General features: G+C 42.6%; 2 protein-coding genes and 2 long non-coding RNA genes across 6 annotated transcripts; 1 reads left to right on the forward strand and 3 right to left on the reverse strand.

Moving 5' to 3' along the window:
* The first annotated feature begins 10,721 nt into the window (after positions 1-10,721).
* CFAP91 (cilia and flagella associated protein 91) lies at positions 10,722-50,097 on the forward strand. Of its 2 annotated transcripts, XM_080572270.1 has the most exons (17): positions 10,722-11,175; positions 13,190-13,347; positions 16,049-16,132; positions 17,651-17,707; positions 18,598-18,779; positions 19,453-19,630; positions 19,951-20,108; positions 20,370-20,552; positions 20,663-20,805; positions 26,826-26,942; positions 30,605-30,676; positions 32,436-32,582; positions 35,651-35,872; positions 36,955-37,103; positions 38,336-38,427; positions 41,525-41,728; positions 45,973-50,097. In XM_080572270.1, the coding sequence occupies exons 1-16, from the start codon at positions 11,053-11,055 to the stop codon at positions 41,713-41,715; spliced, it is 2,256 nt and encodes a 751-aa protein (XP_080428396.1). In that variant the 5' UTR covers positions 10,722-11,052; the 3' UTR covers positions 41,716-41,728; positions 45,973-50,097. The 2 variants fall into 2 exon arrangements, 1 of the variants encoding a protein (XP_080428396.1); XR_013942903.1 differs by lacking the exons at positions 41,525-41,728; positions 45,973-50,097 and adding an exon at positions 40,265-41,267 and having other exon boundaries at positions 35,651-36,413.
* LOC308184836 lies at positions 13,206-32,147 on the reverse strand. Its single transcript, XR_013942935.1, has 5 exons — positions 31,092-32,147; positions 29,414-29,668; positions 19,929-20,063; positions 14,838-15,009; positions 13,206-13,343 (listed from the first exon to the last, which is right to left on the reverse strand). It is a non-coding gene; the product is annotated as an uncharacterized lncRNA (long non-coding RNA).
* LOC308184820 lies at positions 22,265-26,811 on the reverse strand. The gene is made up of 3 exons (XR_013942927.1): positions 25,747-26,811; positions 25,570-25,635; positions 22,265-24,288 (listed from the first exon to the last, which is right to left on the reverse strand). It is a non-coding gene; the product is annotated as an uncharacterized lncRNA (long non-coding RNA).
* Positions 50,098-53,054: 2,957 nt separating the features above from the next.
* GSK3B (glycogen synthase kinase 3 beta) lies at positions 53,055-197,834 on the reverse strand. Of its 2 annotated transcripts, XM_080572329.1 has the most exons (12): positions 196,690-197,834; positions 142,654-142,847; positions 116,928-117,011; positions 104,810-104,920; positions 101,883-102,013; positions 99,910-100,016; positions 90,413-90,510; positions 79,163-79,258; positions 68,947-68,985; positions 66,378-66,564; positions 60,206-60,304; positions 53,055-53,242 (listed from the first exon to the last, which is right to left on the reverse strand). In XM_080572329.1, the coding sequence occupies exons 1-12, from the start codon at positions 196,775-196,777 to the stop codon at positions 53,175-53,177; spliced, it is 1,302 nt and encodes a 433-aa protein (XP_080428455.1). In that variant the 5' UTR covers positions 196,778-197,834; the 3' UTR covers positions 53,055-53,174. The 2 variants fall into 2 exon arrangements, with proteins under 2 accessions (XP_080428455.1, XP_080428456.1); XM_080572330.1 differs by lacking the exon at positions 68,947-68,985.
* Between the last annotated feature and the right edge of the window lie 10,642 nt (positions 197,835-208,476).

Genomic DNA, 208,476 nt, shown 5'->3' on the forward strand with positions numbered 1-208,476 from the left:
TTTAACATTGATCTAGAGAAATATTTTTGTCTTTGACTTAGTGTAAACATAAGACAGCTACTGCCTCAGCAGCCCAGTCAGCCATACAGCTTGTCTGATTGTCAAGTTGTCTGTATTTTTGGTCAACACTTAAATACACATGCTATGAAAAAAGGACTTCAAATGTCCGAGCAAAATTACTCGTCAGGGCCCACCTGCTTATCATGTTAACTGCTTAGGTACAGGATAAAGCATCTCTTTTTGATCATAGTTGCAGATCTGCAACTGCCACATGCCATCTGCTCAGCAGTGTGACCTGAGTGAGAACAATGGGTAGAAGGACCTTTGCTCTGGTCTTGTACAATGGAAGAGGCTCTAAGGTGATTAATTACAGCCCCTCTAAGTTTCAAACTCCATCTTTAGGTGAAGAAAACCTGGGCTAAAATCACCTCAAAATGTGATGCACCAGCCCCTTCCCAGGCTGAAAGGCAAATCCCAGTGTTCCAGGACTACGGCATGAATTCTGTATGCAGGGATTATGTATGACAGCACTGCACTGTCCCCTCCTGGGAGATCACCACGGAAGGCTGTATGGAGAATGTCTCCTTCCATACTGGAGAGCAAGTCCTTAAAGAAACTGGAGTAGAACCAAGATTGCTTTTAAGGGATTTCTCTCAGTGTAAATGCCCTGTGAGTTTAGTACTGCAGCAGATCGTCTCTTGCCAGAAATTCAGCCAAATCTTCCAAGTGTCAAAGGCTGGATGTGGATGGCAGTTTGCAAGATTACAGTCGTTTTCAATTTCAGAAGCAGAACTGAACTGCTGCCTCCTACATCCCCGAGATTATGGGGTTTCATGCAGGGACCAGGGCTCTGAGGCCCATCCCCCCACAGTGAAGAAAATTGTGACCCTCTTACAACAAAAGGCAGAGCAGAAACTTTTGTCCTCATCAAAACTGGCAGCAGAAATAACGTCAAGCATTGCCACCACTGCTTCTGCTAAGAAACCAACATTTTTATAGAACAGGTTAGACTTTGTTTCCAGCAGTGATTGACCTTCCCATCGACATCTGGATGTTTGTATAGAAGAAAAAAAAAAAAGACATCAGTATTTTTTATAAAGAATTGTAATATCTTTCTCACATTTTTTTCTGTAAATCTCTCCCCATTTTGTGCTAAGGTTATCATCACTTCGTGTTATGCCTCTTCTTTTCACTTCCCACTGAAAGAATATCCAGCCATATTAGTAAAGATTATGAACTTGCCTTACAACACTCTAAAAGCCAGATCAGCACATTCAGTATGCAATCACCGTAGCAACATCACAAAAGAAGGAAGCTGGAATTTTGTGCTGTGACACAAAATAACTTGCGCATGCATTGGAGGCAAGGGCAACTGGGGCTGGGACAACACGGCAGCTTTTTCACAGTGCGCACGTGCTGCAGCTGATGCTGGATGCGCATTTCCAGCACAGCCAGCTTGCTTCGGTGCTTGCTGGGATGGCTGGTCAGCTGCCCCCCTTCCTGGAGGGAATACCAAAGAAAATCCAAGCGTTCTGGAATACACCACACTGCACAGGCTGGTGGGAAGGAAGGGTCAGGCGCTTGCACACAGATGGCTGCATGTCCTACCAACACAACATGGGAGCAGGGCTGAAGAAGACAAGCGTATGTCACCTGACAGTTTGTATGCTTAGCCACTGAGAAAATCCTAAGCTGTATTTGGAAAATAACATCACTAATATTCCATGAATCTGCAAAGGACTGTCTATTTGTGCTCACTAAATTCTCAATTTTCAGTTAAAAAAAAAAAACAGAAAAAAATGTCCAAATTTAAAAACATTTAGGTATGAACAAGATATACACTAATCACCCAGCAGGAAGTCTTGCTATCCTCAGATATTTTCTCCACTACAGAGTTAACCAAAGCAGCTGCATATATAGATATTCCCAAACAGGAAACCTCTTTAATTCTCACTTCTCATGACTTGAAAGAGTAAGACCTTAAACTTCTGCATCACCCCTACAGAAATCACCAGAACTGATCTGAATGTGGCAGCTGAGCCACCATAAATACAGCACTTCATGCATGCATGGATGATCTCCGATTAGTCACCCCACAGAAAGCAAATGCTCCCTAAGGTCTGTGCTTATGCACTACAGGAAATCTCGCTCAGAACCCAAGTCCACCGGCCTATGTATTGAAGAAAAATGACTCCTGTAAAATACTCCATAATACCAGCTTCTCTTGATCAGTTTCCTGCAAACCAGGCTGTGTTACTGAACAACTCCGATGAATGGTGTTCAGCTGTTGATCAACTGAGAAGCAGTGATACAGTAGGTTCACTTGTTATCTACTACACACATTACAGTCATCACTTTTTCCCCTTAGCATTGCTGCTGTTAACAATTTTGTTCTGCCTGGTGCAGTGCCATTTTGACATCAGTGTCAGTAGCAAACCTTGCTTGTTTGAGTCTATTGAAGTCTCTCTTGATTGTGTTTTATGAAATGTGAGCTCCACTATATCAAATAATTTAACTATATCAAATAATTTAACAATCACAACAACTCGTAGAAGCTAAATGGAAGCCTGGAAGGAATACTTAGCATTTCCAAATATATGAGTCTTTCCATTTTTGAGATGTCACTGACTGTGGCTGCAAGCTGCTTGTCAAGAGCAGGTAGCATTATATATCTTCTCAATCCATTTAAACTCCCCACAGCTCTTATTTGCTGGGCAAAGTTATAAAACAATGTAGAAAATGGAGTCTCTTAAGCCATTGCTTTCACATCAGAGGTCAAGCTAGATTTCAACTTCAGATACCTAGTTCTCCTACAGCTGATTTCTTCTGCTTTTCTTCTTCTTGATCCAGGAGAAGAACTTTTGCGTTTAATGAGCATTATTGGTACTTTCTGGAGAACATCTTTAAAAACCCCATTCCCACCAAAAATCAATTGGACTTGACTACCAAGTGCTTAAGGTCAGATTTTAAGACCAGCATGCTGTGCAGTATTTTCTCCAAGTACCAACTGTCTACTGGGTTGGTAGTTATTCTGTTTAAGAAGTACTAAATTTTACTCCAGACTGGTGCATCATTAGCTTCAACTACTCCAGTCCCTTATTAAAAACCCAGAATGGGTTCTTCTGGGTCCTCCAAAGACTTACTTATGGTCAAAGAGGGGATGTTTTCAGATCAACATGCTAAAGGACAAGTTCCTATCATGCTGTCACAGTTGACGTATCAAGACAATGGCAATGTGCTCTAGATCCTGTACTGTGTTCTGTTTCATCTCCACCATTTGAGACTGGGAAGTGAAGTGGTAAGGACTATGCGGGTGCAGGCAGTGACAGAGGGGTAAGATATGGGAACTTACAAGACTGGACAAAGCACAGGCGTTGCTTTCTTTCACAAAGGAAGTGATACTTATGCATCCATCCCCAACAGGGGGAAGGGCCCTTTAAAGGGCTCCCTTCAGCACCCCTTCCAATCCCAGCTTATTTCTTGCCATGACCTAGGTGTTCTGCAACTGCTGTCTTACCCATATTTCTGATAGGCTTTCCCTGGGCCCTTGGATGTGTAATGGCCCTCAGCTTAACTCAGCCCAGTGGGTTGCAACTAAAGGATAATAAGTAAATATTTTTGAAAGGTTTAATAGAGATGATTAAGATCGTATTCCACTAATTGTTTGAGAAGAAATAAGAATGTGATGTATGGAATAATTATACTGTATTTATAATTACAAGCTGAAATGCAGATACATAACACATCTGGCCAGCAATGTAATTTCCATGAAGCGAGTGACTAAGACTCACAGAAAATCAAGAGTCCCTGGGGCTCCCTTCACATCAGGTCTTTATGCAAACACAAACACTCACTTCCTGGAAAAATTTTCCAATTATTAGAAGCCAGACTTTACCAGGCACTTTGACAAACAATAGGAGGAAAAGCAAGGAAAGCTGGGTGAAATGCTGTGAATGTTAACAAGATACTCCATTGTATAGTTTTTGAAACATCAGATAAATATATACTGCCTGTCCCACCATCTGCTGAGTTGTTAAAACTACTCTAAACTATTGTTGGCTTTAGTACAAACCATCCTTCAAGCAGACAGTAAAGTCTAACTATTGAACTTGTGAACTTCTGGGTACGCAGATCTCCTTGGATCAAGGAGACAACTTTCTATCTACAGCCCTTGACATTCTTAGGAAGTCACCACCTCTTTTACTCATGCTGGCCGTGGGGGGAGAGCAGAGCCAGGTGGCACGATCGATTGGCGTGGCCAGGATGGTGGCTGCTGGTGAGAGCACTCTACCTGCACCCCTGCAGGCTGAACAGGAATCACCAGTCAAATATTATGGAGATGAGTACCTCAGCAGGACCTCTCTCCAGGCTGGGCTGAGTGATGATTTGCTACCAGCAAATGCAGTTGTTATTTAGTTGTTATTTATTTTTAAAAATTGACAAAAAAGTTTATAAGGCTAGAGCCAGACACTAATGAGAAGCAGATATGGAATTGGTACACCTGCAATCACAACCCAGCTGTATGCACATCCAGGTCTTCTGAAGCAAGAAGTAGTTGGATTGTTTTGAAGATACAAGCTCTTCCCAACTCCTACTAAGCCAGAATATAGGGTGATATGTTGTGCTGTTGTGCTCGGACTAGGACATAGCATCTCCTCTGGTGATTCAACCATTAACTGGGGAGACAAGTAAGAGAGCACATCCAATGTTTTATTTTGAAGTGAGATGTCTTAACGCTCTGTAACTTGAATGCTGCAAGCTAACATGTTGGCATTGCTATTTATTTCTCTGAGTATTTGCATGGGAAGCGTGGGAATACTAGGAATTCCCTAGTTCCCTAAGGCGTTCAATCTAAGGTCCTTTTGCTACTCAGATTAGACAACAACATTCCTGACTTCAGCTCGGAAAATCAACCAAATGTCTGCTTCAGTCATTCCCTGATCACTGAGAATTTCCTCCAGGTTTCATCCAAGAAATAAAGTTTATGAATATGCATGTCTAACTGTACTGGTGAAGTGTTTTTTGTTTGTTTGTTTGTTTGTTTGTTTAATCAGAAAAAACACTTCCCTGCCCATTAGCTGGAATGGTCCTTAACTCCCCCTTTCCTCTCCTGCTTTTTTTTTTTTCTGGTTAAGTGATAATCAAAACCATTATAGAAATCTTTCAACAGGCTTTGGAGTGAGTACTTTAACTGTGATCAGAAAGAACTGCTGCTTTGCTGCTTCATTTTCTTTGAGCTTTGACTTTTGAAGCTATCCTCATTTGTAGATTGCTTTTAGTGCAGGAAACATGCCAACAGTCATACTAAGAAAAGAAGAGAGAGAGCGAACAGAAGGTTTCCCATAGCTTCATCTTTGTTTTTTGTTTTTTTTTTTTTCCATTTCAGTGGTTGTATCTCAAGATGTCTGTTTTAGCAGAGCTATTAGTAAAAACAGCATAAAGAAACCAAAGACTTCACCTCGACGAAGCTACATTTAGCTCAATCAGTACTCTAAGGCCATTTTTACAAAAGATGTCACAAGTGAAATATTTGCTTCACTGATATATAGGTATCTAATATAGGTATGTAAGGTATATAATGCCTTACTACAGCCGAGAGCCAGCACAGAGACAAGGCCTAGACCCAGAAACCGACAGGTTTCACAACATCTGCCTAGTCGCTGAGTGTTGTACGTACAGAGTTAGAGAACCACAGCGAAGTCGGACCAGGAATGGATATTAGGGCCTCTCTGGGATGGGTCCAGGGGACAAATTCATCTGATAGCATCCCATGGTTAATAGGACCGCCGAGCTGGCACCACCCAGGCCAGGGCCTGTGATGGATGGCCCGTACGTGGAGAAACTGTGACATCCCGTGGCAAGCTGCGAAATAGCAGTCCCATCAACCAGTTACTAATTTTACACGGGTGGCTTTAATTTGGGCGTTTCAACAATGCTTTTTATGCTGTAACTTCGTTGATGGAACTTAGATTTTTTATTTATTTTTTTAATTACAAGGAAAATGCCACCACGAAGCACCACACGCACTCAGCACCACAACAGGGTGGTCACTCTGCTAACGAAGAGCTGAAGAGGAACATCTACAAAACTGTGGGTAAAGCCAGACGGATGACATTTTGCCAGGGGTTTTACAGATGCTTGTGAATTGCAGAGGAACAGTCACACGCAAAAATCTAGTTCCCTCCCAAGCTTTACAGAGCAGAAGGAGGGCCAGGTAGAGATCCACCATCTTTTCAGGTCGATTACTTTTCCTTCATACCCCAGCCTTCTCCACTTTCTCAGCGCCTCACCTCAGTTTCCCATTTTCTTGTCCACACCACGCCATTCCCCACTACTGACTGCTCACCCTGTCTCTCCCTCCTCCCCTCTGGTTCCCCACCACCCCACTCCCCTGTGCATTTTTCTTTGCTCAGCCAGCCAAGGCTCTCCTCTAAAACCACACTTTCATGTCCAATCCATCTTATCTTCGTCCACCTACTTCTGCTCTCAACTGATGCCCAAGCCTACCCTCGTCTAAATTTTCCACCTCTGTCTGGTTTTACAATTCAAACACATCAGCAAGTTATCACAGCATAACAAGTCCATCAACAGAGTAGCAGTAATTCCTCTTCACAGCAAATTACATCGTCCTGCCTCAAGGTTAATGTGAGGTAAAATGCATTTAGCTCAGCCTCTTTCACGGCCGGCTAAACTAGTGCACTTTACCACAAATTTGCAACACGCTAAGCACTGACGCAGAGTTAGTCCACTCCATCAGATGCTGCACAGTAACTCATGGAAGTGTGGACAGCTTACTCATATATCTGAGAGTATGGTGCCTCCTCACAGCCAAATGGCTATAAGAAATCATCAGATAGACAGGACACCAGCTCAGCTACACTGTCTTGTTCTGGAAAAGCTATTACTGAAAAAAAAAATAAAACCAACCAAAAAAAATCATGCTTCAACCTGCAGCCCTAAGGAGAAGGCCCAACAGTCAAGTTGTAAAAACAGTAGCTAAGAAACAGAGGATATATATATATAGAGAGAGAGAGACTGCTTACACCTTAGTTACCTTCAGCTCACTTTCACCAGAGCAACAGGATCTGTCCTCGACACAAAGACCTGCCAGAGAAGCTTTGAGGCCCTTTTCTGAAGTGTTGGTCAGAGATATGATTGCCACAGTGTACTGTCTGGGATCAAAGATTTTTTTCAGAGCCTTTCATGTCTGGGGATCATTTTCTTTAAAAATGGCTGATCTGCATAAAGAGAGAGAGAGAGAGAGAGAGAGAGAGAGAGAGAATGCAGAGAGAGAGAGAGAGAGAGAGAGATCGAAAGAAGGAAGGAAGGAAGGAAGGAAGGAAGGAAGGAAGGAAGGAAGGAAGGAAGGAAGGAAGGAAGGAAGGAAGGAAGGAAGGAAGGAAGGAAGGAAGGAAGGAAGGAAGGAAGGAAAGAAAGAAAAAGAAAGAAAGAAAGAAAGAAAGAAAGAAAGAAAGAAAGAAAGAAAGAAAGAAAGAAAGAAAGAAAGAAAGAAAGAAAGAAAGAAAGAAAAGACTGATTGAGAACTAATATCACCACATTGCCATTTCAGCATATTCCATAGCACACAGCCATATTCCAAGGACCCTAGCAGGTCCACAGCAGCTGAATTGAAACCACAACATGAAGCCTTCAGGCAAAGAACAATGAAGAAGACAGTAATAATTGATATATCCTTAAACACTGCCAGACTGTTCACTGTCTGCATCTGTAATTCACAGATTCCTCAGAAGTATCAGCTAAAAATAAACCAGTATTTCACCTGTATTTCAAGTTCCAGGAATCTGAATCTTGAGCTTTTTAGCTCAGCCACATGTACCAGTCACCTCCTTTAAGCGGCAGCATGCAGGTCCCGCTCAAAGCTTCAGGCAGCTATGCAGCAAAGCTTCATAGCTTCAGGCAGCTATGCAGCAACCTGAAAAGTTGTGTTTTGTTTTCTGGCAGGTGAGTTTTCAGCCACATCAGTCTCCCGAGCTGGTTCACCACAGTCTTCCAGCTGCCAACAGCTACAGTCAGAGTCAGTGAGGCCAGGCAGCTCATGGAGAATGAAGAAGGTAGAAGCATCATACATTTAGATCACTGTAAAGCAGTTAAAATTAATAGTGGGGCTGCACATTTTTGATCTTCTACAGCTCCAAAGAGCACTCATCTGTTAGGCTACATCCTGAGATTTGTACGTCTGCATCGACTTATGCAATTTTTCCATTGCTCCTTCCCTACTACATTTCCATCCAGTCCTTCACTCACCAAAAAAAAATGAAATCCAAGCCACCTGCATCTTGTCCTCCCTGAAAAACTTATAGGGGAAAAGTGAGAGTGTGGAGCTGACAAAAACATTTTTTGGCCAAGGTACAGTTCACACACCTCATCACCTCAAGGCAGATGTCCAGCAAGGAAAATTTTACCATGGAAATTATGAAACTCTAATGCAATGAGATAGAAGAAAAAGGAAAATGGAACTTGGTCATGGGAAATGTTAGGCAAGCCTATTAACAAGTGATGTTTGCTGCCCTGTTAATAATTATAAAGCGTCACTTTGTAAAGTTTCTTATTAAAGAGGCCTATGAAGAAAGACTGAAAGAGCTGGGGATGTTCAAACTGAAGAAGAGAAGGCTCCAGGGAGACCTTGTTGCAGCCTTTCAATACTTAAAGGAGGCTTATAAAGAAGATAGAGAGCAGCTTTTTGCTCAGGCAGATAACAATAGGACAAGGGGGAAAGGAAGGGACAAGGGAGATTTAGATTATATGTTAGGAGGAAATTCTTCACTCAGAGGGTAACAAGGCACTGGCACAGGCTGCCCAGAGAAGCTGTGGGTGCCCCATCCCTGGAGGTGTTCAAGACCAGGTTGGATGGGGCTTTGGGCAACCTGGTCTGGCGGGAGGTGTCCCTGCCCATGGCAGGGGGGTTGGAACTAGATGATCTTTAAGGTCCGTTCCAACCCAAGCCATTCTATGATTATAGCCAGCTGGTTATCTTTACAACATGAATCAATCCATTACGTAAAGCAGTGACAGCATTTCTTATTTCAGTCTTCAACTGACCCACTTTGACCTATTACCCTAAGAATTATGTTGCTGCTTCAAACAAGCATCAGGCCTTGAAGTAGAGTAAACCAGCATTGACAGAGTCATGAAATTTGGAACTGTAGTCCTCATGTCTCTCTCCTGTGATAAAGCAGTGAGGGACCAAAATTTTCCATCAGACATACCATGTTGCAAATAATGATTTGGTATACAAAATAATGAATTCAATGAATAATGAATGCTACTTTAAGATTATAGGCAAAGGAGATGGCCCATTTGCAATTCCACTGCTTTTTGTGTCCTGTTCTGCCTAAAAGAATAGTCTCAGCAGCATTGCTTCCAAATACCCTTAGACTGACAAAAGGAGAGCTCATCCCATTTAACAACACCAGTGTTTCTAGATTTGCTCCTCTGAGAAGGTGACAGCCATCCTCATTGCAAAAACATCAATGCATCTCAATAACAGAATAATGCTTATTTGTAATCCTTTGTGCATGTCTCTTCAGATGCTTTACAAATGCAAAAATACCTCCAGCTGCTCCACCTAGCCTATTTTCACCACTTTACAGTAAGGGATGTCCTATAGTCATGAGTAGTGCCAGGAATAAGAATATCCAGGCTTGAATCCAGTCCTCCAGCATAATTGCTAGACCAGTTTTTCTTAAGCACTAAGCAAGGATCCAGGGTAACTGGAGAGCATCATATAAAATAACTTGAGCAAGAGTTGTTGAAAAGCAAAACCACCCAGCCTGTCCCCCCTCTCTTTTCTCATCTGAGCACTCCCTGCCCTCCTCAAGCTACATACAAACCACATCTATGCCTGTTTCACCATGCAGCCCTTTACAACTGTGTAATGGGCCCACTTTGAGTGAGCAGTCACCACCAGGAAAGAGAGTGAAGGGGCCCTGAGGTGGTGGTGCTGGTGAAGGACTTGTTGAGGTGGTAGTGAAGGAGTTCTGGTGGTGAAGGACTTGTGGTGGTGCAGGAGTTGTGGTGGTAGCGAAGGAGTTGTGGTGGTGAAGGAGTTGTGGTGGTGGTGAAGGACTTGTGGTGGTGAAGGAGTTGTAGTGGCAGTGAAGGACTTGTGATTAAAGGGTGGTAGTGAAGGACTTGTGCTGGTGAAGGACTTGTGGTGGTGGTGAAGGACTTGTAGTGGTGAAGGAGTTGTAGTGGCAGTGAAGGACTTGTGGTGATTAAAGACTTGTGGTGGTGCTGAAAGAGTTGTGATGAAGGAGTTGTGGTGGTGAAGGACTTGTGGTGGTGAAGGACTTGAGGTTGTAGTTGAGGACTTGTGGTGGCGGTGAAGGACTTGTGGTGGTGAAAGACTCATGGTGACAGCGAAGGACTCGTGGTGGCAGACTCAGGGTGGCGGTGCCGGCACCGAAGGTCACCCAGCACTCTCCACCCCCCCGCGCCCACGTCACTCCGCCAGAGCCAAGTCCCCGCGGCCAGGCCCGCCCCTGTCGCTGCCGGTCGCCACGGTAACCGCTCACGGCGCGGTGCGTCCCAAATGGCTTCCGGCCGGCCCCTCGGCTGCCTCCACGGTACCGGCCCCGCGGCGGGGTCGCGGAGCCCCTGAGCTGCGAGGCGGGGCTGGAGGGGCATTGCGGGCCCGGGGCGGTGGGCTCCCGGCCCCGGGGGGGGAGCTGCGAAGCTGCTGGGGCTGGCTGCAGGTTGTGGGCGGGGAGGGATGGAGGGGAGCCGGGTCTTCCTCCACATCCCGCCGCGCTTGGTGGCATGAGGGCTTTCGAGGACTCACCGTTGTCCAGTCCTTTATTTCTGCTTCATCCTTTGTCTGTTTCACTGGCAGAGCTTGCAAAAAAAGTATTCTTTGCAGATTTGACTTCTTGCATGCGCATGCAGTTGTATGTCAGCGCTGAGGCTCCTTTGCGTGATAGCAGAGTTTAGTTACTATGGAGTCGTGTTTCAGTTCTTTCTTTCTTTCCTAGCTTGGTTTATAATCTCTTATGGACAGACTTAAAGAGAGAACTAGAGCCTAAGCAACACCTCATGCTGGTTCCTCCCGTATGTGACTGGTTCCATTTGTTTACTTATCTTTCAGACCCGCTGTACACGCTGTCGAGTGAGAAGGACCATTCAAAGGCAAATATCCAACTTGTCGGTGATAAATTGGTAGGTGTTGGCCAAAGACAGCTCACACATACACCTTATTTTTCTGTGTGTATGCACGCACATGGATAGAAGCTTGCCTACTTTCTCAGTTCTAAGCTACTCCATTAAACAGCAAAATACAAAGCAAAGGAAGCAGTTTTACCTGATACAAGAAAACACTGGAAGCAACTGCAAGCACAGCTGTTAAAATGTGTTATTTCACAGTGCCCTCTCGCTTACCTTGGGATATACTTACACTACAGCTCAAGGTAGCATACTTAAACAGCTTAAAAACACCTAGATGCCACCAGCTACGCAGCCCGTAACAGGTTGCAAACCTATCCTCATTCTTCATACTAGATTAGAACAGTTTAACTTCCTAGCTAAGCTCTTGGCTAGTTAGCCCACGCTTAGCTCCCTGCTGGCTTTGCCCCCCTAATACCCGTACTCAGTCTAGGTAGTTTAAAACCAGCTAGGGCATGTCCCTAGGGAGTTACAGTCACACCTTTAGACAGTGATTGTTGTCTGGACAGGCTGCATATAGGTAGAATGCCAAAGAAAAACAGACTTGCTCCAACTGCACAATGAATTGGATTTTAAACAGAGTCTTGCTGAAACTACACACTTGACTGAGCCTGCAAGGCAGATATTCTGAAGTCTGAAAGTCTGTTCCTGTACAGCAATGAGACATTCCTTAGAAAGCATTCCAACAACGGGATCAAAAAACTTTTTTTGGGAGAATGTTTCTGGATGTCTCTTACATAGTTATCTCTGGCTCTTTTATATGTAAATACATATCTACATGAAAGAAATGCCTGTTTGTCTGCAACTCTGTGCTGAGACACGTGCAAGGAGCTGGAAATTGTCATCATAAAGATGCCTGCAGCGGTATGGCTGTTCTAACAGTTCAGGACAGACAAAGTAAGCAGACATACTGTTACTAAGGTTGTGAATGTCACCGATGTAATGTTGCAGAGGGGCATGGTGACGTACTCCGATTTGTATAGAACATGTTTTAAGCATATGAATCAACAACTGCGTAATCTGCAACACAAAACAATATGACTTTGAATTCTTGGTCTATAGCATCACAAAATGAGGCAGACAGAGGATGAAATAATACTAGTTTATAAGCTCTTCCAAAGTCTTAGAAATTTAATTCCCTTTCAAAAGAAGTAAAAAGAAAGTGCAGTCTCATGCACAGCGAGCAGTTACTCATAGTAGTTTGCCTAGGACTTCATAATCTGACACTCTTACACTACAGTGAGTTTGGGTGCTTGAAATGTCACTATAATCCTATATGCATTTGAGTTAGCACCCCCTGAAATGAAAAGAGTCAATGCACAATTCAAAACTGATTTCAGGCTTTACGGAAACTCAAGCCAGTATAGCTACATCACTTATAGTAGAGACACAATTCCAAAGATTTATTGGCAACCATAAATTTTGAGATTTAAGGCATGTCTATCCAGGGAAATCAATGCTCCAGAAGGAAGGGTGTGGATTTTTAACGTGATCGTTTTTGTGTGCTAACACCCATCAAGATATTTTTAGCACATGCTAAAATTGTTATAGTATAAAACAAAGTAACTTTACTCTGTAAGTGGAATGTGTTACTTCACTTCTAGAGCACATGAAATGGGAGGGAGTTACGTGGGATAAAGTGTTAGAAGTTCACATTACTGCATACTCACTGTTAATGCACACTAACTTCTTTATGTAATGAACTGTTAGACCCTTAGATATTAAGTATAAGTTTAGACACTGGAAAACAGCCACAAGACATATCTGTGCATCTGCTGCTAGTCTGGTATGCTCCACATCTTGAGAAGTACCATCTAACCAGCTGACATCATTAACATATGTATGCCACCTTCTTTCCTCATCCCAAATGTCCTGCAAATAACACCAAGCTTTTCTATGGGCTGCTCATATGCATATAATTACCAGCATCAGCTAAAATTCTGATCTCTTTGATGCTATTTGAAATCACTAAATCACTGATCCTCCTTCTTTGTGTCCACACAAACACTAGGTAAAGGTACCAATTTTCACAAGTATGTTTAGTAGCTTGATCCGTTTCCTGGGCTACAGTCTGTGCTTGGACGGCAAAGATCCAGTGCCTCCATTCATTGACCGAAGATGGAGAGGGAGGGCTCAGCAGCGCCTGGAGGCTCTTCAGCAGCTTGCTGTGTAAGTGTTCCATGGTTGGATAATTTAAAATACACATGCAAACAAAAACAACAAAAACCCTTACACACTGAAGTGGAGATGACTGCAATTTGCTCCTACTTATATTTCCCTTGAAATTAAGAGATTGCAGCTGTTGTGGAGTATGTTTGCCCATCTGTTTCTTATAGGGTGGATGTTACACATTCCTTCATCCTTGTGCTATCTGCTCTGCAACGGTTGCCGGCAAAGTGGAGAGAGTTATTTCAATCTCTTATAGACCAGACAAGTTACAAAGACTTCAGTGGCTCATGTGTGTTACTTCAGTGGTAGCTGTTTCCTTTTAGTCCCATGAAGTTGCAGCTGGCTGGATTGCTTTTGCTGCACATTCAAGCGAGTATGGGGCTTTAACTAGGGCACCACATTTTTAGTTCAGGGGTTTCTTATATGAACTTTCTCCTGGCATTGCAATTTACGTTTCTGATTCAGCAAATATTTAAGCAATCATTTATGTGTTTTGCCACACCATGCATCTTTAGGAGTCCTCTTAGAGCTGTATTCAAGACTGCAGGCACCAGCCTAACTAGTTGTTTTCCGATTTTTTTTTCTTGCCTAGCTAACTTTAGACCATGGACTTTTCATATGGTGTGTTCTCTGATATTGTTGTGAACTGAGTTTTACCATTTGCCAGACAATAATCAAGGATGTTTGAGTGATAACTAAGTATTTCACATGTGTTTCTGTTCAGTTTCAAAAGCATATGCTTTTTGTTTCTACGATAAATTAATAATTTTGGAATTTTTTTTCTTTGTTAATTTCAGCAGTTCAAACTGTCCCCAGCACATGCAAACCTCAGTGGCTTCTTCCATTTTGCCTGTTATTCTGTAACAGGAACTTAATTGACACCTTAGCTGCTTTAAAATTACATTTCAGCAACATGTATTTGCAAAGTATCTTGCAATTAACAAAAGGTGAGAAATACATCCCCTCTTTTTCAACCTGCACTGAGTGACAGTGTTGCTGATACAGAAGATAGAATATTTTCCAGCTGTCTTTGCAGTATTTGTATTGCTTCTGCAAGGTTATCATGAGTAAATGCTCATTTATTTCAGCAAAGTCAGCAAATACAAGTCAAGGACATGGAAGAGGCAGGATCTGAGGCAGGATCTGTGGAATAAAAGGGGCTGTTTCACTGGGTTCCCATTGTGCCTATAACTATATCATAATAGGATGAACAGCTTATGCTAATAAAGTTAGATCATAAAAATAAGTGCCCACCTGTGCTGAGTGAAACAAATCCATCTGGACAAAGGAACACTAATACCTAGAGACCACTACTGGAACAAGCCATCAGCTCAGTTAACTCATTTGAATTACAAACATGACTTTACAGTAATAGGTTAATTAGTGCTGAGCAAGTATCTCATGTTACTGCACCGCATCCCAAACCCTTCCCCTCTATTTTGTTACATGTTATGATGGAAAGTGCTGGGAAGAGATGACTTTAAGCTTACCTTGGCAGTAAACTGTCTGTCACATGAGGTTAAGGCTTATCTCTCTTCAGGCTCTGCTGTAGTTGGTAACCATATAGTTGGCTCCCCAAGTTCCACATCACAGCTCACAGGGCTTACATGAGGTCTTTGAAGGCAGTTGATCTCAGTATGTGGTCCTCTGTTTTCATCGCAGCTGTTGAGCAACATTATGTATTATTAACTTTATCTCTGTAAATATGCCTCTATTTAAAATCGGTCAACAGTAACAAACTCCAGTACACAGAATCCCATACATTTGAAGTCAGGATTCTTACAAGTTGCCAAGAATGGTCTTAGGAAAACATGACCTTCAGCACTGGCCTTATATGCAACTTAAGGGAAGGATTTACCTTAATAGCATGACATGGACTTTTCTTTAAATAACTTTCTTGGTTTTAACGAGCTTGCAGGTTGAGAAGAGTAAGATTGTAGTATGAAGTAGTTGTGAAATCAAATAGCAGTCCTGATGCATAGCTTTCAACGAACTGAGTTCTACCCATTCTCTCACTGATTGCCTCTGTAGACCTCATGGTTATCCAAAAGTTTACAACAAAGAAATCCAAGATGTTATAGTGAAAAAATTAAACAGTCTACATGCTTTGTGGGGAAAGATGGGGAAAAAATGAAGACAGACTGTTCTTGGAAAAGATGCACTAGTCTCAGCATATTTTTTCCTCCTGTATTGGATAATTGAAATTGAAATTGCTGATTTTAAGTTTTTTCACAGTTGCTCAAAATCTTTTTAGCTACTTTTTGAAAGGTAGCAAATGGTGGTCTTCCACTTTGTTCACTATACTGCTTTCTGCATATTTTGTGTTATGGAAAGTTTTTCACTCTTATGGAAATGAGCTTGCCCCCCACAGTTCAAGTGGACAGTCCTTGGCATGCCAAGCACATAAGGAAGTTTTATTAAAGACAGACAATGACCATCTTTGCCCATGCACTGGAAGGAACATAAATAAAGTGTAAAACTGTCTTGCTATTTCTATAGCAAGTATGAAAAAAGCCAAATATAAGTGCTTGCATAGGTATGGGGATTTTGTAGAATTTGTAATGTGTATGTTTTGATTGTGCAACCAGAGAAGTAGAGATAAAAAATAAGTAATGAAGCATAAGAAAAAAAAAAAGAAAAAAAAACTGATCTGAATGTACTTCTTAAGTGATAGTAAAGAATCCTGTATTCTGACTTTTAGAGGTCAGCCTTCTCTTCAAATACCCCAAATCGTGTATGAAGATCCTGAAGTCAGTGGAAGGAATCGTTACAAATATTTTGCACGGTAAGGAATGACCTGATTTGAAACAGAGTTCAGAAGCTTGCTTTTTTGAAGTTTAAAGTGCACCTAAATAAATGCCATAGCCTTTAAAAAAAAAAAAGCAACCCTGAAAACCTGAAAAGATCAAACCATAAATAAGTCTAAATAAGTCAAATAATTAATAAAACGTATACAAAATTTTGTGAGCACACTCAAAACTAACTTCTAATTACTGTCTTGTTTTGCAATTCCAATTGGAAGTGTAGCAAGACGTAAGCAGCAACCTCATGAGCATAAGGCTCTCAGGACATTTCTGTACAAGCAGCAAAGAATTCCAATCCCAAACACATTGAAATACCTGTTTCTAAATGTAGACTTCTCTGAAGCATCAAAACTCAGGCAAATAAACTCATCAAGAGTAATTCTGGCACAGTGAATTAACAGTCTTAGAGAAGTTTTACATCTTTATCTTATGTGGCAACATACTGTGTCTTTAAAAAAAGAGTTCACATGCAGAACTGAATGCTGCCAGGTACAATAGTAGGGTCTGATAGGTCAGCTCTAATAGGGTCCACTCCTGATGGGAGCTTGATGTTAGGTTGACTTATCTATAACATAGACATTTACTCTTTGGAGGAGGACAGGTAAAAGACCTTGAGAAACTGGACTAGGTCACTTGCAAAAAGTCTCATGCACAGCTTTTGTTATTTCAAAGTTTTTAGTTCATCTGGTTACTTTAGAAAAGGAAAATAAAGAATTATATGTTAAGGGGGGAATCAGAAAGAAAGTATTCCTACTCAATTAGCTGTTCTTTATAAATTCCATTCAATCTTGACTGTAAATACAAAGCATATCTCTTTTCTGAAAACTGTATGTTTAAAAACATAATACAAGACATTGGTTTTCCACCTTTTCCAAATTGCAGACTTGTAAATTTTTCCAGTCATAATATATTTTAAGTCTCTCAGAGACTAAGCAAAATTGATATGGAACAGCAATATACAAACCATAGGAATTCTTAAGGAGGAATTCTTAGTATGAATACTTTTCCTTTGTGTCCAGTCTTAGCGTAGATCATTGTACAACAAATACAGTAGGCCTACTTCTTAAGTTTCTTCTAATGGACCATTTGCAAGTAGTCTACTGGTGTCCAGGATCTCCATCCTGCTGAAAATCACTGAATTTAGTTTGCCTTATCTGTGACTCCCCACTTCTAGCACAGCACAGACTATTGTAATTGCTCTAATACCATAAGTAGACCAATATCAAAAGCTGAAGGGAAAATCAAGTTTTTAGAATGAGAAAATATATTTTTTTTCCTTCTTTGTCAAAGGAATAGTACTCCTGCTGTTGAAGTGTTACCTGTGGCTCGTTATCTGTGAAATAATTCTTTAATATTCAGGCGCAACATGCAGGTACAGAACTTGAGTTGTGGAAAATCAATCCACTAATTTCAGTGAAGTTACACTGCAGTTTTTGTAAATTGTAACCATCTTTTGTGCCTCATGGCTGTTGTCTTACCTCTGTGTTCTCTCTTTTCAGACCTCTCATCCCTTCTAATAAGCTACTTCCACCAAACGTTCGTTATGCAATGGAAATGTAAGTACTGACTTATGGAACAACACTGTTGTAATGTGTCACATCTCACCAGAAAATGATTGCTTAACTATTTAGTTGGTGATCAACAGTTTTCATAATGAACAACAGGAAAACTCATTAAGAGGTAGAGTTTGTTCAGTGTTGAGTATTCCTGGAGAAACAGGTGACTGCATGGTTCAAAATTGGCTTGCAGCGGTTAAGTAGTGCTTTCTGGGTAAAAGAGGTGTGTGTCACGTATGTTATGATTACAAGGCCTGAAGCAGAAAGCCAAGAGAAGCTGATACAGATGATTCTCCAATACATCAATATAGTTGCAAATTCTTCTGACATTTTCTTACAATGCCTGTGATAGTTGCAATACTGTTCAATGATATAGAGCATCCAAGATATAGTCTAATGTGATAGCCTGATCCCCGTTTTCAGTGGGAATCAAATTTTAAGGAAACATAAGCACATTCAGTTTGTAGTAGGATCTATAGTTGCATGTGCTTAAGTCGGAACTGAGTTTTGTTCTGGAAATGTTGGAAAAGCAGACACGTAAGTTAAGTGAAACAGTCCTCCTTCATTTTATACTCAACCATTAGTTTTTTGTGCCTATTAAAAGCAATGCCTTATAATGGATACATAGGGAAGATTTGCATGTAAAAATTCAGGAGAGCTGAAGTAGGAAGATTTCTGGATTGCTTTCCTAAGGAGAGAGCTTTCAAAGGACTCAGTGTTGTCTCGGTCTGCTTTTACTAAAGATAATGGAGTTAACATCAATGAGAGCAATGATAAGATAAAACAGCACAACTGAATATCTTACCTTTAACTTAGTGCAACATTTCTGATTTGTTTTCTTCTTTTAAATGAATGTGACAAATGTTCTTCCATATTGCATTTCTTTTTAGGACAGAGCCCTTTATCCTTTCAGCTACAAGAGACAGCAAGATCTTTGGTCCCAAGTTACGAACTTTGGGCACACAGACAGATTACAGGGATGGTGAAGCCCAAACGGATCCCTATTCCCCTGAATATGTAGTTCCCAGTGGCTCAGTCCCTGAACTTCTGACACTTGCTACTCTCACTTGGGGTGAGTTGTGAAATCAAGATAAATTATAACAATTGCATGCCCGCTGTAGCAGGATGTGCTCTTTTATTCAGTGTCAGGTTTCAAGTCTATTGCTGGCTTTGGTAGACCATTGCTGTCTTCCTTTAGGGCAGATTATTTTAGCTATTTTTAAAATATGTGTGATATTTACCTGCTTAATAGTGCTATTCTGAGGCATTTCATAAAGAGTTTTGAGATCACTCAAAATTAAAAGATTGTATGTTTTACTAATAGCAGTTTTTCATTTATCTGATGTTCCTCAGCTGTTCTGAGTTCGACATCAGAAAGAAAACAGTAAGAATGCTGCTGCCCCAGAACACAGCCTGTGATCCTCATGTCCCAGGGTTCCACCTGCAATAGTGATGGGTACTGGACATGCCAAAGAAAGTGTCCATTCTCAGAAAATGTCCTCCTTTCCAGCCTGCTGTAGAGGAATGAAGAGCTAGTGTTAATGTCAGCTAAGCTATAGTAACTGTAGGTCCAACCTTCACTCATTTTGTAGAATTTCACCAGCCTTAGAAGTATTTACTTCTGATTGTTGACCGTTCTGCATTGGTATAACATATGAGCATGTGCCCATGAAGCCCTCTAAAAGCTTAGTGTACTGGTGGATTCACAATTCTTCTAAAGAGCTACTACTTCTTGTCCTTGTAAGGTCGGGGGCTACCAGCAGGACTAGCCGAGGTGGAGATGATTGAACGTGCCCGGGAAAAACGTGCGTGGGAAGCAACTCTTCCAGCCATGGACAATGCCTCACAAATTGCGAAGAGGAGGAAAATGATGGATGATATGGAGAGGAAGGAGTGGGCCTTTAGAGAACAGGAAATAGAAAAGTAGGAGTCCAGCTATACACTATTTATTTTCGTTATCACCCCAACAGAGAATAAACAAGAAGGTTTAGGGGATTGGTCGGAGGGTACACACCTGTGATTTCTGTGAAAATCCCCTGATTTTCCCAAGGAATATTTTTGATAAATTCAATATTAGAGACTGCTACCACAACAGTTTTTCACTTTTCAAAATGAAAGATTAAATATGAAATATGCAGTATGAACTGTCTGTAAAGTAGTGGTATGTGGGATTTGATGATGACAGCATTGCACAGAACACTGCAAAATGCTTAAATCATACCTGGCCTTTCTTTTCCTTGCAGGTTGCAGGAGATTCGACTGAGAGTCTTAAAGAAGCTGCTGCAGAGGCTACAGGAGAAACAGAATGAGCTAGATGCCAAACGCTTGGATGACCACTGGCAAAATCATCAGAAGGCTAAAAAAGAGAAAACGAAAAAGATTCAGCATGACTTTGTACGGAGTAAGTTTGAAAACCAGGGAGAGGGCAATACAAGACAGTTTTCAAACAAGCCCTTTCTATCTGTAGAAGACAGAAAGTTGCAGTCTTTATTGAAGATGAAACAGTTCGCAGCCACAATATAGATATGCATGGCCAGCATTTGTTCTGTCAAATAGCTTATATTTTGTATTACCCAGCAAGAACCTTTGTGAATTTCTGAAGATGAGGCTTTTAAGAATTATTTGTATGAAGAAACTTCTTAAATATGTGTTTCCTTTGTAGTGCTTAGGAAACTGATAGCTAAGAGGAAGAATGTGATGGGGAAACTGGAGAGACGAGATATCATCAAAGAGTATACTGACTTTGCATCGCAAACATATGCTCCTTTATCTAGGATTGGTTATTTCCCAGACAACCATTCTGAACGCTTTGTTGTAAAAAACTTCTATCTTAACACCTTTGCAGGTAAGGCATTTCGGAAGATTTAGTTTTTATGACGTATTTATTAAAAATGTTAACAGAACTGAAATTTTTCTCCATCGCTTCATTAGTTAGTCATTCTTTGTGTCTCTTAGGACTGTGTGAACTGGAAGCAGCTCTCCCACATTCTGTCACCCAGGCTGAGATTAAAGCTCCAAAGCCTAAGTACACTACTACTAAGACTGGATTTATTAAAAGATCAGCAAGACTAGAGGTGGAGCTGGCACAGGTTCACCAGGTATGGAGCTGTATCCAGCAGCAGAATGTCAGTTCCTCTCAGGTTTGAACTGTTCAGAGATGCTTTGGGGAAGATACACATGTAAGCTTTCTTCCAATTTGCTGTGCTAAATTCATATTTTCTGTAAGACAACTTGAAGGACAACACATCAGACAATCAGACTGTTGCAGGCATGAACAGCACTGCTCTGGAACACAGTCTGTCAGTACTCTGTCTCCCAAACATCTGTGCTTCTGTCCAGCCTTATAGAAAACAAGTATAGCTGTTTCTGTATCACTACAGATCAAGTATCTGGACTAGAACATACTACGTCACTTAGAAATTGTCTCCTGCCATTAGCTCATTCCCTTTTCTCCCATGCACGTGTGGTAGGCCTGCTTGTTGCACTGTCAAACTACTAATAAATAAGGAAATCAAATCTGGATTCATATTCAAAAACTCTTTACATTTTAAAAACATACATTCTAAGTACCTATTGTATAAACACCTGCAGCAAAGAATTATTAAAATGACCCCACTCATGAAATTGGATCAGAATAGGGGCTGCGTATCACTGTTGTTCCCTAACAACAGTATCTGATTTGCAAACATGACCATAATGTTTTGCATATCTTAATTTATCACAACTGTTCATGCAGATGAGGTGCCCATATATGCAATTAACCACTGAGGAAAGAAGTGCCTCATTTGCATCTACAATCACAATATTTGTAAATTGCATGTATTTTTAAGTGTGCTCTTTATGATCCTGTTGAGGGTTACCTTTCTTTAAAATCAAGCCTATTCTTGCTCGATGATGCATCTCTGAAAAATACTAATTTCATTTGTAAAGCTGGGCAACTTTCACTTACACTTTCTTTAGTAAAGAAGTATTTCATAATTGGAAATTATGTGTATAGCTTTCTTGTTTTAGTGTAATTTAATAATACTCGATACAGACAGTGACTTTCTGCTAATGAATGTTAGATTTAAATCTTTTTCTGAAAACACAATATTATTTCAAATTTAAATTCCACTGGGTCTTGTAAAAGATGAAGCATTGCATCTGATTATTTTTCAGAAGGGAACTTTTCAAGGAAAATATTGAGTGCTACAGGAAGTGTTCAAGAACTAAGGATGTTGGTTCACTAAAGATTTAGAGAAGATGACACAGCACTATTGAAGCGCTTTGAGTTTGGGTGCTTTTCATGTAAAATCAAAGTAGTGACTATATATAGTCATGATCATGACACTTGTGGCAGCTCTCATAGGCAGCAGGATGTTAGCCTGTGCTTTCAGGGCTGAAATCCAATTACAACAATTGTATTTTGTTTGTTCAAAATACTTTTCATGGTTTGAAAGACCACAGTGGAGTGTCTAAACTGTAGTTACTGATAAGAAGTATGCCCTAATGCTGGCTGTTTATGTAATAATGTCTCCTCAAAGAAAAATTGATAGCCAAAGAGAATGGAATGCTGAACAAAAGCAGACAATACTGGCTATTTTCTTCTGTAATCAATCATTTGGTTGGTATAAATCATACCTTGATTTATACCATCTGAGGGACTAGTATAACAAATACTCATTTCACCTCCACAAAAAGGCAAAACGTATGTTCTTTTAAAATTGCAAAACATTTCCTTTGCAGATAAAGATAATAAATCCACTGTGCAACATTTAACTACTAATTTTAGATATACAGTAGTAGTCACCAAACTGGTCAATTCAGAGATGCAGAAGGTAGTGACACTGCTGAAGACCCAGACTGCCTCAGCCATTGTTAGATTTAAACAGATTTTCTGCTCAGAGCAACAAGAAAAGAAACAGTTTTATCATAACAGTCAGCTTACAGGTCTGCAAGTATTACTGCCCTAGTTAGCTCTTAAGCTCTGTGGTTACGCTACTGATTGCTTCTCTGGGCAGAGTCTTTTTCTTCTCAAGTTTGGCAGCTGTAGCACGTTCTGGCTTAGCAGAGCCTCTCTGACAGGTCCACCTCGTTAGCTACAGGTGCTGTCAAGAAGCGGGCAGTAAAGGCTGCAGAGTACTTGACTTAACAGAATTTACCACTTGAGAGGACAGCTGCCTGACCACTTGGCATAAACAGTCCCAATCCTGCCAACAGCCTCCTCTGGCACAAACAGCATGAAAGAGGTTTAAAGCAGGCAATTACAGATCATCTGAGAAGGGCTGTGTTGCTTTGCATTATTTCTGTAGCTTAGCAGCTAGACCAGTTATCTCTTCAAAAGCCTCTTTTGAGTACTGTCCTAGCACTCAATCTAGACATTTTCTCCCATAATGCTGGAAATGAAGCAGAACTCTAGAAAATTCAGAGTGCACAGTCATCTGGCTTTGGAATGAGCTTCTTGGTTTTCCCTGGTTAATCTGTGGAAGAAGGTAGCAAACAGAGGAGGAATGCTAGACCTTAGCATCAGAAGAAATCATTTTAATACAGGAAAGTTCCAAGGCATGCTTCTCTGGCAAAATGAGTGGCAAGATGGCCTAGTCCTCCTCATTGTTTACCTCTTGGTTTACCATACTGAGAGTTTCCCTGAGGTTAGAGGCTGTAGAAAGGGACAAGAGATGATCCAAAGAACTATAAAAAGGATGTGTCCTCTTGAGAATAATAGCTTCTTCCAGACTTGAAACTAATCAAAAAAGAAGTGATTTTAGAGGAGTATCCTGAATCCTTTTGCAGGAGTATTATGTATGCTCAGTATTCTTTGAATACTTCTCTAAAACAAGAGAACATGGCAGAAACAGGGGTGACAATGAGCTGTATCTTAAGCCAGATCTTTAAAAGGACAAGGAAAGCCAGTTCTTAGCCAGCACAGATTATAGTGATTAAAGCAGTATAAGTGAGCCATTATATAGACAGCCTTAAGTGAAAATCCAAGGCATTAATTTAGTTCAAGAAAGAGATAGCGTACTGATACAACAAATTACTAGGAAAGAAAAGCAGCTAGGGAACTGAATACATCAAGGAACAGAGGAGCGACTAGAAGAAATCCCAGTGCAGAACAATACATGAGTTCAAGCCAACCCTGTGATGCTCTGGTGACTCAAGGTGGGGATGAAGTATCAGGTGGTTTCAAAGTGCTGGATCCAGATGATGTCAGAACAAATAATCTCTCACCTCAGCATTAAGTGCAACTCTCATCACGTCTATGTTCTTCATCCTGTTGCTGGAAGGAGGCAGAGAAATAGGAGGGCCAAGAATATCTCTGAAGAAAATCTGTGCCAGCTTCAAAGAGCAGGAAAACCTGTTCAAGCAGTTACTTCATCAAGAACAGATCTCCAGCACAGTTTTAGTTGGCTCATGCTCAGACAAGCTCTAGGAGCTATTATGTCAGTCTCGATCAGCCAAGATGCAGCAGCCATGCTGCATTGCAAAGTAGGTACTCACTCTGTCCTTGGTGATCTCACCTTCCTCATTCACGGGCAAAAAGGAAGGAAGAGACACGTGTCCACATACTGTGTGCTATACATGAAAATATACACACTGTCCTGTGAAAAAGAAGATTAAAGAGAAGATAATGAAGAAATCTAAGGAATTATTTATGTGAACGGAGAGTTGTTTCTCAAGCCACTATCCTGTCAAGAGTTCTGCTTCCATCAGAAGCCAGCAGAAAAGCTAAAATGTATGGCCAAAAGCAGGGGTGCCATTTCCTGTTCACTGCTTTCACCAGGAAAATGAAAATAAGTTGGAAGATTTAGCTGGTCCTTCACTGTCCAATCCTATCAGATTATACCATGACTCTGAACCTACTACCTGAAAAAAAACAACATAGTCTACCCTCAGAAAAATCAACGCATGATATGTAGGCAGTGCCATTTGAAGTGTGTTGTTCAGAAATTTAGCATCTTTTTCTTTCTTCTTTTTTAAGTTTTAAGAAAGTATTGTACAGCAGTTCTTCGGTTCTGGTCTCTCTGTTTGGAAAATGGTAATTTAAGTTACGTAGAAACAGTTACTGTAAAAAACATACTTTTGTTTTGTACGTTGAAGTTGTAAAATAACTTAAAACATCAGATTAGTGAAAGCAAATGGTAACCAGTTTTTAATTTATAAAGATAACAAAGCAGGCACAAGCTTGTGCTGACACAAATACTTACAACCACTTTTGGGAACTACAGTATTTCTCAAATCTGCTTTTATAAGAATTCCCTCTTGTCAGAAATGCTCATATATTTTTCTGCCTTTAAAAGTTGTAATTCTGGTTGCGTTTTGTTATTCTGGTTAACAAGAAGTATTTTTAGAGGATAAGGTATTAGAAAAATTCTTATGAATGCAACATTGTATTAATAAACATAGGAGCCACTGTTTTGAAAATAATCACAATTACAAGTGCTTTTTTCTCTTACTTTTCCCCTGTCATGCAAAACACCTTATAAATCATAGCAAGCAGTACTATAATCTTCATACCAGAGAGCTGTAAGGTCATTAAATACAAGAAACAGTTTAGAAAGTCTCGTAACATTTTTCAGCTATAATCATTCCACGTGGCTTATAAGCAGTTTATAGGCTTTGATTCTTGCATTATTAACATGGTCCATTTCAGAAGTCTTCAGTAATAAAGCATTTTACACCCTCCACCTAGAAATCTCTGTCCTTTTCTGGAACCATTAATAATCCTAGCTGTAAAGTTCAGCTCCAATATACAAGAAGAGTTTTATACAATGACTACTGTAGTTTCAAAATTTCATTAATTTTGCAATTAAATTCAGTGCGAGTGCCATCAATTTTCCGTTACTGGAGAGAGAAATTCAACATGAGATTTTTTTCCTTACACTTTTCTCCAGTTTTCCTCCCCAATGAAATACTGTAGTTGAACATATATTTCTAGCATGCCTTCTCTGTTAAAAATAAAGAAAAAAAAAAGAGAAAATAAACTATTCCCTGCTGGAATACATTTGTCCTTTCAGTAATAAGGACTACAGATCCAACCGATGCAGTAGTAGGATTACATTTTTGAAGGAAGTTTAGATGCATATACTCTCTTCCCTTTTTTCTTGCAAGCTGCAGTGAAATGTCCTACAGCAGCCAGGTGCTGCAATGCAGCTGGAAGAGATTATTTGATTATCTTGCTCTAAGCAGCTTGCAGCGGGCAGCTGGCAGGACTTTGGCTCTATAAGCACTTTGAAAATGTCTTAAAGTGGCCAAAGCCTAGGTGGCAATTTCAACTCCTTTGGCTGACAAGTTTTGTCATCTGACACCAAACAGCTGCAAGCAGGGTAAAATCTGCCTTTAATAGACTTGTGGATTTTCCCAGTAGAAGGAAGTTCTCAGGCCAGTTAGTCTCCCTTTCTCCCTCAGTCCACTTATGCAGTTGCTCTGGATGCCACGGGGCAGAGAAGAGTTTCGAAACATGTTCTGCAAGGAAGGGGTCCTGGATCATTTAGTTCAACCCTGTGCGGTAACAGTATATCATACAAAAATACCTCACTGAGGAAGGACCACAGAACCTTGACTCCCTTCGTAAAATCTCCTGACTCCACAACACTTTCAACCCACAAAAACAATCGTTACACCAACAGTTAAAGGCAAAAAGTTATAACCACTCTGTATTGATATGCAAACTGCAATTACACTGTGTTATTTCTACCTATTTTTCACATTTTGAAAGAATCTTACCTCTATCATAGGAAAATGATTAATGTTTTTATTGTTATATAAGGCAAGGACACCACTAACTCTGCTTGCAGGTGGGTCAGTGTTTAAGCGGTTCAATGAGAGTCCCATTTTAAAATGAAAAAAAACCAACAATCTGCTTTTAAAAATGTATTATTTTAGTTTGTACTAAATGAACAAGTAATGATCAAGTTTGTAGAACTTCTGGATTAATTTTAGGTGACTTGCCCTATGCAATTGTTCAGTTTTTCAACTGATATGCAAATGAGAAAATTGAAGGCATAAGCCTGCAAAATGCACATTACTTTCAACCCTCTAGAGTCAGTGTGATCAGGAGCAGTCGGCATCTGCAAGAGTGGCCTTGATGTCTTGTTCTATCTGGCCCAGTTCTGATTAAATTGTATGACTCTTGCAGGCACTATTGGAGAAGAAGAATAAAGTCAAAGAGCCAAAGAAGCCCCCTCGTTTCCTTGAAAAAATAGAAAAGCCTGTTCCTCGCCCCCCCACTCCAATTCTGGAAAAACCATCAGTTGTAAGTGAAATGATTGGAAATGATTCTAGCATTTTTTTTTTCTTCCTGTTGATCCTTGATTGTTCCTTACCGAGTTGTTAAAGGAATGTCCAGAAAAGGAAAAAAGTTAGTTTTATCTCTTTGTGTATCTGTATTTGTCGTAGAAATAGCCAGCCACCTTAAGACTCTCTTATTTGTGTATTCTTTAAGGATACTAATAACCAAAGAAATGAAAGTCTCTTTCATTATCTGTTGGCCAAATCCTTAAGTTAGCTTTATTTATAAAGAAATAAATTAGTAGACATGTTGTTCCCTTGTTCTTAGAGAACAAAAAGGCAGAATCATATACCTCTGCAAACATGGATTTATTCAGTGCCTTCCATCCTTCTGATCTGACAACACTATCATAATCCAGTGCGCAATTAAGTTTAGTCCCATTGAAGTCAGTGAGACTTTGGGTGCTTAGCACTGCACACGCACTTCATTAATTTGCTGGAGTGAAGCTCTAATCATTATGTAGGACTCAGTCTTTGATGAGCATGATCCATTTAATTGACAGTTCACAGAAAATGATTCTTTTGCAGAGATCAGAACAGCAGTAAATGGATGTTGTGATATGTTGTAGGAAAAAAAACAATTTTTAGAGGAGCTGCAACTTTTCCTTTCTTGAAATAGTGTGCTTAAGAGGTGTTTGCCCCAGTGGATTTCTTTGTCTGCTTATTAACACCATTTTCATGATGCAGTAAGAATCAGACACAATTGCTATTTAAACTTGTGAATTTAAGAGTCATACAACCATGAAAGCAAGAGAGGGAAAGTCTTATTAGACCATCCATGCCATCCTTGTGCAGTATGATTGTCTTACGTTTTATACACTCCATTTTAAGATGACTGAAACAACATCTCCTCAGGAAGAGCTTTTTACTAACACTAAAAAGCAGTTTTACTAACTCCTAAGTATTAGGTACTGTAATGCAGTGGCAGATTACACTATTTAGATAAAGCTGTTTGGCAGATTGCTACAATGAAAAAAAAACAGAAGGATTTATCCCCCTGCTTATAGTCATTTTGAGGCTATTTACAGACCACAGTTTGTGTGTTTTTTTTTTTTTGAAAGAGTTCCAACACAACAGAATTCCACCTAAGTTAAATCTGTCAATGTTTGGTTTATTTTCAAATATCTTTGTAAGTGAATACATAAAAGAGAGTATCTCTGCAGTGAGGCTCCATCTGTAAAATCAGGGGAACTTCAGCCACTGAAGAGCATCTCTGTAACATCTCCCACCTTGCAGAATCCAAGTAAGGTTTCTCCTACCAGCTGGCTGTGAGAAGCACTAATAGCAAGGCTTTTCTCTGTCATTAGTGCATCTCTTCCTGCCTTTTATGAATACGAGTGCCAACTGCTAACTTCACCAGCTTCTTCCTGCTGGAATTGAGGACCTCAAAAGGAAAGCATGCCAGAGTGACAGGCTGGTGACATGGACCACAAGGAATATGAAAGAAAGTAGAGAGAACAGAGGCACTACTGCAGGCCTCCTCAACACTTCTTCCCCAGTCATTTTTCATAGAATCATAGAATCATTCAGGTTGGAAAAGACCTCTAAGATCACCTAGTCCAACCTTTAACCTAGTACTGACAAATCCACCACTAAACCATGCTACTAAGTTCATTCTAGATCTACACATTTTTTGAAGACCTCCAGGGATGTTGACTCAACCACTTCCCTGGGCAGCCTATTCCAATGCCACACAACCCTTTCGGTAAAGAAATTTCTCCTGTCATCCTACCTAAACCTCCCCTGGTGCAACTTGAAGCCATTTCCCCTTGTCTTATCACTTGATACTTGGGAGAAGAGCCTGATCCCTACCTTGTTACAACTTCTTTTAAGGTAATTGTAAATTACAGTAAGGTCTCTCCTGAGCCTTCTTTTCTCCACGCTAAACAAACAACCCCACCTCCCTTAGCCGCTCCTCATAAGACTTGTTCTCTAGACCCTTCACCAGCTTTGTTGCCCTTCTCAGGATACACTCCAGCACCTTGATGTCTTTCTTGTAACGAGGTGCCCAAAACTGAACACATTATTCAGGGCATGTCCTCACCAAAGCCAAATACAGAGGGACAGTCACTGCCCTAGCCCTGCTGGCCACGCTGTTTTTGATACAAGCCAGGATGCTGTTGGCCTTCTTGACCACCTGAGCACACTGCTGGCTCATGTTCAGCTGGCTATCAACCAGCACCCCCAGGTCCCTTTCTGCCGGGCACCTTTCCAGCCACTCTTCCCCCAGCCTGTAGCGCTGCTTGGGGTTGTTGTGCCTCAAGTGCAGGACCTGGCACTTGGCCTTCGTGATCCATTGGCCTCAGCCCATGGATCCAGCCTATGAATACCCCTCTGCAGAGCCCTCCTCCATCATTTACATCACTGTACAATACAATGTACAGAAGATTGCACCCCACAAAAATTTAGACTAAATCTTGAAGTAGTTTGCCTTACCTGTCCAGTATATGTGCCAGTCTCCATGTCCAGAATTCTGTCCTGAAGGGGTTGTGGTCCTTACTTACCTCTGCTGCCAGGTGACATGGTATAGTTTAGCTTTCTAACTGGACTTCATCCCTTCTTTCCAGAGGAAAAAAACCACACTATATCATAAGGCAGTCCTTTGGCTCGTTCTGCTTTGCTCCTCTTGGGTAGTGTTATGGAAAGGCAGGAATGCTTCCTTATGCTTTTGGAATACTTAATCTGCAACACCTAAGAAAAAGCAGAAAAATTCAAGCCTACACCATTTCTCTCATCCCACACTCTTCCTGGCACTTCTAAAATAGCACATTTCAATTCAGACCTTACAGGCTTTTTATTAAAAAAACAACAACAACAACCTCCTTTCATTTTTTAGATTTTTTTTGTCTTTCCCAGGCAGCTGATGGACTTTCCTGTCCTGCTACTGTCAACTCAGCAAAACCCCCTCAGCAAGAAAAAATGCCAGTTGTTCCTCTATTTAAAATAAGCCCTTTTTTGATTGTTTTTCTTCTCATGTGGTCATGTTCTCTTTCTCACTACACTAAATCATTCTTCCAAGTTGGTATCAGTTACACAATGCTAGGCCAGTAAAATTCTCAAAGAGACAAATTGCAATATAATGTAATTTATTTTACTTCTAAACTATCACTTTCTGAGTCTTAAATTTACTGAGTTACTCTGATAAAGGTCACCACTGGCATAAATATCAGATGAAAAATTGTATATGTTGCCTTTTAATCCCTTTTTTTATAGTTAACAGCTCTCTTGAACCTCCTTAAATAATTCTTCTATCGTCTCAGTGTCTTGACCTGTAAATTCATGTAGTTGATGCTCATTTTGCCAACTCGGTCAAGCGACAAGTAGTACTTTTAATGCATACAGTCATTTTCTCCATCAATATCTCCTTACTGTTAGGTACTCCTCTAGTACCTTCTAAAATCTCGGATAGATTACATAGACTTACTTCCCCACCTTTTACAAAACATGGAAGTGTGTATTATTCTGACTTACCTTCTTTTCCCTAGAAATTAGAAGGATAGCGTTCAGAAACAATTGAGAAATTGGATACAAATTTGACTTTTTGATATTTAGGTGGGTGATTCATAGAACACTCAATCTCCAAAAGAATAATTAATTATTGTGTGGTTATTTGTTTTGTTTTGACAGAAGGAAGAGGAAATAGAACTGGCAGTGATCTGTCTGCAGAAGTTGCTCCGAGGAAGGGCTATTCAGAACTTGGTATTTTGTGTCTCTTTGTTGATGTCTGTCTTCAGAATGGTGGTGGGAATGATTGAAGGTGTGTTTGCAGTCTTTATTCCCCAGAACTAATCAAGGGTAATGAGGCTTATGCAGCATATCCTCCTGTATGTCCTCTGAAGTCGTTCAAGGCTGAAATCATTGCTCTCTAGCCCAAATTTGTTACAGGTCCTACACATTTGTGAGCGTCTCCCTGTTCCTGCCATCCCCTACACTCAGATGTTTCATTAGATGCTTCATAGTAGAATTAATCAAATAGCAAATTCTAGACTAGATCTGGACTGTAAGTACATTTTGCCTTAATTATGCTTTATGCTTATTAATTAAGATCCCAGACATATAAAAATTCTCACATGCCAGCAGGACAGCTTGTATTTCACTCCATCTTCACAGTTACCTGTGATGGTGAGCTGATCATTCTTGGGTGTGGAGCAGTTGACACATACCACCATGATTTCCAGCAAGTGCAGGACGCATTGTTCTGCTTCCAGCAGAGTAGAATTGTGCCTAGGTAAAAATTAACTGAGTAGCCATGCCTCTTGGGTTTTCTTGGGGGGGGTTTACATTAAGCAAGCCTGTCACTTTTGATCAGACCAGTCCAGAGGGTTGGGTTTTCAAGCCTGCTGCTTCTTTCCGGCTCATTGATATTCTCTCTTGCACTAATTGTTTAATGTCTGTGAAGTGTTCCCATGTGGGACCCTGACCTGAGCTTTAGTAAACAATGCAATACCGTGAAAGTGGCTTGAGGTGGAGTTTAAGCTTCCCAAGACTTCTCCAGTTCTGCAGTGATCTGTGAGAAGGATGCTCGAGTCCATTACAAAGCTGTTGACTTCCACAAGGTTTTTGAGAGTCATGAAATGTCCCATAATTTTTAGGAATCTCCTAAAAATAAACCTGTAATAGGGACAACAGCAGTTTAAACAACCTCCCCATCAACTTACTGCTTTGAACTGTTGCTGGACTCCCTCAGAACGAAGGTCGGAGACCATTAGATGTTGAAACAGGGGATGTCTAACTTAAGTCTGAGGAAAAGGGGCAGTGCTCACACTGGGAAGGTTTGGCACTGAGGTTGGTATAACAGGATATCCAAAAGAATATTGCCCTGTTCTCTTGACATTGGTTTTGCAGTTCTGCATCCCAGCAGTCTGAGTTCTGGGTGAGTCCAAACAACAACAACAACAACAATCTTTTGTGATACTGTAGCAGGGCATCATCTATACCCCACGGCAGAAAGTCACAACTTTCATCTTCCATGCAGCAAGGCTTAGGCAAGCTTTACCTCACAGCTGTAGTGTAGGTTTTGGGAACAGGTGGCCCTGCAGCCTGGAGGCTGAGAGGCCACCCCATGGCTCTCTGCAACTCCCCGAGGAGGGGAAGCACAGAGGAGGTGCCGGCCTCTGCTCCTGTCACTGATGATGGGATGCATGGGAAGGGCACGACGCTGCACCAGGGAGGGTCATTAGGGAAAATTTCTTACCCGTGAGGGTGGTCAAACACTGGAGCAGGCTTCCAGGAGAGGTGGTTGATGCCCCATGGCTGTCAGTGTTCAAGAGGCATTTAGACAATGCCCTCAGCACTATGCTTTAACTTTTGGTTAGCCCTGAAGTGGACTTAACTTTGTAGGTCCCTCCCACTGAGCCATTCTGTTGTATTCCTGGAGAAAAAGGGTGTGCTCTGCTGGCAAAACATGTTGAATATATTCTCCATTTAACATGCCCGGTTGCTTAACTTTATTTAAAAGATGTTTGAAGAGAAGGAGAAGCGGATGGAACTGATCCAAGAGCTGCGCACCACTCACGCACTCCAGGAAGATGGACAGCTGCTTCGGAAAGCAGAGGAGCAAATGACACGGGCCTTACAGCAACAGCGTGACTTGCAAATGCACGAGGTTGGCATATAAACTGGGGAGGCTGATTCCCCATACTCCTCTAATGGGGTGCGCTTTGCTTGCAGCAGCACCAGTGCTCTAACATTTAATTCCTTTATGTTTTCTGTTATCCACAGTACAGAAAGCACTCCAAGTAACTCAAATACTTTGTTTGCACAGACCAAATATTGAACACCCGAGGGGCTAAAAATGTTTCTGAGATTCCCCAGAGCCTGCAGAGCAGCTCTGAGCAGATTGAGGCACCCTGACCACAGCTGCTGCCCAGGCTGTACTTGTTTATTTATATTTACAGGGCTCTGAACAAACTGCACTGTTAGATGAACCTCAGTTTACCCACATTTCAGTCCGTTTGTTGCTGTGACCTGGCATCACAGTACATGCTTGTCACTTGCACCTGTCAGATGTTTTACTGAATGTGTGTTTCTGCTGTGTCATTTCCCTGTTCTTTTTCTACCTTGGCACCCCTTCAGGCTCTTCCTCAGGCATAAAGCATCACAGAAGAAACCAGTGTTGATTTAGTTTGTAAGTCTGGTAGGGACTGAGACTTCTAGACCTTAGCAGTGCTGCTGTAATGGTGTACTTGCCACTATTCTGGAATGCAGGGAAATTCTGGGCCCCATCCTCTACCAAGAATCTTGTGAGAGTCGGCGACACGAATTCTTATCCTATTTCCTTGGAGGGCAACAGATTTCCAGAGCAAAATGAATCAAATGACAGGTGCTGGTCTGGAATGCATCATAAAGAAATTTTGTTAAGACTTGAATGCATCTCAGATATACAGTATCTCCCACGTTTCTGCAGGTTTACGTATTGTTTTTACCACTCTTCTGGTGTTTCACTGACCACCTGTGAGGCAATTCTGCAGGCTGTTATGTTATGATAACAGCATCTACTAGCCACTGGCCTGGCAGAGATGATGTCAAATTACTGCTTCCTGCTGGGTGGACAGCAAAAAAATTTCTCCATAGATCTCGGTAAAAATGGAGTGGGGTGACTGTGTTTTGCTGTTTATCATTTCTAGATGTTCCCTCATACATAGGGAGCCCAAGTGTAGAATGCAAGAATACAGCATTAATCTGCTGAGAATATAAGAAAAAAAAATTAAATCCTTAGGCATTAGGAACTGGAAATTGCTCCCTCTCTTCTGGAAACACAGGTAAGAGTGAAGGAGAGAGCAGTTCAGACATCATAACACCATTCACAGAGAAGGGGAGAGAGCAAATGGTAAAAGATGCTGACCTCTGATCTCAGAATTTTCTTCTGGGAGAGCCACTATCCCCCTCTGCTGGTATCTACCTCCTCTGCTCTCGCCTTTTTTTTCTTTTTTTTTTAAAGAAAGAAACAAACAACAACAATAACAAAAACATCAAAAAACAGTCTGAAGGCACACAATCCAAGGCTCAAATCTAAATATTTTGAACTTTAAGACTCTGGAATGAATGTGCAGCAGTTTTCTATGTGTGTGCCTATTTTAGAGTCACTGATGTTTCACAATTCTTTAGTTCTTGTTGGTCACAGGTTTTTCAGTTTTTTGACATTACTAATATAAAAAGGGGCATTCTTCAAGAAATATTTTCTGTGTAAGGAAGACTAAAATTCTAGATAGAATAGGCAAAGATGAACGTTGCTAAGCTGAAGTATAGCAAAATCATAAGACAGGATTGTTCCTGGGTTGTTTTCCTGCATTTCACACAGTGTTTTAGATACAGCACTTTAAGCAATAAAGAGAAAGAAGCAGGTTAGTTCCTTGGTATCTCCTTGTGAGGGGATGCAGCGACTGCATTGCTGTCCTCCATCATAAACACCCATGGGCTAAGCACTGTCACTTCTAGGTGCACGCAACACTGACGGTCCCACTTCTTTTTGAAACATTGATTGAGCAAATGGCACAACAGTATAAGAAAGCTGATTTATTTCTGTTTGTCAGGGATATTTCACCTCTGTTTTTCACCTCTTGCTTTGAGTTCTGTGCTCAAGTCTAGTCTCTTATTGACCTTTTATTCCAACAGAGGCACAGCATCCCAGCCAGCTCCAGAGATAATGAACATACCATAGATCCTGTCATTTTCTGGATTGCTATCACACATACCAAACCCATAAAACATGATGTGCTTGGAGTAAGGTGTGAATGGCACAGCAATGCCAAACTCTGGTCTCAGTTCTGTCACAGACATGACGATTTTCCATTACCTGGAGTTTTGAGTTCTTGTTTGCACATCTGCAAACTCAATATAATTACTGTTGCTTTGAATTTGATAGCATCTAGTATGTAACTTGTACAGTTTTAGGTAATAACTCAATATCTAAATCAGCAGGGTCTCTCAATTCCTGTGTTACCTCAGCAAGTTATATCACTTTGGTTGCATCGTGAATGTCCAACCAAAAATGTACCATTTCACTGAGGTGGCTTTGAACTGTAACAAACATCGTGAATCTTCAAAATAGCATAAAAATGTGTCCGTACTCAAAACTGTAGTTTCCTAAACCTTTACTCAAGCTCCCTAGTCATAAGAATTGAGGCTTTACTTTCCAGATGTTAGAAACTGTATTTGCCACTTATGATCCTATTTTTCTATTCTGGTCTAGCTAAGCTTAGCACGGAAGGATGAAGGACATGTGGTTGAAATCATTTCATTGTCACTTTTGTACCTCCCCTTTCGTGGTCTGGGAAGTGGAGCAGTTCCCCAGTAACAAAAAGATGGCCTCAGTGACTATTCTGATTATACCCACAGACAAAAAAAGCAGCTCATAATAGCAGGAATACAGTGCATCTAGTGTTTTATCTCCTCCCACTCACTCAAGAGAGGCAGCTGCTTGTCCCAGTGCAACAGGATCAGGCCTATCCCCATACTGGCCAATTTTTGGCCCCTTTATGCTAGCAGAGCGTGTATGCAGGAACATTACATTATGCAGAATCCAAGCCTGTGCATGTAAAACAAGAATGCAAAACTCCCCACGATTGGTGTGAGGGGATGTTGCAGAGCTGTTTCACATGCCTGTGGCAGTCCTGGGACTCGGAGAAACATTCCTGAGGTTTGTAACGCAATTCTTTGCATTTTTTTTTAAAGCTGTCATCAATGGAAAGCCGCTTGGCCCAGGAAGAAGGAAGGGCACTGGCAAACATGTTTGATTTCCTGTCCAAAGAGCTGTTGAGGCTGCAGGAAGAGCGGAAGATCCACGCTTTTGTCATGCTGGCTGAGAGGCAGAGGCGGATGCGGGAGGCGGAAGAGAGCGGACGCCGTCAGGTGGAAGAGAGGCGTCGGCAGGAGGAAGATGAGATTTTCAGACAGGCAAGAGAAGGAGACTGGTGGGACAGCGGGCAGCCTGTGGGAACTGCCTGCTGCTTGTGGGAAGGTCTGGATGGAAGGGAAGTGCTTCAGTTGTCACTGATGTTCCTAACTCATCTTTAGGATTAGTGTTTTGTCACAACTTGGTCTGTCCAGCAGAGCTGTTGGGTGCTCTCCCAGGAAGGGTGCCTTTAAACAAGTTTTTGGAAAGATTTCACCCTGCAGAAGTGGACTGCAATAACAATGGGTACCATAAGATGAATTGTTTTGAAGCAGTGATAATGGATAACATAACTGTGAAGTCCAGAAATTAGTCCTGAGATTACCCTATTCCGTAACTGCTGAATAGTCCTGCTCCTATTCCCTAGCTCCTGGCTGCATGAAGCCTATTTCTCCCAGCTGAAAAGAATGAGTGGGAGCCTAATTGACTAAACCAATAATTTTCAAACTTTGTGGGAGGAGGTTAATACCAGGAGAGTCTGAAATCACATTTATTTTTAATTTTATCTTTTCCTCTTTTCTGTTTCTCTGAGTGGCAAGCGAGGTGGGTCAAAATGCAGTAAGCTTAGGTCCTTAATACTAGCAGAAAGAAAATACCTATTTCTAGAATCTCTGCTCTACATCCAATGTAAGGAAACCAATAATTTTACCTTGGTTTTATTCTTGCTACTTTATCTGGCTTGATGAATGTTTTTTCCTCCAGCTTAAATGAAAGCTGATTAATTTACTGAAGCCAATAATGACAATTGTCATTTGGCAGCTGTTGTTCATGAGAAATGAAGAAGCAACTGCTATAGGATTAACCTGCTGCAGAAGAATTGTATCTGCAGATAAGTTTTGTATCTCACACTGGTTCCTTCCTGAACTTGTTTCTGAGTTTGTTCTCAGATAGAGTGATGAGAGAAAAGGCTTTTACACAAGTTATTCTTCACAGAAAGCACCTCTGAAACCAAACCTCAGGCTGGTCGGCCTGAAATTAAGAGCATCTGGTGAAAACCTGTTGTTCTTATTTCTCCAGAAATCTGGTTCCATCCTCTTAGCAAATCAGTAGGCAGTAAGAATAACAGCTTGGTGTTTTGTTCCAGGTGGTGAAAGTGCAGCAGAGCACTATTGACTCCTACTTGGAAGACATTATCCTGAGTACCATGGAGAACACAGCTGAAGAACAAGCCAGGGAAGAGATTCAGAGAATGGCCGTAGAAATCAATGACATTGCTTATGAAATGGAAAGTTGGTATGTTCTTAAAAGGCACATTGGAGGCCACTTGTAGCAGTGTAGAACCTGCCTAACTATCTGCATCTGTGGGTACATGTATAATTTAAGACATAGGAAGGGTAGAGCAATACTGTTCATGACCACCTCTTTAGTGTGACTGCTGTATGGGAACCACACCATTACTATCTGGTACACACATATAAATCCATCAGAGCTTTATTTCTATACAGCATGCGCCAGACTCCCTTTGCAAATCTCTTGTGGGATCTGTGAATCACCCTTTTTAGACTTCTCCATGCCAATGTGATGCTGTGACTGAGCTTTAAGTGAATCTGGGAACTGCCTAAAGCAATACCCCATTCATACTAGTCTTTTCATTTATTTACAGTACTACAGAAAATCAGTTTGAAAGAGATGCTAAAGATACAGCTGTACAGCAGTCTCATTCTGGGGTGGCTGTTCTTTAAGAAACTGCCAATTTCCATGGGGGTCAGTCATATTGATGGCTGCCTGACAAAGCGCTCTGGGTAGAGTAACTTGTTGAGAACACCACAGTCTTGTGTTTGGCTGGGGCATTAGCAGTGAATACTTTTTAGGACCTGCCAAACCTCCGATTCAGTTTCTATGCTCTTTTTTTTGGAACTGAGCCATAAAAATCCCAATGACACAGTGACTCTCCTCTGGTACAGCAGCTGTGTATTTTGTAACTAGATGAATACAACCAGAATGTTGAAATCCTTGGGGAGAATGAAGCGTAGATAATGCATGCAGCCCTTGGGCCAGTTGGGAACCCACCAAACACTGGCATGGAAAAGAACATGGGGACCAGCCAAATGCAAAGTCACAAAAGGGAAGAATTTAGCAAACTCAGCAAAGGGCCAAAAACTAAATTGTGAAAGACCCAAATCCTTGGAGCTATGTGTGTGTCTAACTCAGTTTGTCATCTGTGAGAGCTGGGCTCCTAAACACCTTGGAGGATGAGGAGTCTAGGGTGATCTTATCCCCAGAAATACTGCTTTCCCATTGCAGTATTGAACACATTGGCAGTGCAATGCAGAGGACAATAGTCACACTGTCATCGCAGTGCACCAGTTTATAGGATAAACAGAGACTCAGCTGACAATTACTGCCATGACAATGCACTCACTTGAAAATAGTGAGAATATTTACAAGGGAGTTGTGTGTTTGCAGAGGTAATCTGGAAAGAAAATTATAAAATACTAATATCACTCTATGTATCTGTTCTTTAGTCGAACTCACCTACAGTCAGAAGAGATTGTAGCAGAGCTGGTTTATGCTTTCCTGATCCCAGAGATTGAGAAAACCTCTATCAGAGAAAAAGGTAAGGAGTCCAGTTTTATGCTGTTCTCCAACTGCTTCAGCCTCCTCACTTTAGCTCACTGAAAGGAAAAATGCAGTGCCAAGGGTTATCTCAGTTCTCTGAGATACTTCTTTTGCACTCTGCAGTTAGAAAGTTAAGTCCTCTGATCCTTTTTCACCAATTTCTCATGGGCTTTAGTCTTTTAAAATGATGGCCTGAATTCAGATCTGATGCAATTTGATGTAACTGCAACAATAAAAGTACATGTGTTGAAAAAAAATCCATTGTACCTTCAAAAAACAAACTGAAAAAAGCCTGTAAGTGTAGCATGGTTGCAAATTGTCTATAATATGGCAATTTGTAAAATCTGTAGAATTCTTTACCAAGCAGATTACTTAAACATATTCCATCTGTGAAAGGAAGATTACATGCTTTCCCATGCTTTTTCCCCCGGTTGGTTGAGAACTAGAATCAAAAATAAGGTTTTAGAGTTGGCTATAGTGTCAAGTTTTAAGGAGATAATTTTGGAATTGTAAAGACTATTTCTGTTTAGTCAAAATGGAATAGTAGCTGTCAAAATAGAGAGGGGAAGACACTGGAAACCCATGTATTATATGGAGGATCATGAATGGATGGCTGTTTTTAACTCAGAGGCTTCCACTAACCAGCATACTCAGAAGACTGTGACTAAACCAGTCAAAGTGGATATAACTTATGAAAAGCAGTTGTATCACTGCAGAGTCTGAAGTGGTCCTTGCCTTATTATACTTCTCTGACTTGAGAACAAAGGCACTCAATTTATTGTTTTGTTTTTTTTTAATGAAAATACAAATCATGAAAACACTTTTTGTCACCAATGAATTGTGCAAACCTCTTTCTTCCTGGTTTGTGTATTTATCAGAACAACAGTATCTATTCAGCAGCTGGCAATTCTGTGTAAGCTTAAATCAGCTCTTTTCTCCTCAGCCTTGCTTCTGCAAGCCTACCAAAGCAGGATGATGTCATTTTAGTCAATGAAGCCTGCAGCTCAGGTACTAACACACACAGGTTAGCCTGCCAGAAACGAGAGCAGGCCACGCAGAGATGGCATGTGATTCTGGACATACAGAGCTACCATCACGGAAGGGAATACATACTGTGCTTAAATACAACAGCAGCTGATGGACAAAGCACCCCATAAGTGCTCCCAAGCTGCAGAGGAAAAAAATGTTCAAAATATGAGACAGCTAGAGTGGATCTGCCTGGAAAGGAGAGCTAGATACAGGCAAAATTAAAATGGAGTCTAAAAGAAGAGCAAGAGCAATAGGTGATAAAGTACAAGAGCTCCTTCAAACGTGTTCAGGTGAAATTTGCCACGATATTCTTGTGACAGAAGCCATCACAAGAGCTAGCTGAATGATACCAAATGTATTCTCTGATGAACAGGCCCTGCCATAAATCTCCTGCACAGTGAGACCTTCGGAGGAGCAGAATCAGTAACTATTCCGTACAAATCCAAAGGGAATATTATCAAAGAATGTCATTAGATCTCATGAGCCCATCAGTGTATTGCATTTCTGTGGCAGCTTTTAAAGCTTTCCCTGTAGTGAGCCAGATTATTCATTATGAAACTGTGTGTTTTATCAAGCTGGCACATTCTTGAGCACACACCTTCCTTGGAAGTAGCAGGGAGTGATCTGAGAGCACAGTTCTCTGGCCTGCCAGAGGAGCAAGTTTATTTGTGTAACAAAGATCTGAGGGCCTCCAAGTTCAGTCTTTGCCTACACTTTAGCTTTCCCTTAAGTATCTCTGTTTTGCTGTTACCTAGACTCTTCTCTCTTTTCCCCTTTCTTTCTCCTGTTCCTATGCATAAAAGCAGGAATTGCCCAATACTGGCTCATCCTGAGACACCTTTGCAGCTCACTTCTGAACCCTACCTCACTGGATGTCAAAGTGCTGATGTGAAAAAACTTGCTTTTAAAAGGACAAAACTCACCCAGCAGTTTGAGCCCTCTTTTTAGATGGAATTCACTGCGAATGGAGGAACAGACTGCAGCAATACCAGGAGAGTATTCCTGATATAGTTCATGCAGTATGCGCATACACAGCTGGAGCCAAAATGCCTTGGACAGAGGAAGCTCTCCTGGGAATTGAGAGCTGGCTGGTGACAGTCAGCTTATCGGATGCAAGTTAGATCCAGTTGTGTTCATTGTCAACGAAATGGACCTGGAAGATGGATAAACGTAAACAGGCTGGGTTAGAAACATTGAACAACTGGGTCAGCAAGTGTGGGCTCTCTGAACAGTCACAGTGAGAGCATGCAGGACACCAGAGGTTCAGTGTCACAGTTAAAGTACAGCTGAGCCTTACAATGCAAACAGACCAAAACAAGGAAGTCTTGGGCTTTTTCAGGGAAGCGGCACGATGACAACCACGGAGCTCATTCCTGAAACATTCCCCATGTCCTCCTACAAGTACGCTGTATTTCAATCCCCCTGATTATTTAGCAGCATCTCAAATCTGGAGGGAGAAAGAGGGAACAAGAAGAGTAAAGAGAAATGAAGAGAATTGTGGGGTCAATGATTTAGCTTGGGTAATTGTTTCCCAGGAGGTGGGCTGGAAATATATACAAATTAGATTGGCTGAAAAACATAAAACACAGTAAAGAACAATCCTGCAGTAGCAAAAGGGAGATGATAAGGCAGGTGGCTTAACGAATCTGTGCTGTCTCCAGGTCTAACTTGAACTCTTTCTCAGTACAGGCAAAATCATAACACAGGAGAGAACAGATTCCAGCTGTAGTCTTCTAGAAACCTGCTACAATTAATAGACACTGAAAGAAGTTAATTTAAAGCCTGATAACCTGAGCAGTTATGCCCTAAGCTGGAAAAGGAAACACTTGCACAGTGCTTTACACTGGGGGGGCGGGGAGCTCATCTTCAAAGTGAAATGCAAAGTTGGTTGCTGCTATTAGGTGGCAGTAGAACGCTTTCAGCCAAAGTTAGCAGGGCGTTATTTTTTCCTGAAACAGGCTTTTCCGTAGCTGCAGAAAGGCTAAGAGCTACCCCTCCCATCTCCCCTACAGAGAACGCTTTGCAGTATATTTCCCAGTAAAAGCCTTACCTCTTTTTATGCACAGTGAGGCAGTCCCAAAGAAAGCACATCTATGCTGCTCATCAGATAATCCACAGAAGCACAGAAGAGTTATTGGCTGATCCTGCACTACATCAGGAGACGTCTGCCAGCAGGATAGAGGGAGATCCTCCAGCTGGGACAGGTGGTGGTCTGAGCCCTTCTGATGGGTCAGACAAGGATGGCACAGCCTCCTAGAAACACAAGCAAGGTGAGTTTCCCTTCCTTTCCGTGACCTGAGCTCAGAATATGGTGAAAGAGAGGGAAGCGCATTATATTTGCTTTTTTACAGGGCATCCAGAATGCAAAAGCACCTCTCTCTTCTTTGGTCTGTGCCTCCTGCTGCCCACCAGCAATATTGTCCTGGAACCACGCTCTGTACATTTCAGTGTGGCAGCCCCAGTCCAAGCCCAGCCCCCCAACTAGCTCTGGACCTCGTAAGCTAATTCTCCTCTTCTAATTATTAAGAGAAGCTTGAGTGAGAGACCAGTGTTAGCACTCCTTGTTTGTCTTCCTGCCACAGGCCACCAGAGATCTGCACCCGAGCTTTTGATGGTATTTCCTTTTATCAATAACATTAAATGAAAAAATGTTCCAGCAGTGGGAAATTTTGCATTGAGACCGTACAGGGAGTCTTTTCTCAAGCACGTCCCACTGATTTCCTTAGTGGAGTAAAGCAAAGAGTGGATTGCTGTTTGAGCACCACTATTGATAAGCATTGTAGTTGAACGAAAACTGTCCTTGACAAGCTACTAATGGGGGTCAGGGCTTGCATCCTCTTCTCACATAGCTCGCCGTCACATAAAGAAAAGGTGCTCTTGCCCTCAGTAGAGTGGTTCCTGCCAACCAGGCAGTGTCTGTCACTAATAACCAAAGCTAGGTGACAGCAGAATGACACTGGGGCTGGTGTACCTTGGATGAAGGACCCATTAACCAGTGTTTATGTCTTTTTCAAAGATTTTGCTCTTTGGGCTGACCTCTTTTTGCTTTTTCTTATCCCGAAGGAGAACAATTCTGGAAAGAATCTTATTTCTTAGAACAGCATTAGTCACTCTGGCTTTCCGTCTCCAGGGGGCTATGCAGAGAGGATGCTGGCTTTGCCTTGTTTGCAAGCATGGGGGTGCTCCAGCTCAGGATGTCAGAAACCAGCAGGCTGCAGACAAGCGCAGTGCATCTGATCAGAGAGCTGTCAGGGACTTGCTCAGCTCTCAAGTACTCACCTGTCAAAATTCCTCAGGTCTGTGGGTTTAGCATCTCAAAGGTACATTTACGCCAATATCAACATCAAATGCACCAGTTTTTGGAGGGGCAGGCATGGCCACAACTAAACACCCAAAATGCTTACTCACTGATGCTCTGGCTACAACTCATGCAATAAATAGCAGTGTTGGCTCTGAATGCTAATGTGATAACAGGCTGATATCTGTGTACTTCCATCATTTCTCTGAAACTGATAGCCCCTGCTTTGTGTGGGGTCTGTAAAGCTTCGGGTGTAGTCCAGCTAGCTAATTCTGAACATAGCTCTGGTCTTTCAAAAAACAGAAACCAGCAGCTGCTCAAAAATTCAGGCTCACTAGGGCATTCCGGGGAAAAAACGTGCATCACATTTGTTTTGTGGACTAGGGGGGCAAGGGTCAGATAGAAGAAAAAAAAAAAAAAACAGTCTGAATACCCCTGTATTCCCCTGAGCTGTAAATGAGAACTGGGGAGAGGAAACAGAACTGTGCCATAAAACCATTGCTGGGCTCTCGGTCACTGAACCAGGGGTACTGGATGACTGGTGGGGGCAGGCAGCCTCTCCAAATGTTGCAAAATCCAGCAGGAGTCAGAGATGGGAGGTGAGTTTTGGTTAGGGTTCTGTGAGGATGAGCCTGGTAGGTCTGGGGGATTTGGGAAAATGCCTCCGGCATACCTAGCTAGTCGCTAGAAGTGAAGGTAGCAAATGCAGAAACATAAAAAGAAACTCTCCGCAGCGTGGGAGGAGAAGCTGTGTAGGGTACTGGCTCTTTTGCCTCAGGCCACCTTGGACAAATTTAGCCTGGTTGAAAGAGAGGGGATAACATGAATCACAAGATCCAATGTAACAAGAGAGACATGGAAAACTTGATGCAGCAAAAGAGTAGAACAGGAAGACCAATCCAGTGAAGCATTTTCTGTATTTCTGAGGTTGCATGCAGAAATAAATATCCTCCTGGTGGCTTACTGCACAGTCTGACGTGGTTTTAAAAAGATAAGAAGTATTCTAACAGGTGTGGGAACGAACGTGGGTTGCAGCGTCCTGGTCTTCTCCAGGGAGACAGCCCTCTGCCCGACAGCGAGGGGGCAGGGGACTCTGGGTGTTATGCACAGGCTGAGCTATAAATGTCTTGGCTCCTGTTATGATTTAAGGGACACTGTCAGGGTAAAGCCATCTCTTCCACATGACATTGCGTTGCATATAGACTGAAGGCCATGGCAGGGTTCCTGCGGGAAACTGCCTTCAATTGTCATGTGCGGGCTTTTCCAGGTTTTGCAGAATGTGCTTTGAGGAAGAAATGAGCACAGTGAGAGGGAATTGGGATCATAAATCAACAGCACAAGAATGCACTATTCCCTCCTAGCAGGAACCAGAACAACCGTGGGGAGGAGCCCGGATCCGAAACAAACACAGCAGATGCCTCCAGGGCTGCACCAATAAAGTGGAAACACTGGGGAAATTCTGCTCGTCCTGCTTTTCTTTCAGCAGCTGCCCACCGGGAGCCTGCCTGCTTCTGCATCCCGACAGGTGTGGGAGCCTGGCTGAACCGAGGGGGAGCGGGCAAAACGCAGCCTCTGGGGTCAGCTCGCAGGGGGCTGAGAATGGCTAAAAATCGGTCTCTTTGGAGTAAAAGAATGAATGCAGACTGGCTCGGGTCTTCCCTGCTGATACGGCTCTTGCCGTGCGGAATGAGGAGATCCTTTTGCAGTAACTACAGTTCTGACCAGCAAAAAGGACTATTTATAGGATAACATGAAGCCAGCACACCTTTTTCCCCAGACACATACTATCTCTTCATTTTTGTCAGCGTAGAAACACAACAAACCCCTACTCCTCTCTCTCTCCTGCCTCCTTTAAAAGCAACACGACCATCACAAAGTTGCTGCTGTTAAAAGAGCGTGCTCCTGCCACTCTCTGAGCACTGCTGTTTTCTCTGCTCCTGGTCTCACAATCACTCAGGCTTTACCTGCTGCATTATTGGGCTCGGTTCAGCCCTCTCACAACTGGGGGAAGCATAACCCTACGAGTGTGGTTCTCCCATGCCAAAGGCTTTTAGCAAGGTCCAAGTGCGCTGTTACCACTAACCCCTCCTCCCCGTCCTGTCTCCCTCCTTCAGCCCAAACCCTGCTCACACAGCGCTCCCTGCGCTGTCCTGAGCGGTGTCGGTATCTGCTCGGCATCCGCCAGCTTCCTCACGTTGGTGCCTGCAGAGCTGGCTCCGGGCTTGGAAGAAGAGCTGTGGGTTCATACCTGTGCACTCCACCCCACCAGGGATGCAGGAATTGTTCTGCCGTAAATGCTAGCTTCCTGGGACAAGGCGTACAGCCAGACTAGTAAAGTCAATCTGCCTGGGACCGCTCTTCAGTGCTGAAACCAGTAGGCACACAGCGGCCTGAAGGGGTGCCTCTCTCCCGCCTTCTGAAACAGAAAGGCTGCACATGAAATGCCAACAGGCATTAAATAAAAAAAATATTAAATTTTATAAAAATAAAATCTCGAAATAAAATCTCAGGGGTCCGGTGGGAAGCGTTCATGCTGAAGCCTAGGGAGGAGAGGCCGCTGCATGGCCCAGCCCTCGTCCCGCCACCCGGGACTCAACACATCCAGTTCTGCTGACTTTTGCAGTACGCTGCTCTCCTGGTCTGTCCTGGAGCTCCCTGGTCAGTGCTGGGTGCGGGGATGCTCGTCCTCGCCCTCGGGGTGTAGGCAGGAAGCGCGGGGAGCTCCCTGCGCTGCCAATGGCACCGGGCTAACTGCAGCTGCGCAGCAAGGAGCCGGTGCTGTTGCTCTTGGTGACAACGTCAGCTCCGAGCGTGAACAACACCGGTGCTCTGAATACAGATGCAGTGAGAGGCTTGAAATATTTAATCAGTGCTTCTGCGTCCCTAAATGGTGAGAGCACCCACCCTTCCGCTCTCCTAAATATCCCATTTGGCCAGCATCTTCTCACTCACCACTTTACCTCTCTAGCATTTGGAAAGCAGCAGCTCTCACAGCATTGTGGAGCTGCATTCACTCCTCTCTCCTTAACTTGCTGCAGGACTGATCTAACAATGAATCTCTTTTTTTTTTTTTTTTTTTTTTTCCTATGAGTCAGTAATAGCCAGCACTTGTAATTAAAGCCTTTTGCAAAAACCATGCTGGTCCCTCACCTATCGAATCCACCAGCCCACATAATTTTCCCACCTCTACCCAAACCTTTTTTCGTTGCTGTGCAGGCCCCAAATTTGTCATCTCCAGCAGAACCAGCTTCCGTCGACCAACCCGTTCTCATGCATGAAAAACAATCTTGAGAGGAAAGGAGTGCAACTTGGATGGTCCAAAGTCTCCCCACCTAGGGAGCCCCCTTTACGTCCCAAGACTGCAAGCAAACAGCAGCACCACAAATAACAGCCATGATCCCCTTTGGGTCGCTAGCAAAAATACCCTCAAACAACCCGGGTTTTCCGATGTCCTGAGCACTGTCACCTGGCACGGGATTTGGACACGTGTAGAAGGCGCTGAAGGGAAAAGGAAGGCATGGCAGGATTCGGACCCCACCGCCAGCAGCCTGAAAGCTGCCCCTTCCTGATAACAACCACTGCTGGTGGCCTTGGCTTGGACTTTTAATTTCACCCTCAATGGTTGGAAGTTTGGTTGATACAGACGATGTCAATGGAGCAGACTGCTGTAATGCAAGCAGCTTGGTGCCACTTCGCGTTTCAGTTAGCTTCTAAAAGGATTTGAAGGTGTCGTGGCCTACAAGGAAGTGGACTTGAACCCGTTTTATGGACAGGTAAACCTGGAAAAGTATTTCCAGACAAGGAATGGTGAGAGAATGACTGTTCCCTGGAGGGTCGTGCAGGGCCTGGTCCTTGACACTGAGGTTTTCTATTACTTCTTTTTAAAGAGCGATTGGGAAGAAACTATAAAAGTCCCATCGATAATGTTTGCAGGGATTGCAGTGGGAGAGAGCGATGGACAACTGCAGCCTTCCACACGGAAGGGTGAACGCAGTCCTCAGGTAAGGACACAGAGGTGCACTAGGTGAAACGTTTTCTAGTGTCTGCATTGGACACCGGGGGGACTCATAGGAAATCTCTGTCCAGTTTTGGCACCCACTGCTTAAGGAAAGTATTAAAAACAATTGTGGAGGTACAGAGGGAAAGATTGGAAGGAAGTAAAGGAGCTAAAGGTGCCCTTCCAGTCAGCAAGAAGTGACAAGGTGACTTGGTCCTCGTCAAGGGGCATTTGTGGTGACAGGAATTCAGAAAAAACGCGGTGCACCAGCTCATGCATCTACAAAGTGCTCAAGGACAACTATCCACGACCCCAAATGGCTGAAGATTGCAACAAATGACAAAATTCAAACCAACACGAACTCACCCAACAAGGCGCTGCGGGCCAGCGATGTCCTGGAGATGTGATGGGCCGCCCTTGACGCCACCCTCGAACAGAGCGGCCCCGGTCCCAGCAGCTGATGTCCTGGCCTTGTCCCCTGCCACCTAGAAACCCTCCAGAGCACCAGAGACCACAGAACAGGACCACTGCCCCCGCTGGGGAGCTGGGGTGGCCCGCCACCGTGTCACCCCCTCAGCCGCCACCCTGGGGACCGGAGGCCACTGGGAGGCCGCGGCTGATGGGTGCAGGAGGCCGGTGGGCTCCGGTGGGCTCCGTCGGGCCCGGAGTGCACTCGCGTCCCAGGAACAAAGGAAGAGGAGCCTCTGTGCAATATAAATTTGTTTTTATTGAAGCAGCAGTCACATGACCTTGCATCTAGCCTTTAGGATAGCGACAGAATGGATTCGGCCAGGTCAGCCAGCCCAAAAAAGGATTTTTTTATTCTTTTTTTTAAATTTTTTTTTTTTTTTACTTTTGCGCTAATAGACATGTCATGTTTAATACATACATTATCCAGTACCGGAAACCCAACTCAGAGATAGCTACGTGCTGATTTGCTGGAGGAACGGTCCACTGGACGTGGTCTTGACAAACTTTACAGATCACCACCAAATAACATTACTAATGGGACCAAATTAAAAAAAATAATAATAATGAAACAAAATCAAAACAATGAGTGCAGTATTCAAAGCCAGCAGTTTACACAGGTTCTTAGGTTTGCATCTATAGGTGGACAGCAAAGGAAGATTGGTTGGTTTTAGTTTGAAATATCATGTCCCAGGGTTCCTCTCTCCATCAAATCAAACGGCATCAGAGACAACAAGCTGGCATCTCTTGGAAAAATATCATGGAATAACACAGCTCATTTAAGAAAACATGCTTATTTCTTGTGTTTTGTTTTTTTTTTTTTTAATTTTTTATTTTTATCATTATTACAAAGATTCAATGTCCACCTATTCTTGCGGAGTGGAAAGAGGTGTGAGGGCAAGGATCAAGGGGCAGAGAAGGAAGAAAGGAGGAGGAAAGAAAGGGGCAAGATTTTGAAATAAAGACCACACACTTTGTAATTTTAAATTTCATTTCCAGGCTAACCTACTTTTTATTTAATGCAAATTACAGTACCAGTTAACTATTTCCGAACCGAGTCACACAGAACAAAACGTATTTACAAGGGGAATGGGGCGGGGGAAATAATAAAACATTAAGCATACTTTCCACAAAAAAAGTTTATATTTAAAATGAAAAAAAAAATCAGTCACAGAGGCATTCAAGTAGTAATAATGTTATACAGGTTTTGCTTTTCCTTTAAATCAAGACAGATTTGCACAAGTGTATGCAATAGTTTGTATACAACCCACAGTCCTTAATATATATATATATATTTTAGATTTCTGTTTTTAAGATGGAAGTGGTCACGCTAATTGGTGTGTACAGGCCCAAGTGATCCATCAGCAACACATTAATGAACGCAAATTTTACAGGCAAGCAAATTATATATATATAAATATATTTTATATATATATATATTAAAAATAAATTGAGAAAGACCAACACAAGGAAGCTACTTTTCTCAAGCTAACCCCTTAGGTACTGTTTTCCTTTCTGGTCGTTTTGCTGTTATTGCAGTGTTGCAAAACGAAACGAACTATGGACAAAACTGGCTAAAAGCCCTGTGGAAATACACTGGGACCCCAGGGATACCTTCTCACAGTCTCCGAAAGGTAGACCCCAGACTGAATACTCTACTGTGCTTTTCGGTATTGGCTTTTTTCTTTTTTAATCTTCAGTGGCTGAGGCCCCTCGCGCAGGCGAGTCCGTCAGACTGCTTTGCGTCTGCTTTTCGCAGGGAGCATTGAAAACCTGGGGGAAATTTTTTTTACGCGCTCACCAGTTGCACGCCGCAGGCACCTGCCGCTATACTTTTTAGGCAAAGCTTTGCTTAAAAAATAACTGGAAAAAGTGATCAGGGATCTTCGATTAGCCAATTTCCTTTTGTAGTTCGGTTTTTGTCCTAGTAAGGTAGGCGAGTTCGGTATTAAGAACAGCAGTGTCTCGGTCAGGCGTCCAGCGGGGGACGCCGACCGCCATCAGTTCCGTCTCAGAGACCTACGCAGCTGCGGCGTTGCCAAAGGACAGACCAAGACCATACTTCATTAAAAACGAGCCCGAAACAGAAGAAAGTAAGAGTAACAGCTCTGAGCGGACTGTCCAAAACCAACCTGACGTCACTGACCTTCGTGTCACCAGAAAAAGTGCAGCCTCTGCTTCACCGGAATGAACACGAGATGCTTCAAAATAAAACAGCAACCTTTGGTTTGGTAAAAGAGTTAAGTGTTTTCCCATTCAAGACAATCTTATGTGGAATACTAACAAGGTAGTAAACACAAGCGGACTAGTTTCAGAAACAAGGCCTTCGTGCTGGGCACAAGAAATCAAAGAAGTAATGCTAAATTCATCATCTCACGAAGAAAAACGTGACCAGGGAGGGGGGCGGGTGGGCGCGGGGAGCTCCCGTGGGGCTGCCTCGGCCTCGGGAGCCCACGCGCGGCACCACCGCGCCGGGGGGCCGAAGGACCGAGCCTCGCGGAAGCTGCTGCTGTCCAGAAGACTTCTGGGCACAGGACTGGGGACAGACGAGCAAAGCCGAACTCAGCCGCTAGCCACTGGGCTAACTCCGGGCTGCCGCCGGAGGGGCGAGTGCAGAACGAAACCGGTCGCTGCTAGCAGGGGCGGGGGGGACGGGGCAGGGTGGGCAACTTCGGAACATCCAGAGCAAAGCCACGGCTCGAATGAAATGGGAGGGCGACGATGGTTTCCTTTCGTTCCACTACGGATCATGGTATCACTGAAACCTTACAGCACTCAAAGAGTTAGAAAGCGGGGGGAGCAAAGATGCGGCTGTGTGTGGGAGACGTTGTTAATCGAGGAGGGAAAAAAAAAGGGAAAAAAAATCCAAAAAATCATGGAAGCGAAGGCACTCCAAACTATATAGATACACTATACATCGCTAGAGTTATTGTTACAATAATACAGGCCGGTACCTACTGTACAGAGTTAAAACTATATGGCTTTAAAAAGCTCGTCTACATTTTGTCTGATTATTAAACAGAATCACTGCCCTGAACGGTAACTTTTTGCTCATTAATAACAGTTCCTGGGTCCACATATTTACATACAAAACAATAAAACTCAAAATTTAAAAACAACCAAAAATAATAATGTACAAGCTTGAATTTGGTGAGGAGCTTTGTGGTTTTTTGTTGTTGTTTTTTTTTCTTTTCTTCTTATTTACAAAAAAAGGTTATTCAAAGACCTGGATCTAACTTGTATAAAAGAGTTCGTGATCCTGCCATGATCCTTGAAAAAAATAAAACCACAGGGGCGCCCCGACCCTCCCCAGCTAACACCCACACAAGACACACAGACGCCTGCACAGTCACAAAATCAGAGAGAAAAGCTCTTCACTCTCCTCCGCTAGTCTTAAATGAAGATAAAATGACCAAAAATAAAATAAAAAAAGAAGAGAGAAGCCACAATTCCTGGAACAAGCAGTGATTTTTCTTCATTATTTTTGCTTTTTTAAAGACGTGGTAATCTACTGCCTCCAAATAACAGCATCTATGGCCGATGCTTCAGCAGTCTCGTCTACACAGCAGATCCATACCCTGCCTCTGTCCTACTTCGCGGGTCTCCTGCGTCTATCTGGATCACTGGGTCAACCAAGCCCCTGAACTTACCTTTCGGGACACTCGCTAGCTGTGTTCTTTCATTAAGCTGCTTCTCAGCCCTTTTAATTACATCGCGCGCGAGGGTTTTGAAAGCCTTCAGCTTTTTAAATGTCGGTGTGCTCTCTTTTTACAGTCAGCCAGAATTTAACGACAGCTGTTTTAAAGTATATATATACACATATGTGGTTTTTGTCCAACAGCAAACTGATGAGGAGCGTAACGTAAGGGCTTATCGGTTTCACGGTAGGCGTTCGCTCACCTCTTGAAACAGCTCCTCCCTCCCCAAAATCCACTGTTTATCAGGCAGGACAGGGAAGGCAGGGCTTGTTAACAGCTCCAGGGCTGCTAAGAGACAAGTTTCCAAAAAAAAAAAAAAAAACAAAAAAAGAAATCCCACACAAACAGGGTAAAATGTACAAGAGGAAATGCACCTGGCCTGTGAGCAAAACCCCTGCTGCCCTGCAGTGGCCGAGTTTGCCGAAGCCGCTACTGCCGGCTACTCCTGGGCCACACAAAGGTTCGCCCGTTCCCAACAGCTAACCGACTGCCTCAGAGATCCACAGGTCACAGAACGGCTCGTGAGCACCAAGGCGGCTGAAGTTTCTCTGAAGGAGCGTTAAGGCCCGGGCGGACGCCGGCCGCGAGCGCACGGCGAGATCGGGTCTCCAAAGCCTCTTCCTACGCGGCGGCCGCGCCCTGCCCTTCCCGAGGAGTATTGCTTTGACTTCAGAAACAGAGACGTGGACTCATACAGCACTCACCCTCACAGGGAGGAAACCCGGACCCTGGACAGATGGACTAGAACAAGCATTCACCTCATGCTTCAGTCAGACTGATTTGAGATCGTAGACAAAACAAAAAAGAACAGTATTGTATCTATGTATACATGTATATATTTATATAATATATATACACACACACTCATATGTAGCCAGCTTTCCTACAAGTCAGCAGGTACAAATTACTGTTGATAGCACTCTGATGTGTATTTTATTAATACTCTACCAATGTAAAAACATAATGGCAATGTGGCAACGCGCATCAATAAATAGAGATCAAAAAAGCAAGAGGTTAAAAAGATGAAATTTAAATACAGATTCTAGCTGTGGATTTAAAATCAGAGCTACCATAGCATGTGGCATCCTGCAAGTTAAAGCTGCAGTTAAAAAATATTACAAAATAAACCAGTAGACTGTTACAGTTCACATTATAAACCCTGGTGTCCTTTTCCTGTACGTATCTCGGGAAAGGGAAGCCTGTCCAAATTGAGAGACTTGGAAAAAACGCTTTTCACAGTGGCCACTTTCCAAAGAGTCCCTTACCACCCCCGGCTGGGCGCCCTCGTCCCCTCGGAGGGCTTTGTTCGCCCGCTCCTCCCTGCCCAAACGGGAGCCGAGCCGCCACCTGCCATCTCGCACCACGCCAGGGGCAGGAGCTCCGAGCTCCGTCTGGGCAGCCGAGACGCTGCAGCAAAGCCAACCGCTTGTGTTCGCGCATGTGTGTGTATTATATTATATATAACCCGCCCGGCAGCCTCGTCCCGCAACGAAGCTGCGGGTGTCTTCGTTGCTAGCACTGATTTTTAAAAGGAAAGTCTGCCACTAGCAGTTCAAGCCGTAGACACACGGTAAACCCTCCCCCCCGACCCCTAGGCAACCTATTTCCTACCGCGCCGCCCGCGCCCCACGCCGAGCCGAGCCGGGGGCAGCTCTTCGGACAGCCCGGGATATGGATTCGCTGACACGAAACGCTGAGCTCTGTTGAATTACCCCTGCTAAGCTCCCGACCAAATTCAAGCTGTGCACTACATCAAAGTCCGAAACTTCACTTAAAAAGAAAATAAAAAAAGAGGTTAAAAAAAAAGAACTTCAGCAGAGAATGAGGTTTGGGGGTTCTTTTTTTTTTTGTTTTGTTTAGTTTTTCCTTCTTTCCGTTGTGGGAGAGGGCATGAGGCAAGAGTCCTGGTTCTGAAGTACACAACAGCAAACTTCCAACATGAAGAGATTGTCGAGGGGAGAGACATTGGTGTGTTGTATTGCTCCACTTTCCCTCCTCCCCCCACCTAGTCCCCTGCCCCGGACACCCTGCAGAGTGAGAATACAATGAAACTGGTTTGTATTTATAGATATTTTACAAGGTTAAATAAGAACAACAATAATAATAATAAAAAATTGAACACTAAAATGAACAGGTTGGTTGGTTGGTTGTTTTTTTTCCTCTTTTTAATTTTCTTTCCAAATGTGACCAGTGTTGCTGAGCAAGACTCAAATTACTGGTGATTTTTCCTGTGCAGCTGGCTGCTTGGTACCGGTTCAGGTGGAGTTGGAGGCTGATGCTGTAGCTACACTATTGGTCTGAACTCGTTCTCCTGCATTAACATCTGCAAATGACAGGCAAGAGGAAGGAAAGAAAGAACAACCAGGATTACCTCCAAAGCACAGACATTAGGAACAACAGCTATGACATTTTCCGCACGGGGAAACCCCCAACGCCCACCAACGTGCTCTTTGGTTATAGTGCTCTCCCGACTTCACTGGGTGCCGATGGAGCGGTTTGCTCTGGGGACAGGGTGGGAAGGCGACCTTTCAGCAGGAGAAAGGTGATTTCAACAGCTGGGGTTGCAAACACCATGTGGGATTTAGCAGGTCTGGAGGGATGTAACCTTGCCCAGGCAGAGGCAGGTCACCCATCTTGCATCCCGGTAACGCCGGCTGCCAGATGAGGCTCACTAGCATCACCAAAGCTAACACACGAATATCCACGGCCACTACACGGTTGGTGCTGAAGTCTCGTATCGTTAGGCCTTCTTGTAACAAAGCCATCTGTTAATTGTGTGAACGAGCACAGACAATGAACGCAGCAAGCCTGCTTCCCTGGCAGAAACAGCTTGCGTGTTCGTGTGCAATTCACGCACTTGTTGCCTCAGAAAACGTCTTCCAAGTCTACTGCTTGGTTCTGTGTTGCTCAACCAAAGTTGGATCTGCCACCCTCTGAACTGCTGAAGCAGATTAACATCAAGGCCTGAAGCCAGGAATAAGGTTTACACAAGCAAAAGGCATTGTTACGGGATCAGGTCCCTGCAGTACATAATCTCCAGCTCCTCTTCTCTGGGAGGGACAGAGCTCCACGCAGAGACAATTCGCAGGGCCACAGGCATGTGTCAAAGGGCATCCAAGAAAACACAGGGTTTGCAAAGAAACACCAAAAGGAAATTCACTGTGTTTTCAGGTGCCATTCAGGAGGGAAAAATGGAGTTGCTTCAGTCTGTAACAAAGGGTTAATTAATGCAGGAGAGTCTTCATTAATAACATGCAAAGGCCCTTCCAGAGCCCGTCAGGTGTTCTGTTACTGGGTATTTAAGAACAATCCAACTAACTGGGGAAGGCTTGTAGTAAGGCTGGAAATGGAATAAAGTAAGAGCCATGCTGCTAATAAACATACTAACATACTGAGAACAACAGAACAGTTGGATGGCCAATTAACCTCATACATTTTGTATTTTCTCTAAAAAAAAATAAAAGCTTTCTGAACATTAGAAGAATTTATAGGGGAAAAATGTACCGACTTCATCTGGAGCCATCCTATGTAGTATCTGATCAGCACAGTCACAAAAAGGAAAGTGGATGAAATGTTAAACACACAAAATACTTGCCACAATAAATACAGGACTGGAAAAAGATATTAAGTGAGGTTTTCTAAGAGGCAGCATCATGCATTTCTCCCAGTTAATTTAAGAAAGGTTAACTGCAAAGCTATCAATACCGCAACAAGAAAAAATGACTTATTATCTCAGTACAGAAGAGGGCAGACTGGGCAAACAGTGCATTTGAAAGACACGGGGAAAAGGGCTCATAAAAGGAAAGAACAGATTTACCAAGCTCAGACTCAAGGACAGTATGACTAGTATAAAAAATAGGTAAGATAAAATGAAACTGGGGGCGGTGGGGTGCATTAATACTTCTCCAGCAGAGAAGAGCTCGCAAGGCAACGTAGCTGGGCAATGCCCTGCATTCACCTGTTAATGCGACCCATCTCTCCAGCCACGTTGACCTGACCATAGCTGAAGTGCAGCCATGAGCAAAATGCAGTGAGGTGAATGAGAGTCCAGGAATGGGCAGCACCAGTTGAGCGACAAATCAAGAAACATACACAGACTGAAACAAAAAAGGGCAATCAAACCAACAAGAGCATCCAGGAATAAAAGGGATAAGTGGGAAGAGGGGATGATGCCTCTTTGGAAAGGACAGGCTAGAAGGAGCACGGGGGAAGAAAGGGAAATCCTTCTGTGGGCAGAGGATCCTACATGACTGCTCTGGGAGTTTCCCATTCTCTTTCCCCTCACCTCAAAGTAACCTCCCAAAGGACTGACCACTAAAATAAAAAACAAAGCTCATGCAGCTAAAACACCAGGGCAACACAGTGACAGTAGCAGTATCAGTTGGAAAACTAGCCTCAAATGGGAGAAATGTCCTCCTAGGAGGAGAAATTACTCTGGAGGAGCAGCTCCCAGACTACACATGCACGCAGACCGATGATGACCACAGAAATCGAAAGTGACCCAGCCAGACAGCTAATAGTTTCCACACTTTAAACTGTGCCTGTTGTAGATTAACTTTCAGGTACAGATAAACTCTAGCTAAGGCAACATCTGCTGTGCCTGATGTGAACAGTGCAGCTGGAGTCTTTACTGTTGGCGGAGGATTTCTCCGTGAAAAAGTGCATGTATTTCATCTGCTGAAACCAAACATACCTTTTGATCTCCTATTCCTGAAGACAGCAGAGGCTGAAATCATTATCATTACATTGCTACTAACCAGAGATAAAGAAGAAAGAGGAGGGGATGGAGCTACTTCATGTAACATATGTAACATATGCTCCTTTTCTATCACCACTCCAATGGGGGAGTTCCTGAGATATACATACACCATATGGCAAGAGGAAATAAGGTGACGCAGCCCAAGCCCGTCTATGGAGGGCTTTTCACAACAGTAAGCAACAGTCCTCGGCTGGGATGGAGCACGGGCTGCTCAAGGCTGTGCTGGCTCCAAACCTGCAGGAAAACGCAGTGTTTTGACATTCCCACTTGTTCTGTGACTCCGCATTGATGGGACATTTAGGGAACAGAGAGGGGCTTGTTTCAGTGGCTCTTTGCTGGAGTGCTGGAAAAAGAGTGCAACTGGAGTACAAGGGTCTCTGGACATTCAGTTACTCCCTGTCACCATGAGGAACTGGTACTCGGGCATAAGAGAAGAAAATCTAGGCCTTCAGCAACACTGCTAAGATGTCTGCTTTGCTAAGCAGCTGCCTGTGCCACCAGTGAAGCTGTACTTGGGAGCGGAGCTACGAGCTCGCACTGAGCTTTCTGGTACGGGGCAGATGCGTACAGCAGGAAATCACATTAGGGCTCAAGTATCATCCATTTCTAAAACTTCTAACAAACAAAGGGAAGAAGCTATCTCTCATCAGAGTATTCTCCTTCAATTCAAATTCTCCCTTTGAGGAATATCTCTGCTTTCTCAGAGGGTACATGGTACTCCTTAGAAACTGCCCAGGAAGGAAATAAGGGGCTGTAGTTCAAAGACTGAGACACCAACTCAGCCACAGAAAGCCCATTAACACTAATGACAGCATTAGCTGATTGGATTTGTAGTGCTGACAGGCTGCGCAGCTCTCTGCAAAGACAGAGAAACGAAACTACAAGCAGTTCTGGAGTCCTCATAAGGCAATGGAGGAGACAAGTGGAAGTAGGAGAAAAGCCCACTTTTCCTATAGTGTCTATGGATGTAGAAATCCAGGGCTCAGCACAAAACCTGAAGCCTGGTAAGCCTGAAATGCACAAGTTGTACTCCTGTAACTGTCACGTTTGCATCTCTGTGCAGAGCCCTCTTCTCCTGCCAAAGGAATTAAATTTTTTCCAAAATTCCTTCAATAGGAACACCATGTACTTCCTAAATCTTACTTTACCGGAGTGCTGTGGGCTTTTTCAACTGCCCCACACTGGCAGGTGACACCAGCTCTAATCTGTTTTGTAGCTGAAAGTTCAGGCACACCATCTCGTTTGGGATTACACGGGATCATCACAGCAGGATGCCTAACACGACAACCCCAGCATCCCTGCTGGCACACCTCCCCTGCAGATGGCAATTACACCCTTCGCATCCTAGCACTGACTAACAGAGAGGTAACTACTGCTGCTGGCTGATCCAGGAAGAAAAACATGTAGTCACACAAGCAGATATCCATTCGTATTGGCACGCATGCTCCCCTCCGTGCATCCTGTGGGTGCACGGCTATGAAACAACACTTCTTCTCCAGCTAGATCAATTCAGCATCCACGCCAATAAAGCTGCACTGGCTTTTTTTTTTTTTTTCTTAATAAATGACCAGTATAATTTGCAGAAAGCTAGCAAACCATTTCAAGCAGGGGACAATAACTTCAGTCCTCCTTTTCCTGCACTTTGCTTTAGACATGTCTCTAAAGTCACAGATAATTTTCTGTAAATGTTTAGGTGAGTTAACTGGTGCTGGAGCAGCAACGCTTCACGTTCCCATTACAAAGCCAAGTTCCCTCAGCACAGGAGTCCAGCTTTATGCCTCAAGAGAAGGGGAAACCTAAAACAAAAAAATTTTTAACACTAAAAATTACCTACAATAATTCCCCTGCACTTAACACCAGGATTGCTGGGGCATTGGTCTACTGAAATCACTGCTGTGCATCTATCAGTTAACAAATATTACCCATTTTGGGTAACTTTAAAAAATGCAGACCTGTGATATGTTAGTTAGCAAAAGGGCTTGCTTGTACTGCTTGGCTTGATGAAACCTGCACTGTAGAAGCAGTACGTGGAAAAGCTAATCTTTCCATCTCATAATACCACTGCTAAGTCTCCTGACAAATGTTACTTTGCTAGACTTGGAACAAACAGATCTCATTTCTCTACTGATGCTATAACTACGACTCTGCCTTGTGTACAAAAAAGACGGGCATGATAAAAAGCAGTGCTTTACACCTTAGGAAAAAGTTGAGATTCTGACACTGCTGCATAGCAACATGACAGCTCCAAAAATGGAGTAACTGACCGTGAGCTGGCAGCAGCAGCCTAGCTGGATTATCTACAGTGAGAGACTAGGCCACTCCGTTTCAATGTCTGTGCACCTGTGCCTCAAGCTCAGGGAGTAGGCAACTATGCCTGGCACAGCGCTGAACACTTCAGTATCAGTTCTGCTTGCTGGAGAGAAACAAAAGTTACACTATCAGTGTGAATTACAGTCGTGTAGAACTTGTTTTGCTCTTTTCCCCACTCAAAACACAGTTTCTGAATTTGTACTGCTCATTCAGAAGAGCAAACATTTTGCATAAAAAGCTTTCTGCTTATGAGGGTGCCCTGGAGTAGATGGGAGAGTTGCTCCCATGCTGCTTTAACAGTATTGAAGAACCGTAAATTCGCTGCTCTGGGACGTGCAGGGGGTAGGGAAAGAAGGGACTCCTTCTATGAAAACATCTTGCTAAGTGTAGCATCAGCAAGCAAAACAAAACAGATTAATATAACCTCAGATAGGACTTAATCCTAAAATCGTAACTCCGATGAAATTCCCACTGTCTGCTGTGACAACCCCATGTGAGTAAGAAACAACAAAACAGCTGTGCAGCAGAAGCACAAAGCTGCAAGTTGCCCAATACTTAATTTCATATTTTCTTTCCAAGATGTTTTTTGGTTTTGAACTACAAGTAAGATGCTCTATCCCAACTCAGCTCAGTGGTTGTGAACGGGGCGGGGGGGGGGGGGGGGGAGGGCTGGCTTACAAATGTTGATGTCAATAAGGTGTTTGTTGTTGTTGTTTTTGTTCTCTTTTAGTATACTTCACATTTAGGACACTTCTAGGACTCAGCCTAATGCATTCTTCCCCTACTGTGTACTTGGGGGAAGTAGTGGGTGAAAACAGACTTTTTCTTAACCCAATTCACTCCCTAAGACTGTTGCATCGTGGTAAAGAGAGCTCCTTAGCAAGGCATTCAAGTGACATTAAGTGAAAGTGTTTTTCAGAAGGGCTTAAAGTCATGTTCCATGTTTGCATTTCGTAGTTCTTCAATCACGTTTACTACTTTTTTTTCCCTCACTCGTTGAGCAACAGATGCACAAAAAAGGGAAACAGAGAACATGACTATTTGCAAAATACTGCCAAGTGTATGAAACAAACATACTAAATTTTAAAATAGCAAATTTGCTTCCTCCTAATTCAGAGCATATAAATTGTACGGGCTGTATCTTTTACCTACTGATATTACGTTTTCAGAGAGAAGCCTTATCTTTCAAGCCAGTTCCATCTGTCTATCCTGGACTATGAAAGTGCTTTCTGTACAGCAGCGGCTGGACAAAGCGCATCAGAATTAAAGTAACCGGCACATCAACCTGAAACCATTTTCCTGCACAACTGAGTAAGCGCCCTGCACCTCGAAAGGGGTCACAGTCCTTTTGAAATGGGACTGATGTGCTCGTGAGATACGTATGCAAGCACACCCATTTTACAGTCTGCCTCTGGTTGCACAAGCCCTGCGAGATAGCCTGTTGGCAATGCTGACTCAGGGCTGACTCAGAGTGCCATGCATGAATCACGGCTGCCACATCCTGCAGCACCTGGGGTTTGCTTTGGGAGTCTCCCAACTGATATTACCCAGCTTTTAAGCTTTCACTGGGAACATAACACAATATGGAGTGGCTCAGGCCAACAGTGAGCTTTTAAAAGGCTTCTGACAGAAACATGAGAGTGAGCAAGAGAGACAAGGAAGAAATTCACTCACTGCTGGCCAAAATCCAAAATGCCCAAAGATGACACAAGCAAACTCGCTAAGAAGCAACTGCAGCTACTTAGATGAGGCAGTGAACAAGCTGACCAAACTCCCTAACGTGGCTTTTCTAAATGTTAATGCCTTTCTCAGTGGGGAAAGAATCTCTTCATCCATGCTCCACAGAGGCTACGTGTACTAAGCTAGCCATTTGTTCCCTCCCTAGGCATCACACGCTCAACGCTCAAATCAGTACTAACTTTGGACTGACTGAAAGCTCGGACGTTAGGTGCAAACCAATCCAAAAGGATTGCTAAAATAAAACAAAAACACAAAACCAAACAAGCAAACAAAAAAAAGAACAACGGGAGATAATTTAATAGAGGCAGTCTAGGTGGCCTGGGTTGGGATTTGGGTTAGTGGCCACAGCTGGCACCCAGGTGACCACCTACACAGACCGAGCAGACGGTGAGGCTGGAAGGAGCCCTCACCTGAGGGCCTCAGCAGAGGAAGGTGCCTGGGGGGAGCGAGGGCAGGGAGGCGGGCGCACGTTCTCACCTGAGGCTGCTGTAGCGTTTGTAGGGGTTGAAGCTGCTGCTTGGTTCCGAGCATGAGCAGGGATGAGGATCGAAGCCAGAGATGGGTTACTTGACAGTTCTGGAGGGGAGGTGGAACAAACAGAGTTAGCTCATCCTACAGAAAGGGCCCCCCATGCAGGTGCAGCCCCTCAGGCTCCCCCCAAGACCAGTAACCTCGGGCAAAATGCATGCCCTTACAGCCAAAGGTCACGTCACGTTTTTCTTCTCTGCTGACCAGTGGGAGGAAACCACGGCAATATTCAGCAGGCAGTCTCCAGAGCAAGACTGACAGGACTACAAGTAGTGATACAAGGGAATGATTTCCTAGAGAAAGAACGTGGCTTGGGAGTTAGCAAAGAACTGATCAAGCCTGTTGCATTTCAACAGCCTGATAATGTATTTTCCTTCCGAGACCTGGAAGGATTCCCTTCACAAACCCACTTGCAATCGGTCTGAAGGAGAAGGCTGATAACAGTGGCGCTGCTTTGGGCACTGGTTCAGCAAGCAAGCAGCTGTCACAGTTGCTCCAAGAGCTTCAGGGGTTCAGTTCTTTGGCTCACTCAACCTTCACTTCTCAAGGACCTGGAAACCTAAGACCAATCTCACAGCAGTCTCCTTGAGTGAGGCCAAGGAGAGATGACATCTCCTTTAAAAGTACAGGAAAAGGCAAAGGGAGCGGAGTTGCTGGGTAATTTAAATGGGCAACAACACGACACAACCCTTCTTTCTGAAGACGTTAACCAAGGTAAAAAACAGTCATGGGTTTTAGGCTCCAAGTCTAATACAGCTTCAGTGTGCATCAGGATGAGAAATAGGCATCTTAAAGCCACAACTGTGGGAGGATTAAGGGCAACGCATTGCCAACAACTGACAATCTGCTGGCACCCTTTCAAGAGAATCCAGTGTCTCACAGAAGGTGGGACAGAGCCAAGACAAGACAGGTCCTGTTTGTTTCAGAAACGGGAGCGACTGTCTCTTGAGAAAGCAACATCCGGTGGAAAGGATGTGAACAGTCACCTCAAGGAAGGATGACTGGTGATTTCTGAAGCTCCAAGAGGTCATCTGGAGGAGAAATGGGAATAGGCAGCTTCTAAATAACATCTCCAGATAGCAAGGGCTGTACAGAAACCAGTCCAAATCACTCTGCGGGTTCGGTAAGGTGGTTTTGTACACAGTCGTAAATTACCTGTGCTCCTTTTTAAGAGCCTATTGCTTTTCCTTAACAAAAGCTTTAAATTTAGGGCCTAAAAGGACTGGTAGTCTATTTGATTTTTTTTTTCTCCTTTATGTTAATTTACTGCTGCAAAGGCAAGATGCAGAAGACTCTCACCTGCTTATAAGCTTCTTATTAATACCTATTTTGAGACTGTATTTAAGCACTTACAAAGACAAGTTGCCGTCCAGAACCCAACAGAAGCTGCTGCATTACCTGCAACCTATCCCATCTATCCCCTGTAATGCTACATTCAAGTCTAAGCAGACCTAGTCTTTCTTGAAAGCTTCAATACTCAAAACCTTTGTACAAATACCAATCCTCAAATTCATATGGGAATAATTTGGAATGTATACATTCATAATATAATTCAGAAGTCTCCATTTTATGGAAAAATAAACTGGCCAAACACAAAACCTCTGAATTAAAAGCTGAACACAAGTGATAAACCTACACTTTAATACTATCTTGGCTATTAGCTATTCTGTGTAAGAAAATATTGCTGCTTTAGTATTTTCTCCAAAGCTTTTTCTCAAATCTGTTGCTATAGGGAGTCTGCCATTCACCTCACTCTTTTTTAAGTTTCTGTTATCCACGCATTCTCTCCTGCCCATCACTGGCAGTAATATGGGACTAAGACCCAAACAAAAGCTGAGCTGAAACATCAAGGAAACCAAATGACATTTGCTACCTTTTGGTGCTAAGCAGCACCTCAAGGATGTGGCTACCCTCTGACAGCATCTCTGCAGCCAGATTGCCAGGGCCAAGAAGTCAGCTGATGTGACAGAAAAATACTGCTGCAATGGCACTTGGATCCCATTCTGACTGCTCCCATACTTTCACGTAATACTGTCAGAACACCTCCTTTCACAGCACCCGTTACGGAGAATATACTGTTTTTTTGTTGTTTTAAGGCAAGCACAAGTGTTTCTCTGAAGCTACCATGAAGAAGTTACATCGGGACTAAATGGCTGATATTGTTCCCTTCTTCAGAAACCTCACGTTATCTTAATTGGCATGAAGCTGCCTAAGCTCACCATGCTCCAAACATCTTGGTACTCTGCTTAGAGCAGCAGGCCAATCCAGACAAGAACTAATCAGAGCAAACTGAACTCTCTTGGCTGAAGTTTAATAATAGCTTTGCTTCAAAGCTTGTTTGAACTTCTGTTCTGCCATATCTTTGCGGCTATCACATCTGCGAGACTGAGATGTCAACACTGAGCAAAAGGCTTGGACCGTGGTACCAGCAGTCTATGAAGGACTGAGACCCTCTGTTCTCAGTGACTTCCACCACAGTATTTGGACAAGCTCTGGAACTATAACCTGCTTATCTAAATCAAATTTGTGTTAATCACAGCCAACACTGCTGCAAGAAGGTATTGCAATCAAGGCAATCCAGATAGAGCTTTTGATATTATCATGTGAACAGAGTAGTGATCCCAAGTCATTTAAGAGTCAACTCTGGTTCACATCAGCTGGGGGAACACCTCTGGCTTTCTCCTGATCAAATTGTGCCACTTGCATCCAGTGCACATCTCCAATAAGGAGCTCCAATGAAAATGTCCAGTTTTACCAGAACACCAGGTTATCTTCATTTCCCAAACACAATCAAATGCTTTGTGTTGGGAAATAACAATGCTGAAAAAGAGCACTGAACTAAGTTTGGTATGTCAGTGCTCCCAGAATGCCTTGGAAAAATTAGTCTTACTTCATTTACTTCGTCGGAATAACAAACTTTCCATGTTACTCAAGTTATTCCAGTAGTTTCTCTTCAAACCAGAAGAGTGCTGGAATCAGCACAGGCTTCATATTCTTTTCTTCACTGCTCCCTGAGCATGCCCTGAGCAGAAATACTGTCTAAAAAAAATCAAACAAACAAACAAAAAAAAAAAAAACCCTAGATGACTCTCAAATAGTCACACTAAGGATTTTTGGTCACATTGAAGCAATTTGGATAGAAATGAAGTTTTTGCTTTTGTTTTGTTTTGTTTTTTAAACTTCTGAAGAAAGGTCACAAGCCAGCCCCATTTTTTCTGATTAAAAACGCACTCTAGCACCAAGCATTTGTCATCAAAAAGCAATTATAGCCATTCCTAAGTGCTGAATCACAGGAGACTTTTACAAATTTCAGTGGCTAACACGGAGCAACAGCAACATTTGTGATCCAGCAGAATCACTGACATGTTATAAGAAGTTTATTAAAACGTAGTAATTTTACAGATTGTTTGAAAATTCAGCTTCTAAGAGAAAAAAAATATTTTGTGTGCTTCAGGTCTAACAGTCACTGAACTGCAGCACTGTGGCTACTACAAATACTTCCTTGGACAAAAATAATTTTTGCAAACTCCAATTAGCACATAGCATTTGTTTAAATACTAAGAAAAACTTCCAGCCAAGACAGTAAGAATGATCAGATAAAGTTCTCTTCAGCAGCTCTCATCTATAAAGTAAAGTAAGCATTTATATGCCCCAGAACTACTGCTGGCAGCTGAAGACCATGATCTCTATCTTCCATATACTCTCAAAGATTTTTTTTTCTAGACCAGCGCCTAGATCAGCAGATTTTGTATGACACCTGGGTTCTTTCTGAAAATCAGTTCATGACAGTAATGATCAGATATATGTTATTTCGAACAGTTTTGCCTTCAAGCAGCTACCTCCTACTCCATGAGTTGCAGTCAACTGGCTATAGCCAAATGAAACACTTCTTTTAAAATTTAATATTGTCTGTTGAAAACAAACGCTATTTAAAACAAAAGGATGTCTTTCATTACTTTCTCAGTAACCACAGATGACTTAACATGCATTATCATCACATCTGATTTCCAACGACCTGATCTGTTTCCCAGATGTGATTTCTGCTCTGCATTAGCCACTTTGATGGGGTCTTTGTGCAGTCTGGCTGAGGACTTCACAGTGGTCACAGGAGGAGCAGAAGCCCCTCAAATATCTTGAGGTCATAGTCAGGACTGCTGCTACATGAGACTTATTACTGCACATTTATTACTTACAAAGGTCTGAAAATCACTGAGCTAAGCTATTTATTTATACTTAAAATTCTGGTTAGCTTTTTTTTGGCTGGTGACCTGCAACACAGCTCATGTGGAAGTGCATGAATGACCAGCCTCTGTCCTGTATTCTCTTTATAGATGCTAAAACTGGCACCTGCCAATGACATAAACCTGCATTTTTGGATCTTAAGGACCTCACTCCATTGGAAGCAATTTCTCTTGCCATTCCCATGAGTCACTGTGCAAAGGGAGAACACATCAGCTCTCTACGATGGCAAATACGTAGCTATAAATTTGCTTGAGGATTAGCTTACCCAGCAGTTCTCACTTTGCCTGGGGGAAACCAGGGACAAATTCCCAATATATACATTTATTTTTTCCCTAAGGATTTTTGAAGGACTTGCTACAGAGCTTTCCAAGCCTTTTTAAAATTCTTGTTTTAATTATGTTAAGATTGGGCCTATCTACTACATGAAGATACAATTAATAATGAATACTTTTAGAAAGAACAAAGGCGAAGCTGTATTAAGACACTAGGATCAAAACTATCTTAGTGACTGAATATGGCCTTGCAATGGAAAGAAAACACAGTTCATGAATACTTTAATATGGAAGTATCTGTAACAACTCCAGGAGTCTCAGCAACAGCTGCACTAGTCAGCATGGAGGCCAGAGACAGAAGCACAAGCTATTTTCACAATACTAGCAACACCTGGGCAATGCTGTGAGACTGCTGATGCTGTGGTGGCAGTCTGTTGAAAACACTGACTGCTCCAATGCTTTCTCCCCTCAAGTGCTAGTAAGGCCCTGTGTGTGCATTTATGAAAACTACTGTCAAAATACTTTAAGGTTCTCAGGCTCTGGAAATGCCTTAGTATATATTCAACAGATTTACCTTCTGCAAGGAAGCCATTCAAAACTAGTTAGAAGTTCATGTTTGGGCAGGTTTTTGTTTGTTGGTTTGTTATTGTTTTAGATTAAAGGGCTCCACAGGTTCAAGCAAAGGACTCTGTTCCACATTTTGACAGATGGACATCACATGCACTGAAGAGTTTGAAAAACTACATTGACGCTAACTGAGCCAAAAGGTGTTTTAGACTTCCAGCAGAAAAAGCACACAGATCTATTCTTGCTCAAAGGGTGAGAACTTGCAACTAATCACTTAACATTCAAAAAAATGCTGCAAAATTAATTACTAGTGTATTTGTATGCCATACTTCTCACATTCTTGCCATACTTCTCACATTCTCTGTCTTGGCAGGCAAAACTGTACTATAGGGATATCAGTTTTGTATTTCCAATTTCCATGGAAAAAATACATAAATGGTTTCAAAATTTTATAGTGGTCTGGGTTAAAAAAAGTTGTCTGTCATTTCTATAGTTACTAATTTACTGAGTCAATGTGATGCCAGATAAACCGTAGAGTACATAAAATCTCGATAGTAAGATCTCTGTATTTATCTCACATCCAGAACTAAAATGGGCTGCAACACTACGAACTTCCCTGCCAAACCTAATATCCGTTACTCCTCGGCATAGTGAGGAGTAGCATTTCAGGTACAAAGGAGCAGGAACATCTCCAAAATGATAAATTAATCTCCACAGTCCACTGACTGTGGTATTTCACGCAAATACATCAGACACTAAACTGCAAACGTAAACCCTCCTGATGCAATCAGAGAATAATAGCCTTTGGTCACCCAGGCTAAATGTGAATCAGGATCTGAAAATCCCTTAACCCATTTCTACAAGTCCCTGTTCTCTCTTTCTGAAATGGCTGGCTGGCCACACAATCAATTAATATCTCTAGTCCTACTTGGAGACTTTTTTATTTTTTTTTTTAAAACTTTTGAAGGAGCAATGTCTGCATGACAAACATTTATCAGTGCTTCTTCCTAAAGCAGCGATCTTCAATGCTCACAGGCTACCTTGAGTGGTGAAATTGAAGAGTGCAGGTTTATCTCGCCCATTTGGTAACTTGACATTTGGGTCCCGTAGTTCATCAAAGAAAGAGTGTGCACAGGCCTCCAGGGGAGTCAGGCGGGCAGTGGGGGTGTACTCCAACAGGCGGCTACATAGCGCAATTGCTTCTGGTGGAGTGCGGGGCCGGAAGACCTGAAAGAAAGAAGCAAGGAAAAACAGGTTGTCTGGGTATGTTTCTTTTTCTTTGCTGACCAGCAGCAAGCCAGAGCAATTAAACCTCTCATTGCCCAATGTGTTGGAACAAACTTGTGTTTGTACTAATCAACGTCCTCCAGCGAGGATGGGAAAATCCAGTTCCTGGGGTTGAGAAAGGGTTAATTGCAAAGTCTTGCACTCGAGTGAAGGTGCAATGCCAGCAAGAGACTTCATGAGAGCGCACTCAGAAAAACAACTGGAAGAATGAAGGGGAAACTCATTCAAAAATCATGACAAACACACACAGGTGCTATCAGCCATGCACATGGGGTGGAGTGAAGGTGGGGAGAAGGGTTTAAATGAGCAGGAGTCACTGAATGTAAAAATTGAATGGGGTCCCACTACATTTATTTTATTTTATTTTATTTTTTTGCTAGTGAATGAAGTCTTACTAACATGGACTTTTGCAGGCAGCAGGTCAGATTGTTGCTATGGAGGCTGCTGTTCAACTTTGGAGAACAACAAGGAAAGCATGGGTGGGGTGCAGGAAATGTCTAGCTCTAATTTACAAGTTACTCCTTCCTTGACCTTATTCTGGCAAGTCATTCCCACAGATTTATTGGGATAATTCTTGCGTATTTGGTACATGTAAGGACAGCTGAAAGCTGTGTCAAGAGAACTGTTACTCTACCAGATTTTTACCTTGAGTGACTACAAAACAGAGCTCACAGCAGTTATTCACTGCAGCTTTCTTTAAAAACCTTTCAAGAACAGTTCTACACAACCTTAATCACATCCCCATCTTCCTTTCCCCTTACGTCAAAAGCAAAATAGAAGTTAATTATGTACTTGACCTGGATGGCCTCCTCAAGCACTTCTCTCTTGCTATGTTACAGGTGATGCACAGGCTGGGGAAAAGGCAGCGGGGTGGGTGCAAGCATTAAGTTTGGGTGCCAGCATTTTCTGATAAAAATTGAGCTAATCCAAAATGCTTTCGCACCAGGGCAGGCGGACCCAATCCACACAGCACTAAGGAGAAATAAATCAGTGTGTGACTAACTAACTGCACACTAGGAACCTGCACAGGCACTCCTTAGGTAGCTGTAAACCAAAGCCACTTGTGCTCTTGTGAATGGGAATCAGACACAAGCCAAGCTCTCCAGGGACCAGAGCTGTGTCCCCTGGGTACTCGTGGGCACCTGTGTGATTTCCAGTGCATGCTGTGCTAGCTCCTGTGGCTGGGAATCCCAGCTCATGGAGTCAACGGGTGAAGGACTGGAGGAGCAGAATTTATTTCTACTACCAGGTAGTGGCACAGTAAACCAAAAACGCTTAGTGTGAGACCTAGAGGGACAAAAGGAAGGACTTCAGCTTAATGCTGACAAACTGCCGGCAGCAAACTCGTGCTGCCTGCTGTGCATGAACATGCTTGTACATGGAGGGGCAGCAAAGGCTGCTCTGCTGCTTGGTGTCGAGGCCCGCTGCCTCCACAGCTGGGATTACTGCCCACAGTGCACAGTGGAGGCAAGCACCACTCCCAAGTCACCACTGACCAGAACAAAACGTAAGACTGTCTCCAATTAAAAAACCAAAAAGGTCTTTTTTTTTTTTTTTAACCTTGTGGTGAGTAGAGTAAATGAGTGTGTCTTGAGGTAAAACCACAGAATTGAAGTGTTCTGATATTTACCAGGAGGTAAAACTACTGAGGTCTCCCTCTTGTACCTTCTTGATGGTGTTTTATCAGGCTTGATTTACCACAGCTTGAAACTACAGCACTTCACTCTTAGCTGTGTTTTACCCTCAGGACAGTTCACTTACCAGCCACTACACAGATTTAAAACAAAACAAAAAAAATCCCCTACTTAAGTTTTTTTCTTCTTCTTCCTTAAGGCAAAGACGACAAGCCCCTATCTTGAGCAAATCAGTGGCTGATGCAGGCAGAGCAACAAATCTGCCATCTATAAAAGTAGTAGACTCATTTGTCCACTCTTAAGCTCTTCATGTTTGAGTCGGTGAAACCCTGACAGCCGCTTCCTAAATTCTGCTGAGAACTGCTCCGCCTGCCTGTGGATCAGGAACCAGTCACTCGGGGCAGGCAGTTTCTGAGGGTGACCCTCACTGTTTCAGAATGAGGGACGGGAAAAAATCCAACTATTACAAGTCCTCACACAGCTTCCTTTCCCCTGCAAAAAGTGGCGTTTAACGCATGACATGAGTTAAAGGTCTAAGTCTATCTCCTCTATATCACCTTGTGTTAAAACAGTCACCTGGCTGCTGCCTCAAGGATGCTCTCTCAACTCAAGTATTCCAGTTCTAGCATTTTTTCTCCTTTTTTCAAAACTAGGCCTAGTAATTTGAAAAAACATTTTAAGTACATACCCGTACTCCTGAGGTGAAATGTCCTGTTCCTGACGAGTCCTAAAGATGATAATGCAGTGAAATAATCCAAACAGGGGGAGTCAATCCAAAAGAGAATAGTCCAGCAAGGAAAAATATATCCAATATTATAAGAAATCCACGGTGTGGGGGACATAGAAAATGTTTATACAATTAGAAACTTTAAACATCAGTCTCCATAGCAGCAAGTCCAACTTCACCACAGTGTATGCCAAAAAATTGATTGTGCAATGGTGAGGCATAGTACAGAAACATTTCTCTATTAAATTTATGTTCCAATGCCAGTGCATTTACTAAAAAAATAAAATAAAAAATTGAAATCAAAACTCTTAACTTGAACTAAAAGGGTAATTGAAATTCCCATCATAAAGAATTTTCAGTCCTGGGTCCTGGATATAATGTCAGAATATGGGGCCAAATTAGTTTGTCTCCAAAGGTGCATCCCACTTGTAAATCTGTCCCAGAGACACAATGCAAACTTTGTTGGTTTTTTTTTTTCAAAAAAAAAAAAAAAGGCAAACCAAAAACCAAAAAACCAACCCCCCTAGCAATTTATAATTGGTGCTGAAGACAAAATAAAAAAATCTGGGCTCTGTACTTTGAATTTGGATGCTTTAAATTTGCGTGAGCTACGAGTGCCTCAGGCCGCCGCGGATTATTCTCATTTTTGGATTGACTTCCCCCACCACTGGATTTTGTTTGCTGACGTGATCTCTTTAGGATTCTTCAAGAACTGGACAAACCACCTCAGGAGTGCGGGTATGGACTGAATTTCGTTCTATGGCGGGCTTTTCCCCCTCATACCGTCGCACCCCTTGCTTAAGAAATTTTCCCTCAATTTGTCTCCCTCCCCCCCACCCCCCGCTTTTGAATAACGCCCTAAAAATAAAAGCAACCCCCCTGCTTCTTTTAGCTCTTCTGATCCGACACATTTCCAACCGGGAAGGCTGCCGAATTCACCCACCGAGAACTACACCAGAGGCTGCCACCCTCCAGCGGGACACGAGCAGGGGACGGTCACAGGCCCATCACGCCGGCGCTCCGCCGTACGCACTGCGGTGGGAGGACGGACGGCAGGACTCCCCGTGAGCTGTGAAGCCTCCCCCCGGGCTCGGGCTGTGGTGAGAGCTTAAGGTCTAGGTAGTTCTCAGTGAGGGAATCGAGTTAGCAAATAATCCGCGGATTATTTTTTTAGTCTGCGGACTAAAATTTAGTGCACGGACTAAAATCCGGCCCGACAGAGCAAGGTCTGTCTCAGTCTAAGATACATCTGGGTGAAAGCAAAAGGAAAAAAAAAAAAAGGAAAGAAAAAAGGAGAAAGGAAATAAACGGAAAAAAAAAAAAAGCTAAGTGCACAAAGTAAAGTGTTTGGGCAGACTAACATTTAGTATGCAGACTAAATATGGCCGGGCAAAATGCACAGCAAGTCCACAAACAAAAACAAAAATAAAACACTGACAGGAACTTTTAAAGCAATCAAATACTACCCCACCGGCGCAGCAATTCATTTTTCTAAAATGAAACAAGACCTTTTGTAAGGCTATTTGTCCACAGGAGGGACCGAAGGCTCAAGTTTTCATTTTAAAAAATGAACCTGTTTTGGAGATAAACAAATGCAAAAGAAAGGCTTTACATACAGTATTACTCAAGGAAAATTTGCACTTGCATAACTCAAAACCTCTTGTTTCTGCAAAGCAAATGAATTTCAGGCTGAGACCCAGGTCACTGTTTTTCTTTTATGTTTTTGGATGAGTTACAAAACTCTCTGAATGATCATGTAAAATGGAAATGCTGACTCATCCAAAACCACAGCTTTTGGTGCTTTTGTTTTTCTTTCCTTCAGGTTCCAATAAATCCATACCTCACCAAAAAGCTGGGGGAGCAGTGCAAGTTCCTTCTTTGTTCAGGCATGCTGGTGATGCTCGAAGGCCAACAGCCTGTAACAGGCAGGCAGCGAGGCCAGACACATTGCCTGCCCTCTCTACGTTACACTGCCATCAGCGTGGATTTTTTCATGCAACTCCCTCTTCATTTTTTCAGGAACTACCACCATCTTCGACATTTCAAAAATGATTGCCAAGCCCCTGGTGCACTACTCGGCTCTCATCCCCAGATGACTTCAATTTAGATGAAGCCTTTTGTGTGCTAGCAGAGCAAGCCACATTTTTTCTTTCTGATTTGAAACGGTTCCTACCAGTGTAGTAGAGTTCACACCCTTTCTGAATTTCAATTCTTCCCCCCCCCCCCCCCCACAAGCACACACACATCGTAAGACGAAAGAAAAAGGATGGAAAGCATGGGGTGCTCCCACTGCACTTCACTGGCATCAGCATTCAGTCCTCAGAGAAAACCACATGGGGCAAGAGCTACGCATTGTTTTAGCAGAATGCCTGGTCTGACTTTCAGTTCATTGACTTTCCACGCACAACATGGAGCTCCGTCTTCTTGCTCTAATTAAGCGCCAAAGCCAAAGCTCCCCAATGTTACACCAAGGTGCTCTTCCAGCCAACGTGTGCGGAAAGGCATCGCTTCGTGCCATCAGCCACCGCGTTTTGCATGCAGACTGCAAGCCCTGTTAGCACGCTGCGCTCCCTAAGAGAGCAGAGGCTTATTAAAATGACATCTGTTGCTAACGCATCAAGTTTGTGACACCACGGTTAAAAATTTCCTCACCAGCCTCGGAGCCGCGTAGGCCGTGCCAAGAACCACCCACACCCCCGATTGAGGCTGACAGTCTGCGCACATCTCCTTGCAGTTTGTAAGCACATTTTGACGGCACATGCCCCAGACTGGGAAGGAGGGCGACCAAGCCTCTTTGGAAACACTTCAAGATTAGGTAACGGGGAAAGCTCCTCCCTTCAACAGAAAGCTCGCGCTGTTTGCGAGCCTTCAAAGTTGTCAGATGTAGGACACGACCATCAAGTCAACTCTTTAAATGCAGTCGCGCAATGCAATTACCACAACTTGACGACACGAAGCAGTGTTTCAGTCACGCAAGTTAAATGCGGCGTGTCCCTAAACAGAAGGAAAGGGAAGAAACACATCCAAGAGTGTCTGTACTGAACTTCACCTGACAAGGAAACCCAAAGCTAATGCTCAAGTCCTGCTCTGGGGATCAGCCTCGGCCCAAGACCCCGAGAATTTCCAAATGGCATTTCTGAAATATGCCATTTTGCTATTTTTGAAGCACGTAAAACTACGTGATACAAATGAAGACTAAACAAGTCCACCAAAGAGGCACTGGTTTGGGGATTTACCTTAAAATATATATAACCTCCCTGACTTTCTTCTCTGATTGAATCCCTACATTTTTTCCTTAAAAGCATCTCAAAAATAGCAAATGCCTTAGTAGTCAAAAATCCCTGTCAGATGGCACTTCCGCAGGCAGGGAAATAAAGACAGAAGGGTTAAGTGGTTTACAAATGAGCCAACTCAGAACTGGGAACAGAACCAAAAACCTGTCTCCAAAGCTCCTTCGCGTTGAGACCACACACTTCTTACTGGGCTACTTCCACTGAGGGCCTGGCAAAACCAGAACCAACCAGCATTTATCACCCAGGGCATGCTCTGCTTCTACCAGGCTCTGTGGGAGGGCAACGCAAAGCAAAGCGGAACAAGACAACTCCCCTTCCCAGAGAGAACCCAAAAAATCCCCCTCTGGAAAGGATCCCAGCCTCAGCAGGGCAGACACTATGAGCAGCTTAGACAGACACGCTGCAACGGGACAGCAGGACAGCCGGCACGTTACAGAAGCCTTGTTAAACTTAGTTTTTGATTTCTGTATTTGCACTGATGCAAAACATGTCTTAGTATTACAGACGTGTTCACTTATTTATTATTATATAGTCCTTTCTTTACTGCATACAAATTGGGCAGAGGCATGGTAATGTATCACCTGACAAACCTGGCTTCTGTTCTCATGCATTAGATGGAGATAAGGGATTTACACTGTCAGAAATCATTGCTCCTACAAAAGGAGAGAGGAAACATGAACTTGCCAGGAAAAGCTTGTTTTATTTCTTTAAGTTAGTCTCCAGCAGAACTGTTTTCAGTCTTTGCCTGAAAAGTCATCACCCAACAAGTGAAAAACAGAACTAGACTCTTCAGAAAGAAACAAGGGTATGGTTTCACACCAGGCAGTCACCTCCAGTTCGCATGGAAAAGACAGTTCTGCCCTTTCCTGGCCATGCATGTCTGCCCTGTTCTCTTGTCCCAGCACGTGTAGCTGGGTCTGTACAATCAGTCAGGTAAGAAAGATGGCCTAGATCCTGAATACTTTTTATTTTTTCCCCCTCAAGAACTTTTTAGTACTGTATAAACAAGAATGCAGAAGGGAGGCGTCAAGAATATGCAGGTGGGAACTAGAAAGAAGACCCCACTTACGATGAACTTAAGCTAATTATGAAATTGCACCCAAAGAAACATCTAGTCTCCATTGTACCTTCATGTCTTTACAAAAGATGAGACCCCAGTCTGAGAAGAGTTTGCAACTTCGATTGAAATGCAAGTCCACTAACAAGATTTCTCACTGGAGACTTTTCATTTTTCATTTTCTTTTGTCATCAGTTATAATTAGGAGTGACAAAACAAGCTATTTATCCATCTCACTGTTTTGTATTCTTCCTTGAATCTACAGTATGAGCAGTCACTTGGAAGCATTACAAGCAAAACAATCTGCTTAAAACCAGACAAGAACCAGGAGAGCAGGAGTAGGACAGGATGAGGACATGAGGCTGATTCTGGAGAGTGGAAAAAAACTGTCATGAGAGAGAGCAGACTCTTTATGTCCCAGTCCCACAGTGAGGACTGCCTGCTCCAAGTCCAGAAAAACTCAACACTCAAGGAGCAGTGAGTAGTATGGTAAAACATATACAAGGACACAAACAGACACACACACACAAAATATTTGGTCCGAAATATTTACCCAATATTTTATAATATTAGCAATTTATAATGTAGGCAGAAAAATGGATCATAAACTCAATATCCAAAGCTACTCTATAGTACAACACAACCATGTTTCTGTACAACTTCAAACTGTAACCAAGAGTGGCTGGTTGCTTCAGAAAAGGGTCAGAAGGAATATGAACCAGATCCTAAAATTTCATCTTGGACGCTGTTTTCTTCTGAAACAATATTTTGGCTTGAAGACATGGACAGAAGAGCATGCTTAATGGTGTAAATCACAAAAATGTAAGTGCTTATGAAGTTGGAAGGGACCCTGCCTTAATCTGCTGCAACTTTATTGTGATGGGAAGGTCTGTGGTGGGAGGAAGTCCTCCTATATTCATCCAGAAGAATACACTGCAGAAGGGGTGAGATGCACAAAACCTAGACATGACAATTTTTTCTTCCCTCTCTCTTCCACTGTTAGAGAAATGACTCCTGTCTTTTTCTGTTGCCATACTGTCTTGGAAATTACGATGCAGACACCTGCTACCTATAGATTTGGGGGTGGTGAATGAAGCCATTCTTTGTAGCACACTGAAGACTTACCTAACCAACTGTACATTGAAAAAGCACTTACATGTGTGAACAGTCTTGTATGTATCTTTAGATCAGGAGAAAAACAAGAGCCACTGAACTACAGCACACTAAAGAGCTGCACTGCCCATTTTAAAGAGTTCTCTGCAGTTGGCTCTGCTTCCATGTCTATCCAATGGAGACAAGGCTGAGAAGTTAATGATTTGACTAAAGGAAACAACCTTTGCTGATATAACCTGTTGAGTTGCTCGCCATCATGAACCACGTGCATGCTTCTAGCTCAGGAGATAAGTCACTTCACCATACTGCCCATTACAGGCAGGCAGGTGGAAGTATCCTTGGAAGGGAAAAAAAAAATCCAAACATGTCATCTCTTCCATGTAGAAGTGGCCTCAAGTACATAATTCTATTATGTACTACAGTGCTACTCAGATAAGATCCTTTACCAGCTGGAGGTGGGAATGTGGTAGGACAGCCATCACGTACAGGCATTTTTCATATTTTTGGAAATAATCACAGAACAGTCTTTGTTTTTCATAACCCAAAGGGCTTGAGATATGAAGGTAGCATCTGATTCATGCCAGGATAAAGGCCAGCTGTAAAAGGGCCATGGCAAGCAATGCCAAGCTAATACAAGCTTATGAAGCACGCATTTATACCTTTCTTCAGCCGTGCCACTGCCCCTGGCCTCCTTCAAAAAGGCCGAAAGATTGAGAGACAACTAACAAAAGCTGAACTTCAACAACCCTATGACATACAATCTTGCATTTGATCTCAGATTTTCTTTTGGGCTTTCCGGTCACACAATTATGAAGTGTAGACGAAGCTTAGACAGAAGAAGATAAATGAGGATAAAGATTAGTAGCAGAGATCAGACTGTGCACTTTCAACAACAAGGCTCACAGAGCCAAGGTAGATGAAATACACAGAAGGGAAGTTCTGATCTTGTAAAAACAGCAGCAGCAAAGTCTCCAGAAAGGGAAAGAAACTTCTATTTGATGAGCTAATATATCTGAAAAAAATGGACAAGTTTTCTGACCCGTGACACACCTGAAGAGATGGTGTAGCCTGGCCATTTTCTCCCCAATTGTATCATTTTGTCAAGTAAAAGAAATTACCACTCCTGTAAAGGCTTGCTTCACTTATAACTTAATGCCCCTTACTCTTGGAAAAAGGCAGACAAGCAGTAGGACGCATTTCCATGAATACAAACTGTCCTACATTAAGAAAAAACAAAGGGAGGTCTGGACAAAAAGAACAGCTACGTTACTAAGTTAAATACTCCTGTATTCAGAAGAGGAACCCCCTACACCCTCACCCCCACCCCAAAAGAACTAAAATGCCCCACTTTGGATAGGGGAAGCAGTGGAAAGAAAGAGGCAAGTCCTGTGTTAGAAGAAAGATTTGATAGCTTGCTGGAAAGTTCAGATTCTTTTTTCTTTTGCTGGCTAGGGACACAGTAAACTCCAGTCATCTTCCACACCATACACACAACTGGCAGAAAAACATGCATGTGCTTGGATAACATAGGACTATATTGGAGAGAGGGGCTTTACATATTTTATATCCAGAGATTAAGGCTCTCAAGTTACAAAAGCATTTGAATCTCAAATTGTAAGACTGAAAAACCAGTCAGAACAGTCTGCACTGTAATCTCGTGTTACTGATGCAGCACAGAAAAATATTTTTAGTGTTAGCTTGAATTCTCTCCTAAATTAAGACGACAGTCCCTTGTTAATGAGATGTCTGTCTTTATACTACTACATCATAGCGGTATGTATATGGATGATAGCAGTATGTATATGGATGATACCAATCCATTTCCACTGAAAACTCTAAGCTACGTCTATGAAGGCAGACTTCAAACTTTCATAAAACTTGTGCTCAAAATCCAGTTTAAGCCTGAAAATAGATGAATCTGAGAAATAGCATCGCTTCATGGACTCATCCTTATTCAGTCTCAAACAATTTACCCAGTCCTTTAAAAAAACTTGAAAGCTATTTCAATTTACTACAACACTAGCCACCACTCTTCCCCATCTAGTAGATAACCGCAAATTTAGCAGATCCCAACTCTACAATGATCCTCAGAAGGAAAACATGTCTAAGCCTGTCAGAAATATGCAGAGAGCAGACCATCAACAGGTACGTCCAATAGAAGTCCTCATCAGAGAATTTCAATTGCAACTTATACATACTACAGCATCCAAAGGAAATTCTTAATAGCAACCTACACATACTTTTGCAGACCAAAGAAAGCTCCCCGAACCATAACGAAACAACAAGGGGAATGCCCTTGTCTCAAAGAGCTTATACCAGGCAGTGATTATATTTTCACTCAAGCATGCTGAAAACCAGCTGCCTGGAAGCTTTTCCACACAGAAACTAACTGCTGAGTCCTCTGGTCCTAACTAGTCCACAAAAATAACAGCCTTATCACTCCTGCAGTCTGCAGCAGCTCTTTAGCTTAGATGACAAAGGTTTGTGGTTTTGAGGCTGAAACTGTCAAAGTCCTGCTTGCAACTAGCTGTGGCACTCTAGTTACACACAGTTATAACAAAAGCCATTTGCACTTTCCCCTTTTCTGTGTCATTCCTCTTCTGCTCATTAGACTGCATCTCTACAATCGTAGTTCAGAAGTACTTCTTCTCTTCTAGTCACTGTTCACAATTCTAACATCGAGAAACTCAAAGGATGTACACTTCCACTTCTGCGCCATCAGATGTTATACTGATACAACTGGGTAAGGAGGAACAAGCCAAAGTATTGCTGACACTTACTGAAATCTTTCATGGCGCAACATCAAAATGGTGAGAGGAAAGGATCTTTAGAAGTAAGAGAGGATGAGCATCACTGACAACACCATGCGGGATAATCCATTTTAGTAATTTAGCATATGGACAATAAGAAAAGTACAGATCTCATAAATGAAGCATCGTGTCATCCAATTGTAGTAGACTGCTTTAAATGCTGTTGTACACCCAGGTGATGTCAGGAAGAAGGTGTAGAATGAATTAAGAATGAGAAGCTATGTTGCAAGTCCAGCTCTCCAGAAGTAATTGTGCCCTAATGTGGAACACAGATTTGATCTCCTGACAAGCTCCTCTCAATTCTTTCTAATTAGCTTAGTTTCACCTGTGATCCTTTAGGAGGTCCAAACAACCATTCATTTATAACATATGTAAATAGAAGGAACTCTCATTTTTTTCTTGAAGCTTACATTTGCTGAAAGATCTCTGTTGTGATCATCAAATGCAGATAGATAATTCTTAAGACTATTCAGGCAGAAGATGAGTTGCATAGCTAGAGTAAATGCTCAACTCTATAAATACTACAGTAAATCTCAGCACCCCTGTTCCATTGCATATTGGTTTAACCCCTCAAATACAGAACACCTTCACTGCAGAAGTTCAGAAGCAACCCTAGAATTCCTTGCTATAAGGCTTTGGGGCTTATTCTTGTGACTTTTATCATGGTGCAATTTGAAGCAGAAGAGACCAACTCCCAGGGATTTCATTTTCCCTATTTTTTTCCTGTTAATGTAAGATATTAAAAAGCATTGATGGATTTACTGGCCTCTCATTCTATTATAAATCACTTAATCAACCCACAGAAACTAGGTTACAGAAATACAAACCAGGCATTACTGGGGAAAAGGAGAACTATAGTGGTGCATAACACACTAGAGAATCTATCACAAAAATAGTGACTTAAGAGTACCTGGCTTGGTACGTACCTACCAGGTACATGGCCAGCTGTCACTAAGACCCACATTGAGCTCTAGCTAGTTTATCCAGAGTTTACACCACCACAGAGCATTAGGTCCTACAGAGTCTGACCTGGATATGTGCTGAGCTAGGAACAAGACCCTTTAATGCATAAAGCGCTATGCTCTTAGCAGAAGAAAATGTGAGCCATTAAGATATGATGAGAATATACTGCGATATCAGCCATTTCTCAGTCAGCAAAAAGAAAATCTTAACAACCAGGCTTCAGTTGCTTAAGACTTGACTTCTAACTTATACTACAACCTAGAGGCTAATTAAACTATCAGTTTTTACCCTTTCCCAAACCAAACATCCATCATTTGTCCATGTGGAAGATAGCTTAACTATGTGGCCATGTATTTACTGTAATGCTAGCGGTTTCTACTTTGATCATGGAGATTATAATATTGTCAGTATTACTGCAATAGCCCTTCCTTTTGAAGGCTAGATAGCAAAAACAGTCATAAGTAACTCCATGAAAAAAGCACCACTCTCAAGAGCACACCTATAGGAGCACAAGTATATTATTTTTGAGAGAACCAGTTAAGAATCTGACTGTCAACCTTCACTGTCAGATTACGTAGCAGCATTACAGAAGTGTCACACGTCAACGGAACGCTTTCTCATTTCTAAGTGACTTTTGTGCACATCAGGAGTTATAGCATGACAGGATTTAGATATATTGCAACCCACTACTAACACACGCACCACTGTTTAAAAAAATGCTTGTAGGCAACCTCAAAAAAAACCCACAACCAATATATATTACAATACACTGCTTCAATACCTTCTTTATCCTTACCTAAATCAGGAGTTACTGGGTCCCCAGAATAGTTAAAGGCACCTAGTTTAGACTGAAAGCCACAGACACTGAACAATCAAACTTAACTTCTTGAATTTTTAGTTTCAGCCCACATGTTGTTATTATCCAATTTGTATAGACTCACCTTAGTCCATGGATGTGCCTTAATCTGAGGGAATTTGAATTCAGTATAGTTTGGATTCATTTCTCTAATTTGCTCCCTTGTAGGCGTTCCCAGAACCTAGGAAGGAAAGAAGAAAGGATAAATTGTTTACGTATGCTTGAGATTCACGTGGATCTGGAAGAGTCCAGTATAACCTCTTACACAGTGAGAAAACTTAACTGAAGTCAGTCTGTACAAGTAGTAAATTAATACAGCATTGAGAACAGAATAACAAAAATTTCAGTTGGAAAGGACCTCCTCTCCTGATTCCACCAGGTCCAAGCCCCCTGCTCAAGCAGGGTCAGATACAGCAGGCTGCCCAGGACCATGTCCTGTTGGGTTTTGAGTGAGATTGATGTGATCCTCCCTGAGCCTTCTCTGCGCCAGGCTGAACAGCCCCATCCCTCACCACTTCTGATCATACGACACATGATCTAGTCTAATTGTCTGTGACACTTGCTCCAATATAAGTCTCTTGGTGGCATTTCATTCGTGACCCAAAGCCCAGTGTCAAAAATTTTATTCTCTTGTAGAATTTTTCACAAAATTCAACATTTTTCTGAAACTCAGTGATATTTCAGTGGGGAATAGAGTTTACTATAATTTTAATGTTATAAAACAGTACTGCTGAACTTATTCAGAGATTGCAGCTCATCGCATGTGGCTGATTAAGGATCAGTCCAGTAAAACAAAATGCATTTTAAGTCAGGAACAACAGCCCTCTGACGAGCTTAAAAGACAAGCCAATTACTGCCTAGAGGAGCTGAAGTTTCCTTCTTTCCTCATTAGAAATGTTTTTTTTCCATAGTCCAATGCAAAAGATGAACTTAGTTTAAACCTAGCCTGGAAACATCTACAGCGTGTACTTCCTGTTTACTTTCACAATTTATACTTCTCATTCCCAGAATGTGCACAACTGTTATTTGTGCATGCAAATTGGTAGTCGTGTAAGGAATAATACACAATCACACACCTCCTTCTGGGGCTGGACAGATTTTGAAGGGATCCTGGAAATCCCCTCAGGGACTAAGCAGGACAATGCAGTGTTAGTGCGTTACCATTACTAATCCTAAGAGTACATTCAATTCTACCCATATAAAAGAGCTGCAAAGCAAGTGCAAGGAGTCCCACTGTTTTCTGTTCTGCGCTGGTGCTCTGCAGGGGAAGCGAGGAGGGCAGAAGGCAGAGTTGGTCCTTTATGCTGAGCTCAGGTTTACCTTCCTGCAGGAGCCCTGTAGCCACACTGCTCCAGCCCTGCAGCAAATCTCTTGCCATACGGATTGCTCTGACGTCCTCACCTCGTCGTGAGACTGTCACCATCAGGAAACCAGGAAACGGCCTAAAACCTGATGTTAGCACTCTACCTTACTGCTCGATAAAGAAGTGGTTTGTCATATGTTCTGGTACCTGTGAATACTTTCCTTCTGCTACAGGAGTGGAAATGGCACAAGCACGCTCAAGTGCAGGCAAAGGGGACAAGGACAAGTGTCGCCATTCATCTATACAACAGAAAAACTAGCAGGTACTATGAAAGGAGCCTGGTTTCTCTTTATGATTTAAAATACATCTGTGCAAAACAAGTTAAAATACCTACCCAACAAAGCAATCTTTCAAATAAACAGCAGGCCAAAGAGGAAATAACCCCCCACAACTCGTTCAGGCAATTAATTGCTTCTTGGACAATAGATGTATCTGACAAGTCACATGAAAGAAGGATCACAGAACACCTACCTCCCGAGCCTAACCAGGACTTAAATCCCACCACCTCTACAAGCCAAACGTTACACTCAAAACTGACAAGAGGATTTTTCTGTGTGCATCTGAAAACGCCTCTTTTGCTCAGGGGGTAGCAAAGAGGCTGTTTTACAGGATCCCGTACATTTTACTAAACTTTGGAAGGAAAAAAAGGGCTGCCAGAAAACATGCCCTTTCCCCACTGGCCTGCTCCCCCAGCTACCAGCCAGCAAGGTCCCCCCGAGGCCGCTCTCCATGCTTTGATGACGTTGCTGGTTCTAAAAAGATGATGGAATTTCACATCTGCAAATAGCATTTTCATTCCAATTCAGGGTAAAAACCATTTTCAAAACCCTGGAAGTTTCTCGGATCAGTTAACTTCCTGAAAAATTATAGATAATTCTCATTGCTTTCCCATCATTTCTAGAGGCTCACTATGTTTTAAGGCCTTCCTTGCATAAGGGGAACTTGTTTAAAAGCTTACCTTCTTTCACCTCCCCACCCCCTCAAAAACAAAACTTTAATAGCATTCCTAAGAGAAGGCAAGAATTACATTTTTATATAGCCAAAATTCAGGAATCTGGCTCAGTTCCCAAGGCTGCTCATAACGAGAGCCTACACAGTGCCAGTATCTTCAAGTAAAGACTGTTTATAGTATGGGAGAGATTTTGGATTAGATAGGCAAGGACAGCTTCATGGGAGGACCCAAGGACAACGCCCAGCCACACGTTTCACAAAAAGCCACATCTGTAACTGCAAATAGTGGGAGGGAGCAACTCTCTAAGCTCAAGCCCTGGTGACAAAGATAGTGAAGCATTTAATCAACAGCGCTTAAGGTCTCATGAAAGATTAGAAAAGGTATTGAAGAGGGATAATGCCATATGAGAGAAGGGAAAGCCTGACCTTTTGATTATATAGCCTCTGACACACAAAATAACTGTACAAAAGGAAAAGTGACTTACATTAACTACCCAGTGTATTTACTTTGTTCTCTCTAGATTGCAGAGCCACGCCACTGGTGTCTAGGTGCTTTCGATTTGTACTGCGAGTAGGCAGATTAAGGCAGAAAACGAAGAGGAAAGTACACAGGAAGAAAAATGGCAGCTTCTAAGACTGTCAAATTCAAGTCACAATCCAGAAAAAAAAAGAAAAAAAAAAAAAGGAAGCGGGATGAATGAAGTGATAACCTACAAAATTGAACGGGTAACTTGACATGTCTGGAAGAGGCCCTGTAGCAAAGGATGGAAACACCCCAACCCCTGTAGCCTAGAAGATGGTTTGCTGCACAATTTTAAAATCATGCCTTATTGATTTACACTGTGTTTTAGGTACATCAGGAATACAACTGAGTAACCTTGATGAGTAGTAGCAATCATTTATGTTATCACAAAAACTGGATAACTTTTTTTTTTTTTTTTTAAAGTCATGCATATGACTTATTTCTGTTTGAAATGCGAAGGAGAAGCATAAATTACTTGGTACGTTTTTGGCAGAATTACTCTGTGAAACAACTGCTCTTGCTATACCAGCTCTGCAAATGCTGTGGAGCAGATGTTCCTTGCAGAGAGGTTTCACAGAAAACGGAGGTTGGAAGGGACCTCTAGAAGTCATCTGGTCCAACCCCCTGCTCGGGCAGTGACCGTCAGCAAGAGCCAGTTGCTCAGGGTTGTGTCCAGGCAGATTTTGAAGATCTCCAAGGATGCAGACACCACAGCCTCTCTGATTGCTCCAGTATTTGACCACTCCCACGATAAAAAACTGTTTTCTTGTGTTCAGACTGAATTCCATGTGTCCAGTTTGTGCCTACTGCCTCTCGTCCTGGCACTGGGCGGCAGTGAAAAGAGCCTGGCTCCAGCTTCTTTGCACCCTCCCTTCAGGTATTTTTATACATGGATAAGATCCCTCCCCAATCTTGCCTACATCAGAAAGCTTTTAAGAAATATTGAGACCAATACTTAATTATTCAGGTCTATGCAGATTAGTACATGTTATTCTACTTCTGTTTCTTGGGGACAGTCTTGTGAAAGGTGGTATTTTCAAAGAAAAGGATGTTTTTTTTCGACTGTACCTAGAATGCAGACTTAACATTTGAATGAATGAACGGGGACTATGCAAGACTTGTAAGAAGAGATCTTGCAAGTGAAGGCAACAGGCTAGCAGCCAAATGCTGTTACTCTTCATCCCCAATAGTCACCATCATCTCTTAAATAAAAATACATGGAAAAAGAAACTATCTAATAAGAGTAACCAAGGAATACATTTGTTGACAAGACAAATGCTGGTTTAATTCTCTCAGGACAAAAATTGAACACTGGAGCTTTTACAAGTATTTTCTGGAAAGTTATTCCTTAACATTCACATGTAATAGATGAAGAACCCTAAATACTTTTTCTTCCAGGAATAGGGTTCATGAAGATAGCATAATGGTATATATCTTAAGAATTAAAGAAAATCTATAACCACATCTCTAACAAACAACATCAAGAAAATTCTGTATCTGAAATAAGTCCTGAATTTGATTACAAATAGCATAATGATCTTCATTTTATGCACTTGCAACTGAATGTGCACATAAGGATGAATAATATTCAGCTCCAAAGGATGCCTTAGTTACACCCTAGTACTGAAGACAGAGGCTGTCCACACCTGGCTTCACTGCACAAAAATGTGCAGGGTTATTTAAGACCAAAACCACACTGCTGCAACATATGAAAAAGAGGAAACTGTAAGTTTTGCACAAACCCCAGTGAAATAAAGACCTTTTCTGACAGTCATTGTTACTGCTAAATGTTTGCCAAAATATCAAAATCAATTAAATGCATAGGTAGACGGAGAGTTTAGAGACTCTGGCTGGTGAGGACTGAAGTGAACTCGAGAGGGAAGAAGATGGTTATTTAATTCAGTCCTCCAGAAAGCCACAGTTACAGTGGTACACTGCCCTCCCTGTGTAAACTGTGCAATCTTACAAGGAAATGTCCTCCAGAAAATCTGGTGTGTGTGGTTTACCAGATGGCATAATTAATACTTCTGTGAACATGTCTGCACCTCTTCAGAAAGTCGTTAGAGGTATGCCAAATTGTTACTTAAATTCAGTGCTAGAATCTCAAGCAGTAAACACAGGTCAGAGAAATAATGCTTCAAGAGGTCTATGGTAAAAAATAAACTTGTACATTTTATATACACAGTCTTTCAAAAGCATGCTCTTGTCAAAGAAAAAGGAAAGCCAACTAAATATAGAGATTTCTTCTATTCACAAACTCAAGAACAGCCACACAACAGGAATAGGAAGAAACCCATTGTCACTGCTGACATGAGTATAATTGTTCATCAACTTTTTATACTGCCTGCCAGCAAGCACTGCAAGTGTGGAATAGCACTAGGCACAGGAACAGCCAAGTTGTGATGTGGTGCAGGGTGGAAAATGCCAGAAGACTTCCTTTATGGGAGAGGACCCAGACAAAAGCCCGCAGCAGAGACGAGCGGGTGCTGCGTAGCGCTGACAGACGGTCCCAGTGCCACACATTCGCTCAGTGCAGGACCACGTTTGATAACAAGAAGCCTCCTCTCCGACTGCTTATTCTCCTGGAAGAGACAGCTCCACTCTCCCCATTAACTACTGTGAGTTAATTTATTTTATTTCAAAAACTGAGCCCAAAATAGTACCCTGACATTTGAGTGTGAGCCATATATTATAATTGCAGTCTATACTTAGCGTTCAGCTCAGTAAAACTGTCAGAGACCAAAAAGTTACACATGGTTAGGATTCCTGATACTATTGAGGTTGTCTTTTAATAAATCTTTTCCTCTTGCCCTCCTCCTAACTATGGGAAGATGATTTTATTATTCTTCGGTGCAAGGAATAATCGTGTAAGTCCAGAGGAACCAAAAAAACAAACCCAAACCAAAAAACCCACAACCCTTTCCTACAATCACAAGTTAGTTGATGCATCTCACCCTCAAGATTGCAGCGCGGACAGGGGAAAAAGTATTTCTGGGAAAGACAACGAAAAGCAGATTAGCAGATGTGGTCCTCCCAGTGTGCCAGGGCTGCTCAGATGAGTATTGCTGTTTCATTCTTCTAACAAAGATTTTTCTCCCCCATTTTTTGAGGGGAGTAGGGAGGGTAAACTAAACAGACCCTTCCAGAAAGTAAATACGCATATAAGTATTTATCTTAGAAAGAAAACCATGATGTTTCAGAAATTCCCTTTTTGCAAGGGGAACACAGAATAACCCTGTTCTGCAGGAGCTGTGGTTGAAGATGGGTCAGTCGAGGGAGGGATATCCCAGCCAGTTTTCCTTTGATGGTTTCAACGCTCTGCAGCACAACGAGAGAGTGTCGGGGAGGACCAGGAATTCCCCCATCCAAGCTTGTATGGCAGGCATGGCCGTCCTGCAGGCACCACGGCTGCATTCCTTGCTGTGTGCACAACGAAGGGGAATTAGGTAGCAGCCCACACCGACAGCATCTCCAAAAATTCCCTCTTGCAGGCTGAGAGCAATTCTTTTGAGCTGTATTCAGCAATATCCCTCTTGTGCTGCAGATTCTAGCTAGGCAGCAACTGCAACCATCCTGGGCTGCTGCAAGGAGCAGTTTCACCTTTCCAGCAGTGAAGGGACCGCTGCTCTCTCAGGTGTGGCATTTGCGCTGATGTAATTTCTTTACCTGACCACTGATGCAGCCCAAAGTGCTGCTGTGCCTGCTTCAGGAACTAGCACATTTCTGAAGGAGATGTCACTCGAAAGCCAGCAGGGGCATGAATTACAACAGATATATCGGGTTACCCACTTGAGATATTCCTAGCGATGGGATAACCTAACATTTAGAGTAGCCAGCAAGAGCTAAAAATAATAAGGAAGAGTCACCATCCAAGATAAAACCTTGGAAAAAGCACACCATGTAATTTCTCTCCTGTAATGGTGAAAGTACTCAAGAAGAATGTGCTGAGATTAATTATTTCTTCAGACGGAGCTCCGAGACAGTATTTCCCCACATCAAATATCCTTTTGTCAGGGGTAAGTGGTCAAATATCTCTTTCTCCCAGCCAGACTTAGAACATCTGGAAAGACTGAAGAACTATTAAAGAAACAAGGAAGGCAAGAAAGAAGTATTACTATGGAAAGACTGAAGACTAAGGAAATACGAACAAGAGAGAAAGAAGCTAAAAATAAGGACGCTGTCTTTTGATTCATATGAACATGATGCTGTGGTTCTAGAGGGGCACAGGTTTTTGGAACAGTTGGCGAACAGGCCTTGAGAAATTCCAAGCACAAGTGGCTGGAGAAGACCTCAAAAACTGCACGAAATGAAGTAAGGCTGCTGAAAGTGAATCAAAGTCTGACAAAAGCCAAAAATGTTTCTGACAAAGCAAGGGACTGAGGATGTTGAGCACGCAGCCTGTGGGAAGGACAAGCCATGCTGGATGGACACATCTCAGAAATACTGCCTTCATGACCACCACTACCGAGGGGATGTCATTGGTGCTGCGTGAGACAGGAAGACTTGTTTAACGTGGTGGCATTTCAAAGTCATTCTCCAGTCTAATGCAGAAACTTCATATCCAGATGCAGCATCCAATTGCTGTATTGTGAAATGAACTCTGAATAATCACAGTTGAGTAAGCAAGTGAAAAATTCATCTTGGCCTGAAGCATGCTACAAGACTGATTGTTGCTCTTAGTCATTCTGAACTGATAGGAACCTGCATAAAAGTTTCTAAGCTGACCTCTTGCAGGGGATTCAAGTATATTTAATGGATCAAAGTCAGATGCATTTCCAGATGCGTGGATAAATATGTTTTACTCTAGTCCTTTTGGGGAACTGAAAATACTCCATTTTCTCTGTCCCTCAATTTCAGACATACATTCCAAGGAAGCCATCTGAAATGTGATGCTCCAAGATGGTCACAGTGCAACAAGAAGCACTGCTCCCAAGCTGCAACTTTGTAGAAAGTTCATGGCTGTTCTAGAATCACAGAATGGTTTGGGTTGGAAGGGACCTTAAAGCCCATCCAGTTCCAACCCCCTGCCATGGGCAGGGACACCTCCCACCAGACCAGGTTGCCCAAAGCCCCATCCAGCCTGGCCTTGAAAAACTCCAGGGATGGGGCATCCACAGCTTCTCTAAGCAACCTGTTCCAGTGCCTCACTACCCTCAGAATAAAGAGTTTTTCCCAAATATCCTCCATTTCAAGCCATTAATGCTTGTCCTATCAATACACTTGCTCATAAAGAATCCCTCCCCAGCTTTGCTGTAGGTCCTGTTAAGGTACTGGAAGTACCCCAGTACTGGCCTCCCTGGAGCCTCCTCTTCTCCAGGCTAAACAACCCTGTCTGTTTTCGTAGGAGAGGTGCTCCAGCCCTCTGATCACCCTGATGGCCCTCCTCTGGACCTGCTCCAACAGCTCCATGTCCTTTGTGTACTGGGGGGCCCCAAACCTGAGCACAGGGCTCCAGGTGGGGTCTCACAAGAGACACCCTACAACTGGTGGATCCCATAGCTCTGCTTTTCCTACAGCCAGCAAACATTAAAATAAGTCTGTGTTACAACGTAAACTTTAGATAAAAACATTCTATGGCATCAAATGGAAGTGGTGGATGCCATATGTAAAAAAAAAATAATTAAATGAACCCTATTCTAAATGAAATCTTAAATAACCTCATGTTTCACATTTTGTTGGCTGCGCTATCCTCAAGTACAATTCTTTCTATTCTCACCTCAGCCTTTTGCCAGTGCTTTTATGAATAGCTGATACACAAATTCACAACACGAGATGTGGTACAGGGGCATTGAAAAACAGTTCCCTTAGGCAGTTTACATTCATTTTCCCTTCTATTGTTGCCTTGAGAATCTGTGTTTTCTCTGTAACAAATATATGGGCAGAAAATTATTCATGGCATCCACCCATTCTAATTTACATTTTCCATTGTATTTTATTTAAGGATCCAGTGAACACCCTTTTTCATAACTTCTACTTAAAGATTTACAGCATTTGTTCTCTCAGACTTTCCTAAAACATCCTCTGAACAGTAACCTTTTAATTGAACAGACTAGGCTTCCTCTAAAATGGAGTTATTCCTATATTAAAGCTGTTTCACTTAATTTCTGTGTGCAAAGGGGTATGTATCTAAGAGGAGATGAGACATCTCCAAAAAAAACCCATAGGTCTGGATGATCACTCAGAATCAACCTTTCTAGTTTAAAGAAATTCAGTAATCTGTTTCTTCTGAGGTGAAAATCATCATGTCAAGCTATTATTTACCGAAGATCAAGCCTTTACACCAGACACTCCTCTTGCATCATGCAACATGACATTAGTTTGCCAGTACTATATATTCAGCTATGAATTGGACTCGGTCTTTGCGGGTCCCTTCCAACTCGGGATATTCTATGAATTGGTCAATAAAAATTACTACAATTTATGGTAGCAGTATTTAAAGAAACCGTAGACTGTACACAGACCAACAGCAATTTTATTAAAGTATTCCTTTGCTTCAGTATAATTTCACACAAGTGTAAATGAAGCAGAATCATCACAATCAGAGCACATATATGCTATAAAATTATTAGTTTACAGATGTTTTCTTCCAATATTGTAGAACTGAAAACATCCAGCTAACGAAAGCTGCTTCTAGTAAACTTCAAACAAAACCACAATCTCTGCTTGGCAAACATCCTCAATAATGAGAGGACATCCATTTCCTAATTATTGTACTTGGATATTGTTTAAGTCAGAGCAATGCCAGAGCACTACGGTTTTGTTGATAAGGCCTCTCTACTCTCAGATTTCTAACTGAGCCATGAAGGACTTACAGGACTTTCACAGTGATATAAACAGTAGTTTTCACAAAAACTCATTAGATATAGTTTCTTGGGAATGCAGACATTAATTAAACCAAACAGAACTTTTTGCAAACTTCTGATGGCAAGCAGCACAGTTTATCGTACGAATTCCTCAGGAACTCTAGCACTCTGAAGTGTTTAGAGGGACCGATTTACTTCTCACAAAAGCTGTGCAATGGAAAGCACTGCACTGCTCCAAGTTGCTTCTCAAGAGGATAAAATTATCATTTGTGTCATCATCAGCACTGCTTGTGACAGCAACTTTATTTTTCCACGGATGTTTCCCGTGTAAACTGACCCAACATGATCTTACTGAGTTTGAGATACACTAGGCTGAAAGACAATAATAAGAAACCAAGGAAGTCTTAGGAGAAGGAGGTGCAGGAAGCCTCTGGAGGAAAGGAATCGACTGGATGACTTCCAGCAGTACAGACATAAAACCACTGCAGCAGTAGCTAGGTTTACGTAGTCAAACACTGGAGGAGACGTGACAAGAGCCTAGAAAGGTCAGGACACATCTGACTGAGACCAGAGAGCAGGCCACAGAAACACTGAGCCTCACATTCTCCATGCAGCAGGATGACAACTTGGAGCTGGCTGGCATCAGATGTTGTGTTAACACAGGGACAAAGACACCAGCAACAGACAGATTTTACAGTTCTAGTGAATAATCGGTAAAAGAAGGAAGTTGACACAAACATGTATGTATCAAGGTAGCTGTTAAGCGGCAAAACCAAGAAGGAAGTTCTTTTAGTACAGTCCCCTTGTGGTGATGAAATAAAGCCAAAAAGCACACGCATACATCTTATCCTTTGTAATGCTCCCATTTTACTACGTGCATAGTACAGATGCACTGCAGGCGTTGAATGAGGAGGGTTATACTAGGGAAAAGAACATTTCAAAGGTACCAAAGCTGAACTGGATAGATGCTGGGAAGTCAGGCACCAATCTTTTAAGCTATGAATTATTTTTTCCATGCCTCTAATTTGAGAATCACAGAATATTCACAGCTTACCAAATTAAATCAATCAAGATGTGTTTGAACTTAAGCGATATATAAATGTTATATATTTTGAAATATTAGGTCTTTTTCACTTCAAAAATAAGACTTTTCAGATGGAAGGTATTCTCCCCTACATTTGATTAGGTCCCAATTCTCCAGCTGCAAAAAGGAGTGCACGTTTTCACCCCTTACCTCAAAGAACTGGTAGGAAGGAGGAAGAGAAGATGGCTACATATGTGAAGAATCTGGCACAAAGAAATTTAATAACACTCTTTTCCAAGCCAAGTACTAACTGCGTGCAACAAAGAAAAAAGAGCCAGATTCTTAAAGAATGAGAATCACACATGCATAAATATTGGCTCAGTATGGAAGCACCATTTCCAAGCACACTGAAAGTGCAATCCTTTAACGGGACAAAACCCTATGTAATTAAAAGATAATATATCATTACACATGATTACAAGAGGGACAAATAAAGATCATCAAGTTCTCAAAAACACGAGAAGTGCTTTCAGTCACGGTTTACACACCGTACATTGTACAATAGTGACTGAAAATATATGTTGCCAAGCTCATAACAATGAACATTTTCATACTGATTCCAAAGGAGTTGGGGAAAAAAAAAAGCACACACTTTAAATTCCATTCCATACCTTGATTATTTCCACCAACTGATCCACACCACTGTCACCTGGAAAGATTGGTTGTCCTAGTAACAGTTCAGCCAATACACAGCCTGCTGACCACACATCTGAAAAGGGTGAAAAAAAGCAGAGGACAAGAGAAGGTATCAGTAAAAGGTATGTACTGAGCCATTTATAGATGTGTATATATATATATAAAACCACAGAAATTTTAAGCTACTAATTTTATCACTTGCCAGGTTTCATACTGCATATAACACAGCTAAAAACCAAAAACATTCCTCTCCTAAATTTACAGCTAGGAAACAAAGATATGTGGCATAAAGCAATAGGGGGGCAGGTATTCTAGAGTCAAACAATGAGACAATGTGAACTGGAAAATAATGTTGAACACCGCATATCTTGACATTAAAACTTATACACATAGGGAAAAGAACAGTATATCTGCCATGGGAAAATTAGGAACTTCCCCAAGCCCTGTGTGGTTCTTAAATCACAATTATCATGAACTACTCATAGTTATCATCTACCACAACAGCTGATGTTTTTGCTGTTTCTGAATGTTGAATGGATTAATTTTTCATCTAGGTACTGAAAGCATATATACATTAGCAGACAAGCCAGTACTGCAAATATTACTAGTAATATGTAGTACGTAATAATTTAGACAGCCTCAGAGTCACATCAAGACCTAATCTTTATCCCAGTTCCATTTGCAAACTTGGCTGAACACCAGTGCTGCAAGACATAGGTCAACAGCATCCGTAAAAGATGCCATAAATTAATTTTCATTCATATACCATAAACCAAATCTAGCCACTAGAAGCTGCTCCTCAATGTAAGACAATCTTCATCATCTATTACAGGTGTATCTTTTGATATAGAAATAAGACAATTCAATACTACAACAGTAACTTAAGAATGCATCTACATGTACTACAGGATTTAGCTTTTGTCCTCCAAAACAATCATTCTGAACAAAAACTTAACCAAGCAGTTTCAGTGAACACTTGACAGAAGATACTTGTGAGAATTTGCTACAACTGCACACCAAATACTGAAGTTTGAACTGCTCAACAGACTACAAGTATGACAGAGATGCAACAAACTTTCTCCAAAAAATAGGTTGTCTGTAAGGTTTTCTAGAAAAGTCATAATTTATTCAACGTACACCTGAAACCTCACACAAAAATCTTAAAAAAGTAATCAATACCAAAAGATTTATAAAGCCTACAAGACTGTAATGCCCCAAAAGAGAAAAAAACAGAACCAGTCACTTTCCTCCCATGCTTCTTTGAGCTCTTGCATACTCTTATAAGAGAATATTCCTCCAGCAAGCAACAGTAGCACCACCACAACTCAAAACCCAGATGATTGCCCCATCCCTGGGAGTGTTCAAGGCCAGGCTGGATGGGGCTTTGAGCAACCTGGTCTGGTGGGAGGTGTCCCTGCCCATGGCAGGGGGTTGGAACTGGATGGGCTTTAAGGTCCCTTCCAACCCAAACCATTCTGTGATTCTATGAATCTACCTCCTGAGACGTTTTCCAGCTGGAGATATTCCATGCTGAAGATCCTTACTCCCCATGTGTATTCAAGTAACACCACTGGGAAGTAGGATACATGCAACACACAAATATTTAGCTATAACTGACACCTGATAGTCCTCTAACAGTTGACTATTACTTTGTCAAAACCACTAGAGACTGATACAAAAATAAAAACATCAGGAATTCAAGATTGATAACAATAACTGGGAAGCGAGAACAGACTTTTCCTTCCCGTGTCCATATTAAAAAGAGAGAGTGGGATAATGTAGAAGTATTTTCCCCTCTTCTCAAGAAAGATACAGTTCAATCATAACACATGGCAGACAAAAAATTACTGCAGCTTTCAACATAATGCCTCTCCAAGTCAAATTGATGGACTGTCACATAATGCCTTAGGACAAAATTTGCATCAGTGCTTACCCTAAAAAGTAATGACTTGCAATGCAAACGGCAATCAGAACTAATCACAAGTTTAAGCCAAATTTCAACAAGCAAACAAGCCACACGCTTTGTGAACGTTTAGCAATATTTAGTAGAAGCTGATAAAGACACCAAGGTGCCAAGATCTCTTTTGGGCAAAGGCATCAAATAAAGAATAATTAATTGCATCTGACTGCTCAGCAGCTGATAACTGATAACTACAGCCATGAGACCAATATATACAACAAAAGGATGATGCAAAGTATTACTTCTGTCACATACCAAGAGCCTGTCAAAAATGTGGTTGGGTTTCTAGGAACTTACACAACAGTTCAATAGATAACAGATTTCTTCAGAAGCAGTGAAGAAACAGATTAAATATATTAAGCTGAGCACTGTAACCTAACAGTCCACGTAAAGGCACCTTAAGGGGTTTTGAGAAAGCAGAGTCCTTTCCATGTGAATACACGAAGCAAGTGGCACCCCAAAGCTGTAATCATTATTGACTATTCCAACACTTACTTTGGACTGAGAAAGAAACAATATATGGGAAGGAAAAGACAGAACATGCACAAAACCAAAGCTGGTATTTGAGTAAGTCAGCACTCAGAACTCAGTTCCTTTTAAAATCTGGAAACTAAGTTAGCATATTTTTTTTTTGAATTGGACTGTGGTTTTGTAAAACTGTTCTTAAATAACCTGGCTGGCTTCTCTGTGAAATTGGCTTTGTGCTGTTTTATCCCTTCCTGGGCTCCCTTCTCCCTCCCCCAGCCAATTTCAGACCAGTCTGAAAGGCAGAGGTCTTGAATCCATTTCAGAAGTTTTGTAAAAACCAGAGGGAGAGCATGCACCAGCGCCACCGCTGCGAAAGGAGAGCTCAGTCCCTGCGGGACCTGCCTGGCTTGTCCAGAACACAAATGCAGCCGCAGACAAGCCAAAGGAGGTGCAAACAGAAAAAGGCTGGATGCAGGAGAAAGCTGAGGGCACTGCAGTGGGAAAGAGAATAAAAAGGACGTAGGTCATGAGGGAACAGCTGGTGAAGTCTAAGGAATGCTTGTGGCATTCGTGCCGGGGGAATCCATCAAACACAGCAAATCCACTGGAAACCTACGCAGTTGTTCCTTGTGCAGTGAAGTTCATCAAATCAGGTGATTTAATGCCTCGTTAAAAGGTGGTTTAATTTTCCTTGATTTATTTGCTTTAATACTTTAAATTAATCAACACACACCACAGATGCTCTGAAATCCACAACTTTTTCCAGGAGTGTCATTTCACACTCTTCCAAATTCGGACTTGGGCAACATCCTCTCTTCAAAGAAATGAGCAAATCTTCGAAGTATTCTCAATTAAAGCCAGAGATCTGAAGCCAACTTCAGCAGCTTGAAAGCAGGGATGGTAACAAATACAATTTACATAGGTGTTTATACAATTCTGCTGAATAATGTACAATGAGGAAGAAAATGGTAAGTTTTGACTCTGCTGAAATTTAATGAAATTTTTGCCACTGACTTTAAGAGGACTGAAATTTCATTCCACAATGATTTACTATTTTTTTTTTATTACTACTCTTTTGAATCTGTCCTTTTGGAATTTATCTTCCAAATTTGAATGGTAACATTTTCTGCAATCCTGAAGTAGAAAATGTACTAAAACCGTACTAAATTCTGTAAAGAGATGTGCTAAAAAGCAAGTAAAATGTACTAAATGCTGTATTTTAAAATGTACTAAGTTCTATATTTAGAAAAATAAAACTGTACTGAATTCTGTACTTAAAGATATATAACTTAAGAGAAGTGATAAGGCAGGTCGTATTAGTTTTTGATAGCTTCTTAACAGACCATGTTCGGCCGTGTTCTACAGTCAAAGCTAACTGTTAAGAGTTTAATCTTTCAGAGTACATTTGCAGTGTAAGTACTGGCTCCCATGGGAAGAGATGTATATTCTTTTTAATATATGCAATCTAATTAAGGCAAAACATGACTATTATTCTAATGCTTTAAATTGGTTAATAAATAAGAGAGGATGTTAATAGAAAAACGAGAATGAAATTTAATGAATTATCCTTATGCCAAACATGTTGGGATGATGTGAAATTTTAAGAAAAAATACTGAAATCTATTGATTTTATGTAGAAGAAAGTGAGCAAAGCTACTTTCTTGATACCTTTAGTAGAATGCAGTCTAAACAATACAGGCAGTAAATGCAGCTAGTTTTCACAAGTAACAAAAGCAGCTTATGTCGTATCTTCTATAGACTGAAAACACTGTCCTGGTTTTAGCTGGGATAGAGTTAATTTTCTTCCTACTAGTTGGTATGGTGCTGTATTTAAGATTTAGGATGAGAATAAAGCTGATAACACACCAATGTTCTAGTTGCTGCAGAGCAGTGCTTGCACTGAGTCGAGGACTTGTTAGCTCCTGGTGCTGCCCTGCCAGCGAGGGACTCGGGGTGCACAAGGAGCTGGGAGAGGACAGAACCAGGACAGCTGACCCCAAATGGCCAAAGGAATATTCCACGCCATATGGCGCCATACTCCTCAGTAAAATGAGGAGTAGGCTGCTGCTCGGGGTCTGTCAGGGCATCGGTCAGCTGGTGGTAAGCAACTGCATCGTGCATCACTTGCTTTGCGTATTCCTTATATTAATAGGACAGAAAAGGAAGGAAAAATAATAAACTGTATTTACCTCAACCCACAAGTTTTACCTTTCTCTCCCCCATTCCAAAGAGGTGGGGGAGTGAGTGAATGGCTGTGTACTCTCAGGTTAATCCAAAAGAAACAGACAAATACCATTATCTGAATGACCTGTAGTAATTTAAGCACTCAAAAACTCACATAGCCTCTTACACTACAAAGCTTTTATTAAATTAATATACATTTCTATTACTTTATTGATCTTCACAGTTATAAGGTGATCATAAACTTGTCTAATAATATGATCTGGGTACTCGCCTTGCTTTTTATGCCATTCCAGCACTAGAGAAGGTAAAAGAACCTATATTTCTCTTTAATTCAAGACAAACCATCATGCGTGACAACCTGCAAAATACTAGCTTGAATTCTGCAAGTGGACAATGACCATTTCTAACCAAGGCTGGCTGCGACAGCATACTTTGTGCACATATTTCAACGTTGTGATCTCAAACTCTGCCTTCCCAAGCTGAAAAGTTAGTTCCCATCTTCACTGCATGAGCAGCATTCATTGCATCATGTCCTAGCTCCCCAAACTTGTTATTTTTTTCAAGAAGAAAAAGTTCATACTGAATGGATGAGAAAAGGCTCAAACTAAGAACTTTCCTCCTTCTGAACCTCTGTGGGGCACATTTGCCTTCCTACATTTTTTTCCTCATCCAGTCATCTCTGCCCCACTATCCCTTAATCCGTCTTGATGGATTTCCTCCATCTCAGAGGTGACTCAAGGTTGTTTCTCTGGAAACCAACCATCTGTAGAAACTAACAGGGAAGAAAGTCAGAAAAGTAGCCCTAGGAGGCTGTAAAATCAGCAGCTTCTAGTAGCCAAATGCCAAAGCACAAAGTACTTTTCATCGCTACTTAATTGGAACACTTTTTGGAATGTCAGAACGAGAGCAAAATTGAGGATTACGGGCATGCGTGCCATGTCAGTGCAAGTTTTGGACACTGAGCCAGCACACATCATCAGACTCGATGATGCAGAGTACGGCTGAAACATGAAATGCTTCGAAAGTCATCAGGAACAAATTCAACACCGGTATCTCTCTTTTTCTGCACCGAAGAGATGAAACTGAATCAGAGATGAAAGAGTAGTTCAGTAAATTAACACCCATGCTTATTTTCAGCGCTGGGAGTCACCACCTGAGATAGAGAGGCAAATCCCTTTCACTGGCTGGAAACAGGTTTGGGACACACCTCACGATGGTTCTTCCCAAGGAATTATGAGACAGCCCCGCTGCACGTGCCTCCAGAGGGAATTCTGCTCTGATGAACTACTCTCTTCCTTGGTCCTAGTGCTTGCTAGGAAAGTGAATGAATAACTTCATGGCGCTTATTTTTGGACAGCCCAACAGCAGCCAGCGATACAGCCATACAGATCAATCTTTCCCTGCCAGGGGCTATAAATGTTGCCTCTGGAATGCTCTCGATTCCTGCCAGCACCGTGTCGGAGAAAACACGCTGGAGACCAGCAGACCCTCGCTATCCAGAAGCACCACCAGGACCTGATGGGCACTCCTCTGTCCCATCACCTCACCTAGCAAAAATGCATGTTCTGCGGGTAAAAGCAGCAGTGCTTCTTTTTATAAAACCAGAATCATGTAGTGACAAGTATCTACGTCTATCCCTGCTCCAGTGCCAGTCTATGTTTGTCCCAGGACATTCGAGGGGAATGTGGGCAGCAATCCCACGGTTTTTCAGCCGGCAGCAGCACCCAGGCGACAAGTGCTTGAGTGCAGCCAGCAGCATGTGGGAAATGTACTCTGGGATGGCATCACACACAGACCTGCAAGGAAGAAAACTTCAGCCAAAACTGTCAAGGGACAGCTGAAGGGCTTGGTTTGCAAAAAAGGGAAACTCCTACAAAATAGCTCTGTGCAAACAAAACTAGGAACACATTCATACAAAGGTGAAAACACTACCTTTAATTTACGTTATTTTAAAATTATAATTCAGAAGGCCCCTTTAAATCATGAGCTTTCATAAAATAATTAAGGTCTCAGAAATCAGAGCCAGTTTACAGCTCTGTTGCAACTTCTAGGATTAAAAGACACGATCCTAGAGCCATATTCAGTTTCTGCTACATCTAAGATCTAGCTATGTCATAATGACAAATTCCTGTGTTAATGTACAAACTAGATAAACCAGGCAGGATAATGCAACTCCTGGTCACACTTCTGAACAGCACGACTGACTATGGACATGGTCACGATGCATTCTGGCTCTGCTGCCAGTCTTGGGCCACCAGTGTCACTGCTTGTTTGTGTAGTTTGACATGTGAAACAACATAAGTTTAAAAAGTACTTCTTGCTCGGAAAGACTGCTAGTGATCCCTGTATTGCATAATGTTACAATCACAAGCCGTGCGGTAAGGTTATCAAGTAACAAAAAGCTCATAAAAACAGCCAGATGCCTTGTGGACAACCTAAAAGAAAGTTCTACTTTGAGCACTTTTTGGCTTCATATTCTTCACCTATTTTATTTCCATGTAGTTTTAAGACAGCGCGTTTAAACAGAAGAGTACAGATCCCTACATCACGTTTAAGTTCAGTTTTTGTTACCACACACACACTGGAACTTCCAGCAGGAAGACTGTTGAGCTAACAATTCAGAAGAATACAGGAATTAGAAAACACATGTCCGCCTTTAAAAAAAATGGTTAAAAATCCAGTATTACAATAATGAAGCATTTCAGGGTTTCCTATACTTTGAATTATGGATGAATTACTGATAATTAAATGTTCTTTCCTTTCTCTCAAAAAGAAACCTATCTGTGCTTGCTGTGTGTTGCACAAAGAATGTCGGTTCCGCTTGGATGACTAATCCTACGTCGGCGAAGTAAGGAAGAGTGCTCACTAAGCACTGCTACTGCCTATCTAGCAAGAGCCAAGGATGAACATGGCATTTATTACCACTGGAAAAAGCTGAATAACATACCTACAACCATAGAACTCCCAACACATTGCAGAGTGCTGGGAAACTGCAAAATAAGTTTGTAAAAGCATCTTATTACTTCTCAGCTCCCAGATGCAAAGATTCTGTTGAAAAGGAAGCTGAAGGAGGAAAGGGAAGGAAGGAAAAGTATTTGCTGAGCTTCATTTTCAAGCTATTCTGTGCAAATTTCATCTCAATTCATTTTTTAGAAGAGGCTTGGGGTGATAGTTTTCTGGAGGCATGAGAGAAGTCTGAACCACAACGGTTTAAAATCATGATGCTTTTGGCATGTGGGAAATGGACTCCTCACTTTATCATGATATTTTTATTAGAATTATTGTAGAGACTGGCAGGTAAGAAAAAAATTGAAACAACAACTTTTAAAGTTTCTGCAAAAAATTGCAATATTAAAGTCACTCTACAGTTGGAGCAGGAGACATTTCACAGACATATCTACAAAGCAGTCTCTTCTGGTGACACCTAAAATATTTGTTTTATGCAGTTATCCTCTGAAACAAGTTGTGTCCGTGCATTCTGATAACACAGCTGAGTCAATCTATTAGCTCTCGGCTGGCAAACAGATGTCAGCTGGGATCAGCTGCCTTCCTCTCACTCATGAGCTCCTGCCACTTCGCTTTTACCTGGGCTCTGGTGCTTATTGGACTACACAGTGATGTTGACTCAACTCCCTAACCCAGCAGAAAGTTAACCTAGCCAAAATGAAGCCTCCTGCCAATTGAAGCTGAGTCAGCATATTGAAGAGCAAACTGCGGGAGCTAGCTGTGTCCAAGGGCAGGAAGGGCAGGGCTGGGGCTGACATTTTTGGCTTGCCCAACCATTAGAAAAGTTCTGCCGCTTTATCTTTACTGTGCCATTATTTTCCCCAGACTGCTACTTTTCTATACCAAGAGAGATAAGTGAGTGTTGCTATAATACAATACACGAGAATAACTATGGGAAAAAATAATAATGAAAGCAAGTAAGTCTTTGGGAATACTTCTATTTTCAAAGAAGTGAAGATGTGAAATGAGCTAGCCAGCCAATGAGTTTAACCAGTTAGAACTTACAATGGAGAACTTGAGAGCCAAATCCCTGCCTTTTCAGCACAGCCTTCAAAAAGACCCCAGGGAGTACCTTGACTAAAGAACTGAAGGTATTACCCACAATGAGCCAACCCACTGCTGTTCACTTTGAGAAACCATCTATGATTGCTGTATGAAAACCTGGCTATTCCCTGCCCTTTGCCAAAACCTCTGGTTTCCCCAATATTGCCATGATGCAGCTATGTGCCAGGTATTAAAAAGAAGTTTTCTTTATGTTCAAAATTAATGACTAAGGGGAAGAAAGAGCTAACAGAATAAGCAGAATCAGAAATGCTGCTGTACACATTACGTTAAACCTTTCAAGAGAGTTTAAAGCTAAACATCACACCACATTTTCTCTGCCATTAAAAACACTTCACAAAAAGCCAAGCAAACAAGCAACAGAATTATTCAGGTCTAAAACACAGCATACCAGAAGCAGTGTTATAATTGATATTTCTACAGTCTTTCTTTATAGTTATTTTAACTCAACAAAATGAGGTTTCTGTTTGAGGTTTCATACCTACTTTAATACTAAATAGAAAAATTACCTGGAGAACTGGGAAATGTTTTATTTGAATCAGATTATTCAATCAGATTACATCCCATATACTAAAAAAACAAGCAGAACCACCACCCTTTTCTAATGTAACTGACACTGAAACCTCAAAAGGTATAGAAATCACAGCAGCCACCTACGAAATGTGCATCCTTTGTAAATAACTGGTATCTGACCATTTACAACAAAATTCTGCCTTTTGCAAGCCTTTACGCTTACCTACAGAATAAAAACACATGCAGCTGGTATAGATTTCAACAAATACACATACATACCTATACTGGAGGTATAATCGGTGGCTCCAAAGATCAACTCTGGTGCCCTGTAGTACCGAGAGCAGATGTATGAGACATTAGGTTCTCCACGAACCAGCTGTTTTGCACTGAAGAGGAAACAAAACAATAATCTTTTAGTAATGAGAAGTTTTACGATATTTCAACACAGACCAGTGTTAAGCTTCGGCACTCTTCACCACCCCCAATTCCTAAATGCTAAAATACTGCATTCTTCTAAGCTGACACAAGCCACAGACTCAATTTACTGTGAAATCAGTTCAATCCATCAAGCAGCTACCCTATAGTGTACAAAGCAAAGGAAATTCTGACTGCAATCTGGAGGATAAATAGTGTCAGATTTTTGGCTGGCAGTTGTCAGTATGTTTTGCAGGGTACAGAGTTTTGTTTACAAAGTAAAAGAGGACAGAATACAGCTCAGTCAAATGTAGTTACCTTTTAAGGTTCAAAAGGCCTGGGTGCTCACCAGAACTGAGTACTTGACTTTTTTTTTCCTCTTTTTTTTTTTTTTAAAAAAAACTTGATCAGAATATTCTCTCTCTTTGCTGTTTAAGGGAGTATGGCATGAGGCTAAACGAATATGAGAAGGGTAAAAAAAACAACCACAAAACTTTGCCAGTGTAGGCACATGCTAATAGTCCGAGATTAACATGTAAAGTCTTCATTTACACTGCCACAAAGGATCTAGCCTACAGTATTGCCCCAACCACAAGTGCATGTACCTTTGGAAACATCTAAGAAAATAAAGTGACACAAGAGCATGTTACTTTTTTGTTCATGAGTCTATGAACATGTTATACTTCTTAATTAGTACCACGTTAGATGGAAAGGATCTGGAAGACTAAACAGCCCTTTCAGACGCATGATATATTCAATTAAGTATCAACAAACCCAGCTGAGTGGCAAGCCAGCTAAATCCAACATCCAGCTTTTGAGATGCACCACTCAGTCTTCAGGAAAGGAGTGTTCCCACCACTCATTTAGCCTGTTTTGAAAAGCCTCAGTTTTCCCTACAGCTTTTCTGCACAGAAACTATAATTGCCAATTCCACATTTTTAACAAAGTGAAGTACCACCTTTTTATGCATTGTTACTTCAAGTTTCAGCATGACTCCTATTTTGCTGCTATGCTTGTGAGGTAGAGCTGAGAAGGAGATTCCCAAGCCACCAGGCGTGACGATGCACTGCTTGGGTAATCACCATCTGACATTCCCACTCACTACGGGCAAGCAAATTTAGCAACAGCAGCTTCGGTGACCTCTCACACATATGACCTACCTATTTTAGTCTGCAAAGCTACAGCACAATCTAAAGACTAAACTTTACCAGGAAGAAATCAATCTCCTGTCTCAGTGTGGATTTCCACAACTTCTGTATCAGTTTTACTTTGTAGATGAGGGCTGGACTGTAAAGGTGATTCACTTGAACAGATACTAGAAAAAAATGTGTCATGGAAAACTAGAATACAGATGTATACTAAGAGCTACAGTCTGAAGCGTTACTGCGGATCCTGACCTTCTACAGTATTTGAAATACTAAATGGATTGGTAGACTAATACACATAGGCTCATAAAGTGTAGCATTAGCCTTTCATGTTACTATGCTGTTCTGCCTGTTTTTTCTTCCACAAACACATTTCACCCTATTATTTGGTGTTATTTTTCCATGGCACAATATTTTCCCTATGCAATGGCATCTTTACTTTTATTTTTTGAATACCTGCACAAACAACAGGCTTTAATTTTAGTTCCCTCCCATTTGATACCATTTTCCAGCTCAATTTTTTTTAATATGAAATCATTTTAAATATAAAACAAAGTATTAGTAATTTCCCTTCCAAAGCTACAAACAATAAACTTCTGAGGAACACTGAGAGCTTCTTTGCAAAATTTCACTAGTTTCTGTCTGAAAGAAATGGGTTTTACCATCCAGGCTTCAGGCCATAGACAAACTTACCTTCCGAAGTCGCAGAGTTTTAGGACAGCTGTATCAGGGTCCAGCAAGAGGTTCTGTGGTTTTATATCCCGGTGGCAGATCCCAAAGGAATGGATATAGGCTAAACTCCGGAACAGCTGATACATGTACAACTGGAACAGAGAAATACTGCATAAGGCATGGTTTCCCAGTCAAAACATGCTAAACAATTCATCTAGCACAAACTCTTATTAGAATAAAAAACAGAATCACTCCAAAAACAACCCTACTGAATTTATGTTAGTGCTGTGAAGATGCCCAGAAACTGGCATATCTTTTCACCTCCTGCCACATACCGACACAGAAGGTTCAAATTCATTCATTTGTTCTTTTGAAAATGAGCACACTTCCAAAGAAGTAATTATACCAGCTTTCCAACATTTAAAATATAACCACAGAGCATACAATGATGGAAGTCACAGAAAACATACACAAAATAAAGTCTCAGTTTGCTTTGCAGTCTTTTCAGTCTCTTCATAAAAATGAAGTACATGTATGATAGTATCTCAACTTGTCACCAGAACGAATCTCTCAGTTTCTTTTGGTGAAGGGACAGACTCATTTTAATTTCAAACATTTGGGCAAAAAGAGAGGGCCTCTTTTTCTTGTCTATGAAGACAACTGTTCTGAAAAAAAATTACAGAAGGCACAAAGTAGTATGCTAAGAGAGGGTTTGTTCTTGTCCCCCTTTCAAAGCTGGCCATCTCTTTAGCAATGAGGAATACAGCAAGGGGAGATGTTACAAAGTCAAGAGCATCACACAGCAAAAATACAGGACAACGCAGGAATGTCCAGCTGCTGCAGCTACACACATCGGGCTAAAGAATAAGAAGCTGCTGGACATACTTAGGGCTGTGTAGCATATAGAATCATAACGGCATGGGAAAACCCAGGATCAGGTCTTGACAACAGGCAGCCAACAATTTGAAATTAGCCTTAAGGCTGGACGCTACTGGAGTTGCACCTTCACCTTTTCCTTTTCTAAAAGCACATTCTCCACACATCAGCTTTAGGAGTCTGTAAAACCAGGTGCAACTACTTGATATTGGTATCATGCCATGTTTGCCTCACTCCCACCAGTATCTTTGTCTTTACACTCCCTCTCTCTCATTTTTGTTTGGTGGGAAGATACAAGCAAAAGAAGAATAGCCTGACTTCTGGCTCTGTTTTTAGTTTTTGTATTTGTTTGTCAAAACCACAACTCTGCACAAAGAAAAGAAAACAAACGTTTTCTGAATTGACTGTTCTAGACGCATTAAGTTTTTATTGTGCAAGTGTATTGCAAAATAATCCAGCAGATTGCTCTAAGTTGAGGAGTGAAGTCAACGCATGTGGAATTCATAAAGCATGCCTTCCATCTCAACATGGCAAACCCAAAATTTCCATGAATTTCCTACAGACTGTTAGAGGTTACAAATAAAATTTAATAAAAAGATTACTAGAAAAAATTCCCTGCAGTTCCTTAGCAGCTTCTTTGTTACCCAGGAAAGAGAAGCTCATCAAATAGGCATGGCCTGACCTTTGTTCTGTCAATGTATTTTCCAATTGCAAAAGCTTTAATGGCATCAAAGTCATGTGATCTCCTTTAAAACATAAGATTATGACAAAGGCTTGCTTTGTCAGAAAAACAAGGTAAGAACAGTCTTGCTGACTGTTCTACCTGGAATGGGAAGTCCCAAATATCCAGCAAGATGAAACAGCTGAAGCAGAACTTTCTCTCAAAAGATAAGACTTTTTCCCCCTCCAAAGTCCTCATAATGAACAGCAATTGGCACAAAAATATATAAATAAATTACTAAAACCTAAGCTAACAAGCTTTGGGAAGCATGTAACCTGAGGGCATGTTCCACCAACAGGCCAAACACCGAGTGACCTCGCAGCAGAAATTCTTGTTGCTGAATGATAAGATTCTGTGCTTTCTTAAAAACAGGCAACAGTGCAGGCTATTGCCAAAGCATGCAATTTGCAATTTCTTCACATATAGTTATGGCACAACACTTTGTTATCAGAATAATTACTTTTTGCAACTTTCATCTTCTTTCAGTCATATTAAAGCTTATTATTCTGCCCACCTTAATGTTAAATGTTACATATTTAAAGATGAGTCTGGAGAAATCAATGCTAGTCAGAAACATTTGTTGCTAACTTCCATTTAGTGTTATCTGGATGCCATGTTAACAAGCTGATACAAAGTTAGCAACATGATCATTCACCAGCATGTGGACTGTGGTCACCACAATATATGAAATAGAATTACGAGACCCAGATGTGCCTCATGCTTGACAAAAAAATTAGATTTTATTCATTGTAAACCACTTTGTAAAAGACAATGAAAGATGCAGACAGCTCAAGTGCGGTTTTGAGGCTACAATTTGCATACAAACATCTTGCCCCATGTAGCTCTTCAAGCTGAGTGGTGAAGCCAATGAGCTCCAAGTGCAGGGTAAGAGAAAAATGTACCTTTCATTCCCTCAGAAGCACATGTAATCTTACTCATACGCCAGGAAAAGGGGAAGGTAACAGTTAAGAGAACGCTATTCTTCCTGATATCCTCTTTGAATTCTTGACCTTTGTACTATTTTGTCTTCATCATCTCAGAATGCTGAAGCTGGTAACCTGGCTGGTGTCAGTCTCTAAACTGCTTGAAAACAAAACACCCCTCACTCCCTGGCCTCCCCCCAGCCCTTTCTGAGATGTCTGTAAAGTGAGAAATCAACTGCTGAAACTTAAGCCTTTTGTTCCTATTCTTCCTTCTCCATAGCATGAATTGTTCTCATCTTTTTTTCCTTGCCTCAAGATGTATGCGCTTCTAAAAATTTCAGAAAACTAATTATGTGAGAAGAGAGGTATCCAGAGAGTCTGTTCCTGTAATATACTTCTTCATCTAACCACAGCTATTAGTTACCTACCTTGACATAAATCATAGGGAGTGTCTGTTTGGCCCGACTATAATGTCTGGCAACTCTGTATACTGTTTCAGGAACATAGTCCAGCACCAAGTTGAGGTACACCTCATCTTTCTGAAAAAGAATAGAAGAGAAAAAGAAAATCAATAATAGTTTTGAAGCATGAAGTAAAATAAAAGCATTCAGAAAAACTGACAGGTTGAGAAATCTGTGGACCTTCTAAGTACATCTTTAGTGGGCGTGTGAGCTGCCACCAAACTGTTTTTCCTCTAGGCTTAGGACCTGTGCTCTAATACCGCAGCCAAATTTATGTTTAAGGTCACATGAATCAGTGTGGTCTCTACCATAAGGCATTTTCTGATTATCAATGAGGACAAAGATTTAAATGTTCTGCCCACTCAATATTTTCATTAGGAGATATCACCTTGAAATATTTTCCTCATTATAAAAAGCAGGCTAACCAGCCCATTAGTCCCTACCCTGTCAAAACCCAAGAAGTGCAAACTTGGAATTCTCCAACTCACACCCCACAGCTAACATAAAAAAAAAAAGTTTAAAAAGCCTCCTTTAGAAATGTTACTTTACTTTTACTGAACTGTTAAGAGGTTAATAATTACCAGCCATTAATATTACCTATTCACAGACAGCAACCCAATGTTAATATTCATAACCATTCTGTTTACAAGTATTTTGAAGCCCCAGTTTTGTCCAACTTAAGCTTACAAACTCATTCTGGGTAAAACAGAACAAGACAGAAGCAAAGATTCGAGAATCATTTTTATTATCTGGAATCAGGTTAGAGGTCTGTGTGAATGTAATAGAAAGAAACAACAGAAGTAGCTTTATAATAAAGTACTTTGTTACAGAATATATTAGCAAAGGAAAGCAGGAACAAAGAGGAATTAAATGACACAGTGCTATAATCACATAGTGCCTAATTGTGGAAGAGATCATTTCAGCGGTAAAACAGGTCTTAAAAAGACTTCTGATATTTTAATGCAGTCTTCTGTGCAAATTATCAGGACTGCAAATAGATTTAATTATACCCTCCTCCCCCCAGCATTAATTATATCAACCTGAAAATTTATTTTTGAAAGCTAGGTGAATTGAGCAGAAGTAACCTCTTCTGCACTTGCTGCATTAAGAACTGGGTCTTTCTACAGGAAAGGTGATACAGAGAGATACGCCATGGATGGGAGCTCCCAGGTCTTCAGCTGGAGCCCCCTTGTCAGCAGGTCCACTGCCTATGTGTCGTAACGCTTTTCAACTTGAAAACAAACCTCATTTAGCTGCAATTTAATAATATTACTGGGACTTAATTAGTCACTTAGAGCACAGTGTGGTGTTACTCTCACAGCTTTCCGTGTGCCTGAGCTGTCCCGATCCTGCCTGGGCAAGTAGCAGCAATCTCCGCTGGGTACATAAATGGCATGTAGTAACACACACACAAACACCTCGAATGCGTGATGTGTGAACAGCTGCTGGCTTTTGCATCGTTTTCAAGATCTCTGTTCACTGTTATTTGACAACACATGCTTGTAGTTTCAGGACATCTCAGCAGCTCTTGCCAGTACCTCCTAACAGGCCAAGTCACCTTGCAAGGACCTGCCTGCATCACTCTTCCCTACAAAAAGATGCTCTTCTTTAAACACCGCTGCTTAAATAACAGTGGTAACAGCACCGGCACTATGTGAATGCCAAAGGCCTGCTAGCTTGTGACTGCTCTTACTGAAATTTTCGCACTTTCTCTTCTGCAGAAACAATTCTTCTTTCCCTTTCCCTTCAAGCCAACAAAAATCCACCACCACCCCCTACACTTAGGTTAGAATTTTCAAGGAATTATTTATAATAAAATACACACCCTGAAAAATCAAGTTAACTTATGCCTGGTAAGGCAGCCTGTATACCAAGAGAGCAAACAGTCTCATGAAAATGAGAATGTTTGATTCAGTGTAGATAAAACGCGATGAATGATTGCCTCTCAGAGAGCAGTGCAGTCGTACTGGTAACAAGTCAATATGCAAAGCACTCTGTTACTAAGGTTGATTAATTTCTTTCAAAGAATTCATGTTCCATGTATCAAAAAAGATTTACGAGACATTAGACAAAAAACGAGTAAAAATGGAATTATAGTGATTTCATTATCCTCTCACAATACAAGGAAAAGGAGACATAAAACTAATACATATGATTATTAAACTCTTTCTACGCTACTTCACAGCAGTGAGTTTCAAGAAATAAAGAACTCTGCTTAGTTTGTACCATCTTTTTCACTTCTCTCCTCCACTTTGATTTTCATTTTTGCATTCTTTTGGAAATAAGACTAATTCAATAGTGTAACATGACAAGCACAAAGAGACGAGGACACCTCAGTTGCAGAGGTGGAGATCTTGCACCCACCAGTCCCTGAGAGTTTTCATGCCAGCCACAGCACTTGAACAAACTACATGGGCTTTGCATGGTGTTCCTGTGTAAATGTCTATCATGTTATCACCTACAACATGTGATGGCACATGAACACCTTTTCCCCCAGCCAATGAACAAATTGTCTAGATTTATATATCTGATGGACCCAAAACTTTAATACACAACTATAAAGGCCAGCCTTCTGCTGTTGGCTACGTAAGAAGCAACATACTCCACTCCTACCACAAGCAACTGACACTTCAGAAGTGCCCTAAATAGCTACTTTCATGAATTAAAGATGATTCAAGTGTTCTGACCTACCTCCTCCTGATGTCACCTGGTACAACTCTGATAAACACTTTGAGTACAGTTTTCAAGAGTTTTCAAGAACTATCACCCTTCTCTGTGAGCATGATCTGGATGAAAATAACATCCAAATTACCAGGATTCCCCCAAACAAGGTTCAGTATGAGCTAGAAAGCAGTCATGGCCTGACAAGCTCCGAGGATGATGTAACCTGGTGTGCCTACCTCATGCATTCCTCCTCAACACATATTTTTCCAGTGACCCAGATGTATTACAACAGGAAACAGGGCGAGCTCAAAGAGCTTGCCAAATGAGGGCAACTGCTTCAGGATCAGGAGAAAGGATCGGGGCTTATCTTTCCATTACAGGAAGCCTTCTTCAGACCTCACCAAGTATTCCACATCTGACTTGTTTCCACGCTAATGTTTTGAAATTGCTGGGCTGGGAGCCAGCCAAGGTAACCTAACCATCAGGAGCACATCTGAAACACCTCTACAGAGCCCAGAAGGATCAGGAGTAGACTGCATCATGTAAGTGGCAGAAATCTAACATAAAACATCATTAAATAACACACTCTTCCTTACAGACGTTGGGATTGAATAGATTATTAGCCTTCTTCCACAGCTCAAATGTTTAAGTGCATCCGTGTTTTCCTGTGCTTGCTGCTCAGGTGATCACCACGAACGCTTTAAAAAGAAAAAGGGGGTGGGCAGGGAGCCAGATCCTGAAATACAGGATCAATGCATTTCATTAGGATTTTGACTTTAGCCCTGCAACTCATTTCTGGTCAGTTGCCTCAAATGTTAGAAGCTGCTTTTTGTCACTTGGCAGACAAACTCTCAGCTGACACACGCTGCGCTTCTAAACACCTAAAGGCGCCAGAGCAAAATAACCACGGCCTTGTCATTGAACCAGCATGCATCTCTCAAGAACCAATAATTCAAGCACTATTTCACTTTGGAAACACTTCATAGAAATAAATACCATTACAGACTGTGCCACAGTGAGAGGCATGAGTAGGGCACAGGAGCCAAAGCATTCTTGCAGCTTATTTTTTGTTGCGTCAGAAATCAGAGATTAAACAGGCTGCAAGTACAGGCTCCAGCACATGAACATTAAACACTGCAAGGCTGAAGACCCAGTGAAAGTAAAAACATTACTGACATAGAAAAGGCTGCACGGAGGTCACAAACCCCAGTGTTAGAACTCTCCTGGCCTTCAGTCCACACAAACAAACATGTTCTAAGCACCATCCAGTTGAGGCTCAGTATGGCAAATATAAACCATTAGCCAGTGAATTAAAGGATTCACTCTTATGGATTGTCCCTTGCAGGAAAAGGACAAATATCCCTTCTCAACAAACCTCAGATTAATCCTGAGTGGTTTCTATCAGCTTTTGATTATTTTTTCCACAAATCACGCACTGTATCTACAACTTACAAAACTGCAATCAACATCAGCCAGTCACAGGACAACTACCTCCCCTGCTCACCACTGGCACAATGATAGAAGCCAGTCAGTTCATAAATGCCAAAGGACAGGCCGAAGGCAAAAGGAGGGAGGATCACAGGGCATGCTCTGAAGAATACATCAGCATCTAGGATGATGTCAAAACTTCTTGTCAACTGTCACTCCTACTCTGAGGAGGATTTCTCTAAGCACCATGTAATACGATAAAAAGGCTATGAAACTGTTCTGGGTGTTCTTCTAGGGTGACCGAACTTACTGGTCAGCATCTGGAAAGAGTGGTGAATATTTTCATTTCAGTTTTCATCTGTCATGTCAGCAACAGCGTGGAGGCAATTGTAAGGTTTGCAAGTGGTGTTTTTTTAATTTGTTTGTTTGATTTTTAAATCCCAGCCCATTTCCCTGAGTTAGTTGGACTCCATATGATCAATTAAAGATAAGGAATATGCCTCAAGAATGCACTTCTTATTGAAATTATCCCAAGGCATCACTATTGGGACTATACGAGGTTAGTAAGCCTTCATTTTACTCAAATGGATCCCATTTTCTTTATGGTATGAAAGAACTCCATCAATGCTGGGAAGATATGTGCTACACATGTGGACTGTCAGCGTCAGGATGGCAGCTACACCAAGGGTTCTGTCAGAAAGCGCTGAAGGATTTAACTCGGATTTTGAAAGCCAGAAAACTGATTTTAGCATCTCACGTGGATTAAGCCTTCTTTCAGAGTGCATTACTTAAACACCAGAGTGTCAGCGTTAGGTAAGATACGCCCTTCACCCTGGTTACGTTTAGACAACGTAAAAGGTTCAAAGTCATGCTGGTTTTGCCCTCAATATAAAAAAAGAAAAAAGCTTTTACTTCTTAAAGCTACAACCAACACATACTTCAAACTCTTATCAGACACAGTAAGACGTACCTTCCTTCTCTTATCTTGAAGGCTGACGTGGTACTTTAAAGATACAACGCCTTTGGTGCTGCTTTTGAAGACAAAGCAAGAATTCGCAGCCTTCCTTCTCTAACTACTTAGTAGCCATGACAAATGGAAAAATTTAAAAATGCAAAAAATGCTGGAACTGACCTTATTTGTATGAAGGAATGGTGACATCCAGTGGCCACATGTGCGTGTTTATACTTACAGTTTACAACCACATCTATTTCCAAACAGAACCGTGGCTGCCACCAAAGTAAAGGAGTCCTAAGACTAGATGTGCAGCTTTACCGAGGTAACTCCAAGGGAGTAAGAGCAGTCGAAGAATCAACTTAATACAACACTTAACACAATTGTTAAGTGTTCAGAATGATACTGTTTTCTATTGGTACCACAAACATTGGGTAAAATACTTCCTTCTCTGTTCCCTCAGTGCCTATGACAGAGTTTGAAGAAATTACATGGGTCTCAAGCTTACCGCTCCTATACCTACCCGTCAAAAGATTCCCAAACTGGCCCATAATACTCATTATTTTTTCAGCATAATATAGTCTGAGGTAGGAGCTGCCTATCAGAGCTACTGTGATAGCTGCATAAGGACAAAAGTAAAGCCAACCAATGTAATTTTATATTTAAGATCTTTCCTGTGTCTGGCTCTAAAATATTTATTTGCATCTCGTATCTTCAATCACTGAAAGAGGCTACAGTACTAGGTGATGCACTAAGCCTTGTGTTCTAATACAATACTTTTCCCTTCATTAAAAAAATAGTTTTTCCCTCCAAACAAGACTACAGTAAGGAAAAAGGTCCTTCCTTAAGACAATTTAGGAATGCCTGCCTATCTCATTTATTCTATGCCCTGTCAAGTCCTCAAGCTTTTAGCTGTATTTCCAAGGAGAACTATTTCTATGAAGTTGGAAGCAGCCTCCCAACATCTGAAAGCTGGAATCGATCTGTGATCTTTGACACAGGTGATCTATGGATATTTGAACAACATCTTTCAAGCAGAGACTATGCCATCAGCTGGCAACAAACCTGTGGGAAGATGAAAATCAGCAGAGAAAGTTGGGATGATGGGGCTGTCCTGCATACCTTGCCATGAAGGCAAGAAGCAGAGCTGTTGGACATGCATTATCTTCTTGCCTGTGTGCTACTTCCAGGCTGAGTGGAAATGTCTGAATCAGGATATACTCATTACAGCAACCTAGGCAAGACAGCATACAGTGTGTTTCCAAATTGCACCTGCCTCAGCACAAAAAATACTAGCTGCTCTCCTAACAGCCATCCAAGAAGATCACAGAAGTGGCTAGAACTGGTAGAGCACTGGTTTGAGAAGACAAAAGTGACTCAACCAGACATATGGGACAGGTCAGGAACCTACAGAAATCACGGAGCCTTCCACTTCCACAGCGTGCATCGACCACAGAGGACCCACTGCTGCCTACTCCAAAGCCCTGCTGCAGGCAGGCATAACTGCTATTTCTGCTAACAAAACCTACTCAAAATCAGAGACCACTCATAGCTGCAGCTGAGGAAGTTCCCAGCATGTCGCTAGCACTAGCAGCAGTAACTGATAATCGTTATCTGATGACTGGTGCCTTTTTTGAAATGAGCTTGGCAGACCTCAGGCAAGGACTACAGAGCTACGAACATCACAAACTCATCATAATTGGCATTAATTGCTCCTTTGTTGACAGCACAGCAGATCTGCCAAGGATTAAATGGATCGTAGTGACTAAATTCATCTGTAGTGATGGCCGTTCAGTACTTTACTAGGCCGGTGCAAAACATTCACATAGGCTGTGTCAATTTGGAATTGGGATCAAGGCTGTGTCATCAGTGGAGTATTTTGCGCAAAAACTGTCTTTTTGGGTGCGTGGGGTGGGTGTCACTCCTGCAAGAGAGAATGGTGATGCTCATGCCTCTGAAGGTGGAGGATGTACCTCTTCCTAACAGGGATATGATCCTGGAGAAACGCTAGCTGTTCAGCAAAGCCTGTATTTCCCACTGGCCAGTCGCTCCCTTCTTCCAAAGTTCTTCATTGCAGCTTAGTACATTGCTGCCAAAGCGCCTCTGAGCTGCACACTGAGCTGCATCTATAAACTGCTGTGCACTCTCTCCTGCGCATTTATTTTAAACCTCAGCCTAAGTCTATGGGAGTAAATTTCTACCCTGAGTCTGCATGGACTTTTGGCTGCACGCCCTCACAGCTGAGGCTAAATAAAACTAAAAATCAATTAAAGCATGCAGAAAGGCCAGCTCAGCCTCCACAAAAAAGTCAGCGTATTGCCTATTTGTGAGCTTTCATACGTTTTCTTTGACTACTCTGAATACCAAGCCACCTTAAAGAGAAAAAAACGTTACATAACTGGAGTCATGATTACTCAACTAAAACAGTATTTACTTCACTTTTATACAGTTTGATGCAGGAACAAATCTCTCCAGTGACCTCTCTTCCTCTTCTGGGCACGGATCAGGATCAGATCAGACTATTAAACACTCAAAAACATCCACACAAGAAAACCTGACGGTTATGAAATACCACAAAGATGTATCCAAACCAGAAACGCAGAGAAATAAAATGGGGATTAGGAAACCTTATTTCAGGTTTTACATAGCTGAATAATTTCATTCAGCAGCCACTGATTTAAGATGATAGCTCAGGCTGCAAAACATTGGGGATTACTCTCAGCACAGGAGCCAAAGAGAGTGCTATTCAGTCTGTCCACGTCCAGCCTCCCTTGGAGCATGGTTCAAAAGGTCCTCAGCAGAACTGAGCTAAAAAGGACAGGCAGAAAGACTATCCCCTGACCCTACATGCTTCACTACATCAACATCTACATTTTTGTATCATGTTGCAGTCCCTGAAATTAAGGAAAAGTAGCAAAACCAAACCAGAAGAGTATGACTGCCTAATACAGTCTGACCTCCTGGAGGTAAGCTGACCAGCCAAGTGGGCAACTTGCTCAAGACCCTACCATGAGGCAGAATACCAAAATTATCACTACACACAGCAGAGTTGTCTAGCCCTACAATCCTGCCCATTTTTGCCATGGATTACCTGGTAAACCACTAATCAGAGAACTACGCGTGGAAAAGACTTGCAACTACTTCCATCAAGAGATTATTCCACACACAAATCAACCTACTAGTTGGTTCTTCTTTCTTCCCCTGTTTCTTTCCACTAGTCATAATTACAGGTTTCGGACTACTGAAAAGCACATTAGAACTACAAAAGTCAGTGTCCTGCTATCAGTCATCTCATAAAGCCTCGGAAAAAAAGGAAATCGGAATCTACTCTGGCAAACTCATTAAGGAAATCCTTTGGAAGAACCGAGTTACTCAGCAGGTCTGACAAACGTCTGTAAATTTAGAGAAAGACAGAACTGAGGAGGATATAGTTTATAGAAGCAAGCTGAATGCCAAGCCCGTCAACTGTCTTATTAACATATATTACATGCTCTCTGTGAGCTCTCTTAAACTGAAACTTATTAGTCAAACATGATTAATACATAGTCAGTATGTAAAACAATATATGTAATATATAGAAAGGTATAAATGTGTGCATATAAATGCATATATATATATACACAAATACATACATGCACATATCTATGTAAGATATACCTATATAAAGGTAATATAAATTCAAAGATGCTCAGAAATGGGGGATTCACAGAGTCACAGAAAACAAAGGAGAAGGAATCAGTCAAAGCCATGTTTGATATAAGAATTCCCTGCTGCTAATGCTGGATTGCTTTTGGTGAAGGCAGAAAAGAAGCTTAAATAAATGGAAGAAATAAAAATGAGAAGTTTATCTCAAGAAAAGAATATAGGGCATTCAAACACTTTAACCAATCCTATGGAAAGCCCCTGAAAGGGTGAACAGAGCACTTCAAATCTCTACAAACTAACTACAACTTTAATGCAGCTAAAGAAGAGTCTCACTATCAAGTGTTATTTAGAATTGATTTTTGCTGTTGTTTCCAGATTTCTATCACAGAATTGAACTCTGTCTTGCCAGAATAAAACCAGTTTTAAGGTTGCTCAATGCCTAAAAATGCCTAATGCTTAAAATGAACTAACATGACTATTAGGCACACAGCTTTCAAAGAACACCAATCTAAATGACTGGATTTGGAGAAACCCTTTGAGGCACCTAGAAATCAAGACAAATTTAAGCTTCTCAGATATTAACAGAAAAAAAAAATAAAATATATATATATATATATATATGGGCTTAGAGACACTGGTGTCAAGCACCAGATAACAGGAGAGAAGTCCAAGGAATGCTTCAGCTGGGACCAACACGTGGAGTGAACATGGCAGCATGAAAACGTTTGTGCAAGAGAATCTTTGATATGTAGGGAACAAAATTAAGTTCAGTTTGAAACCATTTTATTAAAGGAATCAGCAGCATAATAGTTACTTCTGAAGCGTTCCCGTCATTGCTTGACTTTAGTTAATTAACAATCCACTGTTATTAATCTGTGTTTACTTTATGCTGAATTCTACATGAAGACAGTAAACTATTTAAGTTCCACTTATGCTGCTAGGATTTTCTGCTATACTTTCCTTGGATTTTCACACTACTCTTCCCACTGGACTCGGCTTCAAGAATTACTTTACAAAAAGCCCTGTGTTATCTAGCATCAAAATCTGCAACTGATTCCTGTGTGCCCTTCCTGGTTACCCGATGGGACTCGAATGGGACCACCTTACACTTTTCTCCTTTTCTTCCACTCTCCAAAGAGCCAGCTTGATCATGAGGGTAACATGAAGGAAAAGATGCTATTCCTTCCCAAGCTGACAGAAACATGAGAAAAGAGGCTATTTTTCCTCCCCAGCAGATGAGCTTCAGAACCCCAACTTGCTACTATCTAGAGCTTTTCCCAAACAGCAGCTGACAAACTAATTTGCAGTTAGCTGCACATGCTGCTGCCAACGTGGAAATACAAGCCAATTATGCATCGTTCTGTGCAGAACTGCAGAGAGACCTTGCAACCTGAATAGGAACATTATCGCTGCTGACGCTGGGCTGAGTGCACCTTTGCCCTAGGGACTGGTTCACATTTGTCCCACTTTGCAACAAGGTGGTAGTGGAAGTCTCAAAGGCACAAAGCAGAGGCACGAACAGAGAGGAGCAAAAGGAACTTGAAAGAAAACTTCTCCCTGAAGCATTAAGATTCACTTGTTGTGGGACAGAGGCTGCATTTTTAAAAACAAACCCAGCTCTGCCAAGAATTAGCCACGTGGAGTTGAAGCAGCTAAGTGGAAAATCTAGTCAACAAGCTCAACATCAAGTTAAAGATTTCCAAAAGAGTTTTACTTAAATTATTGTTAGAGAAGAACTCCTGGAACACTGTTCTCAAGTTTTAACACTTCCACTGTTTGCAGAAGATTTCTGAAAGCTGTTAGATAAGGCAGTTGCCTTCTGCTTGTTCCCTGAAGTTCTACCTCCCACTGGCCAAGTTACAAACTGCTTTAAAAAATAAATATATTAAGAATCCATAATCAAGCCCTCCTTCTCAGTATTTCTATTCTTACAATTTCTGGTTACATGCTAAATGATCGCAATATAACAACAATAAAACACCTCTACTGCACTACCACCAAAAGAACAGACATATCAAACTGTAAGTGCTCGCCAAAGAATTGTAGGGGAGAGAAAGATGAAGGCATGATTTCCCCCACCCAAAAAAGAGGTTGAAAAGAGACATATTTCTCCTCGATTCCTGCAAGCCGGTTCTGCAAGCTTTCTATGGACACAGGCACGGCACAGGGCCAGGCGTCCTCCAGGCGCTCTCAGAGAGGTAACAACAGGGCTCCTCCAATTCTCCCTCTGTGCGCTGCACAGGGCTGCAGCGACCTGCCACCGACGACTCATCTTGGAGGCATCAGCTCCTTTCCTAGCTCCTGGAGACAAGGGGCAATGGCCATGGAGTGGTTTGCCTCTCCCATTCTGTCAACCCACAACACTGTGGCAGCCGCAGTTAATGGCCTTCCTACTGCTATCAGCTCAGGTACACAGTCCTTTTTAGCGCTGCAGGTGTACTGACATCTGAAGGCAACTAAGGATACGATCTGCTTATAAAATGGTAAATTACAATATTCATACAAATTATTTTAATAATTTATATAAATATTTATAGCTATATACATATACAAAAGAGACCAGAGGTATTTCAGAAGGTCATCTAGCCTCACTCCCTACCTCTCAGTGTTAATAACCTAACTCCCACGTAAGCCAGACAGACTTTTTTTTTTTGTGGGGGGAGGGAGGGAGAGGAAAGGGGGATGACCTTAAGGGTAACCCTGCTTTATGAATGAGGTTGGACCAGATGCCAGCTTGATGCCCACTCCATCCTGAACTCTCCTGTAACTTCACATTAAAACAAAATCTTGTACTCCCTTTCAAAGAAAAAAAAAAAGGAACATTTTGAAAGAAAACACATGGCAGCACCTACTTCTTGAGATTTATTAAATCCTGCTATCTGCTCCTCCCTGTGGTGTATAAACATTCTGATAAATGTTGCAATCACGTGATCATACTTTTTTTTTCCCCCCTCTGATTTTGAAGCTTAGTTTCTATATGGTAGAGACACAAGGAAGGGGGACAGAGATATACAGAGACTGGGTTTGGGAAACATCACATAGTTGCTATAAATCTGGTGAGCTTAACGTTAAATCCTAGAAAACATATCTGTTCTTACAGAAAGGTAGTGCTAGAATGTGCGGATGAAGCCCTGCTGTGTTTAACTGAATTCAAGAAGAGGGAGAGTGTATCCAAATCTGTTTTGTTCTGCTACAATAACAACACTATTCCTCATGGACCACCACACTGCTACAAAGAAAGAGATCTGCTCCAAAACAACCTGTTTAGTACCACTAGTGTTTTCTCAGCGTTAGCACATCTACTATCTTCACACTCTTTCTTGTCTCTATAAATTGAAACAGCTCAGTTTGGCCCAGATTGTTACTAGGAGGCATTTTCCAGTTTTTTGTTCTTACCTTCTCACCACTGGAGTAGAAGAAATAACGCAATCGGACAATGTTACAATGATCCAGCTTTCTCATAATCTGGAGCTCTCGGTTCTGAAAAATAAAAAAGAGAAAACCAAACAATTAGGAAAACTCTTGTGCTGGTTTTGGCTAGCTGGTATGGTGCTGTGCTTTGGATTGAGGATGAGAATAAAGCTGATAACACACCCATGTTTTACTTTTCAACTCCTCGTGCTGCCCTGCCAGTGAGGGGCTGGGGGTGCACAAGGAGCTGGGATGGGGCAGAACCAGGACAGTTGACCCCAAATGGCCAAAGGGACATCCCATACCAGGTGGTGTCGTGCTCCTCAATAAACCCACGGGAGCTGGTCAGAGGGAGCTGCTGCAGCGTGGGGTCCGTCCGGGCATCAGTCAGTTGGTGGTGAGAAACTGCATCATGCATCACTTGCTTTGTGATTCTTTATTATTTTCCCTTCCTTTTCTGTCCCATTAAACTGTCTTTATAGCAGCCCACGAGTTTTACCTTTCTCCGGTGCTCTCCCCCATCCCAAACTGGGGGAGTGAGTGAATGGCTGTGTTGTGCTTATCTGCCTGCTGGGTTAAACCACAACTCTTCTCTCAAGAAGCTAGAGTACTGCCATTAATACCTTAAACTTCAGATGTAGAAGCTGACAAACTAAGGAGCCGAAGAACAACAGGAAGGTGGAAAGATGCAACAGCTTTCTTGTTGTAAGAATCACAGTTGATTAGTCTTCCAATTACTTTACCACTGAGAGTATCAACATCTTTGAGTCCATTTTCTCTCTAAAATACAGGCCCACAAATCCACTGCAAAACCCAGTAGTTACCTACTCACATTATCAAAGCTTCAGTGGCAAAAGCCAAGAAAACATTAACTTTGCATTTTTGTTTTCTGATCTTACAGTAATACAAGGTATCAGATAGAATAGTTAGAAGCCTTTCTCCTTGAATGCTGTAAAAATAATGTAAAAGCAAACATAATGTTTCCACCTACACACCTCTCCTCCACCCTGAAAAACAGGTTTGTGATGGAAGAGCACTTCCCTTACCATATTCTTTGCAGTATCAACAAAAAGACATGTAATTGAGAAGGGAACTCCATTCTCACTTTTGTTCAACCAAGGTTTAACTAGATGTGGGCAGAGAAAATAACACTATTTTCCCATTTTATATCAATCTGAAAAAAAACGTTAAAATCAGTTCATTACGTACATAATCAACTGGCAACTTTACTCCAATATCCACTGCAACTGAGCCCTAAACAAATCAGGGAGCCTCTAGCCTAACCAAAAAAATGAGTGAAACTTTGGACTGCAAGTATGAGTAAAAACAAGTAAAATCAACCCAGCTATGTTTGTTACACTTTATTCCACAGCTGTTGCTACTCCTTTCTCCTATCGCCACACTTGCACATCACTTCCTCAATGCCTATATAATCTTCAGTTTCAAAACCAGAAGGTATTCCGAATTTAATTTGGATCACAGGGTTGCTAATCGTGCATCCTAACTAGCTAGGATCAGTAATACACAGGTCTTAATAGCTTCATTAACGCTGACAACTTCAGGAATATTTGGGAAGAAAACTGTTTAGCCATGACACATTCGCATACTTTGATGCGCCAAAGTAACACCTACTTCGTGAGGTGCTGCTGTTGGAATACTGATGTCATGCTCTTTGTATCCGAGGGTCACATATAGTGCCTATCACTACTAGCGAAGCTTAGGGAGCTCTGCAAGAACCACAGAGAGCTTCTCCTGTGAACATAGCCACAAAGTCTGCTTTTAATTCCTCTAAGCCACGTCGCCTTAAAAAAGAGGTGTTAGATAGGCTGGAATATCATTAATCCTTTCATCCTGCCACCAGCCTACTGAAAAAAAATACTTCAGTATTATCCAGCTCTTTACAGACATGAGTGACATCTCACACAGCTCCCAGCTGGCAATTACCCAGCCAGTCGTTAAGGGGAGAGCAAGGCCCCAAGCTTGTCTGGCTTGTGAACTAAAGCCCAGGTCCGTTAGGTGCGCAGCAAGACTGACCTGTTCTGACCTGAAGGATGGGAAGAGAAAATAAGAAGAAATCAGGTAGAGATCTCAGCGGCTTTCACGTGCCTCCTGAAATCCCATGGGGTGGATTTGCAAAAGAGGAATACAGGCTTCATCACGTAACCTCACCAACATACCTTACATCTATAATAGAGTTCTTCTGGTAGGAACAGGAGCTCAAAACTTCTCCGCTTACTCATTCTTTATTAGATATTACCAAGAAGAAATCAACTTGGAGAGTCGTGGTTGGCGTTCCTGTGACGCATGGTATCACTCACACTTCTGACACAAAGACCTTAGCTTCGCTTCTCATCCGAACCGCACACACCACCGCTCAGGCAGTGGTATCACCCTGGAACCTTAAAACCTAGGGCAGATTTTAGCTAGTGAGATGAAGCAGGGGTGGATCTAGATCCTATCAGTCATGGAAACACCTCTGGTGACAAGAGACTAATTTCTCCAATCGGATTTTACAGTGCTTGACTGTTCCTGCAGGACTGAGCCTAACCCTGGGAGTTCCCACACCTCCACTCAATTCCAGCAGCAACTCATGGCATGACATAAGACAAACGATTTATTTCTCCCTATCTCACAGTGAGGTGGTAATAATACCTTCTATCTCAGGGAATTACTGGAGGAAACATGAATGTACTAAGCACGTAGGTGTAAATAATATTTTAGCAATCCCTCTACTAGCTTCTTAAAATACACGTATACACTTGAAGTCAAGTTATGGCTTCATGTTCTTAAGATAGAACGTATATGCTGATTGGATCTGCTGGAAAGAATCAGGAGGAGTTATTTTAACGAGAGGCTGAAGTTATATTTACACTCTGGTATCTCATCCTAGCAGAAGTACAATCTGTGCCCACTTTGATGCCTTCCACTCGGATCCATCTCCTTGGGCTCCTACCCAGTCCATCTGCGGCAGACTGACGAGCAGTGCTTCAGCCGGTGCTAATATCAGGGGTAGCTCATAAACCAGTTACACAGTGACCTAGATCTTACATCCCAGAACTAGACAGAATGAAACAACTGTCATCTTAGCCAAACAGTCACCTCAGCCACGTCAAAACCAAGCTGACTTTTAATCATCACTCATGATGGAGTTACAACTGGAAGTAACGTCAGTGGTCACAAAAGCTCGATTGGATGTGGCAGGGAGAAGAGACACTGATGTTTGTGTCACAGACTGATGCTTTTAAGAACTATTTTTCTCCAATTAACGCTTCAAGAACTCTCACATTACTACACATTACTTCACTGTGTACCTCTTAAGTAAGTACTAGCGATTTCACATCATAAAGCGTGCCATTAATTACCAGTGCACAAATACACCGAGGAAAAAATCAGATTATAAGCAGGGAACCCTCAGCGAAGAGAACAGTGACAGATGTCCTACACTGAGTACAAGAGAGAAATGGCACGTCTAAATATAATGCAGACTAAAACCATTTCAAAACACACTGAAGAGAAAGGCTGACAGTGCACGATCAAAATGCAGGGTGGATGAAAACATCAAGCTCGTGCTTGTCCTTAACTCCTCATCTTTGTCTTCCAAGAGCGACATAGGTGAAAAGTCAGGCTCAAAGAGGAAGTAATTCTTCCTCCCCCTTTTCCCAACACTACTCACACAGAAAAAAGGTTTCGTTTTCATACCAATTGTGAATTTCAGGCTGGGAGGCACTGACGGCAACATCACCCTTCAGCACCAGCCTCGCCACAAGAGACGATCCATCAGACTCCCGCTTATCCGAAACACAGCTCCTGCAGCGTGGCTTCCTTTGAGAAGAAGCAAAACTAACAGCACCGCGAACAGATCACTCAGCGGGTTTCTGCTGGGGTTGGATTTCTTTATCTAAAATACATGGCTTTATTCAGAATGCACAGGGCTGCTGATGTGCAGATCCAGAAGACTGCTTTACAACCTGTGCACTTCAGCCTTTCACTAGCTACTGAAGCAAACCTAATGTGACAAAAACCTGTTCATCTCTTCTGTAGACTTACCTAGCCCTTACTGTGTGTTATATTCATTGTATCAAATTATATATTCATTAAATTGAATTATATATTCATTATATTAGATACTCATTATATTGAATAAGTCTGGTTGCTCAAAGTTAAAGATTTGGTTAAAGATTGCCAAGATATCATCAGATTTATAACTTCAAACAATAGCCAGTAAAGCTGATGCATGAAGACTCATGCCTCCTCTCCAAGGTTACACCCCAGTTCCTCATAATTTGCTAATGCTGCAGTTGATGTAAAACCACCAAATCGAGATTATTTCTGCCTCACTACCTTAATCTGCTATAATGGACTAGGATAACCATCTTCCCCACATGCACTTCATTCTGTCCCCATCCAGAGATTTCTAGGGCTATGTCAGTTTGTATTTATCACCCCCCTAATCTGGATTTGTTTTTTTAAATAATACCACAAAATGACTGAATCTTCAGAGGTGACAATGTGTTATGGATTTGCAGCTTCCTGAACTGGACCACAGCAAATGAAGGTGAAAAGTTTTGTAGAGCCTCTGTCAACATGACACGATCAATATATACCCAACGACATGTAGAAATATCATCTGGGCCCAGTTCAGAGAAGAATTCCTCAGAGCTTCCTTAGCTAAAGGGCATGCATTATTTTTCTCCCTTTTTTTTTTTTTTTTTTTCCTTTTCAAAGTAACTGTTTGAAGTCTCAGCAAGGTTCTTTGAGGAAGATGCTCAAAGCAGATGAAATGGGGAAAACTATAAACTTGAATTTTTGCCTTGTGTCACACCAAGGATATGACCTGGTTCTTGTGACCGCTTAAGACTGCATACCTCTCGCCCTCTTGAGAGAAGATGGAAAGGCTTTCATTTTTCAGGTATAAAATACTAACCCATTTCAACAAACAACTTCAACAACATCCTTCTTGCTTAAAATAAGACCAGCAACTAAAACTAATTCTCATTTTTGCACTTTTTGAACTAGTTTTTGTTTTTTTGGGGGCAATGCCTTTGAATATTCAAGCTCAATATGCCTCATCTTTCTCTTAGGCTGTTGGAAACATAAAATGGAGGGCAACTGTCACATGAAGTCTGGCATTACACACAGAGAGAAGCAGCACAGGTAGATCCAGATTTCTCAGCATACATAACCTTCCTCTTATGTCTTTCACATTAGCAGCTTTGTCATTTCTTCTGCTTCCTCCATGATTTTCTCCATTCTCCCATGCTTCTTGTTCTTCTGTAAAGGTTTTTGAAGTGATGCGCTGGAGCAGGGGGGTCATGAGCAAAACAGAGGAAGGAACTAGTTTCCAGCAGGAGGCATGAAGGCAATGATGAAGCCTCGAGGCTTTTTTTCTTCTTCTTTTTCCCCTGCCTTTTTTCCTGTTCCACTTGAACAGCCTGAATGGCTAGTCACCTCCACTCATGTTCACCTGCTGCACTGCTGAACCTGCCTAGAGAACAGGATCAGGCTGAGACCCTGAGAGATGTAAAGCATTTTCACAGAGCTGAAAGAAGCCCCACTACCCTGTCCATCTCCCCCAAAAGGGAAAAGGCTGGACTCCAAGCACAGAGGCGTCCCAACGTGATCCTAGTCAGCCACGCTCGATGCCTGGCAGATACTACTGCACAACATTTAAGCCATACCTCCTAGGCTCAGCTTCCTAAGACATCCCAAGACAAAACACCCACAGGGGAAGCTGTCGTGCTTCACAGAAGCCTCCTGTGGTACAGAGGTAGTACCACAGAGGTTACCAAGAGGAAGTTGGATCATCAAGATCAGCATGTTTTCACTAATATCCTTAGTAAATCTCCAATCATACTACGTCTGGTGCACCATAAGCTTGTCTGGACTGACTGCAAATTAAAAGGTACACCTCTTCTTCTCTAAAAATTCCTGACGCTGCCTGGGCCATTCCTCAAACATGCACTTCAAACACTGCCAGTCACAAGGCCCCTTTTAACACTGTCTTTCTGTTACCAAAATAGTGACAGAAATTATTCTGGGGCTCACAAAATTATCTTCCTTCTACAGACAGATGATGGAATCTGCCCATGCCAGCCATCAGTAGCTAGACACCCACAAAAAGTCCATTTTGTGGTCAAGCAATTTCAAGCAGTGAGAAACGCCAGCAGGGATCACAGTTTTCCTCTCTTACATTTGAATCACGGATTAAGACAATTCCCCAGCCTTCCTCTTCCTGCTGGTCACAGCATATTTCCAGCGTGGGCAGACCTATGTTCAAAAGAAACCCTTTTGCCACAACCACCATCCCCCGTTAGTGCTGGTCCACTGGTGATTGTGAAAGGCTTGCAGCCCAGCAGCCCTAACGCATGGGCTGGAAAGTCCAGGTGCCACGTCCTGCTCCAACCTCTACCAATGAATAACACAAGCACATGCAGTTAGAGAATTAGTGTTTGTTAAAACACTGTGAATTTTATCATCCAGAAAGGCCTAGAGACAAAGATATCTCACTCATTAGTGTACTGTTAGCGTTCAAGGCCTCCCTAAGGAAAAAAATAGAAATCAGTGATAGCAACCAGCAGTTTATAGCATAAATATAAACTTGCTGCTTTAAACACCACCACCACCCCATGCAGACACACTCCTTCCTTGTATCTCTTCCTGCCTCCATTCACAGGAATCCCAACCCTTCCCACAAGGGAAAACCCAAACACTAAGCACCTGTGCAACGTGAGAATAATGAATTCAATTCATCTGCAAGCGTGATGAACGGATGAACGAGGGGGTCCAAGACAGAGAGTGCTTGTGCACGTCCTTCTGTGTTACTACCCAACTGCAAGCAACGCAAGCTTCCTTTCCCTACCGAATTCCACAACGCTGCCAAACTTTCCACTGTTTGTCCTCATGTAAAAATCTAGTAATTAAGATCCCGAAGCAACAAAAGACAGAGAGACACAGCGGGGCTGCGGAGCAAAACGTTTCTGAAATGCTGGCCTGAGAGCTGTTAGTGCAGAACACCCAGGAAGAGTCAGAGGCACAAAACGCGCGTGTCAGCTCTATTCTAGCCAAAAATTACTACCGAGCGCAGCGACCTTCAGCCCTGGCATGGGCATAGAGCAGGGCAAAAAGCGGTGGCTGGAGCGAGGCGAGAGGCGTGCTCTGCCGCAGGAGGTCGGCGTGCACAGAGTGGCCGGGGCTCCGCACGTGGACGCGGGGCGGGCAGCAAGCTGCTGACGTGCACGCCCAGGATTTACTGCAGCCTGATGGAAACTGAAGAAGCAAAAAGCAGCACGGGTACCTCAAATACGGGCTAGATTTCATCGACCTGCCAAAAGCGAGGCGGATTACACCACCACCACGTGGTAATGAGGGAGCTGCCAGAAAGCATGCTGGATGAAAAGCTGAGACACTAACACGCACCTCGCTTCCACCCTGCCTGATATCTTCACTGCATTACTGCCCCTCAAAAAACTCAGGCATTGCATCCCTTCTTGCAAAGGGTCAGCCTGCCTATTGCCCATCTTCTGTATCTAGTTGGAAGTGGGAAGTGCCATTTCATGTCATCTCCAGCCTGCCCTTGCCAGCACAAGACAGTCCCTAGATGGAGAGCTTGGCTATTGCACTTTTTCCTGCAACTGGAAACAGAAAAGGCTTATTTTTGTTCTTCAGAGAGCACACAACAGGCCTCAGTCCCTTGGGAGAACAGAAGAAAAATTCTGACTCTTCCTTCATTTCCTGCCCGCATCTCAGCGGTTAATTGAAGGGCAGAAGCCAAATTCTTCGTTAGCTCATTGCGGCCCCCTCTGAATGGAAGCGGAGTTTGAGAGCCTCTCAGAGGCTTAATACCATTTCTAAATTCCTGCCAGCTCAGGAAGCTCGAGACCAAACTTGGAACAGAAACTGATTTACAGCCCCATGTCCCTTTTAGACCACAACCTGAAATTCAATTAATCATTTTCAAGTGGTTGTTTCAAATCCTGTGACCTGATGAACGGCTTAGTTCTAAATTTCAATCCTACAGAATCTATTGTGCCCTGCCAGGGGTGATGCAGCAGGAATTACAGTGTACCCCCGACAAAAGTTGGGAAAATAGAACTAGCTCTGAAATTCAGAGACCTGGTTCAAGCCCATTATAACACTGAAATAAGAAAGTGCAGGAAGGAGAATAATTGAAAGAGAACGTACTTTCTAAAAGGCAGCCCTATGCTTTCAGAGATAATAGCCATTCTTTTTCAGAGATAGCACAGAGCATCTCTTGTTGAAAAACTGACAGTAAAAATCATCTTAGTTTCACAGAAACAGTACATGGATTTTTCTCATATTTTGATTTTTAACTCTTCAACTAGTAGGAGAAACAAAACTTAAGTATGCCTATAACATCAGTCCTCAGGGAGTCTGCAACATCCATGGCAAGTTACACCTGCAATCAGAACCGGAACAGGTTGCAATTAATCTATTAATCAAATAAGTTTCAATCTCCCACGGGCATAAGACATTTGCTGAGTTGCTAATCACTATGCTATTAAACATTAATGAAATGTTTTATTACTCTTGGCCTTCTCTTACATATGATGCAGCAGATGTTTCATGCAAACAGATTTCAAAGGACTTGCAAAACAAAAAAATTCTCATGGTCGTTATTTTTATTTTTTTAGGGAACAGGTAAGTGCTGCCTCCAATGTTTACTTGTGCTTTGTCTCAGACTATTTCTACATGGCAGAAGATGTCTGGCATTAGAAGTGCTTAGGGATTTTAAACTTCAACCCACATGAAAATTTCTGACTCCCTAAGAACGTGGAGGAAGCATCCAAATATAAGGACAGAAGAAAGGGAAGCAAGGGGTGACGACCAGCTGAGAGCAAAGAGGGAGTTTAACTGGTGAGTGGAATTAGCTGCCTTCAGATGATTATTTGCCAAGCAGAATTAAATCTTTCAGAAGTGCAAGTCGTAATAATGAGCTCCCAGATGACCGAGCATTGGAAAGGTTAACCATTCGCCGCTAAACTCAAAGGGAGACTGGGCAGCTCCTCCTCCGGGGGGAAACCAGGTCACTGCTCCAGCAGTGAAGCTAAAACAGGGACTTACAGCCCGTGCCTCACACACATATACAAAACAACTCTTCTCCCAAACTCCTGGAGGGCTCCCCAGCCCCTTGTTTGGTAAATTTGTCATCAGCAAATATCGGCACTTGTTAGTTACTGCTATATTTTAAACCTCCACCCGTGAGTATCAGGTCTGAGATAAGCATGCCTAAGATAACACATACCCTACCAAATTTTGGATGGCAGCAACATATGTATAAGAACGTTTCAAAACCAGTTCTTCATAGTTTTATATACAAAAGCAAATACGTATTTGAGGAAGCTTGAATTTTCATCCTAAACGGCAGCAGTACATTCCTCCTGTAGCTGTGAAACAATTTCATGGGTTGACCTTTTGCTAGATGCAAGAAATCTATCACATAAAAGAGAAAGCCAACTATGTCAAAGTACAAATCCACTACAAGCTCCTAGACAAGTTAGCCTTCACGTTTGGTAAAAATGGGTTATCAGATTTCTGGCTTTGGAATTTCTTCCTCAGTCAGCACTAGCGCCCTTCCAGCTGTCGCGTTTCTCAAGAAATCATTTCCTTAGGTGAAAGGGCATCGCAGCACCGAAATACAAATATTAGGAAATCTTTGCATTCGCTTCTAGTCTAAATTCCTCCCAAAAGAAGCAGTATAGAGAAGAGGAATAGTTTTTGGTAACTACTTGCATAGCAAAGTATGCTTTTTATAAGAAGCACAAAGCCGCAGCGCCACAGCTAGATTCACCACTCAGCACATTAGAAAACAGTAAGAACCCCCAACAGGAAGAAAGGAGCAGGTAAAAATGGTTTGACCCATCGCTCTGAATGTGGAGCAGCACACTTTCTACACCATCACCTTATGGGAACCCAAATTAAAAATCCCCCAAGGGCCAGGTCCACAGAGCTGGAGCAACAAACGCAGGAAGTCTATCGGCTCGGTTGCTCCCTTTCCTCCTGAGCGTGAGGAGGCAACTCTGAATTTAAGCCTGCCCCGGGGCGAGTGTCACAAGCCATGTCTGAGCAGCATGTTGCAACGGCCGGGCAGCCTACAGGCCCTGATTCACGGCCGGCAGCCGCTCAGGCTCCCCACGCCAGCCGCCCACCTCGCCCAGGTCCCTGCCCTGCGGCCAGGCCGGGGAGCGCGCGGCGCGTCAGACGCCGCCTGACTCACCAGCTCCAAGCTTCCTGCCTGGCGAGCTGAGCTCGGCGCACACACACCGGGCTGCAAGCTGTGGCAGGGCAGGAGACGGGCCCCAGGCCGCAGGGCCGGCAGTGCCACAGCCATCCCACCTGCTGGGCCTCCCTCTCCAGCTCTTTCAGGCCTCCGCTGGCTGACATCGCTGTTAAGGTGCCTGGGCACGACCACAGAGTTGGTACCAGAGCAGCAAGTTTTCAAGAAAGGAACAGCAAAAAGCTGAAGTCACAGCTGGGAATTAGGCAGTAGTGATGCTACCACTGTAGGAGAGAGGAGCAGCATCAGCAGCGTCCTGGACCCCCATCTTGCTTCTAAAATGAACAGAGAATTTGCACGAAACCCGGTAGCAAATACAGGTGAACTGGTGAATCCAAGGGACTAAGGAAACAAAGACAACATGGGCACCACATCACACCATCTCAACAGCAGCTATCATCAGATGCTTCCGAGGAAGACTCAAAGAAGTAGTTCCCAGTCACCTGGGACCTGAAAACCTGAAGATACACAAGTTTAACTTCCCGTACTAAGCCCGTTAGCTATTTTCAAAAATGTATTTGTGAAACACGGAGCCTCAAAAACATTGTGACATTGTGTAATGGTCAGTCACATCAATCACGTAGGGAAGTGTTTCCTAAACCACCTGCCACCTTTTCAATGGACAATGCATCCTCTTGTGTTTATCCTACAACATAAGAGGAGATTCTCATGAGGTAACTTCACTAAAAAATCCACTGTTATCAGTAGTGCAAGTTACAAAACCCTACACTGACCTTGCCGTACACTTCCCACTGTAAGATCTCATTTTCCATTGTTCAGGAGACAATCATTCATGTTTTCTGTTTCTCATGTCAACTTTCTTCTCAGGCAAATTAGAAGCATGTTCTACCTTTACAGTCCCTATTAGTAACAGTTCTTCCAAAGACTTAAGAGACGGCTTTCTCCTTCGAAATTTGTGTCATGGAAATGCCTCTTCCCACCTCTGTGAATGTTACTTTTAACCAATTTATTAGAAGGCTACAAAATACTGCTAAGAGAGAGTCTAGCAGTTCCTACTTTGCCAAATGCTGATGGCCAAACCCATGTCACGCTCTCGATAACCCAAAAACTACACAGGCAAGACAGAAGTTGTTAACACTGCTCCCAGCTTTTGATATTGTATTGCATAACCTCATACCAACCCTTACACATACACATGATCTAGCCTCCGCTAGATGACTACCTGCAGGTCTCCCACGTAGAAACGACATGCTGCGGGGATGAACTGGTGCTGGGTAATGAGAGAAGGCTCATCTTTCAGACCCTTGCCTCACTAGTTACAAAAGGGAAAAGCTGTGCAATGAGTAAGTCAGTGAACTGCAGAAACAGCAAGAATGGTCTTCTCTCAGTCTTGGCACTTCATAAAGCCGCATTGTGAAAAATGCACTTGAATCTACCTGTAGCATACAGAACAATCCACACAAATGTGTATTTCCAGGAAGCCGCAGCATGTGTTTTACTCTGCCCAGCTCCATATTCTGAAGCACTGAACGATCAAATACACGTGAGAGATCGATAGGAGCACAGATGTTTATGCCTACCCCAAAAGCCAAAACCGTCCTGCATCCATTACACAGACAAAAAAAAACTTCTGTTGTCTGCATTTTAGATATCGCATCAGGAAACTGAACATGCGACAACCAAGCCAGACAGAGCACCTGTCCTGGCCCGAGATCTTGCAAACACCACGGGTAACCATATTAGATTGGCTTGTCTAGGCAAGGCAAATGTCCCCACCATGCTACAAATTTCTCACCAGCTGCCCTGCTCGTTTTCCTTAACCATGAACTTTTTATTTGCTCAAAATTCACAGTATGCACAGTCAGGTAGAAAACACGCAGTTTTGAGTAAGTGGAAAAACCCATTAAGTATTTCTGCTCTGTATTCAAAAAGCTAGATATACTCAGAGGTACGAAGAGCATGGAGCTTGGTGACATCCAGCTGCAAAACAAGATATACCCATTGGTTCTCTCAGACTAAGTTTCTGAAGCAGAACCCTGAAAAAACTACCAAGCATCTCCTGAACACTTGATAGCTTCCAATGAAACCAAAAGTCTTTTAAGGACTGTTATATACCAGCTGCAAGATCACAACGCTCCAACAAGGGAGGGAATCCAACAGTGATTCACTCTACAGGGAAGTCCTTCCTGTCTTAGCAATGCTATGGTATACCTAAGCATGACAAAACTCATTCAAAAAGAGGATGACTGGAAAGGGTAAACACAAAATTCTTAAGCTACCAGCTACTGCTACGAGAAGCACTCAAGATAATCAAAAAATAGAGATGTTTAGTTCCAAATATAATAGTGCATCTTCATGCTAAAGCTTTATTCTTCAAGACAAACTCTCTGCTTGACACATTACCCTTCAGTACCAGGGCAGTAAAGAGATGAAGAGCAGCATCTCTGTTTATCTCCTTGCATCATCTTTTTTCTTTTTTTTTTCTGAGAAACAGTACATTAGAACAACCACAGCATTAACATCTAGATTAGTAACAGCAAAATTCACTCTGGACCTGTTGAAGCGGGTCCAGAGGAGGGCCACGAGGATGATCAGAGGGCTGGAGCACCTTTCTTATGAAGACAGGGTAAGAGAGAGCTGAGGATGTTCAGCCTGAAGAGGAGAAGTGTCCAAGGAGACCTCATTGCAGCCTTTCAATACTTAAAGGGGGCTTATAAAAAAGATGGGGACCAACTTTTTACTTGGGCAGATAATGATAGATAAGGGGGAATGGTTTTAAACTAAAAAAGGGGAGATTTAGATTGGATGTTAGGAAGAATTCTTTACTGTGAGGGTAGTGAGGCACTGGAAGAGGATGCCCAGAAAAATTACAGAATTGGCCTCCGAAAAATAACTACAATCCAACGTAAACATAACTTGTTTCAAAGTCTCTGTAAGATTTTGTTTTATTTTATTTCATGGACTATTTATAATGGTGTGTTAGAAGCAAGGAAGTAAGATATGAAACCTCTTTGCCCTGTAAGCAGTAATTTAATACATTTTTAAGAAATTGAAGATATCTTCTACTTTACAATGCCTTATGTCATAGGAGCTGCAGGTGCTAAAAGTTGGTGCTCAAGCATGAGCATGCTATAGAAGAGTCTCTTGGTTATCAGAAGCGAAGAGACCAAAGATCAAATGCCATCAACTTCACCTGCCTAGAGGTTGCCTCTAGATCGACAGTCATGGGAACAAGGTTTGCAATATTGTTCTTCATAGCCAGAGCAGAGACAGCCTTTAGCAGCAGCTCTCAGGATAGCCCCTTCTGATAGTAGCATTCAGCAGCAACATGTTCACTGCAGATGCAAAGAAATACTATCAGCTGCCTCACTGAAGCAGGATTGTGCCTAAAGTTCATTTCCTCACCCCATCCCTGCACACTGAACTTTTCCACTTTTTTTTTAAACCAAGCTTCAGGCAAAATAGGGCCCTGAGACTCTTCTGCACTCAAAACCCCTTCAGCACAAAAGATCGAAGAGGTGCTTCGCTCTGAAGACGTGGCACTACCTGCTTATGTAGGCAAGACAGCGCTGCTCCCAACACACTAGTGTTTACAGTGCACAAGGTCTGATAAGGGCATAGCCACCATATTGTGCGTTATGATTGTTTGGGACAATCTAATTCAAATAAACCTTAAAGGTAGGTTAAGCTTCCAACGGTTTAGGTGGACAACTGAATTCAGAGAGGTCTCACTTGAACTTAATTCCCCGTGAAAGCACATAATCTACTCACAAAGTCACCTACGGATTCATTACCTATACAAAGATCCATGTAGACGAGCCAGTAGGACAGGATGCCACAGCTCAGTGCTCCACCAGGAAGGGACTTTCTACACTGCCTGCACACAGCACAGTGCATGTGTGCTAGGTACGGGATGTTCTCACCAGCAAGGCGGACCCTTTCCCAGAGATACTCATCAGGTGAACCCAAAACAAGAGTCCTTGCACTGCTTATCCTTCCTGTTAATTGATGGCCTTCATGCTGCCACAAAAATTGCTCAACGAGTACACAGAGCCTGTTATGCCTCCAACACTCCAGGCAACCCTCAGCTTGCCCTAGTTTTCCTGCATTTCATACTACTTTCTTGTCCTACTAGAGCTGTTAGCCCTACGTGAAAGCAGATAACCTTTATGCCTGTTATGCACTGTTACAGATGCAGAGTCATTGCCTATGAGGAAATCAATCATATTATCTGCAAACCACGTCCTTTTCTGCCCTTTCCCAAGTTATGTTGACTTTTCAGAAAAAAAGAAAAAAGCATGCATTGTACCAAGTCCTTGACTATTTGCTCTGGCTCTTCAAACGCTCACTCCAATCACCTACTGTGGTTTCTAGCACTCTGGGGAAAGAGCATTTTTATTTCCTACGCTCTCATGCTGTTGCTTTTTGCAGGTACCTAAATGACAAGTGAGGAGTGTTAATAACCCTAGTGTAATCAAGGAAGCCCCTAGGTCTCACAGAAATGTAATTCTAGTACAGTTTACTGTGATGTTGCACTAACACAAGAATCTAACCTAAAAATAATAAAGCGCACACACACACATATATATATAAAGTTTGTAGGTTAAAAATATATAATGTCATTGCCTTAACTACAAATTATCAGCTCTTACCACCTTATAATTTTATAACTCAGAATTGCTCACTATTAAAAAAGTATGTCCAACAGGGCACCACAAAGGAAAACAGTAAGTATTTGTCCTTAGGAATTCTTCAGAAATTGGTGCTCACCCCAGATTCCCTGCTCTACATCCTGTTGCTCCCGGTCAGACTCAATCTGAAATATGCTCACACAGTTGCTCAAGGTCAGAAAGGAAAAACAAGTACATCTATGTACAACACTGAACTCAATCTTCCTACCATTACCTAGCCCATGCACTAGGTTTTGGAGCAGCAAACTTTACTGTGCCAGTTTCCACATTTCCACGCTTGGTTCTTACTAATTGCCCTTCTAAAAGAAGTCAGCAACACATCTTTTTAAAGCTTCCCTATTACTCACCAGAAACACCAAACTTCCCCACTAAGGTGCCTTACTGGGTTCACACAAGCAACATGAATGTCCACTATGAATTTCAACTTTTAAAAAAATACAGTTGGGATGGGAGGAGAGGGAAGAAAAAAAATTCCTCTGTACACTTGCAAAGGGAGCAACACGACTGGCAAACAGCGTGGCTTGGAGCTCAGGAAGCAGCCTGCCCCACCAAAGCCTCCAGATAAATAGCTAAGTTGCACTGTCCCATTTCAGGGACTAAGTAGCCTGCAACAAATGATTTCATTTACAATCAATCAACATGCTTGCATTGCTACAGCCATCTAGTATAAATGAGATGCCTGTTTTCAAGTCCAAAAAACTTGGTACAACCTTTATGACTCATTTTTCTGGTGACATTACACTCAAATGAATGCACAAGGGCCAGCGAGCTCAGTCTGATAAACAGATCCTCAGACGTATCTTCAAATGAGTAACACAGAAGCAGACAGATCCTAAAAAGACATCAAGTCAGATATTCTGTCCTCCTTCTCATTTGGCAAAATTTAGAGGGGAAAAAAAAAGGGAAGTACAATCTAGCTCTCTGACATCAGAGTGCTTCTCGAATTAAAAAAATCAAAATTAGATCCAGCTGTTCTTTTACATATGCATTGTTAAGCTTCAATGACTCAGACAGGCTGTTTGTATTTTGACTGTTTAGCTGAGTACTCAGCACTCTAATCACCAGGCCTGGGCTTTCAAAGGAACATCACAAACCAAGAGGTGGAATGAACACCTTTGTTGGGTCTGTAACAATTAGGTTGGGCTTCAAATTTTAGAAGAACTATGGAATATAGATGTATATAGTCCAGGTATTTGCATCATGACACATGTAGGAGCCTTGATTACTCACCCCAGTTCACTCTTCCAGGCACCACAAACAAAAACCCACCCTGAAGAAAGGAGACTGCATTCTACTTAGTTAAGAGTTTGTAACATGTATTTAAAAATATGATACACCACACCTTGAATCTCACTCCAAAGAAGAAGAACTGGATTTTGAGTGGGTATCTTCCTTTCACCTGCCCAAAAAACAGTAGAATTCACGATGACCTCTTTACTGGCATCACTCCTTATATTTTAAAACAAGTATCAATGCAACACAAAAGCATCAATAAATAGGATTTTCCTTAGTGGAGTAAGTTTCTCATTATCTTTCCATGAGTACTTCTTATTTTGGGTTATTACATGATCCTATCTTACAAAGTCCTTCAAATAAAATTCAGATCCAGCTTAACTTGCTGCAGTAGATCATACAGAAGTCAAGGCCGTCCAACAAAACCTCATTGTCTTCACCATCCTTAAATTTAGCCTTGGACTTGCCAAACTTCACTGCATAATGCAGACAGAAAACATGCGGGAATGACCTCAGGAGGACACAAAACCAAGACGAGGTTTTCTCAAAAAAGCGCTACGTAAAATAGCAGAAAAGTGATTCCTTGTATCATGCAGCCTAAAAATAAGCCTGTTTGTCACTCACATCTCATCTTCTCAGTTGTACCCAGGAACAGGAAGCATCCAAGTCACAGGAAAAACTGGCAGGGTTGCTAATTCCAGAATATGCCCTACAGAGTCTGAAGCGCCTCTGTCTCTGCATTACAGAGGCCTGACAAAACATTTTAAATAGTTTCCTTTCATTATTTTCTCATGTCTTGGTGCTAACTTTTCAGAGCAGCAGTGGGCACTGCCTATTGCCTTTAGTAGCAAAGGAAACGCTCACCAGTTAGTTACATGGCTCCTAAAGCTTTGCAAGCTTCCTAGGAGGAGCATGTCGGTTTGCTCTAAAATGTCAGATCTATGCAAGAAAACGAAGTGGCAATCAAAAATTATTCTGATTTCCATGTTTCCTGAAACCCTCCTCATTTTGTTTGCTTTATTTGAGCTATCCCTCTTCAAGGAGGGACCTAGGGATAAAAGGCAGCTCATTTACAAGGTTTTAAATAAAGCTGAATGGACTGAGCTAGCAGACAGTGCTGGGCGGTACAGCTCAGTGGCCTGGGAGCTCCATGCACAAAAGACCTGTCCCATCTCCTTACTTTAGGAAACCTCCACTGAGCAGCCCACGGGTCTCTTCTGTCCTTCCTGTCTCTCACACTTCATCAGAATACTGGAAAAAATAAAAGTACTGAGTTCTAGTAGCGTAGTATTTTAAAGGTAAAAATCTGTGTTCACTAGCAAAAAAACGAAGACAAATCATTTGACAACATACTCCAAGCACACCTTAAGAAGGGCACATTGCACCAAAGATAATTTAACCAAATGAGAATGAAAGTCAGCAAGTGAGAGCCACAGGTACGTAACACTGTTGGACGTGAAAAGCGTTTAAGCTAAATCTTCTGCGACCAGGCAATCTCATGCTGTGTGACTTCTATAAGAGAATACACAATGGTACAATAGAAAGCCTTGAAGTAACTGCATGCACCAAACATCTAAGCGGTCTCAAAAGCACCATTTTGATCTCAACAAGGATCAGCTAATCCTCTATTTATATCCTACAAAATACTTTTCTTCTCAACTGGGAGACAGGTGTAGAAGGTTCCCACTGGGACACCATTTCCACCCCACGCCTGTTTCAATACCCGAGCTCTGCACAACAGCAGCGTTATCCAGCTCTCAGGAGCATTACGCATGCCTACACTCCGCCTTGTTGTCTTAGCTAGAACGGCAAGATGGAAAAAAAATAGCTTAGAATTTAGATGAAACCACAAGCAGCAGTGAATCACTGAACTTCAAAAGGAGAGATGCATAGTATTCATGGTGGTAGTCCTGAAAGGCTATCACAGATCTTTTCCATAAATACACGGAAGAGACATAAGTATTTTACAACCGCTTTTGAACACCATTCCGGCACCCAAAAACCAGGGAATTTTAAAGTTCCCTTTCACCTTGGCTACCTACGAACACGTGCCCTGAACAAAGCTCCCTGCTGGCAGAAGGTGTGACTCAGAAGAACACACCTTCAGGAGTTACAAATAAGAATGAAAAACAGCTTATGCCTACTGCGTGCGGGGCTTTCTTTTTTCCATACCATTCCTTCTCAGGCACTTAAGTGGCATGGTTGGAAAGGACAAAAAAAAAAGTGTCTTGCAGAATGGAATTTAAAGTGACCAAGATCAGGCATTTTGAAGCATCTTTAACTGCAGTCACATAGCTACGGTATGCTGTCAGTACGTGGCAGAGTTACAGCTATTTCCGAGCTTGAAACTACACGTTTCCATACCTTAATACGTTTGGAATTCTTTTAAACTTTAATCTCCGCTCTTGGTCTCATGATTTCAGTATAGCATCCTGACCATGGTATTTTTCGTCTTTTTTTAACCTCTCTGTCTCAAGGCAGTCTCCAGCTTAATTTAAGAATATATATATATATATACACACGTGTGTGTGTGTATAATATATAATGTATTTTATATATATAGAATACACACACATATATATGTATACATGCATATATACACATACATATCATATTATACATACACTTACAATATAATTTTATGGAATATATATTTCATGGAATATATACACATATATGTATATTTCATGAACAACAGATGTATAAACCCACTTTTTGTTAGACATGAGAGACAATAAAAAAACCACAATCATAACTACAGCAGCTACATAAAGTATCTGGGCCATGAGGTAAAAGACTTTATAAAAAGCTAATATATCTTAATGACCTTTTTTTCAGTCAGCATATACACAAAGGACAGATAGGTTTACATTTGATCTCAAGATACGGATTAGGTGTGGAAGAGAGGGTAGAAAGTTGACCTCAAATGGCTATCTTGTTTTAAATCATGTGTTTGGCCCCAGCCTAGGGTGTGACACAGGAAAAATTGTGGAAATATAAAAGCTCAAAATCCAAAATAAATGCAGCATACGAACTGCAGTGTATCTATAGAGATGCTTCATGCTAGCATCCATGAAGTGGGGGAAAAAAAACAACCACCACCTAACCTTTGAGGATTGACTCCTCCCTTCCCAAAGAACACATTCTCATGGCAGGTATTTCTCTCCTTGTATCGGTTTCCACCTGAATACACATTTCTACAAGCACACACAACCACGTCTACAGATGAAGAACACTTCCTCTTCTTCCGCCAGGGAAACTGCAGCTGGCTGATGCTGCATTCCCAAAGCAGCAATTTTCAGTCCAACAGACCGGCTAAGAAAGAAAACTGAAATCAGTGCCCTTCATACAAACTCCAATTCATCTCCATGTGCCAAACTCAACATCTATCTTGCCTTAACACCTACTACGCATCCAATTCGTCAGATTAGAAAACATCTGTAGAAACAGTCCTAACACAACTACAAATAATTTTATGATACAGACTTAAATACAACACCTACTGAAGGAGATGTTTCTGAGGTCTCTTAGGGCCATACGATTATCAGCTGGAACATCCCTGGCCATACAAGGAGCAGTACACTGCTCACTTCAAAACTTGCCAAAGGCAGGGTACAAACTGGTTTTTGCTTTTGCTAGCAATACTCGGTGTTTGTGAAAATTGGGAAATGGAACGAAATACAAACTCGTGAGCAAGAGTTTAGGTATCTATCCAGCCTCTTCAGTGCACTGTGAACAAGAAAGTGAACAAGAAAGCAATGCAACCGCAATTACAGCCAAATAACAGAATCGGCTCAGATAAGCTAGCTTTCGAGAGACAGATCCAGCGCTGCTGTAAGAAATGCTATTATCTTTGTAAACATCTCTGCTAATCTGGCTAAAGTAAGCTGGACTACAGCTACAAATTTGGCCTCCATACAAGAGTTAAAGTACAGACTTGAAGAAACACTCTGGAACTGAACACAGCCCTCCAGCTCTTCAGAACATGGAAAAATATCCTGAACACATGCCCAGGCATCTCTGATTCTGCAAATCGTATCTGATGGCCCCAGTCTTTAAAAGGGACAGCAACCCTTCAGATGGAGATAGGAAGGGCTTGAGGGATAGTTTTGAAAAGGCTTCCAGTCAAGCTCAATTATCTTCCTTCTGCCAGTTTTACAGACGTTTGTAATATTAGTTAATGTCACAGGAAAATATTTTCAGCCTTCCTTCCCCCCTTTGTGATATAAACAGAAGACATCACATTAAAGTAGTCAGAAGAGTGAACTGTTGTTCACAGTGCTCTTTCTAGCTACTTAACGAAATTAAGACATCCATTTAAAAGTGCCACCTCCATAATGGTCTTATGAACAGTGATTCATTATCCCTCAGATCTTCAAAGTAGCTAAGATGTGCAAGTCCTCAAAGACTTAGAAGAAAGGCGTTTAAATGTTATTATTTTTCATCACCATGTCTTGCCTTGGTGATTTTTCATCACATGGATGCTTCCAACTTCAACTAGGAAGTCTTTGGAAATGAGATAGCGTAAATTAAAAAAATATATTCTGTTGAGAGAAGGCCTTCATATTAATGTTTAAATATTCAGCAGTCTTTAGATGGAGATATGAGAGTGCTAGACTGGCTCACACACAAATTAACAAAAAAAAAGTACCACCTTTAATTCTGTGGAAACCTAGGCACATGACAAGAGGTCACCGAGAAACATGATCACGAGGACACCAGAGCAGGTCCAACCACTACATTGTGTTTTACCCTAATTTGAGAGTTAAAGAACTGACTGAAGATGAAGACAGTGTCCATTCTACAACTTCTGTGATCACATCCCAGTTCCTAGAAAGGCATGAAGTACTTCACCCAAACCCCGTGTGCTTGAAAGGGTCGACAGCTCTGGCACATATAGATGAAGCAACGCAGAGTCCTACATGGTATCTCAAGTTTCAGCAGCAGAGATGGCTTCTCTTCAGCTATACGTTTCATATTCTCATGGCACAGCTACAGTACATAGGAATAGGACTTGCTAAAGAAGATGGACTTGCTAAAATATTAAAAAGGGAAGATGATTCGTGCATCCTGTCTGAACCTGGCAAATGGTGACCAAACCTGCACTGAAGAGAAAATGATCTCTCCTCCTTTAAAACTTTCCAACTGGGTTTCCCAACAAGTATCAGGGAGCTGGCTGTCAAGCCCTCGTTCGTCAGTCTGTAGACAGGACTGTCTGCAGCCCAGGCTTACATACCACAGAAAAGACTTGTTTTAACTCGATCAGATCACTGTGCACAACCCTTGTCAAGAGAAATCAACTACATTAACAGTGACCTCAGTAGACTGAAGCCCTCAGAAAATGCAGCATATTTTCCAATATAACGCTGCTATCTGCTGTATCTTAAACAGCCAAGGATAATGGAGAGCCAGGGAGGGTAGCCAGGAGTGGAACCAATTAAACTTGATTTGAAGCTGGACTCACAGTGGTCTGTTAACCACTGGGATTCTGAGAGCAAAAGATACAAATCTCATTAGTCAACAGGTCCACATTTTTGTACATGCATGTCTACAGAATGACATCCTCAACCACAAGCAGAAACAAAACCTATTAAAAACTGGATCAATGTTAGATTTTTTTAACGTTTTAAACAGAAAAAGTCTCCTCAGAAGTTAACAAAACTTAAGAACCTAAACACTTAGTCATTTTTAAATGGGAATTCTTCCTCGTGGTTTTACATTTTTCATGTGAGATGCTACGATCAAAGTTGCTGTAATTAAGTTAACACAAACAGTGGATACAGAGTACTTTGAAAAATGATCTTTTTATACTTAGCAGCTTGATATATTTGAGGCCAGAACTGAAATAAAACTGTTTTTCTTTCAGAAGCATTTCAAACAGCTCACAGAAGTACACACACCCAGCAGAGAAAGAGAGAAACCAGAACCCCAACATATACTTATTTTTCCATCCTGCTGCTTTAGTGGGCTGCGAGACTCAGGTTAACATTGAAATTTTACATAATTAACAAAAAAAACAATGTGTAAATGGTCACAACATATATTATTCCCAAAGATAAACAGAAGAAAGAGCGCTGACCACTATTCAGTGGCTTTATCAACACAGGCCTTCATGTTTCAGGACTGACTGGGACCTAGTTCGATGTTCTCTCAAATAGCCAGGTCTTCCAGAGCTTGAGAAATTCAGTCAACTAAGCCAAGGGCAGATGCAGGTCGAGTGCTAGACCTAAGTAGTGACTTGAAAGGCTGCACTGCATGAGTGGTTCTTGTACAGAATGTGGCTTTCTCTTACTGCAGACTTGAGGTCCACGTCCATGAAATGTGAAGCCCAATCTAGATTGTCCGAAAAGGTGAAGAGTTCTTAATAATCCTGCATCATTTTGAGGGTGACAGCCTAGTACTAAAGCAGAAGCCTTAAGCACTGGAATCCAGATATGCAGAGTTTAGGTACTTATTCTCCATCAACAGGCAGGTATTTCTAGCAGTTCATGCATCTATCCACAGAAATCACAAAAATCAGACTAAGAATTTCCTATCTGTGCTAACACCTGCTGCTTTATTATTGACTTTTGTAGAAGTAAGAGTCAGTCGTTGCTCTCTCATCTGAAGAATATTCCAAAGAATATACCAACAAAAGCAGTGCAAGAAAATTTATGCTACCAGCTTTTTTCTCCCAAGCATCATAATTAGACTATGTCAGTTAAGGGCCTGCAGAGAGGTGTGGATGAAAGCACTTGCAAAGATTACAAATAATTTAACTGCACCTATCTTTACCAATGTTTTGTATGAAGACCTATTCTTACATATCTACAGGACAGAGGCAGAAACACAGCACTAGTCTATGAAAGACAGGACACAGCCCTTCAGAAATTCGGCCATTTGAGACCATTTATACCCAAAAGCTTGTTAACAACAACTGTCTCATGCCGTTCTTCAAGCAGAAATCTCCATTGCTTAGTCCTGTCAAACTGTTAACTTAAAATTAAATAAATAGATCTGATTTTCCATACTGACTACAGATAACCTCAACGGCCTTGCAGATGAGCGGCAGTCAGCATTTAGTCTTGTGAGCCACTCACTAAGTATGATGTAGTTGTCCAAAACGACTAAGTTTTCATGCTTAAGTAGATACCAGCTGAAGCACAAGCATACAGCTGAAAATCTCACTGATGATCTAAACTTCAGAAATTAATTTTTATACACTACTCTTTTCCTGATGCATCTCCAACACCGCGACTAGTGCAGAAGCGTCTCTAAAGCACTTCCTTTCTTCCCTCTGAAGCTGAGGAAGTTGATTTAAAACTGGCAAACAAACAACTACCAACCTTCCACTGCCTACAATAGGGTTTTCCTCATGGCTATCGAAGCAGGGGTGTCCATCAATGACAGTAAAGTGGATGCTTTCTTAAGGAACTCCAGTCACCAGAGCTGAGACCACAATGCAGGCTGCCATGCTGAGGCAGCCGCATCCCAGCTGAGGTGCACACCACAACTGAGCTCTCTGAATGGAAGCAATGGTCTGCTTCTAAGATGTGATCAAACCGTATGGGCACCAGGCATTCACAGTTCCCTGGCAAAATATTTAGTCCAGCATTCACAACCTAGATGAGATGTTCCCAAAGAGTAGCATACTCTGAAGTAATTGTATGCTATTCTTGATATAAGATACATGTCTCCAGCTTCCAAATCTGTCCAGGCAGAGGCTTTCATCCAACCTGCAGGAACGCACACCTTCAGCCAACAGAACATGCACTTCCAGATCAGAATGTAAAAAGTAAAGGGAGGACTACACTGATGAATGATGGGGAAAAACTAGGGAGCTGAAAGCAAAGGTACATGATAATGTACGGTTGGGCTAATATTCAAGACGCCTTTTTTCTTCCTAATCAATTCAAGAAACATTATGTAATAGTAAGATAGCAAAATGCCACTGAATCAACTACTAAAAGAAAACCAAAGACATTTGTTTATAAATCTGTATTAGGCATTAAAAAAAATTATCTTTTTGACACTCTACCCAACCTCAAAGTCCAGAGATTAAAAAAGCTATAAAATCAAAGACTGCGGTCCAAAGCACTAGTTGACATCCACCAAGCATGACAGGGCAAGGGAAATGTACTGGCCTTCTATCTAAAACTATACAATGGTAAGAGATGAAATAACTTCTTATAGCATGACTAGGTTTAGAGCTTCTGTTATTCTTCTACCTCTTCCATTCTTATAAAATAATCTGCTCTTACACCATACTGCACGCTTCCCCAGTACTAATTGCCTCTAACATATAATACAAGCCGGAAATAAATCTGACAGATGTAAGAACAATGCAAGAACTTTACACACCTCTCTCAATTAGAAGTTAAACAATGCCACATGATTAGGTTAATTTAAAAATAGCTTTCCTCTTCCACACTTTAGCTGATGTATCTGTGATATGCTGATGCCTGTGGTGGTGACAGCATCAATTTCAAGACTCAAGGAAGAGGCATACACTAGTTAATTCAAAACACATCAAAAGAATGATTCTGCTACCCAAACAGGATACAAATTACAAACACAACCAGTGAAGCTAGCTGGGCATTAAATGTTACTGAAAAAAATGAGACAACTGTGAAGGAGACGGTAAAAACGTCATCCACTAGCCTTCAGAAGTATTTATAAAATTTTTGCTGCCGTATGCTTCTGTAGCCATGAAAGCTACGTCCTCCAGATGCTAAAACCTGTGCCTTTGATTTCAGATGGTAAAACCAGTTACCTTTGCTATCATTCACTCTTGCACAAGTTTATCTGCTGGCTACTTAGATATAAGGGAAAGCAGTCAAGCACACCAAGCATCTAGCAGGGGAAGTAACAGTAGCAATGAGGCTGCTAATGGTCCTTAACTTTTATTTGGTTTAAGTATCACCCAGAGATGGACTTTTTGAAAAACTACTTATCGTTTAGAACAACGATTCACTAGTCTGGAAACCTTCACAACAGATCACATTTATCAATCAGATAAAGGGAAGTAACTCTCCTTGAGTCCAAACTGCCCTCAGCTCAGTATTTGTTACCTTCTTGCTTGGTCTGCGGACTTCTTGGTTTACTCAAGTACAGCCTTCTATTTTAGAGATGCAACAACCAAGAACAAAGCCCAAAGGCTTCCGTTCCTTCCAGCAGATTAATTACTAAAGACTGGAGGAGAGTCTAAGCGAGAAAAAAGTAAGTATAAGACAAGCTTTTCCCTTGTTTCCCCAGTTCATTGTCTACAGAACACAGTCTGCAACCAGGGAACAGCACCACAACATCAAATCAAGATTTTTAGCTTCCTGTTTTGCACTAATGCAAATAATAACAGCAATGACTCACTGAATTTCAAGTTAAACTATATTCCTTTATCATAAACCATCTGTTTAATCTTTAGTCTTGGAAATTTTTTTTTGTGTTTATGTGCTCCAATGAAAACAAATTAAAAAAATCAAAAAGATTGTCATCAAAGAAATGGAAAACAAGATAAGATTCACGAAAAATATTCTGAAGTTATGCATATTCTTACCTTAAATCTCTTATCCTGCAGGACTTTCTTAATGGCCACAAGCTCTCCCGAATCACAAAGTTTGGCTTGATACACAACACCAAAAGATCCATTTCCAATCACCTTGGTGTCTGTGTAGCTAACTTCTTGTGGTCGGTCTGGACCTTGTCCAGGAGTTGCCACTACTGTAGTCACTTTGCTGCCATCTTTGTCTCCTGGGAAGCAAGAGATATGAAAATAATTAAAATACATTCATAAGAAAGGTCACCAATAAGAATGGTGCAGAAAAGGGTAAAGACTTAAATCAGTATGTATATTTCAATATCACAGAGGAAGAAAAAACTATGAAAATACATAGAAAACACTGAGCATGTTTGGGGTTTTTTGACACAAAATTGCCAACAATTTTTCATTTAGATCATTGTTAACAGAAATACTCCCTTCCAGATGCAAACAGCTCAGCAATAAAATGTGCTGCATGACCAGAACAAGTACTTATTCCTACATCTGATTAACTTAAGTGGCATTACACGCAGCGTTCTTCGTATTACCAGAATCAAGCATTCCCCCGTATTTTCCCGTAACTGAAGAAACAAAACTGCCTGTACAGCCTGCAGAGCAGCAAACGGATATTTAGGCGCACACCCGGCAAGAAAAAAAAGCCAGCAGCAGTGACAAAGTGTGCTACAAACCAACCCACGCGGAATGCTTCTGCTCGCGTGCATGCAGAAGCAAAGCCTTTGCCGGGGCTGGGACAACCGAGGTGAAACGTGGGCTGGCCTCATGCGGCAGGGTCCTGCTGCCAGGAGGCTCAGCGGCAGAGCCTCCTGCAGCCCCGCGCGCAGAAAAGAAACCCTCTTGTTCAAAGTCTGGTTTTGTTTGCCATAGGACCAAAGTTTTAGCCATTTTGCAAGCGCACGCTGGTATTTATTGTCCTTTGGCTCCGATAGCTCGGGTTGCAGCTCAAATAGGCCTGCAAAGAAAAGCCAGAAGGAACCTGCTGATCCACAGCAATCATTCACCAACTCCGCATAAACTGCGCTTGAGGTGCCCATCACATCTGCTTATCAAGAAAGCTTCCTTCCACGACTTCCTCAGGGACTGTCTTCCAGTCCTTCACTGCTCATGCCTCGAGAAAGAATTTTCTAATAGGTAACCTGGATCACCTTTACTGCAGTTTAAGCCATACCTCCCCTCCTGCCCTCTCTCACCCCACTCCACCCTCAAATACAGGAAGGGCTTTTGCAAAGCCAGTTACCCCCACGGAGATGCTACTTCTCTTTGGGGACCTGTCCCACCACCGTGGGCGGCCAAAAGTAGACACTCCAGGGGGAGCTTACCTGAGCTCTGCCCAGCGAGCTCGTACCTCCTTGCGTCCGACTTGCAACACACTTGTTTGTACACCCCGGCACAATGTTTGCAGCTTTTGCAACGCAAGAACCTGGCTGACTCATGACCCGGTTGTGTGCTCAACTCCTCTCTGCGGAGCCGCCGCCTGCCCAATCCCCGTCCACTTTCCACTTACACACCTGGTTGCTCTTATCGACAGCGAATACCCTGCACTTGCCCCAGCTGAACTTCAGCCAAGGTTTCCTAACAGTATTCTGCCAGTCTGTCACATCCTTCAAACACGGAGTGACCACCATGAAGAGATCCATTTCACGGTGCTACACGGAGCTTATCTAACAAAGTGGGAAACCTGCAAGCCTGCTGAAAGACTTCACAGAAACCTGTTAAATATATCAGTCTGATTTTATCTTAAACTTCCAGTTAAGCTCTAACAACCAAACAACCGTGTTCGCCTTTCAGGGGATTGATTCCTAGCAGTTCACCATTTTCCAAGGCTGCCCATGAGAAAATCAGTTTGAAAATTTCCAAGTCAAGATGCACACATCTGCTGCTATGCCATCCCCACAAGATGCAGAAAAGTAAGTTGGGTTGACGTGATTTGCTCCTGAAAAATCCACCTTAACTGTTACTCATCTCTTATGTTATCTTTCAGAGCCTTACAAACTGTTTGCTTTTATGCATTTAACTGCTCCATGAAACAAGTATACAAATTTAAAAATAAGTAAAGCACATTACTGCAAAGGGTGACAATTATGTGCCAAGCACTGCACAGCAGGTATATCTCTTCCCCCAGAAACATTCACAAGAAGGTGAGATGCAGATTTACACATCTGAAGAGAAAACAGAGAAACGACAAAAAAGCAAAAAAAAAAAAAGGTGGGGAGGGGAGGAAGAGATGAACATCTGCTTAGAGAGGCGAAAAAAGAGAACCAGAATAAAGCTGCATGGAAAATTCACCCTCCTCTCTGATAACCGTAAGAAATACATGGAACGAAGCCAGCAAGAGAAAGAACATTAAAATTCTTTTTTTGGTAAACAAGTTGAAAGTGCAATTCTGATAACAGCCCTGCATTTTATTTGCCTGACTTTCTATCATTAGCATTCTAACTCAGCACATATAAATAGGTGACATCTGCTTTCCTGCAGCAATCCTCGTTATCTAAAAGGTAACCTCCTTGCTGTCCTCACCTGTTTTTTCCAGCTTTGCTCACAAGGCCAGAGTCTTGAGATTCCAGGTAATGAGGCTCATCCCCCACCCTCCCAAAAATCAGACTCCTGGAGTCTTAGAGGTAGAACCAAACTTGTCTCTGGCCAACACCTGAAGTGCTCCGTCTCAGATCTGCTCGAAGGGCACTCTTCAGAGCTGGAAGCCACTTCAGGATCTCCTCAACCACAAGGGCAAGCCGTGCATCTGAGGCCATGCTGGGTGATTCTTCCCCACTTGGCACTGCTGCTGCCAGGCCAGCATCTCCAGAGCCCTGGTGAGAAGTCAGTCAGCTTTACTCCATTTCCTTTAAGCACAATGGAAAACAGCTCCTAACAAAACTTGTTGAAGACATTAATTGGCTAAACCAAGAACCACTTGGTTTCTTTACCAGCACATCACAGAGCATTAAGCCTCCAAGATGTTTCTCTCCATTTCCCACTTCCAACCAACACTTCTTGTCACCCCTTCCACCAAGAAACACCCTAAGGACTCCCAACAGAATAAACCCCCTGGAGTTTCAGTTGTATTCCATTAGAGAACGGTTGAAACTGAGCGGCTGTAGAGGGAAAATTCACCTTGCACCTTTGAGAGCTTTGATCTTGCCCAGTGAACACCCACCTGGGTACTTTACAAAGCGTGCAAACAACATGTATTATTCGTATTAGTATCACAGCAGCATCCAGGGGCCCCAAGCCGGTTTTGCTGCTCGCTGGGCTACATACATACCCACGCTGTTCAGAAGACTGTACCCGGTTCAGCACGGTTATCCCAGTTTTTAGTGTCTGGACAGCAAGAATTGACTTGCCAGCCAAACAGCATACCAATGTGTTCACTCGAACAGCTCTGGGAAATAGAGTTTTAGCCCTAGCATGCCAAAAGCTACTGGAAGCATCCTCTTCCAGCAATCCTTGCTAGCTGCAAACTGGGAGTCCCAACAGCAAACACCAGGAGTCATTATACCACAGCAAGTCTTAATGAGAAGCTGAGAGTTTTCATCTCATCTGTTTTACCTTCACCTGGTTTCAGACTGTCAGACCTGGTGGCCCCAGCAGATAGGCGGGCACTGTCCAACACACAACTCTCTCACTGCCTTTGCTTGCAGAAGGTCTACAATAGAACTGCAACACAAACTTGAAAAACTAAGGAAGGAAGGAAGGACCAAGCACCAAAATACTAAACAGCTCTTCAAGCTCACATGAGAACAGTCACTACTGTTTGTCCAAAAGAAGCTGACTTCTGGTGCTGATGGCTCTAACAAAACAGCAGATTCATGTGACCGCCCAACCACCATCTAAGAAAAGCACCTTTTTAACACCCAAGATAGAAGCACAAGTAAGAACAAACAGCTATCGCTAACACACTGGTATCTGCTCTTGATACATCCAAACCCTTAAACCACTTCCCCGTGCTGTTCTCATGCTTAACATGTGAACATCAGTATTCGGGGGCGTTCTTGACAAAGAAGATAATCCAGAGGGCTGATGTGCAACTGAAAACAAAATCCAGACATTTTAATTCCCAAATGCTCTGATCTTTCCAGCTCACTTTCCATCTTCCAGCACATGATTTCTAAACAGGACAAACCACAAGAATTAGGTAAAGTTAGTGGTTTGAGAGCAGAGAATACTAATCAGTTTCTGGGAAGAAAAGAACATATTTCACTCACAAGACTACAGTTTATTAAAGCACCATAGCAAGCTCTGTTTTCCACTATCTTGGCAAAACTTTAGCATGGCTCAAGTCATCATTTTACCCAATGCCAATGCCACTTACCCTTTCAAGATGAGTATTAATTACATTTTGTGCACTCAAAAAAAGCTGAACATAGTTCCATGCTCTATTCACACAATTCACCAATTAAACCAAAATGAATTTGGATCAGTGTTGTTTTAATGAAATATTCATATTGTTTTGGAACAAGAGGCACGTTCTCAAAAAAAAAACAACACGTCAGCAAATGTTTACCCAGGTGAGACAATGGATCCTACTCCTGGACAAGCATTTCCTCACATAAATACCCCACCAGCTGCAGATTCCTATCGCCAGCTCTAAGCTGACCCTTCTGCAAGCGCACCGCACGTATACTTTTCACTAGTGCCTAAATGTAGCTGTCAGTCAATAAAATTCACTCCAACCCGTAGAGACCATGAAAGACTTCCTTTGCTATTGATCACAACTCCCACCATACATTCTAATGAATGGGCCTGGAGAACGTCCAAAATTATGTCTGTCCTACATCCCTTCAGCTGTTTAGCTTCTGACTGAGCAGTACAAATGCACATTAACTCACATATAGTCAGAGATCTATGATTCTTTACTTCTTTCAACTACATATAAACCCCGTTCCTCCTCTTTCATACGTTTGGAATGGCAGAAACAAAGAATAGGATGTTTACTTCTGCTTTCTTTGTATTTTGAATGCAACCTCAATCCTTTGTGCTGTCTACGAACTCCTCCATTTGTTCTTCCTTTTGACTTCACCTACCTCCTCTTCCTTCCTACCTCCAATTAATACACTGCTCCTTGCTAGCATGCACACAGGTCATCCCACCAGATGTTAACTAGGTTTTAGGCCTTACGTCCTAAAAGAAAGGCCTACAACAAGTTCTCTAGAGCATCTGAGGTCATGTAGCTCTGTCTCCACTTCGTTCGAATATCTTCATTGATCTGTTTTAATTCTCATTGCCACCTCCTATGAAGATATTGCTCAATATTAAGTCAATATTGATTACTTCTCCCTGAGTCTGAGGCTCCTCTGCACTCTTTCACCTTTATTTGCTGAATGTTCAATACAGTCAACCAGTTACTTCCATGGAAACCCTACACAGCAGGATGTAGCTCCTGACACGTGAAACAGGTAACAACCAGCTACTGTCACAGCTACCTATGGAGAAATGAGTGACCAGAAGGTGATGGAAGTCTATCAGAACCGCACTGGTGTTTTTCACTCATCTATAACTGAGGTCACAGGATCTGAATAATCTATTAAACAAATGCCTTAACAGAAAGCACAAGAGAAGTTATCTGCCAGGATGTGATGCAGCCCATCAGATTAAACTACAGAACAAAACACCTGGCTTCCAAAATACCTGTTAATGACATCTAAAAGAAGAAAGAGGTCTGGAAGTCCTCAGCTGCTTCATGTGTAAGCAACACATGCTTGAGGTAACATGCTGTCAGCAGCAGAAAGCACAGCTCTAGATGACAGTTTTCTAATTATTCCCCTGCACACAGTAAGGGAAATTTTGGGGAACTTCATTAACAAAGAGCAGCTGATCAAGTTGGCAGTTGTGTGTCATGATTACACTGTTCGTACATAAATAGGTAAATTTGAATGAGTAACATGGATTCCTCATGTAATTTTCTGAAAGATTAATTTCACTAAAAGTTAATCATTAAGAGCCAGGGGGAACAAGGGACAAAATCCAAAAATTTATGAACTGGTTTACTAGGCAGTTTCCCTTTTTCACCAGTGAACTGAATGAACATTACCTACTGGGAGATAACAGAAGACAGAAATAAAATTACAAGGACAGAATTAGAAAGACTCGGGGAATCAAAGCAAGGAGCCTAAAATACATTTTTAAAAAAATAAAATAAATTTACCCCAAACAAAAGGAAACCTTTGCATTTCAAAAATAGCTCAGGTCAAACCCTGAACAAAAACCCACGCGTCAATCACCACCCAGAGAAGGCAGAAGCATTCAGTAAATGCGCATACTGGTTTTGGCACAGGAAATGTCATCTGACTTCTTGACTGAAACTGAATACCGTCATAAAAGAGCCATCATCAGACGTTACTTAAGATCAGAAGAATCTCACAATTTGTATCCAAGGATTTTAGAAGAGCTAGCTGAGAAGCGGTGTTGATTTTTGAAAGCAATCAGAACACCAGGATGATTTCAAAGGCAAATATAAAAAAAATAGCCAGGTAATTATGATCCTATAAATTTGACGACAATTCCAAAGTACCACATTAGCTCATTTGATAATTAACACAGAAGCAGTAACATGGTTTATGGAGATTAGATTGTTGGGTTCCGTATTTTCAAAGAGATTACAGGCTCATTTGGAAGGGAGCAAAAAGAGCACTGATGAAAAAGCACTTCTGTAGGGTTTCTGACTTACCACCTCCTACATTAACAAAGAAATGAGTATAAGCAAAGAAGCACAATTATTAATCAAGTTACAATAAACTAGGCCATAAGTTTCAACATAACTATGATCTAAGAAGAACAAGTCGGAGGCCCCACGGGCACTAATTTTTGGCCTTCTACTTGCTACTCCTATCAACAGCCTGAAAGAAGAGCAACAAAGTTCTCAGACAGAAGCCTTAGATCTGTGCACAGAGGAAATCAATGAAAAAAGCAGCTGCCCTCCCTCCGTCAGCAGGCACAGAAGGGATCTAGGAACCGAGGCGATAGGCCATGTAGCCAAACCCAAGGAGTGCAGTCATCTGTGCTGACTTGAAAGGCACCCTGGCAAGAAGCGCGAGGAACAAACAATTGCCTAAGTGCAGCATTGCTACTGAGAACTGAAGCAATCCTTAAGATGTCCAAGCAGGGGAATATCGGCCAGGAAAAAAAACAAACAAAAAGTTCTCTCCCCTATTTGGCATCAATGCAGCGGTGTGTGCGCTCTCTTCTGGTATCTAAAATTCAGAAGTGATCACTCAAAACACTAGAGGTTCAGAAAGAAGCTGCAAACATTTTCAGAAGAGGTCAGAAAGATGCATTACTTGGAGCGAGACTTTAAGAGCTCAGTCAATTTAAGTCTGAGAGAGAAAGATGAATGAAGGTTTATCCCTAAAAGCTACCCACTTCAGGAACAGAAATTTCAGCGAGGGCTCTGGTCTGTAGGTGGGGAAGATATCACACATAATGACTAGAAATAGAAATAACAAGAATTTGGGACTGAACTGGGAAGGGAAGAAGTCAAGTAATAAGGAAATCTTTTGTCCTAAAAATTCTGAAAGTTATGGTGATTTTTGTGATTTTGGTGTTTTATTTTAGATTGGAATCTTTTCTAAAGCTTACCAGATAGCTGAGCTACAACTAGTTGGCTTGAAGTAGGAGAGGCTACAGAGGATGAACATGATGATCTCTCTAGGTCTGAAAAATGTCAGAAAGGTTCGACACTTACATAAACCAGATTTTCCTACATAGCCCAAAGGCAACGGTGGCATCGCTCAATACTGAATATGCTGCTTACCACAACAGGCAAAATCTGCTTTCAGTTTAAAGAAAAACATAGTTAAGTGACAAGTGATGAAAGGTGAAACAAGTCATTCTTTTACTTTATTGTCATTGGCCAAACGACAGCTACGATTAATTATGTGTCAATTCACTTCTGTTCAATACAGAGACAAATAATCAGGATCAATTTCAGCATCAACTGACAAGATCCTCAAAGGTCACTAAGGTTTTTAAAACACTCCATCCCAAATTCAAAGTCATCTTTGCTTTTATCAGGAGACACAGGAGTGAAGAAAAAAAAAATCACTCCACTTGCACCTAATGTGAAGTAAAGCCTTTTAGATGACAATTAATCTCAAAACCTCCCAGGAGGCAAAAGCTGTAATGCAGTGCAAAAGAACTGTTGGTCCATCTGTATTTTGCTCAACAGCTTCTAGAATGGCCATGCAAATTCAAAGTACCAAGTGCTAAATTTCTGCAGGAAACAGCTAGAAAACGTAGGAAAAAGTGGATACTCAGTAGAAGTCACTGCCTCTGTAAAACAAACTATGCCATTGCTAAAAAGTAAGTGGTAACAGCTCAGAAAGGCAAAGTGACTTTATTATAAAAAAAATGAACAAGTGTATAACAACTGATCTTTGTGTTTCGTGCCTTTTTGAGGTCAGTAGGTCACAATGAACAGAAAGAAATTGAATATACTTCCAGGAAATGGGGATAGATAATGATGTGCCTGATATATCTGCATTTGATGTAATAAACATATATAAAGCTCCATTGAGATGCAGGGACAGTTTTTCTGCTATTATTTACCCGTTGATAAAACCCTAAAATTTAACTAAGGGAACAGCATCCAGATTTACTGCATCTCAGTTCAATCATTCCAAATGCCACAGGAGTTTTAAGTCTCCCTTTAGAGGGAGTCGCATAGTGTTATAGAGGGGCCATTCAATTTACTGTCTTTGAAAGCTTAATGCTGAAGATGGTAAACAAGCCTTTAAAAAATAACACGATACTCAGCAGCTCCAGGAACATTCACATGATAGACTTGTTAAACATCTACGACAAGGTCATGTCAAGCTCTAAAGGCATTTACTTTCTACCATCTTTTAGGTCTTATCCAAGGCCAACAGAGCACAACGCTCGCCATGCAGATGTACTAGTCATCCCCAGCATAAACTGGATCCAGAACAATGTCTGAGAAAATAAAAATCTCAAGAGGAAAAAGGATGGGAAGAGCCCTGTTTGCGCTAGCTCGGACGCTTATCACTTTGGCCATCGGACAACATCTGGATCCAACCGTGGCAGGTGGGCTTACAGCAGCCGGCTGCTCAAGTCGGCCACCACCAAGTCCCAGCAGGTTGCCGTCCCACGTCTTGTAAACCAAGTAGTCGAACTCAAAAGGGATGTTTGCTTGCAGCGTTGAAGAGATAAAACATCGTACTAAAGCCTTCCTTCCTACCACTGTGTGAGCTGGTGCCCACACCTCTCCGAGGCACATTGAGATGTGCCTGTGCCAACCATCTCTGAGCGCTCCTCCTGCCATGGGAAACGCGCCGCCACCTACATGTCTAAGCAAAAGAGCTTTGTCGAGCTACAATTAACACCGAGGTGGTGGTGGTGGGGGGAACCAAACCCAGTATCTCAGGGAGCAGCACTAAGAGAAAAATTTTGTTCCATGACTAAACAAAACATTCACCTGAATGCTCGTACTTAAATTTCTGCTTTGGAAAAAATATAGAGAACATACAATTAAGGTAATCCAAACACTGGCTGCTGGTGGCGTTTCATAAGCAGTCTCGTAGTCGTTAAGAACTATTTTTAGGAGGCACTCTCTCCGCTCTCTTCTCTCCCCCACCCAGCTCACACACACACACAGACAAGCCCACTCCACAGAAGTTACTTAGCTCCATAAATCAACTTGAGACGTAGATAAGGTGATTCCACCGATTACGCAGTGAGTGCTGAAGAGATCATAGCAGCATTTGTTTTAATAATCTCAGGGCAGGTCATTCCTTCCCAAAGAGCTTAGAGATTACACACACAACTGGAGACATGAGGACAGAGACAGGGAGTATGTGGAAAGAGCACGACGGCACTGTTACCAGGAGATCATGGCCTCACTCTACCCTGTTGCTGCATAGCTAGCTGAGAAATTCAGACTAAGCTCAAGAAGCACACAGGACTAGGATTTCTTACTTGATGTTTCCTTTAGTTGTTCTTCCCTCTTACATCATCAGGGAACATGATTTAGCAAACACTACTAGCCGAAGACGACTAGCGCAGTTCAGCTGACACGTAATAACTTATAACACCCCTGTAACCGAGCCCTGACAGGGCACCGGAGAACCCCAAGTTACAAACGGATCGTATTTACCCACTTGCTCGTGCCATTCAACAGTTGACCCTCAACAAGTCTATTAGCAGTGTTCAGCGTGGCTGACACGGTAAATCCGTCACGGGGCGCCCACTCACACTCACTTTCAGAGCATTGGCAGAGGCTCTGAACCTCCCCACTCTTCCCTGAAAGACTTAGCAAATGATAAATAGCACACATCTTCTGGGAATTCCTGAAAGACCTACCATCTTCCCCTCTACATACCTGGTATGAACTGTGAACCTTTGGCAGTAATAGCTCCCTGTAAACTGCTTAAGTAGGAGGCTCGCTTCTTGCCGCAGGCTCTTCTAGATATATTTTAACTGCATTTGTTGTAAGCATTTGATTCTGATTAAATGCAGGTATGTCACCTAGCCAAATACATCTGTGATCCCTGAGAACAGGCATCATCATAATTTGTTTGTTTTCCCCTTTTCATTACCCCTCAGCATCCATTAAAAGGTTTCTAATGCACAAGGCTGTACCGCTAAGCAAAAACCCCAGCAGAGCTGTCTGCAGTAGCTGCGAGTTACCAGGACCCTTTCTACTACACACTCACATGAATTAAAAGCATCTTAACGCGTCTTAGAGGCAGTCCCCGTTCCTCTGCTGGGGGTTTACATAAGAAATATTTCAATCATGTTTGTTACAGCAGTGCTTACGTACCAGCCATGAATCGGACCCCACCGTGCTGGGCACAGCAGCGGCAATAAGACAGCTCCTGCCCCAGCGTGCCTGCAGCCTGGCCGACAGAGCAGACAGACAGACAGACGGACCTAGGCTGAGGCGGTAGATCTCACAGAGGAAATGATATAATGGCCAGTTGTCACAGGCCACAGTTATTTGAGAAGGAAGGAAGGAAGAAAAGACCTAAAACGAGATAGGCTAAAAAAGGAAGAAAAAAAGTGAAGGTAAAGAGCAGCCAAAAAAAAAAAAAAGAAAAACCTAAAAGCCAAAAACATTAGAACCGCATTAACAAGAGACAATTGGAAGGAAGCAGAAGCAGGAACAGAGACCCAAGGAGAGAAAAGAAATGGGAGCAGGAGTGGCGTAAGGACACCAGGCAGAGCCCCCGGAGCAAGGGAGCTCCCCAGAGCGCTGGCTGCCGCTGCTGCCACAGGCAGCCCGGGCACCAGGGCCCTCAGGTGCTCCCTGCAGCCCTGCCAGGCCGGGGGCTGTGGAGGAAGGAGCGGGGCAGGCAGAGGAGGGAGCCCAGGCAGGCGGAAGAAGGAGCAGGGCAGAACGCAGGTGGTTCTGCCGCTGCTCCAGTCTCTGCAGCAGCGTCCCTCTTATTGCACAGCTGCGGTTGTCTGCCACAGCATCCGATCCTCGTCACAAGCCTGCACCAACAAACCTCAATTTATTTTTCTTTTACATCTTCAAGACAGCTATTTCTTTCTTTATCAAAGAACATCGGCAGCCTTGAAAACCCAGGTGCAATGAAAAGCAGCATCAGCTTGAGCCTGCAGACCCTTCACAGGAAGGCAAAGCACCAAGCTCTTCCCCCAGCCAGCCCCAGCTTTTTCATTTTGCAAAACCTCTCTTTTTCCAAGTACCCCACAATTTGGTTTCTGCCCAGCTAGGACTTGGGATGTTTTCTTTCTCTCCAACATTACCCAAACCGGGAGGGTAATACAGTCCCGTAAAGCCAGGAAACAGCACCGCAGAAGCAGAGACCAACCTATAGAGTGAATCAGACTCAGGGTAAAATCACAGTGAGAAACAGATCGTCTGGAAAGCGATACAGCAGCCAAAATCCAAACAGAAAGACAGATGAAGCCAGTTATGAAAGGCATTCATTTGATACCTTTTAACTCTGTAGGAGGAGTAAGAAAACGGCCAGCTGTTCAGAACTAACATCCATCGTGGGTGGCAAGTGCAGTGGAAAAAGAGTGAAAAAGCAAAGCGAACAAGGAGCTAATCTGAATTCCCCGTGCCGAACTGTGACCCGCAGCTGAACGCCATCCCAAGAGTTAAAGGGACGCTGACGTTACTGTCATTTCTGCAGGGAGCGACATCAAGCCACGCAGCGCTGCATGGCTCCTGCTGCACGATGCAGACCAGCCCCAAGAGACCGCCCAGCCTCGGTCACCAGTACACCACAGAAATGAAACGAGTCAGTTTAGGTTAAAGAAGGCTTTGAATTCAAGGAGGACACGATCTCAATTAACATTAAGAAAGTGTAGGCATGCCGTCGGTGTAACGCAGATATTCTCCGGGCAGGAATAGCTAGCTGGGGGAAGGAGCTCCTATTACAGATGAGGCAGCACTTTAGCAGCTAGATGCAAAAGCTCTCCATCATTGGCAATCCTGCTTTTTTTTTCGTTAAGTAATAAAAATAGTAGGGCAAGACGAGCAAGCAAACTCAACATCAGATGTTTCTACAACCATTTAAGTAGATAAATTACAGTCCATTTTTTCATTATACATAATCTAACCAAAGTGGGGGCTACTGTCAAAAGTGTGGTCGCAATTCACCCTCCTGCCATAGCAAGCATGGCCATCTCGTAGCCTCAGGATGAGTCAGGTTAGCATACTCATTTTCAACTGAAACAAGCCTCAAGTCAGCAAGCTGAACCACCTCTCACGCTGAGGACAGGCGACTATCAGATCTGGCAGGGGGGAGAAGGGTGAGCAGGACTATTCCCTACTGCCTGTGCTACAAAATCCTATACAAGGAGAATCCCTTTTCTCCACAAAGAAAAGTCATGAACAAAAGGAGTATTTCTCCTCATAAGAATGACTCCAGACATCTGGAGATTCAATTCCCTTCTGCCAGCACGTGAGCATATAGAGGTTTTTGGGGACAAGCTCTACACATACAGCTGAAGTTCTCAGAACTGTTCCTGTAATTGTTTGTTAAGGAAGAATGCTGGAGCTTGAAATCCTAAAATAGAGGCAGGTTTCTGGAAACAGGGAGAGGAGAGCAGCACTGTTTTAGCAAAACTTCCTCTCAATTATGAAAGCAAGAAGAAAAATGAGCAATAACACATTTTTCCTCAGTTCTACTTCCCACATCAGACAAAAAGAAATATCACTTTTCAATATAAGGTGAAGCAGAAAATAAGTGATACTTAGTAGAAAATTAACCTAAAAACTCAGGAGAGCATATGTTGAGAAATTATACGTAGGCCTGTGCAAGAGTTGCATACTTATCCAGAAGTGAAGGTTTTTGAAGTTTTTTTGAAGTGTTGCTATTCCAAATCTACACAGGATCGAAAGATCCTAAGGTTTTCTTGCCAACAATGCAAGTTTTCTTAAGAAGTTTGATCATCTTTGAGGAAAGAGAAAATACATTTTGAGGTCTTGACACTGCTTGCTCTTCCTTTTCTTCTTACATTCCTCTTCCTAGGAATCCCAAGCAAGACGAGACAGGCATTACGAGGCACAGATTCTGGGTACATGCAAAAGACTCCCATTTCTAGAAGGAGATAACAGAGCCTATTATTTCTTTAGTGCTGCTAAGACTGGCGATTAATGACAATGCTTTATCTTGGTCCAAGTAAGGAGGTTACTTTCAGTACAACAGTAGACACCCATGTGAGAGTAAAGATAAGAAGAACAGTCTGATGTTCTTCAGCAGACAAGGGTTCATTTACCTACCTCAGAAGACAGTAAGTAGCAAACAAATAAAGCACATTAAGGAATACAATTCCTTTATTAGGAAGGTTCATTAGATACGTTGTTTGAGTATCTGTCATCTATCAAGATACAGGACGCACATAACAAAGCACCCATCTCTTATGGCAGCAAACAGTAAGCGTTTAAGGAAGAGTATAAAACAGGACAAGCTTGTAGGGACAGCATACTCTCCCAGACCCCAGATATGTGTGGCTTGGGAACTCCCCAAGCCAGAGGCAGTATCTCTGGATTTTCTTTTCCTGCTTTGCATACTCATCCCTAGGCCTGAAGATACAGTAAGACAACCAACCATTTGTGAACAGGCACAAGTGACAACTCTAAAGCACATTAGTGTCAACATTATCTGGTAGAAACCTGAAATTTTATCTAAACATCTACAATTTTGTTGTAGTGACAATTTTGTTCCAGAAGTTCATGGCGGTTAAAGCATGAGCATGCCAGGAGGCATCCAGACACCCTTCACTACACAGGATTAGTCTTCACAGTGTTCAGAAAGACATCTCTCATCTTGGGGTTAGACAGGACCAATATCATATAAAACTGACTGAGGTCTTCAAACAGACTAAGTGAAGTAAGACCAGAAACACTTAGCACGAGTTTGGGAACAGGAGAAGAACCCCATGACATAAGATAAAGTAGAGTTTGATCTCAAAGAGTTGAGAAGAAAGTAATTCTCACTAAAAGAAGATTGAAAAGGAGTGTATAGAATATGCCTGGATGCTTGCATTTTGGCTGAGACAGGAAGTAAAGAGGACTTCAATAGAGGTTTTTTGCTACAGTAGCAGCTACTCATCTACAAACCCACAAGGAAATTGCACTGCGACATCACAGCCTGGCACTACAGCTAAGAGAATGACTGCAAAATCAAACTTTTCACAAAAAGATTTTGGCAAAGGCACGGTGAAACTTGTCATGTTAAATAGCTATGGCAAAAAAAAGAAGGCAGAAATTTTTTCTTGTGTCTCACCTTAGATATAAAGTTATTTACAAACTATACTCTTCCTTTAGAAAGAGCATTCTTCTGAATAAAGAGTTTTTCTTTTTCTCCTTTTTTCTTTTTTTTTAAATCAAATGACCAATTGCCTTTATCTGCTAATAGCTGAACCGGGGATTCAGTTTCCCTTTATGTTCACACGTAAGGAAACTTCTAATATTTCACTTTAGATCCTTGATAAGTCAAACAGCACTGCAATTCAGAATGCGAGTAAGGAGAAACAGTAAGTACTCTTCTACAAGTATTTTCCTTGAAACCGTGAAATGCAATTGAGTTGGTATACAATTTCAGATTTGGTAATAATTTTTCAAAGGACTCATTTCTTCCGTAAGATGACCTGAAAATGATATACTTTTTAATCTAATTATTGTCCTTCTCATTTTGTCATATCCAAAGTCTGACAGCTGATACAGAAGATACGAACTACTGGAAAGTAACACATGCTGCCTGAAGATGCTGCCTGCATCCCAAATGAAGTAACAAAAAAAAAAATCCTTACACTTTTATTTTTAAACATATTGCTCATCAAAGCAGGGGGAGGGGTAGTGTGTGGGTTCATCAAAATTAGATGGTTGGGGAATATTCAAACTCAAACGCATCGCTTTTCCAACTCCAAAGATTATGGCAATACTGAAATTACTCAAAGACAAGGCTTTAATGATTGATCATCATCTATCCCAATGATGGATCTTCATCTATTTTTACCCTTAGTTCATTTGCCCAGGCAGCAGAATTACTCCCCAGAAAGTGAGAATTAGACGAAGGAATGAACAGTCATCATACTTGCATAATATGAATATAAGATTGGTTTATTCCATAATTTCACGTAATTTGGAATGCCTCTTCATCACTAAAGAATCTAAACGTGAAATTATGCCAGAAGAGTAGAAAGCCAGGATATTTTATTACAACATTAGAATTATTATCCTGAGGAAAAAATGCTTTTGGTCATTGCAGTGGCCTAGGGCCTTCAAGACTCAGAAGCAGGAAGTTGCTTATGCAAAAGCCAAAAGAGCACTGCCAAATTAACTGACTTTTCTGAAAACCAAGAAGTGAATTATTTTCTTAAGATATTAAAACAAAGACCTACGGCCAAGATAAGAATATATTCCTTGAACGTAGGCTTTGCAAACTCACAGTAAACAAGAAAAGTGAAGTGTCTAGCTATCTGCACTAATGTGAGAAACATCACTAGATAAAACATCTGTTACCAGGATTATTTCAACATTAACAGATTTTCACACAATTAAGAAAATGCATCCTGGGAATACCACTTTGGTGGTTTTAAACATAAGAAATAAATTATGCATATATAGTGTTTTTTAATAGTTTTAAATTACTCCTTTCAATTTTGCAATTCATCCCCCTACTATTTGCCCCACAGAAGTCCCCACAGAAGCCACAGTCAGGACAGATCAATGCAACATTGTCTGCAAAATACATTCAGATTGAGAGAAATATCTGTATCCGTGTTCAATAACAAAATATTAACCCAGACAATCCATCTTTCAAAAGAGCCACCATGCAGTATTTTATCACACCCTAAGCCAGTCTGATTATGGGAAATAAAACATTTGATAGGATTTTTGTTGTTACAGCAAGAATTTTTTAATATACAGGTTCTTTAATATACAGGTGCCAAGATTACTTGCAAGCTTCCTACAGCCATGCTGGGCTCCAGGCTTTTATGGCCATTAACCCCACCTCCAACACGAAGGCTCTGCTTCGGTACTGCAACATCCCTGCAGGTACAGAGTTGCAAGCTGGCTCAATGTATTTCAGGTTTACAAGCACATATTCTTTTACTGTCCATTCTTTCACCTTTAGCATCAATGGGGACAGATCTGAATGTAACAAAGGTCAGTTCAAGCAGATAAGAATTTGCTATCTTCTAAACTTCCTACCAGGATACAAAAATGACTTAGCATCATCAATACAAGTCTTTCTAAAGCAACACAATGCTACAGGAGTGCAATACTCTAAAACCCTATGGCAACAAGTTAATATTTACTGCATATTGTATATTCACACTTAATGAAACTGTACCAAAAAGGCTAGCACTGTGCTTCACAAAAGTAATGCAACAACCTGCTGCTGTCACTGTAGCCACAGTTGCAACGTATTTTTGACTGAAAACACAAGGCCAGGGCTCCCAACTTATCGGTTTTACGCACAGTTGACTGCGTAGTTGCATGTTGCTTTTCTCTGGTAGCAAAGTCAGATTACAAAGTCTCCCACACACCGCAGCAGCTTATTCCTGTTCTTACTACTGTAATTCATCGCTCACTAAATCATGCTGCTGAAACTGTTTGTGTGGCTATGCTATAAACATCAATGAAGTAATCTGGGAAGGAAACCAAGCTATGTTTTTTATTAAAAAGCGTACACTTTCAAGTCTGGATCATCTCACTGATTGGGTTCACAGCACAGCTGAGGAAGAAACTAGCGTGGGGGACCGACAAGATCAGGGTCAGGCAGGAAAATGAAACCAGCTTTGCCACTAAAACGTCACTCAAAACCAAAAAGCGGAAAGGGGTGAGAGGTTCGTCAGCCCTAACGCAGGGAACTCCCACTGTTCAGAACAGAGTTACCTCTAAGCCAAGCGCTGGGAACAGATCAGGGTTTGCTTTGTGTGTTTTCTTCTTCAAAGAAAACATGCAGTATTAGTTTAATAGAACTGTAAATCACACAGATGTACATGAAGCCACGTGCCTTACTGGGGTCACATGCGCTATATAACACAATAGAGTAATGCCTGCAGAACTACTCTGGATATAACCAGCGTTTTCACTTCCCACTACCCAAACCCGTGCTCTTTGGCATACCAACTCAGGAGAGGAAACTTGACTGGTTTCTTTCAAGTTCTTTGAAAATTAGCCTGGTGGGCTCCCAAGGGAATATTAAAAGCTACAGACTGGTAAAATGTGACCTTTGTCCATGGCAAGACTGCAGAGAGAAGGGCACAGCAAACAATCTGCTGGAGGAAGGTGAATATGGTCTTGGCAAACGCAAACCCTGCCCTACTAGACTGCTGGCACTCCAAGCAGACAGATATGAGTGATCCAATGAAAACATATTTGGACTTTCAAAAAACCCAGACTGCTTCTTTAATAGCGTATGGCAAGAAATCAGGCAAGGAAAGGTCCATCTATGGGCAGACGTGTGAAACAATACATACCAGGAAAAATAAATTGTGCTTCCATATTGAATGTATGGATGGAATTTACAATTCAAGAAGCGATGTTAGAGTCACTGTTGACAGTTCTCTGAAATTACTGGCTCAATGTGCAACATTTTCAGCAAATGTCATCTAGACAGAGGCCACAGAGAATGAGGCAGAAATTTATTTTGCTGCCATGTAAAGACTTAGTGGACTGAGATCTTAAGTAGCAAGACGGAGACAAAAAGAGCACACAAACAGGACACGAAAGAATTCAAAAAGATAAAGATTGAAGGATTCAAGACAGGGCAGTTAACTTGCAAGAAGACTGAAGAGGCTCAGGCTCTTCAATTCAGGTGCATGATGGGGGGTGGAACTCATTCAAAGCTCACAAAAACCTGATGGCAGTAGATGATATCAACGTAGCTAGCAAGAAACTTCTACAGTCTGTTACCTCAGGGTCATGAGCAGATACTGAAGGAACACACAAGGATGCAGTCCCTAACACTGCCAAATCTAATGTCTGGATGCTAGAAAAGTAGGAGGACAGTGAGCCAGAAAATGGCCACACTCACATGTTCTCCCTAAGTAGTCATGTCACTGCTGCTGCTGAAGACCAAATATTTGGTGATACGAACTACCGATATGACCCAGTATGGTATCTTCTAGCTTCTAAATCAAAACAGAGGAGGGGGATTGTTAATTGTGAAAAGTTTCCTGACTTAATACCAGGAAAACTTCAGAAAATACAATTTAAGGATCTAATTTAAATTATAATCTTGCAGGGAGACCCAATTCAGAGAAAAAAAGGACAGATACTAAGTTAGATGTGATGAGGAGTTTGGCTGTTGGACTGGGGGAGAGAAAACAAAAAGAAAAAGCTTAGCTGCCTCAATTATACCTTACTCCAGGCACTTACAGTTACGAAAAACTTACTTCGAAGACAGCTACCCACACCTCTGTTCCACAGGTTCTGTCTCAAAATGCTTCCATGTCAGCAGAGGCAGTCCAGGTTAAAAGTGGGCTGCCTCCCACCGGCTGTGTGACCAGCCATAGTTATGACTCCTTGATGTCATCTCAAGGGAATTCCACCCCGAGTAAAACACACCTTTAAAAGGCAACATTTTTTTCTCCATGAAGGCCCGTCCCCTTCAGGCAAGTGTCTTAAAGGAGGAGGGACAGAAAAACAGGCATAAAAACTGAGTCACTGCCCAGTATTTCAGACGCAGAAGTTTCTTCCAAAGAGATAAGGCCACATTAAGCAACCGCGTACACGGCTAGTTCCAAACACCAGCAGGTACAGCAGTCCCACAGGTATTCTTCTCTACCTTGCAAAGCCCATGAAAGCAGGGAGGCAGCGAGGCTCTCACTGTAACTTCTGATGCTGAATGGCTCTACTGCCTGCTCCTCTGATCTGCACCTAAAACACTGGTAGCTTTCATCCTTCACGTGTCTTCCTGAAAGCAGTCACGTACACTGCTTCAATGCTTTCTGCTCCCACCATGGGGAATGGCAGAAGAGAAGCAGGCAGACAGACTGGCTCTGAAAGCACTGGGACCGACACGATCCCCGGAGAAATATCTTGAGGTGATGAGAGACATCCTCCAGGATCTGGTCCTCCACAGCCAGGCAGAGCTGTCTCCACCTGGGCTAAGCCTGGGGACAGCAGGGGCTGTGTGTACAGAGCCAGTACTCCTGGAGAATACACCTTAATATCGCTTTGTTCGCTTGTTCCTTACAGATGTTCTGGAAACGGCCTTCAGAGCTACGTGAGATTATGATGGATGACTTCTAAGACAGGCCCGGAGCACACCACCTCTTCTTACCTTACCTTGAGATGGGGCTAGATACTCTGAATCACAGTCGTAGCATACGAGGCAAAACGGTTCCGAAGCACTGCACCGAGCTGAGATCTGGCAACACAAACAGACCCTGAACTGGTATCTGACATGCCTGCTCTGGTTAGCCACGCTGGCCACGAAAGCAGCGGTGCATGCTGGCCCCAAGGGATTCAATGCAAGCCTTGCCTTGGGTTGGCACCCCAAGACCCACTGCACCTGGGGCTCAGCGTCACGTCCCGAGGCCCTGGGAGACTGCAGGGAGAAGAAAGCAGGCAGAAAAACCATGCCCCTCTCCCTCCACTTGAATGCCACGAGGAACCAGCATCCGTGAACACAATACAGAGGAACACCAAGAAAAATTATCTGGGGCTTTTCCATGTCTTCAGGTCCTGATGAAAGAAAATTACCCATCTAAATGGTAACAAAGACAAGAACCCAGCTTGAAGCACTACAATCACAAAGAACGAGTAAAGGTGCTTAGTAACAACAACACTTGATCAATCCTGTGTACAGGAGCCTCCTAAACACTACAAGAGCACTACAAAAACACCAGCAATTTTATCCCCACTTAAACATCTCAAATGTCATTTTAAATAGCTTAGAACACATCCCCACAGCTTACAAGCAAGTAAAAGTAACAAATTTTGTTTTATTAATGAATTAGAAGTGAATTTGAGAGTATTTTTTAAAAAAAAGATTAGTTTCTGCTCTTGTAGTTAAAGTATCTGAAAAGCCAACACTTCTCAAATATTTCACTTACTATAAATAAGACAAACATACTTTTAAATGTCTCTGCTCAGCTTCTGCTTTAGTTGTAAAAATAAAAGTAAGGAAAAGTTAAGCTGACCCTAGAGTTTAAAAATCCTAAATGACACATTAAGATACACCAAGTGGTATCACTTTCATTCGTTACATCCCAACACTCCACAGCAGAACACAGATTGAAAATTTTTTGAAGACTATTTCAAACCCAAACAAAAAGAATTAGCAGTACTAAGGTTTGGCAGAACAGGACATAGCACTCCCAACTCTTTAACAAGGATGCTGATGAGATTACCATGTCGTAGTAGACAAAAAACAAAAGTGATACGCTGTTCATCAGTCAGATTTGTAGCCATTAAATGCACCATGAAAAGATTTGCCATTTTTTATTTGCTCTACAGATTATGTAGTTCTTCAGATTCACAGGCTGTTAAAACCTCAATGTGCTGGCGGATAAGCATTAAGGGCACATTAAAACCAAGGCTTTTGCAGCGTACCCCAATCGATTTCAACTATGTAATTGAACATTATATTAGCAAAGGGTTTTTCATACACTAACACTAAACGCTGACATGTTAACACATTACTACACCTCATGCAAATTTTTGTTCTTTAAACGTAGTTTGCTGAAAACAGCATTTACAATATTGTAATACTGAAAAGGCACTGGATGCTTTCCTAGAAGGACACTTGTGTGTTATGCTTGCTTGACTTACACTGACTTTTTGTCTTGCTTTACTTACGTCTGACCACATATCCTTTAACATTTTAGTACTTTTTTTTATTAATCCCCAACACTTAAAAGCAAGTACTTTCTAATAAATTGAGATGAAGTATGAACAATATTACAAGTCCGAATGACATAGTAATTTGTTCTTTTTCATGAAACACCAACTGTGTTTGTCCAGTCACTTGACAGCAAACACAAAGCAGTAAGAATCTATTTCTGCAGTATTTTCATCTTCAACTGTTCAGCTTGAGGAAGCGGGAAGGAAAGGTTTCCGTGCTTGCTTTAGTTGTGTGGCAGTCTATCTATAGACCCCTTATTTTAGTAAAGTTTACCATATTTTGGGGGAACTTTGGGGACTGGAAATTTGCTGACCTTTCCAAAGATAAATCAAAGTAACAAAAATAAATAACTTTTAATGTCTTCCTTTCTATCTTTGTATTGGGCAGACACAACAGAACAGTAGTGAAGTCCAGGAAGTAACATGAACACTGGGCTTTGGTCAGTTAACTAACACAGCTAAGGGAAGGGAAAAATAGTGATAACATCTCTCAAGTATAGTAAGTACTGAGTCTACAGGCCATAAATTTATTAGTGCCACCTTAAATAGCTAGTATTCTTTTTATGGATTTGCTTCTGGAGTCACTTGATCCCTTAAAAGCAACCCACATCTCTCATGTTATGTTTATATCCAAACCCTGAGGAATATTAAGAGGCATAACCCTAAAGACAAAAACTTCTTTCTCCCATCTCAAGCTAGGAGTGTGCTGTAACTCTGAATAGCACTGTTTGTGAACAGCTGACAATTACAAAATTAGGTACAACAGGCAGTTTTTATTTGCTTTAATACAAAACACAGCAAATCAGAGCTCAGCACATTTGGTTTACTCAGAGGGCAAGAACAAGTTCAAATACCTATAAAACTGCATCACACTTGCTTCACAATGCAGTGGAATTACTAAAATTCTTTTTTTTTTTTTTTTCAAACACACTTGCACAGCGTTCCAGACCAGTTACTTCCAACTGCAAGAATCTTATTTTGATTAGTTTCACTCCATCTCTTCCCTAAGTAGTATTTCCATATCCTGGTTACTCTCATTTCCCCTTCAGATCTATTTTGCTTCTTCCAGCTCTTCTCCTGCCCTGCTTCTTCCTCATCCATGACTCAAAACTAGAGCAGGAACCTCCAGTTTGCCCCCCTCAATTCCCTCAAATTTGGAGGGGTATCTTTCATCACGTCCTACCATCATCCTGACCTGTATCGAGGTCAATGACAAAGCCCCTGGCATTACTTCAGGCTTCCTTGCAGCCATACAGCCTCCCTGCGATTAGAAGCAAAGCTGAATTTGTGTACACATCATCACTGTCCAAGCACACGCACAACAAAACGCTGCTCTACGTGGTGTTTATTCAGCTGGGAAGGAACCGATCACAACTCACGCTCCCATACTTCGGCACACAGGTGCGTGTGCAAACAGCTGAATCCTTTCCTAGAAAAGTTATTTAATACCTGCCCTGCTTTACTGAAAATGAATCAAGCTATCACGGGTAAAACGTTTTCCTGGATATCAAGGTGTGGGGACACTAATTACTCCTCCTAGGCTTTAAATTCTCCTCGAACCACTTAAGAGAGCTGGACTCAATTTTAGCCTCTGGCTACCTCTGAAAAGGTGCTTCCAGCCCTTGAAGGCAAGCAGCTAGGGCCTGACAGCTGACAACCCATTCGTACAGGTGAGGCTGGTGCCTTCTCAAAATGGTGGTTATCTCCAGGTACATCATCACTGGGTGACTTTGCTATTCGAATGTGTTTACTGCTCTAGAGAACGCATTTTGCAATGTATTCTTCCTCCAGAGGTTGAGCAAGGGCTTGTAAAGTTCCCAGAACCCATAGGATACTTATAAACTCCTAATCCAAGTTTATGGAAGCAATTATAGCAGCTTTCAAATACTGCTTTCATTGCCTTCAGCATGTACGCTTTTTGAGAGGACAGACAGACTAGAAAGCATTGAGTAAACTCTATTTCTCTACATAAGATGTGGACTGAAAGCAACTCAAAATATTTCTTATTCTTGCGTAGCAAAACTATTATCTTCTCCCAAAAGGAATACTGAGCTCTACAAGTATTTACCCAAAGTACTGCTATAATTGTATATACTTTTCACTTGGTCCTGTAATTTATATGACCGTTTGAGATGTCTTTATAATACAGATCAATTTTTAGAAAGATACAGCCTCCAACACCAGACTTTTTGTCGTTTCACAGCAGCAGATCTCCTTCCCACTCATCACAGCATTCAACATTATGTAAAGTGTATACAAACATACATTTTATAGATTTAAGAATATCCGGAAAACGCATTTTGATGGATTTTTAAAGTGACTGGGGAGAAAGTAGAAACTAGGACTGTGCAAGGCCATAGCCCTGAGCAGCGCCCAAGCTGTGCAGAGAGCTCAGTCAAATCAACTGACTTCATGCTGCAAATTTTATGTAGGTAGAGTCAAGAAGTTGCTGTGATATTACCACCATTATATGCTACGTACAATAAATATGCTCTGTATTACCCCCCCATTGATAAGTTCTCCACTTCCTAGCCACTCTTGTGGAACAAATGCTACCACGTACAGAGAAATGCTTAACTTTCATGTTTGCCTCGAAACTATGACAGCTTTGCACTTTTAATTGGATTCCCACATCTCCAAATGCCAATTTGGAACAGATAAGTTGTTTACTTTGATGATGGCAAACAGCAGAACTGATTGTGCATAATTTTTGGAACTGCTTGCTTTATTTCCGAAATCAGTTGCTTTCGACCAATTTTTCCAAAAGCTGAGTATATTTACAGGAAATACTAGAATACCACTTTCACGGGCTTAGAAGCAAAAAAAAAAAAGCTTCCAGAAAGGTAAGCTTCCAAATTCCTCCCTTAAAGTGTAAGTTTCAGCTGATGAGGCAAACCCCTCATGTGACTACAACTGCTCTAAATGCTAACTCAGTACCCATCTCTACTAGGCTAGGCACCCATCTCACAACTCAAAAGCTAAAAAATCCGAAATGCTCATAAACACCAAAAACACTTCTTCCACAAAAACCAACCACAAGAATTATTTGCACTGTTATAAAAAAAAAATACTGCCATGCCAAATGTCTATTAAACTTCAAAAACACTTAACCTCACCTTTAAAGTAGTCAGAAGCATACATGAGATTAATATCAGCCATGTATTTTTCTCATGTCGTATATACAGACAGCAGTATCTTACTAGACATCATGTCTGCATTTAAGAATCCCTAAATACAAGAACTGAGCAGATGTTTCTACACTCAACAAGTGAATTTGTATATCAGAATAACTCTTCTTTCAAGTAAACTCCAAGTGTAAGTAATGAAACTTCCAAGAACAGCTCCCCACATACCAGGACTTGTCTGAAGCTTGTTTACCTATTCTATTATCTGAAAATGCTACGGTAGGGCCAACAGCAAATACATTTTGGTGTAACAACTGCCGGTATCTCCTTAGCTAGTCCACCCATTTCCCATCCTCTCTTTTCCTTATATTTGACACTATCTACAACACAAGTGAAGGCTTCGTGGGTACCCAAGACAAGCACCTCATCCTTCACAGCTTCTTGTCTGTCTGTGGAGGAGAGAGGGAAGGTAAAGGCACACCAAAAAAAGAAGTGTTAAGGGGATGAAACCAAAGCCTTGCTGTTTTTGAGTCAGAATTATACAATTTTAATTAAAAAAAGAAAAAAACTTTTGCTTCCCCCCCCCCCCCCCCCCTCCAATTAACTACCAGTAGGAATGCAACAGTGAGTGAAGTGTTTCAGCAGTGTTTCCAGCCCCGTCAAGGTAAACTTTAATCCTAAGCAAAGAGCTTCCACCAGCTCTGTCCACATCCTAAGGCTCATCATCTGTACGCAGACCTGCAACTGAGAACTGCGACGACAGGTTTCCATCTTAGGAAGGAAACTGCTACTCGGGGAAGGATGTCTGCCAGCCACGGGACAAACATGCGAGAGCCTTCAGCCTTCATCAGACAAGTGACCTCATGCTCTGCTGTCATCAGGAGGGGCACTCCTTTTTGCTCCCTCCTCTTCCCCAGCCATACAGTCCATCCCATCCCTTGTCATCATGGCTACAAAATAAGCCAATTCCAGTCGCTAAGCTGGTGGAAAACTGTTTGCTTGCTCGTTGAGTTCGCTTTCTGATGAATAAGCAAGTTCAGCTGGCTCGCCGTGTGGTCATGCAAGCTCCAGTGAGACCACATGTAGAACAGGAAGACGGTGGGTGAATGGTTGAACCCCATTTTGATACCAACAAGACAACTCTGCTGAAACTGATGCTGAACTAAATGCTACTTGCACTCCAAAGTTATATTAAAATGATATTCAAGAGGAGCATCAAATGTGAGTAGAACCCAGGGCTTCCATGCAAAAATCAAGGCCTTGCCAAACCTGAACATGTACATACACACATTACACAGGGGTGCAAATAAAACCAAAATATAAATATACATATATAGATACAGATTTTACTTCAAAGGGTTTAGAAGACATGTAAGGTCAATTCTTGGCCTCTTGGCAACTTACTGCTACCATTATTTGTTGTTCAGAAAAACAATCACTCAAAAAGATGATTCAATACCTGTTGCAGAATGTAAATAATTAAGAAGAGTTACTTTTAAGGGCAAACTCAAACAAACCTCTGATCTGGGTGCTTCTGTTAGAAAAGTAATTTCTAGGCCCCAAATCCACTGGAGGTGTGAAATCTTGAGTAGAAACGCATTAAGGAAATGTTGACTTCTAACTCCAATGCTTTCTTGAAGGCATTCACTTACTTGATCAACACTCTTCAAAAAAAAAAAAAAAGGCAGGCTGAGCAGAACAACCTGCTGGCTCTCCCCTGCCTCGTGAGCAAGGTGCTGACAGAGAGAAGTAACTAATTATTTCATTATAATTCACTGATTTCCTGTGGGATCTGGTTCACCAAAACTGACTTCATCAGAAGTTTCACATCAGGTGTTTTGTTACAGATATTATGACCAAAATTCATTAGTTCTAATCACGCAAAAACTGCCTGTATGTTAGGTGTGAGAATGACTCATCCTTCAAGTCAGTCAGGCTAGACACCATTTCTCATAATCTTTACTTGCAGGGGTAAACAGGCAGCAACAAAAATAGAAATTGCAGCCAATGCATGAAAACAGGCTGCCCTGAAAGAATGGCATCCTACACACCTTACGAATGGAAGGGAGGAAGGAAGAAAGCTGCATTAGTATCAACATAACCTGATGTGCAAGATGACAGGTCAAGGAGGGAAAGCAAAGTAGCAACAGAAGACAACAACACCTGAAGAAAGATACCGAAAATGAAAAAAGTGATCCATCCTGAAAGGGAAAAAGGAGCTTTTTTGTTAAAATGAGGCAGAGAACGGTAAAGAAAAAATGGAAAGTAAATGCACCAAAAAGGAAAATGAAAGTATGCTTGCAAAAGGAAGTGGAGAAAAATAAAATGCCACATCCTTTACTATGAAAGTAAATACTTAAGTACATAAATGAAATTACTTCCAATCAACCGGTGAGAGAGTCATCTATACAAAGTGGATCTTGAAAAAAAAAAAAAAACAGAAATAAAGTTCTATAATCTCGTCTCTTGGAGAGATTTATCCTGCCTCAAACCTATGTCTGAAACCAAGGAGCAGGCGAGAGACCAAGCAGAGTATGAGTTAGCTGCTTCCTCTTTGACAATCTGAGCAGGCAGCTCCTTTGGCTTTAAAGCAAGTCACCCAAACTTCTCAGAAGCGCATTCAAAAGACTTCTCCGCTTCCATAAACAGACTTCAACTAACAACTGTGAGGGAGGGGACGGGAGGAGACCAGAGACATGGAATATGAATTGTGCTCAGCAGGGATGAGGCAGGAGGAAGAGGATGTTTAGTCAGCACCTCCCAGAGCTACTGACATGGAACTGCCCTACCTCTTCCTAACTACATTATTTCAAACTCACGTAGAACAATGCGGACTGCGGTACAGATTCGCAGTACTCGATTAAAAAGGCCCAAACTAAAAATTTAGTTACCAGGTTCACAGTATTTATAAGCAATTTGCCAGCTATGTCATAACCATTAGCGAAAGGCAGATGCGCGCACATGTTAAGCCAGCAGCGGTGGCATCCCCCCTGGCTGCACAGCGAGGTCCTGAGCAGCAAAGCGCGTTGCAGCCAACACCTCTGCTTACGGGGAGGAATGGGGGCTCTGTGCCGAAAGGGGTAGGGCCTGGGAGGTACCAGCGGTGCTTCGGTGACCCAGGTCTGGCTAGGTACAAAGGAGACCCTCATGGGTAAAGCGCTTGCAATCTGTGCGATGACAAAGGAATAATCGCAGGCAGACCGACTCCGTCCCTCTGAACACGGACACATAAACAAGGCACTGCATGGAAAACATGAGTGAACTCACTACAGAATTAATTACTACGCTGCAGCTTTCCACCTGAGGTTATTTCGCTGCAGCTTCTTTTCCTCGTATAGGCTCACAACGAACACACAGGTGGCTATCAAAACCAGAGTTTCACTCAGTTATCCTGCGATGACTGGTTGTGCCCATACCTATGGGTCCCTCGTCCCACTCTACACAAAGCCTTCATATTCTGTAATTGCCCTCAAAATATCTGATTATTAATCACATTTTTTTGAGCTGGGACGCTGCACAAAGCCATATTTGCCTACATCAGAGACCAACATTGACTGAACAGTAAGAACCCTACCGTGGACACAATTGTGAGGTTATGAAGGCATCTTGTTTTGGTCAAGCCATTTCCACATGGAGTAAGAATTGCACGGAACGATATGAAGTTCCCCTCTGCCGGCATGCTCCCAGCACACCACACCAAAGCTTTCAACTGAGGCAGCACAGCTAGCAGGCTGGAAGCCAGGCATGCTCAGCTCACGCACGTTCTCCCAACATCAGCAATAAGAGAAGGCAACTCAGTCCCAACCTGCCAGCTTTCGCATCCTCTTCATCTGTAAGATATTGCTGGTACTCCTCACCCCGTTTTCTTTATTCTGTACCCTTCCAGCAGGGACAGAAGTGAAGCCTGCAGGAGCTCCACAGCCAGGTGCTTGTTTAACAATTCAATAAATACAAGACGTCGTAATACAGTACTATGACAAGGTAAGTGTTGCTGCCACCAAAGAAAAAGCACCCCGTGACTAAAGCAGAGTAAAACTAAAAACTGCAACAGAGCTGGGGACTGAACTGAAAGCCTCACGTAGTGGACAAGTCCTTCTGGCTGACTGTGTCTTTAGAAGTCAACACTCCATGATAGCTTCATTAGGCAATGCCTGCAAAGCACTCAGTGTAATGACAGGGATTAAAACATGACTTGCAAATTGATATGCTGGGGAAAAATGAAACTTTTGCCTGAAGGGACAAATTATCAGCAAAAACTATCTCTGTCTGATTTGTACTCTGTTTCCACTGTACATTCTGTCTTGGCTACCACTGTTTTTCAAACAGTGCCCTGAGTTTATTAGGCTTATTTGGTCACTATTTTGCCCATTTGTTTTTCCTCACCACCACCAAAAGACCCGGAACTCACTGGCCATTATCAACGTGGTGTTGAAGAGCAGAAATCTCAGAGACATTTTGGAGCCCCTGTCAAATCAGCAACCAGGGTAACACTTCCACAAAGCAAGGCAGTCAGGACCAGCTCCTGCACACTGGCTGGTAGCTGGAAGCCAACTGATCAGCATACACATACCAGGCACCAGCAAAAACATGCTGTGCTCCTGATGAGCCAAAACAAATGCCTTCTCTGCCTGCAAGGAGGAAACTAAGGTCACTGAGTTACAGCACATATATAAATAAATGGACAAATCCATAAGAAAGCAGGCATCATTAGCTGCACAGCTCAGAAGTCTGCGCCATGTGTGTCCACAAACTCCTCAACCTCTGCTTTAAAGCATTCCAGAGCTCTGCTTCCACCTACATTTGACCTCATTTCTTTACCCACCCTGTCTCACCCAACTTGCTTTAAAATCTTGACAACACACCCTTAGGAAACTTGTAATAGCGAGAGCTACATCTTGTGGAGTAAGGTCATTCTGTGTTTACACCTATGTACTTGTGTATCAAGTACATACTTTATTTGTACTATGGATATTCAGACTGCAAACTGAATTATAACCACAACCCATGCGTGCTTTTATTGTATCAGTGGGCGTCTCTGCCACCAGCTATTACCTACACAGAATCTAAGCACGACAGGCCATAACACAAGTGGTGATAGATGAAATATGCTAAAACCCTCTAAAGGTGTGAGGCCTGAAAGTCTTAGTAACGGGCAGGTGCCAAAGGTGCACAGTAAATGTAACTCTAACATGAGAATTTCTTTCCAAACCATAGCCTGTAATGTGGTCTAGTAACCTTGGCTTTCTTTTTAAATTTTTGGCAACAAGCTGGTAACAGCTCAAAACAGACCCCATCTACATTAACCAGATTCATGACAAAACTACCACAATTCTACATCCTACAGAGAATTCAAAAAATATCCTCAGTTGCTGAGGGCTGACTACTTCTTAATTCTACTGCCATCTAACAGGCTTCAACACGGAAGCCACTAACCCACCAATGCTTATGCTTTTCTGGGAGACAGGCAGGGACCAACCCACACACAGCATGGGACATCAGTATTCAGACACAATCTGGCTCAACACCGCTAGGCAGGAAGTAGCTTTAGATGAGAGAAGGAAATCTTTAGCAACAAATCTCTAAAAACATCATTCAATTGCTCTTAATCAAGAAGACAGTAAGCAGAATGAGTAATTTTCTAACCTTTACATTCAGTTCGGAACAGACTGCTGCTTTAAGCAAGCAAAATTTAAGCCAACACGTTTAAAAGTGCTCAAGATCTACAGAACTGACAATTTGGTTTTCTATTTCTGGCTGCTTACCCTGCTGCTCCTGTCTGTAAACATTTTGTAGGAGGATGTGAAATTCAACAGAGAGGACTCTGAACTATGAATGACTCCACAGTGGCACATTCTTAGAAGTGCGTGGTGCCTATGAGCTCACGCATGCTAACGTCACCGCTCAGGGTCAGTTCCAGGCAGCTCCGGCACTACGTGGCTGCAGCTGAATGCGAGCTCGCTAATGAGAAAGTGCCCTTTCCCCAGCTCCCGTGGTAATTTGAAGACAGAACGGGGGAGGGAAAGGAAAAAAATGTCAATGTTTTAGGGAAACTGGGTTATTAGGACACCTGGTAATACCTTCAATTCTTTGCCAGTCTTCAACTTCTAGTGAAACACCCACTGAACCTCTTATCTCATCAGTCCTAATCATCGCATTTACCATACTCATTTTGTCCAACTCGATGACTTGGAAACTTCTGTATGCATTGCGTAATTTACTCCAAACGCTTTTATTCTTGATTCCTCACTTGTGATGCAGGTATGCAAGAGGTATGACAACCTCTTCCATTTACTCCCTGGCCTGCATTAAGACCATAAGCAGCTGCCCGAGGTAGTAAAATATAATATAGAAACCATCCTAAGGGCTTATCTACACAAGGCTCAGAAATGAGGAAATTAGATAAGATTAAATTGAGACACGTTACGCACAGGTATTCTTACATCAAATTAGATATGCACAACTCACCTTTAATATACCTTGACCTGATCAACCAAGGTCAATCAATGCATCTGCTTTACCTCCTCAGCAAGGAAAAGGTTGAGTTTATAATTACACTTAAAGAACAGAACTTGATTTACTTCTCCAAAGCAGAAGACAAAAGTCTTAACAGTTGAGTAGAACATTGTCTAATAAAAATATCAGAACTACTTATTTCATAAACATGCTGTTCAAGAATTTCTCCCTACTTCAAGTCAAATATATATATATATTTAGTTGATTCAACCATTTAGCTGTATCATATTTAAAACTAGCAGAAGAACCTACTATGTCACATTATTAAGCGTCTGAGGAAAAAGGATGGATGTAGATTTCTCCACAACCACATTTTTTCCATCAGCTAAAGTACACATACAGGCCTGCCCTTCCCAGAACAAACTAACAAGGGGATCAAAACTTCACCATCCCAAAGATGGTAAAATTGCATCTTCCGTCTTATAGTAGCGTACCTGAACAGATGGAGGAAAAAAAAAAAAGCCATAAAGGGAACCAACATCTGTTTTTAAATAAAGATGCAATTTTACCCAATTTCAAGTCAAATAAGCTTTGTTTAATTAAAGGAGAAGGAAAAAAATAATTACTTAATCTCTGAATTCCAAGTATAACCATCGTACCAATTTCAGTATGCCTTCTGGTTGGGATAAGATGTGTATCTGCCACATCTGTATTACACCATATATATAAAAGCAATATAAAAACGTACACTGTGTGGCATGAAAAGCCAAAACAGTACAAAACACAGCATCACAGAAAACCTCGCAGTCTTTAGCCAACCAGAAGCATATGTGCACAAGCAGGGAGGCTGAAAACTCCCGTGTTCCTATCTGTGAAATGAAACCAAGATAGAAAATGTGAGAAGCTACTCAAGCAACACAAGGTGATTTTACCACAAACTCAAGCAAAGCACTGGGTTGTGGTTCCTCCCTCCACCACCACCACCAAAATGCAAAAAATGACTAGGCACACGGAGGCTTACAGGAGCTGGAACCTCCCCAGCATGAGTGCTCTGCCAACCACACATCCATCAAGAGAGCACGATTTGGGAATAACTAGCGTAGACTCAGCATCTCCAAGTTCCCCTGCTGTAGCAAGGCTTGACCAAGATGAAATAACACCGGCGCTGCTGAAGTACAGAACGTTTATACAAAAAATTTACAGACCGGAGCCTCTTCAAAAAGGGAATCCTTTCCACTACTTATGAATAAGGTGTTTGCTCTCTACACAGCCTCCAACTTTTATAAACTCTGTTTTCAGCCTCCAAATGTGTACTACCACAGGGAAGCAACATAACTTCTGCCAAAGAGAGCCCATTCCTGCTGGCTCCATGGCAGCAAGCAACACGTTTGGCTCTCCAGTGTCATCCGAAGGCTTGCAGCCACTGCACAGCAACCCTATAGACAAAGACTAAGGAGTCATCAGGCTACAGGGCTGCTCTCTGAAGAAAAAAGTTCCACATTTGACTTTTGATCTTAGTCTTCCACATATAGAGAACTAAATCAAGAGACAGCTAGCTAACAGGGCAAACAGGAGAATGGAAGTCAAGGTTTTAATCAACCATTCGATGCTGTACGTAGGTTGCTATAGAGAGGCTCAAAGAAAATTGTGCAACCCTCTGACAACTCCAAAGACAATGTCTTTAGAGCTGTCACCGCAATGCAAGAAACAAGTCTTAAATAGCAGCAAGGAGAAAATTCATGTGAATTCATGGGAAGAATGAAGTGCCTCATTATTTCAATATTCCAAACATAACAGGAAGCTCTACTCCAGCAATAAACATGGTGAGTTTCTAAGGACAAGCTAAATATACTGAAGATATTTTTAAAATTTAGAGAAGCAACATTTGTTAATCCACACATTTTAGCTAAGTATATAGCCAATTTTTTACTGCTAAAGCAAGGTTTCAACCACTTTGCTGTGTAAATAAACTAGTGTTTCCTCAACAAATAACAGTGGCTTTCCCTAAGCACACTGTCTTCTGAGTTGTAAGTGGATCTATTATACACACAAAAGCAAAGGAGCCCTCTGACAGCCCTCTAAAAAGCCTAATATCCCGTGTCAGCCAAAAATCCCAACCATCTCAACTGTTTAAGACAGTTTATGGAGTTCAAATGCACTCAAGTACGTTGCTAGATGCACTGAAAGACCTGATAGCCTTCACGCAGTAATTATGCCCATTATTTTAAACATCAACATTTCAGACAAAATAATTTCTTCATAGAGAATTCTGCAGGTAATAATTCACTTTCAAAATGGCTATTTTTGCTGGAAAATTAAAGTTTACCATGTCAGGGACCAATGAGGATTGTACAAGGGCAACCTAACTGTACTTCATTTTGGAAGAGAAGAAAATGGGACATCTTGAAAGCAGGCATTTTTATTTAAGCATCAGCCTCACGTTCAGAACAATTGATGGTAGTCACATTTTATTTTAGGGAATTGTGTAGAAAAAAAAAAGATTTTTCTGCTAAACAAATTCGGAGCTCTGGATCACAGCCAAAAATAACAACTGTAACTAGGGTGCGTACTGGAGGAAGTATGGAGGCAAAACAGAGGAGTTTGAGCACACATGGAGAAATATGAAAGCCAAGACCTGGAGGTAGAGAGACATAAGCTCCATGTCCTTTGTGCTGTTTCCAACCGAGAAAGCAGCTAGCTCATATTGCAGAGCTTTAAAAAAATAGAAGCTGTTTATTTTATATTTTAAAATACTAGCTAATAAAACTAGAACTCATATTTAACTATGATTTTGACATAAAAATCAGATTGAGAGTCCAATTTGCTAGCAAAGAAAGGGTAAAGCAAATCTACAAAAATTAGGCCAAAATAAACATTTCAGTTCCTAGAGTGTAGATGAGTATTTAATTTGAATCCACATGTTCACGAGACACAGATAAAACAACCAGAATTCCATTTTTTTGGACAAAACCAGCGGGATATGTGCTAGCAATTAGAGGAAACCAAGATCCTTGGTGGGCCACATGCAAAATTCACACGCAGTGTTTTACACCTTGGCCATAACTGTGGTTATTTTATGGCCTCCCTACAAGGTGGAACATCACCCCCAAACCTATCCAGCAGCTTACGTGCCTCAGCACCTCAGATTCCACTCGCAGGCCTGGTGAGCTAGCTCGGCCCAAAGCTCAAACCAGACGGTTTTGCATCAAAAAGGCCGAGTACTTTGGTATTTTGGTTCCACGGAAAATAAAAAAAATACAAAACCACAACAAACAAAGAAGCATTTAAGCCAGAGTTTAGAAGTTCAAGCCTGTTTACATCCGGTTATAAACTGTATGTATGTGACAACACTGGAAGAGACTGACAGACACCTCATAGCCAGAAGACATGAGTTGCCGGGCTTTCAAGAAGTTGTTGCAGGGCTGTGCCAAGGCTTGAGTGTGCTTCTTATAAACCCTGAAGTGATCGAGCTACCGAATACAGAGGAAGCTACTCCAAATGACCAAGTGCTTACTTTGTAAATATAATTAATTTCACTGCTGGCTGCAAAAAGGCTTCAAAATAACAAAGAACAGCAGAAACACCCTCAAAACAGCACATGAAACTGTTACTTCATTTTTAAGTATCATAGTATCTTTTTATCTGCTATATACAAAGTGCAGACAAATGCTGGACTTCTGAATATGAAGAAGAAAGTGTTATTTTCACAGAACAGCCACACATGGTCAGCTGGAGCTCAATGTGCTTCTGGAGATCCTTGTGACATTGATGTCCTGGTAGTATCAGGTAGGATCAGAGAGAATTGTGCAGGCCTCCCTTTTGGCAATGGGCACCATGGTCCTCAGACCAGATAAAGCATAAAGCTCAGCTGACCAGGGACAATATAATCCACAGCAGTAATTAAAAAAAAAAAAAAAAAAAAAGTAAAGATTCCTTTAAAGCTGTGATTGTCCAGGCAAGAAACGTCAGCCTTTAGCAAAAATGGCCACTGTATAAGAAGAGTCAACAAGGGAGGGAAAAAAAAAAAAGAAGAGAAACAAGTGGCACACCTCAACAGCACATTAAAAATAAATCGTGATACACAGACACTTGTGCACGCTTTTATCAAAGTCAAACACGACCTCAAATACAGAAAAGGCTACAGAGGATAGAAAGTCACCATCCAAATAAAAGCTGATCAGAGCCACCTGTGCTTGGAAACACAGCAAAAACTGTAGCAACCATGTGTTACTACCTGATTAGATGTGACTCCTTGGCTAAATGGAGTGCTTGTTCTACTGTGGACATACATGATGGTGAACCCTCTCACTTGCAGAAGGCCTTAGAAAACAAATTTTGACAGTCAAATCCTGTTCAGCCCTAGCAGCCTTAACTTGTCTAAAATTCTTCCCTAACACTGAAACAAAAAGCTGTGAAGAAAAGGTTTTGCTGTTAGTAGGTCAGGGACTTGAACAGTAATTCAAAACACTTGTGGCATTCTGACCAAAAACTTTTTTTTTCTTTTGAATTTTCTACATAAAAACCTTTGAGAAAAGTGATTGAGATGAGCAGAGAAATAATTTTTCTGTCCACAACTAAATACAATGGTTTTGCTAAATGTCAAAAAAGAAGCACTTAGAAGACTGATTTAGGGAAAAAAGAAAAAAAAAAAGGAGAAAACTGCATGGAGGAGTAAAAAGGCACGTCAAATATAACTTGAGAAAGTTTATCTATCTACCTTCATTATAAGGTTGATGTTTAAAGGATCTTCTGCACAAAACTTGACATAGGCACCTTCTCCTCATTAAAAAGAAAAAATAATCCATGACTTTACTAGTACTCCCACTTTCTTTTCCAATGTATTGACTTTGTACATAGATACTGTAAAACACTGAATTTAAGTCTCTATGCTGTCACAAGACTGTTACATCGGTGTAACCCTGTTCATCACAAACTCCAAAGAAATTTAACTGTACCTTAAGTTACAGAAGTGAATATTTTAACCTCCAATATCTTCCTATCAACTTGGTTTCCACTACATCTCATGATGTAGGACCAGCTACTACTCTCCCTCACGTCCGGCACTGCATCCAACTCCAAGCCAGGCTGTGACAGTTAAGAGCAATCTGAAACCTAAGTGAGACGTAATGCATTGTGCAATACTCTGTCAGTCCCTGAACTTGGATTACAACCAGACCATAGGTAGTTATGGACTTTAAAATGAGAAGGGAAATCCCCTAAATAGTCTGTGAGCATGCCCAACATGCTAGAGGCAGCCAAAAATTAGTAATGCCTCTTAAATAAGTCAAAGAATTGCTCAAGTGTACCAAGTGGGATGGTAAAAAACTTCAACAAATTGGAAAGTGGAACTCAATATGGGATGAGTCTCATTATTATTTTTCCTCACAGAAAACGTTGTGGGGAGGCAGAGGGGGGAGTCATCATTATCATCTGGACAAAATGTTTTTTTGAAACCAGCCTCAAGTCTTAGAGAGAGCCTGGAAAACAAGTCTGCTGGTGTAGAAAGCTCCTACACTCAATGCAAGTCGAGACAACTCCACATCTGATAAAGTTATATGGCTGCCCTAGTTACTACTAACCACAGGAACGTCCCCTGCATGTCTATGAACAACTAAATTAGTATGTTTCTATTTATTCATTTTAGCTTTATTCCAGCCGTTTTAGTGGTCTGGGCAAGGGCACACGACTGTTCATTATTAAAAGCAAGCAAGGCTTTCTCTTCAAGCCACAACAAAAAAAGTCTCCAGCTCCATATATGCCAGAACATCCCCCTTCAGCATGGCTTTTTTTTTTTTTTTTGAGAGAGAGAGAGGTTTGTTGGTGGCATTTTAAAATCATGAAAGGCTCTCAGCTTTACCTTCTCTTACACAGGAACTGGAGATTTAAGATTTAAAAAAATGTATTTTTTAACAGTGTTCTTGCTTTTTGCACAAGCACTGTACTCAAGGGGAATAAACATAAGTTAATGCTTGCTCACTCTGCCCTTCAAGTACTTACATAGACAAAAACAATCCAAGCATCCTCTCTGATCATTTCGCTACAGTGAAGACAAACACCATCAGTTTCACTTCCACGTTTGCCTTTCCCCTGATAATCCCTGCTTCTGCTTCCCACTTGCGGAGCCCAAGTAACCAGACTGGTGTGTGGTATTCCATGTGCGGCCCCAGCATCAGCAGCAACTCCATTGGATTTCCCTGTCTCCGCTAGAACGTGCTACCCACAAGCACTTACCACACCTCCAGCTATGCTGTTCAGATGTCCCAGTCATACCAACACCCTTGTGCAAGACCTTGTCCATGCATGTTTCCAATTGACAGGCTTTCAGCAGAAGAGTTTTCCACATTACATTCAACTTCCACAGCATTCGTGTTCATGGCCACCAAAGTATTTCTGTATGTTATTCTACTCTCATATTAGTGAAAGTAAGAATAAAATGCGATAGGGAAGTGTTTAAGAACAAAAAAAGGCAAGATGCACTGAAATAAGAATATAAGTTTCACTGCTGTTCCTGAGGTTTTCTTGAATGACTGGAGACTTCACGTTCTCTTCCCACTGGCAGGAATTTGAAAGGTGAACACTGAAGAATTTCACTTTCACATACAGGCAAAGGAATTGTTCTTTTCCACTAAAATCAAGCAGTGCTTTTGGGTACACTGCATGCATTAATTACCACTTGCTGACAATACTGAACTGGGAGGTGCTGTTGACCCTCTGGATGGATGAGACTCCTTGCAAAAGGATCTAAACACACTAGAGTATTGGACAGCCATCAACAGCATGAAATTTAACATGGGTAAGTATCGGGTTTTGCAGCGGGAACGGAGTAAAGCTGGTAGAAGGGCTGGACGCATGTCCTGTGAGGAGAGGCTGAGGACACCTGGATTGCCCAGTCTGGAGAAAAGGAGGCTGAGAGGCAACCCCACAACTTTCTACAACTCCCCGAGGAGGGGAAACGCAGAGGAGGTGCCGGCCTCTGCTCCTGTCACCGATGATGGGATGCATGGGAAGGGCACAACGCTGCACCAGGGGAGGGTCAGACTGGACATTAGGGAAAATTTCTTTCCCATGAGGGTGGTCAAACACTGGAGCAGGCTTCCTGGAGAGGTGGTTGATGCCCCATGGCTGCCAGTGTTCAAGAGGCATTTGAACAATGCCCTGTGTAATATGCTTTAACTTCTGGTTAGCCCTGAAGTGGTCAGGCAGTTGGACTCGAAGATAGTGGTAGGTCCCATTCAACTGAGCTATTCTATTCAAAAACTTCCTGGCTGGATGAGCTCATCTGCACATCAATTTTAGTCCAAACCTGGAAACTTAGTCGATTTGCATATGTGTCTACTGCCACCTCTAAAGAGCTTTGAAAGCCAATTATCCCAAAAAAGTTCTGAAGCATTTAAAAAACATCTAAGATGTCAGTAAGATCTGAAACATTAAATTACCATTGCTTTTTTTTAATCCAAAGGTACATCGCTGTGTTCTTTAAACCAGACCCATTTTCAAGCTTGCCCTTCCACTTACCCTTTACCTTCAAAAATCTTGCAGTTTTTTTTTTGTACTTGAAAAGCATACTTGCTTAAAACTAAAACCCATAAAAATGTTAAGAGTAACATCAACTAAACTAAACCATGGCATTACAAACAATAAATACAATATTTTCCAAAGAAATTCCACTTCAAGAGCTGTGGTTCCATATGACTCCAAGCAAAAATACAAACTGTAACAAAGGTAAAGGAACAAGAAAGTGATACATGACCATTTAAACCAACAGAGTCTTTATACATCAAGAGAAATTCCTAGTATTTTGACAAATACAGAAGATGAGGTATGAGTGCTTCTCTCTGATTTCTGTTCTCCACGAGGAGGTTATTTCAGTAATACAAGTGCATTAACTTACAATTTCAGTTAGGTACCAACTATCTCATACTCACCTACTGCACTCCTGAACTCAACAACAAGCTCAGGGAAGGGAGTGGGTTTTGGTGGTTTTTTTTTTTTTTTTTGGTTTTATTTCCTTGTGTTTTAAACCTTGTCAGTTTTCAGAAAACTCAATCTGAATGACTCCAACAAGAAAAAAAGACCGCTTGGCTAGGCTCTCCAATACTTCTTCCCTAGTGGCTGTTCCTGACGCCAGGTTCCTCTGCCTTCTTGTCACCATCACAGCACCGAAGCTGAAGAATGTCAACAGAAGCGCCCCAGTCTCTCACAGCTATCAGCAGGGAAGAGGAACAAATTTTCCACAATACCGAAGTTGTAAACTATTCCATCATTCAGATGATGACAGCTGCAGACAAAAAAAAGATCTGTACGCCCCTGCAAGTCTAAGCCATCTAAGAGACGGACAATTTTGTTCATGTCAGAGTCAGAGCAAACGCTCTGCTCAGCCTTAAGCAAAGTGCTGCATAGAAATGGAGAACAGCAAGTCTCCAGCAAGCCCCTCTTACAGCTAAAGGTTTAATGCTTTCATCAGCCAAAGATTTAAAAGGTGAAAAAATAAAAGGCATTCTGGACTATTATTGTACCTTAGGAGGAGTCTGGCATAAGGCTTCAGGGTTATCACTTCTTCTCTCCCATTTGAGCAGATAAGAAAAAGAGTTGAGCTTGACATCTGCCTGCTTTTGAATACTCAAAATCACTTGAAATAAGGAAGCAAGGCTTCAAAAGAATTAAAAAAAAAATAAGTAGTTGTAGAAGTTATATCAGCAGTAATTCAGGATTTCAGCCTTGCAGTAGCCTCATACGTACACCGAATGACTGAAGCTTTGTGAGGTACAGAAAAGGAAGTATTGCTTAGTACTACTCCTCAGAGTTTCAGCACCAAATTGGAAACCACTTATCAGCGGAGACGATCATTTTTGCTCTGAAGCATCTTTAGTTCTCATGTGAGAACTCCAGTTTCACAAATTCTTCTTATTTCTATATCAAGAAGTTAGGTAAGTCAATTAAAACCCCTAAAAATTTCAGGATTAACATGACAACGCTTTGATTTTCAAGGTCCACATAGAATCTTCCAGCTCTGAACAAGAGCACTGATAAAATTAGAAGAAGGTATCTATCTACACTCCGCATACGCAGCAGACCAACAAATTATTTTCTTTCTTGGCTCATATTCTATGCAACATCTGGTTTCTACACACGTTCTTCAGATGCTTGCCCATTTATTAAACAGAAGCTCATGTGACTACTCTGATTAGAAAGTTATATATTAAGGGACAAATATTCTTCAGAAACTGGCATTATACACCTAGAACATCTACTTGAATCTCTTTTGGGCAGACACCCCCTGTCATAAGGTTGGACCTTACACTGCTACTCCAACATGGTCCTGAGTCTACACTTGAAGTTCTGAGCAGTTCTTCACTTGCGCTAAATTCTTTTGTGTTGAAGTAAAAACCACAGGATCAAAAATTGAAGGAAAGAATTGTTTTTCTTAGGACCCATACAAAGAAAGCCGTGGAGATCCCCCACAGAAATTCTGTGATTCTCAACTACAGAACAGGACTCACAAATTACAGCAAGCTTTCATTTGAACAGCACTTGTGTCAAAAACAAAATTCAGAGCTGATTTAAACCTCTAACTAAAATAAAAACCTCCCCAGCCAGACTAAGCCCTTCTAAATACAGTACGTTTACCTAAACACCAAGGCTAAGGAGGTTCTTTCAGAAATCAGAGCTATGCGCCAAGGGTAGGACAACCACTGCATCCAGTAAATTCCCAAACTGAAGCGAGCTCTCTGGGATGACCTAGCCTGTAAGTCTGAAAGCTGTGGCAGGTTTCACATACCCTCATCTTCACGCCCACCAACTTCCAGCAAGCTGCCAACAGCACCGGGCTATTCCATTCCAGGGGGTGAAAGAAACAAGAGCAGGATCAGTGTGCTACAACTGAAACTCATCCCAAGACCATGCAGAACTAACCAGAACAACAGAAAATAAAGCTGGAAGGGGCCACAGGCTGTCTTAATTTAAACTTTTACAAACTTCTAGATCTAAACTACCTGGCAAATTTCTAAAACAGCCACTGCTGGGAAACCGACAGCCTTCCTAATCTATTCCAGTGCTCCTGTTTTTCTTAGAAGCTGAATCAACTAACTGAAAGCATGTTTGCTGCTTAAGTTTAAGCCCACAACTTGTTTCAGCTCCAGTGGAAAAGAGAACAGCTTAGTCTTTTCTTTCCAGCTAACGTATTTAGAGAATGTTATCAAAAGAAAACTCCCTTCAATCTCTTGTAAAAGAAATCATCCTAAATGCTTTCAGCTTCCCCTGAGAGCACGTGTTCTAAATCCCTGATGATTCCCCTTCGCCCACAGACTGTTCCTCTCCCAGAACAATACCAAAGCTAGGTGCTGCACTTCAACGCAGGCTTATTAGCGTGCTATGAAGTAAGAAGGCTAACTTCATGTATTTCACGTGACATTTCTGTCAATACACCCTGTAAAACATTTGCTGTTTTTGCAACACTAACCAATGCATGGCTACTGTGCAAGCATCTACCTGTAGGTTCTTCACAGATCTCCCTGCCTTCCCAGTCGCCCCCCACCCTGTAATCTGCACAGCTGAGCCTTACCAAAACCTAATAGGCCACGTCTGCCCCTGCTGAACTGCATCTTATTCATGTACCACTGCTTTGTCCATTTGTCAAGAACATTTTGAACGTATTCTCTGATGTCCTTGGAGCTCCTCTGAATGCAGCCTACAAATCTAGAAAGTCTACTAAGATCAGCTGCAAAAAAAAAAAAAATAGTACTACAGAAAACTCTGCAGAACCCCCTTGACTCACCCTCCTGGTTTGACCATGAGTCTGGTCTAACTTCAAAGGAATGTTTATTTTATAATTGTTACAGACCCCTGTTATACAACAAAGGCCTAAGTCTCTGCCAGAATATATAAAATAGTTAACACCATGGCAGTGAGCACAGCCAACAGAAAGCCTACGTTTCACGTATAGGAATAGACATATTGAGTCAGATCAAGGCCATGTCTGGTCTCCTTTCCTACCTTCAAGTGCAGCCATAAGCAAACACCTAGGAAGGAGTAACAACCAATAGTTTATATGACGCATACACACAAAAATATATGTATGTATTATTGTACTATTATATTATATATTATGTTTAAAGCGCATCAGTAGCTTTATCTAAAAAAAATTGTTTTCCAGCAGTGCACCTTGTTGCCCATGCCCAACATCAGTTTATGGGAAAACAGAGCTCTGAGCTGCATAAAACCAAAAAAATGAAAATGATGCTGTGACTGGATTACTGGAGGAAAAATTAACAGTCTTCCATAAAAGTACACATTTGAAGTTTTTAGCAGATGGTGCATTTTTAAACAAGCACTTTCATGCTACGCAGTTGACTCCATTTACCAGCACGTTCCATGGCTGATCCCCTTTTAAGAGGTTTTAGTTATGTGGTCTGCATATCCTCTTCTTCAAAGAACAGCCGCGGGGTGGGTCACTCTGTAAGAATCTGAACAGTACTGTATTTTTTAAAAGAGCAGTTCTGAACAACTTCTAAAGGATTTCAGCTATTTCTCTTTTAGTAGCACAAAAGGATATTTTCCTAAATACTATGCCAAGATGAAGCAGAAGTGATTCATAACTGCACCAGCCTTACTGCGTTCTACAGAAGAAAATACACTCTTGAACTTTCAGGAGCAGCTTCTAATACGTCACCATCGCTCAGCTCCATTTTTCACACCACTTGGGGAGTTACGTATTACGTACTCTACTGCAGGACAGCCAAGGAGGTACAGTTTACACAGGAGGCCATTTCATGTGTAATTTAGAAATTTGGTGGAATGATAGTTATTATTGCACTAGCTCTTTGAATTTTTAGTTAAAAACAGAGGGAAAGGTACTATGTGGTAGTTGCATACTTAACATTTAATGACTTATTTTCCACTAAAGCACAAAAACTAGCAATTAATGGCAGAGCTACTTCCATACACGGAGTAATTCCATACAGCAGGCTTTAAGCAAGTGTTAAAAAACAGCAGCCAAATTATCATTACCTAACTCACTGCATATTTTATATACTGATAGAACTAGGATTCAAAGCAAATCAGCATAATAGATGCCCAGAGCACTTACTAGAATTCAAGGGATTTCAACCAACAAGTATCCAGGAGTTTCGTTGCGTCTGCTCTCTTAAGGGTCAGACGAAAACTAATTTTTCTTCTTCTTGAGTAGACAAATTCCAAGCCCCTTTATTAACTAATTTTCCAGACAAAATGCAGGATACTCCCTGAATTTTTAGAAATGTTTGCCTTTGTTCTACTATTCTCCGAAATAAAAGGTCTTTCAAACATACTACATCCAGTCACAATTCAAAACTGTAATATGTTACGCACAGCACAAAACCAACCTACCCAAAATTTAGAACAAGAGCCCACAGCATTGGAGCATTTCTGTGACAGTGTATGTTATATGAGCAGAAACCTAACTTAAAATATTAACAGCACTGTCAAATCCTCATACTTTTTCCACATCAGTGAAGCATTCTTACCGTGGTGTTACCATCAATGTAATGGTTGAAGCGTCTAGTGAAAGCAGTGACATGAACTATCATTTCCTAAAAGACAACTATACCTACTACAGGTTTAAGTTTATAATTGGTTTGGGATTTTTGTTAACCTCCCTACACATTCCCCCAAACATATCCTGAAAAACCCATAGGTGTTGAATCCCAGCCCTCGGTACATATTGTTATAGGATCACTAAACAGCGCTGCAAATACTTGCAAAATTGTTTTTCCAGGCTCTCCCTATACCAAAAATCTTTTAAACTTGCCAAATGAAAATAAAATTCCATTTTAAAGTCACATAGTGACTATGTCCTTGAAAACTAATTGCTTATGAGTTTTAAAAAGACTCAATTTTATAGCCATACACATACAGAAGAAACCTGACAACTTCTCAAAGTGAGGAATCCAATTTCCTATCTTATCAGTATGTTCTTTAAAAAATGGCTTGCTGACAACCTGAAAGCAAAATTTGCAAACAGGTGAAAAGCCTCCCATAGTCATAACACTCAAAGGGAAAAAAAGACATTTGGAGTCATAGAAGACAGTGCATTAAGTTGCAATGCAGTTTCTTCCAGAGCTCCCTTAGCAGCATCAAAATTAAATGTTAATGCCAGTGGAATAGGACATTACGAAGTCTCAAAACATATCATGCGAAGTAAAATGAGAAACCAGTTCACTATTTCTGACAAAACAATTATTGTTCAAATATTAAAACATTGCTCCCAAGTTTGGTCTAAAGAAATGTACTTAGTCAACCCAGATTTGGCAGGATGTTTTAAAGCAGTCTTTAAAGGCTTAAAGCTGAAGCTCTAAAGCAAAACCTTCACACATGGTCTAGGTTTAAATTCCAGATCCCAGAAGCCTAAATCATCATCTCCCCTTCATATAAGGTTTCTGACAATGCAAACACGTCCCTCTTCTCTCACCCTCTCTTTACTCTCAGAAAGACATGTAAACATGAATAAAGTAAAAGGGGCTGTTAAAGAATATTTCATGATTTGTTCTTATCTAGAAGCGGCTGACTTTGACCCGGTCTGCCAGGAACCTCTTCCTGATTCCAGCTGCTTTCAAAACAAAAAAAGCAAAAAACAAAAAAGCCGTAACACAAGGCCAAAAAAACAATGCCTCCACAATGTCTGAATAAACTAAAAGGCGTATGTTGCTACTACATGTTCTAAAGTAACTCTAAAAGAAACTCACGCTCACTAATTATACCAACATGTAGGAATGAAAATTGGGCTTTTACCATACATTTAGAAATGCAGTGGGCATCACTGTCTTGATATGAGAATCTGTGAAGTATCCTAATTATGAAAAGTTCTGGACGTGGCATAAACATACCTGCAGTATTCCCTTTTAGAGTTGTTGGCCCACTACAACCAATATTTACAGTTGACAACTGACTGCTCAGACATTACCAGGGCAGAAAGAATCCAGCGGATTATAAAAAATCCACAGGCTATTGCATAAAGCCAAAGCACTGTCACCACACAAAAGGTGTTGTTTCTTGCCTCATGAATATCTGGCTTCTGTAAATATGAGGGCTACTTCATGCATATGGACTTGAGGTTTCTGTACCTGTCTCCAAAATCCCAGAAGCATTTCACATGTGCTACAGGGAAAAAAGCCACAATTCTTCAGCTGTCATAGATCCCAGCAACACCCTTTACCACATCCAGACAAAGACAGTAACTCCAGAAAAAGAGAAGTTTTGGTCCACTGAAGTGAAGTCTACCAGGAAAAACAAGAGACTTGCAAACTTGGTGGTATTCATTACCCAAAGACGACCTTCTATCAAGCCGATTGCGTTTCTAAACCACTCCGATCGGATGACATTCAGAGAATTCGCTGGAGAACTCGACTGTTCAGACACGTCGGGAATCCAACAAACCCGCACGACCGCCACCCCCACGCCACTTGCGTAACAGCATCCACACGTCTCCAACCTCGCTCACGCCGACCGCAGCAGGCAAGGAACAGCAATCTCCAAGATGGTTGAGCTCAACCGAGAACAACTCCAGCTCCTTCACTTCTGGGAGCCATGGCCAAAGCGCTCCCCAGCCTCCCACCACAAATACAGTCTGCTGTCCTGAAGCTCAGACCCCCAATTTCTGGAATAGTAAAGCTCAAACTTCATGCTTTTGGCTCAGGTACGTTCACCAGCTCATCCACCAAAACCAAACAAAAGACACAAAAAAAGAAAAACCAACACCTAGCCTTTAAAGAATTTCCCCAAGACTCAAATCAACTCTGTAGTCCGTTGTGGTTACTAATATATGTACTCCAAAAATCAACAGTTTGGGGAAACCTATTCCAAAGTCACTAAAGCAGAAATTTGATTACTAAGATTTCTCTGTTTTTCAAGAGAAACACAGAAAAACTGTCAACTTGCAACTACTACACGGCGTTACGCTACCTACAGTGGCAGCTCCCAGACCCGCACACACAGTTGTGAGCAAGGTTGCGAGACTGGAAGTGAAACGGCCAACAGATACGATCTTCTCACGGACAACATCATTTTCCGCTTCTGCAAGTTTCAATTGAGCAATTGTACGGGTAAAGAAAAACCATTCCAGAAGCCTTACATCTACTCACCTGCCAGAAAGTTTTCGTTCTCCCAGCAAAGCACAAAACATTCTTTCTGATGCTGATACTCAACCTCCCACAAACGTGTGGAAATTCATTTATGGCCCTAGACTTCATGCACGGGGATACAGATCTGTGCCAAATGATTCATGTTTATTTGGCCAACAATCAAATATTCTGTTTATTTAGGCTGATGAATTTGTGTCCCCTTCCTCCCTCAGGGAAACCCACTCATACAGGTCAATTCATGGTGTTACCATTTTTTTTTAAATACTTAAACTATCTTAATCATATGAGACAGGATACCAAGAATAATATAGGTTCTGTGCAACCGTTTGCAGCAGGGTGCGAATCAAGAAAACCAGATTGGCCCTATCAACCACAACTACGTAGCTTTTCTCTTTCTGCACTGCACAGAAAATCAAGGTTTGCTCTGAAGCAGTCAAATTTTAGTTTATCTTTCCACAAAACATATTCTTGGCCTGCCTGAAAATTAAACAATTGCCTGCATTCCTGGCAAAAGATACTTCTTTGAACTACAGGGCTTGTAGCCGACAAGAATTATATTCCTACTAAAAAAGTCAAAACAGACGATGTTCTATAGTTGTGGCTGTAAGAAGACTGTCTTGGTTGGAAAAATTCAGCTGCTGCTTCCCTTCTGGTTATAACTTCGGAGCCAACACCCAACTTCTCTCCGTCTGAGCGCTCTGATCCAAAAGCCTGTGGCGACTTTTGGAGCTACACTCAGACACTCATCTTCACACAGGCAGAACTGTAGGGTATCCTGAAGTCCCATACACCCTCTTGGGTATTTCTTATCCAGTGGCATCAGTCTGGAGTGTCTTTCTGTCCTGATCAGGACTCCTTCAACAAGATGCAGACTTTCTCCTGTCAGGCACTGGACCACTAACAGGTTCCTTCCAACCTGCCCAACTGCCTGAAGAGACATGTCGAGCAATGCAACTGTACCAATTCACATTCCTGCGATACATTACGTCCAAGAGTTGCTTTCCAGGCTCAAACGCAATCAACAAAAGCTACCTAAACCAAAAAAAAAAACATTAGCACCTCTCCAAGTAATGCAGCTCAACCTTACCGTTAACACCAGGGTAACATAATAGCAGCCCACTACTTTCAGTGCTACTTCCACCTTGGTCATTATAACCTACGAAGCAGAAGACACTCGGCCCTCGTCACGCCAATTACAAAGTTACGAAACTCTATTTTTCTTAGCCTCAAGTTCTTGCTTACAAGCAAGAAAGAGTGATTTTCTATTGCAGGCACCAAAGCGCCCTGCAGCCCCGCAGTGCCACTCCTCCGGCTAAGTTAATTCCACATTACTGATGCGCAAACCCAGCAAAATATCAAGAGCTCGATCAAGTGGAAGACACCTGGCAATGGACTTTGCTTCGGTTAATGGCAACTCACACGCCAAGTGCAGGTGCCCAACGCACGCTTAAATGCGGAAAGCACCAATGGTGCACGGCCCCTAAGGTGATGGGGGAGAATCAGGAAATATGGGATCTGCTGCTTCGGAGAAGTGGCGATGCTTTTAAGGAGGACAGGTGCCATCCCTTCAGCTGGTGGTGCTTGACTTTGAAAAGCTGTCGTATGACTGTCCTTTCTCCAATTACAAGAAAGGCGAGGGTGAGAATCTAAATTGCCTTAAATGCTTAGATCTGCTTCCTGTCTGCAAGAGATGAAAGTACAGAATGAACTGCTTTATTTCCTTCTCAGAGCAACAGGCAACTCATCTGTGGCAAGAGCACCCAAAGAAGAGATTCTTTGACAGCACTCATCATACAAAGCCACCGTCTACTTCTTTTAGAGGCATATCAGAGTGACTTCAAGGTATCCACACTTTCGCTAACTCTGAGGGCAATACAAAAATGCTGCTGGTATGATCTCCAACACAGGGATTTCCATTGAGATTCTCCTACTGCGTGGCCACAGCATTACAGAGTACCACCGCTGGATCAAGCTGAATGCGTGCCGTCTCACGGACTACACCTAGATGTCTCACCCTCCTTCTCCATAGCACAGCAAGCCAAAACCAATGCAAGCAGGAAGGATTCTGAAGATTTGGTGAAAACAGTTCTTCTACCTATAGGTGTTATCCAAATCTTGTCTGCAAAAGGGTTTGAGTAGAGCGAGCTTCTCTTGAATGAGCTAGAGCAACTGGGAACACTTCGTCTGCAGAAGACTGATGCTGCAGCTGCTTCTCGCAGCGGCTACAAAAAGGAAATGGGAATGGGATTTGACCTGTGCAGTACCAAATGGGGTAGAGCCTTCTTCATGTTTGAGGGAGTACCTCTTCTCGCCACCTCGTAAAAGCTGCAATTAGCATTTATTTTCAACATGCATAAAGGGGAATCTGTATGTGCAGCTTACTGAAGGAAGTGCTGACAACATTAATTTTGGATTTTATATGGACTTGGGTGAAAGAAAATTGGAGAGAGCTGTTTGCGAGGCTTTTAAGCTTTCAGTAAGCTCCTTTTCATTGCTGCTTCGCTTCAAAAGTTTGTGTCTCTCGAAGCTGCGCTGGGCTGGTGCTGGCTGAATCCTGGAAGCAGCCAAGTGCCTCCACCAGCCACGAGAAGTTCTGCAGGAGATGGCCACCTTGGCACTTCCCACACTCGCTACAGCCAACTAAAAGTCCTCAGAGAAAAGACTTTATCAAAAACAGAGGAAAGAAGTCCAGAAAAACGTACAGTGAGGAAGTCCATAGAAATTTCTGGAAACCTCAAGATAGCAGACCTTCCAATTTAAAATGGGACTCGAGAAAACGTTGAAAACAAAGACTCCAGCAGCTCCAACAACGAGGCTGCACGCGTTCTCCAACCACCTTGCGTATTATCGGCTCACGAGTTCAAATAACCAAGGGATTTGGCATCGAGTCAATTTAGAAAACGCTAGAGCCGTGCGCAGCTCCGAGCTTTAACTGGGGCCGAAAAGCCCCCAGACAAAGCAGACACGGGCACCCTGCAGGCCTTCCGGGCCTGTATCGTTCATCCCTTTGGACCAGGAAGAGTACAGCGCTGCGTTGTTATGACACTGGGCATCAATACTGGAAACCCATTTATGTTCTCTCTAAAATAGCACTTACAGATAGAGTACATCAGAATTAGAGAACTCTTGGGGCAGCAGAGGAAAACCCTTCGGCCTGAGGAGGTATTTAGTGATACATGTCAAGGAACTACTTTTCTTATCCGTCACAGAAAAGACCGAAGTACATAAACCTTTACTGCGCGATACCTACAAGGCCATACCAAGTTAAGGGATGAAGGGACCTAACTTCCAGAACCAGGGCAGGTAGGGAACATATTTCTTAAGTGGTATGGGCTTCTACATCTGCGCAAGTAGGCGAACAAGATGGTTCAAGTATTGCTAAAAAACAGAACGGGCTAATCAAATGATAATACAAGAGAGGATCACCTCCAGGAAACCGAATACGGAAGAAGAAACGTGCAGATCGGTGACAGAACAATAAAAGGTTCAGGATAGCTCCCAGTATGTCTTAGAGGAAAAAATAAAATGAACCCTCGAAGTAAGACATGGGTGACACAGAAGAAGAATGTGAAATTATCATTTGACAGGTTCCAATGGCAGACCTCATCTTCTTACTAGATATTTTTCTGCTCAACTACCACTAATGACAGGAATAAAGAGAAAACAGTTTGCCAGCATTAGAAATAAGTACGGCAGAGAGCTGTTTTGCTCCTTTTCAGACTGCAAGGCATGACTTTGGGTCACCGTAGTGCGAGACGCTCTCCCGCAGCACACATGGCCATTAACTGATCCCAGTTAGTCCATTCTTTCATTATCATTATTATTATTTATTTCAGGCACAAGGAAAGCCGTTCACCCAGCAGCAGCCAGAAAGCTGGACAGGGCTAGGCTCAGCGAAGGGCAGACAACAGCTCTCAGCAGGCTCCTGGAAGGGAGTGATCTTCCTCTCTCCAGCAAGGAGAGCAGGATGGGCGGCTTCCAGTTTCAGAAACCAATTAGGCAGAAACTGCTATCAAAGCAACAGAGAGGGCCCTACCCTAACGGAGTTGGGAAACAGAAGGTAGCACTGGCCCAGTCACTACGCCAGGTCCGTCAGCCCCGCTCCTTCCCTCTTGCTGAGGTTGCCCGGGGTGCTCTTTTCCAGCCTGCCAGAGGCTCTTCCTACAGATCAACCTGGACATCACGCAGCGTTATTCAGTGCTGCATTCCACCTGAAAAGCGGTCAAACCTTTATGCCGTGGCTTACGAGCGGAGCAACCAACTCCCAGACTTTACCCCTTCAAGAACCACTTTTTAAAGAGCCCTTATACTAATGAGGGATGCATCAAGTTCACGTGCCAGCAGATGTACCGCGTGCGAACACAGCAACGAATGGCCACCTACCACCCTACTGGGCTTCTGGAGGATAACACAGTGCAAAAACAGTGGATCTAAAAAGAAAAAGACAAAATTCAACAAAAGGCAAGTTTGGCACCAGCATAACATTCTTCCAAAGAGTCCAAAATGAGTTATTACAAGATTGGCCTTTAGATTTTGCAACCAAGATTGTGTACAACACGAGAACTAGCTAAAGCAAATAAAAGTGCCTTCCTCACCCTCTACGTTATCAAATTCTGCACAACCTATTACGAAGCCGTGATACTCACAGAGCAAAAAGCTCCTCACAGAAAGCATTAGCCATGACATTGTTTACGGCAGACCAACAACATAATTCGCTGCAGTTACAACAAGTACTGTTGTCTGCGAGGGCTTGGTGTTACTTAAAACACTTTCCAGAGGAGGAAAAAAAAATAAATCAATTCCACAGTCATTAGACGAAAATTCTCAAACTGCAAACTTTGGGCTTCTATTTTTATACAGATATTTTTGGTCATGTGTTGCATGACTACCCTTTATTTCTCAGGATTATTTTTGTCCCATTCGGGAAACAACACGCGTCTGGAAGCAACGCGGGAACAACTAGGTGAAGAACAAAAGAAACCCTTAAGCCCATGCCTCTTCTCTCATGCCACGAGCAGGTAGATGGTATCAGCATGTGGAAAACCGGAAGCCCTTGACTTGGACATTCATCACCTGATTTTGAAGTTCAAGAATTCAGGTGGAATTGTAACCATCAGACGTTGAGATTACAGCTCAAGTCTCACAACCGTGACCTTTGTTACACCGTGCGCTTCCCACAGGCGCAACGTAAGGAGCACACACGTGGGTTTTGTGCATGGAAAACCTACAAACTCAGCAACAAAGACCAGCTACTTGGGTAGTACTTCATCCTTATGACGGGGTGGAAAGAACAGTAGAATGATTTCAAAACCACCAAAATAGAAATACGGACAAATAAACTCAGATCTCAAAGTGACTCTCAATGGTGGTATGGCTTGAGAGAGATAAAGAAAGGCCACGGTGTTCCCCCTCTTAGAGGGACGTTAAAACCCTTGTAACCAGCACCTATTGCAGCGCACTGAGAGCACCGTGCGTGAGAAGTCATCTTTTCCCAACAGCCAGAGGAGAAGCAGCTGTCGAGAATCTCCTTTCATTCAAGGCTCCGGCTTTCTTATCAACTTGTGAGAACAAAGTCTAATAAATTACGCAGGGAGCGAGATGAAAAGCCCGCTCATTCTTTCTCCCCTGCGCACCCTGCACAGAAGAGCAATCACCCTACCATTGTACTCCTCAGCAACACGAGATCCAGAAAGCCACGACTTTTATCAACCCTTTCACCCCATCATTCGAGTCCCTCCTTCCTTCCTAGATAACTGTTGCTGGGCCCAGCCAGCAGCAGCAATAGCTGGAGAGACACCAGAGCAAGAGTGACTTCATCGTTTAATTTCACCACTACTCCAGGCTTCCAAATTAAAACAACAAGGCTGACACCAAGCAGGTCAGGTTTGGCTTCCTGGTGACTTGGAGAAGGCCTGCACCAAGACAGGGGTACTAAAGTTGTCTGCAAGGCTCGGAAAACAAAGCTCCGTCAATTTTCACCTGCTTTACAAGGAATCTTTTGTCCCGGCCTTCAGTCAAAAGGGCTCAAAATGTCATTAAGTATCAGTCTGCAAATACACAGCAAAACGAAGGAGCCCAGCAAACTCCCTGTTCACCACATAATTGATTTTTTTTTTCTCTCCAAGCACTCAACAGTGGTAATAGATGGCTTGCTACATCATGCCATAAGGTGATGCTAAAACTCATGGGAACCAGAAAAATATTACCCTTTCTGGCAACCTGCTGCTGTCCTCTCACAAAGAGAGGAGGAGAAAAAAAAAAAAGTTTTAACTTCCTGGACCGTCTTCCACGGGTGGATTAATTGAAAATATGAACTGCATTTCCCACAGAGTCCTTGTATGTGGTTCTCCTGCTTTGTTCTGACATTTTTTTCCAGACAGCAGAAGGACCAGAAGCACATGACTAGAGCGACTGGGGGGGTTATCACAAGTGCGTGTGCTTTATGCTACGGCCTTTGTTTCTCCCTCCGTGTTATACACTTGGGATTGAATCATATTTGCAAACTTGTTAGTCTGCATCAGTTAGCACTCTCTTCACAGGCAAGCATCTGTCTAGTCTCTGACCTCGAATAAACGGGAAAGGAGCATCAATGACCTTTCAAGAATCAAGCTGTAGAGCTTGAATAAGACAAATTTAGTTTCCGAGCATGACAGGGCTAGGTCTCGCTTGAATTAGATGGCCACCTGCAGAAATCCTGGCCAACAAAACCTGCTCCTTATTCAGCACGCACATAAAGTGAATCAATAAATTAAAATGGAGTCACCCACGGCTTTTCCCCACGTAAATTAAGATCCTAAATACGCGTCAATGTTGAATCTGATCGAACATATACCCTTACGCTGCTAATGTGGGTTAACTGCACTCCTGTTTTTTGAAGTGCTGCAGGCACTCTGATCATGCAGATACAAGGTAGGTTACAGACCCCAAGCCCGACGCTCTCTTCAAGGCTTCAACCGCAGTGGAAGACATTTCAGTGCAGAGAGACCCATCAGAAAACCCGATCCGTCAAAAAGCCCACGATCATGCAGAGCTTTGGCACGAAACGCGTCGAACAATATGAAACACACATGCACACACAGAGCGGTGTCAGGTGTGGCTACACGCAAGTATTGAATGGATCAATCAAACGGCAACGCACGGCAAGCCTTCCAGGTCCCATAAAGACCCTACCCTCCATTTCCATCAGAAAACGGAAAATATTCTTCGAGAACCAGGCTGGCAGCACAAACCGGCAACAATTTAGTCGTTCATACGCACGTATTCAAATGAGGAGTCAAGAAATTGCCTATTATAACCATAGTGCTCATCTTTGGCGACTCAGAGCAGGGCCTTTTTCCATTCACACCGTGGATTTGCTGAGACGTAATTAATTCGCATGAAACAGCCGATCCCCCAGGCCGGGGGGATACGAAGGATGGGCACACATCCGACACTTTGCCAATTCCCAACGTGCCCGTGCAGCATAAAGCCTAGGCCTCGTTCCGAACAATATTCCCCCGATCAGCAAGCTGGGAAAGGCGTACCGAGCTGGAAATAACCCCTCGGTATACTCACATGCGGCGGTAAGGATGTTCTTATTCCCTGTATCGAGCGTTTTTACCGCTGCCTGAATCGCGAAAGAGGCACCTTTTGTAACCCCCTTCCCCCCCCCCCTTTTTTTTTTTTAAATGGGCTGGACTAGGAGGTGCTCACACCCGATCTCCGGGCGTTGGGAGAGGGGGGAAAAAAAAAAAAAAAAAGGAAAAAAAGACCCCACATCGGGAGATCGGGAGCAGGGGGGTACCTGCGTGCCCGTCATTCATTTCGGGGGGCGGTGGGGAAGGAGAAAGGGGAGGGGGGGGGAAACACACACACACACAGACACACACACACAAAACCCCGGCCCTGGGAGCCCGCTTCACAAAGGGAAGGGCTGCCAGCGGGCAGAGGGGCCGAGCCCAGGGGCAGGGCGGCTTTTTTGGGAGCCGGGCGCCCACCCCCAGGGCAGGCTGAGGGGCTTCAGGGGAGGGCCGGGGGGTGCCGGAGCCTTCCTCCCCCCGACCCCGATACTCACGGCTGACTTTCATGCTGCCGAAGGCCGAGGGCTGCTGCACCGGCTTGCAGCTCTCCGCGAAGGACGTGGTCCTGGGCCGCCCGGACATGGTCTCCCGCTGCGGCTGCGCCCCGCCGCCCTCTGCCCGGCTGCTGCTGCTGCTCCTCTTCCTCCTCCTCCTCCTCCTCCTCGGCCTCTCCCGGCGCTCAGGCGGCTCGGGGCGAGCCCTGCCTCATCAACCGCGGCCCCTCGCCGGAGGGGGGGGGGGGGGGGGGGGAGAGGGGGGGGGCCTTCCCCTGGCGGTGCTGCCGGCCTCGCGGCCCCGCTGTCGGTCGGTCGGTCGGTCCGTCCGTCCGTCGGTCTGTCCGTCCGTCTGTCGGTCGGTCGGTCCGCCCGCCGGCCCGCTCACAGCGCCATCCCCTCCCCGCAGCGCCCTGGCTGCCGGAGCCGCCCCCGCCCGCCGCGGGGCTGCGCTAGGCCTCGCTGCCCCCACCCTCAGCGCCAGTCACATGGGGCGGAGGCTCGGGACGGCCTCCTCCGACGGCCTCGTCTCCTCTTCCCCCTTCCCTTTTTTTTTTTTTCTCCTCTTTTCTTCTTATTTTTTTTTTTCCTCCTCTTCCTTCCCCCTCTCCTCGCCTTCCCCCCTGCCCTCTGCGGGAGGCGGCGCGGGCAGCGGGACTATTTCTCCCTCCTCCCCCCCCCCCTTCTGCGGAGGGATCCTCCGGCGGGAGGTGAGGCGGCCGCTCGCGAAGGGAATCCGGCGAAGGCGGCGGAGGGATCCGCGGCGGGCGGAGCGGTGATGCGGCCGGCGGCGGGGCCTCTCCCTCGCTGCGCTCCCCTCCCTCACAGCGGCGCTGAGGCGGCGGCGGCGGCCGGGCGGCTCCTCATTGCCCCCGCACGGGCGCCTGGCGGCGGCTCAGCCTGCGCAGGCTGCAGCGCGGGCGCCGGCCGGCGGCGGCGGGGCAGGCCATGGCGGCGGCTCCTTCCTCAGAGCGCTGGTGCTCGCTGCTGCTGCTGCTTCTCCGAGCACCCCCCCCCCGGTCCCCGCTGCTAAAGCCGCGCAGCCGCCTATGCCCGTCGCCGCCCTACGCTGCGCAACGGCCGTAGGCGCCGTCTGTGAATAGCCAGCCGAAGGGCCCGACGCGCTCGCTGGCCCCCCCCTCACGGAAACAGCCGAGCCTCGTCGGGGCCAATCCCCAGGCCGCTACGGGGACGGCTGTGGCGGCTCGTAGCCAATCGCGGGGCCCCGACGGGCGCGGCCGAGTCCCCCCGAAGCGAGGCGGGGGCCCAATGGCAAAGCGCCGCCGCCGCCCTAGCAGCGCGGTCGGGCAGCCAATGGGAGGCGGCCGCCTCTTCCGGGAGGAGCCGAAGGGAGCCGAAGCGGCGCAGCCAATCAGAGGGCGCGCTGCCTCGGTTACACGGCCCTGGGACGGCTTCGAGCCGCAGCCCGAGGCGGAGAGCGGGCGCGGGCTGCGATTGGCTGCCGCGGCGGCGCGCTGCGATTGGCTCAGGGGGATGAGGCGGCCCGAAGACGCCAGCCAGCTGTCTGCCTCCGACCAATCCCCGGGCCGCACCGGCGGGCAGCGCCCGCTCCCATTGGGCGGTGGGGGACGGAGGGCGGGGCCTGTGGGCCACGCTTCGCCGCGGTGGGGCCTCGCGCGCCGCCTCGCTCACCTTTATGACCTCACCGGCTGCGCAGGGCGGGGCCGGCAGGGAGCGCGCATGCGCAGTGCGGCGGGGCGGGCCCGGTGCCGCCCTGGGGCCGGGGCCGTGGCCCTGGGGTGGGGGGTTGGCCGGGGCCGGGAGCCCCCGGGAGCCGGCATGGCCGCCACGGCTCCCCCCGGAGCGGTCCCCAAACGGCCCCGGGGCTGTTAAGGCCCGTTTGAAGAAACCCCCCCGGTCTGTCGTCTCAGGGCGGGGCAGCCCCCGGTGGAGCCGTTACAACCGTTGCAACCGTTAAAACCGTTACCTGGCCCGTTACAGCCGTTACAACCGTTCAAACCGTTACCCGGCCTGTTACAGCCGTTACAACCGTTAAAACCGTTACCCAGCCAGTTACAGCCGTTAAAACCGTTACCTGGTCCGTTACAACCGTTAAAACTGTTACCCGGCCTGTTACAGCCGTTACAACCATTAAAACTGTTACCCGGCTGGTTACAGCCCTTAAAACCGTTACTTGGCCCATTACAACAGTTAAAACTGTTACCTGGCCGGTTACAGCTGTTAGAACTGTTAAAACCGTTGCAACCGTTAGGGCCCAGTACCCCTTTTTGCCCCTGGCCTGTTCCGTGGGGTCCCCCCCTCAGTGACCTTGTGGCCGTCAGGGGCCGCTTCCCTAGGGGTGTGCAGGCCTGCACCCCGTGGAAGCACAAAGGTTTAATAATTCCTGTTAAAAATGCAAGGTTCCGTTCCTGTTAATGTAAAATAAAAGGGTTTAAACGGATCGCTGCTGTCGCACAAAGTGGTGTGGCTGTGGAAATGAAATAGCGATGTGGCGAGGTGGCTTTTTAAAAAGCACGGCTGTGTAGCGCCGGCGATCACCTTGTGAGGAGCAGAGGGGATGGGGATAGGGTGATAAACCTACTGCAGAAACCATTCTGAGTGAAGGGGGAACAGACAAAGGCTCACAAAGTTCTCTCAGTTCAGCTCTCGCTAGCAAACTATAGGAAACACAGCTTATATTAGAGCCACTAAAACGGCCTTCGTATCCAGGTCTTGGTGCCACCACGAGTGGATTTTGCTTGGCCCTGGCCAGCGTCCAGACCGTTCTTGTGACTTCTGGAAGAGCCTGTACTTCTCCAGGGTTCTTAAATATCCGTGGGGACAACTCATCTGGCAGAGCAGGAGCTGGAGAACTGCTCCCTGCCGTGACCTCGGTAACATTACTCAGCAGCCCTCTGCAAAAGTTGAGTACTGCTTGCTTATACCATTTAAAGAAAAAAAAAATGTTCTCGCCAGAGTAGTTTATACCACAAACAAAGTAACTTGGACTAGCAGCAGCACTTTTTGCCAGCGTTAGAGTCTAAGAGCTGCTGCTTTCTTCGCAAGGCATCAAAATATTGCCTGTTTATCCTTTTTTTCTTCTTGTGTCCCATTCCAAGCAACACTGCTATGTGAGCAATGAAAGATCTGGCCAAAGGCAGCTAAGATTTACCCTGTACAACAGCTTTGTTCCAAAGCAGAAAACCAACTCAGTCTCTCAAAATGGTCCTGTTCGGCACTGCACTCGCCCCAGGGCGCTTGATCTTCTGGAAACCTTTTCCCTGCCTGATAAATGATGAATGATTTTACCTACTACAAAGGACTTCGCATTGTTTAACGTCTGACTCATTGTGCAGCCTGTGCAGCTGGGAAACTGGAAGCTGAGTGCTGCACCCTAGCAGGGGCTGAACAGCCTGAAGTGACAGTAACCACGCCGCACTCGTCATGTTGGATTTGCTCTGATTCACCGCTTTATCAAACGTCCCTGAGATACAATCTCAATAAACTGCCAACCACCAGAAGGACATTTTTGCCTCTTTTGCTAAAACAACTTTCCTCTACCTGAAATGCATCACCAGACATTCCAGTCGTCTTGTAGAGTTGCACTGGAAATTGGATTCATTTTTTTTTTTGGCCTTGAGCACTTGATGCCAGCACAAATCAAATTTTCGTATTTTCTGATGAAGTTTTTTTCTAAAAGCTGCATAAACGGTGGCACCAACTTAAGAGAGATGGTTGAGCGTTGTGACTTGACAAAGTGGATGGCCTGGCATGGGTAGGGGGAACTCTTTGTGACAGCAGTAAATACAAATCACACCAATGCGTAATTTATCCTGATGGTATCCACTTGAAAAATGTCCTTTATGATGAGTCTGCAAGTTGATAATACCAATGGAGAACCAACTTCATTTGTATACAGAGAACAAGGCTAATTCAGGAGAACAGCCTCACGCTTATGCTCCTGTGTGAGGCTTAGCCTTTTGCTGTTGTCCCCCCAGTTCCCTCGCCAGTACCCAAACAATCTGTATCAACCCCAAAACTCCCAGATACTGGCACTCCTGCTTTTCTAAATGCCAGTCCTCTCCATCCTCTTGGGGAATGAACGCTACAGATCTCCCAGCTGCTCTGTTTCCCATCGGGCAATCCTGCCTGTATTTCCAAGTAATAATTAACCAATGAACTCTCCAAAACCTGTCCATTTCAATCACAGTGTCTTCTCCGCTACTAGAAAACCACACAAGTATACTTAAAGGAGGGCTATTATTCGTTTGAAGGGACAGAAAGCTATTAACCACCTCCAATTTCTGTTAGTCTTTTCATAGATTATTTTCCTAGCTAGGGCCACTGTCAGAAAACCCATTAGCATATAAGAAGGGCATCTGTTAAGCTTTCATCCTCAATGTCAAAAATGCACCAAATTAAACTCATTTGAGGAAATCATGAGTGAGCTAGTTGCTTTTTTAGACTGAAAAATTCTCTTTTGACAACATTGCAAAGTTCGTATTTATTTTTGGCCTCTTGGCTGAAGAAATGACCTCCCTTTAGACTCCGCAAATATAAATAGAATTGACACTTTAATGATCAGTTTTCACAGGCAAGAATAATCCAGTATCTCAGGCATTAATATTGTTCCAAATCTGGATGCAAAGGACGGTTTTACATCTTCTGTGATTCAAAACTGAAGCGTCCCTGTCACATCTAAGATATTAGGGAGGATGCCTGAAAATAAGAAGCATCCGATGGGAATTACTGAAGTGTTATCTCTCTGAAATGCCATAAGGTGGCAGTGAATTAGAAAATTGGTGCTATTTCTGGGTAGAACAAAGCTTTTAAAAGCTCAGTAGCGGTGGTGAGGAGGCTTTATTTTTTTTTTGTTTGTCTGGGGGCTCGCATTTGTCTGCTTACATTTCACCCTGAACGTCAAATCCAATCGTCTTAATACACTGAATAAGTCTGCTCTAACGTGCACGAGCAGTAAGTAGACATGCTCCTGCACAGGGAACTCCTGATTTTCTTTCTCCTTTGCTTCCTCTCTGGGTAATCAGCAGGAAGATTTTCTGTTGCCTTTTTGTTTGCTTACCTTGCAGCTATTACTGGGTCATTCCAACATAAGCCATGGTAAAGAGGGCAGGAGGGTAGTGTGTTATGCCTCAGTTAGGCTGATAAGGATGATCGTGCAAGGCTGCTGTGAACTTTGATACACTAGTGCATCAAACTAAGATTAATGGATCTACCAGTTTTGCATCTAATTCCTTAATATTGCCAAGGAAATTATCCAAGAAACAACACAGTGAGGTACTGTAATGGCTTGTCTCGTGGATAATTGGCATGGGCAGACTCAATGGCTGTGGTTGAACTTTAACTTTTCCTTTTTTTTTTTTCCAGTGGAAAATCAGAGATTGTAACAGTAACAAATTTACTGACTGCTCAGGCGTTAATGATTAGACAATAAATCCTGAAAAGTGGTTTTGATTTTTATCCCAGAACAAAATCCACACGAATCTTTGTTTAGAATGCACCAATTGCGTTTATTTTTCTGAGCAGGACAGAAGTTTTTAATCCTGAGAACCCAGGCATTTTGCAACGATTTCCTGTCACAAAACATGTCATCACCGACAATTGCTTCAGAGAACAGCTGATGTTTTGCTGATCTGGATGTGCGTGGGCGCACCTAGGCCTTGCAGGACGCCAGGTAGGTTCGCCAGAACCATCAGAGCCAGGTGGTCCGAGCAGTTTAATGTAACGGGATCTACGAACAACTTCCGCTTCCTGGTTTTGCAGTGCATCAGAAGAAGCCAAGACACCCGGTGCAGGTTCATGGGGACATTGTGACACACAGAAAACATCAGTGACTCACTCAGCAGGCAATGCAACCTTCTATGGAAGTCCTCCCCAATGACGATCTGGAGAGGTTTATGGTGGCTCCTGCCCACAGACTCTTGAGAGAAACATCGGCTTTCACACTGCGCCGGGAGAACATGTTACTAAGTTTGACGGCTTCCCTTGCTCCAGCATTTGTCAGACCACACCTCATTCATAAATAACCCTGGAAAAACAGCACCCAGAGCCAGAGAAGATGTGTCAGTCTAGTGGTCCTTTGACAAGCCTTCCAGATATTTGTGCTCCTGAAAGCAAAAACGATGCCCATTTCTGCAGGAGTTTGAAAAGGTTTAAATCTATAAAATTGTTGGGCTCTTCTGTGTGTATCATCTATCTCCCTCACATCAGATTCACTCAAGCAGACCAAGACAGACATCTATCTGCTTTCTGTTGTACTTCCCAGTGCTCCCAGAAGGCCTGTCTGTTTCTGCAAATGGGATACCAAGGAGCAGACGGGTCACTCTCTCAGCAAGAAATTAAAACAATCCCAATGGGGTTGTGTTATCAATGGTCCCCAGAGCTTACTGGGGCTCTCTATACTACAATATTAGAGGAAGGGCCCAAGTGTGTCCCATGCTCACTATTTTCACACCTCCCCAGTCGACTTCCAACCTGTCTGTCCAAATAAAAAGAGTTAAAGCCAGCCTGATCCCAGAGGCCATCAGTCCCTTCAAGAAAATCTTGTAGGTCTAGAAAGCCTTGGCTTGAGACACGGGGAGCCAGGCCCAACAGCCAACGAAGGAGATTTTTCTTCACTTCCCCCTTCAAACAGCGGGGGGATGTTGCACCAATGTAATGAGACTTGCTGTGCCTTCTCACAAACACAGGAAAGGGGATTCACTTGTCCCTACTGAAAGAGTTTTCAGAAATTAAGCACTGCTTACAGTGCAAGGTGCCAACAGAAGGAGAAAGGGCCTTCGGGAATAGATGTCTGCATCGTGAAAGAAGCAAAGAAAGCCATCCTGTGCCTGGCACAGCCTGCCTGGGATGCTGGCCTCGCCGCAAGGGCTCCCTGCAGGCTGAGATTACCATCCATGGCTGCAATGAAATGCTCATCCAGCCCTCGCTGTAGCATCTGCTCTTACTCTAGCTGAAAATAACTGCATGGTCATGGGTCTCCCTGGGGGAGAAAGGAGAAGATAGCTCTTGGTGGGTTACAGCCACACTTGATATCCACGAGGCAGACTGTGGGAAGCATGATGCACTCGTGTCTGCAGAGGGACGATTGCTTTGCAGTATGCTTTGAGCATAGCAATATTCAACATCTAGCAAAATGTGTGAGTAGGGCTATGAGAACTTGGTCATACGTCAGCCACAGCAGTGAACCTGCCGTGTTGTTACCTGGGGTCTGGGGTCTTTAGTTCGCAGCCTGGAATTAACGGTGGTGATTCTCCTCAGTTTTGTCCTATTTTTAGTGGTGACGGAATGGAAAGTAAGTGGAACCCGTGAGACAACGCGTAGATAATTACGAAGTGGCCAAAAGTGTAACAGAATTTTCATTTTGCTCATTGAGTTTTTGCCAAGCAATCTAATTAATTTAATGATCCCTGTCCCTGGCTGCTCGCTAATCACCATCACACACTACTTCCTTCATATTTGGCTTGCGAACGGTTACTAATTGTTGCTGCATCTTGCGTTGTACATCTGGTGACGACAGCTGCCATGGCCCTGAGATGGAGAGACAGCTGTTTTTAAAAGGAGACTTCCCTCACAGAGCTCTAAAACATCTGGAAAAGTGTGGCATTGAAACTGAGTTACTGAATACGAAGACTTACCAGATATGTGCGCAGGCTAAAGGGAAGGGGTCTGCAAACACAAAGCTTAAAAGCAATCGGGATGGAAGAGACTCACTACTGTGTCTTTAAAACTTGAGTCCTGGATGTTTGCCATAAAAAATGCCTATTTCCCCTAATTCCCTGTTGACCGCTTGGCATGGCAAAATCTTTTACGCTCTGCACAGCAGAGCACACCTCCTAATTTGATCAAACTAACAACTCATATTACTTTTGCTTCAGCGTGTTAGACGTAATTAAAAAACCTTTCTACGAGAAAGGGTTCAGGATCAGCCAGCAAGATCTAGCTGGCTGCAGACAAGAAACCAGTAGCACAAAAGCACCAAAAAGCCTTAGAAATCCATGGAAACAATTGCAATACTTAAAAAAAAATATAATAATAATAAAAAAAATCAGAATCTCATTTCCTCCTGAACATTTTGTGACTGTGATTGTTACAAGCAACCTATTTTTTTTTCCCCTCCGTGTTTGTTTAGTGTATTTAACAGCACCGAGCGTACAGGCCATTGTTTTGCTAGTGGTCAGCAATGCTTATCTCCTGATCTCGCCCAACGCTATCGCTGGCAGGCTGCTCTGCAGTCCTTGGATTAGCACTCATCTTGGCCTCTGTGAGAGGCTGCAAACCAGCAGCAGCAGCAGCAAAGCTGGACTCAACAGGCAGCACTGAGCAGGCATGTAAGGACACAGAAAGGAAATGGCTGAGCTCAAACAAGGTTAGTGCAATTGGAGCAGCAGTCACTCCAAATGAGCCCTGAGAAAGGAGCCTACGAGCAGAAAAAAAAAGCTGGTAAGATTAACAACGCCTTCTTATAAAGGAGTCATTTCAGGACAACTGACATAAGGGAAGTGCTACATTTATTTATTTTTAATTGGACTGGATTCAAGCCATATCAAGCTGATGATGCCATGCCAGGTTCACAGGGATTTTCTCATTGCCTGATAGTACAGGTGCAAGGGGACAATGCAATTAACAGGAGATATGGCACTTTTAAAAGCAGGAGAAGGAAATCTTTTTAAATTAAGAAGTTGTTGTGCATGCTGGGAGTTTTTTTTCTAGTCCTTGGAAGGTGAGAGATGCCTCCAGGAGATGATTCGAGTTCTCAAGTGGGGTTGCCCTGGAACTTCACCTGGAGGATCTTCTATTTTCTCCACATGTATGGAAGGACCCTAAAAACACCTGTCTTGTAAGGGGGCTCTGGGGTAAGAAGCCTCCCATGAGATGACAGGAAGATGGCTGTTTTTCTAACAAGGCTTTGAAATCACTGGTGCAAGATACCACTGACGCAGAAAAGCTGGTAGAATCTGGGCAACTGCCTGGATAATACTGACCTCTGAAGGACGTAATGCTAAAACCTTCTCGTTGCTGTTGTTGTTGTTGTTGTTTTGATAGGTGATGTGAAATCCGCTGTTTGAACGCAACTTTCTAACTCTGTAGAGATGGATAATACCCACCTCCCAGTATGGAAAGGTTTGCCAAAGACTCTGAAACACCGTGCCCTGACCATGATCAGGAACAAGATGTTGGACTACAAACAAGGGCCTGAGCTATTTAATGTTCGAGGATTCCCTTCTCCAAGCTCATGGCTGATTCAGGTTGACAAGAAGGAAATCAAGCAAGTGTGGCAGGACTGTCCTGTGTGGACAAACAAGGAGCCTCTGACTAAATTCTGACATAAAAAGGAGGTGTCCAAAAGGTGGAAGCAGGGGAATGTGACTCAGGAAAAAGTTTACTGGTAACACTGTTCTTTAGTAATCCCAGGCCTCTGAGATCGGGCCCCACAAGCGCAGAGTTAGCTGGCTAATGTAATTGCAAGGCCACTCTTTGAACAATCATGGTGATCAGGAGAAGTTCCTGAGGCCTGGAGGCAAGCAAATATCACTCCTATCTTCAGGAAGGGCGAGAAGGAGGATCTGAGGAACTACAGGCCGGTCTGCCTCATCTCCATTCATGAAAAGGTGATGGAGCACCAAATCATGGAAGCCTTTTCCAATCACATGAAGAGCAGAAGGTGATTGGAAGTAGTCAGCATGGAGTTACAAAGGTGAAATCAGGCTTAATCTACCTGAGAGCCTTCTATAAGGAGATGACTGGCTTGGTGGACCGTTGGAGACTAGTGCATGTCATCAACCTCAGGTTTAATAAGCCCTTTTACACGGTCTCCTGTAACACCTCTGTAGACAAGCCAATGAAGTATAGCCTAGATTAGTGGACAGTGAGGTAGATCAAAAACTGGCTGAATGTCCAGACCCAGAGCATCATGATAAGTGGCACAAAGTCCAGCTGGAGGCCAGTCGTTAGTGGCATATCATAGGGGTCAGTATTAGTTCTTTTACTGTTTAACATCTTCAGTAATGATCTGAATGATGGGGCAGAGTACACCTTTGGCAAGTTTGTACATTATACAAAGCTGTGAGGAGTGACAAATACACCAGAGGTATGTGTTGCTATTAAGAGGGAACTCAACAGGCTGGCGAACTGGGCAGAGGGGAATCTCGTGAAGTTCAACAAAGGGAAGTGCACAGTCCTGCACCTGAATAGGAGCAATCCCATGCACCAGTACTTGCTGGGTACCAACAGTCTGGAAGAAAGCTCTGCAGGGAAGGAGCTGGAGGTTCTCACGGATACCAAACTGGTCATGAGCTAGCAGTGTTCCTTCGTGGCAAAGAAGGCCAGCAACATCCTGGGCTGCGTTAGGCAAAGAGTTGCCAGCAGGTTGAGAGAGATGATCCTTCCCCTCTACTCAGCTCTGGGGAGGCCACACCTGGAGCACCATGTCCCCCCAGTGGAAGACATGGACTTACTGGGGCAAGACCAATGAACGGCCAAAAAGATCATGAAGGGAGTGGAGCACCTCTCTAGTGAGGAAAGGCCGAGAGAGCTGGGACTGCTCAGCCTGGAGAAGAGAAGGCTCAGGAAGGATCTTATCTACGTGTATAAGTATCTGGTGGGAGGGAATGAAGAAGAGGAAGCGAAGCCAAGCTCTTCTTAATGGTGCCCACTGACAGGACAAGAAGTAGTGGGTACAAATTAAAACACATGAAACTCCATCTGAACACAAGAAAATGCTCTTTTTTACTGTGATGGTGGTCAAAGACAGGAACAAGTTGGCCAGAGAGGTTGGGGGGTCTCTACCCCTGGAAATATTCAAAACCCAACTAGTCATGGTCCTGGGCACCCTGCTGTAGCTGAAGCCGCTTGAGCAAGGCGGGGTGGGCCAGGTGATCTTTGGAGAACCCTTCCAGCCTCAATCATCCTGTGATCCGCTACAGCAGTTCTTGGAGCACTACATGCTGTCAGCTCTTACAAATTTTGGTAAACCCGATTTTTCCTTGAGGTAATTCCAGGCATTACTAATATAATTAGTTGTACAGGGTGCATGTGCCTCTGAGGACGAGGTGGCTATGGAGAAATGTAAACTCAACGAAATAGTCAGAGGAACCGTACTTAAACAAAACACAAGAATCGGGGATCATCGCTCATGACTGAGACTTGGTACATGTGCTTTCAGCGGAATAAGCAAAGTGTGGGCAGACAGAGGCTGACAGAGCACACAGGGCAAGGTCAGACGAGAAGTGGGAGATGAGTGACTTATGACAGCCAGTGCTGAGCACCACACGTAAGCATTTCAGTTGGATTTCCCACTCTATGGCAACCGATGCAATGTGGGCTGGGCTGTTTGTATGATGGAGGTGGTAAAATTAAAGCACTAGCACCGAACCAAGTCAGGGCGCCAAGCAGCAGCAATTAAATCGGAGGCAATATTTTCAAGCCAAGCACCCAGAAAACAGAGAAAACACAATTAATGACCGCCTGGGAGAAGTCTGACTTAAATGACCACCCAGGAACTCTGAAGCAGAGGCAGTTCTCCAGGGCAGCAGTCAGCAAGCTGAGCCACAAGCCTGTCCCTTCTGCAGCTGTGTTCCCAGTCTCCTCCGCAGCACAGTCCTGGCTTATTTTATGCACTGAGCCAGGATCCCATTAAGAAAACGTATGTGGTCATGCCATTAACATCTGTCTCGCAAGAGAAGATTAGAAAAACATTTGTCAAAAATGGTCTAGGGATAATTGGTCCTGCCTTGGGGCAAGGAGATGGGCTGGAATACCCAGATGGCTCCTTAAGGTCCCTTCTAGGCCTGTTTTCCACAAAATCAT

This window comes from Anser brachyrhynchus, assembly GCF_964034855.1.
Source record: "Anser brachyrhynchus genome assembly, chromosome: 1".
In the NCBI taxonomy this organism is placed as follows: Eukaryota; Metazoa; Chordata; class Aves; order Anseriformes; family Anatidae; genus Anser; species Anser brachyrhynchus.

What these genes read in the sequence shown, in the direction of transcription:
- CFAP91 (XM_080572270.1), top strand. Translation starts at nt 11,053, where the DNA reads ATGCTGGTTCCTCCCGTATGTGACTGGTTCCATTTGTTTACTTATCTT. An exon ending in CTATCTTAACACCTTTGCAG is followed by an intron (nt 20,553 to 20,662) that starts GTAAGGCATTTC and finishes TGTGTCTCTTAG; the next exon opens with GACTGTGTGAACTGGAAGCA. An exon ending in AACCTCTATCAGAGAAAAAG is followed by an intron (nt 38,428 to 41,524) that starts GTAAGGAGTCCA and finishes TTTTATGCACAG; the next exon opens with TGAGGCAGTCCCAAAGAAAG.
- GSK3B (XM_080572329.1), bottom strand. Translation starts at nt 196,777, where the DNA reads ATGTCCGGGCGGCCCAGGACCACGTCCTTCGCGGAGAGCTGCAAGCCG. An exon ending in AAACTCTGCGACTTCGGAAG is followed by an intron (nt 100,017 to 101,882) that starts GTAAGTTTGTCT and finishes TTTCCTCTTCAG; the next exon opens with TGCAAAACAGCTGGTTCGTG. An exon ending in ATTTCACCTCAGGAGTACGG is followed by an intron (nt 66,565 to 68,946) that starts GTATGTACTTAA and finishes TCTTTCTTTCAG; the next exon opens with GTCTTCCGGCCCCGCACTCC.